The sequence below is a fragment of the Megascapheus bottae genome, chromosome 12 (genome assembly GCF_031878675.1).
Source record: "Megascapheus bottae isolate mThoBot1 chromosome 12, mThoBot2.hap1, whole genome shotgun sequence".
NCBI classification, from domain to species: domain Eukaryota; kingdom Metazoa; phylum Chordata; class Mammalia; order Rodentia; family Geomyidae; genus Megascapheus; species Megascapheus bottae.
Window position 1 is genome coordinate 22,387,057 of NC_143520.1, and position 288,358 is coordinate 22,675,414.

Consider the following 288,358-nt stretch of genomic DNA (forward strand, 5'->3'; position numbering starts at 1 on the left):
AACGTGAACCCCTATTACAGAGCTACAATAATAATAATAATAATAATAATAATAATAATAATAATAATAATAATAACTTCGTACTGGCACAAGAACAAGCCTGAGGATCAATGTACTAGAACTGAAGACTCAAAAATTAACCTGCAGACCTATGGCCATTTGGTTCCAAAAGGCAGCAAAAAGAAGATAGATTGGAAAAAACTATAGAATGGAAGAAAGACAGCCTCGTCAACGAATGGTGCTGGTAGAATTGGTGCTGTAGAAAACTAAAGTTGGGTCCTTATATGTCACCCTGCACGAGAATTAATTACAAATGGATCAAACACCTTGAGATAAAAGCAGATATCCTGAAAACTTTACAAGAAGGAATAGGTGATACATTAGGGCTCCTTGGCACAGGTCAAAAATTTCTTAATAAAGACTCAGAAACACAACTTAAAGAAAGTTTGGACATTACTTCACATGTACCTTCTATCTGGCGAATATAATGTAACCCTTGTATTAATTACAATAAAAATATATGAAAAAAAGAAAGTTTGGACAAATGGTACTGCTTTAAACTGCAGAGTGTCTGTATGGCAAAGGACATAGCTAGCAAGTTAAATAGAAAGCCCACAGAGTAGAAGAAGATCATTGCTATCCATACAACTGACAAGGACCTCATATCTAAATATACCTATAACTAAAAGAAAATTGAATCTCTCAGAAACAAATCCTCAAGGAAACAGCCGTCCCACAAAAAGGTGGACTAAAGACTTAAACGGAGACTTCTCTGAGAGGAAATAAAAATGACTTATAGACACATGAATAAGTGCTCAAATCTCTGGCCATAAAAGAAATGCAAATCAAAACAACTCTGAGATTCCACCTCAATCCAGTTAGAATAGCCAGAATCAAGAAATCTAATAACAACAGATGCTGGCGGGGATGTGGCTACTACACTGTTGGTGGGAGTGTAAACTTGTTCAGCCACTCTGAAAAGCAGTATGACCCTTCCTCAAAAGACTAAACACTGCTGCCCTATGACCCAGCAATTCCACTTCTGGGCATTTACCCAAATGTCCAGAAACAAGGGCATACTAGAGCCACTAGTACAACGGTGTTCATTGAAGCATTATTTACCATAGCTAAGATATGGAACCAACCCAGATGCCCCTCAGTAGATGAAGGGATCAAGGAATTGTGGTACTTATATATAATGGAATTCTACGCTGCCATCAGAAAGAACGACATTGCCCCATTCATAAGGTAATGGAAAGACTTGGAAAATGTCATATTAGGTGAAGTAAGCCAGACCCAAAGGAACATAGGCTCAATGGTTTCCCTCATTTATAATACTTAGTACTCATCTAGGATTTTCCTAGCAAAAGGTCACAATAGCTCAGAAGGTATGTCCATATGTCCGTATAGATGAGGCTAATTGAAATGAACTTCAGGATAAGGAAACAAAAGGTTTATCTTTGATATTGTTGTTCTTAATGTACTATGTGAAGTTATTTCTTTTCTCTTTTCCCCCTTATAGTTTATCCCCTATTGTTACTGTATCTGACTTTGTGTACCTTGTGTATTTATATATAAATATATATAATGTTTATTTGAATTAGGGAAGGGAAGGGGAAAACAAGATTATGAGACAAAGGACAAAGAGTGAAGTAATGTAACAGTGATATTCACAAGACAATATGTTAGAAATGAAGTTTAGAACTTGGGTGGGGGTGGGGGAGCGAAAGTGGAAGAAAAGCATGTGAAGGGGTAACAATGTTCGAGAAGTAATGTACTCACTACCTCACAAATGTAACTGTAACTCCTCTGTATATCACCCTGAAAATAGAATAATATTTTTTTAAAAATGAGAAAGAAAGTTCAATGCATTGTATACATAAATGGGCAAGTTAAAATAAAATCCCCTTATACAACTAATTAATGCTAATAAGGAAGGAGAGGACGATGAGGAAGAAGAGAAGGATAGGGAAAGGGAAGAAGGAGAAAGAGACTACAGTCATCTATTGGCTTTATCCAAATCTTTTAAACAAGAAGCTGATATCTATTAAGAATGACTGACTATGGGGCTATGTAAAGTGCCTCCCTCTGTCCTGCATTGGAAGGAGGAAAAGGTGATTAGAGGTAGAAGAGGTTCCTTGAGGCCACCATGTCCTGTCTTCCTATCCCAGAACCTCCATTCCTGCAGTCATGGGCTGGCAATGCATGGCCTATGTCGGAGATGTGAGACCATTAAGCAGCCAGTAGAGGTGGGCAGTTGATTCAATTGGTTCATCTTAGCCTCTTCCTCAACTGCACATTCTCTGATCTTTCTGAGCTCTCAGAGGGAGCATGGATACTTCATGACAATGAGCTTGGAAGTCCTGTGTTCCAAAATTAAGTTTTTGCTGTTTATGGTCATTAATTTCTATGGAGTTTTGCTAAGGGTTTGTCAATTTTGTTAATTCTTTCAAAGAACCAACTCCTTGTTTTGTTGATTCTTTCTATAGTTTTTTTGGATTCCAAATCATTTAATTCTACTTTGATTTTAATAATTTGCTTCCTTCTACTGGGGTTAGGGTTGGTTTGTTGCTCTTTTTCCAGGAGCCTAAGGTGAGACATTAACTTGTTGGTTTGCGATTTTTCCAACTTGTTGTTGTAGGCACTCAGTGCTATAAATTTTCCTCTGAGTACTGCCTTTGCCGTGTCCCAAAGGAGTTGGTATTTTGTGTGCTCCTTATTGTTAAATTTCATGAACTGTTGGATTTCTGTTCTGATCTCTTCGATGACCCATTGGTGATTCAACAATGTGTTGTTCAGTCTCCATGAGTTACAGGGTTTTCTTTGGTGGAGATGTATGTTCAGTTCCAATTTGATGCCTTTGTGGTCTGAGAGCGTGCAGGGAATAATTTCAGTGTTTCTGAATCTGCCCAGGTTTGTTTTATGCCTTAAGATGTGGTCTATTTTGGAAAATGTTCCATGTGCTGCTGAGAAAAACGTATATTGTGTTGTTGCTGGGTGGAATATTCTGCAGATGTCTGTTAGATCAAGTTGGTCTATATAGTTGTTCAGTTCTAAGGTTTCTCTGTTGTGTTTTTGCCTTGTTGATCTGTCCATAGGTGAGAGTGGTGTGTTAAAGTCACCAATAATCACTGTGTTTCGATCTATGTATGGTTTCAGTGAAAGTAAAGTTTGCTTGATGAAGTTCGGAGCTCCGGGATTGGGTGTGTAGATATTTAGGATCATTATGTCTTCCTGGAGGAAAGATCTCTTTAGTAGCTTGTAAGTAACCTTCTTTGTCTTTTCTTACTAATTTTAGTTTGAAGTCTATTTTATCTGATATGAGGATGGCAACTCCAGCCTGTTTATGGGGGCTGTTAGTTTGATAGAGTTTATTCCAGCCTCTCACTTTCAAAAGATGTTTGTTTTTTTGGGTAAGATGTGTCTCTTGAAGACAGCAGAATGATGGATCTTGCTTTTTGATCCAACTAGACAGCCTATGCCTTTTAATTGGAGAGTTAAGTCCATTGATATTGAGAGTTAGGATTGAGAGATATTTATTAGTTCCTACCATTTTTAAAAGCTTTCATTAGGGCCTGGGTCTTGACAGTTCTTGTGGTCCTTAGATGGTATGCTGTTTAGGTGCCATTTCTTTCCCTATATTGCATTTATTTTGGTTTTCTATGTGTAGAACATCTCTGAGAATTTTCTGTAGTGTTGGTTTTGTTGCGACATATTGTTGCAGCTTTTCCCTGGAATGGAATGTTTTTATTGTTCCCTTAGTTATGAATGAGAGCTTAGCTGGGTACAGTATTCTTGGTTGGTAGTTATTTGACTTCAGGGCATGACATATATGCTTCCAGTCACTTCTTGCTTGCATGGTCTCTGCTGAGAAATCTGGGGTTATTCTCATTGGTTTTCCTTTATAGGTTACTGAACCCTTTTCCCTGGCTGCCTTTAGGATCCTTTCTTTGGTCTCTATTGATCCAGTTCAGATTACAATGTGGCGGTGGGATGTTCTTTTCTGGTCAGGTCTGTTTGGGGTTCTAAAAGCTTCTTGTATCTGGATGGGCCTGCCCTCCTGGATATTTGGGAAGTTCTCTGAGATGATTCCCTGAAGTATATTTCCAATACCATTGACCTCTTTCTCCAGACCCTCCTCAATACCAATTAGCCTTAAATTAGGCTTCCTAATTGTATCTTGGATCTCCTGAAGCGCTCTCTCATATTTCCTAGATTTGAATTGACTCATTTTCTGTTCTTTCTCTATAACAACTAAATTATCTTCAGCCCTGGAAATTCTCTCTTCTGCATTGTCTAGCCTACTATCAAAGCTATCTACTTTATTTTTCATCTCCCTTGCTTCTAATTGCTCATTTTTGATGCCTTGCATCTCTTCTTTTAGATCATGTATGGATTTCTTTAGCTCCTTGATTTCCATTTGAGTGGTTAGCTCAGTAGCTTTATTTTCTTTGGACATTTGTTGGAGTTTGGTCACCTTTTTATTTGTGAATTCTATGAATTCATCCATTTTTTCTTTGAAAAGCCTTTATTATGGCCTCCTTTATGGCTTCTTCTTTTTCATTTATCACCTTGTTTATGATTTCCTCTTGTTTAGCTATGGCTTCCTCCCTTATCTCTTTCTTTATATTCTCACATTTTTCATTAATGATGTTTATCAATTGCATTTGTATAGCACTTAGAAGACTCTCCTCTAGGTTTGCCAGTGACTGCTCCATTGTCTGTTTATATTGGGTGGGGGATGTTATTCCTTGATTTGACATTTTTCTTGAGTTTCTTGTTCTGCCCATTTGAAAATGGGAGCAAGATTAATACTAAACACAATTACAGTTTTTCAGATATAACCAACCTAGACCTCTTTGGCTGGCAGACACTAGATGTTCACAATTTTTGATTGGTGTTATCACTCTTTATTTTTGTGCACTTACAGACCAGTCTGTAAGCGATTTATGACCAAAACAATAAGCCTCTCAATCCAATCTCTATTGTATTTAAGTCCCTCTGAACCTAGAGTATAATTGAACACCTAGACATACAGTATTGGTCAACAGCCATCAAGTGTAGATCCATGCATTATAAGGGTTGAAAGACGAACAGAGGACCAGAGATAGAAAAATAGAATGAGAGAGATCAGGGGATGTACAAGAGGATTAACGTAGGAATGTAAGATTATTATAGTAATGAAGAAAAGGTATAGTGTAAGGATAACTGACCTAAGTTGGTAAGTAGGTAGCGTATTTGAGTACAAAGTTTGGAAAGCATTAAATAAAACTTATGTGTTGCTACACAACTAGCTCTCAGCCCAACCAGTGGCCTCACAGTGGGCCGTGGGATGGATCTGCGAGCTTCAGTCTGAGTGCGGTGGGCAGACGTTTTCCTGTGATGCTTCCAGAGGCGGCCCCGGCCAAGGGTCTGGGGTTTGAGAGTTTCCAGGGGCTCTCAGCAGAACCAGCAGGAGACCACTCTGTTCCCAGGGGTGGGGCCCAGCTGAGGACCTGGGCTCCAAGGGTGGAGCCGCGCCTTTCAGATTCTCAGAAGGCCAAGCTTGGCTGCTGGTCGGCTCTTCAGACCCCTGCTGTGTTTCCACTGCTTTGTCAGAGAGTCTGTGACTGTGGGGGGCCCCTCCATGCTGTCTTGTTCAAGATTCCCAGCTGGAGGATGCCCCGCTCAAGATTTGAGGGGGACAGATGCTAGGTCCTATTTTCCCGCACACCCCACCTGCTGTTGTAAGGCAGGGACTCAGTGCCGTCCACTCTCCAGATCCAGTGGCCTGGGAGAGGAACCTATTGTGTGGGTGGGAGCTGGGACAGCTCCGCCTCCCCTGGTGGGGTGCTGAGTCTTAGTGTAGCCCGCCTGTCAGTCTCTGGTCAGAGGGCTGGGGGTTGAGCCCGTTGGGCGGGTGGGAGTTGGGACAGCCCCGCCTCCCTTGGTGGGGTGCTGGGTCTTATGGGTAGCCCGCCTGTCAATATCCAGTCAATGGCCTGAGGGAGGGGGCTGTTGAGGGAAGGGACAGGATTCTAAATTCCTTGCCCCCCTGCTCCCGCCAGTCTTTCTCATGCGGGGTGGAGGGGTCTGAGTTAAGTTCTATTGCTTGGCACCAGCTCTGCTTTCCAAATGTGTTTGGGGACGCGCTGTATTACTCACGCCCCTGTGTTCCATCTGTGGGTGTTCCACAGTGGTAGGGAGTCTTTCACTCCCCTCGGGTCTCCTCTGCCGCCTGTGTTCCTCATCTGGGTTCCGCTGCTTGCTGTTCTGGTTCCGCATCTGGGTTCTGCTGCTTCTGCAGCTCACTGGCTCGGTCCTATGCTGGTTTCTGCGGGTCAGGGCTGCCCGGCCTGGCGCCCTCCTGCCGCCACTTTTAACGGCTCAGAGCCGGCGAGGAGTGGGGGAGGGGCCCTCGCATTCCGAATTCTTTGAGAAAGTTGTATGTTAGCTTGATCTGGATTTCTTTTCCGGTTTGAGTCCTTCTCCGTTGCCTTTTGAGTTTGTTGTTGTGGATTTCTTAAGGTACTTGGCTCTTGGGACTCCCTGGTTCTCTCTTTTTGTGAGAGAGAGCTAGGCAGTGTCCCTATTGTCTCGGTGCCTCTTCCATTTCTGATTTCAATATTTTTCACCATCTTCCAGTGTGAGCACCATAGCGGGTACCGTATTTATTGATGCCGACCTTCTTGGTCGCCACTTAGGTCCAGGCCCAGAGAGCTAATTTCATTTATATTCAGAAGAGGTAAAAGTCCCTCTTAGAGATTTACAAGGTTAAGATTTCACTGGGTATGATGATGAATGCCATTAATCACAGCACTCTAGAAGTGAAACAGAAGGATCACAAGTTCAAGATTCAAACTGGACTATAGTGTAACAATGTCAAAAAAAATCCCAGAGCTATGGATGCAACAGCTTTGTGGTTGAACATTTGCCTAGCATGTGTAAGCCCTTGGGTTCAATCTAACATCACAAAAACCAGTAAACAAATGGAACCTCCCTGCTGTTTTTCTCAATGAATGTCTCCCACGTAGTACCTGCCTGTGCTAAAGCAACCCATTTGTTCATCATCCCTCCCACAAAGGTAGAAAAAGCCATTTTAAGTTAAAAGTCTAGAAGTGATGAAATCAAATTAAAAATGTTCAATGCCAGGAGTGTGGCCTAGTGTTAGAGTACCTGCCTAGCATGCACAAGGCCCTAGAGTTAAAACTTTCATAAATTTATGTACATATCTGTGAGCATTCTTAATTAGTGGGAAACTAAAATTTAGATCCCAAAGGAGGGGAAATAACAACTGCTCTTGATATGGACTAGAATCAAAGCCAGAGGATAAATGTTTCTTCTCTGCCATGTTTTCTCATCTTCCAGTGGCCCAGGGGCCAGGTGTTAGGCTTCCTTGTTTTGCCATAACACTGTCCCCAGGCTTGTGTGTAGACACCATAGAAGACTGTAAAGCTTCCTTGTATATCAACAATTTCCTGCACTCTCCACTATGGAATTTCAAGGTTAGACCAGCAGCCAAAAGCAACCCAGACATGTGCTTAGCTAGCCTGACTCAGTGTTTATAGAAACTTTAAATTGAGATTTAAAAAAATCAGAGAACTCATTTTTTAAAATTTAGGTCATTGGCATTTCTTGGTTAGTCAAAATACTTAACAGTATAAACCTCATACTAATGCACAAATACGATTGTTCTTAAGCAAGATGTGTAGAACCCATGCACTTTATAAATAATTCCCTTTGTAATATTGAGTTCTTCATTTTCTTTAAAATACTCTCTTGAGAAGGGATCCACAAGTTCACTAGATGTCCAAACATCGCTATAGAACAATGAAAGCTAAGAGCCCTCAGTCATAGCCAAATTTTCTTCATTCTTTCAATCATTCCTTGCTTTTTCTGAATCTCTTCTCATTTTCCATGTTCCACTGCACTATTTTTCCTAAAGTCAAGAAATAGTTTCCTGTACTCATAACTCCCTGAAAAATTTGTGGAAAAAAGAAAGATAAATGAATCTTTATTTAGATGGCTTCTTCCCTGAGTATGGAGTGGAAGGAATGGAAAAGAAAAAGTGAACAGAAGGGAGAAGATGGCCAGAATCTAATGATCACTCAGTAGATTTCTCAGTGAGAAATGGCACATTCTCTGAACTCTGTCAATACCTCAACACAAGGAATTAGCCTAATCCAAACAGTATAAACAAGAGGTCTGAATTATGTAAATAATTGTATTCTTACAAATATTTCTGAAAGTACACTTTCCATGAATCTCACAGAAAAGTCCTTTATTGAATGGCCAAAGCTAATGTCCCTTGGATAATGCTCAGTATGACACAACAAAGAAAACTGATTCTCATTTACTATGACAAAGACTAGTTACTCTATGAGACTACAGTGAGAAACAGAAGAAATAAATGGAAGAATATGCTGTTTTCTCATTTTTCAAACACAATTATTATTGCATACAAACTTGGTTCCTCATATTGTGTTAATTGGCATTCCAATGCATGTAATCATATGCATATATTCATATATTGAAAACATGCATATTTAACATATTACAACTATATTAAAGGTATGGAAACTTAAAAAAAAGAAAGGTAGGAAATAAATGTCATTTCACTGAGAAATGATTTTAGGATTTTGACATAAACAAAATTGCAACTGACTGATGAAATTTGCCTATGAATTGAAGGCCCTAAGGACCTTATTTAGTTTGGGAATTAAATTTAGTTCTCCATGTATGGTTTGACCTCATTCCAGCGTGCCACAGGCCAGCATTAGCTTACAGAGTTATATATTCAGGTTGCTATTGTTGGTATGAACCTATCAGTTTCAACACATAGGTAAAGATACTTACATTTCACAATGTAATAACTGGCATTAGCTTTTGAATCCTTGTTCCACTTGGGGCAGAAAATTTAAATATGCCCATTAGGATTAAAACTCCATTTTTCTGGAGTCAAAAGTCAAAATATTTTAGGAAAACAGCCAAGTGTGGATTCTTGTCTACTCCAAGGTCTATCCAGGAGATATGTAAGTATTTGGAAGGCTTATATATTGTCCAGAGAAGTGAATTTAATAGCTTAAATATGTTGTTCTATTATTCACAAGGTACTTCTGGGTCACCTTACCCATAAAAATGGAGAATATTTTTAAAATAATGTTAGGTACACTCTATAAAAGTTTTACAACTCACTTAAAATTATAGACAAGCCATACATTTCAAGATGAAGATTTAAGTTCTGGTTATTTAGCAGGGTCTTGGGAGGCAGAAATTGCTGTGTCAACTAATGTTGTGCTCTAGATTTCATTACTGCCTTTATGTTTTTTTAAATACCACAAGAATAAAGTTTATTTAAAATGTCACACTTTGCAGACAGCGCATTATATTTGTGGAATATACTAATAACACTGCCATTACTCTTACTTACTATGGTAGATTGGTTATAGATCCTCTGCCATAATATCCTGGCTTATTAGTGCACTGCATAATAAAAGGCACAATAGATAGTCCCATAATTACAAAGCTACAAAGTCTGGTCACTCATTATCCCTTGCTTTTCTTTTCATTCACAGGGACAAACTGAACAGGATTAGACCTTTGTCTGAGATGTCATTCATCTGATTCAGTCTATGCAGTTAAGAGGAAAGGGGAGAATATTAACATGTATTTGTTGAGAAAACTCTGTCTTCCTTCAGGGTTAGCTATCATCAAAGTTAGCTGAACAAATCTCAAATTCAAATTCCACAGAAGAAAAAGACTGATTGGGCTATATAAGACTCAAACCCACATTGGTTTATCTAATTCCATTTTTAAAGAACAAAATGGTAGAAGTACATCAACAATACAGAATTTCAGAGCATTATTTTGGTCATTATTTTGCCCACAGGCACAGGCATGTGCACTCATGCTGGTTTGGAGCTTGAACTCAGGGTTTCCCACTTTCCATTATCGGTTTTGCTCAGAGCTAGCCCTCTACCATTTAACCAAGAGCTCCACTTCTGGATTTATTTTTTGCTGGTTAAAGATAAGAGTCTCAAGGACTTTTCAGCCTGATTTGGTTTGAACCAGACTCTCCAGGTCTCAGTTTCCTGAATAGCTAGAATTACAGATATGAGCCACCATCACCCAGCCAAGAGAATTTTTTCAATAACAGAAATAAATCACTTACAGTGCTGGAAATATGGCTTAGAGGTAGAGTGCTTGCCTAGCATGCATGAAGCCCTGAATTTGAATTCTCAGTACCACATAAACAGAAAAAGCAGAAATGGCACTTTGGTACAAGTGGTAGAGTGCTAGCCTTGAACAAAAGAAGATCCAAGATAGTTCCTAGGACATGAGTTCAAGCCCCAGGACTGGCAAAGAAAGAAAGGAAGGAAGGAAGGAAGGAAGGAAGGAATCACTTATAATTCTGAAGGTGAAATGATGGAATAAAAATCTATCAAGTGAATGGCCACAGTTTCAATACTAATATCAAATAAAATAGACTTCAAATTGAAATTAGTGAGAAGAGACAAAGAAGGACATTACATACTAATTAAGGGATCTCAATATGGGAGGTTATAACAGTTCTAAATATCTATTCACCAAGTGCCAGAGCACCCAACTTCATCAAACAAATACTACTTACCCTATAAACACACATAGGTCCAAACACATTGATTGTTGGTTACTTTAGCACACCACTGTTGCCTCTGAATAGAATATCCTAGCAAAAACTCAACAGAAAAATCTCAGAACTAAATAATGACATAGATCAACTAGACTTAACAGAATAGTTCACCTAGCAACATCATAATATAAATTCTTGTTAGCAGCACATGGAACAGTCTCCAAAATAGATCATATTGTAAATCACTAAGCAAATCTGTGCATATTCAGAAATATTGAAATGAGTCCCTGCATTCTGTCAGACCACACCGGAATAAAATTAGAACTCAACAGCAAAAGCCATCGCAGAAAATTCTCTAACTCATGGAGACTGAATAATAGATGATTGAATCATGAGTCATTAAAGAGATTAGAATGGAAATTCAAATATTTATGGTATTTAACAAAAATAAGCACACAAAATACCAGCTCCTCTGGGTCACAGCAAAGTCAGTACTCAGAGGAAAATTTATAGCTCTGACTGCCTAGATCAATAAACTGGAGAACACGTCTGTACATCACCTTTACAATAAAATTTATATAAAAGAAATCACTTATAAATGGCAGAAAGCAAAACATTTAAAAGACAACTTGACCCTTACAAAGTGTTCTATAAGTACCAGACACTAGAAGATAGTTCTGATAGAAAAGACTAAAATGCATTTGAGATTTTAAAAACTTGAACTTAAAAAAGTGAGTTAAGTGAAGTAAGCCAGACTCAAAGGAACATAGGCTCAATGGTCTCCCTCATTTGTCATAATCAGTAGAAACCTTGGGCTCTACTAGCAGAGATTTACAACAGAACAAAACCTAGATACATAAGGCCATATAGTATGATGCTAAATGAAAGGACCTCCAGGATATAGAAACAAAAACCATATAATGAGTAATTGTTGTCCTTAATGTACTATGTTATCTCTCATCTCTTTTGCTGTCCCTTGGTTATCTCATATTGTTACAGTATTTCACCTTGTTATCTGATATATTGTATATATGCATATTTGGGGGGGGGTTGCCAGTCCTGGGCTTTAGCTCAGGGCCTGAGTTCTGTCCTTGGACTTTCCTCAAGGCTAGAGCTCTACCACGTGAGCCTCAGGACCACTTCTGGCTTTTTTCAATGTATGTGGTACTAAGGAATCGAACCCAGGTCTTTGTGCATGCTAGGAAACACTCAACCACTAGGCCAAATTCCTGGCCGCATATTTGGTTATTTGAAATAGGATAGGGAAGGGGGGAAAACAAGATAGGGGTGGGGGGAGGGAAATGGGGACCAAGACATGAGAAAGGTTATCAATGTTTGTGAAGTAATGCACCTTCTATCTGATGAATATAATGTAACCCTTCTATTAATTACAATTAAAAATACATGGAAAAAAAGAGAAAAAAAGTCAGTTAAGATGGGCCTGGAGGCTCACACCTGTAATCCTCGCTAATCAGGAGGCTGAGATCTGAGGATCTTGATTCAAACCAGCCCGGACATGAAAGTCCATGCGACCATCTCCAATTAATCACTAGAAAATGGGAAGTGGGCTGTGGCTCTGGGGTAGGTCAGTAGCCTTGAGCTGAAGTGCTCAAGGACAGCGCCTAGGCCCAGAGTTCAAGCCCCACGACCCACAAAAAAGAAATCAGTTAAAAAATAGCACAAAAAGGCTCAGGCACAGCCAGGCTGTGAATTCAAGTCCCATAAGTGACCAAATATTTATTATTATCATTATCATTATTATTATTGTAAGTACAAAAAGTCTCAAATGAATACTTCACACATATGTTCATAACAGCAATACTCACAATAACCAAGAGATAGAAAATTTTCAAATAGCCACCAACAGATGATAGATACATATTAGGTACAATGGAATACAATAGAATATTATCCAGCCTTAGGAAAGAATGTGAGCCCAACACCAGCAAAGTACCTTCAGTGCATTGTTAAGTGAAATAAGCCAGTTCTAAAATGACAAATATAATATGATTATATGATACTTGGTAGTTTAACTAGACAATTTATGAAAACAAAGTAGGATGGTGGGTTCCTAGGACTGAAAGGAGGAAGTAATGGAAATTTGTTTGATTCATATAGAGTTATAGTTTGCAAAATGAAAATACTATGTGGATATATTTCACAACATAATGAATATTCTTCATACTAGTTTATAAGTTTACTTCATGCTAGTTTATAAGATTATACTTATAAAAATGGTTAAGCAAGATGTTAATGGCTCATGCCTGTAATCCTAGGAGGCTGATATTTGAGAACTGCGATTTGAGGCCTGCCTGGGCAGCAAAATCTATGACATTGTTGTGTCCAATTAACTGTGAAAGAAAAAGAGAGAAAGAGAGAAACAGAAAGGAAGGAAGGAAGGAAGGAAGGAAGGAAGGAAGGAAGGAAGGAAGGAAGGGAGGGAGGGAGGGAGGGAAGGAGGGAGGGAGGGAGGGAGGGAGGGACGAAAGAAGGAGCAAGCAAGCTAAAAATGGAGCTGTGGCTTAGGTGATAGAGCACTAGCCTTGAGAAAATTATTAAAGGACAGTGACCCAGCCTTGAGTTCAAGCCTAAAGACAGGCACGCACACACACACACACACACACACACGCACACACACACACACACACATATGCGCACACGCACATGTGTGTGGGTGCAAAGTCAAATGCTAGTGCAATGGGTCATTCCTGTAATTCTCGTTCCTTGGAAGACTGAGATTGGGAGGATCTCTGTTATAGACTAGCCAGGGCAAAAATGTTCAATAGACCCCATCTCAACATAAAATAACTGGATACAGTGGTGTGTGCCTTTCCATCTCAGCGAAGGTCGGAAGCTTAGGAAAATTGTGGTCCAGCCTGAACCATGCAGAAGGTGACACTGTATTGCAAAACCAACCAGAACATAAAGTCTGAGCACACCTACCTCACAAGGATGAAGCCCTCCCTGAATTCAAATCCCAATACTGATAAATGAGAAAAAAAGAGAAAGGTTTAACATAACAAATTTTAAGTTGTGTTTTTTTCTTTAAGCCAGAGTGTTGCCTAGCGGTAGAGTGCTTACCTAGCATGCACAAAGTCTTGGGCTCTATTCCTTGTTACCACCTACAGAGAAAAAGCTGGAAGTGGTGCTATGGCTCAAGTGGTAGAGTGCTACCCTTGAGAAAGCTCAAGGACAGTGCCCAGGTTCTGAGTTCAAGCCCCAAGACTGGCCAAACAAATATTGTAAAGGTAATATACAGAAGTTAAAGTTATATAAGTGAGGCAATGAGTACATTTCTTTTTTTTTTTTTTGCCAGTCCTGGGCTTAAACTCAGGGCCTGAGCACTGTCCTTGGACTTTCTCAAGGCTAGAGCTCTACCACTTGAGTCTCAGCACCACTTCTGGCTTTTTCTAAGTATGTGGTACCAAGGAATTGAACCCAGGTCTTCGTGCATGCTAGGCAAACACTCACCACTAGGCCAAACTCCTGGCCCTACGTTTCTTTTTGAACAGTGTCATCCCTTTCTCATTTTCTACCAGGTTTTTCCCTCCCCCCAAATTGTATTGTTTATTTCCAACATAGTATCTAGTGCATATCACTGACATATTAGTTCACCTACCTTTTAGGTTTTCCTGTGGATTTTTATAATTGTTATTTTGTTCTGGTTTTTCGTGTTGGTCCTGGTATTTGAAGGTGAGGCCTGGGTACTGTCCCTGAGGGTTTTCCCACCCTCGATACTAGTACTCTACCTCTTGAGCAACAGCTCTACTTCTGGCTTTTTTTTGGGGGGGAGGGATAAGGGAGGGTGTTGTTATTTTGTTTTGTTTTTGGTAGTCAATTGGAATTATGAGTCATACAAACTTTCCTGCCCAGGCTGGTTTCAAACCCATAAGCCTTAGATGACAGCCTCCTCAAAAAAATGAGCCATTGGTGCCCAGAAAACCTGATAGACTTTTTTTTTTTAATCCTGGTGCTTGAACTCTGGGCCTGGGCACTGTCCCTGAGCTCTTCTGATCAAAGCTAGCACTCTACCACTTTGAGCCACAGAGCCACTTCTGGCTTTCTGGTGGTAATCGGAGATAAGAGTCTCACAGACTTTTGTGCCTGGGCTGGCTTTGAATGGTGACCCTCAGATCTCAGCCTCCTGAGTAGCTAGGATTACAGGTGTGAGCCACTGGCACCTGGTTACGCCAGATGGTTAGATTTAATGACCAAAATGAAAAATATAGGAATGATGTTTAGAAGATTTCTTATGGACTAGGAAGGCAGTTTTCAAAAGCAAATCATAGTCCAAGGGTAGCTTGAGAACGAACAGCTCTAGAAAGCCTAATGGTTTGGGTGTTTGAGAGGGGGAAGGTGAGGGTGGTTAGTGTGCCCTCTTTTGGGAGAGGGTTGTGGTTTGGACGGTAGAAACTAACCATAGTATTCAGCAGGCACATGCATTCCTTATGTTTCACTGCCTGGCTTTATGCTGCAGAGCAGCAATTTGCTAACCACAGTCTTGATGAAATACTGCTGTGTAGCAAAAGGAACACTTATTATCAGACATGTATTTCTTGTCTGATGTTATGGCAGGGAAAGGTCCAGATTAACTGTACTTTTTAATAAGAGCTGGAGTGCTATTGGAAAACTACTAAGGAAAATTCTAGAAAGCCCATAAGAAATTTACAATCTTCCAGCCTAACACTGCAGCAAGGCCCCTTCTAGGGAGCCACTTGAACGAAGTCAGGAAGCAATGCTAGGGGATGTGGTGCTGGGGAAGGAGAGGTAGTCATCTGCTGATGGGAGGGTCCCCCAGATGATTCCATCACACCTCCTAGAAGACTACTTTCAAACCATACCCCATCCCAGCTCTAGTCTGACTGTATGATGGCAAAGCCTTCAGAGACCCTTTTGCTAGCTTGGAGCAGTGGCACAGGCTATCAGACAGCTGCACAGTCAATAGCACAGCCAAGTGCATAGCACATTTTCCTAAGTGGAAACACCACACTAGAGACAGAGGAGTACTCAGCAGTAGGTGGGCCCATTTCTCCCTAACAGCTCAGTTCTTCCCCATCAGGTACCTGCAAAAGCAGCTATTGATGTGCATGTGGGAAGAAGAGACTTCTCTTCGAGCCGCTCAGAGCAGACAGCAGCTAACAGAAGATAGTCTCATGGGAAGCCCCTGTCTGTGCTTTTCCATGTAAACAACATAAAACAAAACCCTTGGGCTTGTCGTTTGCACAAATAAGCTCTATAAAGCTTTTCTCCATATGCATGTGCTAGTTTTCTGTTCAACCTTTGATTTTACTACTGCTTACCGGATGGCTTGATCCAGATATGTGATGATGCCTGGCCCTTCTTCATAGGAAAACAACCAGTATTTCATTGAGAATCTCTCACTACGTGGGGGCTCTGTGCTTTATCACTAACTCACCAAGTACACCTGGTTCCAGGGAGTTGTCTAAATTATACTGCTGGCTTATTCAATCTGGGATTTGTTTCTGAGGTTCATTTTTTTCTGGAATAAAGAAAGACACAAAATTCCAAGTGATATGCTGCTGTCTCACATTACAAATCCCCTTTCTTTCAGGCATTTCCACTCTTGGGACTAATACAGTATCTGGTTCTACTCAGCCAGACTGGTACCTAATAGGATAAACAGATACTCACACAACATATGACAAAACATATAAAATTTATTTTAATTACAGACAGGAACTTCCTGCCCATGTCAGATATGGGCACTAAGACATATGCATGAGAATGTGTTCAAACCAGGCATGGTTTGCAGCCATAATACCATGTACTTGAGAGAGAGAGATCAGAGGCCCAGGAATTTGAGTCATACCTGGGCAATATAATAAGACCTCATCTCAAATATTAATGCTATTAATATATCATAAACTGGAAATGAATTATCTAAATGTTCAACAATAGGGTATTACGGCAATCTATATAGTAAAATAACTATAGTGCTACTACTTACTTTTGTTGTTGTTAGTCATGGGGCTTGAACTCTAGGCTGGGTGCTGTCCCTGAGCTCTTCAGTTCAAGGCTACCTAGCCCTATTCCTGGGCCTGGGTGCTGTCCCTGGGCTCTTCAGCTCAAGGGTACTCCCCTACCCTTTGAGCCATAGTTCCATGTCCGGTTTTCTAGTGATTAATTGGAGATAAGAGTCTCACATTCTTTGTTTAGTGCTTGGGCTGGCTTTGAACAGTGATCCTCAGGTCTCAGCCTCCTGAGTAGCTAGGATTACAGGCCTGAGCCACCACACTCAGCTGATTACTTAAAAATTTTAATTATGTGATGGTTATTATTGTCATTTTAAGAATATGGTTGATTGGAGTGGCCAGAATTGTGGCCTAGTGGTAGAGTGCTTGCCTAGCATGCACAAAACCCTGGATTCCATTCCCCGTACCACATACACAGAAAAGGCTGGAAGTGGTGCTGTGGCTCAAGTGGTAGATTGCGAACCTTGAGAAAACTCACGAACAGTGCCCAGGCCCTGAGTTTAAGCTCCAGGACTGGCAAAATAATAGAATACTTATAATTGGATGAAGATTACTAAAGTGACTTTGTTTAAAGACTTCATTTAAAGTCTTTGTATACATGAATACAGGTATGCTTGTTGTTTGCACAAATGAGCTCTATAAAGCTTTTCTCCATATGCTTGTGCTTTCTAAAAAAATAAAATCAATTTTAACGAAACAGACCTGATAAAACAACAAAAGGAGGAGTTGAAAAGACAGTGAAATTTTCCTTTACATTAAAATGACCAGAACAGAAAAGATCATCATTGTTTTTGAAAAGTGAATATCCAGACAGAATAAAGGAATGTCATAAAAGAAGCATCTTCACAATTTGAGATGTTGGTATGAAATACACTGAATTAATCCTTGTTCAATGGGTGGATTTCAAGGAAAAGTTCTAGTTTTAAAAAAGAGTTATGAGGGCCGGGAGTTTGGCTTAGTGGTAGGGTGCTCGCCTAGCATGCACAAAGACCAAGGTTCAATTCTTCGGCACCACATACATAGAAAAAAGCTGGAAGTGGTGCTGAGGCTCAAGTGGTAGAGCTCTAGCCTGGAGAAAGTCCAAGGATAATGCTCAGGTCTTGAGCTCACGCACAGGACTGGCCAAAAAACTAAAAATAAAAAAATAAAAAATAAAAAAGGTATGTGCTAATTTTCTTTTCAGCCTTAGAACTTACTACTGCTTACTGGATAGCTTGATCCAGTAAAAGTGATTGTAGTGATGTAGTGACTTTATAAATTATTTTGTTCTCTTGAATGTATTTTAGTAATTTCCATATGTCACAAAAACAAGAAAAAGTAATAAATTTATAATAAAAATTTTGTATGTTTAATCAATCTTATTTCCAGAAATTTCTTTTTTCATATATTTTATTATAATTAATAGAAGAGTTACATTATATTCACCAGATAGAAGATGCATTGCTTCACAAACATTGATATCCTTTCTCAAGTTTTGGTCCCCATTTCCCTCCCCCCACCCCTACGCCTCATCTTGTTTTCTTCCCTTCCCTATCTGATTTCAAATAACCAAATAAGCATATATAGAATATATCAGATAATAAGGTGAAATACTGTAACAATATGAGATAACCAAGGGACAGCAAAGGAGATGAGAGACAACATAGTACATTAAGGACAACATTCACTCATTATATAGCTTTTGTTTCTATATCCTGGAGGTCCTTTCATTTAGCATCAGCCTATATGGCCTTATGTATCTAGGTTTTGTTCTATTGTAAATCTCTGCTAGGAGGGCCCAAGGTTTCTACTGATTATGACAAATGAGGGAGACCATTGAGCCTTTGTTCCTTAGAGTCTGGCTTACTTCACTTAATATGAATTTTTCCAAGTCTTTCCATTTCCTAACAAATGTGGAAATGTCATTCTTTCTGACAGCAGCATAGAATTCCATTGTGTACAAATACCACATCTTGTTGATCCAATGATCAACTGAGGGGCATTTGGGTTGGTTCCATATCTTTGCTATAGTAAATAGTGCTGCAATGAACATTGCTGTGCTAGTGGATTTAGTATGTCCTTATCAGAAATTTCTTGTGTATGTGTGTGAGAGAAAGAGATAGTCAGAGAGTGTTATAGGGCTTCAAAACAGGCCCTGGGCACTGTTTCTGAGAATTTTGCTCAGGGCTATCACTCTATAATGTGAGCCACAACACACCTTCTGGCCTTTTGGTGCTTAATTGGAAATAAGATTCTCATAGACTTTTCTGCATAGGCTAGTTTCAAACCATGATCCTCAGATCTCAGCTTCCTAAGTAGCTAGGATTACAGGAGTCAGCCACCAGAGGCTGACCAGCAATCTCTTTTTGAAGAAAATCAAACATGTGGCCAAATATCACAAGGCAACTCATCACAATGTCATGTACAATAAGAAAATTTATAAGGGCTGGGAGTTTGGCCTAGTGGTAGAGTACTCGCCTAGCAAGCACAAAGACCTGCGTTTGATTCCTCAGTACCACATGCGTAGAAAAAAGCCAGAAGTGGTGCTGGGGCTCAAGTGGTAGAGCTCTAGCCTTGAGAAAGCCCAAGGATAGTGCTCAGGCCCTGGGCCCAAGGCCAGGACTGGCAAAAAGAATTATAAATATAATGCCAACAGCAGGGTGACAGTAACTTAAGTAATGGGGAAACATACAAGAAATATTATAAAGACTCAAGAGCACATTTTCAAATTTTAAAACAAAATGGCAAGAGAAAAATCAAAATGAGAATTTGAAGTATTTCAATACGCCAAGTTGCATCAACATTTACATGAAACCAAAACAATAGTCAGGCACTGGTGGCTTGTGCCTATAATTCTAGCTAATCAGGAAGCTGAGATCTGAGAATAAAGATGCAAAGCCAGGCTGGCCAGGAAAGTCTGTAAGACCCTTATTTCCAATTAGCCATCAGAAAATTAGAAGTGGCATTGTAGCTCAAGGTAATAGAGCATTAGCCTTGAGCAAAAGAGCTCAAGGACAGCATCCAGGCTTGAAATTTAAGCCTGATGACCTACAAATAAATAAAGGTAGGTCCTGAGGTGAGAAACTTGTTTTGATTGTATATTTTTAAAAAAGAAAAAACAGGTGGTTTATGCCTATAATCCTACTCAGAAGCCTGATATTTGAGGATCACAGTTTGAAGCCAACCTGGGCAGAAAAGTCCATGAGACTGTTGTTTTTTTTGTTTTGTTTTGTTTTGCTAGTCCTGGGGCTTGAACTCAGGGCCTGAGTGCTGTTCATGAGTTTTCTCAAGGCTAGTATTCTACCACTTGAGCCCCAGTACCACTTACAGCTTTTTCTGTATATGAGGTACCTAGGAATTGAACCCAAGGCTTCATGCATGATAGGCAAGCACTCTACCACTAGGCCACATCTCCAGCCCTCCATGAGTCTCTTATTAACTACAAAACTCCAATTAACCACAAAAAGCTGGAAGTGGAGTTTTGACTCAAGTAGTAGAGGCTAACACTGAGCATGAATGCTCAAGGACAGCATCCAGGCCCTGAGTTTAAGCCCCAGGACTGGCCAAAATAAAACATAAACCAAAAACTTCCTTATGTTTGTTTTTCTATTCTTATTTTCTCTTAGCAATCAAATGAAAGGAAAAAAGAGGAAGAAAAGAGGAGAGAGAGGGAGACATAGAAGGAGAGAAGAGGGGAGACTGGGCTGACATTAAAGGCAGAACTGAAAATAAGATGCTAAAAGATGCAGAAGCTCTTCACTGAGACACATAGAGGAAAACAAGAGGTCTAAGAAAAAGCATAGGTTCTAAGAACCTATATATATGACCATAAGCAGAGAGGAGAAAGACCCAGAAGGAAGTAATCCTATCATTTCTCTATTCTGAGATCTTTTGTTCATTTAGAAAATCCTTTAGTAATCAAAAAGTGCCCATCAACTTGGGAGGAGGATTTAGGAGGATGGTGGTTTTAAGACACCTAGATTTTTTAAAAAATTGGAAAATTGTACCACAAAAACTAGCTGGACAAGTGGCCATAGTGATTGTCCATAAAAAATCTTCTCAATTTCTGGGGTGGAGGAGGTTAGAAGGTCTTTGTGTAAGCTAGCCAGAGCAAGCAAGTCCCATCTGAAAAATAATTTTAAAAAGCTGGTACCAGGCTCACACCTGTAATCCTATCTACTGAGGAGGCTGAGATCTAAGAATCAAGGTACAACAATAGCCCAGGCAGGAAAGTCCCTGAGACTCTTGTCCAATAAACTACTGAAAAAAACTGGAAGGGGAGCTGTGGCTTAAGTAGCAGAGTAGTAGCCTTGAGCAAAATGAAGCTCAGGGGTAGTACCCAGGCCCCAAGTTGAAGCCCCACACATGCATTAAAAAAAAAAGCAAAAGGCCTGGGGCTCTTATTGTAAGTGATACAAAACTTGCTTCTCAAGCTCTAAGCCTTGGGTTCAAATTCCCTGTCCTCCTCCAAAAGAGAAATTTGTTGGGAAGTATAACAGACAGAAAAGTGAGGAATGGATGTTGGGGCTATGTCGATGTCACATTGGTCTGTACATCTTTATTTTTTCTTTGAATCTTCTTTGTACACGTCAATGGGTTTCATTATGATGTTTTCATACTTGTACAGGATTTTTTTTAATTTAAAGAAATTTTGTTTCTCTCTCTCCCTCCTTCCACAAATGTTCTGTGTGAAAACTTCATCTTCCTATGTCCTTGCCCAGAGAGACTGGTTTTTCAACATTGGCACACCAGCTTAGCCAATAAGTTCAGCTCATTCCTTGAGTCACTGCACTGGAGCAGTGGCCCAAAATAAACCACTCAGTTTTCTCCCAAGACCCCCCCACCCCCCATGCCAAGTCTTTCCTGAGAAAAAGGCGGCCACTTCCTTTCAACTAGGCAGCTATGAGTCTGGACATGAACCTAGAACTGCAAAGAGCAGATAAGAAGCAGAGAGAGACAACCAGCAACAATATTCAGAAGATAACAGAAATCCTGCTAGTATTGAGATTTTTCTTGCAGATTCTTCTGCAAGACTTCCTTTGTCTTTCTGGCTAAATGGTTGTAAGAGCCATTCCCTTCCTGTTCTACTGAAAGTAGTTCTAGTTTTACTGTTACTGTGAAAACAGTGTTCCACTGAAGGGTTGGACTTTGCCAAACTCTATTAAGTGAAATGGACAAGTACAGGTCAATTGCCTTTTCAGAATAATAAAGAAGCTTGGTAGTGATTGCACCTGGGGCTCCTTCTACTCTTGCTTACCATTAGAGCACCTTAATGTCTACCGAATTCCTATCATTGTTCACCTTACCAGTCTGTGGCCTTTTACACAAAATTGTTGTGTGCCTGTTTAATTTCATTCAACCCACAGGAAAAAAATTTTTTAAAAGATTCTACTTGTTCTATTTTTCTTTTTTTGGTCAATCCTGGGGCTTGAACTCGGGATTTGAGCATTGTCCATGGGCTTTCTCAAGGTTAGCACTCTACCTCTTGAGCCACAGCACCACTTCATAAGGCCATACAGCTTGAAGCTAATTGAAAGGACCTCCAGGATACTGAAACAAAAGCCATATAATGAATGATTGTTGTCCTTAATGTACTATGTTATCTCTCATCTCTTTTACTGTCCCTTGGTTATATCATATTGTTACAGTATCTCACTTTGTTATCTGAAATATTGGATATATTTGTATTTGGTTATTTGAAATTGGATAGGGAAGGGGGGAAAACCAAGATGGGGGGTGGGGGGGAGGGTAATGGGGACCAAGGCATGTGAAAGGATATCAATGTATGTGAATTAATGCACCTTCTATCTGGCAAATATCATGAAACCCTTTTATTAATTACAATAATATATATATATATATATATGATTCTACTTACACCCATAATAGTGAAAATGCAACCCATCTTTCAAGGAAAATTGACAAATAACCACAAGGTGGGGCTGTTACGCAAGAGAATTAGAAATTAGTAGCGGGTGGGAAGTATTCAACACCCAAGACAGAAAATTCCAATGACAGAAAATGAATACCTTTCCTCACTAAAAAATAAATGAAGGAAATATTTTAAGATATGAATGTGCCCAAATGTTTTATAAAATTTAAAAAACACTGTTATTTGTTACAACAAATGCAGAAATGGTTCTCCATCTGAGAAGATACTGCATGACTATGACCTGAGATAATCGCCTCTTAAAGATTCTGCCCACATCAAGGTTACTTGTTTATCATTCTTCCCGATGTTTAAAGTTTGCATTTTTTCATGTTTTTAGTAAAATGCCATAAAATGAAACCGAAGTACATTTCTGTTTTTACTCACAGACTTCTGCATGTGCTCTGTGTACAGTATCAAAAGAAATGAATAGCATTGATATTTTCTATCAGCATGCTCTTGTTTCCTGGTCTCTTCTGGTCTCTGGTTTCTCAATCTAGGTTAAATCACTTGGACTTCACTAATTTTCCTTACTTTACAGTATAAGCATGTTGGCAACACAGAATAATAACAATAACATTAATGCAATCATCTGGAAGAGAGGGTAAGTCCTAAGTGTACTTTTTCAAACTAGTGTTTGCCGGGATCAAGTGACCATTGGTTATGGGAGGAGGTGGTGCCAAGCCTGGGTGATACACAGGCAGGGCATGTGTGTATGGATGCCCAAAGGAAGAGATGTCCATACCCCTCCCAGGGTACCAGGCAGTTTCACTCACTCAGAACCTGGAGTATCTTGTTAAGAAAGAGAACCCCTAAAAATAGACCTGCAGAAAGCACTTCAACCTTGACTTCCAAGTGAGCCCAGGGCTATGACAAGAAAGGCCTTTTTCATGAAGATTATAGTCTTAAAAGCCATACTTCATCTGCATACAGACTCCCAGTGAAACCACATTCCAAAATGTGCATCTTGGCTGTCCTTCAACTGTGAAATCATGGTTTGCCTCTGGTTATTCTAGATACTAGAATCTCAAATTCATGGTTAGAGGTTACAAACTGTATTAATAGGGACTTTCATTCAAATATGCTATTATTGTATGTATCTAGTATTTAATGATTTTGGAAAGAATTCAAGGACAGAGAAGGAGAAGTATTGCATTCTGTGTAATGTAAAATGCACAAGCCTTAGAATGAAATAAGCCAGAAACCTTTCTGAAGAAACCTACCCAGAGAGCCAAGAGAATACATTTTAAAGGTTAGTGATTCAATCTGAAATTAGAGGGTACTGTCCTGTAATTTCTTGCATACGTTAGTTACAGTATTTTACATTTTCAATACCAACGAATGTCAGAGGACCTTTATATGTACTCTGCATATATTTTAAGGAATAACTTAAATGGTAACAAAAAGCTATTAAAGAAAGAAGAAAAACACTTTGACATACTTAGGTAACTTTCTAAGGAACAGCTGCCTACAATTAAACAACAAATACTTTTTAAAGATTTTTGGAGGTTCAGTGTTTCTTCAGTAAACTAAAAAAAATCAGGAAAAATGGACTTCATTAGCAACGACAGAATTATTGAAAGGATATTCGAAATGGCATTTAATACCTGCAAAGATAGGAACAATCAGTGGTTTAGAGTTTCGCCATAAAGATTGGTAAATAACACTGATTACAGATCTTAGTCAAATAGAAAATAATGAATATGTAATGAAAGGAGAATAATGATCCAAATTGCTCTTAATCTTGGAGCTGTGCCTTTGATCAGCCTGGAAGTAACAGTGCTAATCGCATGGTAAGAAAGCCAAATGCTTTAGAAGTCATTACCCTTGGAGAACAGGATACCCATTTCATTGTACTAGGATGGTATTTTATTGAATAAAGCGTTCAAACAACAGAGTAAGAAAAGCTCCAGGGTTAACCCAAGTCAAATAACATTCTTCTTTTCTACCCCACTTGGTAACTTGTAAAAGCCATTTATGTACTCCTAACATAGCAAATATATTCCAAACACCTACTGCATGCCTGGTATACAAGAGAATCAAATAAGTAATTCAGCCTTCTAAAAGGTAATGTTTGATCTCATATTGGCTTGCTCTAATAAACTAAAAAAAGTAATGACCTGCTCAACACAGTAAATTTACACTTTATACTGTCCTTCCTGAAACCCTATGGAAAATTTTCGTGAACAAATACATTTGGAAAGAAGAAATACATTAAGGAGACACCAAAGTCAGGTCCCGGTTCACACCTATAATCTTAGCTACTTGGGAGGCTGTCTGAGGACTGCTGTTCAAGGTCAGCCTTGGCAGAAAAGTCCCTGTGAGACTCATCTTCAACTAATCATTCAAAAACCAGAAGTGGTGCTGTGGCTTAAAGTGGTAGCCTTGAGCACAGACTCAGCCCCACAATAAACAAGAGAGAGACAGAGACAGAGAGACAGAGAAACAGAGAGACAGAGGGTCAGAGAAATAGAGAGACAGAAATGTGAAATATTAAATAGGTTTTGAATTGAAATGTTCTTATTTCCCATTAAAATCTCTTGAGAGCTGGGTGAGCAGTGGCTCACACCTGTAATCCTAGCTACTCAGGAGACTGACGTATGAGGATCATGGTTCAAAGCCAGCCCAGGCACTAAAGTCCATGAGATTCTTAGCTCCAATTAACTACCAGAAAACCAGTAGTGGTGCTGTGGCTCAAGGAAGAGGGCAATAGCCTTGAGCTGAAGAGCTCGGGTACTTTGTCCAGGTCTACAGTTTCAGTCCCATGACTGACATAAACAAACAAAAAACCCAAACATTTCTTGAAGACCCATGTACAGAATTACAGGTTTAATTTGTATTATTTTGGGGAGATAAAGTACATCCTTAGGCTTGAAAGTTGACCATTCCTACTTTTAATTTAAACTGTGGCACACAAACATCTAATTTATGAGAACAAAAGTTTGGAGAAAACGCATGCTCTGTTTACTGATATATGTTGGTCAAAGAATTAACTATCCTTAACATTTGCCACGTGGGGGCAGCAGAGAGCCCCTTTCAACAACCTGTGAGGCCCTCAAGACTGGCTGCCAGTGAACTCAAGTTGAGAACTGTCACATTTGGTGTCTTTCATGTACAACTAAGTATAGTGATATTACCACCTGGTAAAATGGTCACAAGGTTATGAAATTCTGAGTATAAAGTACCTCAGCACTGCTCACCAGTTTACACAAAGGATTGAACAGAGAAACTGGCAAAGAGAAGCTGAGTACCTGTCTTAGAGGGAAAAGCAAACAAGCACCTCATAGTATATCAGTCAGGAAGATGAAAACAGCAGGCCAAAGGGAATGACGATGGGAGGAACCTCCTCTCTGGTCTCTGAGTTGAGTGATGGGTTTTTCTCCACTCAAATCCTTTACACATTCACCTCTTCCTTGGGAGAGAAACCTTGCTCTTGATCCAGTCATTTGTAGGAGCTGTGCCAGAAACTGCCCGGTATCACTTCCCAGGAAGCCAAGTTGTCTGGTATTGTTTCAGAGTGAGAGTAAGATAGGAGAATCTTACTTGAGTGCACATCATAAGGCAGTTGCCTCTGGAAGGAAGTCACCCATTGGAGGGTGTGAGATTGTTAGCCAAAACAATTCTTGACGGTTGTCCTTATTTTTGTATCCACACAAATGGCCCCTTCATTTATAAAATGTCAAGGAAGTATCTCATTTGTTCTTGAGCAAGATGACGAAATTTTCATGGATTGAAGGGTTCATCCTGCAAGCAATTAATGGGTGTTGTACTTCATAAAAAGAAGGATGCATGTAAGTCAGATGATGCACTTGAAAAAGTCAAGAAAATGTATTTGCAAATTAAGCTCTTATAATATTGCACTTTACCACTGAAGATCTCAGACTTTTGAAAGTATACTATGGGGGTTTGGGTTATTTGCTTTTGCTGGGTAGTAGAGACCATTCGTTTCTTGAAACAAAAAACAGTTTCTCCCATCTTTAACTTTAGCCAATCTAAGGTGGAAGATGAGCATTTCTTGGAGTAAAGGAGAAGAGAGACTCTCCAGAGGATGCATGGGTTCACTAAGGGACTGAGGATAAAAGGAAGAGAAATCTGTGAATGGAGCTTGAGGTGTTCTTGGCTGTGCAGGGGATTTGGGGGTCTGGATTGGGATCTTGATGCTTTTGGGGGGCTGTCCCTAAATCCCATACAAAGAGGTTTCTGCAGTGTCAAACACTCAAACTGATTCTTTTAGCACTTTGCAGAGCGTTTTTTTTTAAATCAAGCATTATATTTTCCCCCAATTGTAGTAAGCGGATCAACCATATAAATCCACCCCATGGGTTATTATCTTAAAATTATAAGCTTGTGTGATATTAGTGGGCAGAGCAAGAAACTCATGAAAAATGACAAGTCAAGGAATTGCATCTCCTACTCAAAATAAACAGGCAACAGAGCAGTCAGTGGAGACAATGGAGAGTCCTCTAAAAGCTCTACAAATGCTACTGGCAAACATGATCAATGCAAAGTGTGAAAGCAACAAAATCCAACAGCCCTTTATGCTAAAAGTTCTGGAGAAACTAGGAATCCATGGATCATTCCTCAGAATAATAAAGGATGTGTATGACAAACATACAGCTAGTATGATACTTAATGGTGAAAAGCTAAAGCCATTTCCTCTAAAATCAGGAATGCAACTCCTCTTTAATATAATATTAGAATTCCTAGCCAGAGCTACAAGGCAAGAAGCAAACATAAAGGGAATCTAAATAGGGAAAGAAGAATTGAAATGTTCCCACTTTGCAACTGATATGATTTAAAGAACTCTATAGACTCCACTCCCAAGTTGCTTGAGATGATTCGAAACTTTGGCAAAGTAGCAAGATATAAAATTAACCTTCAAAAATAAATGGCTTTCCTGTATGCCAACAATGAGAAGAATGAAACAGAAATTGGGAAAGCAGCTCCTTTTGCAATAGCCTCAAAGAAAATAAAATACTTAGGAATTAACTAAGTATGTAAGGGATCTTTATGATGAAAACTTTAAAAACCTGAAAAAGGGAATTAAAGCAGACCTGAGAAAGCGGAAAAATCTCTCATGTTCGTGAATTGGAAGAATTAACGTGAAAATAGCTATCCTGCCAAGGGCTATCTACATATTCAATACAATACTCATGAATATCCCAATGTCAATCTTTAAGGAAATAGAGAAAGCAATCCAAAAATTCATATGGAATAATAAAAGAACCAAATAGAAAAAAAATAAATTCAGCCCACTCTTCAAACTGAAAACTTCCCTATTCTTCTCTTTCCTCTGCTGGGTCCCACCGACAAAGACTGTCTAGTCTAACTCCAGATACCTAGAGTTGCAGTGGGCTCTTGTTTCTTCATCATGTCTACCTCACCACCCTGTGGTTACTGTCTTTTTACCTGGTTGAGCTACATTCTGCTCTTGTCTCAACTTTCTCTCTTGACCTTTCTACCCATCCTTCCTACTTTAAAAATACAAAGTAAATTAAATAAAATGAGGCCAAGTAATCCTGCTTAGATTCCTGCAATTGCTTGGTGTTCTCAGGACAAAGACTCAGGGCCCATCTACACCATAACTTGTGTGAGCTTGGTAAGCTGTGAAGAGTGAGTGACCTCTGGGAAGAACTGGGAGGGAGATGCAATAATTGGTTCATTCAATGTGTGGACTGTAAGGAGGCAAAGGCCAGCCTGTGCTGCACAGACAGACCCTGAAATATTTTCTAGATTCCCTCAGAGAAGAAAACCAAGGAGAAGGACTAACATCTTTTCTCTATTGGTAGGAGGATAATATAGGAAATGTAAGGAATGCTCTCAACGCCAGTGCTAGTAAGTTCTAGGAATACAACCTAGAGAAGGAAGCAGCTTCATCATGCTAAATCAAAATGGCCATCTCAAAAACAAAACCCCCAAACTGTACAACTGCCATATAATAATGCCTTCTATTTATCAAGCATTTGTTAAGGGCCTGACTTTATGCTAGTCATTTTACATATTTGATTACAATAACCTTATAAGATAATTATAAGAAATTATTATTTTGATATGTGGCTCAAAAGGTTACTAAGAGTCAAATGAATAATGATGCACAAACTTTTACAACTTACTACATTACCTTTTTTCATGAAGAAAAGAAACAAATAAAATGAATAGTTTATGGTTACCTGATGCAGCATATAAACTGAATATTTGTTTTTCATCTGCCTCCCCATCAGAACTGCTTTGCTTGGGGAGGCTGCCTAACATAGACCAATGTCCAAGAGTGGGCATTTTTCATAGATAGAAGAAATGGAAGTCAACAAATGCTTATATTGTAATATTTTGATTCAGAGCTTTACAAAAGTTGGAAAAAAATTAATGTGAATATTATCCATAGATTTGATGTCAGATATATTTTCTTATTCTCTCCACCAAAGTGCTGCTATTAAAATACAACCATGCCTTGTTCAACCAAAGGTTTCCATTAGCAACAAGAATTAATTAAATTATGAGTCATCAGCAGATGACAGACTAATGTAGATTATACCCCTACAATTATTGGTTTTAGTTTTCTAATTATAAAAGTAATAGAGTAAAGGATACCAGATAAGCATAACTATTTAAAAAAGCAAGGACATTCTGTCATGAAAAGATTTCTGGTGGAAACAGCAAGTAGATGAAGAATAGTGTTCATGTCATACTTTTCTCCTTGGGTATAATAGTAATAATTGTTGAGAGCTTATCATGTGCCAGGAACTGTAGTCGACCTGCCATGTGAATTGTCTAATGCTTTCTTTATTTTTCTTTTGTTTTTAAACAACTCTATGTTGTCAATATTATATCCTCATTTAGACAGTACTATTACCCTTCTTTCTAAATAATCTGGAACTTAGAAAAATGTTGCATTAAAGAACACACACACAAATATTCACATATGTATACCATGTATTTATATTTACTTCTTAATCTTCACATATTGGAAGCTATGATAGTTTACCATTATCTATATTTTTATCCTTCTGGGCTTTGGTTTTCTCTCTTATTACATGTATATTTTCCTTCACCAACAATGAGAATTCTGGCTCCATTTGTGGCCAATATTTTTGTTCATTGAATCCACTCCCAGTTCATAATGCATCTCCTATTTACTCCACTGCCCTTCTCCTCCTGCTAGACTCTTCCCCATCAGACCCTAGCATCTCCCAATCAGGCTCTGACTCCTCATACCAACACAGACACCCTCCCTCCTCTGTGCCAGAACCACCATCTACCACACACCCCATAGGCCAGCTACCTTGCCATCTGGAAATGTCCATTAAAAAAGCCATAGGAGCTTAAAATCCAGTAGCTTGGCATCCAGTAGGCCAACCCAGTAGATTAGCAAACCTAGTAGGTTAGCATATTTGCAGGCCATCTTACACGTAGCAGCAGTTACAGAAAGTACAGATGGTCACTTAACCTGTCTTTTGCTTACGAATGAAACATAAATGATAAAGAGAAGAGAAACTGCCCCGGGAAGGAAGCTATTTCCTGAGCCAAATCCCCAGCAGCAAAGTCACCACTGATGTCACAACAGTGTTGCCAGCTAATAATGGGGCTGCTCCTTAACTGTCAAGAAATGCAAACAGCACAACATTAAAATGCTTCTATTTTTCTCCATCCTTACAATAGCAATGCAGCAAAGCGTGTGAAGTTAAACATGCATGAAAGCCAGGAGCACTGGGGTTTGGTCGCTTTCTTTTGAGATATCAGCCTGCACTGGCATCATCTGTGGAGGGTTTCAGTCTGAAGTCACTCATGGGTCTCAGTGACAGAGATATTTTTCTGCATGGTGCATCCCTTCATCCTCTCTGGCTACCTGGCTTTCTCTTTTCCTCACTTGTTTTGGCTAAGTGGCTTCCAGGGGTTTCAGAAAGCAATATGAGAAATTCAATAGAGAGAACAGATAGCTGGGTGGGCCAGGACTGCACTTTCCTCTAACTGCATTCAGCAGCAGCTTCTTGGGCCCTGACTCATCTGTCCTGGCCACAGCTGGACCCGACCCTGTGCTTTCTGTCTCCTGTGGAGCTCTCCAAGTTGAAAAGCCCTTCCCACTTTCCATGTTGTAATTACTTCTACCCTTCATTGTCATTACTCCTATCTGTCTATTCCCAGCAAACTGTTTTGACTTCATCATCTTCATTTCCTATTCATTTCCATCCCTCCTGCTTTACATCCTTAGCTTTCTACCTACACACTCTGAAAAGGTGAATTTGGTATCTGCAGAACTGCTGAAAAGTGAGTCTTTAATGACGACCCCAGTTGTCTCCTTTTCTGTCTACATAATGGAACAACCTCCCTTTTGCTGGTGATTATTCTCTTCAGTCAACATGTAGGAAAGCTGATAGAGGAACCACATGAGGGACACAACCTGCTAGCAAGGTTGCCAATTTCCAGGCATAAGAACCAGCATTTTCCTTTCTTAACCACCAGACTAGGGCAGCAATTGCTTTTCCTATTCCAGATTATAGAAACTCAAAATTTCCTACCTCAAGAGCAGGAAATCCAGAATACACATACAGGTTATATAGACCAGGAATTAGTTGTGCTCCCCTGGGTAACATGATCAACTAAGTCCAGAAATCTAGAAAATGCTGAGTACTTTTCATTTGTTCTATTCTATACTCCCCTTCCACACTCTTCTCTGTGCACAGGTAAGATACTGACTGACTGTTCCTTTGCCCTGTGATTTCCCACGTGGAGAAGACCGGAGAGATGGAAGAATGTAGGTCAGGACATTCTGTACTATCTCTCTCTATGTCTCTTTGTCTCTGTCTCTGTCTCTCTCTCTCTCTCTCTCTCTCTCTCTCTCTCTCTCTCTCTCTCTCTCTCTCTCTCTCTTTCTCTCTCTCTCTCTCATCACTACATGGGCTAGGTGCTTCCTACAAAGTACTTTTCTCTCTAAAGTTCAAGTCACTGTGTCGCTATTCTGGTATTTTTTTGTCCGTCAAGACTTCTGCTACAGCAGTATCCTTCTGCCAGTCAAGACACTGCACTGTCCTAGTGATTTCCCCCAAATCTTCCAACACCTTTAGAAATAATTCCTTTATTAAACTCTCTTCAAAGTACCCAATTCAAGTGGACCACCAGTTCTGTGGTACTAATCTTCTACTTCATAAGGCCTCTGCTTCAGCAAGACTGAAACAAGTATCTCTGAGATTTTGTAAGAGTAAAGCAACCGGAACATCAGTAACTGGAGATTGAGGCCTGTGGAGAAGAATTCAAGAAATTCTTAACCTGTAAAGACCACTGAGAAACTCTTTTTTGAGTGTGTGCAGTACTGGGGCTTAAATTCAGGACCTTATGCTTAGTAAGCTGAGCTTCACTACTGAACTACACCTCCAGCCCTGATTTTTGCTAGTTATTTTTAAGATATGGTCTCACGTCCTGCCCACACGAACACCTGGACTGTGATATGCCTACTGTTTGCTTCACACTGTTGCTGGGAACATTGGCCTATGTCAGCACATCCAGCTTCCATCCAAGGAGATGAAAGTCTCATGGACTCTTCCAGTTGGGTCGTCCTGGAACTGCAATCCTCTGAATGTTAGCCTTGCACCATAGCTGGGCAAAATAGGCACATACCACTCTTCCCAGATTTGGCTTGAAAAGGAGTCTTTTTAACTTTTCTGCCTTGGCTTTCCTTGAACCACAGTCCTTTCAATCTCAATCTCCCTGTGTGCCCATTACATGGTGGCCTCCATAACAAAGGATAATCAATGATCTCCATATCCTGTATTTAATGCACACCTGTATCAATACATCCAGCCAAACCTAATGCTGTACTTCTTTGGAAAAATGTCTTCAAAATGACTCCAACACAAGTTTCCTGGGTTTCTGTTGTTATATATTATTAGAAAGCTCTAGGAATTCTTGTGATATGTAAACTATTTCCTCTAAGATCATAGTGTGTGTATGTGTGTACATATATATATATATATATATGTGCATAGTTAGACAGACAGACAGACAGATTTATCATGAGCCTGCCACGATTTAACCCTGTCCAAGAGTCCAGGGGCTTAAGGGTATGATTGAGCTTTAAAGACAATGGTTATTTTATTTTAGGATATTGTTCTCAAACAATGATTCCCCAAGCAATGAGTAAAACACCCCAAATTATTTTTTTGTTTTGTCACATACCTTATTGCTGGGCTATTTCAAAGCCAGAATGGCTTATTAAAGACTCAGCCACCTGATATCATCTGGAAAGCAACAGTCTGAAAAAGTGTTGTTCTGTCTTAGAGGGTGCCCTGTCTGTCCATTACATGCTAGCATCTTCCCTATAAGAAAGCACACAGACCTTGGGAATCAAGAAGTGAAAATAAAGGATGAATTCATCTTTTAGAGTAAATTCCAATATTTACCTCTAGAGAAATAAGACTTTGCTGAACACTTCAAAGTAACTACTTCCAGTCCTTATTCTCACAGTCTCCTCATTTTCACTAGGCAACAAGACTGTCAAAACTACTGAAATCCAAACTTAGCTACCCTAAAAATGAGAGGACCTTTATACATGTTCTATGGTTAAAAAAAAAAATGAGAGGCTGGTGGTGTGGCCTAGTGGTAGAGTGCTTTCCTAGTATGAGCAAAGCCCTGGGTTTGATTCTTCAGTACACAGAAAAAGCCAGAAGTGGCACTGTAACTCAAGTGGCAAAGCACTAGTCTTGAGCAAAAATGTTCAAGGACAGTACCCAGGCCCTGAGTTCAAGCCCCAGGTCTGGCAAAAAGTAAAACAACAACAACAAAAAAAGCAAACACCCCCAAACTGAGCAGTAGAACACCTGGCAGCTGAACAAAACATTGGCGTGCCAACCGTAAACTATGTGGTATTCCAAAGACATTCCTGATGCCCTGATAAGCTGGCTAGTCTATATCTGATTTGGTCTAATAGTCAGACACTCAGTTCCCTGAAGTTGCAGGCAGAAAATTTACTGCTAGAATGTAGGGCACTGCAATAAAGAAATGTTCTGAGCAAGCAATAGGAAAGAACTTCTGTGTGCAGTCCTTCCCTCAGCCCACGGCACTCCATTCCAGGGGTAGGAAACCACTATGGATGTTAAAGATTAAAGCTGGGTTTATTCTCTTGGTCCTCCTACACTTGACTGCATAAGGTGAACTGACAGGAGCAATTAGAGTTTATTAACACCAGTGGGAAAAAATGCCTTCACAACCTAGTTTATCACTCAAAAATAGATTGTATGACCCTAAAATTACTTATTTGATGTCTGGCCAGAGAAAATGTCATTATAAAAATTTTCTATTAAACTTCTCATGGTTGTAGACACCAATCAATACGTCTCCAGGAAAGCAAAATTAGGAGCTGGAAAAGTATCTGAGGTCTTATGAGTAATGCTGAGCTTACCCAAAAGGCTGATTTTCAATCTGTTTTTTCTTTGCTGGATTCAAGTAAGCTCTAGACAGAATCATTAGCCCTAAAAAATCCTCATAGAATACAACTATGGTATTTTAATAGCTTTTAAAGGTTTAGATTTATGTGAAAGAATTTTCTTTAGGATCTAACTCTTAATTGCAAATCCTTCTTAGGGACACAAAATTAGGTGACAATATGGAGTACAGAAACTTGACTAATACTGACTTTCAGATTCATTTCTTTGATGAGGGTAAGCAAATTACAGAAGCATATGTGAGAATTGATTGATAAGATTAGTTAACCTTAAATAAGAGCTCAGGAAAAAACAAACAAACAAGCTTAGAACCCATCTCTACAAAGAAGTGTATTTAGGCCACATCATTAGGTCCTAACCAAAGCAGTGGGAAGCTAAAAAATCCAAAGCTATCATACACCCAGAAAAATCTCCTTCGTTCAAAGGAGAGAAACTGTAACATTCCTGCAATCATGGGGGCACAGTGTGATATAAGGGGGGGGGCATGTTCTGCCCTTCCAAGGCTCACTATCTGGATCTTGGTATGACAAGCAACTAGAAAGAGAAAACCAAATAAATGTAGATCCAAACTATAAAATCCAAATGTTTAAAAAGAAGTTTATGCAAACAGGCCTCCTCACACTAAGCTTGGACTATATATAGGTAAAACCAATCTGGAGAACAACTTAGCAATGTATATCAAGGGTCTTAAAAATGTGCATGTCCTTTGAACAAGATATTGCAGTTTAGCTTAAGAATATAATCTTTACAACAGTGTTCTTCGAGAAAAATACAAAACTAATTTAAATGTCCAAAATCTATTAAAGTTTCCCTCCAAATGATTAATATGTATTATGTTAAGTAGTAAAAAAATCAGATTAGAAAACAACATGCCCATTATTTTTCCATTTTATACTTTGTACATGCATGTGTTGCTCATGTGAGAAAAAGATGAAAAGGCAGAATAATTTTTATGGTCTCTCTTTTTGCATTTTTTTCTCTGATTTTTTAAAAGAAGCTCTTTCTTAAAGACATATTTAGGGTATCCAACTACATAGAATGTTACAAATTTATGGTTAAGTAAGGTGACGGAACGTTAAGCCCCAGTGTTGAACTGTTCAAGTAGCATGTTCTAAATTAGTCTCTTTCGTTGTCTTTGGTAGCTGCCTGCCTTTCAGTGCACTATAGCTGGAAGAGGTTGGGAAATTGCATCAATGTGTGTTACATTATCCTTTACTTATTTGTGCCAGTTGATGTAAGTGGAAATATGGAACACATCAACATAAAAATCCTAAATTAATTTGTGTTTGACCTTGGGATACAGCCAGGCACATGTGCTTTAGATGTGAATCTATTCACCCCCCCCCCACTAACCCTCAGGCTTTGTCCTCCCCATTTCTTGGCCTGGGTCCCAAATTCAGCCTGGGGCCATCATGGCAGCACTGGAGAAATCTAGGAACAACAACAACAACAAAAAAATAGAAAAGAAAAACTCTGAGAAAAGATTGTCTGATGACAGATTTGGCTCTTGACTGTGGATATTTTTATGTACAAATTTAGACACCCATACATAAGCAGCCATATATTATTATTTTATCCAGAGAAGTTAATTTTCCATAGTCCTTAAATCAAAGGGCAGTTTTATTCATGTGAAAGCCTTCAGATTTGGAAAAAATGATGGCGAGGCTAACGGAAAGATAGTATGTGTTGCCTGAACTGGCTGCACAGCTTAAGAAACCTGGTACAAAATAAAAACTGTGGGCCTGACGTTCTAAAATTATTAAGAATTTTATGGAGTAGAGCACTGGTGGTTATGCCTGTCATCCTAGCTACTTAGGAGACTGAGGTCTAGACATTTCAGTTTAAAGTCTGACTGAGCAGAATAAGTAATAGGCCAGAGTGAACATCTCCAATTAACCAGCAAAATGCTGGATTGGAAGCATGGCTCAAATGGTAGAGTTGTGACCAAGAAAGGCCAGTGAGTGAGAACACAGAGCTCCTGAGTTCAAACTCTAGTACTGACACACAGTAATAAATAAGTAAATACCATTCCAGAGGCTGGAATGTAGCTCAGAGGTAGAGTATTCACCTAGCAAGTACAGGCCCTCTATTCCTTAATCATATAAAGCACCACAAAAAATTAAATAAATATACATGTATACCTACATAAATAAAATTATTTGAAGTTTCAAGACAGTGAGAGTAGAGCATTAAGCCAAATTCAGAGTCATTCAAAGCTCGAGAATCTGTATAAATTCACGGATCATTTGCTAATAAAGCCAGTCCTGAGCCTTGGAGTCAAGTAGATAGTGGATCGAATTCTTTGTTCTTTATTTACTCTTTGGCTATTTTAATTAAGTGAGTTAAACTTGAAAGGTTTGGTTCTGTCATATGTGAAATGGAAGTGGTATAATATCATCCTCAGTATAGTTACGAAAATTAAAAGGGAATTTCAGAGATTCTTGGCTCACAGGACTCTATCTTTTCTTTTGCATAGCAATTAGTTATTTTCTGTGTTGATGGTAGTGGTGGTGGTCGTAAGGCTTGGGCTCATGGCTTGAATATTTTCACTGAGCTCTTTTGCTGAAGGCAAGGACTCTAGCACTTTGAACCACAGCTCCACTTCAAATTTCCTGGTGGTTAGTTGGAAATAAGTCTCGGGGGCTTTTATGCCTGGGCTGGAGATTCTCAGATCTCAGCCTTCTCATTAGCTAGGATTACAGGCATGAGCTACAAGTGCACAGCTTGGAGTTCATATTCAAAATTGCAGACTTGAGTATCTTTTTAAAAAGTTTTAATTTTAATGTCAAGGTGATGTGAAGAGGGGTTTGGTTACATTATGTAAGGGTAATGAGTACATTTCTTGTCAAACACTGATGCCCCGCCCTCATTTTTCTTCCACTTTTCCTTCTCCCTAGACACCCCTAAGTTATAAAGTTCATTTCATATTGTCTTGTTTCACTGCTGCACTGGTTCACCCTTTGTCTCACCATTTTGTTGTTCCCCTTCTCTTCTTGAGTGTTTTGCCCCAACTTAGCTATTTCCTTCCTTTACTTCCTTCTTTCCTGCTTGCCTGCCTGCCTGCCTGCCTGCCTGCCTTCCTTCCTTCCTTCCTTCCTTCCTTCCTTCCTTCCTTCCTTCCTTCCTTCCTTCCTTCCTTCCCTCCCTCCTTCCTTCCTTCCTTCCTTTCTGAATTTCTTTCTTTCATATTGACTTTTAAACTCAAGACATAGAGCTTACTAGTCAGGCTCTCTACCACTTGAGCCATGCCCCTAGCCAGGACCACTCATGTTCCACACATCAAAATCAGGATCTGTATTACAAACTATGAGGATCTCCTATAGTTTGGTTTTATCTACTTCTCTGGACTTGCCACCTACCTATCTCCCATGTATATCAAGGTCTAAAACAGTTTGTGATGGCTTTCCCTTTTCTTAAAGGATAAGCAATTGTAACAGGCACAGGTGACCTGTAACAAATGGCTCTTTGTGCTAGGCACTGTGCTGAATAGGCTGTTGGAAGGAAAACTCATTTTCCACTTGATGTTTCCTCCCACAAGAGGGAACCAGGTGAGCTATAACACTACTGGATACTTCTGGCCCTCATTTCTCCTTCCTAGGGAGGAAAAATTCGTCTCATTGATAAATTTCGAAGAAAGACTATTTGAAATCCAGTCTCTTTCAGTAACAAAGTACCTCACAGTCAGCACATGATTTCAGTTGATTTTAGGTATGCTGTGAGCTTAACAGCAGGGCTTTTTTTTTTCTTTTTTTAACTGCTTGGGAGACCTATTGTCCAGGATTCCTGTTACCAGAGAGTAAGCAGTTTCAAGAAGCCCAAGCACTTCATCAGCCACTTTTCCAACGAGGCCAATCTCTTGTCTACTTTTCCTTGTCTATTTCTTAGTTGGTTCAGAATTTAGGTCCAGAGGATGAGTAGTAGTATTTGAGGCTACTCAAACATCCCAATACAGTCTGAATTCATTACCTCCTTTAATCTGCATAACTGACATATGAGAGAATCATTTTTATCATCTGATTCTTGCAGATAAGGAAAGTGGCAGAATCAAAATGTGAATGAACCTATAGGATGCCAAAGATTATGCCCTTAAAGTTTCCCTGTTTTGTTTTTGCAAGGAAGTTTAATAATAAACTGATAAGAACATTCAGAATTTAGGTTAATGTTGAAAAGAAAGTTAACACAGTATTATATCCAGTATACGTATATTCTATTTGGCAGGAAAGTAAGCCAGGCTAAACTTAAATCTCAGCACATGCTGAATTTTATTTTTGGGAGAACAAGCTGCAACCACAATAAAGAACTGTATTTACAGCTAGCAGCAGTGCCCACATTATTCAGTAGATTGCACTCTACAATATGAAACTGTATTTCATGTTCTAAATATCTAAAACATAAACAGGAAAAGGTATGTTTTTGAAAATTTTTCATTAACAGTTATAAAACTGGTATTTTTTACTTGATTTGTTCATATGCTCTCAAAATATGTAAACGACATCTCTTTGATGGTGAATCCATTCTGGTTTAAAAATCTGAATATTTTGAATCCATTATGAACTCTTCCCTATCTCACATATCTCTGGAAAGCTTGCTCTACCAACCCATGTGGTAAAGAAGGAAATTTTAAACACTTATACACAAGGTACAACCACTGGAAGACTCAGCCCTATCCACCCCTGTTTTTTCATGCAAGTATGTGAATGAGTCATCAGAAATTCACCAATAATAATTGAGAGTGATGCGTCCCACCTATAGCACCAGCATTCAGGATACTGAGACAGGAAGAATGTGGGCTAAAAGGAAATAAACTGTCTCACAACTGGGAAAAAAACACTAACATTTATATCTATAAATCAAATACATTTCCAAATAATCCTAGTATTTACCATTCTTGTCTTTGATGCAAATTTCTATTAGAGCACCCCTCCCTCTTTTGATTACAAGAATTTCAACAATATACATTACTTATTTTTTTTTTAATTTTTTGCCAGTCCTGGTGCTTGAACTCCTGGCCTGAACACTGTCTTCATGCTTTCTTAAGGTTAACGCTCTACCACTTGAGCCCCAGCACCACTTCTAGTTTTTTCTGTGTGTGTGGTATCAAGGAATTGAATCCCGGTCTTCGTGCATGCTAGACAAGTACTCTACCCCTAGGTCAAACTCCTGGTCCATACATTAATTAATTTTATCTTTAACATTCCATCTTAATATTATAATTGAAGCCCAAAGAAAAGAGAGGATGAAGAAATATAATTCATAATTCATGTCATCTTCATTATTTTCAAATGCAGTGTTCTTACAACCAGCTTTGTAGTTTATCAAAACATGCCTAGTAGCACCTGTTAGCTCTTTTGTTGGCCCAAGAAAAATGGAAATCATGGGAACTCTTGATGTGAAAAAAAACAATCAATAAGGTTATTTTGACAACATTAGAGGAATTGTATTACCTCTTTGAGAAAGGTTGACTAACAACAAGCTATAAGAAGTACTACAGAAATTATAATCTCTAAACCTGGGATTCCAGCCTCTTAAGTATAGCATCTGGTTTACAGAAAGGCTTCACTTCTTTTGTTGCACTGGTATTTATATAATTTACTGACATAGGGACTATTTTGCCTTGGAAGTGGCATTTTGGCTCAAGTGGTAGAGTGCTAGCCTTGAGACTGAGAAGCTCAGGGACAGCACCCAGGCCCTGAGATCAAGTCCCAAGACCAGAAAAAAAAATCACATTTATTTTGCCTGATTTATAAAATATAGATGAAAAGGGTGAAGATGTAGCACAGTAATAGAGAACTAGCCTAGCAATAATTTATTTATTAAAATAAACTATAGAACAAGAACTTCTAGGTCAATTCAAAAGCCTGTCAAAATGCAATGGAGAAAATAGGTAGTTTTACCTAAGTAAATTGACAATGCAAACTCACCTCCAATTTCCTAGAATATGTAATGTAGAGAATCCAGGAGGATGGGATCAATTTGCTTTGTCTTTATCTTCCGAGGATAGGAATTTTTGCTATGGAAAATCTAATTTTTTAAAAAAAAAGTGTTGAAGGAATGAGCAGCAACAAGCCTACTCTAAGAAGGCCATGTATTTCAAAAAGCTTCTGTTTCCCAATTTAGTATTGACCTGATAGTTTAATATCAACAATGATCTGTCTTTTATTTCTCCATTACTCCATTTGTAGAATCAAAACACACTCATACTTGGAGAGAAGACAAGGAACTGAACTGTAGAATCTGGCACAAATGAATTACCTGGCAACCTAGGTTATCTACATATCCCAAGGACATAGCAGTCTTGATAATGTTCCAGGATTCTGGTACTAATCTCTTATTTGCTGTATCCACTAAAGGGTTCACCAAAGGACAAATGCATTACATGGAAAAAAAAACACCTCATAACTATCCAAAGGAAGACACATCAATCATTATGTCTTTGTATAAAAGCCTGCCTCTTCCATGGCATAGCTGGAGTTTATATGCAGTTGAAGCAGGAGAGTATGAGGAAAGCCTTCTTGTATACTTGAAGTGTCTTGCCAGACTCCTTGGGTCCCTACAGGAATGTCTTACTCTTGCTGCTCACGGAAAGCACCAGGGAACAGATGCATTCCAGTTTGTGACAGGAGAACAGCCTGTGGAATCCGCCTACTCCCTTCAGTCCATCTGGGAAGTGGGTGAGATTGGGAGCCCACGAAGAGGGGGGCTCTCCTGGGAATCCCTTGGGGTACCATGGCTATTGGTGCTCTATTTTCAGTAGATGGCACTGTGTCTATGGAGATAATGAAGGGGAGAACCTAGATGGAAAATCAAATTGTTTCTAGAGAAAGCATACCACATATGAGAACGCATGGCATTGTGTGTGTGTATGTTTAGTAACATGATAACACAAATACTATTCAGTATTCATGTTAGCACATCCTTTGAAGCTCAAGGGACTTTGTGATTTATTATGCTGGCTCAGACTCGGGGCTATGGTAGAGCCCAGGGCTATCCTCTGAGGGATAGAGTTGGGATAAGAATAAATCACTCTGAATGTTCACTTACTTTATCATCCAACACATACATCAGCACCTGTACCCCATCTGTGCCCTTGATCCCCATCCTGAGCAATGGGACTCATCCTTGATGCTAGACAATAAGGTTTGGTATGCAGGAACCCTCATAACTCAGTGTAAAGGGAGCCTGAAGTTTCTCTCACACTGGTAGTCTTATTTAGCAAACATTGTCCATCGTTGATCCATTCCTTTCTGATATTCAATTACTTCTTCCTTCTTCTGAGGATTTCCACGAGAGCAAACCCCAGCAACAAAAGAATGGATTTTTTTTAAGAATTTGTAATCTTTTAACTGTGAGCCAAAAAGTTCAATTTTGTTTCTTAGAAAATGATCTGAAAACACAAAATATGAGGGGCCTGGAGTTTGGCCTAGTGGTAGAGTGCTTGCCTAGCATGCATGAAGACCTGGGTTAGATTCCTCGGTACCACATACATAAAAAAAAAGTTGGAAATGGTGCTGTGGCTTAAGTGGTAGAACTCTAGCCTTGAGAAAGTCCAAGGGTAGTGTTCAGGCCCTGAGTTCAAGCCCTAGCATTGGCAAAAAAAAAAGAACCCACAGAATATGAGATAGAGTACATATGAGTCAAGTAATATGCTGTGAACATAACTGAATATTCTCTCTTATTCCTTCTTATTCTTCTTATTAGAAGGAATCATAGATATGCTTCCATTTTAGAGATGAGAAAAGTTAAAGTTTATGAAGTTTAAGTAATCTACATAAAATTATCCTTGCTATTGACTAGGCATACAATGATATTTTAACTATTGAGAAATCTGCCATGAGACTTCTGGGAAAAGTATGTGCTTGCGAAACATTTCATTTATGTCCCTTAGCCTTGCCCTGTGAATATGACCCCCAAAACTGCAGCAGTCATCTTGAGACATTTACAGAGGCCAACCTAAAAGAACAAGACAAATATCTAAGGAAGACAAACCACAGTGGCAGGAAGACCTTGGGATCTTGGTGATACTGTTGAACAGCTGAATTAATAAATCCCTGAACTTCACATTTATGTCTTAGCCACTTTGTTATCTGTCTTCTTAATACAATCTGCACATCCTCTAGCCAAACAGATGACTTGGAATGGAGATCATTGTTTTATCCAAAGGCAATCATCCACTGGGTAACTGTCTATATGGTAGGATGGAAGAACATACATACTTATAATGGCATCTATATCATAGCATCATAGCTAATGAAACCAATTAGACAGTCCTCCATATGGTTGACGTCTTTTAACTCTATCTGACAAGGATCCATCATGACTGAGGTCTGGCTGGTGCTAATGGGAGATAGTTGGACCTTCAGGAAGTAGGCCTGCTGAAAAGTTCTTGGGTCAACTGGGGATGTGTACTTGATGTGGAATTTGGAGAAGGAAGAGATTTGACAGGAGCTGGAGAATCTAAATATCTCAGCTGACTCAACAATTAAGCTAGCAGATCTATAACCATGTACATAAGATACCACTGCAGCTGATAACCTCCTACTGACCTCCAGAGCAGATAGACAGATATAGAGAAATACACAGGGCAAAAGGAGCAAGCAAGGGAAGCTATGTATCCACACATACATTGATGGCTGCCCTTTTACTTAATTTCCTTCAGGCATTACATAAAATATCACTTATAGTCAATGCTAAATGAAAACCATACAGAGACATGTTCAGGAGTCATGAATGGAGGAAGGGAGATTAAACAAACACAGTCATTTTATTTGATGAACTTTATGTAAAGATGAGCTATGTAAGTTGAGAGTAGAGGTGGATGGGGGAATGAGGAGAACAATGGAAGTGATGCATTGTACTCATAATTTGACTAGAAGAATTGAAACTCCTTTAGCAACAACAACAACAAACAAACAAGAATAAGAATACCATACAGAAGCTGGTCAGGGGGGATTGATAATGTAGCATGGGAGATGACCAATGGATCCAATAGTCATAGGCCCAATTTTCTTTCACTCCTCATTTTCAGGAAAATGGGTTCTCAGATCTGCCATAATCTTCTACAGAATTCTTCCCCAAAGAGAAAACATTCCATACGTCCTTGGATGATAGTGGTGGCTACAGCCTGGCATGTAGGGGAAGCAACCCCACCCTGAAATATATTATGTTTACTAGAACAAGACTCTGAGCTTCTAGGCAAGAAGGGACTTATCATTAAACCATAACTACATGGTCTCCTTGAGATAGTACTGTGTTCAATACTTAGCACCAATGTTTGCTGCTGCAACTTTGGCATTTGATGTCAGCAACAGCTTTGGCAGTTAGAAATCATTCTATGAGCTTAGTACTAATGGGTAGATGGATGCTAATGCCTAGTACCCAGCTATCCTACCATGACCACTGTGTTCATCTATCCTCAATCCAGCCCAGAGACTGGTAGAGTAGGCCCACATAGCTGGCTGCTAAATCTTGCTCTATGGTTTCTCTATGGACATTAATATGAGATACGAAGATTTTCTCACTTTATTCCCATTACTATTTTTTTCCAGCCATCTCCTCATCTTATTCTCTCATGAGCCTTTGCTTATGAGCCCAGATTTCTTCTGACATCAAACCACTTACCCCTCTACACAGTGCAAATGAGCAGGTGAACCTCTTCACATGACCCATTAGACTTTCCTCTGACTATTTACAGTCTCGCAAAGCCATTTGCAGCTCAGTTACTTCCATTTTTAAGCAACCACTTATTAAGCTGTTCCATTTGTAAACTGAGCTTGGGAATTTTTGCTCTTCTACACACTGATCCTAAATGATTCCCACTGGGATCACAGCCAGGTGAAGGAGAGGTATTGAAACACAGTGGTAGAAGCCATGGGGTTCTGGGCTCTGTGTTTATTTAGCCTGTGGCTTGTTTTTTTTCTCTCTCATCAGTTTCATGTTTGGTGAACATACTTTGCTTTTTTTATAATAGACTGCCACAGACCTCAAGCAACCTTATGACTTTGTGACTCTATGTAAACCCAGGTCATGATGAGGAATCTGAAAGCAGTCACTTGGTGTCTTGTGTCCAGGTATTCTACCAAAGCCTAGCAGTATATCAAGAGTTTGACTTTGTTGGGTTTTTTTCAAGGCTCCAAATTTTTTATTTTTATGGTTTATTATTCTGTTTTAATAAAGGTGATGTACCACTTACAGTTACATAAGTCAGGTAATGAGTACTTTTCTTTTTTGACAATGGCACTCTTTCCCATTCTGTCTGTTTTCCCTTCCTTTCAAACCATGTATAGTTCATTTTCCACTTAATGCTTGGTGAACACCACTTCTACATTTGTTCCCCCTTTATATCTTCATTTCTGTGTCCCTCTCCTTTACTGTCCCAAAGGCAGAGAAACTAATGAGTTTGGGATTTCAAAGAATGTCATTATTTTTGCTCCAAAATCTTAGAAGCCTGCATCGTTACTCACCTTTGTGTCTTGTTATGTGTCTTGCATATTTACTGCCATTGACATCTCTTATAGTGCAGGACTTATCTGCAGGTCCTTCTGACTCAGATCTGAGGCTGATCTCTTTTCTGCCCTGGGAACTTTTCAGTGCTTACAACAGTTGTTACCTAGTACACAGGCTATAGCAAAATCCCCCAGTATAGAATATTCTGCCAAAATTGAAGACAGCCTTTCAGGGAGAAGGGTTCCTTTGTAAGGGAGATATGAGAAGCAATCATTTGTCTTTATTTTGACAGCTGTGCCCTAGCATACCACTGATATAAGATCTTTAAATGTTTACTTATGTGTCAGGTTCTTGCTTCTTTATAGGGTGTATCTCATGTCCTATGACACATATGTGTCTTCACAAGTCTTCAAGTGTACTGGTCAGTTATTATTCATTAGCTCCAATTAACAGAGTATCATGGATATAGTGGTCATTGAGAAGTTCTGCTGGATGTCAGTCACTCCAGGCATCTTTGAGTTATATTTTTTTTCAGAAGCCAGAAAAGCAACATAGCTTCAGGAATAAACTGTATCTGTATATTACAATGCATTCCATGGGAATGCAAAATCTTCTTGATCTTAGTTCCTGATCAGAATATAAACGAAGGATTTGCCAGTCAGAGGCCATGGACCATGTTCTTGAAACATGTTCATCTGCTCCAGCCATGGCATAAATCATATCCAGAACACTGACTGCCCCTGAGTCTCTGCCTGGCTTCTAGCAGGTCCATGCTACTACCCAACCAATGCTATCATGGGAACTAATTTTGTATGGTTCCAACCTCTTGTTGACTTCATAAAAGAAATCCATAACATAAAAAATGTTTTGTTTTGAATTCTCAATATTGTGTTTCAATTTCATTTTCTCTGTGCCCCTAGGATCCATATTGGTAGTGCATTCCTATTCTATCTTTAGATCCTTGATAACAAAACCTCACCTATTCAACATGGCTTTATTTGCGCTGGCTTTATTTCTTAGCATTGTAATTTGGGTCATACTGGGGTTTGAACTCAGGGCTCTGTACCTGCCAAGCAGGGGCTCTACCACATGACACATGTCCACAGTTTTCTTTTATCTTAATTATTTTTAAGATAGACTCCACAAAACCTGGACAAAAGTATGAGCCCTATCTAAAAACTGGTTAAGATTGGGTTTTACAAATGTTTTCCCCTCAGGCTGACTTCAAACTATCATCTTCTTAACTCTACCTCCTGAGTAGCTGGTATTACAGGAATGTGCCTCCATTCCTGGTCTTTTCAATGTATATTTTAGCCTGCTTAATGAATCTAATCCCAGTAATGTTCCCCAACTCCCACTAATACATTCAAACTTGGTCTTGCAACTTCTCTAGATAGAGCTTCTTCTCTTTCTTATTGAAGATCTGATATGTCTCCAGTGACATTATGTTGGAACATAGCCCTAGGTTTAGATCTAGTGTCTGGGACAAGATACTGCTGTAGGCATATCACAGGCGACATACATAATACCTCATAACAGCCATTTCACCTATGTGTTATCCTGTAAGCAGAGGCTTCTTCATTGTCTTCAAGTGAGAAGGGCATGCTAGCTTTTAAGGGTGAATGACAAGGTCTAATGCTTAATATTTCAGAGCCAGTCTGGGCAGAAAAGTCTGCCCAGATTTTGGAGATTCCATCTCCAAAATAACCAGTTAGAGAAGTGCCAGCCATGACCAAGCAAGCTGAGAATGTAAGACCCTGAGTTGAAGTCCTTATACCAGCAAAACCAAAAGGGCAAAGAGGAAGAAGCAGAGGAGGAGGAGGAGGAAAAGGAAGAGGAGGAATCATATATGTTTGTAGGGCTATACTCTCTGGAGATTCTAGGAAAGAATGTAATTCTTGATTCTTCCAGTTTCTTCACCTGTGGCCAAATCACTCTTCCCTTACTTTTGTCTTCATAACATGTTCTCTTCTAAATATGAATGAAACTCACTGCCCTGCGTTGTCTTCTGTGTAAAGATGATTTTCCTCTGGGCCTGGTGGCTATTCACAGGAATAAGGCAGGAGGCCAGTCTGCACAACTTCGTGAGACCTTTTCTCAAAACGAAACAAAATGTAGTTCATGGTAGAAATCTTGCTTTGCATGGTTAAGGCCATAGGTTCAATTCTACCAAAAAGGGGGAAAAAAGAATGGTTAGAGTCTACTAAACCATATGTGCAAGATATACATATACACACACATTAAACCTTAGCATCTACGTTACTTATTTCTTAATGAAATAAAAACAAATAACAAAACCTGGAACATAAAGATTTACATTTGACTTGCATTTCTGAAAGCTGTGCTGCTGCTGCTGCTGCTGCTGCTGCTTCTTCTTCTTCTTCTTCTTCCTCCTCCTCCTCCTCCTCCTCCTCCTCCTCCTCCTCCTCCTCCTCCTCCTCCTCTTCTTCTTCTTCTTCTTCTTCTTCTTCTTCTTCTTCTTCTTCTTCTTCTTCTTCTTCTTCTTCTTCTTTCTTCAACAACCTGTTCTGGAGATAACTAGTCCACTCTCTCCCATAAACTCCCACAAACATATACTGATATCTCTTCAGTACCCAATCAACTTGTAAACACCCATCTCCCAACACTGACAAGATAGCAATCAAATTTCATAAACCCGTGAGATGAGCATGATATCCACTTCTATAATCCTAGTTTAGTAATCCTAGCTTAAGATTTTAAGAGGATCAAGAGTTCAAAAGGGTCAAGAGTGCAAGACCAGTTTGGATTGCTTTCAGAGACTGTGTCTCAAATAATAACCAATAATAATAATTATAAATAATAACATTAGTTTCAGAGGAAGTAAAATCATATTCAAAACATAACAGGACTTGACATATTTAGGATCATCACTCAGCCTTCCACAGAGAGACTAATTAGAAACATACAACACACATTCAATTAACTTTTGGAATTCCAACTTTCTAAGAGCAATTTGCTTTCAGAAAACTCCAGATTGAGAAAGAGGAGTTTCATTATTTACCAATTAAAAGAGTCCTATTATTCATATTAAGGCACTGTGATGACCAGAGAAAGTGATTCGTAGTTTCAAGTTTGAGTTCTACTTCCTATCCCCATCCTACTGAAACAAAATCTCACCATGAGGAGTCCAGAGAGGCCATTCTCCACATCTCAGAACTTGGAATCTGAGGCAGTCGTATTCCGAATGAGAAAGGCACCTGGGATATATAGTGAGAACCTGTTTCAGAAATAAACAACAACAATGAAAACTTCATCATCTTAACTTTAGGAAAGGGAATAAACAATGGGTAGTCCTTACAGTTAACTTCTCAATAATAGACACGAATTTGTTTATCTAACCACATAAGATTCACTGAGTAAGAAGTCTAATTGTAGTAATAACACGCATTAAGCATATATTAAATACCTAGTAATGTGCTAATTACTTTTCGTATATTATCCCAATACAAAAGTTTGATGTACTTCACTGATTAAGGCTGTTGGCTTACATCCCATGTATACACACAAAAGAAGATTTATTTATTGAAAGTCCTATGTGGCTTAAAATCAGAAGATCTGAGCAAAAACGTTCAGAGAGGACAAAAACCAATATTGTTACAGTATCTTACCTTGTAATCTGATATATTGTATATATTGTTTATTTGAAATAGGAAAGAGAAGGGGGGAAACAAGATGAGGGGAGGGGGAAAGGGAGAGGGAAATTGGGACAAAAACATGAGAAGGGCTATCAATGTGTGTGGAGCAATGCTCCTTCTATTTGGCGAATCTAACTGTAACCCCTCTATTAATTACAATAAAAAAAAACAGCCACAGGCCCTGGTGCCTTTCTCAAACCAAGCCACTGTGTTTGTATAATAGCCTTCTACTTCCATTTTATGCACAGTTCTCATTTTCAAGCAGAATTAATCCAACTCTTCAGGGACAAATTCAGCATCATTGGCTTTACCTAAGGTAGGTGACTGCCTCGGGTAAAGGCAGGATAGAGGACAAGTCAGGAAGGTAACTCTTCCCAGGAACTGAATCCCATAAGAGCTTTGATCTTGACTTAGCCTACAGAGCTATGAGAAAATATATTTTTGTCATTGAAGCCCTGAAATGTCCAGTATTTGGTAATGGCTGCTGCAGCAGACCAAGCTACTCTCCTCACTGGAGTCATTAAGACAAAACCTGAGGGTCACCTCTCATATCAATGGCCTTTCTGCCTAAGGACAATGACAGCAAACCTTCACTAAACTAGGGCATCTCAAACTTAGCTACACATTAAAATCACCTAGGGAAGTTTTTGAAAATTCTGATACCCAAGCTCTCAGAAGAACTAAATTGGGATCTCTAGGTAGACAAGTATTTAAGTTGTATCCTAACTGATTTTTGTTGTTTGCAAAGGCAAAGTTAACAATTAACCACTTAAGAGAGATGATACTCTTTTTCTGGTTCTGTTCTTTTTCATATATTTTTATTGTAATTAATAGAAGGGTTACATTATATTTGCCAGATAGAAGGTACATTAATTCATGTACATTGATACCCTTTCTCAGCTCTTGGTCCCCATTTCCCTCCCCCCCACCTCCACCCCTCATCTAGTTTTCCCCCTTCCCTATCCAATTTCAAATCTGGTTCTGTTCTTAATCATATATTCAATCTTACATCTTGTGACATAAGAAAGGAATTTGGTACTTAAATTTTGGTTATCAACCTTTACTGGATTAAGACACATAAGACATTTAGCAAAGTATAGTACACTTCAGGGAGTGTTCTGTGAAGATATTTTCAGAGGCAATTGGCATGTGAGTCTGTGAACTGAGTTAGAAAGTTCCAAAAGTAGGCAGCACCAGTGAATGGGTTGGGAGCCTAGATGCGACAAAAAGTGAACATAGGATCAAGTGCATGCACCTATTCCCCTTCTTGCAGCAGAGTGGTTTTTGTTGTGCTGTGTTTGCTGCAATAATTTCCTAGGACATTAGACTCAAGCTTCTTCACCTTTGCATATGAATTCATACTAGTAACACTTTCCCAGGGGCCTTCCAAACCACAAGCCTACCACCGGGTTGATGGTACATTATGGGTCCTTTTTATTTTGAGTCTTCCTGCTTCTTAGGCCAAACACCAAACAGGTATTGATTTCACTAGTGATGTAGCCTGTAGAAAGAGCCATCGTGGGATTAAACAAAATTGCCTCTGATTGTATAAGACAATTTAGTAAATATTCTCTTATAATTTTATATGGATATGTATATTTCTATTGGCTACATACCTCTAGAATGCATGTTATGATTCCTGCCTTGCAAGTGTTGAGGAAGAAAGTGTGGAGTTGAGTCTCCCCAATCAGAATGTAGCTATAATCTTAAATGTATGCCCTATGGAAATCTAAAGACGATGATGATGAATTTTGCTGTATGTTAGAACCCTTTTGTTTTTGCTAGGCCACTGTTATGACTTCCTTAGAATTTATATTTGAAAAGTCTAACTCCTATGCAATGGTATCTTGAGTTAGTTGAATTGGAGGAGGTCATCAAAAGGAATACAAGTGTACAGGAGTATCGCGCTTATGAAAATCTCTCTTTCTGTCTGTCTCTATCTCTGTCTCTTTCTGTCTGTCTCTCTCTGTTTCTCTGTCTGTCTGTCTCTGTCTCTGTCTGTGTGTCTCTCTCTTCCTCTCCCTCCCTCCCTCCCTCCCTCCCTCTCTCTCTCTCTCTCTCCCTCTCTCTCTCTCTCTGTCTCTCTCTCCCTCCCCCCCCTCCCTCCCCCCTCCCTCCCCACCCCTTCCCCCCCTCCCTCCCTCCCTCCCTCTCTCTCTCTCTCTCTCTCTCTCTCTCTCTCTCTCTCTTCTCTCTCTCTCTCTCTCTCTCTCTCTCTCTTCTCTCTCTCTCGTCTCTCTCTCTCTCTCTCTCTCTCTCTCTCCCCCCTCTCTTCCCTCCCCATATCCTGCCCTTGACAACACAAGGAAGAAGGCAGCTGTCTCCAAACCAGGAACAGAACCTTAATCAGAACACAATAATGTTGATGTTGACATCCTCATCTTAGACTTCTAACCTTCAGAATTACCAGTGAAATCTTAGCTCCTTTGTTGAAGCCACCTAGAATATGATATCCTATTATGACCGGCCATGTCAAGGGAAGGCATTCTTTCCCTTGTGGTGGTAGTGCGGAGGAGGTTCTTATCTAAGGAAACATAGTGGGTAGAGAAATACCAAGGTCAAAGAGGAATGTTGAGCAAGAACCGAAAGCAGGTAGAATGAGAATGCAGATATGAAAACTGAGATCTCAGGCAGAAATTCCTGTAGGTGTGAAACTGACACTGTAGTGTGAGAAAGAGATAGATAGTCAATAAGGGCCACAGAAAGTGGAAATAGCCAATTGGTAAAATCCCAGCATCATATTGGTGCAACAGCAGCAGTACTGAGCTCTTTTACCTGCGTGTCTATTGTGTCTCCTGTACTGATGAACTAATAGAACTTTGCTTCTCCTATTCTTCTGGCTTGGTAATACCTCTTTTGAAAAAAGCCAATCCATGGCTCCATAAAAATCTCATATTGTTACAGTATTCCACTTTGTTATCTGGTATATTATATAGATGTTTACTTGTTTATTTGAAATAAGAAGGGGAAAATTGAGGGAAAGGTTGGGGGAGGGAATTAGGGACAAAAATAAAGGGATATCAATGTGTGAGAAGTGATGCACCTTCTATCTGGTGAATAAAACTATAACCCCGCTATATATTAAAATAAAAAATATTAAGAAAATCTCTCACAGGCAGTTTTTCTTTTGGATACTACCTCTTCCCAATTTTATGAAGTTTTCGTAGGACTGTCAATCACTAACTCCTATAACCTGAACTTAAGCCAATCATACTCTCTAAAAGAGAATGCCTAGAGGACTTTCAGTCTTTAGAATCGGGTATTTCCATGTCATGATCTAAAGAAAGAAAGTATCTATTTTGACTAAGATCCTATAGCTTCTGGCTTCTTCCCAAAACCTGACTTGAGCGTTTCCTTTGATTCTGGGAGCTTTCTTATATCCTTCAATAAGTTCCTACTCCACCTAGGTGAGTCAGAGCTTCTTTCAGTTGCTTGCAGAAATTGGCACCTGGAAGCAGGCACTACAGCAACAGACACTGCTGTGGAAAAAGCAGAATTTGACGAAAGGCAGTAAGACTCCTCCAATTCGGTTGAAAAGGCTGAAGCCAATTATTTTCTTAAACTTCACAATTATTACAACAGATTTCCTTTTATACAGCCTTCTACTGATTAATATGAGCAACTTATGCAAAATGCACAAAGTTATGTTAGTAAGATATCTTTTTCCTTGTGGTTAGTGGTGACAGACTGGGACAATTATTGGTGTGTGCCTTTTTAGCCCCTTAGAATAGCTTCAGAGATCATCAATAACTGGCTGTGAAACCAATCTTCTTTTTACAGCCTTGAGGCCAATAAATGAAAACTAGAAACATAGCAAAAAAGCATATAACTGAACTCTCCCTGAGATCATTGAACTAGAAAAAGCCTACAGAAAGCAAAAAGATAGAGAACAAAAGGTAAGCATAAGAATAATGATGATCATCATCATTTATTAAATCCAATGTGCCAGACATTGGACAATTATGCCATTTAATTCTAAAAAAGCAATAGTATTACATTTTGTTTTGCTTTACTTTGTTTCTAAGGTTGAGTTGCAGAGGCAAGGAACTGAATTGATTCAATCAGTCATTCTTTTCTGTAACTGGCATAATATAATCATCTGTCTAGACATGACCCCCTTTTTATCTTCTTTATCCTCATATCCATGTCTGTCTAATGCATCCTTCCTATCTGTGTTCCACAGACATACAAAATCCATAAAAATATGGAGTATAGTGTCTGCTTTTAAAATGGATATAGATGGATACTTCATGCATCACAATGCAATTTTTAAGCTCAGCATTATGTTTCTGAGATCTATCCACACTGATATATATATAGAGAGAGAGAGACAGAGAGAATTAATCTGTTTAAAACTGCTCCATTGTATACTATCATATTAACATATTGAACCTTATTTGTTTTTTCCTGATATTTAGACTTTCTAATTTTTTCTATTTCAAAAGTATCAGTCTTTCTTAAATTATCTTTCAATTCATTATAATAGAGTTTAAGATTGACCTGGAAGTAAGATTATTGGATTTTCACCACTAGCACAATGATGTTCATTGCAGCACTATTTACTATAGCAAAGATATGGAACCAACCCAGATGCCTCTCAGTTGATGAGTGGATCAACAAGATGTGGTATTCATACACAATGGAATTCTATGCTGCTGTCAAAATAACAACATTGCCCCATTTGTAAGGAAATGGAAAGACTTAGAAAAAATCATATTAAGTGAAGTAAGTCAGATACAAAGCAACATAGGCTCAGTGGCTTCCCTCATTTGCCATAATCAGTAGAAACCTTGGGCTCTCCTAGCAGAGATTTACAATAGAGCAAAATCTAGATACATAAGGCCATATAGTATGACACTAAATGAAAGGACCTCCAGGATATAGAAACAAAAGCCATATAATGAGTGATTGTTGTCCTTAATGTATTAGGTTATCTGTCATCTCTTTTGCTGTCCCTTGGTTATCTCATATTGTTACAGTATTTTACCTTGTTATCTGATATATATATATATATATGCTTATTTGGTTATTTGAAATAGGATAGGGAAGTGGGGGAAACAAGATGAGGGGTGGGGGTGGGGGTGGAAATGGGGACCAAGACATGAGAAAGGGTATCAATGTTTGTGAAATAATGCCACTTTTATCTGGTGAATATAATGTAACCCTTCTATTAATTATAATAAAAAATATATGGAGAAAAAAGATTATTGGATTTTCATATTTATATTAATTAAAATTGAATACACATTCCTGACATACTACTTTTTAAATTAGCTTTATTAATATATACTTCCACTAACAATGTGTGAGGAGTCTTAAGAAATACATCCTTATTATGTCCATTGTGCAAACATATAAACTGAGGAAATGCAGAATCACCCAAAGTGTATCTAACTCCAGAACTATAATAGCCAATGTCACTATATATATTTAGTAACCATTAGAAAAATATCAGCTATAAACGAAGCAGCTACTAATAGCTTATGAGGCATTGATACGTCCAGGGCTAGGGCTCATTTCTGTTCTTACTGAAGAATTAACAGGCAAAGCAAGGTGCAGGTGGCTCACACCTAGCTAGTCTGGAGACTAAGATCTTAGGATTGAGGTTTAAGTCCACCCAGAGCAGAAGAATCTCTTATCTCCAATTAACAACCAAAACTTGTGTGTCACACTCTATCTCCCTGTGAGAGCACCCACACTCTATTAGAGGGTGCCCCCGCTCTTCTGTTTGTCTGCTTATTTAGTTACTCAATATGGCTTCACCAAGTTTTCTCTTTTTTTAAATTTTATTTTATTGTCAGGGTGATGTACAGAGGGGTTGAAGTTACATAGTAAGGTAGTGAGCACATTTGTTGTTGTTGTTGAATATTGTTAATCCCTCCCAATTTTTCCTCCACTTTCCCTACCCCTGCCCCTTTCCCACATTATAGAGTTAATTTCCAACAATTATCTTGTGGGTATCACTGTTATACTGATTCGCCCTTTGTCATTTTTCTAACCATTTTGTTGTTCCCCTCTTCTTCCTTAATTCAAATAAATGTCTATGGAATACACCAGGTACCAAAATCACATACAGTGACAAGTGATGAAAAATGAAAGAAAAAAAGAAAGAACTTTACCTAGTACATTAAAAACAACAGCCACAAAGAGAAACCTCCTGTTTCCATATCCTGGAGTTCGTTTTGCTTAGTATCATCTTATATGGTTATATGTAGGTAGCTACTGAGCTATCCTGATCCTTTCCTAGGAAAATCCTAGACATATACTACACATTACACATGAAGGAAAACATGGAGTCCGTGTTTCCTTGGTTCTGGCTTACTTTCTTTAATATGATTGTCTTACCATGAAAGGAAGAGAGAAGAAAACCTAGAAGCAGAGCTGTGGCTAAAATGGAGGAGCACTAAAAAATGGTTGAGCAAAAAAGCTCAAGGACAACTCTCTGGTCCGGGGACACACTTAGCCCAACACACACACACACACACACACACACACACACACACACACACTCACACGCTCACACATATGCACACACACTCACATGCTCAAGTGGGAAAAGCACTGAAACACTCTCAGTGGAGAGGAACTCCAAAGATGTGAGTTCACAACTTCTTTGTCTAAACCTCCCAGGTTTACAGCTGTGCCCCTCATCCCCCTTGGGAGAATATTTTGGGTCTCCTTGGTCTCCCAGTGGAAGCTAGAGATCTTATAACTGATTTCCCTGTGTCAAAGCATCAGCACAAAAGGGTCCTTTCATGAGCACTGAAGTCCAGAGTCATGAGCTCTGCCCCAGCCCATGCAAAGCACACAAGCTAAAGATCTGGAGTCCACATGGCTTGATGAGAACCAGAGAGGCATTTTGTACTGTACAGTTATTCAGCACTATATTGCCATTTGTCCCAGCCACTATTTCCTACACCTAACTACCTAGCCGGGGCTAGCTATTTCTCCCTCAGTGTTAGCCATTCACCACCTCACTTACCAACAAATTCTCACAGGAAGTAGCTCCAGAGCAGGCTAGTGCTATTTGTGTCATTAGTATCCTACACATAGCTCTACCTTCCACCAAGCTGCCCACGTCAGAGACCTTGGTACTGTCTCTCTCTTTCCACATAATGGTTCTCAAATGTGTCCCTGTTCTTCAGCTCTGTTGAAACTTACTGAAAACTTTTTATTATAGAGTGAATTAGAAGTGTGGGCAATTGGAGCATTTTAGAAATGCAGCATCTCAGACACTACTCAAGGATCATCTGCCAGATCAGAATATCTGCATTGTAACACAATCTCCAGGTGATTTATTAAAATGTGAACACATATTGATTTTTGACAAAGCTCATTAAATGGACTCCCTGCAGCTATCTTTAGCCCTCTTAAACTCCTTCATTATAGTGCACAGCTCTAAAGTCACTTCCCTCATAAAGGCCCAAACTAGTTCCCCATTGCTTTAGAGACAGTAACAATAGGCATATAGAATATAAAGCCTTATGAAAGTATTCCCACACCTGATCTCCACCCCCATTCTACTTCACCTCGCATGTAACAGGTGCTTAAAAGCTCCTTTTGCCAGAGAACACTGTTTCCCTGCTTAGTCCCACAAGTTAACTAAAAGCAGCATCAAGTAGGTATTCCAGCCTCCACTTGTAACTTTTGCCCTGAACTATTCTCTCCTTAAGTTACTTCACAACTACCTCAAAACCCGAAAGAACGGAAACATCCACCAGATGTCAATTATGTGCTTATCCTGACCAGACTCTCCCCTCAAGTAGTAAAGCAATAACAACTTTTCAGGAACTCTTCCTGGTAAAAGGACTGAAATGATAATCACCACAACACACCCATAATGGAAAATGTTTAACTATGCATACACTGCACACTCTCCCCTTCCTATTTCTTTGTCTATTTAAAGCTATAATTCATGTATCCTCTGAAAAGACAGAAAGTCATTAGAATGCTACCCTTCCTCTTCCCACATTCTTTTGCCCTTCACCACCTCCCTTTATTTGGCATATATGTGGCTTGTGAAACTCCTGGAGTCTGAGCCTGGAGCCTACAACTCCAGTTTCATGTAGACTCCAGTCATATTACGCCTCTTCTATTCCTGCCTGGCCATACTTTCCCCAAATTGGAGCCATTTTATGTTTCTCTCTTCCATACTCAGGATACTTTTCATTGCCCCAAAACATAGCTCACACCCTCTTCACAGTCCCAGAGACTGGCTATTCATGTGGTAAGCTTTTGCACACTATGTATCTTTAAATATTTATCACAATTGTATGTAAATTATGGCATATCTTTCCAGGTTCAATGACCTGAAGCCCCAAGACTGCAGATAGGACATTGTTACTTCCTTCTAGTGCTTAGCAAAGTAAGTCACTCAATCACTGTCCATTAACTTAATGAATATGAACGAAGGAATAATCTCTAGGGAATTCTGTTCTTAGCTCAAGGTGGCCCTGCTTCCTTATTTCAAATGAAATAAAAAAAAAATCTGCACCAATAAACTATCAAAAAAAAGTGAGGAAGTGGAGCTGTGGCTCAAATGATAGAGTACTAACCCTGAGCAAAACAAGCTCAAAGACAGCACTAGACCCCAAGTTCAAACCCCAGGACCAGCACCAAAAATTAAAAAATAAAAGAAATCTGCAAAGGCTATGAAAGGGCAAGAAAGTATAATTTGACCACCAGCAAGCTAATTGGGGATAAAAATGTCCAATCTATCAAACACACCCCAGGTATTACTACAAAGAAAACACAAGCTGCCTACCCTAGGGTGAGGGTAAACATTTTGTTGTCTGGCCAGTGCCCTCCTCCTCAATACACTCCCAACCTGATCTTTTCCTTTCAAAGGATTTTTGTATAGAGGAGGTCTCTTTTGCCCTCCAGAGAATAAGAGTATATAGTGGTGTTGGCTTTTTGCCCTTAGTTCTCTAGTGAGAAAAGTCTAGAGGCACGGGTGTAAGACTTAGTAAGACAATTGCTTTCCTTTTCTAATGCTAAAGAGGGGGATTTGCTCCAGATTTCGTATAATGGGAGAGCTGTGCCTGGAGGGGCTCCCCTCACTTTCTCTTTTGGCATCTTATATCCTGCAGGCTATGGATAACTTTGTAATTAATTGAAAGCCCTGAACAATATAAATGCAGTCAACATTGCCTTCCAGGCACATCTTCCTAGTGTGCCAGAAGGCTAAAGTTAGGGGCAGCCTCCAGGTCAATTCAAGCTCTCAAGTCCTCTATTTTGAAGCTGTTTGTTAAGCAACTAACAACGCAATTTAGATGCCAGCATTCCTGACCTTATCCATATCAGGGAGTGATTAGAAGCCCAGATGTTGACTTACTCCACAATCCTACTTGTCAAGGACTTTGACTACTATTCACAGATGTAGACCTGGGTCTTAGGAACATGATAATTACACAATGTAGAGGGTACTCCAAATAAAGAAAGAAATCATGAATAAAGAAAGAATCATGAATCCGGGCTCTGGAAAAAATCTGAGGGCCTCTATTTGGCTGAAAAATATATCTATGTCTGCAGTGGCAAAGAACTAGAAAAGCTGAGCCCTCAAAATCCTTGGACAAGGGACTCACAGCCTAGTCTTAATTAGGTAATTTGAAAAATGGGTCCCTCAATCCGTTCTTCACAGACAGGAAAAGTAAATGAAACAAAGGCAGAGAAATTGATATTTGATAGGTGGGGCTCAATAGAAATGCTACCCACAGCTCTCTGTTACAGCTGTCTTTTTTCCCGTTAGCAGCTCCTTTAGCATTACAGGCACTCTTGGCACTGCCTTAATCTACCTGCAATGTAATTAATAATATTATTACTTGGAAATCAAGGGTTCTTTCTGGGCTCAGCAGCCTGCACCTATAGTCCGAGCTACTATGGAGGCTGAGTGGGGAGAATCACTTAACTCAGGAGTTCAATGTCAGGTAGGTAATACTTCCAACTTGTAGCTGAAGTCAATATTTATTTATTTAGGCCGTACTGGGGCTTGAACTCAGTGCCTGGGCACTGTTCTTGGGTTTTTCTGAAGGCTAGTGATCTACCACTTGACCCACAGTACCACTTCTGACTTTTTCTGAGTATGTAATAACTAGAAATCGACTCCAGGGCTTCATGCATGCTAGGCAAATTACGAGGCCACACTCCCAGTCAGCCAGAACAGTTTTTTGTTTGTTTGTTTGTTTTGCCATAGACACTGAATTCAGGTCCTGAGCACTGACCCTGTATTTTCTCAAGGCTAGAGCCAGACAGCACCATGTCTGGCTTTTTTCTACGTATGTGGTACCAAGGAGTTAAACCCGGATCTTTGTACATACTTGGCAAGCAGACTACCACTAGGCCAAACTCCTGGCTCCTAGTCAATACTTTTTTAAATTATATTTTATTGTTGGCATGATGTACAGAGGGGTTACAGTTAAGTAATACACTTTTTTTTAACCAGTCCTGGGCTTGAGCTCAAGGCCTGAGCACTGTCCTTGGCTCAAGCCTGGAGCTCTACCACTTGAGCCTCAGCACCATTTCTGACTTTTTTCTATGTATGTTACCGAGGAGTTGAACACAGGTCTTTGTGCATGCTAGGCAAGCACTCTACCACTAGGCCAAACTCCCAGCCGAGTAGTCAATACATTTTTAATAGAAGATTTTATCATAAGTTTAATATATTTTAGTTTTTTAATTTTATTTCCATTTATATATACTTTATCCTTGCTTCATTTTTAAAGACTCAGTCCATAATAGTTTATTCTTTCCTTGATTGATTTGTTTAATTGGATTTGATGTTTAATTTTCTGCTACTGTGATCCCGAAGGTCAGTCTGGTTTGTGGGTATGCGTGTGTGTGTGTGTGTGTGTGTGTGTGTGTGTGTGTGTGTGTGTGAGTGTTAAGAATCTTACTGTTTACTGTCCATGAAGTTTGTCACCCTTAATATACTTATAATCCTGAAAGCATCTGTGATAACAATAAATCAAAATCAGCTAGCAAACCTAATAAGAAATGGAAAAGGAAAAAGAATATAATGATAGTGTAAGCTATGTAGCCAGCAGGCCCACAGGACATGAGTTTGTTGGGAAATCTTGGGCCTCATCTCCAGTGCTGAAATCAGCTTCCAGTTTTGCCACTTTCCAGTTTTTAACCTTTAGCTGTTTGCATTTGAACTTTCTGAATCTCACGTTGCTCATCTGTAAAACTGGGACCTTTATAGGACCTTCCTGAGAATTTCACTGTGAAGATTAAATGAGAAAATCCTCTCAAAGTGCTAAGAACAGTCACCAGAGCAGGATAAACCCTCAATAAACATGAGTTATTATTAAGAGCACAGTGAGTTTTAGACACGTCACCTCATGTTTGTGGGAGTTTAAATGACCTACCTGAAATGGGAAAATGAGAGCAGTCAAGAAGCTACTTTTAATGAGGCTCTATTTACTGTCTTTATCAAGTCAAAGACCCAAGGAGTTGTAAAATAAACGCTTGTTTCCTGGAAAAATAAATGTCAAGACACATTTTCAAAATAATACATCTTGCACACTGCCCCCATATTTCTCTTCATGATCATGTTGTCCTCATCAGATGACATAATGAATGTGCTAATTGCTGACATTATTTGTGTGTTTGCAGTGCTGAGGATCCAGTCCTAGCACAGGCTAGGCAAGTGTTCTTCCAAGAAACTATATCCACAGCCCATTGGCTGGGCTGGTTATGAAGGCACATCCCTGTGAGGTTCTGTGAAGTATCTTCTATCATCATTTCAAGATGTGAACCCAGGTATTTGACACATTAAGCTGGGAACATCAGTTTGTTCCCAACTAAGGAAAATGAGCAGGTGAGTGAATAGCTATTAATTTGTATCCACTCCAAGTGCAGAGCTGCAGTGCTCAGTCGAAGAGAATGGGAGAATGCTTCTGGAAATCTCCCTGTGAGAAATGCAGTGATGTAGGAAATAAGCTGAGTGTGGAGTACCTGAGACCAGTTGCAACTTCTCCGGCACTAGGAGAGTGTAGATAAATAACTTCCTCCCTAAAGTGATACCATTATTATTATGACCAGAGAGATGGGTGTAGAGACAGGAAAATTGTATTATTTTTATAAATATGAAAAGAGCCAGACTCAAGTTGGAACTAGAAAGCAACTAACAAAGCAGTTAGGCTTCCTTCCATTTAAAGGCTAAATTACAAGGAGTGGGAGATAGTGATCTGAAACTGCCTTCTCTGAAATGATACAGCTTGCTAATTCTCTGTAAATGGTTAGAGACAGCAGGGTAAGAGGCTTACCTGAACAAAGGCTCTAAAGCTCTATCTATACTTATCCCTATGTTTGGGGTAGGCCCAGAGATATTTCCAAATTTTACAATAATAAGTAGCACCAGAATCATTGTTTGAGGTTTGGGAGCTAAATAACCACATATATTCTCCCTTTTCAGAAGGAGTAAAGGCAGCAGGTAAAACAGCTTTAAAACCAATCTTTAGGGCCAGGAGTTTGGCCTAGGGGTAGAGTGCTTGCCTAGCATGCACGAAGACCCAGGTTTGATTCCTCGGTACCACATACATAGAAAAAAGCCAGAAACGGTGCTGAGGCTCAAGTGGTAGAGCTCTAGCCTTGAGAAAACCCAAGGACAGTGCTCAGGCCCTGAGCTCAAGCCCAGGACTGGCAAAAAAAAAACAAAAACAATCTTTAACTCCCATTTTCTGCATGGGAAGCTCAAAATGTTCTTCTCTCTCTTTCTCCCTCTTTATTTCTTAATTAAAATTTTCACATTATAAGACTCTCCTTTTTGTGAAATAACCCAAAATGCTTCTCACACATGGATCTCAATAACTTGTGATTTTGTGTGGAGACTGAGAAACTGATGAAGTCCAGGACCACCGGCCAGTGAATTCCCTCTCTGCCTACTTCACAGCCTCAGTGTGAGGAGCACAGAAGGCCTGAGAAATGCAGTGTGCTTGGCTGTATGAATTAACCTCTATTAACAGCCCTGCTAATTGCTACATCTTGTTGCTTTTAGACTAATATAGAATGTATGATGGTGTGAGTTAGGCAAGTTATTTACAGAAAAAGCATACATACAGTGTATGCTGGTGTATGTATCTTGAAATGTCTAAAAGGCTCCTTCCCCACCCCCCACACACACCCAAATGGCATGTAATGGTGTTTACATTTTTTTCTGCATTTGGAAATTGTTTGCATTCTTTTTATTAAAACATGTTTCACATAGTCTTATTTTTTTTAATTCTGGCAAAAAACAACCAAGAAGCCTGTGCTAAAGAGAGGATCTTCATTTCTCAAATTGCACTCAATTTAAAAATATTTTATAACAGCTCTATAACCTATCCCTACTGCATTGTCAGATCATGTGGACAAATTAATCCAACTTAGAAATACTCTTCTCAAGAACCTCCGGCCTGGGCTGAGGATGGGCTTACCATACATAAAGTCTTGGATTAAATTTACAGCACCCAAAACATATAATTCTAATAAATTTAAATAAAGAAATTAAGCTGGGTGCTGGTGGCTCACACCTATAATCCTAGCTATACAGGAAGCTAAAATTTGTGGATTGTGATTCGAAGCCAACCCAGGCAGGAAAGTAAGTGAGACTCTTAATAAAGTACAAAAATAAATAAACAAAAAAAAACCCGGTAGTGAAGCTGTGGTTTAAGTCATACAGCACTACCTTTGAGCAAAAGTAGCAGCTCAGAAGTAGAGACCAAGCCCTGGATTCTAGCCCCAGGACTGGCACATAAACACACACACACACACACACACACACACACACACACACACACACACACACAATAAATATATAGACTGTATTTTTTATTATTATTGGCTTGAGTTACTGATAAAAATTTGACCTTTTCTAGATATCCCTTTAAATAAAAGCAACTAACATTTACAAATTAACTATTAAGATTTATAATCAAAAGGATCTTAGTTTCACCAAAGAATCAGTAGTTTCCCCCAAGCATAACACCTCAGAAATTCACTGTTTTTTTTAAAGATTAAAGACCCAAAAATTATCTTCCAGGAAAACTAAAATTCACAATTTCACCTGGATCTTTGCCTGGTTCGTTTACCTTTGGGACTACTTCCTCTCATCTTTGAGATTCATAACATGTTTATTGGTCTATCTTCAGATCTGGTCCTCTTTCTAACAGGTCCCACACATCTGATGTTGTCTCTTCTGACATTATGTCCAACTACTTTTTTTCTCTTATAATTGCCCTTTGCATTTCTGTAAAATTTTTCAAGGGTCAGTTAGCTCAGATTCAGTTGTTGCTAGTATTTTAACCCAAATGTGCTCAAAGCCAAATTAATCTTTGTTCCCATAAACCATAATTCATCCCAGTTGATCAAGGCCAGCAAAGACTGTCTTCCAGTTTTTAACCTCTTCTTTCTCTATGTCCATCAATCATTTTTAAAAATTATATCCTTTACTTCCTTCTTGGTATATTCATTCTTCCATCCTAGATTCAGATTCTAGATTTCCATAAAAGCAACCCAAGGAAAGGGGAAGTCAACAAAGCACTCACAGTGGAACTAACATACAATCTGGAACTTGAAAAACATGCTCTTAAGTGTAAAAAAAAAAGTAGTATTTCAAAGTGTTGGAAGGCCAACCTTAGGTGTCATGAAAGAAAGGCAAGGAGCTGGTGGGGAGTTTGTGCTGAGTATGCTCAGAAATTCTCAGGGACTACATTGGACACAATTGTTCATTTTAGGAAGATCCTGAATTCCATTACCTAAGCATGGGAAAAATACACTTATCTGTTCTGAAACTGTCAAGATGCTAAGAAAACAAATCAAAGAAATTGCAGTTATGATAACAAGGACTTAGGCACAACATAGTTTGCTTTTTGATTCCATTGTTTTCTGAGAAGTTGGTAGGAGGAAAAAAGAATATGAAATCAAAGTGAAGGAACTCTCAGTTTGGTGGCCTGTGTGGTTAGAAGTAAGATCAGCCTACAGGAGACGCACAGGTTAATCCCTGTGCTTGTGAATGTCAGTACAATTCTGTCTGTGGCATGTGGAGTGGGATGTGTCAGTGGGATATGCAGGTGGAGAGGTCCAAACCTGCTATTACCTTGGAGAGTCTGGTCTCCCACGGAATCTATTCTAGCTTCCTATTGGTATGTGGCTTTTATTTATAAATCAACAGAACAGCACGGAAACAACCTGTCTACCATCAAGTCTACTATGATTGCCTTTGCTACGAACCTTTTCACTACCCCATTTTGGCTAATGATATATTTTTTTTAATTTTCCAAACTCCATGGCTGAAGTTCTTGAATGATTTTTGATTCTTGACCTCATTTAAGCATCATCACTTTCTCTTCTAGTCCCAGTCACAGAGCATGTACTCAGGACCTGAGCACTGTCCTTGGGCTTTCTCAAGGTTAGAGCTCTATCACTTGAGCCATAAGCACCAATTGTGGCTTTTTCTTTGCATATGGTACCAGGGAATCAAACCCGGTCAAGCACTCTACCACTAGGCCAAATTCCTGGCCCTCAGTCCACTTATTTTAGAAGCATACATTAATTATGCAATGTGGGTGGTTTCACTGTGGTATTTACATATATGTGCATAGTATACTTTAATCATTTTCACCATCACTCCTTATTCTTTCTTATCCTCCCTCTTCTAGTTCTCCTGTTTTTTTTAAACTTTTCTTGCAAATGTTTTAAGTGACTTTCATTATTTTATACATTAGTTGTATGCATACATGCATACAATGTAGTTCGATCATTTTTCCCCCTTTCCATCTCCTTTCTCCCTCTTACCTTCTGCTGGCCCCTCCCTTGGAGTGTTCCATTTATGTTTACATTTATTTTAAAGTTTAGATATAGCTTGTGCATGTGAGAGAAATCATGTGGATTTCAAGCTGCATCCACTTTCCTGAAAATGACATAATTTAATTCTTCGATGGCTGAATTTTTGTGTGTGTGTGTTCTGTAGACTATCCCTTCATTCTGGTAATTATTTCTTTAGACGGAGGCACTGAATCTTATCAGTATTTTTTTTAAATAATGTTTCTCAGTTCCACATTTCTTCTGACTTTCTACTGTTGTTGCCTAGTTCTAGCCCTTATTTTTCCTAAATATTCATATTTAGGAAATCTTCTAAGATGATCTTTTCCTTCTTTGTGATTCTTAGCAATCCATTTGATCTAGCACAATAAGAAACACTTCTTAAAACTAAATTCTTTCATTCCATTTCTCAAACTTCATTGATTTATTGTCATAACAGGATGAAGTTTAAGTACCTTAACCTTGTACAGTTAGTTCATCCTCCAGCATTCTGTCCAGACAAACTCAACAACCTACCATTTTGAGAACTTCTTCCTCTCTCTCCAGCCCTTAATCCATTTCTTGTAATCTTATAAATGTATATGAATAATGAAAGATAATTTTCTTGAAATGCAAGAAAAAAGGTGTTTGCTACCCTAGCGCAGTTCCAAGTAAGAAAGACTTCACTGGAAGTGATGCTCTGGTACAAGTGGTAGGGCACTAATTTTGAATGAAAGAGCTTAGGGACACCACCAGGCCTTGAGTTAGAGCCCCATGATTGACAGAGAGACAGAGAGAGAGAGAGAGAGAGAGAGAGAGAGAGAGAGAGAGAGAGAGAGAGAGAGAGAGAGAGGAAAAACTTCACTGAGCACATTTGCTTAACCTGTCATACTAGTGGGATGCAATCGCAGAGCTGAGCAGTACATTAGGGAAAGGAAAGAGAAGAATGTGAAAAGCAAGAAGTAAAGAAAGGGAGACAAAGTGAGGCACACAGAAGTTGGTCATAATAGCAGATACCAAGGGTCTCAGTCTTGTTCTAAATAACTAGTCTTCAAAAACAGAACAACTACCTTCTGTCTCTGAAATCAAGGGCAGAAATTAGGTCTTGCCTTTCAGTCCCCTAGCACAAAGGCCAGCACATGAGTGGTACTCACTAAAAGATTCTTAAATGAATTTTCAGTAATTAGCATGTTTTCTCTTGCTCTCTGTGTGCATTTTCTAAGATGTCCATAACAATATTGAAGAGAGAAAGAAAAATCACCCAAAAAGGCTTTTAAAAATACAGTATATAATGGGAAAATTGATTCACTCCAACATAGTCTTATTTGTCAGTACATTTCCAGAATCATACTTGACTGTCTGTCTTTTCTCCAGTTATGAACAACTTCCATTAACTCTTTCAGCAACAGTCACTCACTGTCAGTCACTGCCCTTGCTATGTTGTTATAATCTGTTTGCCTCCTTAATAATATTACTCTGTGCTAGTTGCTAATGAAGTTCATTCTTTTTGCCTCCACCTCTTCTCCATCTTGCCAGACCATTTGGAATTCTAATCCTGTCCTGGATGCTCGCCTTCCTAGCTGACGATGGGTGTCATCTGCTAACAGCATGCTATCATCTGTCAGCTCTAGGAGCTTATTTTCTGTTCTATCCATGTAAATCATTGATGAAATATTAAAGAATCAACCCCAGAAAGGAGTCCTGTAGGACATGGTTATAATATCCGTGAGTTTGACATGTATGTCATTGATAATAAACTCGTCAAACTACCTACCACAGAGCCACCTTTTCCCAGTGTGTTGACAGAATACAGACTAGTATAGAATAGGGAAAGTAATCAAAAGTCCTTGCACAGTCAAATAGCTAGAGGAAAGTTTAGAGAGAAAACCAACATACCAGCTACCCACTTTTCTGTTAGGTACTTTACACATATTAATTTAATTGTGCCTTCCATTCCTTTAGAGGTGTAGTTTAGAGAAAGGTTGGCACTGTGAATCCTAAGGGTAAGCCATCTGAGGCTGAATATGTATGAAATGAAATTCATTGTGCTTTAATTGTTTTTATGATAAAGTTCAACTTAGAGGGTGGCTCAAAGGATTCCACTACGTGGAAAGCATTCAAAAGGCATCTTAGCACATATTGAATATTCTACATTATAAGTCATTATTTTCATTCCATACTAATGTTGAAGAAATTAAATCCAGTATACAGAAAAGAAAAAGCTTAAGATTCAATGGCATTTGATTCCAATATTTTAGTAGGGGGAAGCATTGAACCTCAGAGCCTTGAGAATGTTAAGCATGGGGTATACTACCCAGCCATGCTTTTAGCATGTACTCTGCAGAATTTTAAATCTATATTCTGAGTACTTACAAAGAGATTTCAGTGAATTTGGCCCTACAAATCAGAGGTCTATTAGAGTATATATATAAATCTTGTAATATGGGCCAATATTTATTTGCTTATTAATTTTAGTGATACTAGTGTTTGAACTGCAGGATCTCATGCTTGCCAGTCAGGAGCTCTAGTACTGATCCATTCCTCTAGGTTAAGACAGTATTTCTTTGTTTCCCAATATTTATATTTTATAACTGCCAATTCAAGTTTAAAAGAAATCATACAATGTTAGGCTTGAAAAAAAAAACTTCAGGGATCATCCAGTTAAAACTACTGACTAATAAAGGATTCTTATGTGCTTTAATTTTATTTTTACCAATTAAATAAGCACTAAGAGCTCAAAGTAGAAAATGTGGAAAACCTTGAGAAGCTCAGAGAAGTAAAGTCAACCTCATTTCAAAACTTAATGATAGCCACTGTGCTTTAATAGTGTTAAAATTCTCTTCACTGTTGTCTTCTCATATAAGAAAGTCTTTACATGATATACTATCTCTATTCTATTTCAAGTGGCTTTTTCCCTTCATTTAGTAGTTCATTAGTATTTGTTGTTTCATTGATTCTTAATACCTATAAACTTTGACAAAGTAATGAATCATAAGAAACTGTAATAACTAATTCCCTACTACTGGACATTTAGGTTGATTTTGTTTCCTATTATAAACAAGGCTAGGATGAAGAGCTTTGAACTGTGTTGTTGCGTAAGTCCCTCATTATGCACAAATCCTTCTTATCCTTAACAGATGGTCAGCCAGCCTCTGTTTGATCACTTCCAGTAACAGGGAGCTCACTTCTTTGCCAGAAAGCTCATTCCATTTATGGACAACCCTAATTGTTAGAAAGTTCTTTATTTTTAACCAAAATCTGTTCCTCTTAACTTACACTCATTGATTCTAGTTTTGTGATCTGGAATTACCCAAAGCAATCTTTCCTTTTTACACTTGGCAGCTCATCAAATACTTGAAGAAGACCACAATAAACTGCCTAAGTAATCTCTTCTTAACGATAAATTCCTATGCTTATGAATCTTTTCCTTCCTCCCTTCCTCCCTCCCTCCCTTCCTTCCTTCCTTCCTTCCTTCCTTCCTTCCTTCCTTCCTTCCTTCCTTCCTTCCTTCCTTCCTTCCTTCCTTTCTTCCTTCATTTCCTTCTTTCTCTCTTCTGTGCCAATTCTAGGGCTTGGACTCAGGGCCTGGGTGCTGTCCCTGAGCTTATTTACTTGAGGCTAACACTACTACTCAAGCCAAACCTCCACAGCCAGCATTTCTGATAGTTAATTGGAGATAAGAATCTCCCAGGCTTCCCTGCCCAGGTGGCTTCTCAATCTTCAGTTCTCAGTCTCCTGGGTTGCTAGGATTACAGGTGTGAGCCATGGCATCTGTCTAATGCTTATGAATTTTATGATTTAAAAAAATGCATGAGGAATCCATATCAGTGAGAGGTTCCTCTCGAAAGCTGAAATCTGGTGGCAGGTCATATTTCCCTGTTTGATTTGGTCTCCTGAAAGCCAACTGGTGGCTTCATTTTTATAACAGAATAGTCTGTTTGCCATCAAGAAACTTGTTACTTTGTATGTGTGCACACATGTGTCCTTATATCCAACCATCTCTAGTTGGCCTCTGTTTTTTCATAGCTATATTTTTTTCTTTCTTTTCTAGGCTCTCATAAATCCTCCTTGGTACAAGATGTATAATCAAATACATGTCTTTGTTTCTTTTAGCCATTCATTCTATGAGAGTGGTTGCCCATTTCAGTTTTTTCTCACCTTGTTAGCTGTATTGGTACATGTGGATCTTTTCTCTTTCTTTCTTTCTTTCTTTCTTTCTTTCTTTCTTTCTTTCTTTCTTTCTTTCTTTCTTTTTTGTGGATCATAGGGCTTGAACTTGGCCTGGGTGCTGTCCCTGAGCTCTTCAGCTATCCTCAAGCCAAGCCCCACTTTCCGTTTCCTAGAGATGAATTGGAGATAAGAGTCTCAGGTTCTTTTGTGCCAGGGCTGGCTTTGAACTTGGATCCTCAGAGCTCAGCCTCCTGAGTAGCTAGGATTACAGGCCTGAACCACTGCACCCAGTTGATGTGGGTGTATTCTACCACCCATCCTGTCAGAACTATGGAACAGTCTTAATTCTCCACTCCTGTTCTCTGGTGGAAACGCTGACAGGAAGAAGAGCGTAGAAAACATTATTTTAGCTGAGTATAGTGGTGCATGCCTACAATCCCAGCATGACAGAAGTTGATGTAGGAAGACCCCAAGTTTGTGGCCATCCTGTGCTAAAGACATCATCTTAGTTCTCTCAATCATTAATAGTGACCATTAAATTTTCAGTAACTCCTCTGTCAGTCACAGGCACCATTTTTTTTTGTCTTAAAGGACATTAAATTACCCATCTGGCAGATGTATGAGTAAGGTGGACAATTCTTTCTCTACCGAAAGGAAGATGGGCGGTCGTCCCACATCGCCGCTGAGCACGAGGTACTATTATCCTTATTGCATCTGAAGAGGACAGAAGCTCAAAAGAAGTGAGGCTCGAACCCAGGTCCTCTGGCTCTGACTCTAGGAGCATATCTTCATTCCTGAAGCACGCGGGCTTCACAACAGCTCTGGTCAGATCCAGCCAAACAGATCTCACCACTATTGGGCAGAAGCCCGGGGCGCCACAGGCTTCTCCTTTCATTCGGGAATCTAGCTCTGATTATCCCCTTCCTGCAGCGTGGAGCCTGGCGGCTGCGAGTTACATGTGGCTTGACGAAGATAGGAGAGGACATAAAGGCGCTTCTCCTCCCATACCCCCGGATGGGAACCAAGCAGATTGGCTCCTGTGTGGAGAAAGTAGATGTGAGAAACCCCAGGCAGCAGGCAGACCTCACATAGGCCGGAACAAAAAGCCCTCCCCCTGACGCTTGCATGGTCGTCTGGAGGGGCCAGGCAGGAGGTCTCAGGCGCTGTCTGTAGGCCAGAAAAGTGGGACTTTTCAACCCCAGGCGCCCTTCCCTCAGAAATGCTGCACTGGCTTCCCTGGCCCATCTCTGCTGTTGGCAGCCTGGCTCAGGCAACAGCTCAGAGTTGAAACCTTAAAAATAGCTCGGTTCCCTTCTGGGTTTAGCAACTCACACTTGAAAAGCCCTTTATTCTCTATAATGAATAGAGAGCAGGGACTTCTCATTGACAAAGAGGAGCTCTAATACAAAATAAGGCAGTCCTATGGCAGATAGGCTTTTGAAGCAGTGGAGAGAGAGAGAGACAGGAAGAGAGGGAGAGAGGGAGAGAGGGAGGAGAGAGAGAAAGAGAGAGAGAGAGAGAGAGAGAGAGAGAGAGAGAGAGAGAGAGAGAGAGAGAGAGAGAGAGAGAGAGAGAGAGAGAGAGACCATCACTTGCCTTCCACAGATACTAGCCCTCTCCTCTGGCTATTCCTGGAACTGAGCCCTGGAGAGGCTTTTAAGTTGCTCTTGCTGTCAAAAGCTCATGTAGAGTGGGCAGCCTCTCAGGTGACAGCAGAGCAGCCTGAAGTTGAAATTGCAATCTAATTAATGGACTGAAGAAGCAGCAATCCTGAAGGAAAGGTTTAACTCTTTGCTGTCCTCTACTTGTGGCCAGACAATAGTGGGTCTGGAAATAAAGGGTGGAGAGGGGGAGATTTGAGGGAAGGTGGAGGAGCTGAGGCTGTGAAGGAGCTGATGCTTGCATTGGTGGGAAGATTTGCTTTTACCTGAAGCCAGAATTCCTTAATTTATGGCTTGCTTGGTTTTTGTTGTTGTTGTTATTGTTGTTGTTTTGTTTTTCAGAAAGAGGAGAAAATGAGGTAAAACTCTCGGTCTACAATGTCGTCTCATTTCAAAAATTATTTTGGTGAAAAAAATTCACACTATCACCAAAGCACACGCGCCGACGCACATACACAGCTCATCCTATTTTATTTTTCAGCCGGCGTCTGCCTTTGTCCAGACTGACCTTTATCTTCACCCTCCTTTCTCTGCCTCCTCTTGCCTACTTGGGGTTACAGACATGTATTACCATTCCTCCTCTCATTTTTGGAGGCAGTCTTACTGACTTTTTATCCAGTCTGGCCTTGAATCTCAGTCCTCCTACCTCTGCCTCCTGTGTAGCTGGGATTACAAGTGTATGCATACCACCATTATTTGCCTTGTCAAATAATTTATTTTCTTTTAGACAAATGAAATGTATATCCAGAATTCTATTAAACTCGTGAGAAATTTACTCTTGATACTTACTTGAGTATCCACCACCACCCCTCCCAGAAACATCTGAAGGCATGTGAGTCGCAAGGAAAAGAAAACTCAGATATTTGAATTAGATATTTGTATTAAAGCCCCCCCTCCTCAGTATTGTAGTTTGAACTTGCTAAGAGGTACTCTACCACTGAGCCATCCCTTCAGCCCCTTTTAGATTGGTTATTTTTGTGATAGTGCACAATTTTATGCACAGGCCAGCCAGAACTATGAGCATTTTTATTTGTGCCACCCTTGTTACTAATATGATAGGTATGAACCACTGCACTGATATAATAATTGAGATGTCACCCCTCGAACACTTTTTTTGCCTCAAACCTTAATTCCTTGATCGATGCTTCCTACATAGCTGGGATTATTGGCTTGGACCAGTGAACCTTGCTAATGAAAGCTAATTCAATGCAAAAGAGAGGAGGGGATTCCCTTAAATCATATTATCTTTTCTTTTATTTCATTTTATTTTTGCCAGTCCTGGCTTTGAACTCAGGGCCTGAGCACTGTCCTTGGGCTTTCTCAAGGCCAGAGCTCTACCATTTGAGCCTCAGCACTACTTCTGGCTTTGACAATGTATGTGGTACCAAGAAATTGGACCCGGGTCTTTGTGCACGCTAGGCAAGCACTCCACCAGTAGGGCAAACTTGTAGCTGGAAATCATATTATCTTAAGATAGAAAGTTTATTCCTTACTCTAATGTGGACGTTCCTGGTCAGAAGGCAACCCTGGGCAGCTCTCTTCTGGTGTGACTCAGGAACCCAGGTCCTTCCAGCATAGCTCTCTGCTTTCTGCCACTAGAACTTAAGGTAGAGGTGAATGTGAAGAGATCTTGAGGTTCTTTTTAAAGCTCACACCCAATTGGATAGGGAAGGGGGGAAAACAAGATGACGGATGGGGTGGGGGGAGGGAAATGGGGACCAAGACATGAGAAAGGGTATCAATGTATGTGAAGTAATGCACCTTCTATCTGGCAAATATAATGTAACCCTTCTATTAATCACAATAAAAAATATATGAAAAAAAGCTCACACCCAAGAATCTGAGCTTTATTCAGCCCATACTGGATCATATTCAATCATTTCACTGCATGTAGATACAAAGGAACTGGCAGAGAAACAGAGAACTGTGCCTAATAGGAAGAAATAGGTATTGATGAGGTTTAGTAATCTTTCTTAGCTAAAACATCTCTCTTCAGGCTGCTTTTATTCTTTTATTTCTTTCTTCTCTCTCTCTCTCTGATAGTTATATTTATTTCAAATATATGACTAATTACAAACTTTTCTACTTTTCTACTATAATATTTTGCAAAAAGACTATTTTCTGTTTGTAGTTTATATGTGTTGAAACAGTGATCAGAATTGAAGCAGTTTAAATTACTTAAGTTCTACAGATAAAATCATATTCAGAACTTACTTATACCAATCAAACATGTTTTTTTAACATGATAGGATGATATTGTTTGTTTGCACCGTGGGGCTTGAACTCAGGGCCTGAGCGCTGTCCTTGGACTTTTCTGAAGGCAAGAGCTCTACAGCACCACAGCATCACTTCCAGCTTTTTTCTATGTATGTGGTACGGAGGAATCAAACCTGGGCCTTTGTGCATAGGAGGCAAGCACTCTACCACTAGGCCAAACTCCTCCTATTCTCTTTATTGTTCCATATGGTGTTTAGAAGCCAGTAGCTCTTGGGATTCATTGAGGATGGAAGCCATATCTTTTCTTTGCTTCTCCTGGAGTAAGGGATTATGGACCCATCAAATTCATTCTCCCATTCCTGGAAGACACCACTACCTGTCCTTCACTAAGATCCCTCTTCCTCTAGGAGTCACAAAGTCTGACAATAAGCTCAGTCTTTCTCAGAAAATAAGAGGCAAGGCCACTTTAAATTGCTTCAGTTTTGGCCAAATAAGGCCAACCACCTTCTTGGAATAAAATTAGGAGAAAACACAGAGGAAAATAAACTAGAAACATAAAGCACTCTATACAAATCTGTACTGGAACAAATCTTTGTGTTACCAAAGTACAAGGAATCCTTGAAAATCATGAGACATTAGACTCAAGATCATCATAGATGTGCTGTCATATTTTTTAGACTTTTGAAGTTTTTGGAGACAGAATCTCTCTATGATTAGCTTCCAAGTCTAGTCTCAAATTTGTCACCCTCAATTCTCAGCCTTTCAAGTGCTGAAAGTATTAAGTTTTATATTTTAGAGGTACTAAAACTACCATTCCCAGTTGCTTCATTTTGGTTTTGGTGTTTGGTTTCACCATGTGAGGATATAGCTTCCTTTTCAACATTATTTTCATAAAGATGGAGAAATCAACAACAATGAGATTAGTCAGAGAGTGGCAACACAAAGTTCAGGAAGGGCTGTTAAGCAGGTGTTAGACTCAGACACTAGCCAGACAAGCTCATAACACCTGCAGCTATGATACTGGACCACAGTCAAAGGCTTTGGCCAAATAAGGAATTACTACTTAATTGGTATCTTTAAATCTCTCATGGATTGCTGAAAACTCGGAACAAGAAGTGTTATAGTTTGTTTTCATTTACCCAAAGAGAAAGGATTTTCTAAAAGTATACCTGAAGGATTTTATGAGTTCAGGTGTCCAGACCTTTGAATTACACACAAGTGACTGAAATAAGTTCAAGTATTACATAGCCCCACAGTGGGAAATCTCAGAAAAAAATTATGACTCAAGGGAATGGCTTCAGAAGAATAAAGGAAAAAAATCTGGCTTTTAGAAATGGAGAAAATCAGGAATGATGGAGCTGCAGCCGTGTAGTTTAATACTTTCTAGATTTTGCTAATCAACAGCTAATTTATAACTTCTTGAAAGAATATAATAATCACTTCATATTATGATCAGTTTATTCATAATAAGTCACATTTTTGAGCCAAATTAATTCATCTCATTTCCTTTTTTTCAGCTGGATTATTAAGTTGGCAGATTAGGAAACTATCATAGACCTGTTTTATCTGGAATATATTGAAGGTCTCAATAATAACATATTTTGATGGTTTCAATGCTGTTGAACAATCAAACTTAGAAGTGTTGATTAAGATGCTGTTTTGGGTGCAGTTACTTAATATCAAATTGCTCTTAACTGTCTATGTTCTAAAGTAATAGATATATGAACTCAGGTGTTTGCAGGATGGAGAAAAATCCTCTTATTTGTTTTTTTTTTTTTGGTAATCAATGGGAAAATGTGATTTGTTATCTGACTAGAGTCTGGCTCTTAATACTTGCTTATAAATAAAGTCTTCAATCATTGGCATAGCTAAACTGGACTAGCGCTAGCCTCAGGGGAAGCTCAGTTTGAGTATAGAAAAGATGTGTTCCTAGTACAGGGGAAACTTCAGAGAAGAATGGACATTTTCACTTCCATCTCTAAAGTCTGCCAACCGCAGATGGAATGAGTAAACCGGAAGTGGTAGAAATCATAATCCTAACAGTTTGGGAAATACAACAGTTCTTATTTTATGGGTCACCTTTGAAATGCATAAAGAGCCATACAGTAATGCCTTCCAGCAAACATTGGGATCACCTACAGATCTTCTGCTGCCATTACAGTCGGCTTTTTGCCATTTGAATCCTTTGAGAAGAAAAAGAATGTACTTCTTTTTTGAAGTTGATGCCCAAATAAGACTACTGAAATATCAACTGGGCATCAGAGGCTCACATCTGTAATCCTAGCTCCTCGGGAGACTAAAGTAGGGAATGTTGTGGTTTGAGGCCATGTCAGGCAGAAAAGTTTTCAAGAAACCTTAGTGGAATGATGAACATATGGATCATGCCTGTTATCCTCGCTACAATGATAAAACTAGTATCAGCTGATTGTAGTATAGGCAACCGCCTAGACTGAAAGCAAGACCCTATCTCAAAAGTAACCAATACAAAACGCTACTGGAGGCAAAAATCAGTTTTAGAGTGCCTGCCTAGCAATCACTAGGCCCTGAGTTCAAACTCTAGCACCACCAAAATAAATTATTGACATAACAAATGATGGGACCAAAATTAAAAACATTTCAAGTAATCAGGTCCTAGTGACTCATGTTTGTAGTTGTTATAGTGGGGAAAAGTTCAAAGTCTACCTGATCCAAAAAAGAGAGAATGGAAGAGAGAAGAGAGACAAACAGAGAGACAGAGAGAGAGAGAGAGAGAGAGAGAGAGAGAGAGAGAGAGAGAGAGAGAGAGAGAGAGAGAGAGAGAGAGAGGAAGAGAGGAATCAAAAGAAATAGGTAAAACTCCAGGTTGGAGTCTGATTCTAATGGTAGAGCACCAGTAGAATAAGCTCAAAATCTTGAGTTCAGGCTCCACTATCAAAAAGACAAAAAATCAATTGATTTCAACAATCTTCTTAACACATTTAAATAGCAATAGCTATGACCTTCCTCTATGTCTAAAAAATGTAGTAAGGAAAAATTCCATGTACTACACAATTGCTCAGATATAAGGTAGAGAAAAAAACAGCTATCGTGTGGGTTTATATGAAAGTATTATTCTATGTGTTTTATCTTACCTGAGCTTAAAAAGTCAACTACTATGTATATACTAAAATGGTTAAGATAGTGTCTAGCTGCATTTGCTCAACAAATGATTGTTTAACAAGTATTGCATGGCAAGTTTGGTGCAGGAGTGTGGGGAGTTAATATCTGAAAGAATCTACCCAATTAAAATCTATTCTTTAACAGCAGCATTAATGAATCCAACATGAGCATTGAAGAGTAGAGACGATCCAAGTTCTTCAGATTTCATAGGACAACTTCCTATGAATAGGAATAATATTTGAATATTTTCAGAATTCTTCTATGCTCTAGGTAGACTTTTTTCTTCAGGCTGATGCCTTGCATCAGTTCCTTGGACCATAAGCTTCCTCATTAGGAAATCTTTTTCTCTTTATTTTTTTGCAAGTCTTCCACAAAAGTCTTTACCTCAGCAGATTAATAAAGTTTATGTCATGTTTCTACTCCTGGCGCATGGGAGGCTCATAATACTAGGCACTTGTTGGCTAAAGCCTTAATTCTGGAACAATTACTTGCTTGAGTTGAGTGTAGGGCAACATGATAATGGGAGGAAAATTTTGTACAAAACATTGGGTTTCTGTTTGAAAAAAAAGAAAAGCAGTGGGAAAGCATGCTACGTTGGCACTTTTGGGGAAGGAAGGTCCTCTTGTGTGAATGGAAAGAGAACCTAAGCTCTTCTCCTCTCCCTTGCAGGAAAAAGTGACCTCTCCTTATTTGTGGCACCTTCCTTTATATGGTAATAACTATAATTCATTCCCTAAAATGTCACATAGTGCTGTACATTTAGTTGTCTTGCTGACACATTGTATGTGATTGCATCACTTCCATACAGTCAGGAAGAGGATGGTAGAAAGGTTCGGTGTGGTCAAGGTCTAAATTGTGCTCTCCAATCTCTGTTTACTGGAAAGAAATCTAACTTTTTGATCTTCATCTGTTGGATTCCTGTGTCTATTTCTAATTAATCAATAATCCTTGCAGGGCATATTTATCACCTCTAAAAACATCAACAAGTAGGCCCTCAGCAGCAAACTGAAATCTGGAAGATTCTGAGAACTGTGACAGAATTTAATTGTGAGGCATTTGGCTGCCGTCAGATAGCTGGATAAAATAGATAGTTAGAGAGATCCGAATGTACTCTTTTCCGAATGTACAGTCATAGAAAAGGCTGCTATCCTAGCAAACAGAATCATGTTTTGGAAGTTTTCATGAACAGACTATCTTTCAACTAAATACTTTAAAGTAGAATTCTGGCTGGTATAACTGTAGCACTTAGGGGCTAAAGCCTCAATTATACAATAAGACCCTAACTCAACAAACAAATCAGCCAGCTATTTTTATGATATAATCCAATTTATGCAAATATGCTTTGTAGATGAGATTTTCAAAGTGTGGTCCCTGGAGCTCCCTGAGCACCAATTGGTTAGAAGCGGAGATTATCATGTCTTACCTTAACCTTCCTGTTCTGGGGTACATTGTACATTACCCCTCAAGACATGTTGACACTCTCAGTAAGTACTTCAGAATGTAGCCTCATCTGATAATTAGTTAAACTGAAGTCAGGACCAGGGTGAAGTAAGCAGACTCTTGTGCAACCCCCCCCGCCAATCTCCAAACCTTGAACTCAAGGATAGACACTGTCTCTGAGACTCTTGGTGCTCAAAGTTAGCTCTCTACCACTTAAGCCACAGTTCCACTTCCAGTTTTGAGTGGTTCGTTTGAGGTAAGAGTCTCATGGAGATCTTTGTGCCCCAGCTGGCTTCAAACTGCAATTTTCAGATCTCAGCTTCCTAAGTAGCTAGGATTGCAGGCATGAGTCACTGGTGCCCAGCTTAAGGTAAACTCTTACTCCAGTACAACTACTGTCCTTATTAGAAGGAAAGAGAGAGTCAAAGATAAGGAAAGAATTCTGCTATGGAGGCAAAGCAAGTTACATAGCTGAACCAAGAAACACCAACGGTTATTATCCATCCACTAGGAAAAGGCAAAGAAAGAAGTATTCCCACATCATTGAGAGTGAACACAATCCTACTGACGCCTTGGTTTCAGATTTTTAGCTTCCAGAATAAATTTGTCTTGTTTTAAACCATTTACCTTTGTTAATTTACTAAGACAGTCCTAGGAAATTAAGAATCAGAAGCTCCCATATTGAGGTTCAGCGATTTGTGCTCAGTAAATGCTCCAGACTATTTTGTTGAGGGTTCAGGTTTGACAGGCACTGATTTCTCTTCTACATTCTGATCTGAGGACCAGAATAAGGTGCATGTTTGCTTTCTGAGCTGCTTAGTAAGAAAGTTACTAGCTACATATATAGCTATCAGACACTTGAAATGGGCTAGTCTGACTTATAAGTGAATCTTTATATTTTATTCAATATAAATCTGTCCTAAAGCAATAATTAAATGAACTAGTCATTTTTCTGTTTCTAGTCTTACGTTTTGCAAAGCTTGCAGGGCTCATGATTTTGTTTAAGTTATCCATAATTTAATAGCCAACACTGGTGATACACCCTGTGTAAGACTGTGTGTGCTTAATAGGAACTTCTGTAGAGCATAAAATAAATAGATTTCAGGGTCTTTGCCCTTAAGGAACTTCCTGTTTATTAACCAGCTTTCATTGTGTTTCTTGCAGTTTCTGCCAAGCCTGAAAGTGTTAGTTCAATGTTGGGGGGGAGTGGAATTAAGCAATAATTAGGAGAGATGATGCTTGGCAGGGGCTTTTTTTTATCTCAAGGCTACCAGATTTTGTTCATGGAATTTGAGAACATGAGTGATTTGCATATGTTGCATAAATTTGCATCTTGTATTTAAGAGACCTGACTCCAAGTCTATGAAGTACAATTTAATTAATTAGTGGAACCTACTAGAGTTGTAGTCAGAACAGAATTCCGGGCTTCACATACATGGAATAGCTAGCTGTTGACAGCAATTCAGGAGACTACAATCCCATTCAGAAGACTTACACAAAAGGCCCACAGGAAGGTCAGAGCTAAGGGGATGAAGAGACACCAGGAGCTTTGTTATCAACCCTGACCCCTGTCTCACAAATCTTTGTGTATATGACACACTAGGTGAAAGGAAGCTCCACAAACATATGCAATTGTGACTTATGTGATTTCTTTCTTTCTTTTTTCTTTCTTCCTTCCTTCCTTCCTTTTTCTTTTAGTATGTTTCCTTGGCTTTGACATTTCTCCACCTCACTTTTGGCCTCATTATGTGCAGTTGAATTCTGTATGGGTGTCAACAGACAGTTAAAAAGAAAAAGAAAGGAGTGGATATCTAAAGAGAAGTGGGAAGAGTCAGGTTTGTATGGTCTTTGGCTCCATCTTTTTCCTCTGTCCTCTAATACATACCTGCCCATCTACTCAGTCTCCCTCTTGGGACTTACGTCAGACCCAAAGAACATAAAATTAAGTGACACAGAATCCTTGTGTGAAAGAAGCTTCACGTGGGAGCTAGGCACTATGTGGGTACAGACAAATGATGAAGACATGATCAAAAGACAAACTATTTGCACATATGGAGAGATATGGGAAATATTTTCATACAGGAAGAGCTTAAGGAAAGACAAGAACTGTGAATGGGACAGTGAATTCTAGGCAAAGACAACAGCATATGAAAAAGGTCATGCTGTGCTTAGCATGCTGTATCTACATATAGCCCCAGAAATACTGCAAATTTGTCTGGAAACCCCAGTTGCTAAATATGGAAGCCACAAATCTACCCTCTCATAGCACAAGTGCAGGCTGGCACAAAATAGCAAGCATGTCTATCTCCTTTATCTTACCTTACCCATGTAATTAGACTACATGGGAGGGTTGACTTTCATATTTCATTGACTTACTCCAAATAGTTCAGAAAAACAAAAGCACAGACTATGTAAAAATGAACACTCATTTGTGAGTATATAATAAATTCTCACTTGGATTCACAAGTGAATATTCATTATTATATGCTTATCTCATTATTATTATTATATTTCAAGCATGGTGATGTATGACTAGAAGTCCACTCAAGAAACTTAGGCAAGAGGAGCTTTACTAGCTCAGGGCTACATAGTGAGAAAAACAAGAAGAAAAAGTTAAATAGGGAAGGTGGAATAAAGAGTGGGAAGCTAGGATTGAGGGAAGAATAGAAACAGAGAGAATGACATTTATTGCAATGAATAAGTATCTGTCATGTATATTATGGTGTGGTGTGTTACTTTTAATATTCATAAAGATGTTATCTAGTAAGGTCCTAGAAAGGATTTAACAAGTAATTCTGAAGCAAGTGAAGAAAAAATCTTGATTTCAAGCACCTGCCCATATCGTCTGTATAAATTCTCCCACCAGGGCCAGTTTCCAGCTATCCACAATGTCAGTGGGAAAAGGGGAATCCAACAGGCTTCAGCCAGCTCCAGCACCCACTGATTTGTTATGGTCTATGTAAAGTTCATTCACTTGATTACTTTTTCACTCATCATTGTTATATTTGAGATTTATTCATGATCATACATCTATTTTTAGATGTTTTTCACTTTCATGGTAATAAAGGACTGATTATCTGAATGTACCAAAAATTCTTTTTCCTTTGATGGATATTTAAATTGCTTCCAACTTCTTACTCTTAAAAATGATGCTGTACAAATCACTTTTCCATGTACTTCATAGGTCACAGTTGCAAAACACTTTTCAAAACCAAAACAGACTTGTTGGATCTTGTATATGCCTGTTTCTTATGACTAGATTTTGCTAGACTTTTCTTCTAAATTGTCAGGACAATTTGTTCACCCACTAGTTGTGTGTGTATGTCACCATTATCTTCTTTTTCTCTTACTCTCAACGTTGCCAGTTAATATAACTCAACTGGATTTTCCTCAAGCCCCAAACTCAAATGTTTAGCATCAACAGCCAAAGTGACAGTTTAGAGATAGGGCATTTATGGAGGTACTGAGCTCATAAGAGTGTAGCTTCAGTATGATAGAATAGAGGTCCTCAGAAGATGAAGAAAAGACACTAGAGTGTTCCCCCCATGTGTTAAAGAAAAGGCTAGGTAAGAACACACTGATATGGCCACCATCTAAAGGCTAGGGTGAGCCTCAACAGAAACTGGATTGGCCAGAATCTTAATGTTGGACTTCCTGATTCTAGAATTAGGAGAAAAAAGATCTCTTTATGTAAGCCACCCAGTCTGTGGGAGATCGTTACCACAGACCAAGAAAACTAATATAACAGACTTTCAAAAAATGCCATTATAGAAGTAGAGGTGTGTGTGGCTCAAGATGAAGAGTGCTAGCCTTGAACAAAAAAAAGCTCAGTGTCTGTGCCCAGGCCCTGAGTTCAAGCCCCAGGAATAGCACAAAAAAGAAAAGAAAAGAAAAGAATACATATAATTTAGCTGTGCTCTTGCTTATAATCCTGCCTATTCAGAAGGCTGAGGTCTGAAAATCATGGTTTGAAGCCAGACCAGTCAGGAAAGAGAGATTCTTTTTTTTTTTTTTGCCAGTCCTGGGCTTAAGCTCAGGGCCTGAGCACTGTCCTTGGATTTTTCTCAAGGCTAGAGCTCTACCACTTGAGCTTCAGCACCATTTCTGGCTTTTTTCTAAGTATGTGGTACCAAGGAATTGAACCCGGGTCTTCGTGCATGCTAGGCAAGCACTCTACCACTAGGCCAAACTCCCAGCCCAGGAAAGAGAGATTCTTATCTCCAATAAATCACTAAAAAGCTGGAAGTGGAGCTGTGGCTCAAGTGATAAAGTGCTATCATTGAGCAAAAGAAATTTTGGGTTCAAGATCCAAGACTAACAGAAAACAAAACAAAAATTTGCCATTAAACACAGTTTTCCTTTATTTCCTTCTAATCAAGCTTCAACTCTTACCTAGATTGAAGAAACCCACACACTTATCTCCCCCTTCATAATCTACACAGTTTACTTACTCTCACCTTTCTCATTTCAAGGTTGTCTCACCCAGACTGATTTTCTCAGATTCTGTAAATACACTAAGCTCACACTCACCTCTGGACTTTCATTTTAAAGTAACCTTACTTGCCCAAAATAGTATGTCTGAGTATATCAAAATCTTACCAAGTTTTTAAAATTATATGACTTAAAACTCATCCTCTGTGTTAGGACTCCTGGTTCAAATACAAGAAAGTCAAAAGTAAACTTTCTCAGATCTTTAAGATGTATTTGATTTCATGAAAAATAATAGAGTGACTGCTTCAAGAATGTCTAACAGCAAATATTGCTTTAAGACTCCTCACCTTGTGTCCAGAGTCACTTTACCCTATACTGGCTGTCTGCCTATCTGTTTTTCTTAATTGGAGGACTGGTATATGGTAGGGCCACAGAAAGCCCTGACTTCCAATATCTCTCCCCCTGCCCCAACCCTTTCCTTTTTTGTTTATGTCAGTCCTGAAGCTTGAACTCAGGGACTGGGCACTGTCCCTGAGCTTTAGTGCTCAAGGTTAGTGCTCTACTACTTGAGCCACAATTCTCCTTCTGGCTTGTTGGTGACAAATTGGAGATAAGAGCCTTATGATGTTACTTCGAGGCTGGCTTTAAATACCAATGCTCAAATCTCAGCCCACTGAGTAGCTAGGATTGCAGGTGTGAGGCACAGGTACCTGGCTTCAATATCCCCATACATATGTGCCATGAAGAGAGTTCCTCTCTTCTACCCTATTTTTTTTAATATCCTGTGGCAGAATTTTTTTTGGCTTGCTTTGGATTAAGTGTTGTTTCTTTTTTGTACTCTTCTATACTGCAGTTAGCCAAGCTAAGAGTATATGTAGACATCAGAAGCAGAGGAGATACAGATTTACAACTAGCAAGCCCTCTTCTAAAACCACATGGATAATGAAGGTCAAGTCTCCTTGCTAAAAATATTTATGTCTCCCCAACATCTTTGTATTGAGTTCTAACCCTAATGTGATGATACTTAACAGATGAAGATCTTGGGACTAATTAGGCAACCGAGTCTTCAAACTTGAAAGTGAGATTATCACTCTTAGAAAAGAAGCCAAAGGGGGGATTATTTGTTCCTTCTACCATGTGGGAATGTAAGTAGAAGCTACTACTTCTGAAGCAGATAGCAAACTAAGACAAGATAGCAAGGTTTTTTGGTGCTTTGATTCTGGATTTCCCAGCCTCTATATGAGATGTATGTCTGTTGTTTGTAAATTAGTCAACTTAAGGTAGTTTACTATAGTAGCCATGCAATCTAAGATACTTGTAAAGAAGGGATCCTTGGTAGATACAAGATCTTGTCCTTGACAGAACCTTTCACGTGTATATATTCATAAAGTTACTCTTTTTGTCCAGCCTTCATAACTCCTTTCCACTTGTGAACTGTTGCTGTACACAGCCAGAGCACCTCTCATTAGCAAGGAGCTTGTGTTGATGTTAAGTCATATTGTTCTTAAAGTTTAGGACCATGTCTTCACTTCCAATATATTTTGCAGTCCTTAACAGAGAACTGAGCATAATCAAGAATCTGATAAATATTTACTTGGGACCTGTGACCTACGGATACTAATGGAAGCAAGTCTCTTAAATCCCTTTCTATTGATTTTTTTTTCAATACAGGAGGAACTTGCAGTTGCTAGGCTGGTGCTCTACCAGTTGAGGCGTACCTCCAGTCCTCTTGGTTATGCTGAAGATAGAGTCCCTTGGGCTTTTCTCTCTGAACTGGCCTTGGACTGCTCTCCTTTGGATGTCAGTCTCCTGAATAGTTCCAAGTACAGGTGTGAGCCACTAATACCGAGGCATTTCTATTGATTTTGACTATTGTTTTAACTCTGATTAGAATTGAAATTGTGATGACATTCTAGAGGTAATAATGGTTTAACCTGGTTTACCCTGGTACAGAGAACATTGTGATTTAGAAAACACATCCACATTCAATTCAGTGAACACTACAAGTGAGTAGAAGACAGGTTGTCTTTTCCAAACAAATTAGCCCCAGCTTGATTTAGCTTTGGGAGACATTTTCTATTCCAATCCCACAGAGGGTTGAGTGCTAAAGGAGGAGTGGTGAAGGGCTCTACTGCAAAGAACAGTCTCAAGAAACTCTGATAGCTTTCCCTCCTCTGGCGGCTCCACGAATGGATGAGACTGTGGAATCTCTACCTTCATTTGGACACTGGCTGCCTGAAACATGTGTTTGAAGCCTGAAACCAAAGCATCTTTGGGGCGCTGAATGTTACTAAGGAGAGCTGCAACCCACATTGAAATGCCAGATGACAGAAGCAAGTGGCCAAGCAGTGAAGACATTTTTGCCAAGTTGGAATGGAAACAAGTGTGACTAAGCCAATGGGACTAGAGGTGGCAAACAATTCATGTCTGGTTGGAATCAAGCACTGTGTTGGCGATAGCACTTCCAGAATAAGCAAGGATGACCATAAACTCCTGTTCCAAGGAGCCCTGTGAAGGAATGAGCTGCACACACTCCTGTTACTTCACAGGAGTTCACCAGTAGGGCCTCTCTTTCAACCTCAGCATGACCCAGTGGCATTGCCAGCCCGCCCCCGCCCCCACCCCTGCTCCTAGCCCAGCAGAAGCATGGAAAGGCAGAACATCAGGGCCCAGACGTCTTGTTTCTGTTGCATTTGCCAAAGACTTGCTCCAGAGGAGGTTTGCATTGTGTTATAATCACATGGTTTACAAAATGATAGTTAAGAGTCTGTTAGCATTTCCACCCCAAACCTCATATTTTCAGCAGCTCACAGTGACTCAAATATAAGAATTCTCTTTAGGCTGAAATTTGGCACATAGGGTCTCAGGCCCAGCTGGGGAGCAATTTCAACCTTTTTTTGGGACCGGATTTCAATAACATCCATTTGGCTGTTTTTGAATAACAGCAGAAGTACAACAGAAGAGAAGTTAGCATTTTTATAGCGAAATGTTACCATTGTGTGACTAGAGAATTGATATGGGGTAAAGAGACCCACCTTATCTCCTCCCGACAAATCTTAGCAAGTGATTAGCCTTTGAGTGGACTAAGCATGTATACTTATTTTCTTAAACATACATTAAAAATCCCAACTGCTAGTCTGTTGTTCAGAACAGAGGAGAGATTTTGTTTAATAACATATTGTGTTTTTCAGAAGCCAAGTTGACTCAGGAACAATGACACATACCAGTGGATATTGAATTTCTACTACACCCACTCCTGGTGCAACTAGGGCAGCAGCAAATTGTAAGATGCAATTGAGTTCCCAAATGGAAAAGGAAAAAAATTGCAAAGGAGTAGGGAACAGAGAGGGAGGGTACAGCCCAGTTAGCTACAAACATAACAGAAAGACTATTGCTGATGTCTAAAACCAGAGTGCTGGTTCTTTCTTCTTTTTTCTTTTAATCTAAATGAAGTATTTTTAAAAGGTGTAAATAAGCTGCTTGTGGTCATCCATATCTGTAATCCCTTCCATTAAAGAAACTGAGACAGGAGAATCATGAGTTTGGGGCCAACCTGGAAATATATAGCAAAATAAGAAAACAAAACTACACAAGAAACCAAAAAACAAACCAAAAAGGGAGGGGTAGAGGGGCATGGAGAATAATAAAACAACAACCATGTGCTCAGTATGCTGTCTATAAACTGAAATAGGGCAAATATAATAAAAATTTTCTTTATGTATTTATCAGCGTTCTTAATGATCCTTGTCTCTTTCTGTGAAGATTCGTCATTGTTCTCTTCATGTAGATTGTTGTATTTCCAATTTGTATTTCATGAAAGTAATGATATGTGAATCTTCCATTTTCTCTTACATTATAATGCCTTTTCTTTCCAGAACTTTCTACACTCTACTACTGGACAGTCTTCACTGATGTCAAGGTTAGAAACTTACGTATCCTGCTTGAAGGAAGGCAGTTTTCTTCCACCTCCAGCAAAGTAATATTTTGGTATGCTTTAAGCAGGTTTAGACTATTACAAGATACAGGTGTACATTCAAGTATTTCTGAAGTCGCTTTCTTACTTCTCATACTTACTACTATATCTAATGGCCTTTTCTACCATTGAGGAAAATGGTCTACTACTGACATTCATTAGCTCAAACCTCCATACTCATTAAAGCCTATATAAATAGAAAAATAAAATACCTTGATTTATAGCTATTCTACTTCTCTGTGAGCTCCTACAGTCTTCTGATCACCTAATCATGACCTTGGAGATAGCATCTAACTAGACTTGACATAAACTCAGACTCTTCTAATTTGGAGCAGGACATTTTGTTATATGAGATTATATATTAATTATGGCCAAATATTTTTTTCATATATTTTTATTGTAATTAAAAGAAGGGTTACATGATATTTGCTAGATAGATGGTGCATTAATTCCCATACATTGATACCCTTTCACATGACTTGGTCCCCATTTCCCTCCCACCCACCTCCTCCCCTCATCTTGTTTTCCCCCCTTCCCTATCCAATTTCAAATAACCAAATACAAATATATCCGATATATCAGGTAACAAAGTGAGATACTGTAACAATATGAGATAACCAAGGGACAGCAAAAGAGATGACAGATAACATAGTACCTTAAGAACAACAATCATTCATTATATGGCTTTTGTTTCTATATCCTAGAGATCCTTTCATTTAGTATCCTACTAAATGGCCTTTTGTATCAAGGTTTTGCTCTATTGCAAATCTCTGCTAGGAGAGCCCAAGGTTTCTACTGATTATGACAAGTGAGGGAAACCGTTGAGCCTAAGTTCCTTTGAGTCTGGCTTACTTCACTTAATATGATTTTTTCTAAGTCTTTCCATTTGTTAACAAATGGAGCAATGTCATTTTTCCTGACAGCAGCATAGAATTCCATTGTGTACAAATACCACATCTTGTTGATCCACTCATCAACTGAGGGGCATCTAAGTGGTAAATAGTGCTGCAATGAACATTGTTGTGCTGGTGGATTTAGTATGTCTTTGTTTCTGGATGATTGGGTAAATGCCAAGTAGTGGAATTGCTGGGTCATAGGGGAGCTCTATGTTTAGTCTTTTGAGGAACTGCCATATTGCTTTCCATAGTGGTTGAACGAGTTTGCACTCCCACCAACAGTGTAGTAGTGATCCCTCCTGGCCACATCCCCTCCAGCATCTGTTGTTATTAGTTTTCTTGATCCTGGCCATTCTAACTGGAGTGAGGTGGAATCTTAGAGTTGTTTTGATTTGCATTTCTTTTATACCAGAGATGTTGAGCATTTCTTCATGTGTCTATAGGCCATTTTTGTTTCTTCTTCAGAGAAGACTCTTTTTAAGTCTTTGGCCCATTTTTTTAATGGGATGGTTGTTACTTTGGAGATTAGTTTTGGATTGATTCAATTTGTTGAGCTGTTGATATATTTTAGATATGAGGCCTTTGTCTGTTGTATGGTTGGTGAAAATCTTCTCCCACTCTGTAGGCTTCCTAATTAGTTTACTAGCTATGTCCTTTGCCATACAAAAGCTCTGCAGTTTAATGCAGTCTCACTTATCCAGACTTTCTCTGATTTGTTGTGATTCTTGGTCCTTATTAAGAAAGTTTTGACCTGTGCCAAGGAGGTCTAGTGTATCTCCTATTCCTTCCTGTAGAGTTTTCAGTGTGTCAGCTTTTACCTCCAGGTCTTTGATCCATTTGGAGTTAATTCTAGTACAGGGTGACAAAGAAGGATCCAACTTTAGTTTTCTGCAGGTGCTTAACCAGTTCTGCCAGCACAACTTGTTGAAGAGGCTATCTTTCTTCCATTCTATTTTTTTGGCTCCCTTGTCAAAGATTAGGTGGCCATAGGTCTGTGGTTAATATCTGGGTCTTCAGTTCTGTTTCATTGGTCTTCAGGCCTATTTTTATGGCCAAACATTTTGACAGGAAATATCTTGAAGTGTTTATTCTGTGTCATCTTTTACTTGAACTATCTCCCCTACACCACTATAAACATGCTTAAAATGGGAAAGAAGTGAATGTAATGTGATTCTGTGATTGCTCCTAGCTCGTCTCACAATCAAACCAGGCCTATTGTGGTACTTTCCTGGAATATGGAATTAGACTTAAGATTGGAGAGCTTACTCTGATTTTTGTGTGAAATGGAAGAAATACGAGCTTGTGGCTTGCTGGTAGTTTCATCTCCCAGCAAGAAGCTCTGATCACAAGCATGTTATTGAAGGAATAATTAAGCCAGCTGACTGTAGAAACAGATGAAGGGTAAAGAGGGGATTGATTTTCAGTGTGGTCCTAGTTTTTTGTTTTTGTTTTCTGGTCTTTTGTTTTGGCTTTTCTTGTTGTTTTGTGCTGTACTGAGGCTTAAACTCAAGGTTCAGGGCATAATCCCTTAACTTTTTCACTCAAAGCTGATACTGTCTCTTCAGCCATAGCACCACTTGTGGATTTTGGTTGATCAGTTAGAGATGAGTATTATGACCTTAACTGCTATCACAAACTTCAGCTCTTTTAAGAGTTACTTATATTCTAGTTCTTGGAAACAAGGAAATATGAGTTTTCCTATTATTATTAAATATTCTTTCCCTTTTTACTATCTTAAGTTGAATTCCTGATAACTGCAGGCAAAGTGATCCTAAAAGGGTTTTCTTTTTCCAAGGTTTGCTTGTTATAATTATGACTATGAATTTTTAGCAAATGACTTCTTACTTTCTAAAACCACTATGTATACTATGAAAAAGAAATATTATTTATTTGTTGTTTGTTTACAGCATTGCAGTTTGATCTCAAGATCTAGCCATTTTAGCCCTTATGCTTCTATTATTGTTGTTGTTATTATTATTATTATTATTATTATTATTATTATTATTATTTTGCAAGTCCTGGGGCTTGAACTCGGGGCCTGACACTGTCACTGAGCTTCCACTTGAGCCACAGAACCACTTCTGACATTTTCTGAGGAATTGAACCAAGGCTTCATGTATGCTTTACCACTAAGCTACATTCTCAGCCGAGGTTTTGCTTTTTTTTTTCCTGGGTTTGATCTCCTACTTGTATATTCCATATAGCTGGGATAATAGAGGCATATCACCACACTCATCCTATTAGTTACAATAAAAATTTTGAGGCACAAAAATAACCTAAACAGAATTGTAAAAACATTGGCCACTTATATGAGGAACAAATTATATGAGCTTAGTTGTTTCATATCCCATTAATTGTTTTGGTTGTTGGCAAGAATAGAATTTGAACTCGGTGCCTGGAATGGCACTTACTCTATCATTTGATCCATGTCTGAAGCCCTTATTACTTCTAGGCTATTTTCAAGATTGGGTCTCACACTTTTTGCCTTGGGTTGGCCTCAGACAGTGATCCAACTGCCTATGCTTCCTGTGCAGCTGGGATTACAGACATGTGCCACCATGCCCAGATTGGCTGAGATCTCACTAACTTTTTGCCTGGGCTGGCCTCCAGTCATGCTTTTCATGACCTCTGCCTCCTGAGTAGCTTTTACTATGGAACTGAATCTCCATGCCAGGCCCTCAACTCAACCTTTAAGACATCCTTGACAAACTTTCCAGACAAATCCTTTTCCTTTGTCCACATACATCTCCAATGAAATTCTGAAATGTTATGTTTCCTCTAGTACCATCTCCTGGGTTTTTCATGTTGCAATCATGAAAAACCCTTTCTATTCAAGGTGTCTGAACATAATTCTGAAGTTATTAGTTGTTGTCATTTCTTCTAATTGGCTTCAAATAACTCTATAAATTTGTTTTTAATCTCTTTTTGAGATTCCATTGAAAAATGCAAGAACTGGGTCTATTATCCTGAAACGGTGGCTGGGTTCCATGTTCAGATGCTTTCTTTTTACTAAAAGGATCATTTTACTACAGGCTCCATCTGGTCAGAGGCCATGACTGTTTGCTATACATCTATAGGTTCTGATCATTCTCTTCTTATTTATTTTATGGGGACTGCATCTGTCAGCATTTTGTCTGTAGGGCTCTGAGCACAGAGAAGTGTATGGCTGAGAACACAAAAAATATGGCCCTCAGCAAACCAGATTCATGAAGTTCTGATGTATGGAAATGATGAGAGAGATCTGAAACCAGAAACAAGGTTCCTGGCTTCCATATTTACCTCCTAGCTAAAACACGATCTTATTAAACATCCAGCTACAGTGTTTTCAGCACAAACCTGTCCATACAGTGGTAATTTCCTGTAAGTGCTTGTTAGTTGAATTAGTTTTTGAAATACGATTTGCTCTGGCTACTTAAAATTGCTCACCATACACTCCAAATCTTTAATATTCATCTCTCTCTCTCTCTCTCTCTCTCTCTCTCTCTCTCTCTCTCTCTCTCTCTGTCTCTCTCTCTCTCTCTCTTTCCCTCTCCTCCTCCACCCTGCCCCCCTTCAGCACACATACACAATACATTTGGAAAATTAGGCCTACAGCTAGGTCTATACTTGGCCAACTTCTCCAAGGTCACTAATGTTACTTCTTGCCTCTGCTGTGTGGGAGCCAGGGAATGAGTCATCAGGGTGAATAATGCCTCTGTAATACTACCAGATTGTGTTTGTCTCCACTTCAAAGCTCTTCATTTTAGCAGAATAGTATTTCTCCATGCCACCCACCCAAACAGCAGTCTGGATGGCTGAGAGGCAGCAGTTGCACAAACAGCACTATGATTTCCATAGGCTGTGCTGGGCACTCATAACCCTTGCACCTCAACCCACCAGCCAGACCCTTAGGAAAGATTGCAGGCCACCTGTTATCAGGTTTTGATGACTAGAGATCACAGCTCATCACTTGTTTTATTTCTTCCCTCCCTCTCTCTCTCCCCTCTCCTTTCATCCCCTTCTTTCTTCTCCCTTCTTTCTCCCTCCTTCTTTCTCTCCCTACCTCCTCATCTTTAATTTTTTTCTTCCTTCCTTTCTTTCTTTTTGCTTTATCACCATATAGGCATGCCTTTAAAGGTATACCTTTCCTGATGAGTCTTTAATCATTACATGTCCTTTCTGGTGTTCATTTTCCTTTCCATTCACAGAAGAATTTGTGTCTTTGAATTTAAGAGGAGAGAGGAAGGGAGATATAAGGGGAGGAGGGAGAAACAGAAAGATATAGAGAGGGGGGAAAGGGAGGGGCTAGGAGAGAGAGAGAGAGAGAGAGAGAGAGAGAGAGAGAGAGAGAGAGCCCAAAATCTTCCATCTTCCCCAATTTGACAAAAATACTCATAATTCCTCTGATGAGTAAAGATTCGTCACATAACCCTGGTGTACCTATAGTGCAAAATCACCAAGATGGAAGGATAAAGAGGAACTACCATTACTGAGCATCCAGTCACAGAACTTGATACTTTATACACATATTTCATTAGTTCCTAACAACCGAATCAAGCTTCATTCTCTTTTCTCTTCCTTTCTCCTTCTCTTCTCTTTCTTTCCTTCTTTCTTTTCTTCCCTCCTTCCCTCCATTCCTCCCTCCCTCCTTCCCTTCCTCCCTCCCTAACTAGTAGAGATCTCAATTACCCATGCCCAGCTTTTCTTGATTCCAAGTTATGAAATCAATGGAAAGAACTCAATTTTACCTGATCATTCATTTTATGTCATTTTAGCTCAGATCACCTGCTGATTGTGAGCAATCACAAGTGCTAGTCACATCTTTCTACACTAATGCACAAAACATCCTGTAAGTTCTGCTGGTCCTCCTTTATGTTCTGCATGTTCGAATCAAATTTCCTCTAGGCCTAGGGTAATGGTATGATTTATCGTCCAAACTGGGCGACTTGGAGGAGGAAAGTTTAATGCTATTAATACTTGTACTGTACTTGCTCACCCTCTTAAGACAAACTATAAACAAGCTAATATGTCCTCCAGAGTAGACTAATAACTACTCCAACCTAACTAGTCACAAAATTTAAAGGAGAGAGATATTACCTCTAATGCTCTAACCTTTGTCTTATAACAGGTGCTGAATTTCTGTGTCAGTCTGGCCTGTGATGAACCAAGAAAGGTAGTAGGAGATGATTCATAAAGTAAATATCACTGCTATTCTCTAAGGAAATGACACTCAAACTTTAGTGTGCTTAAGAATCACCAGTTAGCTGGGCACAGTGGCTCACACCTGTAAATCCTAGGAGGCTGAGATCTGAGAATCAAGGTTCAAAGCCAGCCTGTGCACAAAAGGAACTGAGACTCGTATCTCCAATTATCCTCTAGAAAACAGAAAGTGGGGCTTGGCTCAAGGGTAGTGTGGTATCCTTGAACTGAAGAGCTCAGGGACAATACAAAGGCCCAGAGGTAGGGTGGTAGTCTTGAGCTGACGAGCTCAAGGATAGTGCCCAGGCTGAGTTCAAGCCCCATGGCCCACAAAAAAATTCACCAGTTAGGCCTGGGTACCTGTAATCCTGGCTATTCAGGAAACTGAGGTCTGAGGATCTCAGTTCAAAGCCAGTGGAGGCAGAAAAGTCTGTGAGATTCTCATCTCCAATTGCCACCAGATAAACAGAAGTGGAGCTGTGGCTCAAAGTGGTAGAGCACTAATCCTGAACATGAAAACTCAGTGGTAGCATGTAGGCCCTAAGTTCAAGCCCTGTGACTGACAAAAAAGAGTCACCAGTTAAACTGGACATGGGGTACAGGCTTTCAATTCCAGCTTGTGGGAAGCTGAAGTTGAATGATCAAGAGTTCAAGTCCACCTGGAGTATGTACTAAGACTTTGTCTTAGAATAAAAACACCATAATCCTAATCTAAAATACGAATCCTTGAACTCTCTGCCTTAGAAATCTTGGATATCGGGGCCAGGAATGTGGCCTAGTGGTAGAGTGCTTGCCTAGCATGCACAAAGCCTTGGGTTCAATTCCTTAGTACCACATACACAGAAAATGCTGGAAGTTGCGCTGTGGCTCAAGTAGTAGAGTGATAGCCTTGGAAAACCCAAGGACAGTGCCCAGGGCCTGAGTTCAAGCCCCAGGACTGGATATTTCATTCTGCTCACTATGAAGGAGTGATAAATTTTTGAGGTGCTATATATGTTTAGCTTGATTTAAATACCATACAATGTATACATGTACTGTAATTTCATGTAGCAACCATAAATCTGTATAATTTTATGCTTTTATATATCAGTTAAAATTAACTTCATCTTAAAAATACAAAAAGATTTCAAACTTCATAATTTATGAAGTATCATGAGAAGAAAATGGATATTCTTTGACACAAAGTGTTTATACAGCCACTGTATGGAGACTTGGATCCATATAGACATGAACACTTCAGAACTGTTTACAATATTAGGAAATCTTCACAGATACTTCCTGTACGCCTTAGTCACTCTTTAAATCAACTAACTTCAACCTGTTTGTTTTTATTTTTGAAGGGGTTGCTGAGAATGGAACCAACTCCTGACATACGGTAAATATACACTCTATCACTGAGCAAGCCCCCCAGCCCCTTAAAATTATATTAACCTTATTATCAGTTTCAGTATAAATTCTTAGGGATCCTTAGACATGTGTATATATATGCATATGTATATGAGTGTATGTGTGTACATATATATACATATATACATGGATAAGTATATGTATATATATTGTTACTATCTTTATATTGACTTAAAGAAAAGGGAACATTTCTATGCTTTCTGACAATCATGGTAGTAGTAGTTGCTTCAAATGGAGGCATGTACTTGTGTCATTCACATAGCTACATTACATTGCTTTGAATACAAAAATCTCTCCAAGATAACTGACGTGACCTCTGTTTCTTCATTGGTAGACCCCAGATCAGAAACTTTGGGTGGTGCACAGAGGTAGTGGCTGGCAGAGCAATAATTTGAAAGCTCAGCTGCCTTGTGCTTTTAATATTTAGGGAACTTGAAAACACTTTATAAATACTGGTGTGGGGGGTGGGGTTGGAAACCTTGTTGGAAAGCCAGAGCATGCATGTGAGCCTCTATGACCTTTCCAAAATGACAATTCCTAGAGAGAGATGGAGCCTGAATGGCTTGGAGACATGCACAGGCATTTCTTTGATATAGAATGGCTGGCTAGATCTCATTATCCATTTCACATTTGGGAAAGTTCGGGTGCAGCTCACCATTTTCCAGGCTAGCCTTTGGATTTCTTTCTCTTTGTTGGCTGTGCTGTTGCTCGGCTCTTTATTCATATTTTCAAGGAAACACAAGTAGAGCGAATGTTCTCTAATTGCACTCCCTTCCTGCAGTACGCCTGCTCCTCCAGAGCTCCGGGCTGCTTCCATACGCAGCTCGTGTGTGGAAGGGCTGGTGGCAGCTGCAAGTTGGTGTGTGACACATTGAGTAGTCATATTTCTCTTCTCTGTGGCCCTCCAAAGCCCTTTCCAACATAACTTTTCCCCATCTGTTCTCGTTTGCACTGCATAATAGGGGACAGGTTTTGGAACTTAGAATTCAAAAAAAAAAAAACAACATTAAGAGAAAATAAAAAAATGAGATGGAATTTGAGTAGAAAGAAACTCACTGGCTTCCCACCCCCACCTTCCTTCCTCAGTGGCTGGGATCATTACCAGAGTATTAAATCAATCAAGTTTTGAGTCTAATTGATTCGCTTCATATGGTAGTCGAGAAATGTGTTAGAGAGCATTTTAAAGTTTCTTTAAATTGTCTGCATAGCAATAAGATAGACAAGCACCAGGGCCAAGGCCTCAGTAGATATATACAGCTTGCCCAGTACCCGACTGCAAGGTTTTGTACATTTGCTGGAACTCTCTAATAAGTTATGTTAATTATCTCCTGCCTCAGGTTCCTTCTCTATATGATGATGGGTGGCAAATATAAATTTCAGAGTATTTAGAAATAATATTTCTAAAGTGCTATAAACTTAATTTTGTGCCCTGAACAAATACCTTAAATTTTCAAAGTTATATGTGTCTTCTAATGTATGGCAGAGGGAAAAATTGAAACATACCAAGAGTAAAATATACTCTTGCGTTTATAGATATTTTTGCTTGGGATGAAGCTAAATTGGCATGTAAGTTTAAAAATGACCAGATTTAATGAAGAATATTTGGTAAATAATAAGTGTGAATATGAGAAGGGAAAAAGGGCACAAGAGGACTTTTTAGAAAGCAGATAGTGAGCCAGGAGCCAGTGGCATACACCTGTAATCCTGGATACTCCAAAGGCTAAAAGCTGAGGACAATGGTTTGAATGTAGCCGGTCTGACCAGGGAACTTGGTGAGACCCTTACAGCCAGTAGCCTCCAGAAAGCCAGGAGTGGAACTGTGGCTTAAGTGGTAGAGCTGGAGCCTTGAGCTAAAAAAACTCAAGGATAGAGCTTAGGTCCTGAGTTCAAGCTCCAGGGCTGAAAAAAAAAAAAAAGAAAAGAAAGAAGGGGAAGAAGGCAGTTAGAATAGAGTTGTCCTCTTATTCTTTCATTTGGTTTTTAGAAAGCTTTATTTTATGGGCAGTCCTTGGGTTTCTAGTGTCAGACTCCCCATTCTCCTTGGGTCGGAGCATATTATCAACATTGGTCTTACAGGAATTTTTAACAGTATGGGCTTGCAGCCCTCTGAGAAAACCTGATGCAAGTTTGGATTTCCTTGCGAAAATGAATATTCCCACATACACACCAACTTCTTTTTTATTGTAATGTATAAAGGGGGTTACAGTTATATTCGCCAGATAGTGGGTGCATTACTTCTCACACATTGATACCTCTTCTCATGTTTTTGTTCCCATTTCCCTCCCCCCACCCCTCCCAATCATCTTGTTTTCCTCCCTTCCCTTTCCTATTTCAAATATACAAATAAACTTATATACAATATGCCAGGTAACAAAGTCAAATACTGCAACAATATGAGATAAACCAAAGGGCAACAAAAGAGAAGAGAAATAACATAGTGCATTAAGAACAACAATCACACAAGATAAAAGTCTTGTTTCCACATCCTAGAGATCCTTTCATTTAGCCTCATTCTATATGGCCTTATGTATCTAGGTTTTGCGCTATTGTATTCCTCTGCTAGGACAGTCCTAGGTGATGCACACCAACTTCTATAGATTTCTGGGTTGCCAAGACTATTTGCCATCTACCTGCTCATTCCTGGAGGTCTAGGCATTATCTGTAAAGGTGGTAGAATTATCTACTCCACAATAATCTACTCTTAGTTTTATATAAGGAAACTGAGGTTACAGAGTTTTCCACCCCTCCACTGAGAATGTTTGTCCAATTAAAAGAAAGATTTTTTTTGCAATATAGGTATTCTTTTTCTTCTCTGTCTTCACTGAACTAGTAGTATAGCATCCATTTTCCTGTCTGAAAAGTGTTGTTTGTTTTTGAAAGATAAAGGAGGTTCGTTGTGATACTTCCATACATGCACCCAGTGCGATTTGGACAAATGTACCCTCTTTACCATGTTCCCACGCTTCTTTACTCCTTACTTTGCAAGCAGTGTTTGGTGGATTTATTTTCTTTTTTTTTTTTTTTAAGGTCAGAATCCTTTTCTTTTTTTTTTCTTTTCCCAAAATAAGCCCAGACCATTAAACAATTGAAACTCCAACAAATAAGTCTTCTCCAACAGCGAGAAAAACTGAAGTTACTCAAAGCTGATTCTGCCTGTGGGGCTGGGGACAGTTGGGGGGACAGGGGGGAAGACCATGGAGGGTCGGGGGGGGGGTTGACACAGGATGGAGGGGGTCCTGCCCATCAGAGTGGGGCCGCCTGCGTCCTGCACTCTGCTGTCAGGCGTGGGGGGCAGCGCTCACCTCCCTCCATGGGGGAGGGGGTCCCTCGCCAACTCCCAGTGCCAGGCAGTGAAGTCCCTCAGGAGGGGACTGGCTAGGGGAAGGGGAGGGTCCCAGGGGAGGGACACCCAGCTGACTCCAAACCGGAGGCCTACCGCCCCCACCCCTGGCTGGAGGGAGGGGCTGAAGAAGCCAGGTGAGGGGAATGGGCGAAGGCACAGCAACCTGGAGGGCCGGGGCAAGGACTTGCATAGGTTGATGAGCGTGCAAGAGGTACATAAATACACCTGACACCCCGCCCAGCCCGGCACTGGGAGAGGTGGGGACCAGAGGCGGGTCCCCAGGGTGGTGGATTTATGTTCTATATGAATATATATGCTGTGCTCCTCTTCATCTCCCAGGTTCCCTTCCTTACCCCTCCCACTGATGCTCTCCTAGACAATTCCCTTTTTACATTCCTGTCCTAACCATTACTATGAGAGTTTTGTTTTTCATTTACCAGTATGCTAACTTGTTCACTTTATAGCAAGAAAGTCCCCATTGTGGTGGTGCAATCCCATAATCACAGCACTCTGTGAGGCTGAGGCAGGAAGATTAAAAAAAAAATCAGAATCAGCCTGTTTACCATAATAATACTGAAACAAGCAAACAGAAACTGAAATCCTGTACATATATTATTTTCCAATTTCATGAGGATACAAGTAGGAACTATTTCTAGAATGTTACTGCAAGGTCAAAACAGGTACATTGACAATTTTGCCAAAAAAAAAAAAAGCACAACAAATTACCCTCTGTAGATCTTGTACTAATTTCCATATTGACCATAATGGGTAAGAATAAAACAGGATTCTTGATCATTTCCAATTATTCTAATCTCACATCTGAGAGAGTTATCTCTCTAAAGTTCTAAATAATGTTTTTTGAAAGAAAAACAGGGAATGGGGCTGAGAGTTTAGCTTAGAGGTAGAGTGTTTGTCTAGCATGCACAGAGCCCTGGATTCAATTCCTCAGTATCACATACACAGAAAAAGCTGGAAGTGGTGCTACAGCTCAAGTGGAGTGGTAGAGTGTTAGTCTTGCGAAGGCTCCAAGTTCAAGTCCCAGGACAGGCAAGAAAGAAAGGGAAAGAGAGAGAGAGAGAGAGAGAGAGAGAGAGAGAGAGAGAGAGAGAGAGAGAGAGAGAGAGAGAGAGAGAGAGAGGGAGGGAGGGAGGGAGGGAGGGAGGGAGGGAGGGAGGGAGGGAGGGAGGGAGGGAGGGAGGGAGGGAGGGAGGGAGGGAGGGGGATAGAAGAGACAAGAGAGAAGAGAGAAGAGGGAGAAGAAGGAGGAAGAGAAGGAGGAGGAGGAGGTTGAGGGAATGGAGGTGTGTAGCCCACTGGTAGCAAACTTGCCTAGCTAACATAGCCTCAAGGCTCTGGGTTTGATCCCAATCACCTGAGGGGAGGAAGAGAAGGATTACTTACACTCAGTTTCCTACCCTATTCAACCCATTTATATATATTTAGTAAGGTGAAATTTCTCCTTTGCTACTTTTCTGTTGTACAGTTTGCTTAAAAGTTTGCTTAATACTTCCTCTAACTTTCTTTCAATGGAATCTGGGAGGAAAAATTGTTTAAGGTCTGAGAACATTCTCAGCTAGTCAGTCCTGCTTAACTAAAGGTGGTTTATCAGCAGTCTATTTATACTAAGCTTTTCCTTGGGGCTTCTAGTAACATCTTCCTGCTGCCCATTCTCAGACTACCTTCCAGACACCAACTATCAGACACCCCTACAACAAAGCCCCCTGCCTTCATTCCACCTTCCTCAGAGTTTGTCTTCTCCCCCATTCTTCACATTCCTTAGGAAGTTGATGACCTTGTGGAAGTGTGAATAATCAAAACAAATCTTAAAAGAACTGTTGGGTTCATCTATATTTCAGGCTAATTAAAAAACTCAATGAAAGAGTGATGTGCCTGAAAATTCAAGATGACACAATAAGTAGTGACCAAAACCTGATAATTATGTATGAATGTCATCATTTAAGAAAATAAAACACCAAAATAATTTTAATAATGACAATAATAAACTAGAAAATAGAAACCTAATGGAGAAATAGCAACATCCACCACTATACCTATCTTCTTTAAATAATTCATACCATTTCTTCGCATTTAGAAATTTTAGTTACCAATTATTAGTCAGAAAGAACCAGAAGCAGTGTCTTCTTTGTAGTAATGGAGCTTTGTCTCCACAGGAACTTAAGTTCATTTGTAAAACTTTCGAACATGGTTTGAAAGGCTTTGGTGAGTCAACTGCTAGTGAATCATACAAAAGAGGCCTTTAATAAAAAGCATATTCTGTTCATTGCCGAGAAATGAAAGCCTCAGAATAATTCACCAAATGTTTAAAGAAAAAACAATGTGGTAAACATATCAGAACTTGATGGGCTGTCTAGGTAATTGGTTGTTTCTGTGCACCTGGCTCCAAAGACAATATTTAATGTGTAATCTGCTTCATTTGCTTGGGGAAGTAAGTTTAACCCTACCCTCTAGATCACATCTGCATTAAAATGAGGGGAAGCAGAGTCTCTGTTGGTTCAGTAGTGGAAATTTATGCACACGAGTTGTCTTTTACGTGGAGACAGCAATTATAGCCCTAGAGATGCAGTCTGTGAGAGAAAATGACATATTCAAGCCTGGGGAACAAAAGCCTAATGATAAGGGGACATTAACAAGGTTGGGAACCCCCTCTCAACAATTAGCCTGATCGTTAACAAAATCTGCAATCTATAAAATTATGTTAAAAACATGTTTTTTTTTAAATAAAACAAAGCGCTTTTTCTAAGGAAAAAAAAAACCAGTAGGAGCCATACATACAGAATCTGTTAGTTATTCCACCATAACAACATTTTAAAGTGTCTTCATTTAAAATTAAAGTAGGTATTATGGAGTAGTAAGTGACCCTTCATGTAACAGCCTTATGATGACAGCATGAAAGATAGCCAAGAGTTTATCGCTTTTCTATGTGCCAGTTATGTTTAAAATAATCGGTTTTAACTGGATTTCTAAAGGAGGTGGGAAGAGAATGGAAGAGGAAGGAGATGGGAGGAAGGAAGGAAGGAAAGAAGAAAGAAAAAATAAGGAAGGAAAAAGATACATAAAGAAAGGAAAGAAGAGATAGGCACGGTGGTTCATGCCTGTAATCCTAACTACTCAGGAAGCTGAGATCTGAGAATCATGGTTCAAAGCCAGCCTGGGCACTAAAGTCCGTGAGATTCTGATCTCCAATTAACCACTAGAAAACTGGAAGTGGTGCTGTGGCTTAAGGGGTAGGGTGGTAGCCTTGAACTGAAGAGGTCAGGGACAGTGCTCAGGCTCAGAGTTCAAGGCCCACAACTGACAAAAAAAATTAAAACAAGGAAAGAAGAAAAAGAGAAAGGGACAGGATAATGTATGAGGAAGAGTAGTAGAGGGGACAGTATGAACAAAATACATTGAATGCATATTTGGACATACCAAAATGAAACCCCTGGGCTAGAAGTTTGGCCTAGTTTGGTAGAGTGCTTGCCTATCATATACAAAGACCCTGGTTTGATTCCTTGGTACTGTATACATAGAAAAAGCCCAAAGTGGTGCTGTGGCTCAAGTGGCAGAGAAAGCCCAAGGACAGTGCTCAGGCCCTGAGTTCAAGCCCTGGGATTGGCAAAAAAAAAATTAGACCCCTGTGCAAGTAGTTGTAGGGGAAATTGTAATGTAAAGAAAGAAGGAAAGAACTAAAAAAAGAAAAGAAGGAAGAAGGAAGGCATGTGAGTGAACTAAAATTGTTAGCAAAAACTACATTTTTAATGACTTGCTGGCAGACTTTCATATTAGAATCAAAAAGTTACCAAAAAAAAGGGTCTTGGAGGTTGAGGTGAGTTTAATATTTTGTGTCTACCATTTTCTCTGAAGACTTTCAGAACTAAGAAAGGATGCTGGGCCAATAGTGTGGACTACCAGTACAGTGCTTGCCTAGCATGCACGAAGTCTTGCATTCCATTCCTCAGTATCACATACAGAAGTGGTAGAGCTCTAGTCTACAGAAAGCTCAAGGACAGTGCCTAGGACCTGAAAAAAAGAAAGGAAAGAAGGAAGGAAGGAAGGAAGGAAGGAAGGAAGGAAGGAAGGAAGGAAGGAAGGAAGGGAAAGAAGGAAAGAAGGAAGGAAAAAAGGAAGAAGAGGTCTTCATTTCTCCTCTGTCCTCATTGATAAAAGTTAGTGCTGATTGCAGTTGGCCATGAGAAATGGGGAAATGCAAAGCCAACTGAAACGTAAGGAAACTCCCCACTCATAGGTACTGCAGCCCTCTACAGCTGGATGTAGGGTTAGGAACATCTCATAGACAATTTTAATAAGCGTTTAGACACCAAAGCCAATGCTATTGTTTTCAATACATAGACAACTCACTTTCACTCTATTAAGACTATATTTGCAACAGGCACTTCAAACAATTTTTGCTGCTATGTAGTAACTGAAAGCAGGAAAAAAATGCTAGCATAGGTGCTCCCATTATGCCTGTGCCATTGTTCTACGCCATTTTCTCCAGAGTTCCCTAGCAATCAACTTGGCTTCAAGGAAAGATAAGATTCATTGAAAATATATTTAGGACAATGGGCTAAAACTACCCCCAAGAAACAGCCTAGCCTGGCATGATAGATCATCCCCAAGTGAAGATAATTATCAATAATGATCAGATTTCACCCCCCTGGAGCTGGAGAAATCATCTTTAGGAAACAAGATCCCTTCCCTCAAGCTATGATAGCATTAATAACTTCTCTAGGAACACAGGAAAACCAGGATAGAAATAATTACCACACAGGCCAAATTTACAACTGTGGTTCTTTTTTAAAAAATATTTTATTGTATTATATTTTGTTGTAAAGGTAATATACAAAGGGGTTATAGTTACATAATAAGATATTGAGCACATTTATTGCCAACATTGTTACTCTCCCTCATTTTTCTCCCACTATCCCGTCCTCTGACTTCCCTGACTCAAATTGTAAATAAAGTTCATTTCCAGTCTAGTCTCTTGCAAGTGTCACTGTTGCATAGGTTCACCCTTTGTCCTTATCACACCATTTTGTTATTCCCCTTCCCTTCCTCCAATCGGACAAAAGTATATGTAAGACATAGGGTACCAGAATCAAAAACAGTGATCACAGGGGATAAACCAAAGGAAAAGAACTTCATATACTACATTAAAAACAACATCAACAGGGCTGGGCGTTTAGCCTTGTGGTAGAGTGCTTGCCTAGAGTACATGAAGACCCAGGTTCGATTCCTCGGTACTACATATGTAGAAAAAACCAGAAATGGTGCTGTAGCTCAAGTGGTAGAGCTCTAGTCTTGAGAAAGCCCAAGGACAGTGCTCAGGCCCTGAGTTCAAGGCCCAGGACTGGCAAAACAAAACAGCAACAGCAACAAAAAATAAAACCTCTCGTGTTTCCATATCTTGGAGTTCATTTCAATTAACATTATTTTATATGGTCATATGTACATAGCTATTGTCAGATGGAAGGAAGACAGCCTCTTCAACAAATGATGCTGGCAGAATCGGTTATGTAGAAAACTGAAGTTAGATGCTTATATATTACACTGCACCAGAATCAACTCCAAATGCATCTAAGACCTCAAAGTAAGAGCAGTTACTCTGAAAATACTACAGGAAGGGAGAGGGGATGCACTAGGGCTTCTTGGAACAGGTGAAAACTTTCCAAATAAAGATCCAGAAACACAACAAATCAAAGAAAAACTGGAGAAATGGGATCACATTAAACTGCAGGACTTCTGTATGGTAAAGGACATAGCTAACAAAATAAATAGAGGCCATGAGTTTGGCCTAGTGGTAGAGTTCTTGCGTAGCATGCATGAAGACCCGGGTTCAATTGCTTGGTACAACATATATAGAAAAAAAATCCGGAAGTGGTGCTGAGGCTCAAGTGGTAGAGTTTTAGCCTTGAGAAAGTTCAAGGACAGTGCTCAGGCCCTGAGCTCAAGTCCAGTACTGGCAAAAAAAAAAAAAAAATAAGAAAGCTCACAGATTGGGAGAAGACCTTCAATAGCCACATAACAGACAAAGGTCTTACATAAAAATATACATAGAGCTCAAAAAATTAAATCCCCAATGAAAAAAGTAACTAGGGCTCTTAAACTCTGTATGCCTTTTCATTTCGTCCCTAATAGTTCTAGTTAAATCTAATGGCTAGGTCTGTAACCAGAAGAGGGCTGCTGAAAATGTTCCCTTCCTGTATTGTCACATAATCTCACCTCTGTATTTCTTTTCTAATAAACTTTCCTATCACTTTCACTATGTTTGAGTGTTGGCTGAATTTTTCTCGTGCTGGACACAGGGCTAAGGTTGTTAGCTGGGCTCAATATCTGGTACCACTTCTTTGCTTCCTGGGAAACGAGAAAGGTTAACGTATCATTCTGTTTCATGTACTAGTTGTTATCACCAACAGAAAAGCATGTGCTATCTCATAGGGATGGAATATAATAATATTATTTAGACAATCATTTGTTTTTGAAGTTTTCCAAGTTTCTAGTGCTTGGTCCTAACTTCTAAATAAGTACTTGTATGTGCATAATTTTTGTTTGTCTGATTCATTTTGCTTCAAATGACAAAGAAGTACCAGTAGCGCTCATGATAATATTTATATTTCATCGGGTTTTGGAAAACCTTGAGTCTTTCATGAATTTTTGGCATGTTTTCAAAAAGCTACATGTGTACAAATTCAATGGATTGGGCTTTTAGGCAAAGAAGGTTGGGCTGCAAATGTGCTAGAATACTTGCCTGGTGTGTGGATTCTACCATCACACCCTTAAAAAAATGGTGAATAAAAAAAGATGTCATTCTCAATCTTAACTGTTGGGAAATACTAAGAATTTTAATTACAAATAAGCATATAAGAAGAGTGCAGCATGTTTCTAGATAGATGTAATAGATTATGCTTGTAATTTCAGAGTTCAGGAGGCTGAGATAGGAAGATCAAAAATTCAAGGAAAAAATAGGACTACATAGACAAATACTGCCTCAACAAAACAAAATTTTCTAGTATGTTTTGAACTACAGTTAGAACACTGAAATTACAGATAGTATATGGTAGCATGTATGGGAAAGGGTGTGACAAAACAGGATCAGAAGACCTAAATTACGCCTTGCATTATCTCTTTTGAAAGATATCACACAAATCCTTCAAGGCTTTTATTTTTTTTAACAGTTGAAAGAAACTAAAAATAAAAATAGCTCACTGATGTAGTTTCATCTACAAATCAATGGTATTTCCATCATTGTAGTTGACAACAATGACAAAAATGGGTATGGGAAAGGAATGGACTAAGAGACCAACTGATCTCTAAAGCAAGAGACATTGCAAGCTACCAGCCAAGTGCAATAATGCTCACTGTCTAGATCTAGATCAAAAAACCAAAACAAAACAAAAACAACCTTCTGAGAAAATCTTTAGAAATTAATTCAGAGAAGGTAGACATTGAACTGGAGATTAGATGACAAAAATGCGCTTTAGGGTTGCTTGCTGATAGACTAGAGATACAGACTTGAAGGCTGAAGTTTACATTAAAATACTTAGCATAAAAAGGGAAAGGGAGGAGATCTTGATCAAGACGGGCATGATCAAGTGGGGTGCTGGTGGTTCCCACCTAGCTACTCAGGAGGCTGAGATCTGAGGATTGCAGTTCAAAGCCAGCCTGGGCAGAAAAGTCTATGAAGCTTCATCTTCTTCATCTCCAATAAACTACTCAGAAAAGGCTAGATGTGGCACTGTGGCTCAAATGATAGACTGTAAAGTCTTGACCAGAAGCAACTCAGGGACAGTGATCAGGCCCTGATTATGAGCCCCAGGACTCGCAAAAAAATTTTTAAAAAGGCTAGTCTGATCTAGATCATTGTGCAACTGTTGGTTAGATGTATGGGTTTATATTTGGAACTTTGGTGAAACAAGAACTGAAATATCATCAGATTAAAGAAGAGAGAAGGAAGGAAGGAAGGAAGGAAGGAAGGAAGGAAGGAAGGAAGGAAGGAAGGAAGGAAGGAAGGAGGCTATGCGCCATCAGGCCTAATACAACTCTATCCTTTAATAACAAAGGGCTAGTAATGATGGTTGATAAAGTAATTTTTGTTTTATTTTTCAAAATGAAATAGTATCTGCTAAAACTGTTCTGATTATTAAATTTCTCTGGTGCTTGATTCTCTGTGGAAGAACTTCTGATGAACTCTTTATTTGTCACAAGATCTCAGTTGCTGAATCCTTCAGCAATGAAGCTGAGTTGTTTGATGGAAAGATCACTGCAGCTTGTGAGAAGTCACATGGGGAGGAAATGTGGGGGGGCTTGTGGAAGGTCATGTAATGGAGGTCATGTTAGAAAGGTCCTGTATTGAGGCTGTGGGGGTAGGACCAGAGGGGAGGCTGTGTGTGAGAAGTTCTGAGAGGAGGTGATTGGGGGAGGCTTTGTTGTGGAGGCCATAGGGGAAAGTTAGGTCAGAGGTCACGAGTGAGGTCACTTAAGGAGGTCATGTTGAGGCTCCCTGTCATCTCCATTAGTATCTCCTTTCCTCTTTTACCCTTCTCTTCCCATCTTCTTTTCCCTTTTTTCACCAAATAGCCATTTTCTATCTAGGACCTGTGACTGTCACCACCAGTTTTTCCTTTTGCAGTATGGGCATTTCTTTCCCGTTCCAAGGCTTTTTCCATTATAAAGAGATTTGAGTGTTTTCACATTTCACATCCTGAAACTCCAATTTCTTAGATGTGATCAGTAACATCTTTAGCTGTTAGAGTGGGACGCTTATTTCCTTCATTCCAAATTGGATCTCTGTGTTAGAAACTGGAGGATTTGGTAACCTTTTGTACTCTGTGGTAGAACACTAAGAGGAACTGAGTCATAGGCAAACTTTAGATTGGGCTTTGGTTTAAAAATTCAAGCTTGTCAAAGGGAAAAGTGAAATGAAATTTGATGCATTTTATATTCTGATACTACTTGGCTCAGAAATTGATTTTAAACTTGTTTAAGGGTAGATGAATTTGATGGAGCAACATTTTCTTAGGAAAATCAAAGTTTATTTAATATAATTTTAATTTTATTGGTAGTTCTTAGGTACTTTTAGGGAGTTGGGGATTAAATTGACAAACATTTGTTTTGCAAAATATGAGAAACTTTCTGCAAACTGTCTCCTTTCTTATTCCTAGTAATTCTTTAGTAATGCTTAGTAATTCCTAGTAAGTTCTTTAATACCATAATTCACTACAGGGATGTAGGAATAAGTAGAACTCAAGTTAATCTTTAAAAGTTACTGATAGATTGGGATTTCTACCTGGTCATTTCTGAATAGGAAAGGAGAGAGAGAGAGAGGGGGGGGGGGATAACCTTTTAATACTTGGATTAATTAAATAATACTAACATTCCAGTACAAAAATAGTAGTAACTGAAAATTACAAAACATGGGGCTAGGAATATGGCTTAGTGATAGAGTGCTTGCGTAGCATGCATGAAGCCCTCAGTTCTATTTCTCACTAGCACACAAGCAGAAAAAAAAAACCACAAGTGGCATTGTGGCTCAAGTGATAGCATGATAGCCTCAAGCAAAAGGAGCTCAGGGATAGTGTATAGGCCACGAGCAAAAGGAGACAGTGCATAGGCAATGAGTTCAATCCCCAGGGCTGACAAAGTAAACAAATAAATTATGAAACAGTTGATACCTTTATGAGCAAGACCTAATGTTACCAATCAAATAAATGTAAATTAAAAAGATATGTCTCTATCTGTGTCTGTCTGTCTGTCTTTCTGTCTGTCTTCATCCCTCCCCACCTTTAACTCCAAGGCCTTTATATACTAGCCAAGTGATCTACCACTGAAGTATATCCCCATCTCAAAACAGGTAAGTTTTTGGATTTCCAAATGGGCAAAACCTAGCATCTTTGCAGAGACAAAGATGATAGAGGTGTAGTGTGATGGACAGGCCATGCAAAAGTAACCAAGTCATTCAGCAAGGTATAACTGGATATGGATTTTGCCTTCTGTAAATGACATGATGTGGTCAAAAGTTGTGCTTCATTAATACTCTCAGAGAATGTCTACTAATCAAGGAAAATGCTGATAACACAACTACGAAGAGTAAGAGCACTGTGAGTTTTCTCATACCCTAAGATATATGAGCACAAGTAGAGCAACCCCAGAACTCAGAGCTTTAAGTCAGGAACACCGTCAGTTTGAGAACAGCCTGGACTATACTACCTAAAACTAAGTTTGACTACATTGGACAACAAAACTATGTGATTTTTACCTTCTTTGAAACATTCCCCCTCCCAATTTTCTCTATTTTTGTAGTGAATATTATATATTTTCCACTAAGTTTTAAAAATAAACTCTTATGAGTAACAATTACTGGGAAATGTTTAGGAAATAGATAATAAGAATAAAAGTATAAAATAAAGTAAAAGACTATCAATAGGTACCATAATTCTTTTGCGGATAAAGTTTTAGAGTTCATTGTAATAATGACTGTATAATTCTATGATTATGCTGCATCTATCCCTGCATTTGTCTAGAACCATCCTGTAAGGAGGATACACAGCAGGAGAAGTTATGGAGGGAAGAGGGCATCTGAGAGGCAGTGGGAATTCTGGAGTTTCCTTTTCCCTATGGAATCTGTCCTTTGACATTTTGAGTTTGTTTCTCTTATTTAGGTGCTGACGATGACCCCAGGGCTGTGTATACATTCTTGCTAAAAGACAATACCAGACCCTGTGGGCTTTTTATTGTTGTTGACTGTGGGACTTTAACTCTGGGCCTGTGTGCTGTCCCTGAGCTCTTTTGCTCTACCACTTAGAGCCACAGGACCACTTTCTGTCATTTTACTGGAGATAAGAATTTTGCAGACTTTGCCACTGGGGCTGGCTTCAAAACCATGATCCTCAGACCTCAGCCTCCTGAGTAGCTAGGATGATAGATGTGAGCCACCAGCACTTGGCCCTTGGGTCATTTTTTTTAAAAATAATGATAAAATTATAATGGAAAATCTCTTTAGCAAAAGAAAATGGCTGTTTGGGGATTAGCAATAACCAAGGTAATGTAAGCATGTCACTTACTTTCTGTGTAACCCCTTTTAATTACTCCCCTGCCCAGGGGTGAGAGCTGCAAGATTTGATCAACCCATCTCTGGTCTCTTCTACGGCGATTTCTGGAATATTTACTCCACTTCAGTTCAACCAGTCCTCTTAAACTCCTAGAAATCTTGGATCCTCATCCCCAGAAAGGTCAAATGGAGTCTCAGAAACATCAGATAATTTGTTTATAAGGATTCTAAATATGGTCCAGGGATTTCTAAATTAGAATTTACTACCTAGGCCCCAGGCCTGAGGAGAAAGCAGTTCCAAAATCTGAAGTTGGCTGTATAAGGTCACATGACTGGTTCTCCATTCTCTGTAATTAACCTTACCAGCTGTTCTCTGGAGTTTCATTCAGTAAAAGTAGGTTAATAAACTTTTAGGATTGTAGGTATGGGTAGAATTGGGCCATATTAGGACTTGGAAAATTAATTTGATTTTTTGTTAATATATGACAATGATTTTATGAATACTCAGAGGGACCAATCAGCTAAAAGAAAGTACCCCAAATTCTGAAAAGACACCCATGTTGCTGGGTTCTATCAATAATCACATAGTGACATTTAAAATGTATACATTTTCTTTGAGGAGAAAATTAAATTGATTTTCTGGAGGGTACTCATACACAAGACTAGTTACTGAAATCCACAGCTTCAATGTAGTTAAATTAATCACAGGTAAGTAAATTAGAAACTCAAGGAACTTCAGCACTTAGCAAGGGCAGGGAGGGGCCTGAGGGCATCTAACCCTTAAGGCTAAAAAAAGTGGGTCAGTAAGAACTTAGGATGCCAGCAGAGGATAGTGAGGAAGCCTCTGAATCCCTTGGGAAATTTCCTTCTGGAAAGAACAGAGCAACTAGCAGAGCACAAAAATGCCAGATTTGAATTCCATTCTCAACCACCTCCCACTTCACAAATATATATCCATATGTATTCCTCACCAGTTAGAGTTTGTTCCACGACTGTCAGATCTCTTTGAAAATATGTGCATTTCTATTTTTATAATGTTTATTATTTTTGCTTATAAAAGTAATGTTATAGAAAAAAATTAGGGAGTGCACACTTCCGTTTTGTGCTGAAGATTGTGTCTCCTAGGTTGGCAAATTGCTTGTTGAAATAAGTCTCTTTAGTAAAGGAAGGGAGGAAGGGTGGAAAGAAGGAAGGAAGGAAAGAAGGGAGGAAGGAAGGAAAGAAGAAAGGAAGGAAGGAAGAAGAGAGGGAGAGAGAGGGAAAAAACAACTCCCCCTAAAAGTCGGCCATAAACCATGACAAATATTGAACATCTGGAAACATTTTCTTCTAGTCTTCTTGTCTTTTTGTAGATGTGTGCATGGGGGGACAAATGTGTTTATACAAGTTAGGGAAATAGAATATTTGTGTTTTACTTTTCAGTTTGTGTTTTATTGTTGGCACTTCTAGAGTTATAAGATGTTGATTATCCTTTTACACAAAATCTTTGTGATTGATGATTCTTTTCACAGCATAAATTCCTTAAATGTTATTACAATGTCTAAGGGCAAAAATATTTAAACAAACGTTTTATATGTATCATATGTATCACCTAATTATCATCCAGAAACTATTTTCTAGTTTACATTCTTCACAGTAACTGTATTTGCAATATTCTTTTTTTTTTGCCAGTCTGGAGCCTTGAACTCAGGGCCTGAGTATTGTCCTTGCGCTTTCTCAAGGCTAGAGTTCTACTACCTGAGTCATAGCACCACTTCCAGCTTTTTCTATATATGTAGTACCGAGGAATTGAACCTGAGTCTTTGTGCATGCTAGGCAAGCACTCTATCACTAAGCCAAACTCCCAGCCTCCTTTGCAATCTTATAAACAAAAAGCATATTTAATTTTATTACCAGTAGTGTGGAAGTATCTTCCTTCAGGATTGTTTGTATTGCCTTTTCAGTTTTTGGAGAAGGTAAACATTTTTATCCTTTCTAACTCTAGCATGCAGTAATTTTAACTTTGCTTGTCTATATTTGTCTTGCTTTCTATTAAAGAATGTATTTTACTGATTTTTTTTTAAAAAAGGTTTTTAGGCCAGGCACCAAATCTCAAGTCTGTAATCTTAGCTACTTGGGAGTCAAAGATCAGAGGATCTGGATTTAAGACCTGCCAAAGCATAAAAGTCTGCGAGACTCCATCACAATCAATCAAATAGGAAGACCAGAGTAGCCTGGACATAAAGTGAGACCCTACTCAAAAAATAATGCAAAAACCACTTGAGATATGACTCAAGTGTTAAAAGGACTTGCCTTACAAGTGCAATGTTCTGAGCTTAGTCCCCACTGTCACCAAAGAAAGTTGTAGATATTGAAGATTTTTAACTAATTGAACATATATCATCCATTGTTTCTTTTCTTCTTCTTTTTTTTTTTTAACTTTTGAGCCTTACTGGGTTTAAACTTGGGTTCTTGTGCTAGCTCAGCTTTCTTGTCTGGCTGGTGCTGTGTCATGACGAGCGTTGTTTTTTATTTCAGAGGTTAAGTCTTGCAGAATTTTCTGCGTTGATGGGGCTGGAACATTGATCCTCTAGATCTCATTCTCTAGTGCAGCTAAAATTACATGCATCAGCTCCCAGCATTGAGATCTTCTTTTTATTTTCTATGTGATTGTTCTCTAAAAATATGGAAACATTTGTATAAATACATTTTAGAGAATATTCTTCATAGTCAAGCCAAGTCAATTTTTATTTCTTCCATATTTTTATTTAGAAAGTCATTTCCCACCTAAAATTAAATATTTATGTACAGTTGTTTTGTACTAATTTATGATTTTTTTTAAAAAAATCCATTTACTTGTTAGCTGGATGGTGACACTTGCCTTTAGTTCTAGATACTCAGAAGGAGGGTAAGAGGAAGAAGAATCATTTGAGCTTAAGAGCTTGAGACCAGACAGGGCAATGATGAGGCCCCATCTCAAATGAACAATAACTACTCATTCCTTCTGGAAATATTTCAGAAATGGTGTGAGAAAAGGCCCAAACAGAATTTTTGCCAGTTATGTCAACCTGGTTTAGTGGCTAACTTCCTGTTCATAGAGGACTTTATAGCACTTCCTCTATTGAATAGTTGGCCCATGTTTAGATGCTGGTGTGCATGTAACCTGCTCTGGGGAGGGATGGGATCAGTTTCCCAAGTCTTCCTGCATAGTACTTACTGCATGACAGCCACAGGTGGCCAATATGCTCGTATGAAATACTCAATGAATGTGTCACGGATACACCTGGAAAGTTTAATTCAAAGCCAGTCAAAACAATCAAAAGCAGTTTGATTGGCTTGATCAGCTTAACTTTTTTTCTCCCTTACTTGGCTGGCATTTTATTATACCATTCACAGCTCCAGCCTGTTTTTGTTTTGTCGTTATTTTGGAGATGGAGTGTCATCGATTTTTTTCAGGGCTGGCTGCAAATCAGTCCTCTGGATCTCAGCCTTCAGACTAACTACAATTATAGACATAAACTATTGATTTCAGCTTCTATTAGCTTTTGATCTTCTTCTTGACCTTTCACTATTATTGTCTAGATATATCTATCATGAAAATATGGTAATGATTTCTTATGGGCCTCAGGATTAGGACTAAGTTACAGGCCTCAAGGACTTTCATGTTTTTCCAGGAATAGTTACAATGTTTGTTTCTTATGCTGGGTTTAGGACTTGAATTCCGCCCAGGTGCCCAGAACTTTTGTGTTCATGGCTGAACTAAATCCCTAACATTTTTATACTTGAGCTACAGCTCCATTTAGGCTTTTATGTAGTTAATTGGAGTTAATAGGAGTCTCATGGTCTTTACTGCCCATAGTTTTAAACCAAGATTCACAGATCTCAGCCTCCTGAGTAGCTAGTATTTTAGGTGTGAACCACCAAGGCCTGGTTTCTAGAACTTTTTATCTAGGCTAGTATTCTAATCACAGTCGCTTGGCTTTTGTAGCTGTGATCATGTGTATGAGCCACTGAGCCCAGCTTAATTTAATATGATATTCTTTTTTAAACAGCACAATTACAAGTACAAATTTTACAGACTTCTAGAGAATTTAGATATGCCTGAAGTGTGCAAATACATGAATGTATGAGTGCATATACATGCATGCAGGTTCTAGTCTAAAAGAAAAGAAATTGGAGACTTTTTTTTTTTAAGAAGACTATAAACCTGACAGAACCCTCAAAATGTTTTTCTTTTTTTTTTGTTAAGGCTATGTATCTAGATCTGGCCTCGAACCTGTAATCCTGCCTTGTTTACCTGTGGTGGAATTAGAAATATGTGCCATGACACTTTCTACTTTGTCTTTATTGGTAAGCTATTTCAATGTCTACCCAGTCTTCAGTGCACAAATTAAGTGTGAACTGTCACAATGAATTTAAGTAAATGTAACTTATCTAGATGTATACAATTCTTCATATACTCATTACCATTACTTAACCATGAAACCCAAACCTAAACACGAACAAAACTATAAAGCCAACACTTTAAATAAACTTAAGGAGACAAATGATGCTTTATGCTCCCATCACAAACATGGCACTACTGCCCATATGAGACTGTTGCCTGCTAAGGAGAGGGCTTTAAAAAAATTCCTCCTATTAGACTTCTATATGCTCATTACAAGTGAGCCGACTGACTTATATCAGACCTTGTTCATCATTCCGACCACCAACCATTAATCTTTATTTTTCTTCAAGAAATCTTTAGAACCCAAAGTCCACTGCATCAATCCATGTGGATTTTTACCAACACCAGCTCTGGAACTTCTCACAAAGAAATATTTTTCTGAAAGATTTTGTTTGCGGAAGTTGGTAAGTTCAACCAAAGTAATTTCTACTTTATAGGCTTAGGGCATTCATTTATCCCATGAAATGAAGGACTCTTTCTGAAACCAAAAAGAAATGGCTTCAAGATGAAAAATAGTGATTAAGTATTTTAACAAAATAATTTTTAAAAGTATAATTTGTATCTTGTATTGTTTACAATTTGAGTGCTATTATTTATAGGCTAAGAGCTTAATTATAAAAGAGCTGTCTGCAACATTTCATGGAATAAAATTTCTCAATTTTATAGGAAAATATCATACAAGACTTTTGGGTTGTTCCAGATCCTCTTTCTTAATAGTTGTTGAAAGCTGTTGACTTTTAGAAATGAACATGTTAATCTGAGTGTAAAGAAGGAGGATATGCAGAAAACGGAAGAAAGTCCAAGTCACCATGCATCAGGCGGCTAATAAAGTAGGGTCAGGCTCCTTGAAACACACAACTGAGATTTGAGAATTTTTGAATAACAGAAGATGTATTTTCACCAAGTTACTTTAATGGTGTAATTTTCTACCAGGGTCATGAATTAGATCCTAAAGTCTGGTAGTAATTCTTAATAGGGGGTGATTTTTTGCATCCTGAGTCATCTGACGATGTCTTATCTCAGTGTGTTGGCATCTAAAAAATATACCTTTTGGGCCAGGAGTTTGGCCTAGTGATAAAGTGCTTGCCTAGCATGCACAAAGCCCTGGATTCAATTCCTTGGTACCACATTCATAGAAAAAGCTGGAAGTGGTGCTGTGGCTCAAGTGGCAGAACACTAACCTTGAGAAAGCCCAAGGACAGTGCTCAGGCCCCGAGTTCAAGTCCCAGGGTTGGCAAAAAAATTCCTTTCAATGCACAGAACAGCCTATCAAGTTATCCAGCCTAAATGTCAATACTGCCAACATTGTGGATTTGAGTGTTTATGCCTGAGGGCATTATCCTGTGTGCACTGGGCTGGAGTGAAAGGCCATGTCTCAGTGTTTCCTCTTGTTTTACACACACACACACACACACACACACACACACTATATATATATATATATATATATATATATATATATATATATATATATATATATAAGCCTTCCCATACAGCCTCTGGCAGCACAGGTTAGTCAAAGGAGGATGGAGTTATACATTTGTGTATTGAACTTGACATGCACAGCCCCCTATACAAGGAACAGATAAAAGTACCACTTCAAAGCAGATTTATCAATTCATTTATTCATGTGTGGAGCTAGTTTTAAGCACACACATGTAGCATCCTACTTAGGCTAAGGTGATACTCCTGAATACCATCAAACCTTCCCCCTCATGGAGCTTACAGCCTTGAGGGGATTGGCTAGGTTACCAACAAGAGGCCATTCTATAAAATGACTCTGTCAAATGTCCATGATGGATACTTACTACAGCGGCTGAAAAAGACCCTCTCATATTCCCTTCTTCATTCCCTTCTGACACTAAAAGTGTCACACAAGGTCAAAACAGTGACAGGACTGACACTCCATCCCTGATGTACTGTTCCTTAACAGGGGGGATACAGCCAAGCATTGTTGCCTGGAATTGACCTAGTATTTTCACACCTGATCTCCTCTAAACATATAGAGATACAAAGCCCTTTTTAGGAAAAAATATCACACACACAACACAAAAGAAGCAAGGGCCTTTTCCATCTTCTTGCCATTATACCACCTGGAGTTCCTATTTTTTTTAGCTGGTCCTTGTGTATATGCCCTTGTTTTTAATTAGATTATAAACCCCTGACCTACAAGGGCCAGGTCTTCCATTTCCTTTGCAATCTTTTGCAGCACTGCAGTCACCCAATAAAATGCCCTCTGAGCGAACGAACCTGTAGAGATAAAAATACTTTATGGTATTCCCATTTATAGGTGTCATGCTTTTATTCTGCTTTGTGATAGGACTGTACAGTATAAGCCCCGAGAAGGCAGAGAAAACGGCTTGGTGCTCTCTTCTACTCAGCAGGCACCATGCAAAATTTGATGCTCGCACAGCCTTTGGATTCTCTGGATAATATCAGCATGCTGGGGAGTTTTTGTGTATCTGAGAGGCCGTGAGCCTTTCCGCAGTGGTTAATGTTCCTTCCTGTCCACTGTCAGGCACCTCGGACAGGGTTATGGCACTGCAGATATCCCTCTCTCCACCCTCCCTCGCCCATGATGCTTATTTATTTATTTTTATTTTTTATTACCAAGAAATCCGCCCGAGAAAATGGCACACGCTGGCATCACCCCAGACCTAGCGAGGAAATGAACTGAGAGGAAGGAGACTGAAGGCAGGTCGGAACGGGGTCTGGATGGCTTCAGAGACTCCAGCCACGACCTGAGGAGCAGGACGCCAGGCGCAGGAGGCCCGCAGTCCCCGGGCCCCCGAGAGGGAGGAGGGCCGCCCTCCCCCGCCCGCGCGCCCCCCGCCGGCCCCGCGCGCCCCCGCCGGGAGCTGTCCAGACGGCCCCGCCTGCGCCTACCTGGGCACTCACCCGCGCCGCGCGGCCTCTCCACCTCCCACCCCGGCCACGGGGGCCCCCGACTCGGCTCGGGCCTGCGCCGCCGCCGCCTCGGAGGAGCCCCGCGGGTGGCGCCTCCGCCTCCGCCTCCTCCAGCCGGCGAGCGAGCGGCCAGACAGCGCCGGAGGTGGGGCGGGGGCTCGGCGGGCTCGCCCCCGGGGCCGGGCGTCTGCCGGGGGCGCGGGGGCCGGCCCCGCCCCGCCGCCTAGCCTGGCCTCTCCCTCCCGGCTCCCTGGATCCGCGCCGGGAGGAAATGATGTGTTGCTGGCTGGTTAATCACAGCTCCAGACACTCATTGGCCGGGCGCTCCGCAGCCACTTCCTCCTCCTCCTCCTGCTCCTCCTCCTCCCGCTCCCGCTCCTGCTCTTTGCAGCCGCCGCCGCCGCAGCCTCTCCGCCCCCTTACCCCCCGCGCCCGGGGAACTTTTCCACTCCGGGTCCCGTCTCCCTCGTCGCCCCCGGGGGCCGCCGCCTGCGCGCAGCCGGCCTCCCCGCCCGACCTCGCCGCCCGAGCCGCGGCGCCTCGGGAAGTTTATTCTGCCTGCCCCCTCCTCTCCCTCCTCCTCCGGCTGCTCTTCACCCCGCCTCCTCTCTCTCCCTCCTCCCCCGCCCCCTCCCCCGGCTCCTTCCCCCGGGTGGCTGCTGCCGCCGCCACCACCGCCGCCGCCGCCGCCGCCGCCAGCCTGCTCCTCCTCGGCCCGCCGCGCCGGCCCCCGGGCGCGCAGCCCCCGGCCACGCTGCGCTCCGCCCTGCGCCGCCGCCGCCTGGAGCCGGCTGCCGACCCTCCTCCGCCCCGCAGAGTTCCGGGCTCCCTCGCCGGCTGCACCGCCCCGCCCCGCCCCGCGCCGCCCCGCGCCGCCCCGACCTGCAGCGCCGGGCTGCCGGGAGCACTCCGCCTCCCTCGGCTCGGCACCGCCGGCCGCGACGGGACCCGAGGTGAGGACGGGTCGGCGGGCGAGCGGACGGGGACCGGGGCCGGGAGGACCGCGCGGGCGGTGGGAGCCGCGAGGGGCGGCGGGGAGGGGGGGTGGGAGGGTGGGCGTCTGCGGTGCCTCCCCCTCTCCTCCATTCTTTCTCCCGCGAGCGAGCTCGACCCCCCCCCCCCCCCCCGCCTCGTTTTGTGGAGGAACCGAACTGTCTCTCTCTGGGCCTGAACCGCTGGTGGATCTGGAGGACGGAGGCGTGGAGTGTGTGCGTGGGGGGTGTGCACTCGTGTGTGTGTGTGTGTGTGTGTGTGTGTGTGTGTGCGTGTGCGCGCGCGCGCGCGCGCGTACTGGAGTCAACTCCGGCCGGCCGTGCGTGCGCCCCGGACTCGTGAGTCGATCTGGCTGCTGTCGGGTCCCACGCCGGGCTCACCTTCCAGACCGAGCCGGGTGGAGCCGAGCGCCGGGCTCCTCACCCCCCCCCCCCTCGGATACCCATCCTCTCCAAGAGGAATTCTCTGCCGGAGAAGAGACAGCCAATAAACTCTGCTCAACTCCTTCCCTCCCTCCCTCCCTCCTTTCTAGCTGCAGTTTCAAAAAGCTTCAAAGCCAGGAATGTGGATTCATCTTCCGATCCCCAGAAGGCAAATGTGGTTACAGATGTTGCCCGGTACTTTGCCAAGTTTAAAAACCCTGCCTTCAACACTAACCAAAGCGGTGAGGCTCGAACCTCGGGCGGCCGGGGAGCCAATGTGGCTCTCCGGATCCAGTGACGGCCTCGGGATTCGTGGAGCTCTAGACTGGCTCGTTTCTGTCCGATGCCAACCACCGCCCCCCCCCCCCCGAACTCCTGCCTGACACCCCGAGTTTTCCGTGCAGGAGGGGAGCTATGGAGTCAGCAATTAAGGGAAGAAAGCCTTCCATTTGGTAGTAAATAAATGAAGAAGTGTTGGTTAATTAGTTGTCAGTAATTTGGCTTTTGGAGAGAGGTGAAGGCTGTATGGTGAATTTTTTTTTCTTTTATTGGGATTTTCTTTCTCCGTTGAGGTATACGTGGTGGACGTTGGAAGATGGGAAGAGGATGCCATCCTATAATGTTCTGATATTCTTTAAAAAAAAAACAAAACCTTGAACTAAGATATAACTCAAAATGATTTTTAAGAATCCCTCCCCAAAGATACAGACTGCTCTGACAATCCAAAGGTGGTGGCAAAGAATAGATACCATCTTCCTTTTTCCCCAAAAAATTCTTCATGGAAAGATGGGGGTAAGAAATTTTAGAGATGGGTTGATCCATGTGGCTGCCTTAAATGGAAACACTATAGTATGTCCTGGCACTTGTCTCTGGAGGTGGGTTGCTGGCCCGAGGCCCGGGCTTGGGCAGCTTGCAGACAGACACTAGTCTTGTGCTGACCTTAGACACTAGCCTTGCCTTGAAGCTTTACAGAGTTCAAACTGCTCAAGTAGAAATATGCTCATCTAGATTGAAGATGGGGATACTGGGATCAGAAAGTTATTTTTGGTTTGGGTAGAATCTGGATCAGGGTTTTCTAAGATCAAATTCGAATTTTGAGATTCAGTTACTTTTGCTTATTCTGCTGGAATTAACACGTGGATGTGTTTTGAAGCTGAAATTGTCCTGGATAATGATGCTTCTACATTATCCATTATGCTGAGACCCAAAGATGGTATATGATACTGAGATAAATTCTGGCTAGATGACAGAGGTCACAGACCAGGATGGACATGAATGAAGTTCTTGCTGTCCTTTTTCAGTTGTATTTCTGAATTTTACCTTACATAAAACTTGTTAGTCCTCTTACCACTCTTGCACCTTTGAAGATAATGATCATTTGAATCCTACTATCTTCTTGTTAGTGCAGATAAGTTAAAGGATATTAAGGATGCAGAATGAAGATGCCCTACTAAGAAATGTGAATTTAGCAGTGAAGACATTAACTAATTTATTAGTATTGTAATGGCTTCTTTTTAAAGTAGCGAGTTACCACTAACAGTGGTTCAATTGGTTGATAGAAGTTATGCCCCTTACTTATGGTTAAAGGGAACTAGTCCTGAATAACCATGTTAAGGGATTTTAGAGTTTAAGTAGACTAGCCTTCTGGGGAATGGTGGGGGTGGGGGTGGTACAGAAAGGATTTGAAAAATGATCTTGCTCTTCAAGGTTATAAGGTGAAAATGGACTCATTGCTGTCCTCTGTGGCTTGTTTGACTGTTGGATCCTTGGATCTTGATTTATTTTGTGTATAAGGAGATCTCATTTCCAACTTCTTAGAAGTGATGGCAAGCCATCCATGATGGAGAAACCCTTTTATGTCTTTGTGTGAATTTGATGACTGTGGTGCTCTATTATGTGCGCATGTGCAGAACTGTGCTTGGCTCTTAAATGTACCTTTCTATGGCATTTCCTCAACTATTATGTAGTTCTTAAATAGTTTTACCTGCCTCCAATAAGAAACCGTTGCTTGACAGATTTACATATTGGAGTGGGGATTTGAACCAGAGGTTTGTGGGATTCCAGGACCCATTTTCTTGTCCACTGTTGTTAGGGATTAGCAAATTTCATTCATTCATTTACTGTCTTCATGGTTATACCATGGGTAACTTACAGAAAAATGAATGTATAATGTTTTTCTTTAAAGCATCGGTGCACTTCAACATAATTTAATGATATGTTTTAAGAAAAAATAACATTGCTGCTATACAGAAAGCTAGCTAGCTCACTAATAAGGAATAGAAGATAATCATAAAGATGCATTACGCTTGGACTGACACCTCAAATTCAGGAAAATGAATACCTGATCTTGTGTGCTGTAGGTATATAGGATAAGGGCGGGGGAGGAGGATGGATGATACAAAATTGGTGGATTTTAGACTGGGTGATGTGTTCACAGATGCAGATCTTATTTTTAAACTTTATAAACCACATATATGATTTATCTTTTTTCTGTAGAATGATAAAAACAATGAAACACATAATCATTCACATAATGAGTACATAGGGAATATGTGTGTACTGTTTTGACTGCATGGAGGAAGCAGCTGATTGATAAGATCCACCAGGAATAATGTTAAAGCAGCTGATGATTTGTTATCTAGTAAGGATGAGGTATGTCCTCTTCTCTTTTCTCCTTTCCCTTCTCATTTCCAATATTGTGACTAAACCGATAGTGTAGATGGCACTGGGGCTTTGTCAGAGTGCAGGTATAGAAGACTGGGCAAGGCTGGACCTTTTTCTACCTCACTTTGTCTTATGTGTCTAGTACTTGGAATGGGGCATGCAATGTTGTCATGGAGTGTTAAAACACTTCTGTTTGCCAGACAATGGTGATTCACACCTGTAATCCCTAGCTGTAATCAGAAGACTGGGATCTGAGAGTTGTAGTTCAAAGTCAGGAAACTCAGTAAAATTCTTAACCGCATTTAACCGCTCCAAACACAGAAGTGAAGCTGAAGCTCAAGAAAGTGGTAGAATGCCAGTCTTGAGTGAAAAAACTAAGGGGACAAAACCCAGGACTAGAATTCAAGCCTCAGTACTGACACCAAACCAAACCACACCAAACGCTTTTCTTCTTTAGCCAATGGTAAAATGATCATTCAGAGTTGGAAGCAGAATCTTAAGTTAGAACAGTGCCTGGATAGAATGTTGACAACTTTAAACTGGTGAGGCTGGGAAATAAAGCTGTCCGAGATTTTAATTTGAATCCACAGTCTCGTATTTTATTTTCCCAAGCAAGTGTTAGGCACTGTGGCTTTATTCCTGGAAACGAGGATTTGGAATTGGGTTTCCTGGTACAGAATGCTTTCTTTGATCTCTGGGAGCGAAAACTTTGTGTTTCTTTCCATGGCCAATTCTAGCTCTCAGAAGATCCAAATGGAAGATTTACCTCTTCTTTTTAGGTATTGGACTAAGCTCTTGCTTGTCATGCTAGTTTAGGAATCAAAGGTCCAAAGTAGCATTGTGAATTGGAAAGGACATTCGAATGCAAGATTCCTTTTAAAAGAGCTTTACCATCTTGGTATAATTGGCACCCCCTTGTCTTTGGTTCAGCTGGAAGATAAGTTCAGCTGTAAGATAAATTGCCTCTCACAATTAACTAAGACTTGTCAGGGGAAGCGAGGAGGCTGAGGAGGGAGCTGTGTAGAGCACTTGTGTAGCATGCTTGAGGATATCAGTCCTTGTAAAGTTAAACCCTGAGCAACTCCATGTAGTTAAGTGGCTGCATGGTGGAGTAGATGTATATGCCTGTGTTCTTGTAGGCAGTTCTAGGAGTATGAACTTGTTTCTCATATAATCCCTGAGAGCTTTGTTTTCCAGAGCAAGTAGTACTTAGTTGTTTGGCTTTGGAGTTTTTAATCTACATTCTACTTTACCCATTAAGGTTGCTTCATTGTTTACTTTGGGTGTTTGGTCTTTATTCTGTGACTGGGAAAGTAACTTTAACTTTCACCCTTTCCAAATTCTGTAGAGGTACATATAGTAGATGAAGGTTGTTGTGTGGGGGATGAGAGAGCAGGCACATTTAACACAGTGTCCTGATCTCCAAGAGGCCAGCTCTTCATCCATACTAAGGGTTGTCCTGGGCTATGTGGCCCCTTAATCCTTCCCCCACCTCCTCCAGGACTCAGAATAATCTCACTGCTGAAAAGAACATATTTTGCCTTTTGATGGTCTCCTAGCATTTTATCACCCTCACCCCTCATTTTGGGTCTGGATTGATATCTTTCAGGGCAAGGGTACAAGTTATTCATTCTTCCATTTATTCATTGACTTGATTCATTCCTCTTCACTAATTTAAAACCTTGAAATTTTCTCACTAGGCTTCTGGATGGCAAGGGCTGTGTCTTCCTCTTTTGTGGATTTTTTTTTTTTTTTTTTGCACCTAACACAATTGTTGGCCCAGATCACGCAGCCAATAAATGGTTTTGTAATTGAATGAGTGGATGGCTGCATGCTAGTGGAGTGGAGGAACCTTGTCCTTTATGGAGTGGAAAATCTCAGGTCAGGGCAGATACAAGTCACTAAGCATGATTCTGAGGTTCTTAAACATGGGTGGGAAGCAGGGATGAAAGATACTCTAGGACTTAGAGGTGAGGAACCTCTTTTTCTGCCTGGAGCCATAACACCAGTTGACCATAAAACAACATTAACTGAGGTCGTGACCAGAAGCTGTACTCATCAGCTCTGTCAGGTACAAATTTCTTTCAGGCCTGTGGGCCTGTTGGGTAAGAATACCTGCATTTGACATTCCTCTTGACCCCCTTTTTTTGGTACTGAGTATTGAACCCAGGACCTTTCATACTTACTGAATTATATCTTCCATCCTGACCCTTCACTTTTTTTATGCTTGACTGTAACTTGTGCAGATTTATTGTATTCTTGTTAGTTTTTTTTTTTTTTTATTTAATATTTAAGAGAGACACCTCTCTTTATTTTGTTTTGTTTTGCCAGTCCTGGGCTTGTGCTCAGGGCCTAAGCATTCTCCTTGGGCATTCTCAAAGCTAGAACCCTACCATTTGAGCCATAACACCACTTCTGGCTTTTTTTCTACGTATGTGGTACCGAGGAATTGAACCCCGGTCTTTGTGCATGTTAGGCAAGCACTCTTACCACTAGGCCAAACTCCCAGCCCTGAGAGACACCTCTCTTTGGGTTAAGGTTTCAACAGATGTTTTATATCCTGCAGTGCAAGGTATTTGTGTGTGAATTTGGGACTCTAATACTTAGTTGAATGCTTCTAATTTTCTCCTTGGCCTATGTCCCCAAACAGTTGATGGTAAAAACAGAATGGTAGGCAGTACTTGTGTCAAAGGTGAAAGAATGTGAATGACCTCTTTGGAAGATGGAGGGAACCCAAAGTCAACTCTCAGTTGGTTTTAAGCGTTGGCTTGAGTGGGCATAACCTCGTAGAACTTTCCAGCATGAATACTTGATGATTAGATCGTTTGCTCATTTACGAAAGCCAAGATTGGCCATTCACGGTTGCTTAACAGTGTATTTGCCATTGAAAATGAAGATTACCCTAGGCTTTATTGCTTTTGTGGTCAGTGATAAACTACTGATTGAACTACTACAAAAGTAACCTTGAGTCTTAAGAGAAATGAGGAGAGGTGATTAAAAGAAGATGACAGGTGATATTGGACAAAGCTGGGTGGAAAGAAGTGGGATGGATGTTGGAGTTGGGAGCAATTGTGAACTGAGAAAAATGTGTGGTGAAAAGCATTCTGCTATAGAGGGGATGGGTTGGCTCATATTTAAGGGGAATATTGAATCTTTCACTGGTATACTTTTGCTCTAGGCAGAAATAAAATGTACTTGATTACTGTTCTTAAGTTAATGCTTATAAGCAGAAAGTTGAAACTTGCATTTGTGTCTCGTCAAGAAGTATACATAGGAATAGTCAGGCAGTAGGAAAAGCTCTATGTGGTTATCTAGAATGGTTCTTCCCCTCCTTTTTGGAAAGCAAAATACTAATGGACAAAAAGCATGTCAGGTGATTTTTTTAAAACTTTTTTTTTGAACTTGAAGAACCAGAATTGTTGTAACATGATTATAACAAGTTTCTTATATATGTGACCCAGTGAAAACTGGAAAGCTTGCTCTTTAGAGATTTAGACATAAAGATTTTGTTTCAGTGTTCTGAGCCATGTATTTTTGATCAAGATTTAGTAAACATACTCATACATGCGTGCATACATACATGCATATTAGAAGAAAGCTAAATTACAGGTTTTACAAAACAATATTGTAATGTTTTCTAATTTCTGTTCAGTTTTTATTAAAAAATTCTGATCTGTATCTCCTAAATTAATTTCAAAACTTGCTAATGGGACCTAATCAGCAGTTTAAAAAAAAAAAAAAGCAACAACAAAACAACCCACAACTGTTCTGTGCCAGGTACTGTGGAAATTAGCCTTAATTTGTTTATTGAATAGTTTCTAGTATGGATGAGGATTTTTTTTCTTTTTGCATGGATTTTATTCATTCTATACAAACCCCACACCTCTGTATACATCTCTTTGAACAAATAAATCCTGTTTTAGTCTTCACTTGTTTCTTTAAATCAGATTAAAGAGACTGATAGGTGAACAGTTATAAGAAGTGTATCATTGTTTTGTTGATCTCAGAATCAACATGGGGCTGATTGAATAAAACTGATGGCAGGAGCCCTCTGTGTGTTCATTTAAAAAATATTTGAATGGCAAGGTGACTTTTAGTAACAAGGATGAAGCTGGAGTACCTGTCCACACCGAAAGGATAGGAATGTAATTTCATGTATCATTCAGAAATAAAAAATGAAAAATTGATACCCCATTAATTAATTTACATTAGTAATATAGGAATAGAGCTGGCTCATTGCATTTCAAACATAAACTTAGTCTAGTGTTGGTAGCTTATGCCTGTAATCCTAGCTAATTAAGAAGCTGAGATCTGAGGGTCAAGATTTGAAGTTAGCTGGGGCAGAAGACCTGAGACTCTTATCTCCAATTAATCAGCAAAATTTTGGAAAGGCAGGAATGACTCAAGAAGTAAAATACTAGCCTTTAGTAAAAAAAGCCAAATGCAACCACACCCTGGTAAAACACACACACACACACACACACACACACACACACACACACGCACACACGCACACACACGCACGTGCGCGCGCGTGCATTTTCACACAAAAGAGACAAACTTAACTGTTGCCATTGTCCTCCTTCGTAAAATTTCCGTGCCTCTTGCTCCTTCCTCTTTTCTCTCTCTTTTTTTTTTCCTTCTTTGACCTTCATCTATTGAGCATTTCTCAGTTCATCTGTACTTGGGGCTAGGCATGGAAAGCTCAGTAAACCAACTTGATGATCTTCAGGTGGACTATAGAAGAATTACACATCTCACTATAAACAGCTGAGTGTTGTATGTTGGTCATAAGATATAGAGGGATAAGGATCAGCCAACATCTTTGAGGAAGTAGTTGTTTGGCTAGCCTTTGAAAGAGGTACCATTTTGATGTTATCATTATGATTGGTGTCTGAATGTGGGGAGGCTATGGATTAGGCATCCTTCCAAAAAAAGAGTATGGGGCATATTTGCTCACATTTAGTTTTTGTTCAGGAACCAGTTTGTGCAAAACATAGTTACTTAACTTTTAATCAATAGAATCAAACTGTGTCCAAGCAATGCTGAGTCTCAAGACCTGAGACCGCAGGTCAGCTTAGTGGAGTTTATTAAGGTGAGAGTGGTAGAAGGAAGGTAAGAAATGGATATTTGGAGCCAAATTCTGGTTTTCTCAGAAGGCCAAGCTGAAAGTTAAGATAGTGTTTGGAAAACAGGCTCTCTTGAGCCCTCTCCAAATCATTCCACTTAGTTCTCTCACTTAGTCTTATTATCCCCATTGTGCAGAAGGAGAAAGAGACCTTGAACTGATGAGCTAAGGGAAATCACCCACACAGAGAGTTCAAACCTTATGACAAAAAACCCCCCCCAAAACCAAAAAAGTTATATAGCATGTGCAGGTTCATACCTATGATTTTTTTTTCTTTTTTGTGGGTCATGGGGCTTGAACTCAGCCTGGGTGCTGTCCTTGAGCTCTTCAGCTCAAGGCTACCACCCTACCCTTGAGCCACGCCTCACTTCCCATTTTCTAGTACTTACTTGGAGATAAGAGTCTCAGGTTCTTTAGTGCCCAGGCTGGCTTTGAACCTGATCCTCAGATCTCAGCCTCCTGAGTAGGTAGGATTACAGGCTTGAGCCACTGCACCATCATACCTATGAATTTTAATCCACGTGTTAAGTCCCCAGCTCACTGTGCTGTACAGCAGAAGTGGAAAACAGGTAGACCTGACATATTGTATTTGAAAATTTGAAACTGAAGAAAAAAAGTGATTGTTGCTAGTTAAAAATGAGATCTCCCTTAAATTTTTTTTTTAAATTTTACTTAGGTGTTGATTCACACCCCTAATAACTATGACGATTATTAATATACTTATCCCTGCTACTCAGGAGGCTGAGAGCTGGGGAATCTCAGTTCAGAGACAGTCTGACTAGGCAGAAAAGACTGAGGGACTCCATGCTGGATTGGAGGTGTGGCTCAAGTGGTAGAGTGCTAGATGTGAGCAAGAAAGCTTAGTGACAGCATAACACCCTGAGTTCAAGCCCCAGTATAGGTAAGTATGAAAGCTATCCACAGTCTGCCCTTCCTACAGTCCATATTTCTAGCTGCTCTTACACATTGTACCTGCAGAGCTGCTTGAGGTTGAATCTGTACTGTGTTTGCCACAGTTCCTGATCACCCTGTTTCCTCTGACATTTGACTCTTGGTGATTGTTGCTATTTCTTTCGTAGTTTCTTCTTGCTAAGATTCCTCTTATGCTTCTTTCTTCCTGTGTGCTAACTGCATGGTCCCTATAGTAATATGACCTCTTGATCTCTGCTCTCCTGGGCATGATAATTTTGTGTGTGTGGGTGATGGTGGGATACCCGAAAACCAGGAAAGAAATAGAATAGATGAAACAAGAGATTTAGCTTAGTGGGAATGCTGTAGACCTTGGTTAAAAAAAGTCATATCTGTGATGAGAGGGAGGGTGGGATGTGTGCAGATAATACTGAGTTTTGAAACTTGGATTACTGGGAGAGTGATGCTGGTCCTAAAAGAAAATGTGACCTTGGCATGAGGAGCTGTTTTGGAAGGGATTGTGGCATTGGGGTGTTGAAGTTCTGGTGGAATAAGGATTTGGAAGATGTCTTACTTGAGTTCTATGAGACATTGCAGAAATGGAAGGGGGTTCCTGGAGAGGAGGGTTTGAGGGGCTGGCTTTGAGTAGTGGTAGCATCTGTTTTGGAGGCCTTTGAGAGGACGAGCATGCCCTGGGAAGAGCAAGCCAAGGTCTGGGAAGAGCAAGCCAAAGTCTTCATGATGGAGCCTAGATCTGCTTGGTAAAACCAGCCAGCTACAAATAGTTCAGAGTCTCTTACTGACTTTTTGAAAAAGGGTCAGATTTCTTATCTCACAAGCAAGTCAAATGTTTATCCTAACAAAGGAGTAAAATAACAACCTGGCTTTCGAACATGGGAACTTTTGATGTTATTTTGGTGCTTGTAAAGGGGCCTTGACCTTAGAGCCTTGGCACTATCCCTTAGTGGGCTAGAATGCTGCTGCTAGCCACAGCTTCACTTCTGGCTTTTTGGTGGTTACTTGAAAAGTCTCTGGACTTTGCTGTCAAGGCTGGTATCGAACCTTTATCTTTAGATTTTAGCCTCCTATTGAACATGGAAACTTTTGATTCATGGAACTAAGGAATCAAAGTCAGACATGTTCTTTGATGATGACACCAGTAACCTACATGTGTTCAGAGTTTACGGAGTCTTATTCAAAAACTGATTCTCACAGTTTTGACTCACAGGTAATAGAAAAAAGTTTCTGGAATCTTAAGACAGGAGCAATGCCAGAAGTGAATGATTGGATTCCCTCCTCCTTTCTTTCTTTGTCTCTTTCTCTATATTCCCTCTTCTCTTGGGATTTATTTTAGCCAGTTTAAGAATGGAATGTTCTTTCTAAATTCTGATAAGCCTTTTCCTCTGTTGCCATGTTTGCTTAGCATTCCCTTCAAATCCTTGTTTTTTGATTAGCAAGGTCCACCTCAGCCTTATTGTTGCAGGATGTTCTGTGTGCAGGTGGGGTGAATCTTTCTCAGATATGGGGGCTGTGTGTGAATGCAAATCTTCCAGAGGGTTGTTCTTTTCTTCTCAGGCATCTCACTCCTTTTGAGTACAGTACATACAACTCTTAACTTTAAAAAAAATAAACCAAAACTCAAGTTGGTATTTTCAACTTTTGCTCATAAATAGCTTTATTTTATTATACTTGCAATTAATAAGGTTTCCTACACATGTTTTTCCTTAAGAATCAAGTGCTTTTATTAAGATTTTAAAGAATTTTTTGTATTTTTCCATTCTTGAAAGAAAAATATTAAAATGAATTTTGGGGACTGGAGATGGAGCCTGATGGTTGAGTACTTGCTTTGGCATGGAAGGTGGAAGGCTCTGTCTGTGTTCAGTTACTAGCACTCTAAAAAGGAGAAGGGAGTAGGGAACTATAGTTACACTATTATGTATATTATTATATATGCCAGCTAATATTTATTTATGTATTGGAGACAAAGTCTTACTATGTTGCCTAGGTTGCCCTTAAGGTTTAGGGTTATAGCAATCCTCCTGACTGAGCTGTCTAAGCAGCTGGAACTACAAGTGTATGTCACTGTCCTATCAATGCATGTTTTGTTTGTTTGTTTGTTTTTGAGGGGAGTGTGCCAGTCCTGGGGCGGGAACTCAGGGCCTAAGTGTTGTCACTGAGGTTTTCCATTCAAAGTTCACTGTCTACTACTTGAGCCACAGCTCTGTTTCCAGATTGGAGAGCAGATTCTCATGGACTGTCTTGCCTGTCCTGGCTTCCAACTGTAATCATTAGATGTCATCCTCCTGCATAGCTAGGATTATAGGTATGCCTCACTGTACCCTTCCCCTGCCCCTTCAACTTAATATATTTTTTAATATATTTTTTATTGTAATTAATAAAAGGGTTACATGATATTTGCCAGATGGAAGGTGCATTAATTCACATACATTGATACCCTTTCACATGTCTTGGTACCCATTACCCTCTCCCCACCCCCCTACCCCTCCACCCCCATCTTGGTTTTCCACCCTTCCCTATCAAATTTCAAATAACCAAATACAAATAAATTCAATATATCAGATAACAAAGTGAGATACTGTAGCAATATGAGATACCCAAGGGACAGCAAAGGAGATGAGAGATAACAGTACATTAAGGACAACAATCATTCGTTATATGGCTTTTGTTTCAACATCCTGGAGGTCCTTTCAATTAGCTTCATACTATATGGCCTTATGTATCAAGATTTTGCTCTATTACAGATCTCCGCTAGGAGAGCCCAAGGTTTCTACTGATTATGACAAATGAGGGAAACCATTGAGCCTAAGTTCCTTTGAGTCTGGCTTACTTCACTTAATAGGATTTTTTCTAAGTCTTTCCATTTCCTAACAAATGGGTTGATGTCTTTTTTTCTGACAGCAGCATAGAATTCCATTGTGTACAAATACCACAACTTGTTGATCCACTCATCAACTGAGGGACATCTAGGTTGGTTCCATATCTTTGCTATGGTGAATAATGCTGCAATGAACATTGTTGTGCTAGTGGATTTAGTATGCCCTAGATTCTGGATGGTTGGGTAAATGCCAAGTAGTGAAATTGCTGGGTCATAGGGGTGTTCTATGTTTAGCCTTTTGAGGCACTGCCATACTGCTTTCCATAGTGGTTGAATGAGTTTGCACTCCCACCAACAGTTCAACTTAATATTTTTGTCTTGGAACATTTTTCCTGTTTATGTGAGCAATTATGCACGCGCGCGCGTGCCTGTGTGTGTATATTTATGTGTGTGTGTAATTATAGGCTTGAACTCAGGGCCCCCACATGCTAGATAATCCTAAGGAGAATGCCCCATCTGTCCAATCATTGTAGTACCATAATTAACTAGCCTTTTCATTTTTGCTTTAGGTACATTATGTATTAGAATATTGCAATGACTATACATAGGTAGTAATACCTCATTATTTTGGTTTTCCTCTCTGTGGTTCTTTTTTTTTTTTTTTTTTTTTTGCCAGTCCTGGGCTTTGGCTCAGGGCCTGAGCACTGTCCTTGGACTTTCTCAAGGCTAGAGCTCTACCACTTGAGCCTCAGCACCACTTCTGGCTTTTTTTTTTTATATGTATGTGGTACCAAGGAATCGAACCCGGGTCTTTGTGCATGCTAGGCAAGCACTTTAACCACTAGGCCAAACTCCCAGCCCCTCTCTGTGGTTCTTATTACCAGAAGTCAACTATAGTCTTAAAATATTATATGGAAAATTCTAGAAATCTTAAAAAAAACTTCTATTGTACCAAATCGTAAGTATTAGTTATTATTAGTGCTTTATTATACTTAATGTATAAATTGAGATTTCTCTGTATGTACATATTAGATGCCTGTGGCCAGGTATCTAGTGAGGGGCTTGGAACCTATCTCCCCCTATGGACAGGGGAGGACTGCTCTACATTTATGGACAAATAGTTCTGACTATACCTATATACCTACCTACCTCCTGAAAAATCCTGGTGCTAAATTTCAGAGCTTGGACTTGATGGATCAAATGGTGTTTCCACTTTAAATTTCATATAGTTTCTACCATATGGAAGTCATATGTGCAGTATGAACAAGGGTTGTCACTTGTGATTGTGAAGCAGTGTCGCTTGATGGTATAGGAGAGAACAACCAGACACAGTCTTGGTCTGTTTTTGCTGTGTACCAGTTGTGTGGCCCAAGAAACATATCTTTTCTGTGTTACTTTCCCTTCCTCCCGTGGCTGTCAAGAAGGGCAGATGCCATTCTTTCTCTAGTTTAATCATTTGTCCATTCAATCACAGTCTCTCTCATTTTTGGTCTTTCCAGTAAATGGAGCTTGATGATCTCTCCCTTTCACCCCCCCACTCCCTCTTTATTTTTCCTCGTGTAAATTTGAGTCTGTGAGTAACTCTGGGTTTTGGAAGCCTTGCTAACCACAGCTTTATTCTGGTTGTTTTAAAGCACGATGTCTGGTTTGTGCTTTATGTTAAAAGCAGAGCTTATGTGGTTGATCATCAATCCCCCCCCCTTTAAATATGGTAAGTGGTAAGTAGGCAGTTAGGGACCAAGAAACTTGTGTAGTCAGCTTTTTATTATTGATCAAGAATGAAACAATGGATTTTTAGTCTTAGGGAATAAGTTTTATTTTAAAAATAGCTTTAGGGGGAAAAAAAGCAATAGACTGTGATAGACAGTCTTCAAGAAACAGCAAAATTTTTATTTCTTACTGAACAGACCAGAGCAGAGACAGCTTTTGATATTTTGCAGCATTTTATAATCTGAAGAAGAAAAAAAATAGGGTTTATATGAAGTTTTGAAGTAGTTAATTAGTATATTTTAATAATATAATTGAATTTCCTGTTGGTTGCTAAATTATTTAAAATTTAAATGAAAGCAAACAACATAATATAAATTCATGTTCATATTCTTTACTGTAAACCAACCAGTCCATCATTTCTCTTGTTATTTTGCTTTTTATAAGACAAGATCTTGCCATGTAAACAGGCTGGTCTGGAACTCACTAGGCAGTTCAGGCTGTCCTTGAACCCATGATTTATCTGCCTCAGTCTTCGAGTGATGGAAGTATCAGTGTGGTCCATTTGGTTTTACTATTTGATAGAACTAAAATTTTTGAGTTGCTAAAATTTTCAGAAATTTGTTTTGGCCCCCTAGTTCCTCATTTTAAACGAAAAAATAAGCCAGGCACAGTGGCTCATGGCTATAATCCTAGCTACTCAGGAGGCTCAGACCTACTGATCTCGGTTCAAAGCCAGCCCAGGCACTAAAATGAGGCTCTTATCTCCAATTACCCACTAGAAAACTGGAAGTAGTGCTGTGGCTCAAGGGTAGGGCAGTAGCCTTGAGCTGAAGAGCTCAGCGGCAGTGCCCAGGCCCAGAGTTCAAGCTTCATGACTGGGGGGGGGGGGGGGGGGAGGAAGAAAGAAAGGAAAAAAAAAACAAAAATTTTCCTTCTTTTGCTAATTTTCTTCTCTTTCTCTTTATGTTTTGTTTTATTTTGTTTGAGAATGATCTTACTAGCTAATCTAATTTTTTATCTTCCTACCTGAGTTTCTAGAGAGCTGATTATAAATGTGTGCTACTGTCCTTTGCCTAAATTCTGAGTGTGTGTGTGTGTGTGTGTGTGTGTGTGTGTGTGTGTGTGTCTGTCTGTCTGTCTGTCTTTTTTTCTCTATGTGCTGCTGTCCTTGGGCTTGAACTTAGGGCCTGATTACTGTCCTTGGGCTTTCACAAGGTTAGCACTCTACCACTTGAGCCATCGTACCACTTCTGGCTTTTTTCTGTGGTACCAAGGAATTGAACCCAGGGCTTTATGCATGTGAGGCAAGCACTCTACTAGTAGGCCATACTCCTGGCTCTAGCATAAATATTTTTAAGAACACAACTCTTTTAGCTGTAGAGTTATAAATATGTAAAAATAAAAGTACAAAAAAAGATGCATTTTAAAATGCTCCACAATAGAGATTTTATTTATACACATGATATGGAATCGTATAATCACTAAAATACTATTTTGATGAATTTTCAGGAACAGATGTCACTTTTAAGTTACCTTCTTAAAGAGGCTTTTGTTGGCGGTTCCATCTAGTTAGATTCTTAATTATTTCCTGTGTTTTATATGTAGATCTGTATATAATGTTACTCTGTCTGTGGGCTAAGAAATCCACACGTGTGCCCCTGTGCTGCCCTAGTCACAGTAGGTGTGCAAAAATGTTTTGGAATAGGTGAATGGCCATGAAGCATGTACAAAGTAACATTAAGCAGAAAAGGCAAGATATTAAAAACATAGTGTAATGCCATTCACATGTATTGTATGTATTTCCATAAATATAAACATAGTACTTTACAGATTTGTGGTTAAATACATATGGATGTAAAGGGGGAAAATCAACTAAAATAAAATAAAGTACTAGCAGCCAGCATTTTTTGGGCTGTAGGTCATGCATAATTTTGAAGAGGCTGTATTATATTACCTCCTTCATGTATTTTCCCTTCCAGCATGAAGGTGCTCACCTTAACCTGTAGTGATACATTGCACTACTATGGCTTTTTCTCCTCTTGAGTTAAACCTCTGCAGTATGACAGGCTTTATATCTGCTTCAGGGTCAAATTATGATCTAAGAGTTGCACTTTTGAGAAACTGCTTTGAATTTCCCATCAGTTGAAATGAAAAGATAGTGAAAGTATAGTAGCCATCGTACAACTGTCTAATGGTAATTATTGACACATTTTCAAATGCTCTTTTTTTTTTTTTTTTTTGCTAGTTCTAGGTTTGAACTCAGGGCATGGGCACTGTCCTTCAGCTTTCTCAAGGCCAGTGCTCTACCGCTTGAGCCTTGAGCCACAGCACCACTTCCAGCTTTTTCTGTTTATATGGTACTGAGAAATTGAACCAAGGGCTTCGTGCATGCTAGGCAAGCACTCCACCACTAGGCTATGTTCCCAGCCCCTCCAATGCCCTCTTAATTGTGATATATTGCCCATGCTTTTGACAGCTGTGGCTACATGAAAACTGCTACAGTTCTCTCTTCACAAGGTTTGTTAAGACGTAGAATTTTGAGGTAGAGTCTTGGTAAAGTGATGAGCACAGACTGGGAAGGTGAAATGCTGCTTCACATCCTCATATCCCCTCTGCTTGTTGACTTGTAATCTGTTAAAGGCTATCAGAAGATTATCTGGACTTACTTCAAATTACGAGGAATCTGGGAATCTTATTTTTTGTGGTATATCGAAACAGTGATGCTATTCTTTTGTGATTTGATTCTGTCACTAATAGATTTTAACTTAGTTCTACTTTTTTTTTTCCTGCTAATGGTCCCTTATAACATAGCCTAAATCACTAGACTTCATATTGTAAGTCTTATTTCCTTTCCCTATACTTCCTTCCCTCCCTCCTTCCCTTCCCTCCCTCCTTCCCTTCTTTTCTTTCTTTCTTTCTTTCTTTCTTTTTTTCTTTCTTTCTTCTGGTGTGCCTTCTGTCTATCCTCCTTCCTGCCTGCCTATCTGCCTATGTGCCTTTCTATTTAGCTTAGAATGCCCTGAACTTCAACAAATTATGTGGAACATCAGACAGTGACTTTGAAGTCCCTGTTACCCTGCTTAAAGTTTTTGAGTGCTGAGATTATAGGTAAACCCTATCATGCTATCCAATCTTTTTTCACTTTTCCCATTCATCTTTTCTTATTCTTTCCTTTTGACATTGGGTAACAAACTCACAGCATGTTAACCAGGTGGTTGAGTACCAGTCTATGCCCTTACATTATCTCCTGTCTGTGTAAGTTTATTGAGTGTCCACCATATGCCAGACATTGAGCATGTTGGCAGAAAGACTACTAGAGAGAGCTGGGCTTGGCATTGATGGAAAACAAATAGCCAAGGTATGAAACTGAGACACCAGAATGGAATTTTGAACATGATAATGTTGAGATGTTCATGTCCATTTAAGAAGACCTCATGGGTCACCTTTGTAGGAGAGCAGGGCTCTTTAAGCATCTTGTGAAGGTTGAGAAGGTCATTTGAGAAGTTCATTATGAAGAGACCAAAGGAAGTCTAAGGCCCAGAGGTTTACAGGAAGTACAGCATCCTTTAGACTTAAGTAAGGACAGAACTTTTTTCCTCAGTGAGATGCTTGGATTAGAAATAGTAACATTGCTAGAAATGAATGTAATATTCAGCCTACCCTGAATCCTACTGAACTAGAACCAACTCTGCCACAGTGTTAGCATGTCATTTGTAAAACATTGAGAAACACTGGTATTGGGTACAGCGAAGTGGAAAAGTGAGAACACCTGCTTAGAAGCTTTGATGATGATTATTTTTTAAGTACAAAGTTGATAATGAAAAATTTCCCCAAGTATTCATTGGGCAGCATTTACCCAGGAGTGTTTGTTAGAACCTAAATTATACAAAAGATGATCTTGCAAAAAGGATCCTCAGATCCTTTTAGTGAGAATTGCAGGATTATTTCTTTCCTCAGACAGTATACAACGCACATCTAACACTGACAGTTCCTCATCATAGAAAATCATTAACTTAATCGCTTTGCTGGGATATCCCTAGTATCTTACAAATTTATTCCACCAAGGAACTCTGTAGCCTCACAGCTGTTAACCTTCCAGGCTTAGTGGGTCACATTCTGTTGAACATATTTTGGGAAATGCTGGTGCTGCTTCCCAAATTTCAGACTCTGCTTTATATGCATAGGGAGTCAAGCTGTCTGGGTTTGCCTGGGACTCAGGAATCTTCTGGGATGCTGGAATTTCAGTGCTAGCATCTTAGGGTAGGAGTTGGGCACCCTTTTAATATACACACACATATATGTATACAAATATACATACATATATACAGTTTATATGTGTGACTATATATAAATGACCTTTTTACACACACACACACACACACACACACACGCACGACTTTTTTTTTTTTTTTTTTCAGGTGGGCTCAGCCTTTTTCCTTAACTGTTTCAGGAACATTCCGATAGAGTTATTCACAGACTTATTTGCATTCCTGAGCCCCACCCCATGAAGTTGTGATTTAATTGGTCTGAGATATGGGATGGAATTTTAAAAAAGGTCCCTGGGTTAATCTAGCATGTATGCAAGTTGGTTTAAGCAATTATACCTGTGGAAATGTAGTGTTAATGTGCTATGTATAGATTTATTTCAGTAGGTGATTGGAAAAACATTATCCATTAAAAACAAGACTTAGGCCTAGTGTTTCCTACTAGTAATCCTGTAGTTCCTGTAATCTCAGGAGGTTGTGATGGGGAGAGTCCTTGATTATAAAACATTTGCAAGATCTACTCTCAACCAGTAGCTGGGTATGGTGATGTATGTTTGTCGTCCTAATTATAAGAGAGGCTATGAGTAGGCTAGCCAGGGGAAAATACGTGCATGAGATCTCATCTCAATACAGAAAGCTAGATGTGGTAGTCCAGTCATCTACCATCCCATCTACAGAGGGAAGTCTACATATAAAGACTGAGGTGCTCTGTGAGCCTGGGCAACAAAATGAGACCTATGTTGAAAGTAAACACAAAAGAGGGATAGAGGTGTGACTAAAGTAGCAGGAAACCTATCTAGGAAGTGAGAAGTCATAAGTTTAAACCCCAGGATGCTTAATAGCAGCATGTAAGAGGGACCGTCAGTATTCCCTGTTTCATTCTGAAAATAGAAGAGTAGTGCTTTAGGTAAGAGGGACAGAGTTCAGTTGGTGACAAAGTGTGGCTGGAAAGCGTGCTGAGGATTTTAGGATTGTGTGAACAGTTGAACTGATAAGATATGCTAATTGACCTGATCTGTTGGGTAAGTTGAGGAAAAAGGATGAGAAGCTCTGAAAACTATACGGGGTGCTTGAAGATGACGGGCTCACCCAGATGACTTGCATTTAAGTGGTGTGATGGGCCTGGGGATGCTTGTGGAGCTTTGTAATCAGATATAACAGAGCAGCTCAGAGGAAGGCTGGGTGGAGGATGGATGAGACTTGTCCTGTGTTCTGGTCCAGGCAACAATGGGGAGGGATTTGCCCCTAGGCTTCAGAATAAATGCTTTGGAGGAGAGGCCAGTGTATCTACAGCTCAAAGGTATCTGGAAATGTGAGTGAGGTCCTCTAGCAGGTACTTCTGTGGCCTGATAGGTTATTTAGGACATCTTTAATAGTATTTGTTAATTATAGTGGTTGAGGAGGCAATGGCTAGAATAAGTTATTTTTTATTTTTGTTGAAACAGATTTTTTTTTAAGCGGGGGGCGGGGGGGAGATTCCAGGATGTTATAGGACCTTGGAAAATAAATATAGTTTTGTTCAGGGTATAGCTATCTTCTGGTTACTTATGGTGCCATTTCAACTATGAATAAAGACTGGCACTGTTCAGATTTTCATAGTGGAATTGGCAGAGCCCTCTGGCCTTCCATAAATTGCTTCATTTTTTAATATAGCCTCTCACCTTTTCACACTTCCTCCCGAAATGTCCTGTTACATTCCCTTCCTGGAACAAATCTCAATATCTAAATATATTTAGATTTAGGTAGATATAGGTCTAGATATAGGTTTATAAATGTCATTAGAGAATCTTATGGTAAAAACAAGGCAGCATGTGATTAAGCGTTGAACCTTTGTCCTGATGTCACTCAGAGTTGGCCAGGGCTTTGTATCTTCACAAAGTAACATTGCATTTAGTGATCCTCTCAGTCACCCACTGAAGGAAGAGGACAGAAAGTAGTGTTCTACTTTACTGAGGAAAGAGCCTCTGAAAGTTAAATGTGTTAAAGAGGACTTGCTGATGACTAATGATTTAGTGATGAAGTCAGGATGGAACTCTGGCTCCGTGCTGCAATGCTTTTTTCCATTGTATGGGTGGGGAGGATGTCTCTAATTTTTTCTTCAATTAGTCAATTCCCTGATGGAGACAGTGTTCCTTGTTGAGTTGTCATTGACTCATTTTCTGGTGTTTACAAGCAGCATCCTTAGGTGCTAAACTTTGACCCAGTCTTCCCACCTACATAATTTTTCCCATCTTGAAATTATTTTGAATGATAGAGGCCCACAAAATATGCCAACAAGATTGAAGAAGACACCATAGATTCTATAGCTTTGAACTTGTGCCTCATCTGGAGTGTATAATTATCTTGGATCAGCAGAATGGGGTTGCCTGGCAAGTTTTGTAAATACTAAAAACATACCTCTTTTTTGTTACCCTGTTTTGGCATTCCTCTATTCAGATGGCCCTTGACCTAAAATGGGATCATGTCCCAACAAACCCAGTATAAACTGAAAATACACTCAATGGAAATTATAAAGTGCACAGTACATTTAGAAACTTAGTCTAGGCAACATCACAATTTAGCCATACAGGAGACTATGGAATATCAGCTGTTTACCCTGGCAACCTCTTGGTTGACTATAATTCCGTGCTGCTCACAGAGAGGGAGTCAATTCTAAGTTCTAAATATGAGAACTAATGCAGATATATCACTTTTGCCCCACTGTAAAGTTAAAAGTCTAAGTTGAACCATCGTAAGGGAGGCATGGTCTCTATTTTAATATATAAAGCACCTGTACTTGAAGAGGATCAAATGCTCTGTGGCCTTCAGGAGTGCTTTTTTTCTGTATGAGGTCCTTTGATGTAGAAGGACACGAGATGAATCCACCCATCCCACAAAGCTCAGGGTGCTGCCACTTATAGGGTGCACAATAGACTTTTAGTAGTTGTTATTTTGAACTGTGGAGGTGTTTGCACAGTGGGAGAGGGGGACCCAAGCAAAAGAAGACTACCAAGTTTGTTTGTTTTTAATGATTTTGTCCCATGAGTCATTAAAGACACAGTAATAGATTTGGAGAAGGGGAATGATAGAAGAGAATAAAGAAGTGGAATCATCATATTTTAGGACCAGTTTTAACTGAGCAGTGAACATTTGAAAAGGAAAGGGTTGCTTGGGGGAAGCCGGAACTATGTGGAAGTAGCTTTAACAGAGCATACCACAGGGTATAAGGCTGGAATAGGAATAATTCAGATCTGATTTATCTTGAAGGAAATACTGAAAGTGCTCTTCAACCTTAATTACAGCCAAAGGATAAAAACCATTTTACATATATATTATATGTTTATATCTTATCCTGAGTGATGGTAGGGTATCATCTCTTGCTAAAATCATGTGTATGAATTTGTAACTCAGTGTACATCACATTACAAAATATTTCTTGAGGTGTATTAGGGTTAGGAAGAAGAATATGTTAATTTTAGGCTACTGGCTCATCATGAAGGAGGGAATGTTTCAGTCATTAAGAGAAATCAAGACAGATGAGTTAATGTTTGGTCATCAAAAATGTATCATTATGTGCTTGTTTCTTTTGGGAGGAAAAGGGGCAAGAAAAGCTCCAGAGACTATAAGGTCATTTCCCTGAAACTTGATTCAGTCACACTCCTATTGAAGGACCATTGGCCCAGCAAGAATAACTCAGATGATAGTGACTGCTACTATTTTAAGTAGTCTTTACAGAATACTTAGGTCTTCTACCCAGTACTACCCACAGTTGCTCTAACTGCTTTGTATACAGTTGGCTCTTCTGATGATGCATATGAGTTGTTCACCTAAGGAAAATACTTTAATCAGTTTAAAATTGCCCCTGCCAACTCTGACTTGTCTAGTTTTCTCCTTTGTGATTGGCCCATCAGTTCATCTGTAATGGTGGGCAGTACTGTTAGGTTTGTTAGGCAAAAACGTAAATTATACTTGGGGTGCACTAGTTCTGTGGCAAAGATAATTTTGTTTTTCTCCATTCTCTGGTTTTTGTGTTGTCCATTTTACTGAGGATTGATACAGTCACCAAATGTTTGCAGAAATCAGTGGAGATAAGTAACTATAAATATGTCTATGAGAGATGTATAAGAATTATTAGAATAAAAATATCATGATCTTTTATGACCTAATTCATGATTTTCCCTGCCTTCCCATGCTCCCTCTTCTTTCTTCTCTCTTCTTTTCTTTCCTTCACTCTCTTCTTTCCTTCCAATTATGTGTTAGATGTGTAATGGCAACATAAGGATCAAAGTTGCTATTCCTGGCTTCACAGTTTGGTAAGGGAGACACATGAATCGCTGTTTACATTGCAGTAAGTATAGAAGGTGTGCAGAATGTGGTGGAGAGACCCAGAAGGGAAGTGCCTTACCTTTCCGAGGAAGGATGTAGGAAAAACTCTCACACAGACCTTTACTTGGTCTAGTATGCAGCTATTCTGTACAAGCTAGAAGGAATAAGAGCATGCTGGAAATTGTAGGTAGTTTACTTGAACTATAACTTAGTGTATAAGCAGAATTGCTGTGATTCTATTCTGGAGAGGCTGAGGCAGAATACTTCTTATTGTGTGTTGAACAGTTAAGGATTTTCCAAAGTTGTGGCAGTTATTGGGGAATTTTAGGCAGCAGGGAAATTTGACTAGATTTAGATCTGGACTTTGCAACAGTTACCAGTCACAGTTTTGAGGAGAGCTGTGTGTGTGTGTGTGTGTGTGTGTGTGTGTGTGTGTGTGTGTCCTGTGGCTTGAACTAAGGGCTTTGGTGCTATCCCTAACATTTCGTTCTAGGATAACACTCTACCATTTGAGCCAAATGTCCCCACTTCCAACTTTTTTGGTGGTTCATTAGAGATAAACACTTTAGGGACTTTCCTGCCAGTTTGGCTTTGAAGTATGCTCACCAGCTCTCACTCTCCTGAGTAGGTAGGATGTAGGTGTGAGCCACTAGGTGCCAGTTTGTGAAGAGAGACCTTTAAAAAATCTTATCTAGTCCAGGCAAGGTTATACATAACTGAAATTCCAGCATTTGGGTGACAGAGTCATGAAGATGGGGAATTCCTGGCCATCCTATTTTGCATGTAAAACCAACCAAATGAAATTTCATATTTCCTTCTTTCTTTGTGCATATGTTGAGTGAAACCCTAGCCTCCATATGATGGCTTTTAAAAACAGGGTCTTTCGAGGACTAATTAAATTTAGTTGAGTCATGAAGGTGGGGTCCGTTTGATGAGCTTAACATCTTATTGGAAGTGATAGCTGTGAGTTTGCTGTTTCTCTGCCTTTTTGTTTCTCACAGCGGGAAGGGCTCTTTCTGTAAGCCAAGAAGACAGCTCTCACTAGAACCTGCCCACCTTGACTTCCGACTTCTGGCTTCTGCAACTGTGAGAAAATAAATTTCTTTTGTTCAGGGCAACCACCCTATGGTGTTTTGTGTTGGCAGCCTGGACTGACCAATGCAGCCTATTACAGTAGTTCCAAGACTGCTGTATGCCTGACATTGCAGTGCACCAAACTCAGTGCACACGGTTTCTAGTGTAATATGTTGCTCTTGGTTAGGATGTTTCTGTTTATGTCTTCCCTTCTCACATTTAATGCTTTTTTTTTTTTTTTTTTTTTTTCTGCCCTAACTAAGCACATAGACACTGTGGCCATAGTATTTTCTATTTGAGGGTGACAGCAGCAGTAGTAGTAGTTTGGACTTCTTCCTTTTTTGACTTTTTCACAATTTTGTGATTGAAGATTTGTTCTTCCCACAGATCTAGCTAGAAGTCCCAGCATGTAAGGATTGCTTGAACCAGTGTGTAGTTAAGAGTTTAAATGTTTACTGAGATAATAGGCTAGAATAAGCTTACATCATATTATTCTGAAGTGCATGCAGTTTAAAGCTTGTGAATTATTTCTGTATTGTAATGTTTTGTTATATGTAGCTAATTCTGCTGTATTTCAGAGGGCCACAGTGGCCTGTTTATACAGTTAACTATCAATAGAAACCTTTACGAATTTTATTAATTGATATTGCTACAAGGCTCCCTCCCTTGCGCTCTGCTTTTCTACAGTGCTCTTGTGACTGTATGTCAGATCTTAATTTACCATGATGATTCTTTTAGTTTGTCAGATCCTGCCTACAGCAGTAGGTTTTTGGACTCCATTTTAATCATTTTATGGAAAATAAGAGCTCTAGACAGTTGCCTGTACACAGTAACTTAACAGATATATATCTTTAACTTATTGTGCATGTTGTCCACAAATAGTTCCTAAATGACTTTTGCTAAAATATAAATGTATATATTTTCTTGAATTTCTAGTTTATGAGTTATATGGCAAAAAGAAATTTGATTAATTTTGTATGACTTATTTGTTTTTAGTATCAGGGTTCTCAAAAATTTGCTTTTACCAATAGTTAAAACCATTCCCAGATCTTGCCTTGGACTATGGTCTGTGTCTTTTTTTTTTTGCCAGATGGTTTTCTGTTGACTTTCTCCACATTTTGAAATTTTCTGAGACTACTCTCTACTCCTCTTTCACTTCCTTACTCTTAAGATACTCTGTATTTTCATTGTTCAATAGCTGTAATCAACATAGAGATGTTAGTGTCCATAATGAGACTACTGACTTCAAGTTGAAATCCAGAACAGGAAATGCTGACACATGGAGTAGAAGGTTAAGGTCAACTATTCCGGGAATTGAGAGAAGAGCTTGAAGGAGAAAAGTGGTCACAATTTAACCAGTTACATTTTGCTCCATGCTCTTGCCAGGTTATATGTGTGTGTCCGTGGCTGTGTCTTCTGCTAATAGAATCACTCTTGAAAACAAAGTCAATGAATAAATGCATGTTTTTTATTTAAATAAAATCTTATGAGTAGTGTGCCCAGAAATAATGAGTTTTGGAAGTAAATAAGTCCATAAAAATTGGCAGCTGTAACGTGTAGTGCCATTATCTTTGCTAGGTTATTTGAATGCTATATAATAAAGTTTGCAGGCAATTTCCAGTGTTTGAGTGTTTTCTGTAAGACACAGTTTTTTTTTTTTTTTCAGTACGATTAAGCTTAACATATCTCATTTACTAAAAAAATTAAAAAGAGGACCAGGAGTTTGGCCTAGTGGTAGAGTGCTTGACTAGCATTCCCTGGGTTTGATTCCTCTGTACCACATACATAGAAAAAAACCCCAGAAGTGGTGTTGAGGCTCAAATGGTAGAGCTCTAGCCTTGAGAAAGTCCAAGGACAGTGCTCAGATCCTCTCAGTTCAAGCCCAGGACTGGCAAAACAAACAAACAAACAAATAAATAAATAAAAAATAAAAAGATATTCAGAATTGCGAATAAAGAGTATTTAGAAGTACTTTAAATGTTATTTATGATTTCAATGCTGATGATTGTCTATAGGGAACTTTGAAACCCTACTCTACAGTGTTTGTGGGAAGAGCTGTTCTTTTTTTTTTTTTTTCTTTTTTTTTATTGTAATTAGTAAAAGGGTTACATGATATTTGCCAGATAGAAGGTGCATTAATTCACATACATTGATACCCTTTCACATGTCTTGGTACCCATTTCCCCCCCCCCCCCCCACACCCCCCACCCGTCTTGGTTTTCCCCCCTTCCCTATCAAATTTCAAATATCCAAATACAAATAAATTCAATATATCAGATAACAAAGTGAGATACTATTCCAATATGAGATAACCAAGGGACAGCAAAGGAGATGAGAGACAACATAGTACATTAAGGACAACCATCATTCATTATATGGCTTTTGTTTCAATATTCTGGAGGTCCTTTCAATTAGCTTCACATTATATGGCCTTATGTATCAAGATTTTGCTCTATTGCAGATCTCTGCTAGTAGAGCCCAAAGTTTCTACTGATTATGACGAATGAGGGAAACCATTGAGCCTAAGTTCCTTTGAGTCTGGCTTAGGAAGAGCTGTTCTTACCTATAATGTGACAGGTACAGAAACCGAGATGAAGTGTTTGGATACTTTTATGACAATCGCAAAACATGTCATTGGTGGATTTAACTCATTGAGCAGCGTGTTTAAGAAAAAAAAAAGGCTTGGTTCATTATAGATGGTAATAGATGGTAAGGTTAGTTAGATAGTTGGAATAGGAGAGAGGTAGTGATGATTATATTGTCTTGGAGAATGAGAAGAAGCTGATCAGAAAAAGCTCAAGGGCAATGCCTAGGTCCTGAGTTCAGCTCCAGCATGAGCCCCCCCCCCCAAAAAAAAGTCAAAACAAAACAGCTATTTCTTCCTACCTAGGTGAAATCTTGACACTCAGGCCCCCAGGGCTCCGTACTTTTGCACACTCTTGCTCTCAGCTCATGACTGGGTCTATTTAGTGAGTTACAACCAAGGTTGAAATGAAAGAAAATATATGTTTTCAATAAAAGCTCATGCATTGCAAATAAGAATTGTTTCATAAAACATTTGTTTTATGTATGCATATTTGTAATGAGTTGTAGTATAAAATACATTTGTATTTTAGAGACCAAAAATTTAATCAAAGGCACTCCTAGCTAATCCTCCTTACCAATGCTTGGTTGGTCTTTTCTAGTGCATCCATTTGTTTCATTTTTTGAGTAGGTTTTTTCCTTTTCTTTTTCTGCACATTCTTCTTTTTTATTTATTTATTTATTTATTTATTGCCAGTCTTGGGCTTGAGCTCAGGGCCTGGGCACTGTACTTGGATTTTCTCAAGGCTAGAGCTCTACCACTTGAGCCTCAGCCCCACTTCCAGCTTTTTTCTATGTATGTGGTACTGAGGAATCGAACCCAGGTCTTCTTGCATGCTAGGCAAGCACACTACCACTAGGCCAAACTTTCAGCCCTTTCTGCACATTCTTAAAAGTCCTTTCTAACCCTATCTACAGGTCTCTTTTTGGAGATCATATATTATTACATGTCTTTTTTTACTCAGTGTTATGTTCATCCATTTAGCTCTTTTTACCTTTTAAAACAGGGAGCTTCAGTTTCTCAGTTTGAGATGTTCCCCCTTTTTTGCCTGGTGTTATGGAGACTTTAAACTCTTTCTCTTAAAAAAGGCGGGGAGGGAGGATAGAGTTATATAATTCTCCTTTCGGTTTTGTTTTTCTCAAGGTGTAGCCACCCACAGAGTAAGGTGCACAAATCCAAGTATGCAGCTCAGTGAGTTTTTGCACCTGTATTTATCCATGTAAGCATCCATGTAAATGATATAAAAACATTTTCATTACTTCGAAAGGAAACAGCTTATTCCTACAATTCTTTCCAGAATACAGTTCTTTCCAGAATGGGTGAGTGAGTGAGTGGATTAGTAGATACTGTTTGACTGCCTTGTGAAGGACAGTTTTCTTCTCTTCTCTATAGTTTTCTTTCTGCAGTTTTCAGTCTTAGCTCAAAAATAATATGTGGAAAGAAATGAACTGTCCTGAAGTTTTAAATTGTATGTCCTCTTGTCCAGGATATACATTTATTTTAGCATACTGTTATAATTGTTCATTTATTAGTCATTACTTTTATTTATTTGTTACTGTGCCTAATTTATAAATTCAAATAGTATAAGTGTGTACATGAATGGGAAAAATGAACATATATGTGGGTTTTTATTCACAGTTTTAAGCATCAGCTAGAAGGAGTAAGGAGGAACTTGTATAATAAAATTTAGTTTGAAAGGCATGAAAGTATGAGGCAACTGAGTTAGCAGGGATTATACAGGGAAGAGCAAGGAGGAATCATGTCAGAAAGAATTTAGTGAAGAAAAGTTTATATAAGTTCTGAAGGAGATAACGTAAAACTTACTTTGCTGTTGCTGCTCCACTATTTTTTATAATTTTGAAACAATACAGAGTCCACTTTCTTTAAAGATATTCTCTTCTTTTATGTCTGCAATGAGTTTCCTAGGCCTGTCATAAGAAATCGCCACAGTATTGGCAACAGTAACAGAAAGGAGTATTTTTATAATTGTATAGGCCTTAAGTGTAACATCAAGGTGCAAGCAGAGCTGTGTTCCCTAATGCTTGGAGGGAAGACTTCTTTGATATACCCTTCCTTTTCAGCGTCAGGTGTTTCCATACCTTTCTTAGTTTGTGACAGCATAATACTAAGTCTGCCTGCATTGCAATGTGATCTTCTTTCTGCCTCTCCATGCATCCTCTTGTGTAAGCATTTTGTCATTGGTTTTAAGTCCCGGTAGGAAAATCCAGGATGATCTCATCTTGAGATTCTTAATTACTGTAATAATTTTGTAAAGGCCTCCTTCCTAAATAAGCCCTGTGTTAACAGGACTTTTGGTCACCTTGACTAGCACCTGGAAGGAACAATATGAAGGAGGAAATATTTATTTTGGCTCATAGTTTCAGAAGTTCCAGTCTGTCATTGGCTGGTTTCTTTGCTTTGTCTTGAGACTAGACAGAATATGATGGTAGAGTGGGCAATGTAGAACAGAGCTGTTCACCTAGAGGGATGGGAGGGGCATGGGGGGCAGCAGAGAGAAGATAGAACCTTCAAAGGCAAGCCTCCAGTGACCTTCCTCCAACCAGGTCTTGCTTCTAAGCTTCTACCACCTCCCCAAAATTACATCAATTTATGTCTTCATTAGTGGGTTATTCATAGCTGCATAATTCAGTCACCTCTCAGTAATTTGCTATACCAGCTACATGTCATATGCAATAATCTTACATTCACAGGGCTATGATATAGACCATATATATAAATAATTATGTATATGTGTGCTCATGTGTGCACACATGTGTTCATGAACTAGTTGGTCTTGAGGCATGAACCTAGGGCCTGGGCATTATTCTGGAGCTTTTGTGCTCAAGTTCTACCACTTGAGTCACCACACTTCTACCCCCAGCTTTTTTCCGGATTAATTGGAAGTAAGAGTCTCACAGACTTTCTTGCCTGAGCTAGCTTTGAACTAGATCCTCAGATCTCAGCTTCCTGAATTGGTGGGATTACAGGCAGGAGTCAGTAGCACCCAGCGTATAGACATATTTGGAGTGCTTCTGAATAACTCACTGTATCATCTTTGCCAGCAGTCATTATTTCCTTGACCTTTTGACGCTCCTGTTATGTGTATACAGCTTAGTTAGACTGTACCATTTCTATGCCGCTATTTTTGGATAAAACTTGCCTCTTTGGACAGAATATAAGCCATGGAGTTTATGCCTTTGAGGCTGCTAAAACATGTTTTAGGCTGGGAAATTATAAGTAATCAAAAACAGTTCTGAAGGTAGACATGGTGCCTGGTGAGGTTTTGTTCCTACCTTCAGAATGTCAGTTTCTTGTTTTTATATGTATACTTTAATATACTCTGAGAGTAGAAACTTGGTCACATTTCCATTATAATCATGGTGCTCTTAGAATTATGTACCTAAAAAGACCTATGACAGACGCTCAGTGCTTTCTGGTTGAGGGAGTGAATGAATATGGAGAGGAAAAGCAGTGAACTTGCTGTGGTTCAGAACACACTCTGTACTCTGTACTCTGTACTCTGTACTCTGTAGTTTATTTCTAGTGTGGCCTTTGTGGAGGGTCAGGAAGTTGGTTGGAAGGGAGATCTGTCTACATTTTTGACCACCAGTTGTGTGCCTGCCCTGTGCCAGGTGCTGGGCAATAAGATTGTACAAAATGTATTCTCTAGTGTCTTCTTCAATTCGGTACATATGTTTCTAACTTAAATTACAAAGGACACTTCCCATAGACTACTTTTTGATATAGTCGAATGATCTCCAGATTTGGGTATTAGGTAGAATTTTAACCAACAAGTCTAATTCATTCCTGAGAACTTTGGTCCATTTTACTGTTTTTGAGAAGCAGCTCGGTAAGTCTGGTCATTTAATTATACATTTAATTGCCCTGCCTAAACAGTTTTGGTGGCCATCTGTGCTTCTTTTTTGCTCTCCCCAAGTTAGTCACGCCATGTTCCCTCACTCTACCATCCCCATCCTGTGCTCATATAACTTTAAATAAAAGATTGAATGTAAAAATTGGAAATCTCTGATTATTTTCAGGATGAGGGGCTGAGTGTGAGTTGTTCTTCCCTCTCTCCCTTTCTTATTACAATTTAGAGTCCGTGTGATGTAATTCCCCCCCCCCCCCCCCCCCCCGACACCAAACCAAGATCTTATTTACTATCAGTTTCAGCTCTCTCACTTTTATTTTGATCTTTGGGGATTAAAAGCCAGGGATGGACAAGAGAGGAGCAAGAAACAGGACTTGCCAGGGCACTGAATAAGCTCGTGTGTACATTTAATGTTTTATCATGCCTGATTGGTTGTGCTGAGTGTGTTGGTGGAACAGCCTGCAGTTCTGTTACCAACAGGGAAACAGGAATTGTGGTTCTGCTGGGACCAGAGCCAGAGCATATTTATAGACTGTAGTGAATGGGCTGTGATCCCACTCTGGTTCTGGATACACCTCCTGTCTGAAAGTCCTCGGTGTTCTTGAACTGGACTCTGCCCTTTCTGGCCAGACAGTAGTAGTTAATGATAAAGTAGATGGTTGTAGGATGCAGGGCATGATGGCCTTGGCTGCTCACAGCCTGCAGGTGCTGTGCTTTGGCTGACATAAACACACAGGCAACACCATTTGTCCCTTTCCTATTTTGCACCTGGCTTTGCTGATTCCTGATCTTTTCTGGGGTTGGCTTTGTTGACATGGAGCGAATGGGCCATTCACTTTATGTGTCAGGTTAAGATTTACAACACTGAGGGAAAATGCAGATCTTGAAGTTAGCTTCCTCATCCTCTGGAATTCAGGTCTGACAGCTATACCTGCCTTAGGGCACCAATCAGATGAACTGGAATATTTCAGTTCATGCTAAGAATAAGGACTGGAAGGAAAAGGTGAAAGAATTAACTTCTCATAGGGAAAAACAGAATTTGAAATATTTTCTTGCTATTGGCAAAGTATAATATATATATATACATACACACTGTACATGTACACACATACATATGTATGTATGAATGTATGTGTGACCTTCACGTGCTTTTAGAATGCAATGAGGTTTTACCTATTTAGTTTTCAGGGATGGAGAATTCAAGCTGCACCAGCTTTGATAAAGTGAGCACTGAATGGCTACCTTTCTGTGGAGTCTATGGTAGGGTAAGTTTCAGATCTGAGTTAATCTGGGCCTCAAACAGTGTCCCTTGGGCCCTCTTACTTTCCCATCCTACTCTCAAGCAGGCTCTTCCTTCATGATGGCAAAATTCCTGTGCCATATTCTTCTACATTTACGTATAACAATCAAGTGAGACTTTGCTTTTTAGTAAAATCACTAATTTGAAGAGGCCACATCCCACTTCCAAATTGAGTGCCATGTGTGGATTGGTTGGGTCCCTCCATGTTAGCTCTGCAGGACTCAAAGCAGGGGGTGTATCCCAGGCCAGACTGAGAGTTGTAATTGGAAAGTGGATTATGAAGTGAAAAAACTAGGAAGGAAAAGGGTTCTACAAAATGATTTCATAAAGCACGTAGGTGCCCTTCTTCAGCATGAAAGAGCATTGTTCTCTTGAGTCACTTAGATTTTGCTTAGTTTATAAGAAGTGGTACATTCTTGGTATATTTTCTGGGCAAGTTCCAGCTTCCTCCAGAAGCAGGAATGCAGGGCTGGTTCACTGCAGGTGATCAAATTACAGAAGTCTGTAAGGGAAGTTCTACTTGGTAGTTCAATGGTGTGACATTAGCTCAGTTAGCTTTCGCCAGGTGCCATTCCATTAAAGATTGTAGCCGGATGGCTCTTCTTCATATATATTTTGTTTGTCTCCCAAAACACGTGTTCTCATTCGCTCTCTGGCCATTCTGAATCATTTTGGGTGACTGTCTTGTCAGCTTGGGGCTGGGCAGAGGGGAAGACAGGCTGCGTTTTGGCAGCATTTCAAGGCTGGAGCAGCATCCTGCAGCCAGCACCATAAGCTGTATAATTTGTCCACAGAGGCCTATGCATTATAGAAATGAAAATTCCTTGCCTGACAGCATTCATTGCTTAGCATGCAGCAATTTGGCTGTCAGAAACAGCTGGCCCTGCAGGGTGGGACAATAGAAAAGGAGACCAGAGAGAGGCCAGTGCTTACTCAAGTCTCCCACTGAGAGAGGATCAGGTTACTGAGACTGTCATTAACAACTGACTGCTAGGGGCTCAGAGGCACAGCTTCCAGGGAGCAGGAGTCTGTGGCTCAGACACTTAGTGATTTTCTACCATTTTTGCTGAGTGGAATAAAAAATTAAAAATAAACTACTAACCTTTGCTGACACTCAGATGTTCAGTTCTGCTGTGTCTTCAGCTGGGTAGGGTGCATTTCTGGGTAAGAGTAGGTATGTGTACATTGTAGGGGTGTGGGGCAGCATGGATGGCTGGGCACCTGCATGTTGGATGTCTGTATCATTTAGATTCTACTTATCTAGAATCAGTGCTGAAAGGACTAACCTGAGGGACTCTATGAGGCCTGGTCAAGCATGAAGCAGAGACTGCGGCTAGCATGTTCCTGACCAACAAGGGTGAGACAGGGAATGGAGGAGCTGTGTGGCTTACAGAAAAGCCGCTCTCCTATGCCTGAGAGTCTCCAGTGTGGCTGGCTGTGCACTTTCCTGTATTGATTTCATGACTCACAGAGCATGATCTAAGCAGAAAGCACTCTTTAGCTCCAGGGGAGACAGCCGTCTGTTACAGGAGGACATAGTTTTGGGAATGACTGGTACCAGGTTTTTTCTCATTCATTTATACGCTAGTGATATACTCACTATGAATGTCTTGTGACATTTTTTATTCCCTCTTGAGAACATAGTTCTTCAAAAATAATCTTTTCAGTATTATTCTTGGACTTTTATTTCACAACTGGATTTTTGAGTGAGGAAAATAATTTTTTAAAAAAGAAATTTCTTTTGCTGTTGTTAAAATAGCTTCATGTCACGGTATCCAGGGCCTGGCAGTAGGTTTTTTTTTTCCCCCGGTCCTGGGTCTTGAACTCAGGGTCTAGGCACTGTTTTTGGACTCTCTCTCTCTCTCTCTCTCTCTGTCTCTCTGTCTCTCTCTTTAAATTTGCGAGTTCTGGGCTTGAGCTCAGGGCCTGAGCACTGTTCTTGAACTTTCTCAAGGCTAGAGCTCTATCACTTGCTTCCAGCTTTTTTTCTATGTATGTGGTACCAAGGAATTGAACCTGGGTCTTTGTGCATGCTATGCAAGCACTCTACCACTAGGCAAACTCCTGGCCTGTTTTGGGGCTTTCTGAAGGCCAGGGCTCTACCACTTGAGCCCCATATGGTGCCAAGAAATTGAACCCAGGTCTTCATCCATACTAGGCAAGCACTCTACCACTAGGTCATGCTCCAGGCCTCCTGGCTGTAGTTTGAGCCAGGCAATGGCAAGTCCTGTGCTGATAAGAGGCCAACAGGGTTTCAGAGGTACTGGGTAGCTGGAGTTAAGGTCACCTGTTGGAAGGATGGCTGTTCAATGTGACTGGAACTGTATCTGCATCCCCCCACCCTTTTCCCTCTCTGTCTGTTTCCGTTTTACATGATAGAGGCTGGAGTTCCCAGATGTTGTTTGGATTAAAGAGCATGTGTGGGGAGGGGGAAAAAAAAAGGCTTTCTTAATGATAATAACAGAGTCAGGCTGGCTGGTTCTGTACTGACAGGAAAATGGAGAGATAAAAACTCCATTAATGGTGTGTGCACTGCCTAAGTAGCCAATAAAACAATGCTGTCCTCCCTGGAAGCCAGTCCCACCCTGGCAATGCCCAGTGCCAACTGCAGGAGACAGCAGCTGCAGAGAGGCCAAAGTGTTCTGAGACTGGAGTCCAGCTCAGTGATTGGCTGGTGGGGGGCGGGTCTTTGTTCTCTTCCTCTGCCTTTACCTTCTGTCCTGGTCCTCCCTCCTCCTCCAGAGTCTCCTTTACTTGCGCCATCTCCTTCTCCTTGTCCTCCTCCTCGTCCTCCTCCTCCTCCTCCTCCTCCTTCTCCTTGTCCTCCTCCTCGTCCTCCTCCTCCTCCTCCTCATTCTCCTCCTCCTCTTCCTGTTCATTTTCTAAGATGAGTCCCTTTTATGCTGGCTGTTCTAGAATTCGAGCCACATCTGATTAAAACTTAGTGATTATTCACAGAATGCAGTTGGCTGGTCGCTCCCAAGCCTACTTATCTGGGTTGTTAGACTTTGTGACCACAGAATTTTTTTTTCATTTGTGTCAATTCCTTTGAGCTTAGGTACTGTCTGACTTTGTTGTTGTTGTTCAAGATTGTTGCTTTACCACTTGAGCCACAGCTCCACTGCCAGCTTTTTGGTATTTAACTGTAGATACGAATCACATATACTAGACTGGCTTTGAATTGTGATCATCAGATCCCAGCCTCCTAAATAGCCAGGATTACATGTGTTTGACACCAATACCCAGCTGGAAATGTTTATACAAAATGTCTCCACGGTTACAGCTTGTAAAGTATGATAGTTATTATTGCAGAGGTGATACTGCATCCTTCCCTGACAGCTTTGGATTTCAGTATTTAAATAAATAGTTAAAAAAGGGTCTCATTTGGCAAGAGATCATTGGAGAATGGCAAAGGTGGCTTTTGTCAGCATACATTCTGAGAGTCTTGTCTGACCTCCTCTTACTGGAGCCTTCCTGTCCTCTGGTCATGCAAACCCTTAGGACCAAAGAAGGAAGGAAGGAAGTACTGTTAGGTGTCATATAAAGCATCCCTGCACATTTAGAAGATAAGGGAGCTGATATCTAGTTCTGTCTATGTTACCTCTGAGGTTAAAATGAATGTTTCTTTGCCTGCCCGTTTTCCTGCTTGCTTGCCTCCTTTTCTTCTCATATTGAGGCTCAAACTCACCTGGCACATGCTAGGTATCTTATCATTGAGCAGCATCTCCAGCCCAGCTACTTTGACTTTAATTCACAATGTACAAGGGAACAGGACAAATAGTTGAGTGTTGCTTTTTGTACTGTGGTGTGGCCTGTAGACTTTACATGTATGAGGTGAAAGGAATTTTATAGGTGAAAGGAATAGAGCTTGAGGGATTAAGTCAAGGTCATGAAGTCTGGTTCAGTTGGAAGAAAACATACTATAAGTTAAGTTGACTTGTAAGTTAAGTCTTATAAAAGATTTAATTTTTATGTCCATGGGTTGGAAAGCCTAAGGAAAAGGCATTGGTTCATAGGTAGTAACTTCCTGCTGAGTGTTCAAGTGGTAGAAAGGACTAGGTAGCTTTTAGTGAGAATTTTAATTTCACAGGACACTGATCCTAGGCAATACCATACTTATCATTTCATATTTGTTGATTAGTTTTCAGCAAGGATTTTCAGATCCACAAACATTCAGACTATACTATTGGTTGAAAAGAATTTTTATATAACCTATAGTTGTATGTATATGTGAAGAATAAGACTGGTATCTATGAGTTTCAATTATTTTTGAGAAATGGCAATATGTGTCATGTGGGAGTCTCTGTTCCTCTACTAATGTTGCTTTTGAAGTTCAGTAAGTTGCACAATTGGGAATGACAGTTATCTCTAGAAGGAGATAGCATCATTATATATAAAAGCTTTTCCAGCTTTGGCATGTTCCTACTTCTGTGGAATATTCACATTTTTTGGTCTCTTAAAAAAATTACCCAAAAGAACTTAAACAAGGCCACACTAAAGCTACCAGCACAACCATGTTCATTTAGCATTATTTACCAAAGCTAAGATATGGAACCAACCAGATGCCCCTCAGTAGATGAATGGATTAAGAAAATGTGGCTTATATGCACAATGGAATTTTATGCTTCCATCAGAAAGAATTACATCACCCCATTTGTAAAGAAGTGGGAAAACTTGGAAAAAAAAATCACACTAAGTGAAGTAAGCCAGACCCAAAGAAACCAGGCTCCATGTTTTCCCTCATTTGTATATTTCTAGGATAGTTCTAGCAGAGGATCACAGTAGATCAATAATGTGTACATATGACCATATAAAATGATGATGCTAATCAAATCCAAGATATGGAAAGAAGGGCTTTTTAAAATTTTTTTCCTCCCCCCAGTTCATCCCTTGTTGTCACTGTGTTTGATTTGGGTACCCTGTGTCTTGTGTGTATATGTTTATTTGATCTGGGAAAGGGAATACGAATAACAAAATGGTGAGACAAAGGATAAAGGGTGAACCAATGCAACATCAATACTTACTGTATTGGAAATGAACTTTACAATTTGGGGAGGTAGTGTTGGGGTGTAGGGGAGAGGGAAAGTAGGAGAAAAAGGAGGGGTTAACAATGTACTCATTACCTTACTTATGTAACTAGAATCCCTCTGTATGTTACCCTTACTTAAAAAAACAAAACAAAACAGAACAAAACAAAAAAAAATCAAAACAGTAACCTTGACTCTCATGTTTGTTTTTGCCAAAGGCCCTAGGAGTAATTGTCTATAACTCAGAAGTAGAAGTTGAAGTTGAAGTGGTGAGTGAGTGTGTGTGTTTATGTGTATGTTTAGGGTAGTCCATCTACAAATATACTTGAACTAGTTTGTAGACATGTGTATGTGTGTGTGAGTGTGAATGTGTGTATGTGTCTCAGTTTTTTGAGTACATGTGGAGTTGGTGATCATATACCCAGGGCTGAATGCATTGTAGGCTCACCCTCTACCACTCTAGTATATCCCTGGTCCTATTTTCTTTTGTTGTTTCCTCTTTTTTCTTAGAAACAGAATCTCACTATGTAGCTTAGGCCAGCCTTGAACTCATAATCCTTCCTCATTCTCCCAAGTGCTGGGATTACAGGTGTGAAGGGCTTGATTACAGATGTGAAGGGCTTGCCATCACACTTGACTTTGATCCATTCTTCATGGATAGAAAACAGTAGGAAGACATCCTCATGGCTCTGTTAAACCAGACTAAATATGTGATAAGTTTTAAGTTACTGAGTTGAATTTATGCTAGTGTGTGTTATCTTAAAATAAGCCTAATTGTCCAGCAATGTTGACAGAGTCAAAAATGCTGTTCATCAAACAACTAAGCAAATTTTAAAGCTTTTATCTAAATGTCCTTCCCCAAATACTTAATAGTTTCAAAGTTAGAACTAACAAAAGCTAGCCTTTTCTTTCCTCCCTCTCATCTTTAGAAAATAAGCTATTTTAAAACTTACAGAAGATTATTATCTCTGTTTGGGGTTTAAAATGTTAAAAAGCAAAATCAGGGGAACAAATGGGTTTAGTGACCTTGAGCTTGGTTAAGTGTTTCGTAGAATTGTTACCAGTGTGAATGATAAACATGGGCAGTCACTGATGTTCTTCATTTTTCTACTCCTGGTGCTTTCATGTTCTGTTTTCTAGTTGAAACAGTTCTTAGGATATTGAATGGTTCTTGCTGTGTCTGTCTTAGTGACATACAACTTCCTGTTACCTTCCCTTTTTAGAGTTTTTAGAGTTTCCTTCCCTTTTTAAAAGACTTCCATGTGACACAGAGCTTACACACATCTCATATACTTACGTATATACACAGGTACACATACTAATTAAGTTTTGTTGTTTGTGTATGCATGTGTCTAGGTGTGTATGTTTGTTTGTTTTTGTGTTTGTGTGATTACTCATTCATGGCTAGCATTCTGCCACTTGAGCCAACCTCTACTTCTGGCTCTTTGGTGGATAATTGGAGATGAAGTCTCACAAACTTTCCTTCCTAGGTTGGCTCGGAACCACGGTCCTCAGATGTCAACCTCTTGAGTAGCTAGGATTGCAGATATGAGCCACCAGCACCTGGCTTAAGTTTTTTTTCCTTTTAAACATTGCTTGTATAAATATAGCACTTTAAAAATAATGGAGTTATGAACTCAGTGAACAATTGATTTCAGGGTAGGGGTAGCTTAGTGCTAAAGTATTTACCTTGGGCTTGATCTCAGTAAAAACAAACAAGGTTCTACTATTTGTAAAACGGTCCCTGATACTTTGGAGGTAAAAACTGCTTGTTTTCTTTGAGCAGTCCATAGACTTACTAGGGAAATAGAGTGTAAATCTGGAACATTGAAATGTGATCATGATGCTCTAAACTAGAAGTATTTGTTAGATTGACAACAAGAGACATTGCTGGTGAAAACATGCAAAAGTAAGCGATGAACAAGCTCAACATATCCTTAGAGAACTGTAGAGTGCAGTTAGGTTGATGGCACAGGTGGAATCAATACATGAAACTAGAAGTCTGTCCCAAGTAGTAGATCACCAGCCACGAGTGGATAAAGCCAAGTAAGAGTACAAGGCCCTGAATTCAGTCCCCAGTACCAACACAACAAACATTTTTAAGAAAGTAGTAAATAAGTAAATAGGTAACTCTGTTTTTCTTATCAAAGCACATGCAGGTTATTTTATTTTAATATAGCAGTATAGACCTGGCAAGTGCTTACAAAATATACAGCTTATCAGATATAATTATGGAGAACCAGTGTACACATATACCATGGCAGCAAGAAAACAAAAATACTCAAAATGTGATTCACATTTCCTTTTACTTTTAACTTTATGGATCTTCTTTTGCTTGTTACCTTGTTTTCGTAGCACAGAGGACTAAGCTCTTCAGCCTGTTTACCCTTGGGAACACCTTATATGCTTTGGACAAATAATAATTTCAGTGAAACAATTAGGAAAAGAGTATTGGTTAATTATTGTTGTGCATTTTTTTTCCAAGTCTGAAACCAGGACTTGAACTTAATACCTGACACTTTCACTTATTGGGTAGCACTCGGTCTATCTTGTTAAATTTGGTTCCTCTGGTAAAAATGTTATTTGGTAACTGACCTGTAGGAAGTTATAAGAATATGTGGCCCTTTTTACTCCTGCTTTGAAGCCTAGAGTAGAAACTTAGCACTCTACTGATAAAAATTTTCTTTGCTGGAAGCTGGTGGTTTATGCCTGTAATCCTATCTACTTAGGAGACTAAGATCAGAGGATAGAGGCTTGGAGCTTGTCAGGGTGGGGGTGAGGGCGGAGCCCTTGAAACTATTTCCAGTGAAGTATCAGAAATGCTAGAATGGAGGTATGGCTCAAGTGGTAGAATGTCAACTATGAGCAATCATGAGATTGTGAGATCACAAAGCATCAGTACCAAGAATGCACATACATTCACATTTTCTTTGTCATATTTATTCATTTGCTTTTTTTTCTTTCTGGTAATTTTAACCATATCTTATTCTATATGTATTTAAATCAGGCTGACCTATTTTGGATCAGTATTGGAGATTGAGCAGGACATTGGAAACAGAGGTCTTACTTTTGAGATGGTCTTTATGGAAGCTTTGCTAAAGTATCTGTATAGTGCAGTAAATAGGCACAATGAAACAAAGTGCCAGACAGCCTATTAGAGAACCAGAAAATCTGGTCCAGGCCCAGTGGGTGGCATCCCTGTGAACTCTTGTAAAGGTGTCCAACATCCTGAGCTGATGAAAGGCTGTATGGTATTATATGTGAAGGTAATCATCAAGGATTAGCACATTCTAGTGAAACAAACAGTTAAGACATGGTTGCCTTGTGGTCACAGGGAGGGTTGAGGTGTTGCTAGGATGGTATGTCCACACATGAATACTGAATCTAACAGACTGAGAAGGATGTGCTAATTACCATTCAAGTCTGATTCTGTATAGGGGTGGCAAGCTGGGAGAACGTGAGAATGGTAGATACCTCCTTTTTTTTTCTACCTGTTAATAAACCCCCAACTCAGGGTGCTTATTCTCCCCTCAGAGCCTTTAATAGAAACAGCAGGGATAGAGCCATGTGCGTTTATGCCTAGAGGATGTCATGGGACTCAGTTCTTACCCAGACATTGACCAGACTCTGTGGATCAACCATAGACCTCTTAACTAGTTAAGGGCTGATGGAATTAAACAAACAAAACACACACACACAAAAACTAGAAAAACAAAAACAGTTAAGGGATAAAGTTTGAAAATATGTGTTTCTTGGGCTTTCTTTTTAATATATATGTATATTATATATATCATTTATTTGTTACCCTTAAGTCATTATCATTAAGTTATTATCTTAATGTCATTTCTTTCAGCATGCTCATCCATTCCTGCAAATCCTTTTCTTCCCTATTCTTAATTTTGTAGCAATATACATTAAAATTTTCACTACATTCCTCCACCCCTACTTTTCTCCCTCAGTTTCTATTTTTGAGCTACCAACTTGAAGGCCTAAAGAAAGTCTTGCTATTGAATTGGTAGTGTCATCTGGCTAGAAATGCTGTGTCCCTTTCCTTCCCAAACTGGTTACACAATAACACTGGACATGGGGGCGGGGGAAAAATGGAGAGAAGGTGCTTTAAATATATGAGTAGTGCGTTTTTTTCATCTTATTTTTTATTATCGAGGTAATGTATAGAGGGGTTACAGTTACATTTGCCAAATAGTAGATGCATTACTTCTCACACATTGATACCCCTTCTTATGTTTTTGTCCCCATTTCCCTCCCCCACTCCCTCCCAATCATCTTGTTTTTCCCCCTTCCTTTCCCTATTTCAAATAAACAAACATATACAATATACCAGGTAACAAAGTCAGATACAGTAACAATATGAGATTAACCAAAGGGCAACAAAGGAGAAATAAGATAGCACATTATCAATGTATGTGAATTAATGGATCTTCTATCTGGCAAATATAATGTAACCCTTCTATTAATTACAATAAGAAATATAAAGGAAAAAAAAGAACAACAATCACTCAAGATAAAGCTTTTGTTTCCATATCCTAGAGATCCTTTTATTTAGTCTCATCCTATAAGATCTTATGTATCTATGTTTTGCTATTGTAATCCCATGAGTAGTGTGTGTGTGTGTGTGTGTGTGTGTGTGTGTGTGTGTGTGTTTGCCTTTCGGCCTTGTTTGTTATCAATTCTTTTTTTGGGGGGGGGCAGTCTTGGGGCTTGAACTCAGGGCCTGGGCACTGGACACTTTTTGCTCAAGGCTAGCACTCTGCCACTTGAGCCTTTTTCTGTGTATGTGGTACTGAGGAATCAAACCCAGAGCTTTGTGTATGCTAGGCAAGTACTCTTATCACTAGGTCACATTCCCAGCCTCTGGAATCTACTCTTTTATGAAGGCATACTTCATTACCTTGTACTTAGTGGGGAAATGAGAAGGCAAGAATTATATTCAGTCTGTAGCCTTTGTCGTTAGTGTCTTACAGCTACAAGTGGAGGAATATGGTCCTTGATTATGGTTCTTTTCAGGCTTCTCTGTGGAGCTCTTCAGAATAGGTATTGAATAATTATAGTTTTTAGTCCAGTGCTGTCACACACATCTGTAATATTAGTGGAAAGTGGGGACAGGAAGATTGTGAGTTCAAGACCCGTCCTGGGAACATCTGTAAGACCTTATTTTAAAACCAAAATAAAGGTAATTAGGGTAGGGAGATAATCTAAGTGGTAGAATAGAAGATAAGGGCTAAGATCTTCCACTCCGAAGTAATTTTTATGAATCAGAATGCCACATTTCATCCATATTTCAGCCTCAGTCATCTTCAATATCTCTCCCCTTCTTTTTCCTTCATGTGGATTTTATAAAAATTGTCTTTATTAGCACCCACTGTACACCTTTTACTTCACACGTGGCCACTTCGTAGGGAAATTACGATGCTCGTTTTGCCTGTGGGGACTGTTGCAAGGACAGTTGGCTCAGGCTGTGAGATGGTTGGATGGCAGGGTGAGGATTCAGCTCAGCACCTGGGACTCCCTTGTCTACTTAGCTTGCCGACTTTGTTCTCTCAAGTCTTACCCTTGATCCCCTCACTTTGTCTGGCACAAATAAATGAGTCTTTGGTTGGACAAATGAAAGGGATTTTGATGGAGCGCCAAACCACTTCAGTGGAGGGTTTTGAGGTTACAGAGTATAAGCAGGTTATCTTCAGAAGTGTAGTCTGGTACTTAATTATGCTCAGTAATTAAGTAATCCACAGTTGGTCCCTCTCTTCTCAGCCAAATTATATGTTAAATTCTAGAGGGGAAAGGCACTCATAGTTGTACCTTAAATCCTGTTGTTGGGGCCCAAACATTAGGGATGTTCTCTTTGTGTCTTCTCTTTGGCTGATCTTTAGGCTAGGAGGACGATTTTCAGTCTTTTAGGAAAATCCCTGGAACTTGTATTTTTTTCTTATGTCTTGTAGTTTTCCTCACTTTACTTCTTTTTTTTTTTTTTTTTTTTTTTTTTGCCAGTCCTGGGCTTGAGCTCAGGGCTTGAGCACTGTCCTTGGACTTTCTCAAGGCTAGAGCTCTACCACTTGAGCCTCAGCACCACTTCTGGCTTTTTGCTATGTATGTGGGGTACCGAGGAATCGAACCCGGGTCTTCATGCATGCTAGGCAAGCACTTTAACCACTAGGCCAAACTCCCGGCCCCCTCACTTTACTTCTTAAAAAAAAAAAAAAAAAAGCAAACTAATGAGCTGACCCCCACTCAGACTCTGAGTACATACCCGGAGAAAGAATAGTGCTCCTGTGATACAGTTCTTTCCCAGGATTTCTTGGGAAGTATACTGTCTATGTTTTCCTAAACCTTAAGAAAAAAAAAATCAGTTATCAGCTCAGTGGGAAAAAAAAATGTAAATTTTCCAGAGCTAAAACAGTAAACTTGGAAACATTAGTAGATAGGAGTCCCTGATGTCAGGTTGAAGGCAAGAATAGGAAAAGGTGACCCTGGCATTCAAGGATAAGGTGGATATTTCTTGAAGCCAGGGCAGGATAGCCTTAGAGAGACTTGGTTACCATCGCTTATAGTAGTTACTATGCTGTAAATGTCTGCTACTACCAGTGAGTCACCCTTGCAAATAGAGTAAGTTTCTATACATAGCATACAGTACACAAATCCTGTGCATGGTGTTGCAAAAAAAAAGAAAAAGTTTCAGAAACAAAGTAAGTTTTTAAGTTGGCAGTGTTCTGTGAATGTTAAGTGTTCTGTGAATGTTGCTTGTAGATTTGAATGTAGGTTATTATAGAGGTCAACGAAGTTCCCATCTAAAGGTCTAGATGGTAAATATTTCAGGCTTTGCAGACAGAATGGACTAGCACAACTGTCATCTTGCCATTTCACTGTGGAAGCAACTGTAGACTACATGGAAATGAACAAGTGAGTCTGTCCTAATAAAACATTTATTTCTAAAAACAGTGTGAGCCGGGCACAAGGAGCTCACTTCTGTTATCCTAGCCACTCTGGAGACTGAGATCTAAGGATCACAGTTCAAAGCCAGCCCAGGCACGAAAGTCCATGAGACTCTTATCTCCAATTAACCACCAGAAAACCAGAAGTGGCGCTGTGGCTCAAGTGGTAGAGAACTGGCCTTGAGGTAAAGAGCTCAGGGATGGTGCCCAGGCCGAGTTCAAGCCCCAAGACAGATCAAAAAACACTGAGCTGGATTTTGCCTGGTATTGGAATACTATCCAATAATGTTTGCTAGTGTTTTCTAAATTGTAGTATTTACTACTGGCCACAATTCTTTATAAACAACACTGAGTCTCCTGTTTCTCATTTAGCAATGCCAGTGGATAACCATATAATAAGCGAAGTTTGGGAGTAATTTGATCATTATCTTTCATTTGAACTTTTGTGACAGGGTCTCACAGTTCTGTTAACAGGGCTACCCTCAAGCTTTTGCTTGAGTAGCCCTCATGTTTCAGGCCCCCATGTTTCTGGGACTACACACTAATCACTGGGTATATTTAAGCATTTTGAGGAATTCTAGAGAAATTACTGGAAATTCCCATTTTTTCATCCTCAAATTGAACACTAATATTTGTTGAGAATTTAGACACTCCTAGAGTCTAGAGTTTTCCATACTTTACTTCCTCATTCATTTTCTTTTTTTTTTCTCCACCCTACCCACCCCACAGTTCGCATTCATTGTATATCATCTTTCTCCTCCTACTCTAACATGTCCCTGGAGCTACAGTGCTTAGGGTAGTGGATGTCCCCCTTCCCAGTGGATTCTGTCTCTTCCCCCACCAGACTTGCAGAGTGGAATCTTGGGAACTGATAAGATCCCATTGACTTTCTCTGGAATTACAATGGATCAGATTCCTCCCCCCCACCCATACACACCCCGCAACATATTCAAGTACCTGGAGTAGATTATTCTTGAAGAATATGTAATGTTCATATGCCTGCTTATATCAGTGTTACATTTTTTTTCTTTTCTGTGATACTGGATATCAAGCCCAGGGCCTGTCATATTCTAGGCAAGTGTCTATTGTTGAATTACATCCCCAGTTTCCCATATTGCTTTAGAGCCAACTAAAGAGAATGTTTGTACTGTCATACGAATGATTTATGTTTTTATTTGGGATTGGTATGTTTAACCTTTTTTCTGCCATAATGCTTTAACACTTTTGTTATCTTAGAAGGTAGACAAGGAAAAGAAAGTAAGAATATTTAATATGAGAATTCAGCTTAGTGCTTGCTGACAAGAGATTTAACATGGTTGCCATTAATAGCAGAATCTTACAGTCAAAAGATATTAACTGATTTTTGGTTTTGTCATATTAAAAATTGTGATTTGGGCCACTCTTAAACCAATGTGAAGAATGTTTTCCTGTATTTAAAAAGTGGTAGTAGTTTTTTCAATTTTGTTGTTGTTAGGTTAAATAAATACAAATAATGTGGTTTCCACAGTGTTAGAACTATATGATAATTAGTAAGAATTAAAGATGGACGAATTTATTTCGTGGAATAGGGAACTAAAATTCACATGGAATGATTTGGGTCTGTCACATATAGTAGGTTGGAAAACTCAGTTTGGCTGACTTCTAAGTCCATGTTCTTACTACCATATCCCTTCTTTTTTTTTTTTTTCAAGTAATTATGGTTCAAAGCAATTCCATAGAAAGGGACACCCATATGATTGTTTGGGTGATTGGACTGGTTGGATGGATTGGGAAGACAAAGGATGGGTCTTAGAAGGTAGGAGTTTGAAATGTTTGGAAGTCACAATTTCTAGAGCTTATGACCAAAAAGTTGAGAAGACTTGCCTCCAATTTTTTCCCATTGCTTAGTTGCTTTTTTCACTGCCAAGAATTTGTTTGACTTAAGTATTTTTTATGTTTGTCGATTTAGAACCCATCACATTACAAAAACTTAAACAAAAAGCTGCTATATATGCTCTTTAAGCTGGATTAAAGATAAATGTATTACTGAGTTTAATGCCTAAAATTGGAGGCAGAAAGATGAATTGAATTTTTCTCCTTCAGAGTTATCTTCCTCTCCCATTACAGGAATATGATTTTGACTTTTATGGCTCAGATTTTTACACAGCTTTATTATCTGCCAGTAATTAAAACTGTAGCCAGACAAATACTTTGGCTAAATTTTTTGAAAAAAAATGGAACTCTAGTGCCAATTTGCTAGACTTGGTTATGTAGATATTTAAGTGTATGAATACCTGAGCCTTTCCTTTTTCTTTTCTCTTACCTTTTCCCCTTTTATTTCCCTTTTTCATTTCATTTCCCTTCTTTTCCTTCTTTTTTGGGGGGGTGTAGGGAGATTCATATTTTAAATTACTTAGGATTTTTGAATATAGCACTTTCTACTGATTGTCAGGACTTCTGAGCTTGTTTATAGATGAATGGTATTTTTGAGAAAATAGTTTCTTATTTGAACACCAGGTTTTGAACACTTTGCCTATTTTACCAATCTTTTCTTGCTTGTATTACGTCACAGTTTTGAGTTCAGTCCATAGATGAAAGCCCAATACATTTTGAAGCAATTTTTTTATTAAAGAATTTATTAGCATTGATTTTTACATCATATTTCAAAAGACGTATTTAACTCAAGAAGGGAATCTCTATATACAATCACTGGCACTTAGATTTTAAAATTAGGCTGAGGGTTTGTATGTCATAGATAACATATTAATCTATGTAATAAAATATTATATGTGTAGAGTCATAGATTTTTATTTCTATGTAGTTGTATTTATATTTCCAATACTATGTCCACAGCATCGGGTATTATACTTTATTCAAAAATTTGATTTTTATTCAGTAACTTTCAAGGACCAACTGTATATTAGTTACCATGAAAGAGGGATGGGACAGATGAATAATATGTGATCCAAACCTAGTTTTAGAACAAACCCAGTACATGCAGAAGGACTAAGTCCCACAGTAATTGTAAATGACAATAATAGAATGGGAAAAATCTGTAAAATTTAAGAATATTTCAAGAAGGCTGATCAGAAGCAGGGGAAATTAAAGCCAGGTATGTGATAGGCTTCCCTCGCCTGAAGGATGGGAGAAGTTTCATGTAGTGAAGATACTAGGGCTAAGGTGGAGTGGTTTGAAAAATCAGGTTGCAGTGTAGTTCAGCTTTGGGCATTTGACTGGATTCAGTCTGTAGCAATTCAAATAAAACAGCAAAAACAAAACAAGTCAATCTGACTTTTAAATAGAGTAAGAGAAAAGAAAAACCATGCACCACATTCAAGCATTTTTTTGTATGTCTGAACCTCCTACAGATAAAGTACCTCTGGCTCCTATCTACTCCTTCCTGCTCCTAAAATGTTCATTGATGGCAGAGGGAAAACAACTTTATGTGAACCCAGCCAATTTCTCTGACCCCTGGGGATCTTAGGAAATCCCAACCATCTCAAAAAATACCAATATTGAAAATAGTTAATACCTGAAACTCAGTACTTTGTAGGTGCTGCTCAGGGAAGAATGCTCTTAAGAAAATTCTCCTTGGAGTGTATTTTTACTCTACCTTTGTTCAATGACTTCAGAAAAATGACAAACTTCATGTTGACCTCTCTACAGGGAGATCTTTTTATTGTGTCTCATTTTTAGTGTGCCTTTTTGTGTCTAGAGTCTCTTTTCAAATAGCTCAGGAGACTGAAATGAGGGATGGTTTAATAGTATCTGCAAAACCTTTCCCCTTGAATTCCAAGGTGATTGGGGAGATAGTTTTTTCCACATAATTATTTAGGAATGCTGTCTTGTAGAGTTGTTTTTTGCTTAGATTTATTTATGTGAAAGTTTTCTTGGCAAAATGTTACCTGAGGTTTAAAAAAAAATAACAAGGGAGCTGTTTTCCAAAAAGAGTAGTGTCCAGTGCTTTGTGTTACTAATCATTTCAATGGGAAAGTTTGGTTCTAATAAAAATTTCCTCTTCCTCTGGCAAATGTTGATGTTTTTCAAGTCTTCCTAAAGGAAAAGGGAGGTTGGATGGCTTTTTGTTTTTTGTTAGTTATCTGGAACACCCCTTCCCTTCTGCTTTTGCTCCCCACCATTGTTTTGTAAGTCTTTGAACTAGACTGTCTACTACTGTGAATTTTGCTTGAAAATGGACCAAAACCAGAGATTTCACTGGTTACTCCGGAAATGGTTACTTTTACAGCTAGTGAATATTTCTAAAAGGGACCAAGCATCTGGAAAGGGAGATTGATTTTTATTTGTTTCGTTTTTTTTTTAATTAAAATTTTATTGTAAAGATGATGTACCAGAGGGGTTTTAGTTACATAAGTTAGGTAAGGAATACATTTCTTTTTGATCATTGTTACTCCCTCCCTCATTTTCTCCCAGTTATTCCTTTCCCAACCCCTCTTTCCCCCAAGTTATAAAGTTCATATCCAGCATAGTCTCTAGTGAGTATCACTGTTGAATTTGGAGAGGGAATTTTTATTGTAGCATTTATATTGCTAACATTTTTTTTCTAATGTTGTAAGAGTAAGTGAACTTTTAAGGAACTTTTAAAATTTACCAACGTTTTAGTCGATAGTATAATTTATAAAAACTATATAGACTAATGGGGGTCTGTATCCTCAGCACATTGCATATGAGTGTTTTCAAATGTTTCCATCCATTTGTAAATCAGTTTTAATTTCATGGATCCATTTGAAATGATTCAAGTGTGTACTTCCATTACCCAGTCCAGTTACAATTGCAGATGTTTCTTGGGCTTAGTTGATTTTCTTTCTTCTTTCCCTCTCTAGCCCTGAGTACTTGTGAGCATTGTACTGCGGGAGCCAGATTCTGGAGAGCTCATCATTACAGAAGACTCCAGGAGCACCTCTTCCATTGCCCAGTCCTCCCAGTGAACACAGTGAGTGCAGTTAAGAGCCAGGGCATGCTGCTTGAAGGAGTGTGGGCCGATGTGACGCGGAACCAGCTCTAAGGTAGTGGAGTGAACTTTTCTTAAGACTTGTTTCAGCAGTGTTGTTGCCAGAACCGGCAGTTCAGACATTTCAACAAATCACCTCTTTTAATGCTCTATGGCAGAGATCAAGTCTACAGGGTAAATTCTTTACCACAAATGATTATTTTGTTACTGCCTGTGAATCTAATATAAGAACTTCAGAACAGCCTACTAGGTCTTAGTTTTTACACTGACCTTTTTGAGGGATAGATCTGCACTGCTTTTCTTTAACTTGAGTTAAACTCAACTGCAAACAGAATTTTTTTGTATGCATAAAATGTGTCTAATATTCTTTATTCCCTTAGGGCCACAATATTTTTTTTTTCTTTTTCACTTTTATCACATAGGAACCCTTTTTTGTAAGGACATATATATATATTAACATACAAAATGTGTATTAATTATGTCTAAAATTGATGCATCATGATAATGCATTTTATTTTACAACATGCTTCTCTTCTCCACTTGATATATTGTGGACGATTTTTCTTCAAGGAGAATTTAATTTCAGTCTAAATAATGCCTGCTTTGTGCTTCTTATATGACTGTAACATAATAACCAGTTCTCCAACGAGAGATTAACCTATGATTTAAAGGTGTCTGGGGAGGGGGAGATCGTTCACATTAGGGGAGAAGATGAAGCCGTGTTGACATTAAGGATGGGAGTTTATATTTTCTAGGGCTAATGATGGGCTGCTTGGGCTGCAAGGTATCAGTTGCATCAAATTTTCATTTTCTGGAGGCAAGGTAATTAAGTATATTTGTTAGTTCTGGCCACCATCTGAGTGTTTTGAGAAATTTTTCTTGCTCATGGAAGGTGGTGTGAGTTTAAATTAGTTTTAAGAGGATATAATGAATAACAGGGATGGCATTAAGAAACAATTTCATTTTGTGTATTTTATTTATTTAAGTTGGGGAGGAAAAATGGTGGTTGCAATTAATTACTAATTATGTTATTCTTAATATGAAGCACAGTTAAAATTGCTCAGCGCAAATGTTGACTAAGATGGCCAACAGTGATGATCGCTAGAGTTTTTAGGTATTGTGGTTGAGAACGAATGTTTGTATTTTTGTTATGAATATTCCATTATCAGTATTGTTTTTGTGTGAATATTTATTTTTGAGAGGTAATCAGTGTTTATAGATTGAAAAGACAGAAAAAGAGTATGGGGTAGAAAATAAGTCGTCTTCTTCCTGTTCCCCAAAAACCCAGTTATCTTTTTAGGCAACCACTCCTAGCACTTCTCTTTGAATCTTACAGAGCATATATAACAAAGTACAGAACCTACAGGTTGTTCCTGTTTTTTACTCAAATGGCAACAGCGCTTATAAGTTTCACATCTTTTTTTTAATTGAAATGATATTACTTGGAAGTTCTATATTAGTGTCACATTCACCTTTAGTGAATGCTTATTTACTCTTCTATCATGAGTTTCCATAATTTGCTTAAGTAGTACTAGATTGATGGCCATATAGATTGTTTCCAGTTTTTATTCTCGTGAACTAAGTCATAGGGAATAGCCTTGTGTAGATTTCATTTCAAACATGAGTATCTCTCTATAGGATCCATTTCTAGTTGAACTGCTGGGTCAAGGACCATGTAATTTAGGTTTTGGTTAAACTTATTGCAAAGGTGTTGTGTTCATAGAGCTTAAATGGTAATAGATTTCACTGATCCAGAATGCAAACACTGCCTCCTCACAGTGCAAGTTCCTTGTGTGATGGCTAAACCAGTGTCTTCTCTTTGCCACATTCGTAGGTGAAAAATGACAGCTTTCGTGTCATTTCCATTTATCTTATTTTTAATTGATATTGAACATTTGCAACATTAAAAGCCATGGGTATTTCTAGTTCTGTTCTTTGGGCAGTTGATTTTTTTGTCGTTAATATATTGATTTCTTTTGAAAACTTTGATTGTAATTATCAACTCAGCTTTCTTTTCTTATTGTGGAATGTACTGTTTATTTTAATTTTTTTGTTTGGTCATTTGCATAAAAAGTAAGTTTTTTATGTGCTGATTATTAAACATTGACTAATGTATCAAGTCATCAAATATTTATCAAGAACTTGTTCTGTGTTCCTGACTATACAGTAGAGAATAATACTTATCAGGAATTTCTTCTAGGTGCCTGACTATTATATTTACTATTATATATAATATTAAAGAAAACAGATCCTGATACTTGATCTATGAATCTATGCTTATAAAAAAAGAGATCATCAATGAAACATGAATAAAAAGATTCATGGAAATAAATACATAGCTAGCTTTTTGGTATCACAGTTAAAAGTCCTTACCCAGAAGCCAGGAGTTTGGCCTAGTGGTAGAATGCTTGCCTAGCACACGCGAAGACCTAGGTTCATTTCCTCGGTACCACATATAGAAAAAAGCTGGAAGTGGTGCTGAAGTTCAAGTGGTAGAGTGCTAGCCTTGAGAAAAGCCCAAGGACAGTGCTCAGTCCCTGAGTTTAAGGCCCAGGACTGGGAAAAAAAAAAAAAAAAAAGACCTTACCCAGTTAGAGATTTGAAAACCTGTTTCCTGATTTCTGCTAGTGTAATGTGGAACTTTTTTTAGATTTTTATTTTTGATACATCTGGAATGTTAGGTTTGATCCAGCTTAAATTTTCTTCAGGTGCTCTATTAATTAGAATAAAGCTTAGTTGTTGTAACCAAGAGACTTCACTATGCTATAGTTCAAAAAGGAGAAATTTCTTTTTCCTCATTTAACAGTCCCAGTCTGAACTAAGCCAGTTTGCAGAGTAGCTCAAATCCACCAATCATTAAAAGATTCATATTTTTTTATTGTTAAGGACTATTTCGTTTCATTTATTTATTTTTATTGTAATGTATAGAGGAGTTACAATTATATTCACCAGATAGTAGGTACATTATTTCTCACACATTGATACCCCTTCTCATGTTTTTGTCCCCATTTCCCTCCCTCCTACACCCTCCCAATCATCTTGTTTTCCCCCTTCCCTTTCCTATTTCAAATAAACGTGTATACAATATGCCAGGAAACAAAGTCAGATACAATAACAACATGAGATTAACCAAAGGGCAAAAAAAGAGAAGAGAAATAACATAGTACATTAAGAACAACAATCACACAAGATAAATCTTGTTTCCATATCCTAGAGATCCTTTCATTTAGCCTCATCCTTTATGACCTCATGTATCTAGGTTTTGCGCTATTGTAATCTTCTGCTAGGAGAGTCCTAGGTATATACTAATTATTACAAATGAGGGAAACCATTGAGCCTATGTTCCTTTGGGTCTGGCTTACTTCATTTAATATGATTTTTTCCAGGTCTTTCAATTTCCTTACAAATGGGGCAATGTCATTCTTTCTGACGGCAGCATAGAATTTCATTGTGTATAAATGCCACATCTTCTTGATCCAATCATATACAGAGTGACATCTGGGTTGGTTCCATATCTTTACTATGGTAAATAGTGCTGCAATGAACGTCATTGTGCTAGTGGATTTAGTATGTCTTTGTTCCTGGACGTTTGGGTAAATGCCAAGGAGTGGAATTGCCGGGTCATTAGTCTTTTGAGGAATGGCCATACTGCTTTTCATAGTGGTTGAATGAGTTTACACTCCCACCAATAATGTAGTAGTGATCCTTCTTGGCCACATCTCCACCAGTATCTGTTGCTATTAGATTTCTTGATCATGGCCATTTTAACTGGAGAGAGGTAGAATCTTGGTTGTTTTGATTTGCATTTCTTTTATGGCCAGAGATTTGAGCATTTTTTTCATGTGTCTATAGGCCATTCTTTTTTAAAGACAAGTCTTTCTCTAAGCCTTTGGCCCATCTTTTAATGGGATGGCTGTTTCTTTGAAGCTTTGTTTGGAGAGACTGGATTTTTTTTAACTGTAGATATATTTTAGATATGAGACCTTTGTGAGAGCTTGTTTGGAGGTTCTAGCAGGGGAGCGCAGCTACTCTTATACCCTTGACCCAAGACCGGTCCTCCTCTATTGGAGATGGCCGTCCTCTTCGACCGAGCATGCAGCTTCGGGAGGGACGCACATGGAGCAGTGAGGGAGGAAGGGGACACCCACCTAGCCAGCCAGATCAGCTGAATCAACCCTGACGATCAAGGGGTGACAGATGTCCTAGCCAGATCGCCCTCACATCCATTGAGACCTTTGTATGTTGTATGGTTAGAGAAGAAGATTCATATTCTGTCTACTCTATGCCTCAGTAATTGTTATTGCAATTGTCTGTATGGTCTTATCTGGACTTTCTCAGTAGGAAGAACAAAGGAGAAAGTTCAGGACAAGTGATCCAAGCTTGCAGATACCACTGCAGATTTCATTGGTGAGAACTTTGTCATGTGGATATATGGAGCCCTAGGAAATCTGAAAAGTCTTTATTGATCACCAGGAACACAAGAAGAATTGAGGAAGGCACTTCTGCCATACTGGCTAGTCATTGCAATACCCTCCTGCTACCATTAACTATGACTACCTGCCCATTGGCATTCCCAGAGCACCACTCTGGTCATTCTAACTTTAATAATCCCCACATTTTTCCTTTGTGTTTCTCTCCCTTTTTCCTTCTCTGTCTCTCTGTCTCTCTGTGTGTGTGTGTGTGTGTGTGTGTGTGTGTGTGTGTGTGTGTGTGTTAACACTTGTGTTGATAGCCCAGGGAATCTTGAATAGTCCGTCTTCCTGCCCCAGAATTAGGGGTGCTTTACAGATGTGCACTACCAGATTCAACTTTCCTTTGATTTCTTTTGTATTATAAATTCCTATTGTATTTCCTTATTTCCTAGATATCCATTTATTACTTACTTACTCATGTAAATTCTAGAGCAACTGTTTAAACTCTAGAAGCTTACTATGTCCTTAAAGTCTTATATCACAGCCCTTTTTGAATTTATTATTATTTTTTAATTTAAACATACATACACACACACATATTAGTGGCAATTTTGTGGCTTGAACTCAGGGTCTGGGTACTGTCCCTAAGCTTTCGTTCTCAAGGCTAGCATTTTACTTCTTGAGCCACAGTTCCTGGATCCAAAGCTTCTGGCTTTGTACTGGTTAGTTAGAGATATAGATCTCATGGACTTTCTTGCCCAAGCTAGCTTTGAACTGTGAACCTCTGATCTCAGCCTCATGTGTAGCTAGGATTACAGACCTGAGCCATGGGAGCCTGGCTTAGATACTTATTTAATCAATATTCTCACTTCCAGAAAGGTAACTTATTACTAGTATTACTAGGATTTTATTAGAACTTTATTAGAAAGGGCTCAGATCTCTAAGAGGTTAATTTTCTTGTTTAATGATAATGTCCTGTAATTCTTTGGGGCACCCTGCTACTGACTCTAGTTTTCCTTCTTTGACTCCAAAATCTTATTTAATTAAAGTAGGTGTGAAATTAAATACATGCTTTTGAATTGTGACTAGAAAATGGATCCTTATTTCTCTCTTTACAAAAAATAGTGTTTAGAAAAATCACAATTTTCCTTAGTTTGAATGTTAAGAGGGGTGATATTTCAGAAATTTATGATATAAATTTTTCTGAAGCATAAAACCCTGGGGGGCAGTTTTGTATATATTATATATGATACATGTTTGTTATTTCTTCTTTTTGTGTGTTGTATGTATGTATGTATGTAAAATAACACATTCAACTCTTGTTTTTGAGTTTTATAATAAAATAAAACAGATTCATGAAGTATATATAGCATAATTATTATAAGGTGAATGCCTTTTGTGAGTTTCATATAGGCCAAGAAATAGCATGCTATGAGATTTGCAATAGAGCAAAATCTTGATACATAAGGCCATATAATGTGAAGCTAATTGAAAGTACCTCCAGGATATTGAAACAAAAGCCATATAATGAATGATGGTTGTCCTTAATGTACTATGTTGTCTCTCATCTCCTTTGCTGTCCCTTGGTTATCTCATATTGGTATAGTATCTCACTTTTTTTATCTGATATATTGAATTTATTTGTATTTGGATATTTGAGATTTGATAGGGAAGGGGGGAAAACCAAGACGGGTGGGGGGTGTGGGGGGGGAGGGAAATGGGTACCAAGACATGTGAAAGGGTATCAATGTATGTGAATTAATGCACCTTCTATCTGGCAAATATCATGTAACCCTTTTACTAATTACAATAAAAAAATTATTAAAAATTAAAAAAAACTAAAAAAAAAGAAAAGAGAGACAGAGGTGCAGAGAGAGAGACAGAGAAAGTGGTTTTGGAAGTTAAATGTCAAGTTTTATATCTCCATGAAAATAATAATATTCTGTATTTTAGTTAATATTATTTGTTTCCAGTTCATTTTCTTGCCATTACTCTAAGAAATAATTGCATTCCCAGCTCATATGTATTTTTTCATGTGATGATTACTGTTAGTAAGTTTTCCATAATAAATCTTCTCTGTTCTAGTCATAAAAACAAAAAAAAAAGAAATAGCATGCTATTTCTATTATATGTTATAGTATATATTATCATGTATATTATGTAATATAGTGTAAAGGCAGTGCTATAGTACTATAGTACTGCCTTGCCTTTTTTTATGGTTTTATCATGCAGGTGTTCACGTCTAGAACTACCGTTAGTTTAGCATTCCTCCCTCACTCTTTCCCTCCCTCCCTTCCTTCCTTTTCATGTGGCTTGCACTCTGGGCTTGGGTTCTGTCCCAGAGCTCTTCAGCTCAAGGCTAGTTTTCTGCTGTTTTGAGCCACAGCACCACTTTTGGTTTTCTGGTGGTTAATTGGAGGTTAGGGTCTCAAGGACTTTTGTGCCAGGCTGGCTTTGAACCGCAATCCTCAGATCTCAGCCTGCTGTGTAGCTAGGATTATAGGCATGAGCCATCAGTGCCCAGCTTGCACATCTATCTTTATGCCTTCTAAGTATCTTAAACCTTAGGTTTCCCCTTCCATACTTTTCTTTTACAATTTATCTGTTGAACAAGTGTTGGACTTCTTGTTATTTAGTGTCTGGATTTTGGTGATTGCATCCTCATGGTTCAGTTGAACTTGTTTTTCTTTGAGTAGGAAATGGTGTTAATGCTATACTGGGTTACAGGGATTTTTTACTTTTTTATTTTTATTTTTTGGTGCTGGTCCTAGGGCTTAAACTCAGGGCCTGGGCATTATCCCTGAGCTTCTTTTGCTCAAGGCTGGTGCTCTATCACTTGATAGTACAACTTCTGGCTTTTTTCTAAGTAGTTTATTGGAGATAAGAGACTTTTCTGTTCTGGCTGCTTTCAAACCACTATCCTTAGATCTTAGCCTCCTGAGTAGTTAGGGTTACAGGTATGAGCCACTAGCACCCAGTTTGGAGGGATGCTAATTGCTACAGAATTGCTATAGGTAATTATTTGGAAACTTTCTTCAGTGATGAACATGGAATCAAATACTGATACTTCCAATACAAATTCAGTTACAAAGGTTTTTACTTACCTTTTTCTGAAACAGGATTTTGCTTTGTAGCCCAGACTAGCATCAAACTTGAGACCCTTCTGCTTCAGCCTCCATAGTGTTGGGATTGTAGGTGTTACTTTAACTTTTCTGTGTTATAACCTTATCTCCTTTATTCCATAGAGGGAGTTCTTGTTCCTAGAAACATCAAGCAATGATAGAATTAGAGTAGATCATAATTAATAATTTTCTTTTATCTGTGTTATACAGAAAATGTTCTTAGTTCTGCCACAGCACTAGTACTGTTCCACTGCTTCAGAGCCCTGAAAACTAATGAATGCATTTTTTTCTTTGTAGACTACCCCCACTCTTCCCTTTTCTGGTGGCAGGGATTATGTATAATTGAAAACTTGCAGATTGGAATTCTGATAGATTTTAGATGGTATATGGAGGAGGAGGAATACTTTTAAATTTGTTAGGTGACATACTGGGTTTATAGTTATATTTCGAAGGATTTGTTTGTTTGTTTTAACTTTGGGCTTGAACTCAGGTGTCTTTGGACTTTTCTCAAGGCTAGAGCTCTACCACTTGAGCCACAGCACCACTTAGAAGTTTTTCTATGTATGTGGTACGGAGGAATCGAACCTGGGCCTTCATGCATGCTAGGCAAGCACTCTACTACTAGGCCAAACACCTGGCCCATTTAGGTTTTGTTTTGTGTTTTCGTTTTTGTTGGCCTAGGACTTGCTTGAACTCAGGGTCTGGATACTGTCCCTTAGTTTTTTTTGCTCAAGACTATTTGAGCCACAGCTCCACATCCAGCTTTTTGCTGGTTAATTGTAGATAATGGATTCTCCAACCCTGGCTGGCTTTGAACTGTGATACTCACTCAGCCTCTTGAGTGGACAGAATTACAGGTGGAGCCATCAGCAGAATGTGGTTCTTAACTGTTACAGAATTTGTAGGAGAATGATACTGACACTTGAGATTCTCATGAAAATTCCCCGGCAAGGAAATGGAGATGTTTGGAATTGTGGCTGTTGCTTCTTTTTGAAATTAGACATTTAAAAACAGGTGTTTTTGGGGTTTTTTTTTTGGCCAGTCTTGGGTCTTGAACTCAGGGCCTGGGCACTGTCCCTGAGATCTTCAGCGCACTCTTTTTTTTTTTTTTTGCCAGTCCTGGGCTTGAGCTCAGGGCCTGAGCACTGTCCTTGGACTTTCTCAAGGCTAGAGCTCTACCACTTGAGCCTCAGCACCACTTCCGGTTTTTTTTCTATATGTGTTACCAAGGAATCGAACCCGGGTCTTCATGCATGCTAGGCAAGCACTTTAACCACTAGGCCAAACTTCCAGCCCTTCAGCGCACTCTTATCACTTGTGCTACCACTTCCAGTTTTCTGGTGGTTAATTGCATTAAACTGCAGGGCTTTTGTATGGCAAAGGACATGGCTAGTAAATTAATTAGGAAGCCTACAGAATGGGAGAAGATCTTCACCAACCATACAACGGACAAAGGCCTCATATCTAAAATATATCTACAGCTAAAAAAATCCAATCTCTCCAAAGCTAATCTCCAAAGAAACAATCATCCCATTAAAAGATGGGCCAAAGACTTAAAGAGAGTCTTCTCTGAAGAAGAAATAAAAATGGCCTATAGACACATGAAGAAACGCTCAACATCTCTGGTCATAAAAGAAATGCAAATCAAAACAACTCTAAGATTCCACCTCACTCCAGTTAGAATGGCCAGGATCAAGAAAACGAATGACAACAGATGCTAGAGGGGATGTGGCCAGGAGGGATCACTACTACACTGTTGGTGGGAGTGCAAACTCGTACAACCACTATGGAAAGCAGTATGGCAGTTCCTCAAAAGACTAAACATAGAACTCCCCTATGACCCAGCAATTCCACTACTAGGCATTTACCCAATTGTCCAGAAACAAGGACATACTAAATCCAGTAGCACAATGATGTTCTTTGCAGCACTATTTACCATAGCAAAAATATGGAACCAACCCAGATGTCCCTCAGTTGATGAGTGGATCAACAAGATGTGGTATTTGTACGCAATGGAATTCTGTGCTGCTGTCAGAAAAAATGACATCGCCCCATTTGTTAGGAAATGGAAAGACTTAGAAAAAAATCATATTAAGTGAAGTAAGCCAGACCCAAAGGAACATAGGCTCAATGGTTTCCCTCATTTGTCATAATCAGTAGAAACCTTGGGCTCTCATAGCAGAGATTTGCAACAGAGCAAAAGCTAGATGCACAAGGCCATATAGTATGATGCTAAATGAAAGGACCTCTAGGATATAGAAACAAAAGGCATATAAATGAGTGATTGTTGTCCTTAATGTACTATGTTATCTCTCATCTCTTTTGCTGTGCCTTGGTTATCTCATATTGTTATAGTATCTCACTTTGGTATCTGATATATTGGATATATTTGTATTTGGTTATTTGAAATTGGATAGGGAAGGGGAGAAAACAAGATGAGGGGTGGGGGGGGCGGAGGGAAAGGGTATCAATGTATGTGAATTAATGCACCTTCTATCTGGCAAATATAATGTAACCCTTCTATTAATTACAATAAAAATATATGAAAAAAAAGAATCTCAGGGTCCTGTCTTTCATTTAGCCTCATCATATATGGCCTCATGTATCTAGGTTTAAATGAAAGGATCTCCAGAATATGGAAACAAGAGCTTTATATCTTGTGATTGTTGTTGTTGTTGTTTGTTTGTTTTGTTTTTGCCAGTCCTGGGCTTTTCTCAGGGCTTGAGCAATGTATTTAGGCTTTCATCAAGGCTAGCGCTCTACCACTTGCGCCACAGCACCATTTCCAGCTTTTCTATGTATGTGGTATTGAGGAATTGAACCCAGGTCTTCATGCATGCTAGGCAAGCACTCTACCACTAGGCCAAACTACCTGCCTGTGATGATTGTTCTTATTGTACTGTGTTATTTTTCTTCCTATATTGTTACTGTATCTGACTTTGTTACCTGACATATTGTATGTATATATATATTTATATATTTATTTGTTTATTTGAAATTGGAGAGGGAAGGGGGAAAACAGGATGATTGGGAAGAATTGGGGGAAGGGAAATGGAACAAAAACATGAGAAGGGATATCAATGTGTGAGAAGTAATGCACCTACTATCTTTCGAGTATAACTGTACCTCCTTTATACATTACCATAAAAAATAATTATATTAAAAAAAATCTCAGAGTCTTTAGTGCCCGGCTCATTTTGAACCATGATCCTCAGATCTTAGCCTCCTGAGTAGCTAGGATTATAGGTGTGAGCCACCAGTGCCTGGCTTGTAAAAGTTTTTTAATGATTAATTTTATAATCAATGACAAGGCAAGAATTGGTGGTAAAGGTAAAGAACAGATGGGAAATAACTCTAAAAAGGATGCTTTAGTTCTCTGCATAGTGGTTCCTCCTGAATGTCTGAACACAGTGGACCCTTAGGCTAAGAAAATAGACAACATCTTATGCAAGAAAAACAGAAGACTGAGGTGTGAAACCCTGAGGGAAGCCAAGATTTAAGAGATGAGTAGCAGAAGAGGAACCCTATCTTGTCCAAGCAACCTGATTTAAGCATTAAAGTAGTGGAGCCTAGGGAAGTTCTCAAGGAGAGAAGGGTAATCTACATCCCTCTTCCACAGAATGGACCAGTTAAGAGCCCTTATCTCAGCATCACCTGAAATGCCAGAGGGAGAGAAGAATGATGCTAGGTCTTATCCAGGATATCATCTCTAGGGTGGGAGGCTGGAGAAATTTGTGTGGACTCTGCCTATGAATCTGAGGACTCACTGGACTGAGGAGGCCTATAACCTGAGGGTAGAGTGCTGCATTTGTGTGGTTGAGCAGAGCTCTGGATTGAGGGCTGGGTGGAAACTTTGGAGGTAGCCAGTGTGAATGGCTCTTCTACAGTGCTTCTTACAAAAGCAAGAAGAGGGTAGAGAAGGACTTGGGGTTGGCCCAAGGACTTGGGATGGTAATTATTGATCATGAATACTTATGATAATATAAGAGAGATTGCTTGCAGATGGAGAGATTAAAAACCTTCTTACTGGTGGGTGACTGAGGAGTTCAAGCTGTGCATTTACTTTGTTGTTGCTAGAGTGATTACTTTTTGGAATGAAATATATTTTTGTTCAATGACAGAAAGCTTGATCATTATCACAATGGATTAAATCTTTGACTTATTACTACTTTAACATTGAGACAGCACAGGCACCCAATTTTTCTTAGTCCCTTGTTTTCCAGATTCTTGCCAGGTGATGTGGCCCATTACTGAGGAGGAAGGAACACCCACACCCTTGAGTTCTCACAATTGTCTTTTGTCTGTTTCCATGCTGTGTGTTAAATGATAGTATTGAATGTGTAAAAGGTCTGATATCCTGTATGGAGTATTTCTCAGTTATATACACATGCTCCTAGACATACAATGTGACAGGCCCTGATAAACCCATTGTAAATGGAAAATATTGTAATATTGTATATTTAATACACTAACCTAGCTGAATGTCACAGACCAGCAACACAAATGTCTCTGGAATTTAATTTTTTTTTCTGATCAAATAGCTCTTGCACTCGTATTGCTCCTCTGCCCTGCATCAGAAGAAAGGGCTGTACTAATACTGCAAGCCAAGAAAAGATCAGAACTTGACATTCCAAGTGTGGTTTCTTCTGAGTGTGTGTCATAGATCTTGAGTTGGGGACCATCTGTACTTTGGAGGGATTCCCACATTCCCATGACTTGTGAGAACATTATTCCAAAGCTATGGATGTGGACTGAGGTAATCCTCCCTGCTTCCTCTGCCTGGTGTGTATATGAATGTATCTTTCTTTTGTTTTCAGCACCAAAATTATAAATGGATTTTATAATGATTTTCTATCCTATAGGCTTCCCACCTCCGCATACTAGTGAGAATCATGTGCTGTTTTTTGATTTTTGATTTTTTTTTCCCCTGGGGCTGTCCCTGAGCTTGCTTTTGCTCAAAGCTAAGGCTCTAGCATTTGAGCCACAGTTCATTTTCCTCATGTGTATTTTAACATTCACTCTTTTCCCCCCATTTAATACGCTGTATTTAACTTTATCTTTGCTTTAGCCCTGTTACCCAGTGTACACCTCTGGGTTTTTTTTTTTCTTTTTGTCTGTCTGTTTTTGCATGTGTGTGAGTAGGCAATCTTTTGGTGATTTACCTTTCAAGTCTCCTTCTTCCCAGTACACATCTAGAACCTTTCTCACTTCAGCCCTCTGTCTCCTTGTTGTCTGTTGTGGTTACTTGGATGCTAACCCATTCAACTTCTGCAGACCCTAGTACATGGCTCCTTTTCTTTCTCATGATTGTATTTATACTTTTGATGGATATATTTAAATGAACAGCTGTGCATTTGTTGAGTCATACCACAATTATCTGATTTTGCTTTCGCTGCTTGACTGGCAAAAGCGTATTTCAAGCTAAATTGTGAGAGAATTTCATTAATCACATTCTCACTGTGGGGGGGCAGAGTGGGGAGGGGGAAGGAGAAAAACCACTAAGAAAACTCTTTTTAAGGATAAATTAGTGATTCCATTATTTGGAGTAGGTGGGCTTATACAAAAATGGAAACTATACAAAGGTGGTAATAGTCACCTAAAGCTTTTTGATACCAGCAAAATTCTTGAAGGCAAAATTCTCTGCAGTAATTGGTGTGCAGAAAGTTTCTTGTTGGTACTCATTTATTTAAATTAATAAGAAGTTTTTTTAAAAGAGCTCATTTTCTGAAAAGACCAGGGTTGTTAACTTGTGGTCCTTGGATTTCTCGATTATTTTAAGGTTCCTGAAAAGATGATATTAGATACAGAAAGCAGTATAACTTTCTTTTCTTTATCCCCTCCCCCCCAAATGTACTAATTGCTAGCTGTAAACTCTGTTTGAGTCCCCTGGTTTCTATCAGCCAGAGCTATTTTTCTCTTGACACTTCCTCAGGGTTCTTTCTGAAGGTTATTAATAGGAATGGAGGCATGATTTTCTAAATAGTGCCAATAACTGTTAGAAGACTTGGTGGGGGGGATAATATGTCAATTTCAGAAGCTGTCTCAGAGGTCACTGGGGATGGCTCTGGGCATATCAGCTGGTGTCTGCAGCAGACATCCAAGCAAGCATTTCCAAATGGGATATTGTTCACCAGGGAGTTGTCTGGTGTACTGAGTCTGCCAGGTGTCTTTGTGTTTGGCTGGTTCTCTTGGATGACACCGTGGAAAACTGGAATCCAAGTTACAAATGATATCTTTTAATTTATTTCAAATACTTAGTCAGTATAGTACATTAAATTGAGGTCGTAGAAGCTGCTTACCTTTATTTAGTTATTGTATTGCAAGCTGTAGAAAACTTAAACTTCACCTTCTTCTCCCAAAACGCTAAAACATAGTATACACTAAGAAGTTAAAAATGAATATCTTTATAAAATATTGATATTGAAAGCCTAAAATGTGCCATGCTTGTGTTGTTACCATGCACGGTCTTACCCTCTTGCTGCTTGTATTTCAGCATGTGGAAAGGGGAGGGAGGACAACAAAATAAAGTAATAAGCAAGTGGCAGATTTTACACCAGGTTAAGTGCTTTAAAGGAGACATTGCAAGGTGATCTAATGTATGGGGATGGTGAGAAGGGCTGAGACAAGAATGGGTTTAGAAAGTGGAGGTGAGAGGAAGGGTGGCACAAAGCGTTGTTTTACTTACATCCACAGAAACAGGTTGTAGAGCCTTATATTAATGGAGGGAGAAGAGGACACAGGGAGGGATGGAGGAAAAAAGAGAAAGGCACGGAGAAAGAGAGAGAATGTTCCTTCCCTATTATATCCCTTCTATCCTATTCCCGCTACTCCAGATTATCGTATGTCTACCCAGTTAGCCTGAGAACTGGGACAACTGTCACTCCTTTGTGCCTGCAGCATCACTTGTTTAATAACAAGAGGGATTAAAAAGTCTATTGCTGTTAGGTTACATGGGAAATGTAAAGTTATGCATAATCAGAACTGAGACAGAACGAAGAGGCCATCTCTGATTATGAGGAAATGGGATTTTAAGTGGGCCCAGAGGTTTAAATCTAAGAGGTTTATGGGAGAAAGTAAATGGGATCTTTTTAGTCACTGGTTACCAAAAAAAAAAAAAATGTTCCAGCACAATTTTCCAACCTTGGGAGAAGAAGGAGTGGGTTCTAAGCAGCACTGAGGAGAATATACCTAAACAGCCAGGAGATGATGATGGCAGCCTCTCAGGTGGAACCAAGAGCCAAGGCTGTTTGGCACAAAGGAATGAAGTAGAAAACGTGGGTCAGTCTCCATGCAGTCGAGCATGTTGAAACAAAACCTAGTTTTGAGGTACCAAGAAGGCACATGGAGGGCATCAAATCATTGCACTCTAGGAAACTTTAGTTTTTATTTGGATATTTTCAAGAGGTTCAATAGTCAATTTTATTCAATAAATAAATGTTTTGGGGCTTCCTTCTTCTTTATTCCTCTTCTTCCTTCTTCTTCCTTCTACTTCCTCCTCTTCTTTTCCTTCTTGTCATGGGGCTTGAACTCAGGGCCTGAGCACTGTCCTTGGACTTTTCTCAAAGCTAGAGCTCTTGTACTTGAGCTACAACACCACTTCCAGCTTTTTACTATGTATGTGGTACCAAGTAATTGAACCTGGGTCTTCGTGCATGCTAGGCAAGCACTCTACCACTAGGCCAAACTCCCAGCCCTGGCTTCCTTGTTTTTATATGGTAGCTTAAGTTAAATGTTCCACTCAGTCAAGTCTTATATTGACCACTCCTACTTAGTTTACAGATTGTATCCCTCCCTCTATTTGTCCAAACTATGTCTTGAGGTCCATCTGTTGCAGCAGGAATGCCTATAATATAACACTTTCAGTCAAATGCCTTTCTTTCCTAAAATAATCTGTAATTATTTCCTCTAACCACAAGATGAACTAACTGATCCAGGGGCTGTTTTTCAGTTCTCTAGGAATTGTCCAAGTAGCTATTTGTTATTTGTTTATTGCAAAAGATCAAATTACATGTTAATATTCTCAAAGGAACACCCTACTAGAAACCCTCTGGCAGTGAAGTCTATATAAAATCAGGTCCTGGCAACTTGTACATTGCCAGTCCAGACAGAGTGGGGTGTTAAAAATATTTAACAGGTCATTTATGAACTGAAGGAGAGACCCTGACTTAACTTGCATGGCATGATGGCTTTAGACTGGCATTTCTTTGCAGACAGTTCATGTCTCTTTCACTCTGCCCAAAGGCTCAGGTAGTTTGCAGTAAGCTGCCCTTCAGTTAGCTCTTTCTCTGTGAGCTTGGAGGAGATCACCATTTTCACATTATCTTATGAGTTACCATGGCTTTTTTGTGTCTTATAGACAGAGTTTTCTGTCTAGAATATGTCTTGCTGAGCTTAACTTCAAACTGCAGATGCTTCAAACTAATTTCTGTTTTTATTTTGAGAAGTGAGGTACAAGAGAATAGAAGATGGGTTAGAAGTGTATGGGAATGAGAAACTCACTGCACTGTCAAACAAACAGCTTGCTTGACATGAAGAGCTTTTCTTCTAGGAGTCAAGAGATGGCCAGCGGGAGGGTGGGTGGGTGGTAGGGGAGTAATTGGAGGTTTCAAAGTATTTGAGATTAATTTTGAGGTTAGAGAAATGGAAAGAAGGTTGATTGAAAGGTGACTCAATTAACCAGGTGTTGTAAAGATTGTTCTCTGAAAGAAAAAAGGATTTTGAAACTCAGAGTTAATTAAGATAAAATATTGAGGATGAACAAACTAGACAGCCGAGCTGTTGATGGCAGGTCAGTTAGTGGACATTGTATACTATGTGCTTGATTAAAGTCACTAAATTCTGGTCAGATTTGACCTTTGGTCTGGCCTTGTATTCTTGCGTTAGTTACTTGTATGCATCCATTTTCTTACCTGAAAAACAACAAAGAAAAGGATTTCTTTGAGTATTCATCATGGAATGTTCTAGGAAGAGAATGAATTATATAATGCATATTGATCCCTAAGTGCAGTGCCAGGCTTATTAGTAAGTGCCACTACGGTTATACTTCAGTGTTGACAGACAACTAAGAGGAAGTAGAATTCCTCTAATTTTTTTGCTTCTGCCTTTTATAGTACGTAGCATTTTTTTTCTTTCATTTGGAAAGCACAGCACAAGCTGTATGAAGAGATTTTTACAAAAACATAATAGTTATGGAATAGTGATAGGAGAGCGGGTGTGGGTGGTGAGCAGACATAGGTTCAAGAGTGTCTTCATGTGGAGAGTATCAGAGTCACTTAAAACAGATACCAGCGATTGTCAACAGTTCTTTAAAACGTAGAGATGCCAGACATTTTCAAACTCAGGGATGGTAAAAATTCAATCTTATCAAATAAATTCCCTACTGAAAAGTAGTTTATTAAGTAAATTTTAGGTATTGAATTTTAAGAAACATAGGCCAGATGCTGTGGCGCATGCCTATTCCTAGCTATTCAAGAGGCTAAGATCTGAGGATCACAAGCAGGAAAGCTTGTGAGATTGTTATCTCCAATTAACTGGGAAACTTGAAGTAGAGTTGTGCCTCAAAGTGCTAGAATGCTAGTCTTGAAAGGCAAAAGCTCAGGGACAGTGAGTGCCCAGGCCCCAAGTTCAACTACAATCAGGGGAAACAGAAGAAAAGAAAAGAAAAAAGAAACATACATCTGGGCATGGTGGTTCATGCCTGTAATCCCAGCATTTGGAATCTAAGTACTATCTACATAGTACACTGCAAGCCAACCTGGACCATGTCAAACAACAACAACAACAACAACAAAACAGCTAAATTATTGGTTTGAAGCCCAAAGATCTTTTCCTAATTTTAAATCATATATAAAAAAGTGATGTTCAAAAAATAAACTTTTAGTTCCACTATTCTTGGTAAGAATGACCATTTGGTCATGAAAAATGAAGATGGCCTCAATTCAATAATTTAGGGATGCCTCACTCCAATGGTGTCCAAACTTTTGATTTTAGAACTTCTTTATAGTCTTGAAAATTACTGTGGAGTTTGAGCTATATTTATTGATACATGCTCTATTGGAAATTAAAGGAGTTTTATAAAATACTGTGTTCGTGTTAAAATACAATAAACATAATTCATTCATAAATTTCAAAACAAAAAATTGTTTTTTGGTTTTAAGGAAACTGAGGAAGAAAAGTAGCAAGTAATATCCTGCATTTTACACATTTCCATGTTTGCTTTAAAAGACACCACAGTTCTCATATATGATTGTGTATTTAATGTTACACATTATATTGGTTATAATGTATACAGAAAATGCAGAAAACCTAGCCTCACCTATCATTGCAAGAACCCTCAAAAAATTGTCATTGGGACAGGAGTGTGGGCTAGTGGTAGAGTGCATGAAGCCAGTGATTCAATTCCTCCATACCACATATACAGAAAAGGCCAGGAGTGACGCTGTGGCTCAAGTGGTACAATGCTATCCTTGAGAAAGCTGAAGGACAGTGCCCCAACCCTGAGTTCAAGTCCCAGGACTGGCAAAAACAAAAAAGAAAAGTGTCAGAGTCTCTTGGGAATTCCGGAGCCACACTTTGAAATCCACTGCCTGTTCCTGCAATACTCAGTTCTTCCGCTACAGTATGTTACTGGTGGCACTAGGCATTCTGGACTGAGAACTTATCTAATACCAAATGAAACATGCTAATGTTCTTCAGTATGATAAGTCTCATCTGCCCTTCTAACATCAAAGGCATTCAACAGGAAGAATGTACAGGTACCTGTAATGTAGGAATAATGCCTTACACATATAAATGAGCTTTTAATGAGGCATAAATGTCTAATAAGGAGATACTTAATAACTACTCAAACTGCCAAAATTCCTAACTGAAACATAAATGGGATACTGGAAATTACAAAGTATTATATGAAGTTTTCAGCATGTAAATTTTTTCCCCTCTACATAATCTTAAAACATCTGACACAAGGGAAAAACTATTCAGAAAATGGTTAGGGACCTCCTGTCTAAGTAAAAGAGTCTCTGATTAGCCAGATTACAGTGTGGATAGTCACTGAGAAATATGACCCGTTTTCTTTGGGAAAACCTGGAAAATGTGTGTGGGTGTGATATGTGTGTTATATTTGCATTGAAACAATGTAATTTAGTGTCTTCTTTTTGCCTTTCCTGACTTATTTCAGAAATTGTACATTGTGGGGAGGGGGTAATCTTTTCTGTTACTATATTTGCATTTCATTAAAGAACATGAAAAATCCAAATAAAAAAATAAGACTTTCTTTAGATCAGTAATATTTTTTGTAATGTCTCAAGCTGACCCTCTTGGGATAGAGAATATTCCCATATACTCTACTAAAAACAGACAATCACCAGGGCAGAGCAGAACCACATTCTAAATCCCAGGGTACTTTTCAAACTCCATTTATAGATCAGAATGACATCTAGTTAAGGAGCTAGCAGTTAGTTCAATTGCTAACATGTGCAGGCTTGACACCAAGTTCGGCACTTTCTTTTCTCATGACAATTTTTCTAACGGTTTAAAGTCACAAATACTTTGCAGTATATTACAGAAATAATTTTGGTATCTGTCACAGATTAACCAATATACTTTACTTCTATATTCAACTTTTAAAACTATAGGAGGATCTGGTTCATAAACATGAAAGATCTACAGTTAGCACACAATTTATTTATTTATTTTATTTTATTTTATTTTTTGCCAGTCCTGGGCTTAAGCTCAGGGCCTGAGCACTGTCCTTGGACTTTCTCAAGGCTAGAGCTCTACCACTTGAGCCTCAGCACCACTTCCGGCTTTTTTCTATGTATATGGTACCGAGGAATCGAACCCGGGTCTTCATGCATGCTAGGCAAGCACTTTAACCACTAGGCCAAACTCCCGGCCCCAGCACACAATTTATTATCCACATAAAAATAATGGGAATATTATCAGAAAATTCTCCAAAATGTTCACTTGGCTAACTTAGTGACCTAAACTCATTTGGTATAACTTAATGGGCAGAAGAGACACTAAGCATTGAATGAATGGTGGCCAGTAAGCAATACTGACTTTTTCCTGAAATGACTTCATATATTTAAAGCTGCTGTGAAGCATATTAGCTTAGGGACTTGAATTGTCAATATTTTTTTCTGCCTTCTAGTTTGAAGCTTAAAAGATTGTGTTAATGTTATTGTACATATTGATAATTTGTGGGTGTCTATTTGGGGGTTTGGGCCTTTGTTGGCTGTATAACATGGAAAATATGGCAGTGGTGATTGGTTTGCCATCACCTGAATTTACCTGTGGGAACTAAAGTTGTGGAGATGGTAGATTTTTCAGTTTTATTTGTTTGTACGTAGGGTAGGGGACTGCTAATTCTCTAGATTTTAATGTAAAATTAAATTTTTAATTCAAGGAGAAATCCACTTTAACAAGAATTAAATGGACAATTCTTTTTTTTTTTTTGGACAGGGTAATGTATATAGGGGGGTTACATTACATTCGCCAGATAGTAGGTGTATTATTTCTCACACATTGATACCCCTTCTCATGTTTTTGTCCTCATTTCCCTCCCTCCCACTCCCTTCCACTCATCTTGTTTTTCCCCCCTTCCCTTACCTATTTCAAATACAAACATATATACAGTATACCAGATAACAAAGTCAGATACAGTAACAGTATAAGATTGACCAAAGGACAACAAGAGAAGAGAAATAACATAATACATTAAGTACAACAATCACACAAGATAAAGCTCATTCCCATGTTCTAGAGATCCTTTCATTTAGTCTCATTCTATATGACTTTATATATCTAGGTTTTGCATTATTGTAATTCTCTGCTAGGAGAGTCCTAGATGTATACTAATTATTACAAATGAGGGAAACCATTGAGCCTATGTTCCTTTGGCTTACTTAATATGATTTTTTTTCCAAGTCTTTCCATTTCCTTACAAATGGGGCAATGTTATTCTTTCTGATGACAGCATGGAATTGAGATATCATTCTTTTTGATGGCAGCATAGAATTCCATTGTGTATAAATACCACATCTTCTTGATCCAATCATATACAGAGTGACATCTGGTTTGGTTCCATATCTTTGCTATGGTAAATAGTGCTGCAATGAACATCATTGTGCTAGCGGCTTTAGTATGTCTTTGTTCCTGGACGTTTGGGTAAATGCCAAGTAGTGAAATTGCCGGGTCATTAGTCTTTTGAGGAATGGCCATACTGCTTTCCATAGAGGTTGAACGACTTTGCACTCCCACCAGTGTGCAGTAGTGATCCCTCCTGGCCACATCCTCACCAGCATCTGTTGCTATTAGATTTCTTGATCATGGTCATTCTAACTGGAGAGAGGTAGAATCTTAGAGTTGTTTTGATTTGCATTTCTTTTATGGCCAGAGATTTCGAGCAATTCTTGAAGTGTCTATAGGCCATTCTTATTTCCTCTTCAGAGAAGCCTCTCTCTAAGTCTTTGGCCCATCTTTTTAATGGGATGGTTGTTTCTTTGAAGCTTTGTTTTGGAGAGATTGGATTTTTTTAGCTGTAGATATATTTTAGATATGAGGTCTTTCTATGTTGTATGGTTAGTCATGATCTTCTCCCAACCTTGCTAGCTACGTAAATGGACAATTCTTTAACAAGAATTCAATGTTCATTACTGCTTTGGCAGTAATGAGCTAGCAAGAGTATAGATTTGCTGTTATGGAGTTTTAGTAGCAGATATGTTCAAAAGCACCATGGGTATAAATTATTAACTGCAATTCTTATTAAATGTGATTCCTTCCTTCCTTCCCCTCCCTTCCCCTCCCTTCTCCTCCCCTCCCCTTCCTTCCTCTCTCCCTCCCTCCCTCAATCCCCCCTCCCTTTTGTCATGGGACTTGAATTCTGGGCCTGGACAGTGTCCCTGCACTTTTCAGCTCAATGGTAGTACTCTACCACTTTGAACCATAGTGACACTTAGTCTGGTGGTTCATTGGAGACAAGAATCTTACAGACTGAGGGAAATGGGGCTTAGCTCTCATCCTCCTGTGTGGCAAGGATTACAGATGGGAGCTTCTGGCACCTGGCAACTGTGGTGATTTCTGTGAGTGTTAACTTAAACAATGTAGGGAGATAGGTAGTTGAGGGTTTAGCTTCTGAAAAATGTGATATTTGATTCTTTTAAGACCAAGTAAGAACTAGCAAAATCAGACCCAAAAAGAAGGCCCAGCCAAAGAGGTATCATACTAAGGTCCAAAGAGACAGAACTGAGCTTGGATGAATGGAGTAATTGGGGCTAAGAGATGGCAGGTGTGATGGTATTGGGAGTTGGGATTGGTGATCATGACGACAGACAAGTGGGAAGAAGATTTACCTTGGGGTTTTACCAAGTGTTGGTAAGGTGATGTTACAAAATTTTGCAACTGGCAGTTTATAGAGCAACTTTTGGTTACTGTTGAGACAAGTTCTTGCTATAACTCTGGCTTACTTTGGATTCACAGTCTTTCTGTCTCAACCTAATAATGGAGATTTCAGATGTGCTCCACCACACCTAGCTAAGAAATTTATTTTTATATTTCTAGATGCTAGAGAGTTCAATAGCATGGAGCTAGCATCTGTCAAGCATGTGATACACTAAAACATGGCAAAGAAAGGATATCAATGTATGTGAATTAATGCACCTTCTATCTGGCAAATATCATGTAACCCTTTTACTAATTACAATAAAAATATATATATAAAAAACATGGCAAAGAGCATTGCATGGTTAGACCAAGCAAGTGTGCTAGTATGGACTTCTCTTCTTCTTATAAATGACATTTAAAAGACCTAGAGAAGGTCAGAGAGTCTCTGTCCTCTTCTTCTAATGCCACTGATGCTATCATGACCACATTGAATCCTAATTTTTTACCCAGAGACTTCCATCTTCAGACATTTAACAAATTGGGGCTCAAGGAAATAAGTTTTGCAATTCATGAATTTTGGGGGATAAGTTCCAATTATAGAATCAAGTGTATTATTTTTTGAGGTAGATCATGAATGCTAAAAGGATGGTGCTAACAGAAGAAAACCAACATTGTTTTCCTCTGCAAGGGAACATAGATGATATTGAAAGAGCCAGCTACTAGTTCTGAGAGATCAAGGTGACAGATTTGTCAGTCTCCAAAAAGCTCCCAGATAAAGAGTAAGTCCCAGAGAATGTAATTAGAGATTCCCTCCTTGAACAATTGTTTGTTAAACTTGTCATTTAAAATATGATGTAAACATAAAAAAAAAGTTCCCAGAAAAGAACTATGCAAATATGGAAAAAACAACAATAATAAAAAGAGGTCTCCACAGTTTTGTATACTTTAAACCATATAAGTCCAGGTGCTGGTGATTTATGCTTCTAATTCTAAGCTACATAGGAGGTTGATATTGTTCATGGATCAAGGTCAACTATGGCAAAAACGGATTTCAAGAAGATAAGTCAAAAGAGGTCCACTCCAAGGATGTTGTAAGATTTTTCCCTTTGCTTTGAGGAACGACTAAGAAGCTTTCTAGCCTCTCATCAAGGACTCTACCATATTTTTCTCCTATTCTTCCAGGAAATGGAATCAAATCAAACCACCATCGGATTCCTGATATTCTGGGAATTACTGTAAGGGAAAAGCTCCTAACTTAGAAAATGTAGTTTTAGGCCAACATGAGCTTTGAAATTTCTACCCAGTATCTTACCCATTAGTTGTTGGAGTCCTTCTCATAAGTCTAGGAGGGGGATAAGATGGCGACGGAGCCCACGAATAATCTTGGGAACACAGACTCCAGAGACCAGACTCTTGGTGCAGATCTAACTTTATTTTAGCAAATGCACTGGCTAAATACAGATGAGCAGTGGCCACCACATCAGCAAATAGGGACCTCCCTGAATGCGACCGTCAGCCAATGGTGTCCTGAGACATGCCCCGCTCGCCTGGAGTATCCCAGGGCTCCTGCTCCAGGCGGGAGTCGCCAGGTGCCCTCTGGCTCTTGACTGCTTGGGTCCCTGAGTGTGTATGTGCTGAAGCACAGGTGGCAAGCAGCAAGGGCTCCCACACCACTAGATAGGAGTCCCCACAATGTACAAATAAATACACCGCTTTGCTACAGATAATGTGTAAATGTTGTTGTTGCTTTATTCTTTTGGTTTGTATAAGGAGTTATAATCATCTCCAGTGAGTTAAAGGAGAAGGAGACACAAATCTAGTAATCTATCTTGAATTATTCAATCTCTTATCTTTAACATCATATTAGAAGAGTATATCCATGCCTCTCAGGGTTTTTAATATAGTTTTTAATATACTATATTAAAATATTTTTCTTGATAGAAGATAAAATTCAAAGCTAAAATCTTTGGGAATGTGGTTCTTTTTTTAGAAAATTTTATTGTCGGGGTGATGTATAGAGGAGTTCTTGACCATTATTACTCCTTCCCATGTTTTTCTCCCACTTACCCCCTCATCCCTCCCACTCATTTTGTCTTTCCCTTCCTTTCCCTATTGGGAATGTGTTTTCTTCAATCTTCATTCTCTTCCTTTTCTAGATGAGTTCTTCATAAGAGGATAGGTTCACGGGAAGTGTCCTTAGAAAGAACTAACTTAGAAAGGATTAACTCCTTAAATGACCTGTTTCAGCCTGTGAAAGGACATAGATTTAAAGGTACTAAGAATAAGCAACATACGTTGAGGGATATCTAAAAATGTGTTTCAGTAGTCATGTGAAGATGATATGTATAATTTCATATCATTGTGCAGTTCTTTGCTTATGTTTCTTCTTCGTTTGTCCACAGTGGTACAATGGTAGATGGAGTGATGATTCTTCCTGTGCTAATGATGATTGCTTTTCCTTCCCCAAGTTTGGAAGGTAAGTAGCTCACAAATCTTTAGGAGTTAATGTGTTGTGAAGTGTGTGGCTTGGGGCAACTAGTCAGTTCTTAATCCTGTCATGCTTAGTGTATCCTTTTTTATAATGAATATTTGGCAACGTCCTTTGACTAGTTTGGAGAACAATTCTGATACATAGTACCAGTTTTTCAAAATATATTTTTTCATATAATACCCATTGGAAAGTAGAAACCAAGAGGATATTTTACAATTACAATAAAGTGATATTATGAAGTTACACTGAATTCTGTCCTGGTCAGGCATGCACACTGGAAGACCTGAGACAAACAGTGCCCCCAGTTTTCAGTTTTACTTTTCAGAGCTTTAATTTTCCAGGGTTAATCATGGCTCAGAAATATTAAAAGAGAAATTCTAAAAATAAATAATTCTTAAATTCTAAGTAATTTTTTATTATAGTAGCATGTAATGAAATTCTTATAGTGTCTTATTATATATATTAGTATTATTATTCTGCTTTTATTATTGGCTGCTGTTTATTATTTTCTGTGTCTAACTTAATAAACCTTACCATAATGAGCCATAGAGGAAAAAATAAAACCAGCATTTTCAGGGTTTGCTGTTATCTGTGGTTTCAGGTATCCCTGAAACATCTTAAAAAATATACGCCAAAGAAAACAGGACTTATTATTGCATTTACTTATGTAACAATCTGTTATAGCTGCAAAAATACAATTGCTAGTGTTCTGTTGGTAACTTAGTTGTCTTCCTGTCCTAGTGTGTTCAACAATTGACTTTTCTGAAATTAAAAAAACAAAACAAAACAGGGAAGTCTTGGTCCTCATAATTTGGATGTAAAATGAGCCACTTTGTACTAACTTATTAATTCATAGCTTGGCCCTGTTGTAGGGTATGGAGAACTTCAGAAGCAGGGCGTACTTTGTCTTCTCATTATTGAGACCTTGTGGGACCACTACACAAGGGGTTTGTGGGATCCTGCCTTTCTCTTTGTCTTTTGTACCTGACTTGATAGAGGAACAAGGTCCCTCTTCTATGTGTTCCTTCCATGATAGACTGCTGCCACAGCCCAGAGCAACATTCATGGGCAGAAAGCTCTGAACTGTAAGCCAACATAAACCTTATCCTTTATCAAGTTGATATTTCAGGTATTCATTGCAATAATTGGAACGTGAACTAATGTGCCTTCAATGTTTATAGTAGTTGTAATAGTTATAGTTTATTTATATCAAAACAGTGTCATATTTGCCTTGTGTTTTATGCATAGCATGTATTAGGTTACTTTAATTATGCGAAGTTATTCCTGTAAATGAAACAGTCAAAACTTGTGGGGACCCAGGCTATGCCTAACACCATTTGAACTGCTAGAATACAACTTACCAGAAACTGAATAGCACTTTAGTAACAAATCTTTATTTCTCATACTTCTGGAATGAGTACACTGGAATTCCAAGCAGATTTGGATTTTGGTTTAGGCCCATTGCTTATAAGAGGCACATTTTCTCATTATCTTCATGGGGGGAGGGCAGGAGTAACCCTAGTCATGAAGATCTGCACTTAATATCTCATTACCTCCCAGGCCCACCTCCTAATACTGTCACCTTGGCTGTTGATACCACTGAGACATTTCAAGGCCTTGGGTGTTTCTGGCCCTTTCAATAGCTCTTACCACCCATGATTTTCAAAAATTTACTTAGAGGAACTGGTATTCCTTTTGAAAACTTTTGAGGACCACAACAGTAGATCAAGAGGAGGTGGAATATAGTTATTCATAATTCTATCCACTTAGAGGTAATTGATCTATGACTTTGTAGATTTATGAAATATAAACTACCTTGTGTAATGGGCCATGCCCATTCTGTTTTATACAGGTTCCTCCTTGGAGAATGGTGTGTACAATGGGGCAGAAGACTAAAGATCTTATTTATAAGTTCTTTGGGTTAAAGTGGTCTGCTTTATATAACCAGTCAACTTCCAAGACATGCAGTCAACACTACGGAGAAATCAGTGTTTAATATAGTAGAAATTCATTTAGCTGTTTTTGCTATATTTTAAGTTTGTATTACTTGATCTGCTCTTATGATTTCTCCATATTCGTTGACTTGTATGGTTTCATATATGGAAGCTATTCACAGGTATATAGTACTTGAAATACAGAGAGTAGGAGTTGAGATATCTGAGAGTATGAGGGACAAATTGGGTTTGAAGACAATAAAAATGTAAAGCTTCACCTGTTTCATTTTACTATTGTGAAAAAGTTTAAGTTTATGTAAGATACCTACATTTTGTTTATTTTGGATAATGCTATCAGATACTAGACGAGTAGTCTTTAATCTGAAGTTGTCTAGACTGCTCTAAGTAGTGTTGTTAAAGACATTGCAATAGCATAACAGTTGTCAGTTAGTGCCAAGAACATTTGGAAACTGGATCCTGACAAGGCAATGTTGAAAGAATAAGAGGAAGAGAATTTATATTAAAGCAGAAAGATTGTTAACAACTGTTTACAACAATCTGTGTTTTTTTTTTTTTTTTTGCCCCAGTCTTGCCTCTAGGAGATACTTGACAATAGTCTTGCCCCCAGGAGATACTTGACAGTTTCTAAAGACAATGGCCCCAACAAGTTTCTAAGATTTTCTCCCTTCTTTAAAATTACTTGATATATATATATATATATATATATATATATATGATAGATAGATAGATAGATAGATAGATAGATAGATAGATAGATGCAGTGGCTCATACCTACAATCCTAGCTAATCAGGAGGCTGAGATCTGAGGATCAAGGTTCAAAGCCAGCCTGGGCACTAAATTTTGTTACACTCTTATATCCAATTAACCACCAGAAAACTGGAAGTGGTACTGTGGTTCAAAGAGGTAGAGTACTAACCTTGAGCTGAAGAGCTCAGGGACAGCACCAAGGCCCAAAGTTCAAGCCCCACATCAACCAAGAAAAGAAAGAAAAAATAAAGCAAAACAATTTTTCTAGAGAATCTTCAACACCAAATTCCAAACTCTACCCCTTTCCCTAGGCATTTTATCTGTTCTCTGTGTTATTAGGCAGTGCCTTTGTGTTTGTGTTAATAGCATAGATGGACATGTGATAGAGGCTAGATAGAAAAGAAGAAATTAGGAATGAAGTACAGGTAGATGATGAGATGGCAAGAAAAGGAGGGGTAAGTGAAAGAATGGGGAAAAGAAAGGTGGGGAAAATGTCACAGGGCATCCTTTTCCTGCTTCCAGCTTTCCGGTTTCACACAAAGAAACAAGCCATTCATTCTATGCTGATGTGGAAGTGAATTTCCACTGCAGTTTTTCTGTTTAATATGTCATCAGTCCTATGATGTTTACAGATAGGGACAAGAGGGTAGGAAAGAACCTATCAACTTAGGGTTGAAATGCTGTGTGTTCTTTTAAAAGAACAACCAGTTGAGTGTGCTCTAAGTGAGAATGCTCTAATCATAATAGTACTGGCTATCTTCCTTCTTGTAACTGTCAGTTGTATATTCTGTGAAAAATGCTTAAGTTGTTTTTTAATATGTTTGCAAGATTTTTTTGACAAAATAGAAAACCCTATTTGTAATGGACTCTAACATACTCAACATTAGTTGTAGAGGAAATGTGAAGTACAAAGTATGTAGGAGAAATAAATTACAGGGCAGATAACAAAATTATTCTTACTAGCACTGTAACCATCTTTATAGTTTAAAAAATAGACCCATATTTCATGTTTACAGAGCAGCAAAGGCATCTTAGTAATTATATATCATATGATATTGTATGCCACTCTTGGGGCATAAGTAAAAATCATGGAGATATTGTCCTGATATAGATTTTTTATATAATTTAAGTGCATTAAACAAACACATAAACAAAGGTCAGATATGGTGGTGCACACCTGTAGTCTCAGCTATTCTGAAGCGGAGATGGGAAGGGAGCTTGAGCCCAGTAGTTAAGGGAAAGTGAATGCATTACCCAGAGACCCTGCTACAAGCAAGCAAGCAAGCATGGAGGAAGATTGGGCAAGGATTTAGCTAGATGGTAGACATAAATTCTGGTGGTCTGTTGCAAATTAGGGGGATGATTGGTAATGATAATGTTCTGTTTAAGAAACCTAGCAGAAGAAATTTGGAATGTTTGCTTTGATCAGGAAGAAATGGGAAGTGTTTGTATGCCTACCCTGGTTTGAAGATGACACAGTATGCATAGGCATCAAAATATCACCTGGTACTGATAAATATCTACCGTTTCATATGCTAGTCACCTCTCACCCACACACTAAATCAGAGAGTTTTCTCCATTGTCTCCCAATGCTCTTTTTTTCATTTTACATTTTTCTGTTCTTTTCATTGTCTTTTCTTTTTCTTCTTTTTTAAATGTGATGCTGGAATCTAATATTTCTTATTGACTACAAATAGTGATAATGCTTTACAGAGAAGGTCTGGATTTTTTGGACTGTGTTTAAGATTATCCAGCCAACAAAAGGCATAATGATTGGAAAATGAAGTTCAAGACCTTCAAATATTATTTGTCGTCTATAAAATTTTGCTTTTTTTATTCCTTTTTTATTTCTTTTATTTTTTTCTCCTTCCTTCCTCCCTCCATCCCCTCCTCCCTCTCTCCCTCTGTCCCTCTCTCCCTCTCTCTCCCTCTCTCCCTCCTTCTTCTTCCTACCTGACTGTTTGCTTCCTCCCCCCCCCCCCTTACTTTTTGGTGCCCTAAATTAGTGACATCCTTATTCACCTTCTGCCTGTTGCTTACTGATACCCAGCCCATTGACTAGGGTGAGAAGAGAGAGCACATAATAGCAGGTGATGAGGCCCTTTCGCCTCTGCGTTTATATTTTTTCCTTCTCTTGTATTTCCTACTAGTAATCATCTCTCCTGTTCATTAGCTATACAACTCTAGCGACAGGAAAAGTTTCATTTGCTCTCACAGAGAAGAGCACTTGAGTCCTAATTACCTACGTATTCTTCCCTTTCCTTCCCATTAATACTACTAATCATAGTGGAACACTACTATTATGCCACCAGGGAGAAGGCAGAACCTCTATACTTGGCTTTCCTTTTGTCTCTGTGCATTTACAGGTGACAAGACCAAGACACAAGTACTTAAAGTGGAGTATTGCACCTTTTGACAATATTTCAAAGCAAAGACATCCCACATCATAATAAATGTACAGACCATTATAACAGCAAAGGAGGTTGGATGTAACACAGTTTCATTGCAAGTGATTTTGGCTTGTCCTGAGTCCTAAATTATTTCCGGAGTCGACTGGATTTTAGTATTTCCAAAGCTATCACCACTCAGACTTTCCAGCCCAATTACCCAATGAAGGAAGGAAGGGGATAACTTCAATGGACTTTTTGTTAGGGTCCACAAAGGTGCCCCTTTTTGCTACTGGGGGGAGAGTAAAATAAGCCTTTCTTTGAATATCTCATTATTGAGGACTCAGGAAGTTCTCGAAGGGGTGAGGGAATGTAAAAGAAATGTCTCAGTATTAAATTTGTTGCTCTCATTTCTGATAACTGTAATCTATTTTCTTTGTTCAGAATGACATCTTTTCTTTTCCTTAGGGACTTTTTTAGGGAGAGGGGTAAGGTATGTTGGGCTCTTTGCCTTTTTCAGGGTCCATGTTGTAAATATGGGGAAGCAGAAACCTGTTTTCATATTGTCAAATTTATTTATTTAACAAAATGGTTGTAAATGAGCTGGTGCAAGGGGAGCTGTGACAAAGCTTGTTATTAGCCACCTTCATGGGAAATGTTTGTTTCCTCTGTGGCTAAACTTATTTATACCTCTTAAAATAGAGACTATACAAGGGGAATGTCCACACCCAATCAAAACCAGTCAAGTATTGAACAAGTATAATAAGTTCACAATGAGACTTCTTGAGGTCAACATTAAGAGTGCTCAGTATGAGCTTCAAAGCGTTTTCTTTTATAAACACAGGCAGATCTCTAGCACAAAATGAAATGCCTCTTCCTATGTAATAAATCGAGCATCATGAGAGGCTTGTAGAATTGTCAAGCACATAATTCTCACTTTTGAAAAAATAAAAACACAAAAAAAGTTTAAAAATTAATTTCCACTCCTCCCACTGCTAAAAACTGCCTTCTGGAATAACTGCAGCTCAGATGACTTCAGGCTAGCTTCCATAGATAATGATTATTCAAAATAGTCAAAATTACTCACAACTCCTGTCATTCCGAGGCAGCGTAAGACACACAGGGTGGGGTGGTTTTTCCAATTCTGTGTATGAGTCAACAGCAAGAAATAGTTTGGAGTAGGACCTCCTGTGTGTGCAGGACCCACACACTACTGTTTTTTTTGTTGTTGTTTTGTTTTTTCAATGTTCCTTTATTCCTTTTCTTGTCTTAGTTGAATCCACTCCCCACAATGGGTCAAAGCCTGTCGTTTCACAAGGAAACACTAATCTGCTGACCTGACTACTAACCCTAGGACTTCTGGTATATTCTCCAGCAAATATGGTTTAAAGTCTGTGGACTCCCTCCTCCCCCCCGCCCACAACTTCATCCTCTCTCTACAAGCCAGCAATTTGACAGGAAGAGGGAAGTTTACATTTGCACCTTCTCAGCCTTGGTCATAACACTGGAACAGCTGCTGCCTGATTCTAATCAGTTGAATCCGAGGCCCCAAGAGCAGGGTATTTCCCAGAGCCAGAGTTAATTCTGTGGCTAGGGCTAATTCTTCGTTATGGGTTAGAGTTGAATGTGGGCTTTCTGAGGATAAGGATATTTGGGGATATAAGGAGAGAAGGAATAAGAGGAATATTTTATTGTAGTGACCAAATTCACTTTTAAGAAAAAAATTACCTAACCTGTAGTTTTTACTCAGTAATTATTTTGGAGAGGAAAGAAAAGGAGGATGAAGATAGGTTTTCCTTTTAGCTACATTTGATTGGTTGTCTGAATCTTGGTGCCTACACTAAGGCAAATTAACAACAACCCAAACACAAAGATTTATGTAGGAAAGTTATTAACAATGGGCAAGAGAATATATAGTTCAGAATTTGATTTATTCTCCCAGAATGACATGTAGAGTTACCATCATAATTTCATCTTTCATTCCATGTCCTAGTTCATATACTATGCAATTGCAATTTTGCAGAGGGTTAAGATAATTTTTGACGATCAAGTGGTGTTGCTGGGTCAGTGAAAAAGTGTCTTCTGAAAAGAAAGCAGAGAAATCAAACTTTCTTAAGGAAAGACACATAGGCCCACACCATCATTGACTATCTCTTTTTGTCCTGTGTGAGGAATTTCACCTCTTTGTGCTTGTTATTATGTGGTAGGATGGAGGCAGCAACTGTATTCACCTTGAAGTGCAGCGCCTTTGGAAATACATGTTGGGCGCTATAAGCCATACACTGAGACAGGCCAGGACTTGGTCATGTTCACTGTGTTCAGCTCTAGTGTCTTAAGACATTGCCAGATAGATTGTTGCTTAAGTGAATGAATAATGTTTACTGTAGTAATTACTGAAATATAAACATGAGAATATTGTAAGATGCAAAGGATTTAAGCCAGGTTTACATCGAGGTTGTAAGTCCTTGCCTTATGGTCATTCCTTTATGGGAAGGCAGTTAAGTCACACAGAACCTTGCACTGGGGAAAATAGAATTTTGAAGGAAGCCCAGGTACTAGACCAGCAAAGGAGGGATGTTTAGTCAGGAAAAGAGTGACCCCAGAGAGGTGACCCCATGAGGACACAAGTCTGGAGGAGGAATTAATTAGATGTGAGAGGAATCTTGCGCCTAAGGTGGTATTTTGAAGGCAGTGGAGAGCCACTGAAGACCCAGTAGGGGCAATTTGTGTGTCTTGAAAGAGTTGTTAGATGGAAGTAGATTAGGAGTTGTGGCAAGTTTATTAGGAAAGGGAATGAGAAAAATGGTTCTGACTGACCTGCTTGATTCATTTTCAGAGGCATCCTACCTAGTCTTAACTAAATGGTGAAAAACTGAAACAAGCTAGTTCAAAAAGTAATACTGTATTGCAAGTGGACCACAAATAACAGAGCAGAACAATAATCTAATAATAATTCCACTGCTAATTTTTATTACGAAAACAGAATTTGAGCTACTAGCTGTTTTAGCACTTTGGCAACACATTTAAATCCTTCTTTGCTGGCTCTTTGGTCCTGGGTTGCCATGGAGTGTCAATAAGCCCAGCTCAGAATAACCCAGGGCAGTGAAATGAGAGGTACAGCTTGCTCACTGGCATGCTGACTAGCCAGGTTACGTGGTTTTCGTTGCTCCCATCTTGGGAGGAGCACTGGGCAGCTGGTTGTCTTGGCAGCTGTGAAAGGTGTATGTCTCTTGGCTGCCCAGAGTTTGAAACAGAACCAAACTTGCCTGTCTCCTGAGCATGTGCAACTCCCCAGTGAGCAGACAGCAACTGAAAATAGCCCACTGAGCACCTGTCCCTTTGTACATCAGCCCCTGGCTGGCTGCCATTTAGGACAACGCGGACCCTTTTGGAGAACAGGTGAGGCCTAAGCAGCTTTTAATGACTCTTAGAAAGATTTGGGAGTTTTGGCCGTACTTTGCAAAAATAAAGGGTGGGGGGGGGGGAAGGGAGAGAAAAGGAAAGAGAAGAAAGCAAGAGGATAGGAAGGCAACGGAGGAAGCAGACTTCTACACAGGTCCTTTGGCACTTATGTGTTTAGTGGGGCCACATTGGCTGTGTATGTACCGTATGTGTCACATGGCTTAGTATTGTTCTCCTTATTCATCTAAATATGTTTTCTCTTATAAGAGAAAGTTTTTTTTAAAATACTCTTGGGAGCAGTCAAGCATAGTTTATGCTGCCTCAGCTTTAGAAAGGGGAGGCTGTGAATTAAACTATCTTGTTTTATATTTACTACTGTTTTTTAATTGCTAGTATGTGTGTCAGTAAATGGCTTCTACAAGGTGTCTCTTTTGATAGATTATTATTTCTCAGTCGTCCAAATGTGGGCACACAAAGAATGACAGAATAGAATCACAGCATGTTTGGAGCTGTCTGCTCTTCTTTGGGACGCCTTCCATTTCCTTCTGGGCTTTCATCTCTTCAGGAGGCTTGCCATTGTTGGACAGGCTTGGCACAACAGTGTGGATGGAAGCAGGCTCTGGAAGGAAATACTTCTTTAATGACTGGTGGTATTAAAGCTACTATTTAAAAGTGACCCTTTGTAGATACTTGGGTTATCTTTAGGTTTGCAGTGATCTGCAGCTACTGGAGCCAAGTTACTCTGCGGTAACTTGCCTGTTGTTCTTGACTGAGTTTGTGTTTAGGTATTCTTGCCCCTCAGCTAGTGGCCTTGTGACACATCTCAGATTTAGCAGGCTTTCCGCTGCTGAGATCCAACGGTATTGTGGAAAGTAGGAGTGATTCACAATGCTGCAGATGTTCAAAAAGCCAGTTCTGGCTTATAGCACTCTGAAAAGGTATCTTCTCTTTCTACCTGGAATGTCCCTGTAGGCTCAACCAAAGATAATAACTCAAAATGTCCCAACTCAGCCTTTTCATGGTGACTGTGGAATCTTTATAACTAATAAGCCAGTTGTCAATGTGTTGAAAAAAATTGTTTTTGAACCATGTTTATTTTAGACTGATGGGAAAAGAAGATAATGCAAGGAAATCTCAGGCTATGAATGCTGCAATAGAGAGAGTTGCACAAGAGCAGGTGTTCATAGGAGTGAAGATGTGGGATCTCTTCTTCGTTAACATTTCATTGAGTTCTGTACTAGGTAAGGATTTAGAAAATGGTTTGGGAAAGGTTAGTAGCAGTATCAGAAGTTTGGACTCTGGGCTTATTTTTCAGCCTGTTGTAAAGTTTTAAGTACTTTGGCATCATGTAGGATGGAAAGACAGTGATTTAGAAATTTCCTTGAACCCTCAATGCTTCTGAGATAGGATAGGGAAGGGCATTTATTAGCTCAGGATATTTTTCGCTTTGGGTGCCACCACTGGGGCCTTGTTCAACATTGGACTGATTTGTCTATGTGATCTGAAAGCTTCTGGAAATGGTGTAAAGGTCCACCAGGCTTGTGATGATAACCAGATCCCAAAGTGACAAATTTGAAAGAGGACTAGCCTCTGAATCCCATAGAGAAGCCACCAGGTGGCTCTTTCATCAATGTTCTAGCTTCTTCCAAGCCCTTTGTTAAGGGGATTCTGGTAATTCTAAATGTTTCAGTGTTAAACTCAGGAAACACGCAACCCCTGCCTGGATATCTTAACAGGGAGGGGAAGCAGTTATAAGTGAGTTGGCAAACCTTTTGTGGCCTTTTGTGAAGAGCATACAGCTTCTAGCCTGAGACATCTCTTCCCATCTCTAAATCTTTTTTTTGAACAGAAAATTCATATCGTGTTCCCAGATCCTTTCTACATCTAAATAAGCAATGGTTTCTCTGAACTATTTATAAGTAAGTCTGGAATTCTCTGCTTGCTCAAGTTCAAAGTCTCTAGACTGGGGCTTTGCTGAGACAAGGATTTTGGCATATATGGAGAGAATGTATTTTCTGACTCATAAAAATATTCCTCAATAGGTAATTCCTGTTAGGGTTGGCAATTATGTGTTTTAGTGAAGCAGAAGACAAAACCACTATGAAGCAGAGGTTCAAAAAACTTGAAGACAAAATGAAGAGATGACTGTTTTCCCCTCCAGTAAGGAATTATTTCACATACATGGTGGATATGTGAAAGCAAGTCTTTGCTATATTCAGAGACTTATAAAAAGCATAGAAAACATAGGCCAGTATTGTTTTAGATCATTATCCCACAGTGTTCTTTATTCTGTTAGTCACTTGAACACAGACTGAGTTTTTGGCTTTGGAATAGAAGGTGTGGCTGCTGCAATGGACTTAATTTACAGGGATTTTTTTTTTTTTCTCCCAGAGTCAAGGAGTCAACCCAGACACAAAATAAACAGATGGCACTTTTTTTTTTCTTTCTCAGCTTCAACAGTTCAAGTGCAGCAAAGCCAGAAGGAGAAAACGATGTAATTCTTTCTTCACTATCTATACCCTGCTGAACTCACCATTGTTTCATTGCCAGGGTGGGAAAAATGGCACCAAAGATCAGGGCCAGCCTTTCCTCTGCTAAACAGCCATGTCCTGTATGGATCATTCCAAACTGGCTGGCCTTGGAGGCCCTTAACTATGTTTTGATGACCGTGATCACTGTAGCTTCATAGTTACCCTCAAAGCAACCAAGGAGGACCACCCACAGAAGTCCAGATGTTCTATTAATGCACTGATGAGTTTATTATTTCAGAAACTCTTGTCTTTTATTTCTGTCTTCTGACAAACAAGTTAAGGAAAGCCTACTGTACCAGAAAAAGTACTAATTTTCCACACATGGGAACTCCACTTAGTGAACAGATGCTGGTGTGGCGGGCTTTTCTAGGAGGAATGGTTTGCACAGACATGCCAGCCCCATGACTAAGCCTTGTCTTAAGATGTGTGCTGACATCTGAAAACTTTATGGGGCTCAGACTGTTCAGAAAAAACTAGCATCAGGTCTCTTCCCACCTCCAGATCTTTCCTGTGAAGAGAAAATTCATGTCACGGCAAATGTTCATCAAGCTTGAACACCTGCCATTGCAGGCCATTGCAGGGCATCTGTGAGAAGGGCAAGTGGGGCTCTCACCCTCATGGTGCTTTCAGTCTAGAGCAGAAGGCTGGATGTGTGTCCCACAGCCACTTGAATATAAACACAGAGTGTTAACATACAAGGTGAGATTTGCAAGGTATATGGGTGGATGGAATGCTGGTAGGGTCACAGGAAAGCATTCAAAGTGAAGGGAGTTCCACACTGTAAGATCTTAGTATCAGGAAAGTCTTCCAAGAACTTGCAAGTACACAACAGGAGGATGAAGAATGATGGGAGCCAAAGGCAATCAGATTTGTGTTGCTGAATGAATGGGGATACCATTTTCTCAGGGAACACTAAAAAGGAATATATTTATAGTAGAGGCACAATGAATTCAAAAATCTTAGAAATTTTTCTTATTCTAGTTTATATGCAGTCTCATTTGAATGCTTCTATTCTTTCTCATAACTACTGGAGTATGTTTTCTTTTTGGCTTTACAACTTTACTAAGCATCAGTCTCTGATTAAAAAGAATACATATATATGTATGTATGTATGGTTTCCCTAATTGAGTGCTTTGCAATAGCAGAGCATTTGGACATTTGGTTTATTTTGCTCCTGAGCATATTTCCTGCTTACTTTCCAGAGGATCAAATGCCCTTCAGTAGGCATTATGGATGGACTTTTGTGTTTCTGTCTTAGGAGCAAGCTTGCTGGCAATGACACCTGGCATTACAAAATCCTTTCTTAAGCCTTTGTTTAATGCCAGAGATCTCAAATGCTTGCAGATTCTGGAGAGGTGCCAAACTGTGCTCTAGGATTAGGAGACTTGGAAGAACTTCCATAATCTATAAACCTAATATAAACTGCCATCTCAAATGAGTGAATTGTTTAGACTGTTGGAAGGAGGCCAAGGATGTTTGTAGTTCCTTTTTTAGCCTATACAACTTCTGAGCTATTGGGCTTTTATAATCACTGTCTTAATTACTGCATTATTATATGTGCTACTTTGGGGTGACTCTAAAAAACTCAGCCAATTTCTTTTCCTCATCCCTAGGATGAGGAACATTTACTTGTTTATTTGTAACGTTTTCCCATTGATTCTGTATTAAAGATCTTCGGAGGCAATGTTGGGCTTTTATACACCATTTAGAGTCACAATCAGTTGAAATTCCTCACAGAATTATTGAGTTCAAAACTGGGTAGGTAGGGGTAGATAAGTTTCTAGTTTGTTAATATTCCATTTAAGCATAAATATGTTTCTTTTTACTATGAAGTGAGATGATGACCAACTACTGTCTTAAGAAGTTGGTGATGCTCTTTGCTCTGCCACTTCTTCTGCCAGTCTAAGATGAATCCCTGAGTAGGTGTGTCCAGATGGTGAACTGAATATTGCCCAGTACAAGAAAAAAATCTTTTTAAAGATTTGGCAATGGTGAACTCCTGGGAATCCCAGCCTGCTTCTCTACCTTGTGATATTATCCCTGTCTCCCACCAGCTCAGTGACCTCCCTCTCCTGAAGAGAAGGAAGAGGAGGAGGAGGCGGAGGTGGAGGTAGAGGCAGAGGCGAAGGTGGCTGCAGCTTCCATTTGTGGTCAGAGCTTGCTGTTCTTCCCAGCCAGCCCTGCCAGTCTTTTCACACAGCCCTCATTCTGGTGATACAAAGGGCACACCAAGCCAGCCATAACACTGAGTAATTCTGGGACGTGTCTTCTAGAACAAACAATGTGGGTGAGCTCTGTAGAGAGGGAATACCTCTGGCTTGACATTTAAATGACTGAATTATTTAAAAATGAATGTCAATTAGGTGGAGTAGACTCACTGCCTTCTGCCAGGGTACTTCCTGGTTATTTGCACAGGCAAGTGTAAAGTACTTCACATCAGATATGGTGCTTTCTGCCTGTTCTATGGAAAACCCGTCACAGGACATAATTATACATTCTTCCCTGTACCTTAATGTATATTGTATTTATGGTCATGGCCCAAGAGATTAAGTATCAGTCCTGGTACTTAAACTCAGGGCCTGGGCAGTGTCCTTTGGCTTTCTCAATGCTAGAGCTCTATGCCTTAAGCCACAGCACCACTTCCAGCTTTTTCTGTGTACGTGGTCCTAAAGAATCGAACCCAGGGCTTTGTGCATGCTAGGCAAGCATGTTCCCGACTGGGATCTGTACATTTTTGTGTTAGACCTTTTAAAGGCACTCCCTACCCACACGCCCACCCCAAATAAAAATCTCACAGGCCTGCACATGTTATGTGATTCCTAAATTTGACAAGATTGAAAAAAAGTGAGTCATGGTCATTTAAGGCTGGTGGTAGTCCTAAGTATTGTGGATATTAAGATCTGAAAACATTCTGCCTTGTTTTTAACTTTTATTGAATTAGAAATTCTAGCTCAAAAATTGCTTGTGGCATCTCCTCAAACTAACCTAGGCTTGTCAGATGAAATGGCTCCAGTGGCATTTAACTTACGTATGTGTAATGTCAGTCATTCTCATCTCCCTATGAATTTAATGTCTTTATATTTGTCTGCATATTTTTAAAAAGATAAATGTATGAAGGGTTATGCCAATTTGTTTTGTGGAAATGTACCAATAAAAGATGGAATGTTGGATGAAGAACAGAAAAGTTCAGATTTTATGCTTTCCCCTTACTACCCTGGACTCACTCAGCTCATGGGTCCTCCATATTATTATTATGCATTATTAACAGCCATTTTTTGCCTTTTGATGGGTATGATGTGCAAAATGTAGATTCTTGTACATTGGGCAGTAGTCACTTCTTGGTTTTGTTATACAACTATAAGGAGGATAGATGATTCAGGAGAGTGTTTGATAACTGGTAGATACCTTTGATCCAGTTATTTACCCCATAGGTCTAAGGTCTAGTTAAAGTTAATGTCACTAGATGCCTGTGTATATTGTAAAGGGATGTATGTAAAGAGCTGAATTTCACCAAATACTGTAATTATTTGAGGCTTCTCATTTTTGGCAAGGTTCTTGGTTGCAGTATAAACATCTGTTAGACTGTCTGCTCATCTTGTCAAAGACTTGAGACCATGATAAAGCACTGATTCTTCCTGTATCTTTGGATATACTTTAGTTTGGGCTGGAGCTTTGATAACAGTTTATCATGAGAGAACATAAGAGAAAGTACTATTTTGACATTTTTAATTAAGACCACAAAGTGTCATTAATTCTTTGGTATTGTGGACCAATATCTCTGTTCTTGGTGGGTCAAATGCCTGGGTACCCATGTGTAGCATGTACTGTGTCACTGAGGTATACCACCCCCCAACCTTTGATTATTTCTTAAACGGGCTCATTATATTTAATCTGGAGTTGTTGTTCCTAGTAGATCCTAGGTGTAAGGAGTTGAGTAAATTTTATTCTTAAGTGTTGTCAATCTAACCTATGAACAACTACTTCTCTGTTTCGCATGTATATAATGTATATATGTTCATATGTACATACATAAGTATGCATGCATGCATGCATGTATGTATTTGCATCACCGGATTTGAACACATTCATGGCTAGGCCTCTACCACTTGAGCCATATCTCTGGCCCTGCTTTTTTAATGAGTCTCATAAACTCTTCTGTCTGGGCTATTATCCTCAGATCTCAGCCTCCTAAGTAGCTAGGATTATAGATGTGAACCACTAGTACCCAGTTACTGCTTCCTTATTTTTATTTTCATTTTACTTCCTCATTCCAACATTAGCCTCTCATCTGAACCTAGTATTAGCTAACATACACCCCTCAGTGTATCAGATATATATATCTCCTTGGGTATACATGAATTAAAAAATATATATTTCAATATGTAAAGTAATAAATGAAATGCAAACTATGAAGAGTTTTCACATTAATTGCCTTATTTCACAGTCTGAAAAATGTAGTAATTTATTTTTGTATTGGAGATCACAAACAAATCAATATGACACTATTAACTGTCTCCTTCACCTCACCCATCCATTTCCTTCCACAGAACCACCACATATTGAGTGACATAATTGGCAGCCCTCAGCCCAGTTTCATGCCATTCAAGAGTGGTGAGCCTGTCTAGACTCCCTAGAAATATTATCTTGCAACTCTCTTTTGGCAAGTGTAAACTTCTTGCTTGATTATGTCAGCAAATATATATATTTCATATCCTCATAGAAATAGATAGCTGCTGGAATTTCTGTTGGATTTCTCTAGGCAGGGAAAATGAAGACTATCTCTTTACTCATTAAAATTTTTACTCATTAAAAATGTTTAAGGGCTCTTCATTCTCATGTGTGAGACTGGTGACACACATAGCACTGTCAGCAGTTATTTTGGATTTCCTGCTTTCAGGCATGCCTTTGCTTTTGGATGAGCCCCGTGTGGCTTTTGAAAGAACTAGCAAGTCAATTATAAATAGAGGGCTGTGTCTGTGTGTCTGCATGCACTTATTCTGTGTGATGAGGCACCCACATGATAGTGGGCAGTGAACTATTTTTTCATTCCTTTGAAAAGGGAAGAAAAAAAGATTAAGAACACTCTTCTCTGTTTGAGATAACCCACATCTCCACACATGCCCACACAAACCTGTGTAAATGAACTTGACATTTCCAAAGTCCTCATCTTAAGGTCTTCTCTTGAAAGCACAGCCATCTGACCTGTTATTTTAAGAAAGAAGCAGTTTATCTCACAGATCCACTGCTGGGGGTTGAAGGATCAGCTAGCAACCTATCTGTGCCACAGACCTCTAGAGGAACTCTTTAAGCCTCATTTCCTTCAGTGCTTCAGTGACAGTGGCCTTGGCTAACTAATCAGTGGCCTCCAGTTTGGGTTATATTCTGTCTTCACTTTCCTTCCCCACTGCTGTAAACTGTTGAAATCAGCAAGTCTGAACTAGTCAATCCAGCAAGGGAGGGGAAAGAAAACTGCAAATAAGTGTTTTCAGGAAGTGTCAGTTGGGAGGTTTATGTTTCCTTAGAATGTTTCTGCTTCTCTTTTGTTGGATCTTTGACTTGGCAGGTTTCTTTACCTGTTACCATATTGTAGGACACTGGCTTTCCCTGTTCTGTCTGTGTCCTCATTATGGGTATTTGGTACCATTTTTCCCCCGCTAGGTGAAAATCAAGTCAATTAATTAATTATTTGGGGGGACATACTAGGATTTAAGTTCAGGGACTGATATTAGGTGGGCTTGAGCCATGCCTTCCTCTAGCCCCTATTTGAAAATCCTTAAGCATCTTTATTAATTCCCATTTGTGTCAAAATAAAATCTTGGAAGTGTACTTTTGAAAACTTAGTCTAGCCATCTGGCTAGAGATATTAATAATATAGATTGGTAGCTATAGATTACTAATCTTGAAAACTAATTAAATAACTATATTTCTAAAGTGGTTAGGTTCTGAAGCAGAATGTTAGTCTGTACTATTTGGTTTACTAGTTGTTCAGAGCTGACAGAAACTGTTTTAGGAGTAGAGTAAAGGTGATGAACATTTTGTTGCAATAAAACATGTTATGTAGATGCAGGAGTTGGGATGGAAGAGCCCAACAATCTGAAGGTAAAATAAACACCACAGTGTAAGGTAAAATAGAGTACATAGCATATTCAAATGCATTCATTTGTTGAGAGGTGATGATTTTTTTGGTGATTGTTCAAGGGGCAGCATCAGTGAATGTGGACATGGTGATGATTTTCTGTTCAGAAGGTGGTTAAAGTGGTCCCGGAGAGACCAAGTGATATCTTCTCTTTCCTTTCTCTCCTTTGCAGATGAAAATCCAAAGGCCAGCCCCAAACTTTACATGTGTGTGTGTGAAGGCCTCTCCTGTGGGAATGAAGACCACTGTGAAGGCCAGCAGTGCTTTTCCTCACTGAGCATCAACGATGGCTTCCATGTCTACCAGAAAGGCTGCTTTCAGGTGTATGAACAGGGGAAGATGACCTGCAAGACCCCCCCTTCACCTGGACAAGCCGTGGAATGCTGCCAAGGGGACTGGTGTAACAGGAACCTCACTGCCCAGCTGCCCACTAAAGGTTCCCATGGCCTCTTCTAGTTCTACATTGAGGGGTTTTGCTAGTGTTGTCTTGAGTCTGTTTGGGTGTAAAGGTCTACTCAGCCATGAGGCTTTCCTCTCCTCTCTGAACCAGAGGCAGTGAACCACGTGGAAGGTTGATGTAGGTGAGAGAGAAAAGGTCATATTCTTTCAGAATCTAAAGTAGGAAGGACACTTTAGTCAAGATAGCATTTATCTTGGAGACAGATTGGCAGACCAATTCTCATTAGCCAGCTACAAACCCAGGTATATGCCTCCTATATCATTTTCTGTTAAGAGGCTGTGATGTCTCTCAAGATTTCTGAAATAATCCTGCTTAGTAAATATGTATCTCTAGGTCACACATGTAGGAACAAAAATAGACTGTAAGACTGGTTCCCAAATGACTGCCTTTCTTTCTTTTTGAGGAAAGAGACAAAGGCTCACTAACCCCTTCTGCTTGGCATTTATTGCTGAATCCTTTAGTCCAGTGAGAGATCACATGAACCCTGTTTGGAATCTTCTTCCTTGTGTATTTATTATGGTTACATATCCTCTGGAAATTTGTTCTCCTCTAAAAGTAGTTCCCTGTAAAATGAAATGTAAATTACTATCTCAAGTCCCTGCAAAGATGAACACAGACACACTCTAAACCAAAATTATTCTCTTAATATAGAGTACACTCTTAATAGGTATAATTATTTAATTTTGCACTCATAAAAGAAGAAAAAAAAAACCCAAAGCGGAGTAAGAGAGGCCATGAGGAGCACTCACTGACAGAACTGTCAGCTGCCAGGGAGGAGGCAGAAAAAGATTAAAAGCTAATAAAGGATTGTATTATAGAGATTTTAATGTTACAGATAGAAAAGGTTACATTCTGATGAGAAAATATGATTCAATAATGCAAGCTTTGAAAAAGAGAGATCCAATACTTAAGTGGTTAAAACTAAAAAGGTGCTTCCCTGGTATTTTGTGAATTAAATTTTTATCTGCAAGGTAGGTAAACATGAAATACCTGCTTTCATATGAAGATTAGGATGTGAACAATAGGGAAGTCCTCATAAGCAGGACACTGCCAGACCCAAAGTTTTAACAAATGATATCTTTTCTTTATTTAGAGAACTTCTCATCCGAGAGGCTATGTCTATAATTTAATGTTGAGTTTGATTGCTTTTATACTTTATCATGGAAATTATATGTACCATGGAGTGCCAGGTGTGTCCAGGCTTGGAAAATTAAAGAAATTTAGTATAAAGAACCTTGGCTTCAGTGAGGATTACTAAAGGGCCAGAAACATTTAGACACGTCAAGCAGATGCAGAGGAGAAACAGGGCTTTGAGACAGAATGTTGTGAAGGGGGCTATAATTCATGGTGGTTATTATTTGGGAATTTTTTTGATTATTATAGACCATGGTTATAGACTGTGCCTGTCTAAGAATTTTTGATTTAACTATCTAAGCAAGAAGAAAGCCTTCCAGAATGTTTTTTTTTTAATATGAGCTAGTCCTGGGTACTGTCCCTGAGCCTTTCTGCTCAAAGCTCGTGCTCTACCACTTGAGCCTCAGCTCCGCTTCTTGGCTTTTTGGTGGTTATTTGGAGATAAGAGGCTCATAGATTTTCCTGCCCAGGCTGGTTTTGAACCTTGATCCCCAGGTCTTAGCATCCTGAGTAGCTGGGATTACAGATGTGAGCCACTAGCACCCAGCAGCTTTTAAGGATATATATATATATATATATATATATATATATATATACACACACACACACACACACACACACACACACACACATACAAGTATTACATGAAATGTTTGAATGTATGCACTAGGATTTGAATGGGTCAGGTAATAAGTTTGAATCATGCGAACAAGTGGATGCACAGATGAGTGAATAGGTTCCAGTGTAGAAATTTACAGTGTAAAAAGATCAATGAGAATTTTAGCAGTAGATAGCCATATACTAAAGGGTGAACAAAAAAATGGGGCAATTGGGTTTTAACCTAGACATGCTTTTTCTCATAGGATCATTACACCATCGTGTTGGTCTGCGAAGGCTTGATATAAAACATCTTTACATCTCAAATCAAGTTAATATGAGTATTGTCAACACTTGTAAAGTACTGTGCATTTTAAAAGCATTTTCACATAGATGAATTAATACAGTTGAACCTCAGTAATATGTTTCAAGTTCTGTTTCTATCTAAATGGCTGGGTTGTTGGCCAGGTTTTAGGAAGTATTTTAGCATTTTGTAACTAGAAAGACTATGTGATCAGGATTAGAAGCTGCTTGGTAGATTTTTGGTTATGCTAAATAACAAGTAAACAGTGATCCTGACAGCCAATTACTCTTTTCTTTTCTCCAGGGAAATCCTTCCCCGGAACGCAGAATTTCCACTTGGAGGTCGGCCTCATTATTTTGTCTGTGGTGTTTGCTGTATGCCTTCTAGCTTGCCTCCTGGGAGTAGTGCTCCGAAAATTTAAAAGACGCAATCAAGAGCGCCTTAATCCCAGAGATGTGGAGTATGGCACCATTGAAGGGCTCATCACCACCAACGTTGGAGACAGCACTTTAGCAGTGAGTGTGTAACCTCACAGGGAATCTACCGTGTAGCACACATGGCACACTTGGTTTCTTTAGCCAACAGTACATAGACAGTGTATGTCACTTAGTCCTGGTGCTATTCACTCTCATTATGTGAGAGAATCCACTTCAGACAGACATTGAAGGAAATGGGGAGAAGGAGATGAGTTATTTTAAAAGGTTCTTTTACCTGCAACTTAGAGGGCTCATACAATTGGCAGTATTCAATTGCTTTGGTTTTAGAGACTACCGCTCCTTCCCCCCAAAAAGGAAAAAAGAAAAAAAAAAACTTTATAAAAGGAAATACTTTGCTGGACACAGGTGGCTTACACTTGTAATCTTAGCTGAGGAAGCTGAGATTTGTGGATTGTGGTTCAAAGCCAGCCTGGGCAGGAAAGTCCACGAGAACCTTTCTGACTACCAGAAAAGCTGAAAACGGAGTTGTGAAGTGACACTAATGTAAAGGAAGAAAGCAAAGGAAGAAGGCTTTTTTATATAATAGTAAAAATCTATACCTTGTCTTGATTATTTCAGCATCCTATAATTTAATACCTACAATATACTTGACATCCAATTAGCTATTAAGTTTTTTGTGCTCCTGGGCTGCCCCCTTGTGGAAAGCAGTCATTCCATTGAGCCAGTGTAATTTAAAATGTCCCAAGTAGCCACTTTTAAAAATTAAAACAAAACGTTAAGTAAAACAGGTATAGTTTATTGTATCAATATATACATTTCAGCATATATACTTTTTAGCATTTAAACATATTGCCAGTAAAAATTACTGAGATATTTTACAGTCTTTTGAGCTATATTGTTATAGTATCTCACTTTGTTATCTGATATATTGGATATATTTGTATTTGGTTATTTGAAATTGGATAGGGAAGGGGGGAAAACAAGATGGGGATGGGGGTGGAGGGGTGGGTAATGGGGACCAAGACATGAGAAAGGGTATCAATGTGTGTGAGTTAATGCACCTTCTATCTGGCGAATGTAATGTAACCCTTCTATTAATTATAATAAAAATATATGTAAAAAAATTATGTACAGCTAGGCACCCGTGGCTCACGCCTATAATTCTAGCTATTCAGGAGGCTGAGATCTGAGGATCACGGTTCAAAGCCAGTCTGGGCACTAAAGTTTGAGAGACTCTTGTCCCCAGTTAACTAACCACCAGAAAACCAGAAGTGGTGCTGTGGCTCAAGTGATAGAGCCATAGGCTTGAGTTGAAGAGCTCAGGGACAGCACCCACATCCAGAGTTCAAGCCCCACAACCAAAAAATTTGTACATATTATGTTTGTAACCATATATTAATTCAAGACACCTGCAGTTTACTTATTTAACATGCAAACCACTGCATTTATGCATTTAAAAATCATTCTTTTGGCAAGGCATGGTGGTTATGGTAATTCCAGCACTTGGGAAGTAGAGGCAGGATCATTCATTTGATGTCAGCTTTTTAACTATGTGTAGCAAATACTGTCTTTGAAAACAAAGTCTAAACAAAAAACTCTTCAACGTATTTTAAAAATAATAACAACACATTAAAAGTGACTGCTTTCTTTTGGCTACTTAAAAGTTTTATTTTGGAACTGGGAATGTGGCTTAGTGATAGAGTGCTTGCTTCACATGCATGAAACCCTAGGTTTGATTTCTTGGTACCACATAAAACAGAAAAAGCCAGGGCCGGGAGTTTGGCCTAGTGATAGAGTGCTTGCCTAGCATGCATGAGGACCCAGGTTCGATTCCTTGGTACCACATATTTAGAAAAAAAAAGCCGGAAGTGATGCTGAGGCTCAAGTGGTAGAGCTCTAGCCTTGAGAAAAATCCAAGGACAATGCCCAGGCCCTGAGCTTAAGCCCAGGACTGGCAAAAAAAAAAAAAAAAAAAAAAAATGAAACAAAACAGAAAAAGCCAGAAGTGGCACTGTAGCTCAAGTGGTAGACTGCTAGCCTCCAGCAAAATGAAGCACAGGGACAGTGCCCAGTACATGAGTTGAAGCATCAGGATGGGCAAAAAGATAAAAGAAAAAAATTGTTTTGTCAAGCGTTAATAAAAACTTTGAACTTTAGGAAGAGGAGAGATTGTTTATAAATAAAGTACAGACGAATAAAACAAAATCCTACATAGATAGGACCTGGATCTCTGAAAAAGTCAAAGCTCTGTGAATGTTAAGAGAGGGTATAAAAGACACAGGTGTCAAATCGATGATCTCCTTGTCCACTTAATGAGATGAAAGACAATAAAGGTCATGTCAGTACTGTGCTACATATCATCTAAAATCGTTTTGTGTTGTCACCTCCCTTTTTGCTAAAGAAGATGCCTTCTTGTTAGTAGCCTTTTGTAGCTCAGGTGTTTTACTGGGTGGGACCCACTTCTAGGGAGGTGTAAGCACATCTGACAGTAGACTCAGGCTGGGAAACATTTGCTCCTGATGTCTGTCCTATCACTGGGCCACCAGGCTATGTGTATGAAAAAGATACAACCTCTATGGTTTTCTTCTGCTTATAGAAGTTTGGTATCATGGAATTGGGAGGATGAGGATAGACACACCATTTTGGAAATGGAAAAATAAAATTATTTTGTCTGAAATTTACTCAGAAAACAACCTCAAGCTTTAAGGAAAACTAAATGACTTTATTTAGGAAGATGTGAGGATAAATCCTGATAAAGCTTTAGCAAAGCAAGACCCTAAAATAGATTCGTCAGAACTTTCTGCCTCAGAGCTGCTAACATAACTAATTGCCAGACGGTAATAATTGGAATATCTAGTGTAAATTACTGTTTAAATAGCTTCTAGGATTTTGAAAGAGGAGTAAGTGCATGTGCCAAAATAATCATCAAGCTCCACTGCATCACATGATACTGTATGGTGACATAGTAATACAGTAACAAATGCAGTTCTTAAAGCAAGTTGTCCTTGTTGGTCTATATACCTACTTATTTAAGCAGTATGCTCATCAATGTGATTCAGCAAAGCATTCCTATTCCTTCACTGCTCACCTACACTGTGGGATCCGAGAGTTGATGGAGGTATTGATTACTCTTTGGTTGCCTTCGTTTCCTCTAAAACACATGAACTGAGTTTGGAGCCAAAATTGTACATTATGAAAAGCTGTACATTTAAGTTTAATGGGATAATTTGCAGAATTATTTTTTTCATAAAGAAATTGAATGACTAGAGGGAGAAAAAGAAAGACAAATTATTAGGAGATACAGGCTATTTCATCTACATTCATTTACTTGCTGATTATCCCTTTTATGGTTTGTAATGGTTTTAGATTTCTTCCTTTGGTAATTCTGCTGATCAACAGTATTTTGCAGGGTGGGATCTGAAAGAAAGGAAAGGAAGATGAAATTCACAGAAATCAATATATTACTTTAATAGGACAGCTAAAATGTATGGGAAAGGAAGAACACTACAACATTGCCACCAACACCCCAGGCACAGTGTTGCTTATTACAGGAAGTTGGTGCCGGGCACCAAAAGACTTGGTATGCTTGGCTTACCCTAAGAGTAAGAAGGGAAGTTTAATGAATGAAGTAAGTAGGAGTCTTTTTTTAATTTTTCAGTATGTTCATTTGTGGAAGACACTTTGGAACTCTGGTTTTATGTTTTTAATGAAACTCGTACTTTTATTTTTTCCTTTTGTATTTGTTAGTAATTCACATTAAAAAATGACAGGTAGACATTAACTTAGTGACCCTGTTGCTTCCTTATCTCCCTAAAAGATAACCTCTTTCCAGGGAACCCATCCCTGCTGAGTGTACCAGTTTAGTGGTTCACATAGTTATTGGAGACTTTCCATTAAAAACATTACAGCTGTTTGCTCATAGTCCTAATTTGTTTGTTTCTAATTAGGCTTTCATAGTTGGCATGGCAACTACAGCAGATTATTTGATACATAGGTAATGAGTATAGCACCGTATGGTAAATTATACTCAGCTCTTGGACTTGACTGCCCTCTCCCATGTATTGTCCCTCCTTATCATCCTTCCCTGTCCTCTGCTTCTTCCTGTGTTCACTCTCGCTTTGAAATTTATTCAGTAAACATACTGGATTCTGTATATCCTAAATGTTTTTAAAAAGGGGGGAGTGCTTGGGACTGGGGTAGAGTGCTTGCCTAACATGCATGAAGACCTTGGTTCAATTCCTTGGTACAACATACATAGGAAAACCCGGAAGTGGTGCTGTGTCTCAGCTGGTAGAGCTCTCTAGCCTTGAGAAAGTCCAAGGACAGCACTCAGGCCCTGAGCTCAAACCCAGGACTGGCAAAAAAAAAAAAGTGGTGGGTAGGAGGGAGGCTCCTAATTCCTCAGAAAACCCTGTTAAGGAAAGGGCTGCTTTCTAGTTTCCCTATAGCATGCATTCTCCAATGGAGCTTTCCATCTATGCCAATGTATGTATAGGCTACCCTTATGTGAGTTGCAATGACATACCCGCTAAAACTAAACCAGGAGCCGCTGCTCAGTTGTGTCTTTTTCCTTCTTGTCTTAAACCACAGGATTTATTGGATCATTCATGCACATCAGGAAGTGGCTCCGGTCTTCCCTTTTTGGTTCAAAGAACAGTGGCACGACAGATTACACTGTTGGAGTGTGTCGGTAATTCTTTTTTCCTTTCCTTGGTGGGAGATACACAGTATGTTGTGGCTCCAGATGTGGGATGTAACTTGGAAGGTCTGTTTCTATTGCCTATGGCTTCCTTATTAAACTTAGGGAGCAGCCAAGCTGCCATGTGCTGCATCTTATCACATGTCAGGCCATGTGAGGGAACCCAGCAGTCTCTTTACTGTTCATGCTTGAGTGCCTGAATGTGTTGAAACCATGCTATAGAGGCTGTCCAGACAAAAGCTTTCATTTGCAAATGATCCTTTGGGATATTGGGAATATTTAAAAATGAATTGATTTGGTTACCAGTATAATCTGACATGATTAGGTTTGTAGACAATAAAGTTCTTTATCGCAGTTTTCTAATACTTTTAATTCTTCCCCTCTTTTAAAAATGATTTCAACAAATATATTCATTTACTAACTGTCAAAATGAAATAAATTTGCCGGGTGTGGTGGCTCATGCCTGTAAACCTAGCTATTCAGGAGGCTGAGATCTGGGGATCAAGGTTCAAGGCTAGCCCAGGCATAAAAGGACCTAAGATTCTTATCTCCAATTAACCTCTAGAAAATGGAAAGTGGGGCTTGGCTCAAGGGTAGGACAGTAGCCTTGAGCTGAAGAGCTCAGGGACAGCACGCAGGCTCAGAGTTCAAGCCCCATGATCCCCCTCCCCACATACACACAAATGAAATAAATTTCATCAATTGTATTTTCCTAACTACTTTATTTGAGCAAGAGCTCAAACTAAAACTTTCCCCATATAAGAATATAAATTTATATGGGGCCGGGAGTTTGGCCTAGTGGTAGAGTGCTTGCCTAGCATGCACAAAGACCCAGGTTCAATTCCTTGGTACCACTTACATAGAAAAAAGCCGAAAGTGGTGCTGAGGCTCAAGTGGTAGAGCTCTAACCTTGAGAAAGTCCAAGGACAGTGCTCAGGTCCTGAGCTCAAGCCCAGGTCTGGCAAAAAAAAAAAAAAAAAGAATATAAATTTGTATTGGTATAATCATGTTATATGTATAATTTGTGCTCCTTTATTCTTTTTTTGTTATTATTGGAGTTTGAACTTTTAGGGTTGAATTTTCTAAGTAGGTCTCTGCCACTTATGCTATCATCATCATCATCATCATCATCATCATCATCACTTCCATACTGATCCTGAGGCTTGAACTCAGGGCCTCAGTGTTGTTTCTGACTTTCTTTGCTTATCGCTAGCACTCTACCACTATGAGGCACAGCTCCACTTCTGATTTTCTGGTGGTTAATTGGAGAAAAGAGTCTCACGGATTTTCCTGCCCAGGCTGGCTTTGAACTGCAATCCTCAGGTCTCAGCTTTCTGAATAGCCAGTAGTACTGCTATGAGCCACCAGCACCTTGCTTTCAAATGCTTTGTTTAAAATCTTGATATTAGCTTTTTGTAGCAGGAGGGTGTTTGCACATGGCAAATGAGTTTTCAATACTTTGTCTAGTGGCACACAGGGATGGCTGTAGAGCAGGAATGTAAAGCTTCCATGCTCTTTCCAGTTTTTGTTAATGGGCATCACAGCCCCGTCCCATCATCTCTTGCTTTGGGAAGGTCGCTGTAAATAATAGCGTCTTGTACCTCTACTGCTGACATGAATTCTCTTCTGTCATCATGGAAAGTTATTCCTAAAGTTGGTAGTAGAAACGAGGTGGGCAGCAGCCTTGATGCCTTTTTTCTAGGTCTGTAGTTTTTGACATTCTTTCTACTGTTCATGACTCCTCCACAGCAAACTAAGAATAGAGAAAGATGGAAAAGCCTCACATGGGCTTATTACATACAACCAAAGCTGCCTTGTACAATCCTGACTTCTACTTGATTCTGAACAAAGAATCTAGGTAGCAATGGGAAGAAAGCCCTCTCCTTTCCTGTCCCAGACATTCACCATTTACAGGTTAGCAGAGTATGTCTAACTCAGTTCTCACAGACTAGCCCTAAAGTCCAGTTGCACCTTTATGAATACATGCTGTTTCTGGCTCCATAAGTATTCTTTGGCTCGTTTCGGAGCAGTGCATATTTGATTTTATTTTGTTGGGTTAAACACTAAAGTCTTCAATGAAAGTGGTGCCTCTTTAGAAACTTGTAGCGTATGCTATAGCTTTCAGCAAAGAGAAGGGTATTAAACTGCTTGGTTGGTCTTATTAATTGTAGTTCAAAAACATGGGAAGTTGACGGGTCAGTCATTTGGAGAATGATCAGTGAATGACCTCTAAATGTCCAGTGCCTGGGCAGATATTCACAGGGCCCTGTAATCAGGGCTATCAGGCAATTCTCTTTTGTTTTAGTAGCTTTTGCCTAAGATTGCATTTGCAAAAAGCCGTTGACAACTGAGAAGTTTTTGAAACCCATTGAAATAGAATTCTATTTTAATTTTATCTACATACTCTGCCACATATCTTCTGTTTTCTTAAAGAGAAACAGAGAGGGGGGGAGGGAGAATTTGAGGCAATTTATGTCCACAGTTCTTTGGGATATATTTCTTTCCTTTCCAATGGAAAAAAATGAAGGAAAAGGAAAAAAAGTCAAGATCGAAAATGGAACCTAAGGCAGGAAAAGATTAGCATATCTTTTTTTCTAGCAGCTGATTTTCATAGCATCTTAGTGCTCATGCTTATCTCTAGCTCACAGTGCTGAGCAGTTGCTTTGACTTGATTAAAATGAATCCAGTACTAAAAAGATTTTGTATTATCTGACAGCACTTATCAGCTTTGTGTAAAGTCCTTTTAGATCAATCATTGGTATTGAATAGAGATGTTGGTTTTCATCAGGGAACCCACTTTCTGTGTCTTGTATCTCCACCCCAGTGCTGGGTGTAGAATCCCACTCATGCTTGGCAACCACTCTCTCTAGGCCATCATACCCTGAGTTGGATCCAGTGCTTTTGTTCATTGCTCCGGGGTGTCCTTTGGGCAGGCTTGCCTTCTCTTCATGTTTGGGATACCAGTGGCCTAATTTTCCAGAAAAGAACAATTGTCTTCTACATGTAGGTGATGCTGTTACTGCTAATCACAGCCCTATGGTCTGAGTAGCCATGTGGCTGGGCAGAAAGTCTATCTTCCCTGTAAGTTTTGTCTCTTATTTCATTGACATCCAGGCTGATTTGACCTCAAGTTGGTTTTCACAATCTCCAGGTAACTACTTCCCTTCCCACCTCCTTGATCTCCCCTACCTACAGTTACAGAGAAGAGTAGAAAGGGAGACATGTTGATAATGAACACTAGATAGGTCAGTTCACAATTGAAGTAACTATAGTTTTCAGAATCTCTTTTCTTAGGGTAGCCTTTTGTGGCACAGCAGAAGTTATCTGATAAATACCTATGATGAGTGTGAGAAATTAGAATAGTTGTAAATCTATTGAAATGTACCACCATATAAAGGAGGATGCTAGTGAATTCAACCATTTCCTATATAGTATTATATTTTGTTGTATTAGATTGTTTTACGTAGGTTTGTTTGGGGGGGGTGGGGATGTGTGTGTGTGTGTGTGTGTGTGTGTGTGTGTGTGTGTGTGTGTGTGTATACACGTGTACATGAGCTGCTCCTGAAGCTTAGGACCCAAGCATTGGCCCTGAGTTTTTGTGTTCAAGCCTAGCACTCTACTACTTGAACCACACCTTCACTTCCAGATATTTTTGCTAGTTAATTGGAGATAGGAGTGTTACAGACTTTGAACCACTCAGATCTCAGCCTCTTGAATAGCTAGGATTATAGGCATGAGCCACCGGTGCTTGGCTTGTTGTAATAGTTTTTATCCACAGAACTTAGACATTTTTCTGTGAGAAAAAAATGTATATATTCAGATTTATGTGCTTAGAAAATCCCTATTTGGATCCAGAATTAAGGATGGAGGGAGGAAAGGAAAGAAACAAGGCATTGAATTACTCTATCACACATTTTTTTAGGCTTTCAGTGCCATACTGAAATCTGATCATCTATACACCTCTAAATCTCACCCAATTGTATGTTAAAGATATGCTCACTGTTTGCTTGTAGGAATCATCAGGCTGGCTGCTGCTTGCATGCTTGCCTCCAGGGTCACCTGTGTTTCATTTTCCATAGGGAAAGGCAGGTATGGTGAAGTATGGAGGGGCAGTTGGCAAGGGGAAAATGTCGCTGTGAAGATCTTCTCCTCCCGGGATGAGAAATCATGGTTCAGGGAGACAGAGCTGTACAACACGGTGATGTTGAGGCACGAGAACATTTTAGGTAAGTATGATCATATACCTCTCCTTAACTGATCTGGGCAGAGAAGCTCCTACCCCTGCTCTGGTTTGCTTTGAGTTTTAATCTCCATTGGAAACTTGTATTGGGATCCACAACACGCATGTTCTGTTTTATTTTCCTTTAACATCAATTTCTTGTTTAAATCTGAAAATAAGTCATAAGATTGTGTAGATGATAAGAAGGAAATCCGTTATTGCTCATTCTTATTCCTACATCTGCAGCTCGTTATTTAAACAACAAAAAAAAATTGTCCCGTCTTGTTCACTTCCAGGCTTCTAGAGTTGTTCTAAACTCCACCCTTTTTGAATATTTATTACTTGAATCAAACTAAGAAAGATCTTTGGACTCTTTCCTAGAGATTCACAGCTCTCAGGGACATTGTAATGAAATGCACATTCTCTCAAACTAGGCATCATTTTTAAAGACCAGATTTACAGAGCAATTCAGCATACATCTTAATTTGGAAACTAAAGCTTAGCAACACTTGTGAAATATGTAAAGTGCCCAGTGAAATGTGGCTATGGTAATAGAAGGAGTGAACATATTCCTGGGGCACATTGACTTCTGTAGTTTTCAAAGTTTCCCTAAATGTGTTCATACTAATACATGTATCAGGAATGCTGCTTAGAGTGCTGCTTTAATAGAAGATGTAAATGTTATTCACAATTTTTAACAGTAAAAGATAGTGTTGTCTATTAGATTAGGTCTGGCTTTGTTCTTTCTTCTTGTCAGGGTAAAGATGACCTGGGAATGTGTTTCTTTCCTGCTGCTACCAACTTTTTAAGGCTTGAGGAAGCCTGTCAGTAGGTGATGGTTTGTAGGTTGCTCAAAGCTCTGCTTCAAGTTTTCCAGTTTCTTCTGTTGATCTCTTCCTTTCCCCTTGGGCCTTTGTCCTCACCTAAAGTTGCTATTGTCTTTCTGCTCAAAGTGGCTTTGATTCCAAAATTGACTGCAGTTTTTATGATTTCCAGGCCTGACACTCAAAACTCTCCTTTGGGGGAGAATTATGAGTAGAATTATGTTTATATTCAGTTACAGCAGGATTGCCATTGCTTAGGATCACGATTACATTTGGGTCTCTTCTTTGTTCCTGCTGCTCTGGGTCACCTAGTAACCGCTTCTCACCATTCCAACCACCCCTTCTCTCATGGAAATAATGGGAATTGCACATAGCTTTAAGCATGTAAGGTAGAAGACTTGTAGAAAGGACACAACTACCCATTACCTTTCATACTACGGATCTCACTGATTAACTCCACAAAGTATTCTACCATATTGCTTACTATGCAAATTGTCGCTTAACTCTGCACCTCAGGTAAATAACATTTGATACCCCTCATTGTATGCCATGAGTGAGACTCATTTCCATTGTTCTTGCATTCGTACCCAGTGCTGAGCACAATATCCAGCATTGACAGTACCCAGCAAATATTTACTAAATTAGATTTAATCACAAGGGAAATTTAAATGATACTTTTGAAGTATGATTCATATTCCCTTGGTATGCACACGTAGGATAAGGCATTGTTTCTTATTACACAATGATGTGCAGAAATTCTGAATTTATGCTATCTACTCTCATAATCATAACCATATGGATGGATTACTACCTGTAGTCAGGAAATGCCATAGAGATTGACAGCTTTCCCTTCTTTACCAGTTTCCTGGGCACAGGTTCTTATCAAAAGAGGCTATTGAGTTTTTCTGGAAAGGCTAAAGCTGCTTCTTCTCTTTTTCTTTACATTTGTGAGACAAGATCCAACTGCCCAGGGTGGTCTATCTCAGCCTCCCAGGTCCTAGGAGCCAGACACATGCCTCATAGTGCCTGGCTCATGATCCCTAACACTTGTGAGTATTGCTAATGGTAGCTTCCCAAAATATATAAATTGTCTATTTTGTTTATTTACTTACACATACATCCATCTAGAATTTTGAGTTCTTGTTATTTATCTCTTTAATTAAACTTGTCACAGACTAACAGTATCTTTAAAATGGACCAGTTTGAATTGTAAGCCTTCCTTCTACTCCATCTGGTATGGAAATTAGCAAATAGGTGGCTAATGGAAAGTTGTGTCATGTAATAGCAGAAACAGTGCTATGGAAAGAAAAACTGTTCTCTCCTGTGTTGACTAGTAGAGGTCCTCTGTGTGCCTTTGGTCAAAGTTACATTTATTAGCATTATTTTCTTCATCACGGAGATAAAAGAAATTGATTAATCTGAGTATTTGCTCTGGAGTCTCGTTTTATACTCCTTAATAACATGGCATAATATTTTCCCCTTCACCCATTTGAAATACACAGTTCAATGGCATTAGATGCATTTGCACTGTTATGCAGTCACTGCCACCATCCAACACCTGAACTGTCTTGGACTATTAAAATGTACACTTCTTTTGTTTTTTAGAATTTTCTGAGAATTATGAGAAGAGAAGGAAATAGTCTGCAAACAAATTATAAAGCTGTTGTTATGGTTGTAATTGAGCTCTGGGCTGTATTAAAATATAGCTAGTCTTTAGTGCTTACTGCTTGTAACGTATTGCATGAAGCATTTTTCAGCACAATGCCTCTTTTATTTTCAAAATTACCCTGTGAGATGAATGTGGCTGATATCTTCATCTTAGAAGAAACTGAAGCAGAGATTTTTAAAAATATTTTTATTGTGATTAATAGAAGGGATACATTATATTCACCAGATAGAAGGTGCATAACTTCGTAAACATTGATAACCTTTCTCATGACATGGTCCCCATTTCCTTCCCACCCTCCTCCCGCTTATCTTGGCTCCTTCCTTATTCAATTTCAAATAACCAATTAAGCACATATAAAATATATCAGATAACAAGGTGAAATATTGTAACAATATGATATAACTAAGGGATAGCAAAAGAGATGAGTTAAATAGTACATTAAGGACCACAGTCACTCATTATATGGCTTTTGTTTCCTTATCCTGGAGGTCCTTACATTTAGTGTCGTACAATTTGGCCTAATGTCTCTAGATTTTGTTCTGTTGTAAATTTCTGCTAGGAGAGCCCAAGGTTTCTACTGATTATGACAAATGAGGGAGACTATTGGGCCTATGTTCCTTTGAGTCTGGCTTACTTCACTTAATGTGATTTTTTTCTAAGTCTTTCTATTTTCTTACAAATGGGGCGATGTTGTTCTTTCTGACAGCAGCATAGAATTCCATTGTGTATAAATACCACATCTTGTTGATCCACTCATCAACTGAGAGGCATCTGGGTTGGTTCCATATCTTTGCTATGGTAAATAGTTGAAGCAGAGATTTTATGTGACTTGGCAAGATCACCTATTTGGGGGTTGTTGAAGCTGGTATTGTAATCAAGTTGTATCGCTCTCAGGCCACACTGTAAAATAGTTGGGCTTTGTGTAATGGCTTCTGCTGTCACAGCTGCCTGATGTACTTGGCTCCTTGGGAGCATTCACAAGGCACGTAGATCGCCTCACTTCAGAATGAGTTCTGCGTGCTTTTGAACAGCCAGTGAGGGTGCCTTAGATTGTGAACAAGAGACATTTGCTTTAATCCTTTCTCCCATGGGTTGAACAATCCAGTGGCCATGCCAACTTAAGGTACCTGTGCCACCTCCATCAATAATAGAGTATTTGACACAAAACACAGATATCCAACAAATGTATTCAAGCATGGTGAAGCCAGTATGGGATCAGATATTTGAGAGATAAACAGTAAAGTAGAATCCTGCTTATTTAAATGTTATTTTTTCTAAAGGCCTAGAACATAATTAATGGTGCAAACAAAATTCTTGTTTAAGATTTACAGCATTTAGGGAAGGTAAAAGAATAAATATTTGTTTATTATTTATTTAATCAGAGGCTTCTCTTCCTTGGGAAAAAAATTCAATTAGAGCTCACACAGATATAATTTCTCTTGAATGGGGGTGTCATATGACTTGGAGGATTTATTTTGGAGAAAATTATTAAAGATTAAGAGGTCTTTTGGCATATTTAGGTTTCCTGAGAATATCTGATAGGGTCTAAGTCTCAATACCTGTCAGTGTCTTACTTGTGAATACTAGGAGGTACAATGTGTGGAGGTCTCACATATGTTAATTTTATTCTTGCTGTCTCCAGGTTTCATTGCTTCTGACATGACATCAAGACACTCCAGTACCCAGTTGTGGTTAATTACACATTACCATGAAATGGGATCATTGTATGACTATCTTCAGCTCACCACGCTGGATACAGTTAGCTGCCTTCGGATAGTGCTGTCCATTGCCAGTGGCCTTGCACATTTGCACATAGAGATATTTGGGACCCAAGGAAAACCAGCTATTGCTCATCGAGATTTAAAGAGCAAAAACATCCTTGTGAAGAAGAATGGACAGTGTTGCATAGCAGATTTGGGTATATTTTTAATCTCTACTTTTAATTTTGTTGAAGTCCAGTGTTTTCTAGGTTATCCATTTTTTTCTCATATGTTAATATGAGAAATGGAAGCACCCAGAAAAATCGAAAGAACCTTCTAATCAAAACTGTATACCCACCTTGTGGATTTTTTCCATTAATAATTTACCCTCTTTTACTAAGCTTCAACATCTATCCATTCATGTTTGCATCCATCCATCCACTATAATGTTTGAAACATCTGAAGGCACAATGAGGATAAAGACCACCTTTCTTGTAACAGCTTCAATGTGCATACTAGTTTGCTGGACAAATTACTTAACTAGACAAATTCTTTGTGTATTCTTTTAGGTGAAGTATGTCATGAAACCCAAATCTTATGACCATTCTCAGAGTTTTAGATATGCTATAAAACCCATTTTGTGGATTATCAAGACTGTGGCTATCAAGACTTAACCTATTACATACTGAGAAAGTTACCTCAGACTTATTCAGTTATTTCCTGCCTATCCTCTGAAGCAGCCATTACTATTTCATTCTGATTTCACAGATTCGCACACAAAATAGGCACACAGTTACACATTTTTATGGAAAGAGTTTTTCTTTAAAATGGTTTCTGAAAGCATTCTTCTATACCAAAGCAAAATGACCAGTTTGGGAAAGAAGAAAATTGTCTTCAGATTCACTCATTCATTACTCTAAGGAAATGGCTTATTCATATGGTGTTAGGGAACTGCTAATGTAGCTTTAATTGCACTATAAATAAGGTAATTTTCATGTATAGTGGATCTTTATTTAAACCACATTCATCCTAGACTCCTAGAATATTGGCTGAATAATTGTGCTAATAAGAACTGAGTTACAACATTGGGTTATTCACTTTAATAGACTATTGAGAGTCCTTATTTTTCTTGATTAAATATGTTTTATACTATTTTAGTTATTGTTAGAATGATAAGGGCTTCTACAAAATTAGTTTTAGTTATGTTAAATTATAAAGTTTATTTATATTTCTTTTTTAAACACAGGGGATTTGACATGTTAGGAAAATTTACTTCTTTGAATCTTTTATAGTGTTTCATTTATGCAAAATTATTTTATTATGTTCCCTAAGTCTCCGAGCACGACCTCAAAGCTTTCGGCAGGCAGTTAGTTCACTTATAGGATAGGACATGAAGGCTTGTATTATAGCTGTTAGAGCAGTCAGGGTGATTTAGATTTAAACACTGACTTTTCTTAATACTTAGCCTGTACTTTTGCACAAACGTGTTCACCTGTGCACAAACACTGCTTACATTCACTCAAAGGGCCAAAAGATCTGAGCATGAGGAATACTACTAATATCAACGCTGTATGTCTGTATGTATGTCTGTATTTTTGGGCACTTCCACAATAATGTGTTCATGTCACTAAAATTCAGTCAGGCCTCCCTCACAGGATTCAAGAATTTTTATCAATGCTGGCAAGTAATAAAGATTTAAATGATAACTGCTATTTAATCCAACAGTCTGGCAAGGATAGATAAAGTAAGATAGCACTTAGATTCACATGTGGAACTTGATGGAAGGGAATGAGGACATGTTCAAGGAAATTTTCCTAGTTAAGGCTTTAGCTGTATTCCTTCTGGTCTGCAGCTTTCCAATGAGATATATAAACTGGTATGAAAATCTGTGCCAAAAAGTCATTATTCAGGGGACTGATAATTTCATGGATCTTGTAAAACCATATTTTATATAGTATTCTTCATATCACAACCAGAAACAAAGGAGGAGGCACTAGAAATACTGTTCTTTCCCTCAGTACCACATAACACAGAAAAAGCCAGAAATGGTACTGTGACTCAACTGGCAGAGTGCTAGCCTTGAGCAAAAACTGTCCAAGGGCAGTGCTCAGGCCCTGATTCTAAGCCCCAGGACTGGCAAAAACAAAAAGTAAAGAAAACAGTATTTCTTTTTTTTTTTTTTTCTCATCCCTTCCAGTAATGGGACTTGAACTCTGGGCCTAAGGATTGTCCCTGAGCTCTTCAGCTCAAGGCTACCACCCTACCCCTTGAGCCACAACACCACTTGCAGTTTTCTGTGGTTAATTGGAGATAAGAGTCTCGGACTTTAGTGCCCAGGCTGGCTTTGAATTGCGATCCTCACATTTCAGTGAGGATTAGCCTCCTGATTAGTTAGGATTACAGGTGTGAGCAATTGTGCTCAGCCTAGAAATACTGTTCTATTATAAATACTGCCAGACAACTATTACTTTATAGCATGAAAACATTAAAGCATTCACAAAAGTTGAAAGAATGTTAGAGTAATTGCTTAAAATCTTCAACACCTACGTCAAAAATTACTGAAGTTTTATACATTGGGCTTTATATGTGGTTATATGCATATTTTTGCTAATGTATTTTGGACTACATTGCAGACATTAAAACACTTTACTCCTAACTACTTCAAAATGCATTTTCTAAAATACCTTAAAATGAATCTGTTTCATAATCACAGTTTATCTCACCTATTATCACAGTTAGTGATAATTGTTTATCATTTAATAGCCACCTTTAAGTTTGTCAGATTTTTGTTTGTGAGTTTGATGAGATAAGTTCTCACTATGTAACTTAAGCTTTCATGGAATTTTTTTATGTATTCCATGCTGGCTTTAAACTTGTGATCCTCTTAGCTCAGATGCCCAAGTGTTGAGATTTACAGCTATGTGCTACCTTATATGGCATTTTTTTTTCTGGTTTCTTCAAAGAAGAATTCAGATTTTACACATGATATTTGTTTTTGTGTCTTTAATAATTATATCACTAGGTAAGAACTCTATAAAATTAGCAGCTAAAGGGCCGGGAGTTTGGCCTAGTGGTTAAAGTGCTTGCCTAGCATGCACAAAGACCCGGGTTCGATTCCTTGGTACCACATACATAGAAAAAAGCCGGAAGTAGTGCTGAGGCTTAAGTGGTAGAGGTCTAGCCTTGAGAAAAATCCAAGGACAGTGTTCAGGCCCTGAGCTTAAGCCCAGGACTGGCAAAAAAAAGAAAATTAGCAGCTAAAATAAATATTCATCTTGCAAGTTCCTTTGAAGGTCATTCTTGGAATGACTAAGCAGTTTGATTCTAATACAGGAAATCAAGGAGGTTGCAGCCAAGCTATTGGTAAAGGCTGTAGTCATAACCACACTTCACCAGGACACAAGCTAGCAAGCCTCAGTTCCATGCCCTGTACACTTCTCCACAGACCTGCCTAGTGTCTTAAGATGATGAGTAAGCCAAGTGAACACACAGGGAGCTGCTTGTAACTTTATAGGGCCTTTTATAGCTTTAAAAGAATGTGATTGTCTTTCATCAGTCCAGGCAAAACTCAAAGAATAAATAACAAAGTATCACTTCTTAAAGGGAAAATTTTCAAAGCAAATATGAGCATATTTTAAAATCTCAGTAGCTAGTACCAGCAGATTCTATTCAAACCAGAACTAATTTGATACTTTTGACATTGGTTCTAGAAATATTCACATGAAATATTCAAGAAATATTCACAATATTCACTGAATCTTGGAGATGATTATAAAAATAAGGGTAGATGTACCAGTCTTCTTCAGTCAAAGATATTTGTTGATATCTTTTCTAGTTATTAGGGTAAGGTGATATTTGCTCTCTGTGACATTGCATGGAGTCAGCAACTCACATACTTGAGCTATGGGCTCAGACAGAAGTATTCTCTACAGATCACTTAAGGGATTTCCAAGGGATCCTTAGATTACAGGGGTTTACAGGAGCAGCCTATTCCCATTTGACACTTTGCATTATAGTAAAAAGCAGTCATTTTCAGTTGATTTATATATGTATTAATAAATGATCCCTTCCTCAAATAAACCATGCACAAATCTGTCCATCCCCACTGACTAGTGAGGAATGCCAGGTGGATGGTCTCACTAATTGAGAAATTCTGAAATGAGCCGTGGGTAAGTGTTTCAGAACCATTGTTCTGAGAATTGCTCTTTGAATCAAGGTCTGTTTTAATACTGTTTTCTCAATTGTAGAGAAAGAAAGCCCTGTGGGTTCGGTCAGCCTGATTTATCCAAATAGGCAGCCCCTCCTTTAGGGACATAGCAGTGTGTGTCACAGCCTGCTCTTTTATAGAGTGACCAATTGCCTCAAGTTCTCACTCTCACACCATTTGAAACTTGTGTTTGGAGACTAGTGGGAGCCATAGTGGATTTTCAGTTTCCTTTGCTCCTTGTTAAGACACTTTAAGCCTCACTTATGACATACAAGCCTGTTTTTCTGTGAACTTCAGACATTGGCCTCATAGTGCCATTGTGTATTGGTGTGTCAGTGGTTCAACATTTTTTTTTTTTTTTGGTCTCCTAGAGGCTCTTGCATTGACCTAATAACTTCTTTGTGTTTCTGACCTTGGTCCTTCTTGTTCTCACTCTGAAAGTCAGTAGGAATTATTCTGGGTGTAGCACAGCAAGGAACACACCTACCACCAGAGGGCACTTTTGATTGGGCTTGGTTTAAGTCCTTTAGCAGCCCTTTGTGAGTTAATGGCATGGTTATCTTCTTCCTTCTAGGCCTGGCAGTCATGCATTCCCAGAGCACCAATCAACTTGATGTGGGGAACAACCCCCGGGTAGGCACCAAGCGCTACATGGCCCCCGAAGTTCTAGATGAAACCATCCAGGTGGATTGTTTTGATTCTTACAAGAGGGTCGATATTTGGGCCTTTGGACTTGTTTTATGGGAAGTAGCCAGGAGAATGGTGAGCAATGGTAAGCATCTGACCTAATATTGTCCATGTCCACTTTTTTTTTTTTTTTGATGCTACTCTTACAAAGGAGAAGGGGGAGATGTAGAGGCCATATGTTGTTCCTTAAATCCTCTTGCCTGGCTGCACATATACATTTGTATTTGACTTACAGCTGATAAGTACTGTGTAACATTATGTTTGGAATTCAGGAGGAATAATGACTGAAAAGTAATTGTTTTAGAAGAGACCATTATTCCTTTGGGGGAGTGGATTGGTGTATATTTTATTTCTTCCTCTTGTCTTCCTATATGACTTTTTTCTCCTTTCCTCTTTATTTTTCTCCCAAAGTTTACCTTGAGACTACACAAATATACCTAAGTGTGAATTCTGCTTCTGTGGATATTTTTTTTTTCTTTCTTATGATTTGATTGTTGAGAAAAAGCCGTTTTTGCATTTGGAAGTCATTCTTTGTAAGAAGCAAGAGGTAACTTTTGAATGAGTTGAATTTAAATGGTGGGACCTTGATAGGTGGCTTGTGTTGATTACTTATCTTAGTGGAGGAATTGGATGAATTGTTGCCATAGCATTTGCCATTCATTTCAAAACTGTCTCCCCTACAGTGAGTTCTCACACTTATCTTCTATGTACTTAATTCAACCTCAAGTATGAAGTAGAACTCTTAAGTACATGGTAATACAGACGTGATAAGTAGTATTCTTTCAAGTTAGGCTTTCCCCAACAACCCACAAACTGGTTTTCATTGCACAATTTCTTGCATCAACTTGATACTCTTCATAGTTTCCACAACTAGAAAATTATTTTATAGAATATATGTCTGAAATGGCCCCTGGAGAACAGAAGAATTTTAATGTATTTAAATTTCTGTTTATATCTAAGTCATATATTTTATCCTCCTCTGACTCAATGAGAGAAGTAATGCATGAAGTCTTTAATACCCCAACTTTCTCCCTTTCCCTTTCTTTTATGTCCTGAATTTCACTAATACTTTCTTCTAAGGATTGAGATTTATGGGGTAATAATACTTTTCATGACTAGCACAGTGAGAGATTAGGACACCCTGTAAGGGAAGTGGAATTGGGTAACTTCATATAGTTTTAGTGAACAACAATTAAAATGGGCATGCCTTAATGTAGCTTTCAAATCTCTCACAGCAGAATGTGTCTGCTTTGAACACATGCTCTGAGAATACTAAATCAAGTGTTTTAGATTAAACCTATGTATGTGGATGGACAGTAAGAAGATTTTTTTTGTTGTTGTCCAAAGGGCTTTATTCTTTTTTTAAGGGAGTCATGAACATTTTCTTGGAATTGTTTCCTAATAATCACGAACTGCTGTCTTCCTGTTTGTGCCACTGAAGTGCCTTGAGAATTGTTGGCAACAGAGTGTATGTTTTGCTGATTTATAAAAGTTCTGAACTTTGCCTGAAATTGCACATTTACTTCATTTCATCATTTCTCCTCAATCATTTTTGAGTGCCTTGGAATGAAAAAAAAATACCCTAATTCTGATTAGCACATCTTCACAGAATGTAGAGGATTTGTATCAGAATCAGCTTTATGATGGAGTTATTGCTCACACGTAGAAGCTAGTGTCCCACAGCCAACACAGTAGCATTTCCAGCTGTGGCTGGGCCGGCACAAAGCCAGGCAAGCCTGTTTGGCAGAAAGTTTGGATTCTCAGACTTTTAAGAACTCATTTTTCAGACTTGCTCCCTGCGTCACAGACATAAACCCAAATGGCTTTTAAAGATCAGTTGTGATTAATAATAGTTTGAAGTTAGAGTCATTTGTTTAAAATTTAGCTCAACAAATGTTAGCTTGCTTGCTAGATCCTGTGATTAACATTATTTTGGGGAAAAATCAGGGTTTTTTTGATTTATTGCTCTTCCCTTTGCATCATCATATCTGTGGGTAGTACTTCTGGTCTGTGGTATGACTTGATTCTTAGAGGGAGCTAAGGATATTTTTATGTCTCATTTTAATTCATCTTTTGTTCTTTGGCAATGACTAATTTGATGTTTTTCCCTTCTCTTTCTCCGGTCTCTTTTTTTACGCCCATGAACATTCATGTATACGTATAGGATACACACACACACACACACACACACACACGCACGCACGCACGCACGCACAAATTGGTTAGCTAAAGTGAAGTTTGAAAGTGTTTAGTGCTTCTTGAAAATATATTTTTACTGATTTCAATATTTTACGTTTTGCTCTTCACAAACAGAATAGATGAGTGAAAAGAAAAATTAGGGGATTTGAGGAGTGACTATGTGATAGAGTTCCTGTTTCACAGAGCACAAGGCTCTGAGTTCAAACCCCTTATAAAAGGAAAAATTTGCCCAAATTCTGACACTGATATTTTTCCTTCTTTATTCACTCTTTGTGTGTGCACATACACGTGTTCATGCTTGCCAGTACCGGGGCTTGAACTTGGGGCCTTGACACTATCCCTAAGTTCTTTTGCTTAAGGTTAACACTCTACCACTTGAGCCACAGCTCCATTTCTGGATTTTGTGGTTAATTGAACATAAGACTTTCATGGATTTACCTTACCCAGGCTAATTTTGAACTATAATCCTCAGATCTGCTAAGTAGCAGGGATTGCAAGAGTGAGCCATGAGCTCCTGACCTAGTTACTAGTTTTTTTTTAAACTTTGTTATGTAGATAACATTCTGTACTATTTCATTTTATTTTATTTTTTGCTAGTCCTGTGGCTTAAACTCGGGGCCTGAGCAATGTCCTTGGTCTTTCCTCAAGGCTAGAGCCCCACCACTTGAGCCATAGCACCACTTCTGTCTTTTTCTATGTATGTGGTACTGAGGAATCGAACCTGGGGCTTCTTGCATGCTAGGCAAGCACTTTACCACTAGCCAAACTCCTGGCCCAAATTCTATATCTTTTTAATGTTCTCTCTATCTTACATTTTGGATTGTCACATGATGCTTCATTCTTATAACATTTCCATATTGTTAAACATCTTGTCTCCTTCATTTAAGGCGTACATTAGACATAGTTGTGCTTACAACATTTTATTTGGGGAATTGATTTCTAATGGATCAAGAAGTAAGCTTAAACAGTCAGAATGTGGAAGGTTTTATGGCTTGAGACACATTGCCAAATTGCTTTCTGTAAGTTATTCTCAATCACAATACCTTCACGCCAATGTGTGATCTACTTTTTTCACTTTCTTAGCAGCTTAAAGAACTGTCATTAAAAGAACCTATGTTTGGGAAATTATTGTATGTAAAATGTACTTTGTATCTTGTATTAAGAAGGTTATTATAATTATGTGTCCTTTGAGTTTTTGAGTCTGTTATAAAAACTGATGACCAGATAGTTCTCTTGGAGCAATTTAATCCTCAAGTGAACCATGAGCATTAAAATATGTAGTGTCTTTTTGTATTTTTATTGAAATTTTACATTTATTTTCTCTAATAATAAACCTCATGCTGCTTCTGTACAGGAAATGAGAGTTAAGTCCATTTTCACATTTGAAAACTTCTCCTGAGTATTTTTTGGAATTTTCACATGGTGTTTTAGTTTGGCAGTGAATTTGGAATTGGTAAGGCTACACCTTTGCTGTGGAAGTTGCTTCATGAATTAAAGGCAGATGGGAGGAGGGCGTTCGCTTAGATCAATAGCTCTAAACTTAGAGTGAGCATCACAATCACACAGTACTTGTCCCTCGTTGCTGAACCTCAGCCACAGAATTTTTGTTACGATAATTCTAGGGTTGGAAAATGTGATGCTAAGATATTTAAGACTTTTAATACCCCAGCACGCTCTCTTTCCTTCTTAATATCCTAATTTGTGCTGATAACTTTTTTCTAAGGGTTGAGTTTTGTGGAATAATCATAACTTTCATGACTAGCACAGCCAGAGACTAGGATAGCCCGTGAGGGAAGTGGAATTGGGTAATCCCATATACTGTTAGTATACAGTAATTAAAGTGGGCTTCATGGTAGCCTTTTATCTGACAGCAGAGTGTGTCTGCTTTGAACACACCCTCTGAAAACATACATTTCTGAATATAGAACTTTAGAGATTGCATTGTATCCTGATTAGAGCTACATGGCTGTATCTGTAGGACAGATCTGTGACTCTGGGGCACTTGATGGCCACACAGCTCACTGTGAGGGGCCTCTGATTCTCCCTGCTTGGCTCTCTGGAGCCATTGCACTGCACACAGGAGCTGTACTGACCCAGCTCTTCGAAGCTATATGGTACTTTTCCTAAGTACTGGAGGCAGGAGGATCAGTAACATTCCAGGCCCTGAGATGATACTTTCCAACTCCATCCCCTGGATAAGTTACTTCATTGAAAAAGATACTAGCAATATCTACTTGAAAAGTCATGATGACCAAATGAGAGCATATCAGGTATGCACCTGGTGTGTGTGTGTGTGTGTGTGTGTGTGTAGTGTGACCTCAGCACATTGAAACCTAGCACCCCTCATTCCTCTCATTCTGCTACCACTTTTCCCAGCTGAGACTTTTTTTCCCTCTTTTCCCTGTCCATAGAAAGGCTCTGTGGAAGGACCTTTGTTTGATTGGCTTGGGTTGTTTTGTAGTGATGAAACCCAGTGTCTCAAATGTGTCAAACCTTACCCGTGTTTCATGGAGAAGTCATTGCTGGCCAAACCACACCTCTTCTGGGGTAGAGACTAGGAAATACTTGGAGAGTAAGCGTATGTTTGGCGCACACATTTTGGAAAAACTTCTAATGAATCATTGAGCCTGCCAGGGAGCCATGTGTACTTCTGTTCCCAAGCACATGGGCTTGTGTACAGAAACCATGACAACTCTCATATCTTTAGCAACCACATATCCAACATGTTCCATATTCCTATCAAATACTTGATAATATATTAAGGTTTGGACACACAAATAAATCATACTATTGAAAATTTTCCCAAATTTTAGGGGTCTTAGTGTAGTTATATGTCATAAGGGGTAGAATGCTTGCTTATCAAACACAAGGCCCTAAGTTCAAACCTCACTACTGCCCAAAACAAAACAAAAGTTCAAAACAACATAATTTCAAGGGTTTTGTTCATTTGTTTGTTCATTTATTTCAAGAGTTTGTTCATTTCTTAGTTACTTACCTCTAAGAGCAGAAATGTAGAGGGGAGAATGGGAGAGAATTTTTCCCTGTTTCCTAGAATTTCATGTCTCTGATTTAGAAATCTAAAACTTTAGAAAAACAGTCAGCTGACCGCATGCTGTAATAACCAGAAGTCAATAGGTTTCCTGATTGTTCAGTTTGCTGTCTTAATAGTCTTGCTTCCAAGAGCAACACCCTTCAAGACAAATGATGTCTTCAGCCTTGCAATAGCCCTAGCCTTCTATATGTGGCACCTTCTTCTCAAGCTGCCAAATGCTTAGAATGCGGAAGCTTGTGTTTATTCTAGGCTTTGTAGGCAAGCAAGATAAAACTTGATGGACAGCCCTGCAGTCTTTCTAGGCATTTTGCCCTTACCTCTGACACTTAATACTGATAAAGCTGGGCATGATGGCTCACATCTGTAATCCTAGCTATTCTGGAGGCTGAGATCTGAGGATCAAGGTTCAAAGCCAGACCAGGCATAAAAGGACTTAGGACTCTTACTCCAACTAACCTGTAGAAAACCAGGAAGTGGAGCTTGGCTCAAGGGTAGGGAGGTAGCCTTGAGCTGAAGAGCTCAGGGACAGCACCCATGCCTAGTTCAAGCCCCATGATCCACCAAAAAAAAAAAAAAAAGTAATACTGATAATTTTTAATAGAGTTTGACTAATCTCTGTGTGAACCTCAGATACAAAAGTTAAGTTTGTGATTTTACCTAAGGATTATGAAAAAGCACTTGGCTTTGCCTGTGAGTCACATATGTGGTTCCACATACCCATTAATTGTAATGGGTTGCATAAGTGAGGACACAGCCACCAAAGCCAAAGCCTTCCTTTTCCTCAGAGATCAGAGCTGTCCTTTCAACTCTAACCCCTTTCAGGAAAGAACAACGCTTGCCATGAAGTAACAGATGTGCCAAGGGTATTGATTTTCTGATGGTAGCAGTCAGGGGTCCATAGTCTTTTATTTGCAAATGAGAAGCCCCCAAAGCTTGGGAACCCACAAACCTTCGAATTTACTTGGTATTGCGGAAGGTCCTCTAACTCTGGAATAGTCATTATGTCTACTCTGACCAGAACTATCCATTTCTCTATTACTGTGTGTGTGTGTGTGTGTGTGTGTGTGTGTGTGTGTGTTCTGAGATAAGTTTGATATTTTCATATGAGGCATGATAGGTGAAATAACACTGCTGGGTGTATCTTGTTGAACCCTGTCTAACTAGGACAAGTGTGCCTTCTTGTAAACCTAATACCACATACCACTCATGTGACTTTGTTTTTCCATATCCAAATGACACATGTACCAGTAGCAGGTAATCTTTCCTCTTTTCAATCTTAATTTTATATTGAAAGGAAATTAGTATCACTACTGGAGTTGAGTCACTAGTATCACATGTATGAAAAGCAATGATATAATCATGCAATTAATAAGAGAAATTTTATCCACAAACCATATCAAATTTATTATATGCTACTCCTACAGAAGTACTATATTAACTTACATTTTTCTTGCTTTCTTTTTTTTTTTCTTTTGCCAGTCCTGTGGCTTGACTTTAGGGCCTGGGTACTGTTCTTGGACAGTTTTTGCTTAAGACTAGCACTCTACCACTTGAACCACAACACCACTTCTGCCTTTTTCTTTGTATATGGTTCTGGGGAATCAAAGCCAGGGCTTTGTGCATTCTAGGCTAGCACACTATCACTAGGCCATGCTCCTGGCCCTGAAAGTTTTCTCAGAAGGCAAATGTGAACTGTTTTCTTTAGTCTCTCTCAAATGACTTTATTTCTAATGCTCTAATCTCTAAAGGATTCAGTATTTTTGTAGGAATTAACTGGTGGAAGTAGCTCTATGTTTGGATTCAGATGCCAGGGCTCTTGCATTGCCTGGATCTTGGATGTGACACCCTGAGTGAGGGGGGTTCTGAGGGAACCGGTGTAAAGAAATTTCTGAGAAGAGGTGCTTCAATAGGAGGAGTTGATAGTTTGCTAGGAAAGGTCTTAATCCTTTGATTGGTGCTGCGGCTCAAGTGATAGAGTGCTACCCTTGAGAAAGCCCAAGGACAATGCTCAGTCCCTTTTAAGTCCCAGGACTGGCAAAACAAAAAAGATACTATCAAATAATTTTTAAAGTACAATTTAGGGGATTTTTCCATTTCTAGCTCTTTAGTTGAATTTGTGAAATTGTAAAAATTCTGTAATATTTCTCAAGCAGTGCTCCTTATATCTAATCTTTCTCATAAGTGTTTTGTATTTATATGAGATTTATGAATAATGACTCTCACTGTTAAGTAATTTCTGCAATAACTGAAGAGGGGACTCAGTTTTTAAGCTGGCTTGTAGGAACTAGAAAAACTTAATTATAACTTCTCTTTGGAACCTCTTCTGTTTTCCATATCAACCTAGATGTATTTAGGAATAGAAGGAAGTTACAGGTACATCAAGTTATTCACTCATCACAATGTTGATGCCTCTGATGGAGAAAAATGAATTAATTTTCATAATTTCATTGTTATAAGTGATAAACACTCTTCTAATTCCGTACCATAAATGTTAGATTTTTATTTTTGTGAAATTACTAGTCTTTGTGAAAAATAATGAGTCCGTGTAATTTTTCTGGGAAAAAGTTTCTAAACCATTGGACATGGGGCCGGGGTTAAATGTAACCTGACTTGCATGTGCTTTGTGGTCAGTGAGGAGTTTATCCTCTGTCTGCTCTACATTTCATTCTGTACCTACAATACGAAAATAACTAACAGCCATCAAGACAAATAGTTGTATCCTACCGTTAGAACATACTCCTGCATATAGACTGAATGAAGAAAGGAATATTCTGTATGACTTTAACAAGGGGAGATAAGGGAAAGTGATAGAGAGGGTAAGTTTGTTCAGGATATATTGAATGCAGATGTGGAAATGTCACAATATATAACTAATATGTGCTAATACCAATGCTTAAATAATAAAATAAATGAAAATTTAAAAGCTAGCAGTCAAGTGCTGCTGGATAAGAATAGGAGGATTGTGCTTTGAGACCAGTCCCAGAAAAATGTTCACAAGACTATTTTGTCATCCTAAATATTTAAGTGGGAGGTTGAGATGGAGAAGATTGTGGTTCCAGGCCCACTTGAACAGAATAATCCAGAAGATTCTGTGTCTGAGAGAAGCTAGATATGGTAACACATGCCCGTAATGGCACCAGCTATGGAAGCCAGAAGTGGGTGGATCATACCTTGTGTATGACCCAGAAGGAAGCAAAACTCCCGTTTTCAATAACTGGTGTGTGCCAGGCCCTGATAGCTCATACCTGTACCACTAGCTACACAGGAGGCTGAGATCTGAGGATAGAGGTTCATAGTTAACCCAGAGAAAGTTTGTGACAATCTTAGCTGCTATTTACCACCAAAATGCAGGAAATGGAGCTGTGGCTCAAGTAGTAGTGCCAGCTTAGAGCAAAAATAACCTCAGGAACAGCACCTAATCCCTAAATTCAAACCCCAGGATGGAACAAGAAAGCAAAACAAAACAAGTGTGAAAAGGGGCTGGAGGTGTAGCTCAAGTACTAATTAGAATACTAGCATAGCATGGGGTAGAGTTCAAACCTGCTATTTTCTTACCAGGAGAAACCCAAAGAGGGGGGGAAGAAATGAGTGTCTCATTTTATATTATTTTTTCATTCTCTCTAATGGAAGAGATTTTTACGACAATGATACTTTATTGTCAAAATAATTTTATAGCAAAAACTAGTATTTGTGGGCTGCAAGCATGGCCTAGTGGTAGCGTGCTTGCCTAGCATGTACGAAGCCCTAGGTTAGATTCTCCAGTACCACATACATAGAAAGAGTGCTCTGGCTCAAGAGGAAGAACACTAGCCTTGAGAAAGCCATAGGACAGTGCGAGGCCCTGAGTTCAATCCCCAGGACTGTCAAAAAGAGGAAGGAAGGAAGGAAGGGAAGGAGGGAGGGGAGGGGAGGGGAGGGGACGGGACAGAAGAAAAATCAGAGAGAGAGAGAGAAAGACGGGAAGGAAGGAAGGGAGGGAGGGAGGGAGGGAGGGAGGGAGGGAGGGAGGGAAATTAAAAAAAAAAAAACCCTAGTATTTGTATGCTAATTTTGAGAGGGCTGCCAATACTGGTGCTTGAACTCAGGCCTAGGGGCTGTCCCTCAGTGTTTTCTTTCAAGTGCTTTACTTATTGAGCCACAGCTCCATTTCCAGCTGTTTTGTGGTTAACTGGAGATAAGAATAGGTTTTTCCATTCATTCTGGCTTCAGACTTTGATCCCCAGATCTCAGTCTCCTGAGCAGCTAGAATTGCAAGATTGGGCCAACTGTATTCAGACAAGGTGATAATCTTGACTTTTTTGTTTTGTTTTCTGTTTACCTCCAGCTCTAGTTTATACAAACATTTTATTTCTACTTGTCTTCAAATGGCTGGATTTATGTGCTTTCCTTATGTGATTATTAAAGGACTTTGGGGCCTAGGTCTCCCCATTCTTTATTCAAGATTGTAGTGTTTTAAATACTGTCAAAACATTGTGCGTTTTGTTAATATATATGATTACATAAGAAGTTTTTACTTATTTTCTTCTAACAATTATTCTTTCTACAGTTCCTGACACGGTGTGTATTTATTGTCTTTTTCTCCAGATCTTTTAGGATTTCTTTGTAGAACTGCCGTTATGCTGGAGAAGAGTTAGTGTTCTATTCTGCCACGTTATGATGCGTGACATCTGTCAGTAAAATCCTAGGAGAATGTTTACTTTGTTACTAATCCAGTGCCATCTTGTCCCATGTGCAGGTATAGTGGAGGATTACAAGCCACCATTCTATGATGTGGTTCCCAATGACCCAAGTTTTGAAGATATGAGGAAAGTAGTATGTGTGGATCAGCAGAGGCCAAACATACCTAACAGATGGTTCTCAGATCCGGTAAGAGTACCAGCCATGTTCTTTGTTGTAGAGCAAATCTCAGCCCTTAGTTATTTGCTTGCTTCCTGAGTTTCAGTTGCCTTTGCCATCTGAGATAAGCACTGTGTATCTACTGTTCTCCTCAGATTTGTGTAGAAACGTCTCAGAACCTAATTGAGCAGGTTTGGAAAAAAAATCGTCTCATTCTTGAAGCTCTGTCAGATCTTGCTAATGATTGACGATATTTACAAGGATTTCTGTGACCAACTCCAGGAAGTAGGAGAGTCATAACTATTGTGATTAGCCCCAGGACTATAGTTTTCTATGTAAACCAAGACTCCTAGAGTGATATTTTTAATGTCCTTTCACCTCGCACATCTGTGATTCCAGACAAATTACAGGCTGTTCAATGCTGAAGAGGCTATGCTGCTGCTTATAAGTAGTGGCGGGTCTAAAATACCTAGACTGTTTTTACCTAGCACAAGGAAGCCATAGAGATTGTTGTAAAAAGAAGGGACGGGATAGTAAGGGAGAGAAATGGAGGTTGATCAAAATATATTGTAAGTTTCTATGGAGATGACACAATGGAATCTTTTCCCCCATACAACTAATATTTAGGAATAAAAACATTTCTAATTATTTAAAAATCATACATGCTATGCTGTTTCTTTAAAAAATTTGAGAAATGACCCTATTTGCAAATTTGACTCTTATCTAAGGTACAGGATTGTTATTGCTTTTAGTATCCATAAAACCATTAAGGGGTCCAACTTGGCCTGTGGAACTTTCCTGATAAAAGTAAGTTAGTAGTATTCAAAGTCCAAAGGGCTGAGTTCCTGGAACTCCTTTCTTACCTGTGTAAGGCCTTGGATATTAGTTTAAAGAAGATGATGACAAGACCTGCTGAGTTCTTTAAAACAGCTGACAAGATATCTGTCCAGCTTCTAGGCCACGCTATGGACCACTAACAGCAGTTAGTCACTGTGGTATTTGTTCTTTCTTTCCTCAGACATTAACCTCCCTGGCCAAGCTGATGAAGGAATGCTGGTATCAGAATCCATCTGCGAGACTTACAGCTCTGCGTATCAAAAAGACTTTGACCAAAATCGACAATTCCCTAGACAAATTGAAAACTGACTGTTGACATTTTCATTGTGTCAAGAAGGAAAATTTGACGTTGTCCAGCTGGGACCTAATGCTGGCCTGACTGATTGTCAGAATAGAACCTATCTGTCTCCCTCCCTAAATGGCTGCTTGGACAAGGCAGACATCTTACCCAGCCATGTGCTGGGGGACACCAAAACCACCCTAACCTCGCTCAATGACTGTGAACTGGGCATTTCATTAACTGTTCACACCGCAGAGACTAATGGTGGACATATACTGTTGCAAAGGTAGGGAATTGGAGGAACAGAGAAATCCTAAAAGAGATCTGGGCATTAAGACAGTGGCTTTGCATATCTTTCACAGGTCTCCTAGACACTCCCCACGGGAAACTCAAGGAGGTGGTGAATTTTTAATCAGCAATATTGCCTGTGCTTCTCTTCTTTATTGCACTAGGAATTCTTTGCATTCCTTACTTGCACTGTTACTCTTAATTTTAAAGACCCAACTTGCCAAAATGTGGGCTGCGTACTCCACTGGTCTGTCTTTGGATGATAGGAATTCAATTTGGCAAAACAAAATGTAATGTCAGACTTTGCTGCATTTTACACATGTGCTGATGTTTACAACGATGCTGAACATTAGGAATTGTTTATACACAACTTTGCAAATTATTTATTACTTGTGCACACAGCAGTTTTGTCAAACTGCTCTGTGCATATGTTAAAGCTTATTTTTATGTGGTCTTATGATTTTATTACCGAACTCTTTTTAACACTATACTCTGAAATAGATGTTTTTCTTTGTTATCAGTTAAAGTCACATTTTAAGTGCTTCACATTTGTATGTGTGTAGACTGTAACTTTTTTTTTCAGTTCATATGCAGAATGTATTTAGTCATTACCCATGTGACACCACCGAATATATTACTGATTTAGAAGCAAAGATTTCAATAGAATCTTAGTCCTGAACGCTGTGGGGAAAATGCATTTTCTTCGGAATTATCCATTATGTGCATTTAAACTCTGCCAGAAAAAATAACTATTTTGTTTTAATCTACTTTTTGTATTTAGTAGTTATTTGTATAAATTAAATAAACTGTTTTCAAGTCAAATGGTGAGATGATTTCTAATGTATAAAAAGAGATGTGTGTAACAGAATGTAATTTCTTATGGGAGCAACAGAAGTACCAAACAAATCTGAAGATTGAATTTGCCTTTCCTCTTTTTCATGACAAGTGGAGCAAAGAACCAAATCTGATTGTACTATACTATGAGGATATCCTATAGCTGAAATTTGATATTCAAGAAGTTGTTTGTTTTTTCCCCTTTTTCTCTTTGGCTGTGAAGTTTTCCCCTTTAGTGTCTAGAGCTTTAGAGTAACAGTAAAAGTCCTGTCTGATTTGCTTTCACACAGGAGGTTGTGAGTACAAACAGGAGGAAGGCTACTGAGGCATTTCCTTAGTATCATATCCAGGTAAGTGCAGAGCTGTTTTGAATCGCTCCCTCTAGTGCTTGGGGCTCCATCTTTACCTGTTTTCCCTGTTTGTGCACAACAGAATTAAAAAGACAGAGCTTAGAGTAGGCCACAAAGAGATGAGAAAGGAAGGTTCTGAAAGGTCATCGAGGTGTAGGTTAATAACTTCATTAGCATGCATTTACTTGGAAGGGAAATAATTGAGTAACTTGCAGTCTTAATTACAGTTTTAATTTGTATTGCATATTATATAAAATCTACTTAATTTGCACATAAGTCACATTGTAGTGTAGCCATCTCTGAACAAGCACTAATTTCGCCTCCTCCATTTTTCTATCTATGAATTTGACCAATCCAAGATTTCCATGTAAGTTGGACCATACAGTAACTGCTCCTTTGTAAGACTGGGTTATTTCCTTTAGCACAGGGACTGTAAGTTTCGTCCCTCTTGTGACGTGTGTCTGGCTAGACAATATCTTGTTGACTGTATTTACTGATGGACGCTTCCATCTTTTAGCTCTTGTGAGTAATGGTGCCATGAACTTGAGTACACAAATATCTTAAGTTCTTGCTTTGAATCCTTTTGAGTATTTGCTAAGTATTGCATTAACTCATCAAACTTTTGCATCCTTGCACAAAAGTATGTACATATTAAAAGGAGCATATTTCTGATTTATTTATTTATTTTACCTGCCCTGGACCTAGAACTGTGGGCCTGGGCATTATCTCCAAGCTTCTTTTGCTTAAGGCTTTTACTCTATCACTTGAGCACAACACCACTTATGGCTTTTTCAGAGTAGTTTATTGGAAGTAAGATTCTCATGGACTTTCCTGCCCAGGCTGATGCTGAACCACAATCCACAGATTTCAGCCTCCTGAGTAGTTAGGAATACTGGTATAAGCCATTTGCGCCTGGCCTTTGCAAATTTTTAGAAATGATTTCATAAAAGCAGCACCCAGATCCAGAGGCCAGAATCCAGAAAACCAGAGTCCTGCTTTGCTCTCCAATTTCAAGACAAGTATCCTGACTCCCTATAACATAGATTATTTTAATCAGGAAATATATCATTGCTGAGTACTTTGTAAGTGGCCCCTTATTCAAGAGTGGTATCAAGGCTTCAGGATGTAGTATGCGTTCTGTTTTTGTAGATATTACCCACCTATTTTTAACAGAGTTGTTCAGTTTAGATTCCTTCCAACCAACGAGTACTTTGGTTTTCCATCTTCCAACAGTTCTTAGCATTTTCCTCTTTTCCAGTTTAGTCACTCTGGTGGGTGTTGAACACATGTTTCAGTGAAACAAAGCAACAAAAGGAAGAGAGTAGATGACAGTTTAAATAGCTCTTGCCAGTCCACTCAGTGACTATTAAGCACAAGTGAAAAAGTCTAAAGTGCAGATAAATGAGACTTAGTTCCTGTGTGCTGACTAAGTGTGGGTGATCATTTAGTGGTACAAATAATGTTTCCTGCAGCCCCAAACGAGTAATCAATAATGGCTTCTTTTGATACCTCTGTAGTATCCTCCACTCTGGTTTTAGAGACCAGTAGGTTCTGTGTGTCTCAATTGCTCTTTTTCTAAGTAGTTTTAATGCCTTCACATTAACTGCTTTCTTGCTGGTTTTGAAGCATAACCTCACAAGAATAATGTTGCATGACCTTGAGTGTGTAAAATCTCTTGAATTCTTAAAGTTGGGGACATGGAAGAGGTGAAAATAGGAAACAATAGCCCTTCAAGAAAAGCAGATTGACATGATTCATGCCATCCTGGTATGGAGTATTTAGGTTTAATGGTGTACCAGCAGAAGACTTTCTGCTTGAGACCAAAGTCATTTCTTGTGGTTATGTGACAGCCAGCAATGGTGACACATCATTATGTGTATAGGACTAGAAGTGAGGTATGTCCGTTAAGCTACAGAGCTGCCACTGAAAACTCTGAAGACACATTAGATTTGCCCAGTTTTCAAAACCGTACCCTTCTACTCATTTTTTCTAATATAGCAAAGATGTGCTATAATATAGGTAAGATGGCATTATCAAGGGCACTGCTACACTAGGCATGAAGCTGTTGTTTCTGAACTTAAAACTCATCATTTCATAGGCTATCTTGTGAGACTTAGGCTTTCGCTGCCATTTTGGCTCTGCCATCCAGAATCTTAGATGGATCAAGACCTTTCCTCTGCCCTACTGCAAGCTCTCTTCATAATTCCCTTATTCCCTGGTTATTTCTAATGTAGGAGCCCAGTTTTCTGATATCTCCTTTTTAATCTCCTTTTGCCTAAGGGAATCTTCCAGTGATTTTCTAAGAAGGTATGTGTGGGAGTAAGTTAGAACTTTCGCATCTGAAAATATCTACACATCTAATTAAGACTTTAGGAGGGCCAGGTTTGGTGGCACACATTTAGTATCCCAGCTACCTGGGAGGCTATGGTCCCAGGTCCACCTGACCAGAAACTTAGTGAAAGTTTCATCTCAATCAAGAAGTCAGGAAAAATGGCTTTCTGGATAGCATAAGTAAAAAGATTGTTGTTTAAGCTGGCCTTGAAAAAATGCAAAATCCTAACCAAAAACTAAAGTAAAAAGCACTGCGGATGAGGCTAAGCAAGTGTGCGTGTGTGTCTAACAGACAAAAGGACAGAATTTTGGAAATATTATCATACTATATTCTTTGCTGATATTGAGAAGTCTCATGCATTCTAATTATAAATTCCTCCCCTCCCTCCAACCCCCTCGGATGTTTTAGGATTTTCTCTTTGTCTCATACTATTACCAATCTCACAGATTGTTTTTTGTGAAGATATAATGAATCAGTAATTATTATCAATTCTTTCATTGCACTTTCCAGCATTTTATACTGCAGTTTTTATTTTTCAGTGTTATTATATATTTAATTATGTATCTTCTGTTAAGAACGTAGGAAACTCCTTAAAAGTCAGTTTAAGTGTAAAAGCTGCCTGTATAATTACAGCTGTTTCTCACTAAACATGACACTTGTTATGTTAACTAAAAGTTTTTTATGCCATTTTGAAAACATATAGCATACTGTCTTCATGCCATTAGTGAGCCTTTCTGTATATATTTAGTCATATAGTTACCATTTCCAGCATTTTTTTCTCTTATATAGATCTGATATCATTTTTTTGCTCCCTTTCATGTTTATTATACTATGTATCTACTGATAATGAATTATTTCAATCTTCTTGAATCTGGAAAGTCTTCATGTTACTTTCAGGTCTGAGGGAACATTTATGCTGAGTGTAATTCTTGGTTGACAGTTTCATTACATTAGATCTATTCTGCTGTTTTCTTGTTAGCATTGTTTTCTATGAGAAATATGCTGTCATCCTTGTCTTGGTTCTTATCTATATTAAAAGTCTTCTTTCCTTTCCTTTTCTTCCCCTTGGATACTTTAATTTCACATGAATTAATTACACAGTGAAGAGATTGTCTCACAGTTTACTGGTACACATGAAATTATTTTTCATTTATATGTTTTATTTGGTGTGGTTTCAATTGCTGTTTTCTCAAATGTGCTGTCAAGTCTGCCACTAATCCCATCTAATATCATTTTCATGTGTTAAGTTCAACTTGTACATTTTGGGGGGGGGTGTTCCATGGGGCTTGAACTTGGCCTGGGAGTTGTCCCTGAGCTCTTCAGCTCAAGTCTATCCCCCTATCCCTAGGCCTGCATGATGTCCCTGAGCTCTTCAGCTCAAGGCTACTGCTCTACCTTTGAGCCAAGCCCCACTTCCCATTTTCTAGAGGTTAATTGGAGATAAGAGACTCAGGTTCTTTTGTGCCTGGGCTGGCTTTGAATCTTGATCCTCAGATCTCACCCTCCTGAGTAGCTAGGATTACAGACGTGAGCCACCCGCTCAGCTTCAACTTGTACATTAAAAAAAAATGGTCTTCTATGGCTTTCCTTACAATTTTGGCCAAGTTGAATATGGCATATTATATATGACAATTGCTTTAGTGTCCTTACATTCTCATGTGTGTCAATTCTGAGTTCTATTTAGTTAATTACTGTTTCCGTTTTATGTCATATGTTCTTGCTTCTTTACAACTCTTCTGATTTTCTATTGGATGTCTGATGTTGTGTTTTTTTACCTCCTGGGTGCTATGTTTCTGTTCCTTTAAATACTCTTCCACTTTGTTCTAGGTTGCAGTTAGGCTACAAGAAATAGCTTAGTCCCCTGCTTCTTTCAGACTGGTTTTGGTGGACAGTAGCACTATTTAGCCTAGGAGTTATTTCCCACTACAAAGCAAGACTTTCCTATAAATGACCAGAGAATTATGAGTTTTTCCAACTTCCCTAGTACGAACAGACATTTACATGAAGGTGAAGGGCAGTTGCTGCTAAACTTATTATGTTGTTCTTTCCTTAGCTTTGTATGGTTTCCCCACAATGATTCATACCCAGCTAAATACTAGTCATGCAGTATGGAACAGCACCTCCTGGAGATCTCATTTGAAATCCTTCTGATGTTTTACATGACATACTATGATCAATTTTTCAGATCTCCAGTTGGTATGTTAGGGCTATGGTTTTCAAATCATAGTCCTTAAATCAATAATATTATCTGGGAACTTAATACAAATAGAATTTATTATGGCACAACTCAGACCTACAAAATCCCCAACGCTAGGTAAGAACATGTAATTCAAAGTGGTCATTGGTATTTTAACAAACCTTGAGGTTAATCTAGTATGTGCTAAACGTTGAGGATTAATGAACTATAATTTGAATATTGAGTACATGGGAAGAGGTATGTTAGGAAATATTTATTACAAGATGCCAACTCTCATGATCAGACAGCTGCCAATCTCATGTTGCATAGCTGAGCTTAATCAGGAAGATTGAAGACCAGTTGCCCAAGCTGACCAATCTGAAGGCAATACAAGAAGTAGGAAAAACATGGATTTTCTTCATGGAAAGTTTTGTGGTCAGAAAATTCTGAATATGTCCTCCCTTGTAGCAGAGAGGACTTGAGAGTTGAGATAAAGCTGGGCATTGGCAATAACTGGTGTTTATTATGCATGTAAGAATTTCAAGAGAAATAAGCAAAGAAACTGTGCTCAGGAGTTCTGCCCCTGGCTTTGGGGATTTCTTGGTTCCTAATGCAAGGCCTAGTACACAGGCTATTGGCACCAACGAGGGAAGTTGGCAATATCATAAAAGGGGAAAGGAGTTCAGGGCACAGGGCAGTAGGCACTGAACAAGTGTTGCAAAAATGTTGAGCAAAAGCATTTGTCTTGAGAAAAAAATGACATTTCCCCACCAGTAGGCCAGGGTCCAAAACAGGAGGATGTGTCTAAAAGGAGCCTCTCTGTTCTCTTGCTCTCTGTCTCCCGTGATAATACCATGGACCTGCTTTTTTGTAGCTTTCAAGAATAGGACAAGAAGGTCAAAAAGGAAAAAAAAGTAATACTCTCTTTGTTTCTATAAGTGGTTCTTTTTGGCAGAATAAAATTACTCATATTTTTAGTAATAAAGCACTCCCTGAGCAGACCCCATTTTGAGGAGGAAAGTTTCAGAGCTTGAGGAAGTATATGTGTGTGTGTGTGTGTGTGTGTGTGTGTGTGTATTAAATGACATATACGTATGTGTGTATATGTGTAACTTTTCTTTTTGATTTTCTTTTTTTGGTCATGGGGCTTGAACTCAGGCCTGGCACTGTCCCTGAGCTCTTTTTCGCTTAAGGTTAGCACTATGCCACTGTCAGCCATGGTTCCACTTCCAGTTTTCTGGTGCTTAATTGGAGATGAGTATCTTACAGACTTTCCTGCCTGGACTGGCTTTGAATTGCCATCCTCAGATTTCAGCCTTCTTAGTAGCTAGGATTATACACATGAGGGAGCAACCAGGACCTAGGTTTTTGTTTGTGTGTCGTAGGGTTTGAAATCTGGGCCTGGGCACTGTTCCTGAAGTCTTCAGCTCAAGCCTAGTGTTCTACCACTTGAGCCACAGCACCACTTCTGGTTTTCTAGTGGTTAATTGGAGATAACAGTTGCATGGAGTTTTCATGCCCGGACCGGCTTTGAACTGAGATCCTCAGATCTCACCTTCCTGAGAAGTTTAGGATTACAGGCATGAGCCACAGGCATAAAAAAGGGTGATTTTTGTAAATGACTATGCAATAGGCTCAGTTAATACAATTTCCTCAATGGTATGGGACTTCGGGAATTATTTACAGAAGTACTATATATTCTTTGCCATAAAGCTGTTCACTACCCTTTCTGGGACCCTTTATCTTTTGTTCATATCTCTTTGTTCAATCACATTTTTTTTTGTCAGTTGTAGGGCTTGGACTCTGTCCCTGAGCTATTCAGCTCAAGGCTACAGCCCTACCCCTTGAGCCACAGCACTACTTCCATTTTTCTAGTGGTTAATTGGAGATAAGAGTCTCATGATCTTTAGTGCCTGGGCTGGCTTTGAACCAAGATCCTCAGATCTCAGCCTCCTGAGTAGCTAAGATTATAGGCATGAGCCACCATGCCTGGCTCAATCACGTTTTTAATGATTTACTATAATTAAGTTTGTAGCTGGTGTGGGGAAAAAAAAAACGGAAAAGAACAGGTAACTTAAGACAGCCATGCAAAAACACAGAATACTCTACCTTCTAGGAGTCATGATCCAGGAGAATGTTTTTTCTTTATCTTCTTTTTCTCTTTTTGTCTCTCCCTCCCTTCCCTTGTTCTTTCCTCTCACACCCCTCACCTCCCCCCTTCTTCTTTCCTCCTTCCTCATCCCTTCCCCTTCTCTCCTTTACATGTCTTCTCTCTCTCTTTTTCTTTACAAGGTACATACAGTCTCTTCTGCCCAAATGGAAGCTTTGTGTCTGTTTCTTATAACAAGTCAGCCTTGTCTTTTATCTGCACACTGTATTACTTCACCACCATCATAATCAAGTTCCTTAGAGCCTCTAAAATGTTAGTAAAATAGTTAATTACAAAAACAACATTGCAAGCCCTTAAGTATTCTCTTTAAAGGCTTCTTCATCTACTGCATCAATGAATTTAATTTTTTTTTTTTTGCCAGTCCTGGGCTTGAGCTCAGGGCCTGAGCACTGTCCTTGGACTTTCTCAAGGCTAGAGCTCTACCGCTTGAGCCTGAGCACCACTTCCGGCTTTTTTCTATGTATGTGGTACCGAGGAATTGAACCCGGGTCTTCATGCATGCTAGGCAAGCACTCTACCACTAGGCCAAACTCCCGGCCCCTGCATTTAATTTTTATCAAGCATTTATGTGATCTTTACTCCTGCATTGTAGAGACTGTCCTAGTTTTTTGATTTTGAGCTACACAAATATTCTCCTGAAAAAGTTTATTAATTTGTATTCCCAGTGGCATTGCTAGTGCCTGTCTGGAAAAGTGTTACCTATAAAGAAGAAAAAGCTTGTCTGTATGATATTGTATTTGGACTGTTGGTTTATCTGGCTGTCTTCCCTTGTTGACAGTAGAGATTTGATACATAACATAACACCTAATATATGTTGTTTTTGCTTTCCTTTTAGAGGAGTACATGGCAAACGATGGCATCTTTTAGGTTGCTGGACTTTCTGATAGTGCCTGTCCATAATTGACATCTTTGATCCAAGGCAATTATATTTATTAATAGTAATAGCTGAAGTGCTGTTGATTGAATCAAAGGCCTTGCTTATGCTAGACAAGTCTTGTAGCACTGAACTACCCACCCTGCCTCTGCCACTCCAGCACATCAAGGGTCCTACCTTTTGAATGGATATGGTTGGCTGAGGATAAGCCAGGAATGAGTGATAGGGACTGGGACACAATGTATAGAATTCATGTGCTATTCAGTCCCAGCTGATTGCTGCCATACTTGATCAGATGGAGTAGGTGGATGTAGGACCTCATATAGGAGGAGGATGGAGAACATTCTGATGTAACTGCTCATAGGCAAATATCTCAAATATAGGGAAAAATAGGTGATAAAGGGTGAAGACTAATAAAAACAGCTTTTAGATAAAAGGGGGGAGTGTAGAGAAATATCATACACTTTCTCAAGTGTGTTCTTCCATTAAAATGGCAATTCTTAATATATAACCAAGGCCTTGGCGTGCAGAGTCATTGTGTCAAAATGCTGGGTGATAAGATCAGTTTTGGAATTTGTGGAATATCTTAATTTCTTGCTGGAGACATTGCTGTTTAGTGGAAAACTCATTTTGTCTGAATTCACACTCATGATCATTATTAACAATAGTTATAGGCCTAGAACATCACACAATCTCTGAAAGGGTTTTTTCACAAAATGATTTTGAAATTTTAATGTATTCATATGAAGGTTATTGATAATTTTCTGAGGATGGCATTTCTTTAGAAAAACAAGAAGCTTTTATTGACTAGTCAAATATGTCTTCCACATGCTACATGCCAGGTGCAAGTCATAACTTCTACTGAGAAATGATGACTGGGTAAAAGAAGCAAAACCGTGTGATGTCTATCTTTTCAGAAATGCACATTGACTTGGAAAACAAACAGAATCAGCCACAGGGGAGCATGATCAAGGAAGTTACAAAATGAGGAGGAAAGAAAGTCAAGAAGAAAGCAAATATTCTTTTGACTGAATCTTTGCCAGTTTCTCCTCACATGAAAATATATTGACTTTGCAATCTCTAATATTGTGAAACTTAAACATTTCTTTTCATTTGTTTACTTAAAAATAGTTTCAAAATTTATTGTTTATTAAGTAAAAACATGGAATAAACATACCAACAGCTAATACTTATTGAATGGAAGTTACAACGTGTAAGCACATACTACAATACTCAGCTACTGACCTTTTTGCCCAGGCTGGCCTCAAGCTATGATCCCCTGAGCTTTGCCTCCCAATTTAGCTAGGATTCCAGTCTTGAGCTACTGCACTCAGTTTGGAATGGCATTTTAAGAGTGCTGAAATAAACCTTTGTCGATCTGGAATTTTATACCCTGTAAAAATATCTTTCAAAAATGAAGCTGAAATAAGATTTTTTTGAGATAAACCAAAACTGAAAATACCTACTAAAGTGAACTTAGACTACAAAAATTATTGAAGGAAGCTATTCAGGCTAAAAGAAGTGATATCTGATACAAAGTCCTATACAAAGGAATGAGGAATGATGAAGATAAATATATTACATACATATTTTTTCATTTTAAATGATAGCTATTATTATTAACTTTATCAGATAAAGTTAATTGCAGGGCAAAGAGAACATCTAGACATTAAAAGCTTTTCATAAAAATATTTCATTAGGAAGACAAAATATCAAAAATGTGTATGGAACTAATACTAGAGGTTTAAAGAATTGGAAAGGTTAAATGAATCTATAATTATAGAGCTTATTATTTCCTCAGTAATTTTAAAGACAAGGTAAGACTTAAATGATTTAAGCAAATGTATTAGAAACTTTGACACAACTTGGTAACTCATATCTATAAAACTAACTACTTAGGAGACGGAGACTGGGAAAATAGTTCTTAAACAATAAAAATCTCAATATGATGATGTTTGCTTACCATCACAGATGTGTGAGAATCATAACTAGGAGAACTGTAGTCCCAACCAGCAAAAGCAAAATGTGGTGGGAATGTAAACTAGTTCAGCCACTCTGGAAAGCAATGTAGAGGTTTCTTAAAGAACTGAAAATTGACCTTCCCTACGATCCCACCATACCACTTCTGGGCATCTACCCTGAACATCATAACCCAAGATATGATAAGAACACCTGCTCAGCTATGTTCATCTCTGCACTATTCACAATAGCCAGGTGATGGAAACAATCCTGATGCCCGACTGCAGATGAATGGATACAGAAAATGTGGAATTCTACATAGCCAACAGACAAGATAAAATAATGGCATTTGCAGGGAAATCGACGAATCTAGAGCGAATCATGTTGAGTGAGGCAAGTCAAGACCTAAGGAACAAAAGGCGCATGGTATCCTTAATATGTGGCTATTAGATCCAAAGAATACAAGAGTGAGGACTCAATATTTTCATACCCAATGCAATGGACTTGGTAATGGAAATATAAACATAACTATATAGACATAAAAACCTATGACTATAAAAATAATGTTTTATTTCATAAATTAATATGTTTCTATGACATATAAACCCTTAGCCTAATTTTGATTGAGTTCTAAAAACTAAGTCCTAGTGATTGTATATAGAGACTCCCTTCTTGAACACTTGTTTGTTAAACTTGTCATTTGAAATATGATGTAAAATATGATGTAAATTCTTTAATAGAAAATATGAATGTCCGCCCCATTTATAAGAAAATGGAAAGACTTAGAAAAAAATCATATTAAGTGAAATAAGGCAGACTCAAAGGAACATAGGCCCAATAGTCTCCCTCATTTGTCATAATCAGTAGAAACCTTGGGCTCTCCTAGCAGAGATTTATAATAGAACAAAATCTAGAGACATAAGGCCAAATAGCATGACACTAAATGTAAGGACCTCCAGGAGAAGGAAACAAAAGCCATATTATGAGTGATTGTTGTCCTTAATGTACTATGTTATCTCTCATCTCTATTTTGCCATCCCTTGGTTATCTCATACTGTTACAATATTTCACCTTGTTATCTGATATAATTTATATGTGCTTAATTGGTTATTTGAAATTGGATAAGGAAGGGAGAAATCAAATGAGCGGGACGGTGGGAGGGAAATGGGGACCATGTAATGAGAAAGGGTATCAATGTTTGTGAAGTTATGCATCTTCTATCTGGTGAATATAATGTAACCCTTCTATTAATCACAATAAAAATAATAAAAAAATTAATAATTAAAGAAAAAAGGTCTTGAGGGCTTAGCTCAACTTGGAGAGCACTTTGCTTAGCAAGTACAAGGACTTGAGTTAATTTTTAATCAATTGTAAAATATACATTCTTTTGAAATTTACATGAAATGTTTAACAGAGGAAATTACATGATAGACCATAAAAGAAGCTAAAATAAAATTATACTAACATCAGGAAGTCCTTACTCATGTCTAACATCAAATATCCTGTTTCAGAGAAGCCTCTCATTTGTCCTTAGAAAGTGAGCCATAGGTGGGCACATATTTCTTTATGTAATTAAACATTTTCCTTTCATCTTTTAAGTTAAAATAAAATTATAAAAGATAATCCAAAAGGAGTTAGAAAAAGAAAAAATGAAAAAACAAAACAAGAAAATATATAAATAATTGATTTGATTTAATAATTACATTAAATGTAAATTCCAATTAGAAAGCAAGACCCAACCCTACTTATGTTGGCTACAAGATACTCATTTAAATATAGTGACATAAATAACTTGAAAGGAAAAAAAGAAAAGGAATCATCTAAATTATAATCAGAAGAATTCTGTTGCCACTCATGCATACACATATGGACAGCATTTTTTAAAAGTTACTTTAAAATTGGGTGCTATATATTCAGATGGGTTATTTTTTATTTCTTTATGGACCTGGAAACCTCCACATACGATAAAAACCCCCAAAAGGTGAGCGTGACTCACAGTTCACGGTCACACAGATGGGTTATTCTTTTTCCATTATTTTCAGCTTCACGTATTGCTCCTTTAGTTTGTGAATGGGACAAGTTAACTAAGGAATTCTTGAGGCTCACAATATCAGGTCCTTTGTGTAACTTTAGATTTAAGATCTGAATTTTAGAACAATGAATATTATTTGTAGGTGTTATTATTGATCAGTTCTTCTCTAAATATTTAGAGGTAGCTGGGAACAAATTTCAGTGAGTTAGATGAATAGACTTTTTTTTGTAATACTGTGGTTTGAACTCTAGGTCTTGTGCTTGTCAGTAAGACCTTGAGCCATTCTCCAACCTTTTTTTTTTTTTTTTTAAGGAGGATCTCATTTTTTTCCCAGATACATTTGAACCATGATCCTTCTATTTATAATTCTACTTAGCTGCTGTAACAAGAGTAGACCACTATGTCCTGATTTTATTGGTTGAGATGATGTCTTGCAAAGTTTTTGCCCTGGCTAATCTTGAATCATAACCCTCTCAATCTTTGCCTCTGAAGCAATTTAGAAGTTCATGAGTGAGCTCACAGGACATGGCAAGAATTTATTTTCTTGATTTTAATGATATCCTTACTTCTTTGAGGATGATCTCCCTTATCAAGAACATAATTCCACATCAGCATAATTTTTCTTTATTTTTGAAATTACTTAAGAATTAGATTTGGCCAGTGATTGGTGGCTCATGACTGCAACACTAGCTACTCAGGACATTGAGCTCTGAGAATTGAAGTTCAAAGCCAGCCCAGGCAGGAAAGTCTGTGAGACTATCTCCAATTAACTAGCAGGAAAGAGAGAGAGAGAGAGAGAGAGAGAGAGAGAGAGAGAGAGAGAGAGAGAGAGAGAGAGAGAGAGAGAGGGAGGGAGGGAGGGAGGGAGGGAGGGAGGGAGGGAGGGAGGGAGGGAGGAGGGAGAGGGAGAGGGAGAGGGAGAGAGGGAGAGAGAGAAGAGGGAGAGAGAAGAGTTGTGATTCAAAGTGGTAGAGCACTAGCCTTGAGCATAAAAAAAGTATCAAAGCTCTGAGTTCAAGACCCATGATGATCAACAACAACAACAACAACAAAACAGATTTAGTTGATCATTGGTGGCTCATACCTATAACTCTTGCTACTCCGGACCCTCAGACCTTGAGGATCCTGTTTCAAAGCCTGCCCAGCCAGAAATATCATGAGACTCAATTAACAATCTAACCAGCAAAAAAAAAATCTGGTAAGAGAAGTGGCTTCATTGACAGCTAATTGTGAGCAAAGCAAGCTGAGTAAGCATAAAGCCATGAGTTCAAACTTCAGTACTGACAAAAATGAAAAACCAAATCCATTTTTTTTCTGACACCAGTGTTTTAGTTTAGAGACTTGAAGCTCACTCTGCTTGCTTTACTCATTGTTGGAGCTCTACCACTTGAATCACACCTCTAGCCCTTCTTTTGCTAGTCATTTTGGAGATAAAGTCTTATGTTCAACTAACTTATGATCCAGATAGCTCCTAAATAGCTAGAGTTATAATTGTGAGCTACCAGCACCTGGCTTGGATTCACTTTTGTATAGCTCATCATGCCAAGATCTATAACAGTAAATAAAATACCTTGTCTGAAGGAATAAGATTTTCAGCAAGGTGAAGAACGTAAAAATAAATATGACTTTTATACTAATGGATGCTTCTGGTTACTTAAAATAAGAAGATAATGAATAAAATCACCCTTCATCATTTAGTCAAACCTTACCATGTATAGAACAGTGTAGAATAGTGTTATAGAATAGGAAATCTCTCTTTAAAGAGATTTTTACCAACCTATACAACATGTGCTCCATGAGATAGAAGCTTTAGTAAACCCAAGAGTTAAAACACTTATATAGTGGGAGTGTGGCCTAGTGGTAGAGTGCTTGCCCATCATGCTCAAAGCCCTGGATTTCATTCCTTGGTACAACGTACACACAAAAGGCTGGATGTAGTGTTGTGGCTCAAGTAGTAGAGCATTGGTTTGAGTTTAAGCCCCAGGACTGGCAAAACAAAAATCCCCCTCTACTTCCTGTTATAAACTTAAGAGTGAACAGCTACTTAAAATTATGATTCAGTTGGTAGTCACTATAAAGGAACTATTTTCCTGAGGAATGTCAAGGACTTTATTGGGTAGGTAAATAAGTATTTGCTTTTTGACTAAGATGATAAATTTCCTTAGAATATTGTTTGAGATACATAACCATGTTTTTAAAAATCAGATGATCCCAAATCTTTGGAGTAGATAGCCAAGTATCTAGATTACTACAGTAAGTCATGTAAATGCACAAGTTGTAAATGTAAATTCACTTGGGGGTTTGTCATCCTTTTCTTCTGGCTGGCTAGCCTAGTAGACCTTTATAAACCACCTCTACAGGGAATAATGCTACATATGAATTTGGAATGAAAGGCTGCTCAAACCTAGTGGATTTTGACTGGGGAGAGTTGATTGAGACATGAGGAGAAATGACTTTCCTTCCTTTCCTCATAAGCTTAATTTAGAATTAATGCTCTTGTATTAGAACCTTCTGACAATGTATCAAAGGCTTCCTGTGTGAGGTGTTATGCCACTCTTACTAAGCCATTTAAAGAATAAAGAAAGGTTGCAGGTAGTGGTGTTTTGGTATGCAATTAACAGCTGGCTGTTTTAACAACAACAACAACAACCAAAAACCTGGTTTGTAGCATTTGCTCCTTATAATGGCATAAATACTACTACCAAACCAGATCTCAAAATCAAAAGAAAGGATTGAATATAAAACTGGGAAGAGACCTATACTACAATTGACTTTAGTTTGGTACCATCTTTGAGTAATATCCCTAGAAAGACATGTTGGTTGAAGGACCTTATCCAATTTGAGGAGTCATTTAGCAGCTCTTTTACAGAAAGATGACAGCTAGTGTTAAATGTGAACAGCTCAATTGAGAAACTGTAGCTCCATGCAGAAAATTCTAAATTGGGAATCAGAGAATGAGATCTATACATAGTTCTGCATACTCTGAGAATTGCAGAAAGTCCAGTTTTCTTTGTTTTTCTACCTCATAATGCTTTAGAAATCATAAATTTGCAAATCACTATTTTTTCTTTTATTTTAAATATGCAACTAATTTTTAATTTAACAGCTATTAAAAAACTCAGCAAACAACTACTGCGTCTCTGCTCTAGGTCAGATTCTTAAATAAGAGCTTAAAGATGCAATAAACAATCTCTTTGCTCCCACTGAAATTAGAATGTGAAAGGGCAAAGACTAATTTTTATATTCATGTTTGGACAGGAATACTATTTATATAAAACACAAAGGCCAGCTTCCCCAAGGAAGTGTCCATTGAAGGACAGCTTTTAATTTGCAGGCAGGTGCAATCTCAGGACTTCCCCAAATCACACCTGCTTTGGTGTGCTGTCCAAGACTGTCAAGGCAACTCTATTAGAAGTAGTTTCACATGACCATATTGCTTCTAGTTTGCTAGAGCAAAGCCATTTGGGCTATGAGTTTCTCAGAAATGAACTAGTGTACTCTAAAAAGAATCACACACTCCACTTGAATCATTAGACTTGTAAAACATTTCAAGGACATCTTGGAACAAGCCATTTATCTACAAATCATTTTCTTTAGAAAGAAAATTGGGCCAGTAATAGTATTCTTTCTGCTATTAGTGGACTAATTTAAAAAAGGGCAAGTGAGATGGAGCATGTAAAATACAAGCTAACTGGAGATGAATGGACAAATATAGCCCTAGGATACAGGTCTAGGGATATGACATTATCTGTGTGCTTGTTTTGTGGTATGTCTATGCTTATGTATGTGCCTATATGTGTGCTTGTGTGTACATGTGCAAGTGTAAAGAAAGGGCCCAGAACAGAGACTTATGGGTAAGAAGTGAATAAAGATAATAATTTTGGGGGGGCCAATAGTAGTTATAACTACTTGGGGGTCCCAAGTAGTTGTTAAACAATTATACTAATATTAGGTACTTTACAAAGGGATTTTATGTAAATTATATAATTAACATTTTATATTATCTCTATGTTAGTTTAGGTGGTAGTAGTACATCCAGGAATAGGTATTGGTGAAGAAAGAAAGTAAGTTCAGAAAGTTTGAGTGTCTGTTTATAATCATAGTGCTAGACTGAGATCAAGCTTAGACAAAGGGTAGACAAGTCATGTTTATATATCAAATATAGTCTGTTTATATAAATAACGTTTTATTGAGACACAGTCATGCCTAGTTGTATGATTTAGTCTGTGACTGTTTTATTCCTACAATTGTAGAATTCACTAGTCAATACAGAAGGTTCAACCAAGTGTGCATGCTCTATCTGGCCTTTCATAGAACAAGAATGGTGACATAGTTTTAGCATAAAACCACAGTGCCAATCTAATCAGTCTGAAGCCAGTGGAGTATATGATCACAAATTGAGCATGACATTCACAGACTATTTTTTAAATTATTTATTTTATTGTCTGGATAATGTATAATGTTACATTCATCAGGTAGGAAATGTATTACTTTTCCACCTTGATACACCTTCTCATGTTTTTGTCATTTCCTCCTTTTTCTACCCCCTCCCAATCATCTTATTTTCCTCCCTTTCCCTTCCCTTTTTCAAATAAACAAATAAACGCATATACAATATACCAGATAACAAAGTCAGATACAATAACAACATGAGATTAACCGTAAGGGCAAAAAGAAGAGAAGAGAAATAACACAGTACATTAAGAACAACTATCACACAAGATAAACAAGACTATTTCATGCTGCTGATGCCAAAGTGATTTTCTTATGATAAAACACACTGCTTGCTCATTAAAGGCAAGAATGTGGCTTTGTCCAGTTTGAATCCCTACCCTCTCCATATCACTACTTCTGAGCCATGTATATAGTGAATATTTGATGGCTATACCTGTTGAGTTCAATCAAACAGGATCTCTCATTGGAAAATCATAACTTGACTTCCATACCAGGGTTTTAGCACTGGAGCGATGGCAATACTACTCAGATGCCATAGGTTTTATTATAAAGCCATCTTTCTGGCAGTTCAACAAAGAATGGTACCTGGAGAAAGCACAAGCTAGCAGACAGTGAGTGTTATCTAGTTGTTAGGACATTTAAAAAATGAATTGGCTACTAAATTCTTTAAAGTGAGAATACTTCATAGAAATTTTAAATTTCCAATTTTGCTTAAAAAAACTGGAAAGTCTGCCAGCATTGAACTATCACATGATGACACAGCATGGAGAAAGGTAGCAGCTGCTCTGCTTTGAGGTGCTCCAGCTCACTGTTAAGGGATTGCAAATTAGGTGTGTGGATGAGCCAGGCAGATATAGGAACAACTGAAGAGAGTCTGAAGGTGCTCTGGAGACAGGGAGATAGAAGGGAAACTACAAGGAGCCTTGGTACTGGTTTCTCATGGGTGAGATTGGGAGGATTGTAGTCTGAGGCCAACTTTGGGGGAAAAAAGTCTGTGAGGATTTCTTTTCAAAGGAGAGTGGATTCTGTAGCAGGTGCCTATTACATTGGCTATAATGGGAAGCCTGTCATGGGTGTATCGCTTTTAGGTGCATGCTCACCAGAAAGCAAAAGCGTTTCTTGCAAATAACCAGCAGAAGTCAGTGATGGAAGTGTGGCTTAGTGGTAAAATCACCTGCCTAGCAATCGAGGCCAGCGTGCATACAGAGAAAGAAAGAAGGTAGTGAGGGTAGGGTGGGAGGGAGGAAGGGAGGAAGGAAGAGAGAGAGGGAAGAAGGAGGAAGGAAGGAAGGGAGAAAGAAAGAAAGAAGGAAAGAAAGAAAGAAAGAAAGAAAGAAAGAAAGAAAGAAAGAAAGAAAGAAAGAGGAAAAGGAGGAGGAGGAAGGAAGGAAAGACACAGAAAGAAAGAAAGAAAGAAAGAAAGAAAGAAAGAAAGAAAGAAAGGAAGGAAGAGAAAGAAAGAAAGAAGGAAGGAAAGAAAGAAAGAGGAAAAGGAGGAGGAAGGCAGGAAAGACAGAGAGAAAGAAAGAAAGAAAGAAAGAAAAAGAAAGAAAAAAGAAAAGAAAAGAAAGGGAGAGAGAAAGGGAACTCAGGAGATAGATGAGCTAAAGGGAGACTGTTCTCCAATCCTGTCATCCAATTCATGCCAGGTGAAAATAAGAGCCAGTATCCATTTTTCAAGAAGCTGACTTCCAACCAGAGCTCCTGTCCATGCTCGTCATGCAGGTTCCTTGTGCTGACCAGTTACGTGACACTGGGCAAACATGAATATAGTTCAGGTAAGTAAGAATCTCTATAGTGTGGGCTGGGAACAAAATAGGTTCTACTCAAGTGGGCTTATTTGAAAAATTAGGTTTACCACTTTATGTATTCAGCACTTTATGTATTTTCTCCTAACTTTAATATTTGCCTTTTTAACATTTCTGATTTTCAATTATCTTATTAATTTAGTTCTCATATCAAACTGAAGTCTTCCACATTGCTCTGATTCTTTTTACTTTTTTCTTTAGTATATGTTAATAGTACAAAGGAGTTACATTATAGTTCCATACATACAGAGAGTAATTTTTATTACTCTGTTTTTTATTATTCTGTTTTAATGCATGCATATGAAGTACTTTTATCATCTTCAGTCCCTCAGTCTCTTCTTCCATCCTTTCCACTTCCACTGTATCTGTCCCAGTTTTCTGGCAGTTAATTGCAGATAAGTGTCTCAGGTTCTTTTGTGCCCAGGCTGGCTTTGAACCTTGATCCTCCGATCTCAGCCTCCTAAGTAGCTAGGCCACCGGCCAGCATGTTTATAGTATTTTTAAGGAGGGTCCATACTGATTTCCATATTGGCTGTATTGATTGTATTCACGTCAATAGTGTATAGTTTTTTGTTTTTGGTCCCTCAGTATTTGCATCAATATTTATTGTTTTCATTTCTTAACGATTACAATTCTAATGAGAGTGAGATAGAATCTCAATGTCATTTTCATTTATATTTCCTTTATAGCTAAGGGTGTTAAAGTTTTTCATGTAGTTATTGATCATTTTTACTTTTAAGAACTACCTATTTATAGAATTTGCATGTTAATTGATTATGCTGTTTATCTTTTGATATTAACTTTTGGAGCTCTTTATATAGCTTATATATTAATCCTTTGTCTGATAAATAGTGGATAAATTCAAGGACTAGAGAAATTCACTCACTAGAGAAAATTGTTTCTATTTTACCCCGTTTAGTACAATGTTGGTTAAAACTTTTTTATTATAGCCTTTAAATACCAAGAGGTTCATTTCTTCTATTCTTAGTTTTCTGGAGCTTTTATCATGAAGGAATGTCAGATTTTGTCAACATTTTCTTCTTACTTCTATTGAGATAATCTTGTATTATTGTCCTTGATTTGTGTTGTGCTACATTTACCATTCTTGTGTCTCTATCTGAAGCCAACTTGATCATAGTGTATGATGATTTTGATGATGAATTTGGTTTTAATACTCTTCTTTGTTTTGTTGTATCCAGTTTGGAATCAGGTAATACTGATTTCAAAGGATGAGTTTGGTAGCATTCCTTCCCTTTCTATTTTATGGATGGCTTGAGAAACATTAATATTAATTCCTCCTTAAAGATCTGGAAGGATTCATCAGGGAATCTACCTGATACTGGACTTTTTGTTGGGAGCCAATTACCTCCTCATTAGCATTGCTTGTTATAAATCTGTTCATCTAGCTTAATATCCTTTTGGTTTAATTTTGGGAGGCAAGATGCTACTAGAAGTTTATTCGCTTCTTTTTTAGTTTATATAATATAAACTTTTGAAATATTTTAATGATATTTTGAATTTCACTGGTGCTTGTCATAATATATCTTTTGCTTCTGTAGTTTTATTAATATTTCTTCTCTTTCTTTTGGTTAGTTTGACTAAATCCTGTTTTTTTCTTCCAAAAAACAATCTTAATTGATTCTTTGTTCCTTTAGTCTCAATTTCATTAATTTTCATCCTGTGTTTTATTATTTCCTTCTGTTTAATATTTTTGTTAAGATTTTATTAACACTGATTTTTACCTCCTATTTCAAATGTCATGTTTAACAAACAAGTATTCAAAAAGGGAATCTCTATTCACAATCACTGGTACATAGATTTTAGAACATAATTAAAATTAAGCTGAGGGTTTGCATGTCATTGTTACATATTAATCTATATAATAAAACATTATGTCTATAGAGTATACATCCGATTCTAGATTTTTATATCTATGTAGTTATGTTTATATCTCCAAGACCATGTCCATAATCTTGGCTACCCAAAAAAATGAGTCATTGCTCTTGTACTGTTTGGCTCTAATAGCCACATATCAAGGAGACCATGCACCTTTTGTCTTGACTTATCTCACTCAACATGATTCACTCTAGTTTCATCCACTTCCCAGCAAATGCCATTATTTTATCTTGCCTGTTGGCTATGTAGAATTCCATTGTGTATGTATGTATATATATAATATATATAGTGGTATAGATATATATCACTTTTTTGTGTCCATTTATCTGAAGTAAGGCATCTGGGTTATTCTGTTTTAATATTTTTGAGTTTGAGTTTGTCTTTTTTCTTATTTTTCTCAGAGCTTGAGGTATATCATTAGATTATTTGTGAGCTCTCTGATATTTTAATGAAAGAACTCAAAGGTATAAAGTCTCAGTGGCATAAACCATCTCAGAAGTTTTGGTATTTGAGTTTTCATTTTCATAAGATTCTAGCAAAGTTTTTATTCTCCCCTTTATTTCCCTAATGACCTACTGATGATTCAAGGGCAAATTATTCCATTTCCATATTATGTTTTTTCTGTTCTCATGAGTATTTTCTTTAGTTTTCTTATTGATTTTGTATTTTACTTCATTATTGTTTAAGAAAAGTAGGAAATTATTTCAACTTTCTTGTATGTATGAAGATTTATTTTATGTCCTAAGATAAGATCTACTTTGTTGTGGCCTGATGAGAGGAATATGGATTCTGAAGCTATTGAGTAGAGTGTCTTTTCTTTTTTTCACCAGTCCTGGGGCTTAAACTCAGGGTCTGAGAACTGTCCTTGGGCTTTCTCAATAGCACTCTACCCCTGGAGCCACAGCACCACTTCTGGCATTTTCTGTGTACGTGATGTGGAGGAATCAAAACCAGGGCTTTATATATGCTAGGCAAGTTCTCTTACGACTAGGCCATACTCCTGGCCCCTTGAATAGAATATCTATTTTTTTTTTGCCAGTCCTAGGGCTTATACTCAGGGCCTGAACACTTTCTTGGGCTTTCTCAAGTTCTATCACTTGAGCCACAGCACCACTTCTGGCTTTTTTTCTATTTATGTGGTACTGAGGAATTGAATCCTGGTCTTGGTGCATGCTAAGCAAGCACTCTACCACTCGGCCAAACTCTCAGCCCCCTTGAGTAGAATATCTTATAGAGAGGCGTTGAGTCCAGTTGGTCTATAGTGTTATTTAACTGTGAATTTTCCTTATTGATTTGTTTATTTATTTATTTAATTATTTTATCTGGAAGACCTGTATCATGGTGAGTGAGGTATTAACATAACCCTTTATTATTGCACCGTTACCCTACTTCTTAACCAATTTTCTGATCACAAGATTGATTTTTTCTTTACTTTTTCTAATGTGCATCAGTAGATAACTATAACTACTAAATGACACTATTAAAATAGAAGCAGTGTTTTTAATCATAATCTTGCCTGGACAGCCTTTTAAATGAAGCACTTTGCATCCACTCTTATCCATCTCCAATTCAATTCCTGTATTTCAACCACAGTGATTTTTTTAAAAACATACACTTATGATCATGTTAGCCTTCTCAAAATTAAATTGCTTTTCTGAAATCCTTTTGTTCAGTGAATGGAAAGTCCATTCACTCATATTTCAGTCTAAAACCTTCTAGCTGCTCTTCGTGTCATTTTCTCTCTTCATGGGATTTATTACTATATCATGTTATCTCTACCTTTGAAATGCATCCAACATCTGACCATTTCTTGCCAGTGCCAATTATCACCCTTATCTATGACATCATCATTTTCTACTTGGATTATTATGGTAGGTTTCCAACTGCTTTCTCTCTTTCAACTCCTGCCATACTGTTTATGTCCACAGAAAAGTAATGGGGGTCCCTCAGAAACACAAACCAGATTACTTTATGATGTAAATATACTAATTCACTTCTCTTCCTACTCAGAGAAAAAGACTAGGTTCCAAGGCTCTACAAACTACTTCATCTAATATCTTTTCCTACATTCTAATTCCTTACAGTGCTAGTTGAGCTCCAGATACACAGGTGTCTGCTCTTTCATGATTATTCTAAGGATACTGTCGTCTCAGGGCATTTTTTTTTTGCTGCTCCTTCTCATGGGAACATTCTTCTTCTTACATTTAAATGACTCTCTTCTTTGTTGCCGAATGCTCTACAGTGCATTTAAACATGAAGGCTTGCCTAGTCATACTTTCTTTTCTGGGGTTGGGGGGTTGAGGTCAGCATTTCTTTCTTTTTTCTTTTATTGTTGGGATAATGTATAGAGGGGTTACAGTTACATTTGTCAGGTAGTAGGTGCATTACTTCTCGCACATTGATACGCCTTCTCATGTTTTTGTCCTTGTTTCCCTCTCCCCACCCCTCCCAATCATCTTGTTTTTCCCCCTTCCCTTTCCTATTTCAAATAAACAAATAAATGTATATACAATATACCAAGCAACAAAGCCAGATACAGTAACAGTCAGATACAGTCAGAGTTTAATCATAAGGGCAAAAAAAATGAGAAGAGAAATAACACAGTGCATTAAGAATAATAATCACCAAGATAAACCTCTTGTTTCCATATCCTAGAGTTAATTTCATTTAGTCTCATCCTATATAACTTTATATACCTAGATTTTGAGCTACTGTACTCCTCTGCTAGGAGAGTCTAGCTTACTTTCACTTAATATGATTTTTCCAAGTCTTTCCATTTCCTTACAAATGGGGTGATGTCATTCTTTCTGATGGCAGCATAAAATTTCATTGCGTATAAGTACCATGTCTTCTTGATCAGTTAATTTCCTGGTCATTCCTTCTAAAATACTTCCAGGCCACCAGTATCCACATCCTTCTTGTTTCGTTTATTCTCATGACTCAGACTACTATCACCTGACAGAATAGGATTTTTTAAAATTCATTTATCATCCTCTCACTGGAACATAATCCCAAGAGCTATTATTTTTCACTGCTCAATCTTTCTCCTAGCTCTGGTTATTCCCACAAATCCAGGTACTTCCTGGTCTTGAGATCAAGTTAATCCCTGTGCCCTGTCTGTTATGTCATTCATTTCATCATGGAAATGTAGAGGACACCAATTGCCTTCAGATGTTCATAAGATGAAAGAAGAAATACTCCAACATTAACCACACAGGCTCCACAAAAACATAGCAAGACAGTTTTCAAACTAAAATCATTTGCTTTTATGTTCAAGTTCTCCTCATTTCTTACTGAATTTCTAATTATAAAATTAAGTAGAAGGAACCTACCTAAAAACCTTTCCCAAAACCTCTACATTAAGGAATTAAAATCCTAAGAAACAGAAAGATTTCTCTAAGACTATAAAAGCAGTCAAATGCAGAACTGGTAATAAAATCCTGGTCTGATTTCTAGTCTAGGTTCCCAGGAAACTCTAGGGACCTAACATCAGTTATCTAAGTTGATGAGGTGGGCATGACTAAGTTAATGCAAATCAGCCCTCCCACCACTGAATTCAGTACTGAGTTTCAGGGCCTCACATCACAGCGTGGGGTGTTCAATTATCTCTATTTTTAAGTATTCAAGAGTCAGATTGTGTTACAGACCAATCCAGGATAGTGGAGGCAGGGAATCAGCACCCAAAACTCTTTCTTTCAAATTTAAGGTAAATTCATTGTTTTCTTTCTTGTTGGGTCTAGAATTTGAGATGTTTTCCTTACTCTTTTCTAACCAGTATTATAATCGTCCTGTGTACACAGCTGTTGGTTCAAGACTTAGTGTGTCAGAACAGATTGCCTAAGGGAAAAGTTTGTGTTTAATCAGACAGTTCTTGCTCAAATGAAAAGTAACCTGAGGACTTTGGTGGGTGGATTTCTTTGAGAAGGAGCTGTGGGACTCCAAGTGGCACTTGATCAAGTATATTTATAGTATGTCACCAGAAACTCCCTAGTGTCTTTTTGATGTGGAGACAGCCATAGTGTGTAGGGGTTTAGAAAGTAGATCTTCCTCTAGCCATAATGTAGAATGCTATCTACACTTACTATGTGCCCTTAAGCCAGAAACTAAACTTCTCACTTTGTTTCTATGTCATCAAAACTAAAATTCCCACTTTCTGTTTCTGTGACATCAAAACTAAAATTCCCACTTTCTGTTTCTGTGACATCAAATGGTGATTTAAAATTGGCATCTACCTTGATGGTTGTCATGCATCATTAAAATATTTATTGCCCTATGGGAAATATATGCACAGAAAACATGTTTGTAACCATTTTATACTTTAGTTGCTGATATGATTTGTTTTCTTTCCTTTCTTGATACAGAATTACTTCAGTAAAAGATGGAAGATTTCTTGGAAAGGATCTTCCCTCACCAAGACCTATAGGACAGCTGGTAACCCAGCAGGAGAAAGATAAGAACTGCAAATCCATGCTCCCTTATCAATACTTATTCTTCTAAGAAAAAAAAAGTGAGTGTTTGACTTCTCCTGTCTTTTTTCATTCATCTTCAGTATTGTGGGAGACCTAGACATGGGCTATCTATATCCTTCTTTAAAGAAGGAATTACCATTCTGGCTATCATGCCTTTTGAGTTCTGCTCTTCTGTACTTTGATTCTTCCTTTTTGTAAGAAGAAGATAGTTTCCAAATGTCAGCTTTCAGCTGCAGGATGCCATTTTACCAAAAGCTTCAATTTTCCTGGGGAAACACAATTAATTAATGATGATGAAGTCATTGATAGCAAGACTTGATCATTTTCTCCCACACAATTCACTCTGATGGTCTGCATGCTTTTCATCAAGCCCTCTGGCATTGGCATTGGTTTTCTTGGCTTGCATCGCCGTTTGATTGCTTCTTCCGCTTTGCCTTGCTTCAGATTTCTCACCACAGAGACTGATTCCTGATGCACTATGAGTGCAAACTTTGTTTTGACATTTTCAGAATCCATCCTTTGAAATTGACTCACAAAAGATGTAACTAACATAAAGAATGAGTTTTGGAGCCATTGACAAAGTGAAAATTTAGAAAATTATTTGATTTCTCAAGATCTCTGATTTAATATAAAATGGCTGTAATTATCTTTACTTACACAGGTGTTGTAAGGATCAAGGGAGAGTGTAATGTGCCACACCCATAACAATGAGCTGTATAAATAAGAGACTCTCCAGTTTACTTTCTTACTTTCAGCTTTCTTTTCTTTCCCTCTGCCTTTGCTTATCCTCATGATTTCATTTTCTTTTGAATTCATTGTCTTTTTTCTCTTATCCTTTAAAAATTATATTATTTTTTATTGTTAGGATAATGTACAGAGGGGTTATGGTTACATTGGTCAGGTAGTAGGTGCATTACTTCTCACACATTGATACCCCTTCTCGTGTTTTTGTCCCCATTTCCCTTCCCCCACTCCCTCCCAATCAACTTAATTTCTCCCCTTCCCTTTCCTATTTCAAATAAACAAATGAATGTATATATATAGTATACCAGGTAACAAAGTCAGATGCAGTAACAATATGAGATTAACCATAAGGGCAAAAAAAGAGAAGTGAAGTAACATAGTACATTAAGAGCAACAATCACAGGCCAGGAGTTTGGCATAGTGGTAGAGTGCTTGCCTTGTATACACAAAGACCCAGGTTCGGTTCCTCGGTACCACACAAATAGAAAAAAGCCAGAAGTGGTATTGAGGCTCAAGTGGTAGAGCTCTACCCTTGAGAAAGCCCAAGGATAGTGCTCAGGCCCTGAGTCAAGGCCTAAGTCTGGCAAAAAAAAAAGAACAACAATTACACAAGATAAAGCTCTTAAATTATCTTCAAGTAATTGTACAAAGGGGTTAGTTTATAAGGATGCATTTTGATCAATATCATCCCTTCCATAATTCTCTGGCATGTCTTCCAACCCTACGTATCTCCTCAGTTTTCCTAGCTCTAGACTCATGTATATACATTGAATATTATAACTGTATTCACCTCCTTTTTCCCCCTTGTATACCCTTCCCCCATGGCCTTCCCTCTCACACAACTTCATAAGTTCCAGCTTCCTTTTATTTGTCCTGAAAACTATGAGTTTGTTGTTCAGTGGAGTTACACCATTGGAATAATTCCCTGAAAATGCATACATTTTAGTTGTTCCAATATAGCTTGGGAAAAAATGTGTACTCTTTAGGTTCAGTTAATTAAGATACAGAATATGTCTATCACTACAAAACATAGGCTTTTAACCTCTTTCCATTGAATTGTGACCCTGCAACTGTAGCAGAGGTATTCACTGAACTTCAGTAGCAGAGTCTGTTGGGTTACTTGTTCAGCTGGTCCTCTATCAGTGGGAACCCTGCATGTAATCCATCTGTGTTCTCTTACCATAGATTAGGTCTATCTTTTTAGAGTCACATAATAATATAATTTCACAGTGTGTACTTTTCTCTGTCTGGCTTTTTTTTCCTTTCAACATTATATTTCTATGATTATCCAGGTTTTTGTGTACTTTTTACTGCTGTGCAGTATTCTATTGTATGAATGTATTACAATTTATTTCTTCATTTACCAGGTGTTGGACATTTGGTTGTTTCCATTTTTGGTTATTATGAATAAATCTGCTATGAATACTCATGTACAAGTCTTTGTATGGATATATGTCTTCTTTTTTGGGGAGTAAATATGTAGGTGTGTAATTACTGAGTCATATGTTAAACATATGTTTAACTTTATAAGAAAATGTTGTATTCCACCAAAAAATATGCATGGTTCAGTTGCTCCATATTCTATCCAACATTTTGCATTGTCAATCTTTTTTTATTTTAACCATACTACTAGGTATGAAGCTAAAATATTTCATAATGATTTAAACTTACATTTTCCTGATGAATAAGGATACTAAGGATTACTCTGTCATTGAAAAAAATGGTAGGGTCTTACTGTTTGGTCCTCTCCTTGCCGTAGTCAGCTAAGTGCTTTGATCATTCATGTGCACTATTACCCGGTTTGTACCATTGTTTCACTCTTTAATGATCTTCTGTATATATCTTCTGCGAAGGTTTTTATAAAGAAATATTTTGCCCACTTTTAATCGGATTGTTTTTTTTTTTTACTATTTTATTGGTACACATTTGGTATATATTTTAGATACATCCTAAAGTAGGTTTTTGTGACTATTTTCTCCTGAGTTGTGTCTTTCTTTATCATGTCCCTCTTTCTACATTTTATCAGCATCAATTATTTGCACTAGGGGGTTACATTTTGATGTGTGTGTGTGTGTGTGTGTGTGTGTGTGTGTGTACACGATGTAGCTTGATCATAGTCATCTTCTGACTCCCCACATCTTTTACTCTCTCTTTTCAAACCAATGTCCATCAGCTTTATTGCTCTATTTTCATATATCTACATAAAGTATTCTAGCCATATTCTCCCTCCTTTATCCTCCTTGCATTTAATCTCTCCTCCAGTATATAGGATTGCTTATGTTGATGTAAATTCCTTCTCTTCCTAGTTTTGTCACAATATATATCATAATGCTTTGAATCATTTTATGTGATGTATTATATTTATTGTCTTAGATATGCTGCACATACCTGGAATGATACCACTTTGATCATGGTATAGATATTTTTATGTTGAATTCAATTTGTGAGTATTTTGTGGCAGCTTTTGCACCTCTTTTCATCCAAGAGATTGGTCTATAATTCTGTGTTTACATTGTGCCTTCTGGTTTTGGAATAAGTTTAATCTTGGCTTCAAAGAACAAGTTTAGTAGTATCCCATCCCTTTCTAATTTATGAAAAATTGGACCACTGACATTTGTTCTTTCTACAAAGAACAATTATGGCTCTTCTACAGGAGACTATTATTGCTTCCATCTTATTGCTTGTATAGCTCTAATTAAGTCTGTGATATCATCTTGCTTCCCAATGTTTTTTTGCCAGTCCTGGGGCTTGACCTCATGGCCTGAACACTGTCGTTAGGCTTTCCTTAAGGCTAGCGTTCTGGCACTTGAGCCACAGCACCAATTCCAGCCTTTTCTATGTATGTGGTACCGAGGAATCGAACCTGGGTCTTTGTGCATAGTAGGCAAGCACTCTACTACTAGGCAAAACTACCAGCCCTCCAATCAGTTTTATTCAAAGGAAACTTGAACTCACAGGTACTATCATTAAGCATATAATAAAATCACACAAGAATTATTTCTTGAAAATTGGGGATAGGGTGGTTCCAAGTAAAATTAAAAAGTAATCATTTCCATTTTAATACAAGGATATTAAAAAGTAATATCTTAAGTATAAGATTTTACAAAGTTTCAATTGTTTAAACAAATATTTGATTCTTAATTTTGATATGTTGCTTGAATTCCTCTTTTGTAACTTGTATAACAAAACTATCCCTGATTAGCTCACTAATTTTTACTTGAATTTTTGTTGGGTTATCTTAGCAGTTTATGTGTGTCCATTCTGAATTCATTCACCTCTTAATAAGTGTACTCTTTTATTTCATTGATCTTTGTTATAGTCATCCTTTAGAGTTATTTGAACTTCATTTACCATCACTATTCTTAGTCTGTTATTGTGATGCTATTGATTTTTGGGTTTATCACATTGATTTTTTTTCTTTGTCTTTTATTTCTACATTGAGATTTATACATCTGATGCCAATGTATTGGATGGAAGTTTTAGTCATTACTGTGTAATCTTGCAATCAAAGTGTTTAGGCAGGAATTTGTACTGTGAGGAATGTAGTATAGTTTTTCTCTGTACTTGGGGATAGCCCCATATATAAACTTTTGCCTAGATGTTCAGAGACCCCACGCTCATCTGTCATCAGTCCTCCCACAGAGAAGAAATGGTCAGAATCTCTTGTATTTTCTTGTGTGTGTATTAGTGTTATATATAAATTGAGGATGGGGCTGGTCAAAATTATTTTTCTAATTCTGTTCTGCTTCCACTGTACAAGTGTCTCTGAGTATTGGAAACTACTGATGACTGCATGGTTCTTTTAAGTCATGTAGTTTCCTACTTGGTACACAAACCTCATTTGTTTCAGGTATGGCAGTGCATAAGCAGCCTTAACAGTATCCCTCTAATGTGAACCATCGGGGTAGACAAATGGTATTGAGATTTGTATCTGTGTCAGTTACCTGAGAATCTCAAATTCTTTGCTTGTAGGTCTCAGTTCTTTCAGATTCCACAAAGCAATTTGTCTCCTGGTGGAGAGAAAGAGACTGGAATATATATATATATATATATATATATATATATATATTCCTCACATTCATTTTTTTTTGCCAGTCTTGGCTCAGGGCCTGAGCACTGTCCTTGGATTTTTTTCTCAAGGCTAGGAACTCTACCACTTGAGCCTCAGCACCACTTCTGGCTTTTTTTTTCTATGTATGTGGTACCGAGGAATTGAACCTGGGTCTTCGTGCATGCTAGGCAAGCACTCTACCACTAGGCCAAACTCCCAGCCCCACATTCCTCACATTTTTTTCTCTCTCATAGTTCTCAGTTCTGCCTGAAAGCTAGCCCTTAAAGCTACCAAATAGCTCCTGGATTTTGAGTGCTCTGCCAGACAGACTCAGCATTGTTTTCCATTGATCAAGTCAGAGGAGGTGGGCTCTTCAGTACCTGAGTGCTAGTTCTGCTTTAACTTCTTGGCCTGCCTAGAGTGAAGCTACTGAGTACTGAAACCATTGCTGCCTAAGGTCCTTAAGCTCCCACTCTATGCTCCCAGCTATGCAGAATTAGAATCTTTCCTACTCTATGTTCACCTCTGGTGGGAGTTTTCCGCCTGATTGCTGTGGATGTGTAGTTTAAGAATTCCCTGGTTTGAGTTGTTCTTTGGGTTTTAAGTTCCTGGTGTGACTTAGTCTCACAGCTCTGCCTGGCTTTAAGCTTCTTGGAAACAGATAGAATAAAAGCTGATTACTCTGTCAGGCTTGTAATCTGAGAGAGCTTGCCTGGATAAAATCCATGTGGCGAGCAGGTGGAGAAATCTGATCACTCTGGTAGCTGCTGTAATCTGCAGGTGAAGGGCATTTGTTTTTTTAGAGGTGCCTCTAAGGCAATGGGATTGCTCTCATCCCAACCCCAGTCTTAAATGGAAGGCATTCCCCAATGTGGTACCTCCATGCCACTTTCTGAGATGTTCAAGTACAAGGCTGTATTTCCTGATGCTAGTTTGTCATGCTTGATGGTTCACCTGCCTGCTAAGTCCATGCAGTGAGAGGAGTTTGGGTTTGTAGGACATGTGGATCTTTCCCACACTTAAATCTCTTGGTTTGCTTGTAGAGGTCTCCTGGCTAACTTTGTGGTGAAAGCATTAGCTTCCACACACTTTGAGAAGCTTCAAATTGTTTACTAATTTTCTCTGTCATCTGTCTGTTTCTCCACAATTCACAGCTGTCCTTTTCCTCTTTAGTGATTCTCAGAGCTTTACCTCATGTTTATTTTTCCTAATATGATCTTCGCTTTGTTTCTTAGACTTATTCTCATGTATGGAGTTCAATGAAGAAAGCCTCTACTCCACCATCTTGCCTACTCTTTGCCTACTCTAAAATTACAAAGGCTTCCTTATATGCTCTTTAAAAAAAAAACCATTTTATTGTCCGGGTAATGTATACAGGGGTTATAGTTACATTTGCCAGGTAGTAGGTGCATTACTTCTCACACATTGATACCCCTTGTCATGTTTTTGTCCTCATTTCCCACCCCCAACCCCTCCCAATCATCTTGTTTTCTTTAAAGAAGCTGGAGGCTTCACATTTAGGCCTATGGTCAATTTCAGGTTACATTTTTTCAAAGGATGTGAGGTATGAGTCTCACTCTTCCATAAAGATTCCAGTTCCGTTTCCATTGTTTTAGAGTCCCAGTGTCCATGAATTTATTTTGACACCTTTTTCAAAGTCAAATCTAATTTGACACTTATGTACTTTTGTGTGATGTGCGTATGTGTGTGTGTGTGTGTGCGCGCCTGTGTGTTTGTCCTTACATCTGTAAAACAAAAACTCTTATTTTTATTTTTTTGCAGTTGTGAAATCAAGCTTGCCAGGTGAGTGCTTTACCACTTGAGTCAAGCCCCAAGCCCCAAAGGAACCTCTTTTATTGATTTTAGTGGTGTTGAGTATTGAACTTACAGCTTTACATGGTAAACCTTACCATGTTAAGTGCACACAAGCACTTTATTAATCCATATTTAGAACACAAAATAACAAAGTATTTGGCTTTATCAAGACATATGTATGTTAAAGATGAAATTACACTAAAAATTAAGGCTTAAATAAATGAAGAGATGCATTATGTTGCTTTTAAAATAATTGATTTGTTATTTTAAATGTTCTCCTAAAGATCACATTCCATTTTTATGATTAATATACAGAAATACAGCTGAAGTTGCTCTCTGGTATATCTGTTTAGATTTGTTTGCTGATTTTTTGTTGTGTTTTATTTTGTCTGCCATTTCTGGAGCTTGAACTCAGGGCCTGGGCACTGTCCTTGGGCTTTGTCAAGGCTAGTACTACCACTGGAGCCACAGCACCACTTTCGGCTTTTCTGTGAATGTGGTACTAAGGAATCAAACCCAGGACTTCATGTATGCCAGGCAAGCATTCTACCATTAGGCCTTGCACCCAGCCTCTGTTTGCTTGTTTCGAGACAAGATCTCACCAGATAGTCAACTCTAGCCTCAAGCTCACTATGTAGCTCCAGCTGGCTTTCAACTTAATCCTTCTAACTCAGCCTCCCAGGTGCTAGAATAACAACAGGTTTGTGCCACCACTTTCAGCTATCATGTTTTTATTCACTAATTTGTTGAGTCTAGATCAGTTTAGCTCAAAAACCTTCTGTTATTTATTTTTACTTTTAAAGATTCATATACTAAACATGTTCTTTATGTTATTGGAGAAGTTCACAGAACTTTTTGTCTTAGTCTGGACTGCCCTTGTCATCTGAGTCCGGCGGATAACTCTGTCTTGGCTTCTTCCTTTACTGTTGCCCTGGGAATTGCTTCCTTTGCCCATTATTTTGGTTGTATTTCCTGTACCCTAAATCTCTCATTTTCTTTTTGCTTTATTTATCACCATAATTTTATACGGGGAAAATCCTCTGGTAATTGCTTGAGGAAGGGTACTTGAGAAGTCATTTTATTTCATTTTGTTTTTGTTATTTATTCTTTGAGGGGAAGAGGGGAAGTTTTTTGCCTTTATCTTGCTTTGATTCACACTTTTCTGATTATATTTTCCTAAATATTCTTTATTTGATTAGAGTTATGTTTTTTTGTTTGCTAAGAGATTTATCATGTTACATTTTTTCCTATATTTTTATTGTAATTAATAGAAGGGCTACATTATATTCACCAGATAGAAGGTGCATTACTTCACAAACATTGATACCCTTTCTCATGTCTTAGTCCCATTTCCCTTCCCCCACCCCACTCCTCATCTTATATTCCCCCTTTCCCTATTCAATTTCAAATAACCAAATAAAAATATATCCAATATATCAGATAACAAGGTGAAATACTGTAATAATATGAGATAACCAAGGGATATCAAAAGAGATGAGAGATAACATAGTACATTAAAGACAACAATCACTCATTATATGGCTTTTGTTTCTATATCCTGGAGGTCCTTTCATTTAGCATCATACTATATGGCCTTATGTATCTAGGTTTTGTTCTATTGTAAATCTCTTCTAGGAGGGCCCTAGGTTTCTATGACAAATGAGGGAAACCATTGAGCCTAAGTTCCTTTGAGTCTGGCTTACTTCACTTAATGTGATCTTTTCTAAGTCTTTCTATTTCCTTACAAATGGGGTGATGTCGTTCTTTCTGACAGCATCATAGAATTCCATTGTGTATAAATACCACATCTTGTTGATCCACTCATCAAGTGAGAGACATCTGGGTTGGTTCCATATCTTTGCTATGGTAAATAGTGCTGCAATGAACATCATTGTGCTAGTGGATTTAGTATGTCCTTGTTTCTGGACGTTTGGGTCAATGTCAAGTGGAATTGTTGGGTCATAGGGGAGCTCTATGTTTAGTCTTTTGAGGAGCTGCCATACTGCTTTCCATAGTGGTTGATTGAGTTTGCACTCCCACCAACAGTGTAGCAGTGATCCCTTCTGGCCGCATCCCCTCTAGCATCTGTTGTTGTAAGATTTCTTGATCCTGGCCATTCTAACTGGAGAGAGGTGGAATCTTAGAGTTGTTTTGATTTGCATTTCTTTATGGCCAGAGATGTCCAGCATTTCTTCATGTGTCTATAGGCCATTCTTATTTCTTCTTCAGAGAAGACTCTCTTTAAGTGTTTAGCCCATCTTTTAATGGGATGGTTGTTTCTTTGGAGATTAGTCTTTTTTTTTCTTATGTGTACCAGTCCTGGGGATTGAACTCAGGCCCTAAGTGCTGTCCCTAAGCTGTTTTTACTCAAGACTGGCACTCTACCATTTGAGTCACAGTTTCATTTCTGCATTTCTTTTTTCTTTTCTATTCTTTTTTTAAGTTTATTGGAGGTAAAAGACTTATAGACTTTTCTGTCCATGCTGGGTTCAAACCACAGCCTTCAGAATTAAATTACCTGAGTAGCTAGGATTAAGGTCAGAACCACCACCAGCTCTTATTACATCTTATTAACTGCCTCTGCTTATAGATATTAGGGTTGTACAACATTTGTTTTTTTTCAGAACTGAAAAACTGCTTCATTTTCTTCTTGCTTTCCAGTACTTGTGTGACCTAATTTTTTTCCTTTCCAGTAATTTTGGGAGACTTTTTAAAATTCCAAGCATAATGATGACAGGGCCAGGAGTTTGGCCTAGTGGTAGGGTGCTTGCCTAGCATGCATGAAGACCTGGGTTCAATTCTTCAGAACACACACAGAAAAAAGCCAGAAGTGGTGCTGTGTCTGAAGTGGTAGATCTCTAGCCTTGATTAAACCCAAGGACAGTGCTCAGTCCCCGAGTCCAACCCCAGGATTGGTTAAAAAAATAAAGTATCATGATGACATATTTTGGTATAAAATATACAGTCCATACCTTATACCAGAAGGAAAGCAGAGAAAAGTTTATTTACTATTACTTTACTGGAAGTGAAAACTCAGAAAGAATAAGCAAGAACATAAATTAAGTGGAATTGAACAAGTGTAAGTATCCAGATGAGGTGCTAATAGCCTGCTATATCTAATGATTCTGCAGATTATATATCCAAGAGAAGAAAGGAGAAAATTTATCAGCTCCCAATTTCTGTGTATCAAAACTCTGTCCTAAACTATAGTTGGGTGTCTATATATGTGGATATCAAACATGGCTCTGGGTTATCCCATTTTTTTCAAAGTCAATAAAAGAATATTGGATCAAAATTTAAGGAAAGAGAGAAAAGGTATGAGGTGAATATGAAGCTTGGCAGAATTTGACATATTGGGTTGCTACTGCAGTGATTGAAGCAGGAGACAGAAACTGTGTGGGTCTCTTGATTCCATGGTGCTAAGCTCCAGATAAGCCTTTCAGTCTAGAATATCTGTGTGCTAAATTTTGTAAAAGTTTCTTAAATTATTTCCTTGATGATCCCCCGACCCTCAATTTTCTCTTTCGAGAATACCTATTAATCTGGTTTAAAACCATATAACCTTTTCTTAAAATCTTTATTATTTCTCTCATATTTCTAACAATATATTGCCCTACTTTGAGGAGAATTTCCTCAGGTTTATCTTCTTATTCTCTTGGCTTTTTTATTGCTTCTAAACTTTAAGATTCCAAAGGATTTTTGTTGTTTCTGAATGTACGCACATGCACACATGGACACACATACACACACACACACACACACACACACACACACACACACAGAGGCATGCACACACTCCTGTGCTTATTCAATGCTTGTAGTATTTGTCTTTGATTTCTCTCAGGATTAACAATAACTCATGTTATATTTTCTAGATTTGCTTTTCTCATGAAAATAATTATTTCTCTGATATTTTATCCTTGCCTTGTTAGCTTTGACTTTGGTCACCATCTTAGTCTTGTCCTCCAAATGTTTGCTAATTATATGTTAGAATGGTCCCCAGGAATATAATTGAAAGCTCTCTGTGCATGGTTGAGCCATTTAATTAAAGAGCTTCCAATGTTATTATCTTGAAGACTTTACTTTTTTTTTTTGGCATGGCATGTTACCTAAGGGAAATGCTTAACAATCTTTGACCTACAGGGTACATGCCAGACTGCTAGTATTAAGAAATCCAACTGGGACAGAAGCTAAGGTTCATATTTAATATGTGAATAATTTTACGTACTCTTTTGATGTAATGTTTAGTCATCCCTATTCAATGGCATCTGGGGTCTTCTAGCCAGAGATTAACATTTTACCTTCTTCAAAGAATAAACTCCAGTCTACTAAGTGAAGGAGAGGAATCTTAAAAGTTAAGTGCTTTTATTTTTACTTTTTATTTTTCCTGGTTGTGGATCTGGATGCTGTTCTTGAGCTTTTGTGCTCAATGCTAGTCCTCTACCACTTGAGCCACAGCTCCACTTCTGGCCTATTTTGGTGATTAATTGGAGATAAAGACCCTCATTGGATTTCTTTCTAGGGCTGGCATTGAATTGCTATCCCCAAATCTCATCCTCCAGAGGAGCAAGGATTACAGGCATGAACCATTGATCCCTGGCTAGTTAGGGTTTCTTAAATAGACCTTAAACCAACCATCTTGATTTAACCCTACCTTCAAGCCTCTAAAAATACCTAGTTTCAAGAATTTCTGAGTCTTTGGGACTCTACAGTATAAAAAGAGTTGTTCCTCAGTTCTGATCATTGCCAGTTTAGGATTTATCTTCTTGGGTCTGCTAAGATACCCATCTGTTTTCTAGCTTCCAAAAATTTGTGGCTGAGATCTCTTCTGTTCTTTTTTGTGTGGGATCTTTTTCCAAATCTGTTTTTTTATGAAATATAAACATATACTTGAAGATCTGCTCTTTCTTTCAGCCTAACAAATATAGATATTGACCAAATTAAGTCTACTGGCATTCCAATTTCTCATCCGTTAAAACATGCAGGTTCATTCGATTTGTGTGTACCATAATAGCATTTGTTTCTCTTAATGTGTCAACTTTGGCTTACTGGAAGGTTACACAACTCTGTGCAGTTGGTACAGTATATAAAAAACAACTTCATTCATGAATTTTTGTTCCATCTCACTACAGTGTAATAGAATTGCAAATCTTTCACATGATTTGACTTTTCCTACTGACCTCAGTGTCTAGATGAGAAAAGCACATTCAAAATCATCACCAGTCTGGGATATGGATACAAGAGATTTATCTTTGTGATTGTTGTTCTTAAGATACTATGTGTAGTTATTTCTTTTCTCTTTTTCCCCCCTTAGGGTTAATCTCAAGTGGTTAATGTATCTGACTTTTTTTACCTGGTATATTGTATATCTGTTTATTTATTTATTTGAAATAGGGAAGGGGGAAAACAAGATGATTGGTAGGGGTTGGGGAGAGAGAAATGGGTGACAAAAACATGAGATGGGGTATCAGTGTTAGAGAATTAATGCATCCATTACCTGACGAATGTAACTGTACATTATCCCAATAATAAAATACAATAAAAAGCAGCACCAACCTTATTATTTTTTCATATATTTTTATTGTAATTAATAGAAGGGTTACATGATATTTGCCAGATAGATGGTGCATTAATTCCCATACACTGATACCCTTTCACATGTCTTGGTCCCCATTTCCCTGCCCCCCACCCCCTCCCCACATCTTGTTTTCCCCTGTTCCCTATCCAATTTCAAATAACCAAATACAAATATATCCGATATATCAGGTAACAAAGTGAGATACTGTAACAATATTTAAAAAAATGTCAGTATGTATTTTATGATGGAAGAAGAAATGTGGGGCTACCTTATATTTGTCTAAATGGCAAAAATAATTAATGTTCCTAACAACAACCTAAGACACTAAAACAGATTGAATCAAATAAACATTAAAATACGTGCTATATTTAGCCATTTGCCAGCATTGATATTTCAGAGCAGGGTCTAGCAATGAGAATGAAGCATGGAATGATTTCATTTAGCCATAAATGATACACCAAAGTGCCACACTCCCCAAAGTCATTCTAGCTTTGTGGCATAAAGTAAATAATGAGCAATTGCCCAGCATATTTAACTCGAGAGTATTCTGAGTTGGAAGAAGCTGAGTCTACAGAATTGGAGGCTTGAGCCCACATGCACAGCAACAAACTGTTTCCCATCCAGAATCTGTTTTAGCAATAGCTCCATAGTTGCTACCTCTAATGAAACTCCAGAATCACAATGAATCACTGGAGCAATCTGCTATGGAAAATCAATACTTCACATGTCAACTCACAAATTCCAAAAGAACTACTGTGGTGAGAGTTTTCCATTCTGTGCTCTGGGAAACCCAAGAAATCGTGAGACAGTCCTTTTCTTTGAGAAAAATATCTATGTCGATATATTTATATATGTCTATATATCTATCTATCTATTGATCTCTGTGTGTGTGTGTGTGTGTATGTGTGTATAAAATACAAGTACAAGGACTATCTACAAATGCAATGCAATAGCCATCAATACCAATGTCATTCTTTAAGAAATAGAAGAAACAATCCAAAATTTCATATGGAATAATAAAAGACTTCATAAAACAAAAACAATTCTTAGCAGAAAGAACAGTGCAGGAGGAATTTCAGTACCAAACTTTAGACTCTATGACAGAGCTATAGTAATCAAAACAACTTGGTACTGGCACATTAACAGGCCTGAGGACCAATGGAATAGAACCAAAGACCCAGAAATCAACCCACAGACCTATGGCCAGCAAATCTTTGATAAAGGAGCAAAAAAAAAATAGAATGGAAGAAAGACACCCTCTTCAACAAGTGGTACTGGAAGAAATGATTAAACACCTGCAAAAACTAAAGTTGGATCCTTTGATCTCACCCTGCACCAGGATTAGTTCCAAATGGATTAAAGACCTCGAGGTAAAAGCAGATACACTAAAACTTTAGAGGAAGGAATAGGAGATACACTAGGACTCTTTGGCACAGCACAAAACTTACTTAATAAAGATCCATACACACAAAAATTAAAGAAAGTTTGCACAAATCCTCAAAATTACCATATGAGGGTGAGGATAGTTTTTAATGGGGATAGATAGGAAAAGGATTAGTTGATGACTTTAAAAATCACCTGTGTGTTTCTGGAAACATATTTATACTTAGTAACCAAATAAATGCAAGAATTATTCAAGTATACTGCTAATTAGCAATCATCCATGGCCTTATTTTGATTTGCATTTGTCAGTTTCAGTTGCCACTCAATCAATTTAAGGATGCTATTTTTTATATAAAATAACACAAAGTTTCCAAGCACCTAGGAAAATGTTTTCCTTCTTCCAGTAATCTAATATTTATTGAGTACTTGCTGTATGCCAGGTGTGCTAAGCTAAGGAATACAAGCTGCTTATAACACATTTTCTCTCTGTGTTGAGTCAGAATCATTTCTACAAAAATATAGTGTAGGCCGGTAGTTTGGCCTAGTGTTGGAGAGCTTGCCTAGCGTATACAAAGACCTAGGTTTGATTCCTCAGTACCACATACATAGAAAGAACCGGAAGTGGTTCAGTGGCTCAAGTGGCTCTAGCCTTGAGAAAGCTCAAGGATACCCTTGAGTTCAAACCTAGGAGTGATATATATATATATATATGTGTGTGTGTGTGTGTGTGTGTGTGTGTGTGTGTGTGTGTGTGTGTGTGTATGACTATATATATATATATATAGTGTAATAAGTGTTCCCAGGACTATAGCATAGGAGGAAAGAGATTCATCCTCCCTCAGGATTTAGGAAGTACCTCATTGAGGAAGTGCTATTTGAAGCAAGACTCTAAGATGACTAGATGCTTTTGGACTAATAATTTCTCTTTATATGTAGGCTTTAATTGTACTTGTGTTTACATAGAGAATACCAAAAACTACCCTCCATCTTATTCTCAAGAAGATTAAACCTGGCTATTTAGGAAATGTGAACAAGAAAAAGAAAATCAGAAAACTGGTTAATGTTCTAGAATTGGGGTGGGGGAGGAAGGATGAAATTCAAAATCTTCTCCAGCAATTCTATACCAAAACAATGACCACCTGACATCAAAGACCCTATTTCTCAACAAATAAGATGATATCTGACGTGAAGATCTAGAAATTCCTGGAGGAGGTGGACTCTTAGGTAAACTAGGTTTAAATAGTGTGCTGTGCTTTTCAACTGTGAGTTTCTCTCACAACTTAGTATATTAAAAGCACTAAGAATTCCAAACAGTTCTAGAAATGCCTCTTTGTAATCTTGGTACTCAGAGAGAGAGAGGAGGGATGTCAGTTTCAAGGCTAGCCTGGACAGCATACCAAAACAATATCTCAAAAAAAAAGAAAAAGAAAAAAGAAAACATATCAAGGAATCCTATGACAATCTAGTAATTAAATATGGCCCTAGTCTCTCTTTCCCTCTCTCTCTCCTTCATTTCCTATCCATGTTGTGAATTGTTTTTGTACCATCATGTGCTGCTGGATTATCTGCTTCAAAAGCAAGGAAGCCAACTGATCAGGAATTGTAAACTTCCAAAATGTGAGCCAGAAGAAATGTTCTCTTTGCAAGTTGAATATCTTTAGAATTTTGTTACAGCATTGGAAAACTCACTAGGACAATTTTTACATCAGTCTCTCACAATATATGATGAATAACTTGAGGTTTCTTCTACTATTTTATGGCATCACTCATTACATTTCTCAACAAAGCCTTAATACCTGAAAGAAAAAAATTCAGAAAAGTATTTTCAATCGCTCTTGAAATTTAGAAAGCTGCTTGTTTGTGAAGAATATGATTATCAGCATCTTCCTCAGTTGCATCAGGTGTTTGTTGGTATTTCAGTTTATTAGTTATAATTTCTCATTTAGTAAGACGGATTCCTACAGCACAGTGAGTTAAATAAAATGTTAATTTATTGTCCTGCCATTAATAGTGTGGTTGGTCTGAGTTGGCTAGGTGCCTTTCCTTCCTAAGGACATTCAAGATCAATGTAACATGCATGTCACATATATATTTATATGTGTATATGGAGTTTATCTACACACATATACATACATAAATGCATATGTATTGTACATGTCGTTCAAGTCTATGATATAGGATTTTATATAACCTATAACATTTTCCCATATATTTTAAATCATTTCTTGATTTTTTTCAATGCCTAATAAAATGTAAATACTATGTAAATATATTTTGTTTTATATTGGTCTGTTGTTAGATTGTATTATTCAGGGAAAAATGACAAAAATGTCTATATATGTTTAGCATAGACATAAATACTTCCTTTCCGTGCTTGGTTGAATCCAGAGACATGGAGAGCTGAATATATTTTGGATGTATCTCTCTTTCTGAAATGTGAGTAATTATCAAAGAAAGAGATAGGCCAAATTCTTTGGTGGCAATGACACAGCTGTTGTTTCCATTTCATGTTTGAGTGTCCTTTACCTAGCAAACTGCTAATTTAATTGCCTGAAGAAATTGTCTGTCATCTGTTTCCCAGTCAATGGGAAGTCTGGCACGTGATTCAATAAGAAGAATTTGTTAAGACAAACATCCAGATATTTCTTTATCCAAAAAGTCATCTTATTATGTCTATTGTGGATGAGAACTTCTTCATAAACAAAGAGTGATCACTTCATTTCTGTTTTCTAGTTCTTCATCCCAGATTTAGATTTCTTTAGTTGTCTCTAGCAAATCTTTAACCTTTCAGAATCCACAATAAATAACTGCTGACAATTAATTTTATGTTGTTAGTAATCTACTTGAAATTTGCTTTCTTTTTGCACATTTCCAACTTTCCTTTCCTTCTCATTTCTCTTTTGGTCAATATTTGTCAAAGTCAGTGCCATATTGCTCAACTGAGAAACTTTCTCCTACTGTTCAAACCAATGAAACATAAGATTGTGTATTGTGATTCAGGCTTTTTACAAATGAAAATATTATGCTTATCATCTATTGGGCACTAGATCTGTAAACTTTTGAAACAACTTTGCATTTTCTTTCAGCTTATGGCTATAGTTACTTCAGCTCACCATTTAGTTCTATCATAGTTCCATATTTCTTTTCTATTATTAGCCAGAGCACTAGAATGTTTCTGCTCTTACAGTTCCTGCCACATTGGTATTGGTTATGAATTTATCTGAAGCCATATCTATGCCATAATCTTCAAAGCAGAGATCAGGGATGCCTCATTCCTGGTTTCCCTCAGAATTATTGCTTAGTGTAAAGCATATGCACAGTAAATATTTGATGTGTAAAAATGTGTTAGATCATATGACAATGGCTAACAAGGTCTCTATATATTTAGGCTCTCAGAAGTAGATTGAGTAGTCATAAGGGATTTCTCGATTAGTAAAGCAATAGAATGTTACACCTGTCCTACTTGAACAACAAAATTTTTAGTTCCCTTTAGTAATGTGTTCTTTCTGTCTACTGAAAAATATAAATATGATTCAATTTGTATCTATTGCTGGTAGATGAAAGCACATTTGCATGATGTAAAGTTGTCTTGTTCCTATTCCATTTCTCAGTTTATTATTCTTCTAAGGAAGAACTAAAATAGCACAAGAGCAGTTCCATGTAAAATTGTAAAGTGGCATGAGTGCATAGTGCTCCTGCACTTCCACCTATTACGTTTTATCTGTCTTGGGTGCTAGATTGAACTTCTGAAGGAAATTACAAATATTCTACACGAATATTCAAACCTAGAATTTACTTCCTGTTTCTTGCTTTGTTGGGTTACAAGTTTTTTGTCTCAATAGGAATGGGGTTAGCACTCTATAACTTGTAGACAAAATTTGTCCTACTATTTATTTTTATAAATAAAGCTTTATTGGAAGACAGTTGAAACTTGAAATGTTTACAGTTTAGTCCTTCATGCTACAATTTTGTGCCCTTTTATTTCTAAGCCCCAATCTTGGAGATACTGGAACCTAGGAGCTTGAAACTCTACATGTTGCCTCTAGATTAGATGTAAGAGCATCAATTAATTTCTTACAAATATACAATACTTAGATTCTACCATAGCTCAACCAAAGCAGCATCTGTAGTATAATAGTATCTCTAGATGTACTTTGTGTACATCAAAGTTGATTTGCACATCAAACACTGATCTGTCACATGCATAGGTTGTCATGTACTTTGCCTGTGAAGGAGGCCAACCTTGAACTTTCTGTTTAAATTTTGGACCCCACAATGACCCTAGGAAATTATTGATGCCATTCAGAAGCAGTTGCTATTTCATTAGGTGACACAATACTCCTTTTTATTGCAATGTCAAAAGTGCACCTTCTCTCTCTCTCTCTACCTCATTGTCTCTTATTTCTTTTCTCCAAAGCTACAGCTGGGAACTAACACCTTTGGAAGGTGAGAGGTTAGGTGAAATTTTGAAAAGTTTTTTTTTCCCTCCAAATGACTATAGTGGTTGCAAAACAAAAAGAAATTCTCTCAAAAGAAGGTTATATGTTTTTGCTGCTCATGAGATACCACACTAGAGACAATTCCCAGAATCCTGAAAGAATCAAATTGCACAGCAGAACACTGTGATTTTTTTCTGCACAGGAAGCACGCTGATTGCCACCAAACAATGCTTGCCCACAAATACCAATATGGACTGTGAAATGTTCTGTCAGTTACTTAGGTGGTAAGGCAGTGGATGTCCCTGATAGCACATGATGTCCCCTTTCAGAGCAGGAGATGTGTTTATCTTCCCTAAACAATCCAAAACAAAACCTGAATTCAAGGACATAGAGTGTTCGCTTCTTGTAAATGAGCAGATTCAGTGTGTCAACCTGGGAAATTTAATAAATCTCATCACTCACTCTATCATCATAACCTTTTGACAGAGTAGAGATGACGTCGGAAGTTGGTTTTGTTTGTCTATTTTTGTTGCTGGTGCTTTGTTCAAGACATTTATCTTACTAACCTTGGTCTCAGATTCCTTTATCAAGAAGGAAAGAAATTCTCTCTCTCTCTCTCTCTCTCTCTCTCTCTCTCTCTCTCTCTCTCTCTCTCTCTCTCTCTCTCTCTCTCTCCCATATCAGTTTAGATAAAGACACATTTTATATGTGCTTTCAATTCACCACTACAGCAAAGAATGATGATAATTTTAAAGCTGCGGTTTTGGTGTCACTTTTTGCTGTTTACATTAAACTCATTCCTATAGCAAGCAAATATTAATTTTGGATGCCATAATTTTATTCATTTCACTTTGTAATTTCATCAATGGTGGTTCAAAACAAAATTAACACACAGAGGAAGAAAAGACACTTAGAAGAAAAAAATACGGATACTTAGGTCCTTGAAATGAGGATTCATTGTGTGGATTTATTGAAAGCTCTCAACTAGGCAGGACTGCAACTTCAGGCCCAACAGGGTACCCTGCTATCCCCATGCTTCATGTTTTAGAATTGCAATACAAATGAGACAATTACATAGATTTATGATTCTATTCTGTTGCAAGATGTTATACCTAAATCCTTTGCTGGTGTGTATGTGTGTGTGCACATGCACATGCATATACATATACACACATATATGTGTGCACAAGAGGGCTGATCCTTTGGCTCAGCTTCAGGGCCTGGATGCTATCCATTAGCCTTCCTGCTCAAGGCTAGTGTTCTACCACTTGAGCCACAGCCTCACCTCTGATTTTTTGTTTTGTTTTTTGGTAGTTAATTGGAGCCAAGGGTCTCAACAGCCTTTCCTGTCCTGATTAGCTTAAAATCATAACTCTCAGATCTTAGCTTCCTGAGTAGGGAGGATTAAAGTTGTGATCTATCATACCTAGTTTTGTTTGCTATTGTCAAGCAAGGTCTAGGGTATAGGACACAAATATTTTTCACAGGAAAGGAAAGCTCACCTCCAGCTCCAATAGAGGGCTGCTCTGATCTAAACTATTTAAATGAGGGAAATTTGTTCTTTTCATCTTTATTAACTAATTTAAACCCTGAAGGGTACAAACAAATTCAGCAAGCAACCTCAGTCTACCTTCTTTGGGCCATATGTTGTTTTATCCCTTTTTTTTTTGTTATTGCTTATTGTTGCTCTATAGGATAGGTCTTGCTCCACTGGACTGACAGAGTTAATGTTCTAGACACCACACAATGCTGCACTGTTCTATGTGTGGGCTTAGAGTCTCTTTCCCCTATCTATTATGAAGAGTAGGGATTAAGGTAGGGAATATATAATATACCAAGAACCACAATTAATATTAGGATATACAAGTGGAGTCATTGTTTGTACCCTCAGAAGACTGCCAAATAGAAAGGTCTGGTTTTAACTTTACATACAAATTCAGTTGTGTTTTTAGGTCAGTCTTTTGTGTTGCTATTATTTGACATTAAGATTGTAATTACTGTATAGCCTGCATGAGTAGGTCCTGTGTGAATAAATTTAGACAGAGCCTTTGCTCTTTGCATGTTTATACTTCACAACAGACATAATAGACCTACAGTGATGACTAAATAACCAGATGGGTGATGACAAATGTACTCATTAGCTGCAACAACCCACTGATTTGAGAATTTCAAAATTTGAAAAATATCATCAATCCAATAAGTAAAAACCTACCTCTGCACACCCAGAATAGAAATTGTTGAGTACACCAACTATGTCCATGAACTTTACTTGTAAGAAAACAATTCAGTCCTCTCTCTGAGCCATTTTACTCCTTATCTCCTGAAAAAAAAAATCTTTAACATGGTTAGATATTTGCTTGTAGCTTGTAGAAAACTGCAAAAAATAAAAAGTAAAATCCTATATGTCTATGAGCCTTGCTTGATGGAACTAGATTGAATAAAACGAAACAAAGCAAAACAAAACAAAAATAAATTTAGCTGGGCACAGGTGGTTCATGCCTGTAATCCTAGCTATCCAGGAGGCTAAGATCTGAGGATAATGGGTCAAAGCCACCCTGGGCACGAATGTCTACAAGACTGTAATCTCCAATAAACCACCAGGGAACCAAAAGTGGTGCTGTAGCTCAAGTAGTAGAGTGCTAACCTTCAACTGAAGAGCTCAGGGAAAGTGCCCATGCCCAGAGTCCAAACTTCATGACTGGCCCAAAACAAAGCAAAACAAACGTTAAATCTTATATTACTGTAGTTTCACAAAGGCAACCTAAGATGGAAAACCTTTTACTGAAGTTTCATTCCGCTCAGTAAATATGTGTTGGAGGCCAGCTCAGGTTGTCTCGTGTTGTCAGGAGCAGGGATTGTCATTCAATTCACAATTCTTTTTCTCATTAGCAAAAAAGGAGGAAGCCACTCAACTCAGGGTTAGAATGGTGAACTATTTAAGAAGATTTGGGGTGTTACAGATTTGCCTTGGAAGGGCCTTTTATTATTGAAATGTGTGGCTAAAGTGATTCTGAGAGTGAATTTATAGCAATTGGAGATTTTCCTTTTCCCACAAGCAAAACTTTTCTTAGGGGTGGGGATATAGCCCACTCATTAAAATTAGAATGTGAAAATTGGAATAGTTTTAAATTCATTGCAATCTGAGCAATCTTATTAGCCAGATACTCTTTGAGGTGACATCATTGATTTTCCTCCTCCTCCTCCTCCTCCTCCTCCTCCCTCTTCTTCTTCTTCTTCTTCTTCTTCTTCTTCTTCTTCTTCTTCTTCTTCTTCTTCTTCTTTCTTTTCCTTCTCCTTCTCCTTCTCCTTCTCCTTCTTCCTCTTCCTCTTCCTCGGCCTCGGCCTCGGCCGCTGCCGCTGCCGCTGCCGCTGCCGCTTCTTCTTCTTCTTCTTCTTCTTCTTCTTCTTCTTCTTCTTCTTCTTCTTCTTCTTCTTCTTCTTCTTCTTCTTCTTCTTCTTCTTCTTCTTCTTCTTCTTCTTCTTCTTCTTCTTCTTCTTCTTCCTCTTCAGCTCAAGGCTAGCTCTCTACCACTTGAGCCACAGCACCACTTCCAGTTTTTTGGTGGCTAATTGGAGATATGAGTCTTGTGAACTTTCAGGCCCAGGCTGGCTTTGAACCACCATCCTCAGATCTCAGCCTCTTGAGTAGCTAGGATTACAGGCCTGAGCCACCAATGCCCCGCTCATTTAATTTCTAGGAAAGGCATTTTTATCCTTCAGTATCCTGAAACTTGAAAAATGCATTACAATATTCTTTTGACTACTTTCTTAGTATCATTCTTAAATGAGTTTCTTTTAGTTATATTGCAAATGAATAGCTTGTATTCCTAATATTTAATGCAATATAATGAATTTAAATATCTACATCCATGGAAGAGAGTTGACTCATACTTGATTTATCTTCATTAGTCCTGGAAAGATTCTGTTTCTATCTGTGAATAGGTTCTTAGCCATATATAAGATAAGTGAGTTTTTTTGAAAATTAAAAATTCAGTCATTGGTTACTATGTATCCATTACAACTTTACCTGCACACAAAAGTGTATGTGGAAGTGTATGTGCTTTCTGACCATTAAAATATTTTACATCTTTGGGAGAAATTCTTGAGAGAGGGAGGTCTTCTAGTATTTTAGTGTACTTAATAATATTCAATTGTGAAACTGTAGAACTGTGAATTAGAGAATATAGTTTCAATGAATTAGTTATAATCTTTCTCTGTGGTGAGGAATGCAGATTATGAAGTACCCAAAGGACTTCATTAGGAGACAGTTTCACTTCTACGCAGACTATCAATCTACCTATTTTGCTCTTGAGCTAGATTCAAACTTATAGGTAAAATATTCCCTTGGGTTCAGGCAGATGACTTGAGAAAGTTTCATTAATACCTATTTGGAGTAACCGTTTATGATTCATGAGATAAGTAGGATTATTTTTCTGTATCTTACCCGACCATCTGTAAATTGGCCTGACAGAGGGCTCCCGAACAATAAATATATAGGAAAAAAATAGAGTTAGAATTCTGTTTCCTGAAGTTGAAATCCCTGTTGTTTATTTTAAACCCAATCAAGTGCCCTTTATTTTAAACTTTTGATCAAATATTTATTTTTTATTGAGGTCAGGTTAATTTCAGCATATAAACTTTAACATATGGCAAAAATAAATATTTCTCAGTTACTTCATGCAGTTCCTAATGTTCTAATATATTGAGTATTTTAAGCACAAAACATGTATCTCGTGGAAACTTGGATAACGAAGTGCTGTTACATAACTATGTATATGTATATGTATATGTATACGTATATGTATATGTATATGTATGTAGTACGACATCCAATTTCTGTGTGTGTGTGTGTGTGTGTGTGTGTGTTATGAAATTTAATCTCAGTCCTTGCATTTGCTAAGCAAGGGCTTTACTACATATGACATACCTTCAACTCCTTTTGCCTCTAGTTCTTTTTTTCAAGCACCTTTCTTGCCTGAACTAGTTGGGACTTTTGCATTGGTAGGATGACAGGTGCACACTGCTGTATCCAGCTTTTTCATTGAGATGGAATGTTTTTTCCCAGGCTGCCCTCACACTGGGATCCTCCCACTCAATTTGTACCTTTCAAGTTGATAGGATTATAGATAAACCCCACTGTACACAGATAGTTTCCTTCTTTTAAAGATCCTTCCAGGAATTTGTGTGTGCATACAGAAATTTTCCTTCATGTGTGCTACCATAAAACATATACTCTTTGACCTTGGCTCTTCACTAGAAGAATGAACCATCTGTTTTCTCTTTCTTGAATATAATGCATTCACTTGTAAATAATGTGACATTGTTAGTTTTCATTACTGTGCATTAAAATCAAGATTTTGTGCATGCTAAGTAAGTGCAGTATTGCAAGCTATGCTATCAGCCTATAATGAAATTTATAGAAGTTTGCTGGGTCCCCTCGGTTTTTTTGAGAATCTTGAAGACTTTTATTCCTCTAATTATAGAATTCAAATCAAGATCAGCAGGTTTGATGGATAATTGATAGAGAAAATAAGAATATACTATAATGAGAAAGTAAAACATTCTAGGAATTCTTAATATTCAAAAGTTATGACAGAATGCCTTCATAGATTATGTTACTTCAAATTTCATAATCTTTGTATCATAAATGGATAGGTGAAAAATATATCCAGAATATGCAAAGTACACAGTGATAAAGGAAGTGGGAAAAGTGAAATGGCCTTGAAAAGAAGAAACAGAGAAGATGAAGGAGAATGATGGGAAGGTTGACTGAACAGCAAGCATTGGACATGTAGATGGATATGTCAAATGTTAATCCCCTTATAACTTCATTAAAAATAAAATTAGCAGACATTTGTCTACCTGCCCCCCCCCAATTTTTATATACCTATGCCTAAAATGGTAACAGCTTCCATATATATTTTTAATTTCCACAAAAATTAAAGATGAAAGATAGCTTGATAGAAGTGAAGAGTTGTGAATAGCTAGTAAAATGTGAAACATGTTAAACTGCAAATTAGAACAAACGTGTTTTGGGCTACTAGAGAGGGAAACAGCAAACTTATAGTAGCCAAGAGAATGGAAATGCATGTGTTTATACATCTTAAAAAAAAAACTGTGCTCTACATACAACCTGGGCCAGCAAATGACAGTGGTAGATATCTTTTCTACATACTGACAGGTGGGCCTTCAGCTATCTGATATGTTTTTTCAATCTCATATAAGAAATTTGTTTTACTTATAAAGTTTAAAAATAATTCTAACCTACCATTGCTCAATAAGAGCAATAAGTAAATCTTGCCTAAGATCATTTGTTTTGGAAAACACAGTTTAAGAACTAATTATGAGACTAAAAATACTCGACATGTAATGATATTCTTCATTACCTCTACATATAAGACTCACCCTTGAACTGCACATATTTTAAGATGACACCTAACTCCTAATTAGAGTGAGAGAGCTAGGTTATAACAAGGTGATTTTGCTGACAAAGTGTACTTATGCCCATCACATAAAATTCTGCACTGCAGCAAGTATTGTCACATACTGGGATGGACTTTTTCTGTGGAAATCCTACGGAACTTTTGCTGCTCTTGAACATGAAAAGAAAATGGTGGCAGAACACTGGCTCCCTAGCATCATTAATTGTGAAACTTAGAGTTGTTTGACAAAGCTGTTATATAGGGGCATCGTTAATCTTTTTCCTGAAAGTTCATGAGAAAGAGATTGATGCCCTAATATCGCTAAATATTTCCCCTTCCAGACTGGCCTTTTTGGTCTACCATTTGTTTTTCTGTGAAAACTGTCTGTATAAGCAAACAAACGCTATGTTAATACTAGTGTGATGTGTCTCCAGTAGCACAGAGATGCTAAAGGACTGAGAGGCATCAAGAACAATGAAGACAAGGACAATGGGCCCTGTCTATTCTGGTGGGTTCACATTGCATATTCAGGATATCTTCTTATATAACCAGTGAAGAATTCTGGGCACATCGCACCTAACAAGATGAAACAAGGTGTAATGAGTGATTAGAAAAAATGCACTAACAGCATGTGCTTCATGATATCTCAAAACTAGTTCAAAGGTCAGGTTCCAGTGCTAGGACGATGGATATCATCTCACACCAAGGACAGCTTTGTCAAACATAAGAGATTCTTGCTTATGAAGTACTTGGAGGCCAGCAATTGTGTGAATGAGATAATGATAGAACTTAGTTGTAGTGGGAAGATGTATTTTATTAGGGTATGTGCACAAACAAAATATAGTTTGGGGAATTTCTTTATTTCAAAACTATTAATAAAGTGGTTTTAGTTAAATAAGAAGGACAACCCTGATTCCTGCTATCCAACAATGTCTGTTTTTTGTTTTTTTTTTTGTTTTTTTTTGTTTTTTTATCAAAACTGTGAATGTGAATCAGGTGGCTTTAGAAATTCCAAAGGGGTCTGGGTAGATGAACAGCATCATTATGGAACACAGAATGACCCCAAATATTTGCAATTTGAACAATAAAAACGCGTAGAGAAACTTTGGGACGCCACAGAGCTTAGAGATACATAAAATCATCATGTCTGCCATGAGCATGCTCATTTTCTTGCATGGTTATGCTAGGCGTGGTCAAGTAAGCAGAAACTTTGATTAAAAAAAATAGAGAAAAGCAACTTGTGCTTGCTTTATCCAGTGGTTTTTAACCTTCTGGGCTGAAGGGCCTCATTGAGAATCTGCACGGGCTATGGAATGTGTCCCAGAGGGCACATTTACATATTCAAATGATGTTTTGAATATTAATAACCTATACTCTAATGTTCTTATTCTGATTAGAAAAACTAAAGGAGCATAACTAATAACTAACAAAAGACATCATTAATTGAGTTTTTACTAGTTTTCCAGTTTTCTCTGAGATCAACTGATTTCAAAACTTCAAGGGCTCAAAAGTACATAATTTTATAGTTTCTTCATTGTTCTGATGAAAGTAAT

The 288,358-nt window shown here is 38.7% G+C and overlaps 1 protein-coding gene across 2 annotated transcripts; it reads left to right on the forward strand.

The window, feature by feature from the left end:
• The first annotated feature begins 114,766 nt into the window (after positions 1-114,766).
• On the forward strand, positions 114,767-237,834 carry Acvr1 (activin A receptor type 1). Of its 2 annotated transcripts, XM_090342799.1 has the most exons (11): positions 114,767-114,993; positions 162,896-163,078; positions 187,342-187,415; positions 204,762-205,025; positions 207,388-207,599; positions 212,112-212,211; positions 216,300-216,446; positions 220,575-220,850; positions 225,414-225,611; positions 235,513-235,643; positions 236,632-237,834. In XM_090342799.1, the coding sequence occupies exons 3-11, from the start codon at positions 187,349-187,351 to the stop codon at positions 236,764-236,766; spliced, it is 1,530 nt and encodes a 509-aa protein (XP_090198925.1). In that variant the 5' UTR covers positions 114,767-114,993; positions 162,896-163,078; positions 187,342-187,348; the 3' UTR covers positions 236,767-237,834. The 2 variants fall into 2 exon arrangements, with proteins under 2 accessions (XP_090198925.1, XP_090198926.1); XM_090342800.1 differs by lacking the exons at positions 114,767-114,993; positions 162,896-163,078 and adding an exon at positions 187,183-187,211.
• The last annotated feature ends 50,524 nt before the right edge of the window (positions 237,835-288,358 follow it).

Excerpts from the sequence above, each read along its gene's own strand:
- Acvr1 (XM_090342799.1), top strand. The coding sequence starts at position 187,349 with ATGGTAGATGGAGTGATGATTCTTCCTGTGCTAATGATGATTGCTTTT. Across the intron at positions 187,416-204,761 it reads TCCTTCCCCAAGTTTGGAAG|ATGAAAATCCAAAGGCCAGC; the intron begins GTAAGTAGCTCA and ends TCTCCTTTGCAG. Across the intron at positions 225,612-235,512 it reads CAGGAGAATGGTGAGCAATG|GTATAGTGGAGGATTACAAG; the intron begins GTAAGCATCTGA and ends TCCCATGTGCAG.